The 288,358-nt window shown below is 43.2% G+C and overlaps 4 protein-coding genes across 7 annotated transcripts; all 4 read right to left on the reverse strand.

The window, feature by feature from the left end:
• Nucleotides 1–14,951: 14,951 nt before the first annotated feature.
• On the reverse strand, nucleotides 14,952–50,460 carry gspt1l (G1 to S phase transition 1, like). 2 transcript variants are annotated; one of them, XM_030725541.1, is made up of 14 exons: nucleotides 49,987–50,460; nucleotides 49,094–49,138; nucleotides 38,316–38,552; nucleotides 34,309–34,342; nucleotides 34,127–34,204; nucleotides 33,772–33,952; nucleotides 26,175–26,329; nucleotides 25,516–25,656; nucleotides 25,332–25,425; nucleotides 20,260–20,340; nucleotides 19,808–19,981; nucleotides 19,548–19,637; nucleotides 18,497–18,665; nucleotides 14,952–15,622 (listed from the first exon to the last, which is right to left on the reverse strand). In XM_030725541.1, exons 1-14 carry the CDS (start codon nucleotides 50,177–50,179, stop codon nucleotides 15,570–15,572), a joined length of 1,725 nt encoding a protein of 574 aa, XP_030581401.1. In that variant the 5' UTR covers nucleotides 50,180–50,460; the 3' UTR covers nucleotides 14,952–15,569. The 2 variants fall into 2 exon arrangements, with proteins under 2 accessions (XP_030581401.1, XP_030581402.1); XM_030725542.1 differs by lacking the exon at nucleotides 49,987–50,460 and adding an exon at nucleotides 49,843–49,940.
• A 5,333-nt stretch (nucleotides 50,461–55,793) lies between these two features.
• mettl22 (methyltransferase 22, Kin17 lysine) lies at nucleotides 55,794–117,244 on the reverse strand. Of its 2 annotated transcripts, none has more exons than XM_030725552.1 (12): nucleotides 117,206–117,244; nucleotides 115,755–115,895; nucleotides 115,077–115,269; nucleotides 112,481–112,623; nucleotides 109,089–109,129; nucleotides 102,634–102,778; nucleotides 102,275–102,346; nucleotides 100,841–100,894; nucleotides 88,655–88,732; nucleotides 67,289–67,391; nucleotides 60,489–60,657; nucleotides 55,794–55,997 (listed from the first exon to the last, which is right to left on the reverse strand). In XM_030725552.1, exons 2-12 carry the CDS (start codon nucleotides 115,858–115,860, stop codon nucleotides 55,923–55,925), a joined length of 1,179 nt encoding a protein of 392 aa, XP_030581412.1. In that variant the 5' UTR covers nucleotides 115,861–115,895; nucleotides 117,206–117,244; the 3' UTR covers nucleotides 55,794–55,922. The 2 variants fall into 2 exon arrangements, with proteins under 2 accessions (XP_030581412.1, XP_030581413.1); XM_030725553.1 differs by lacking the exon at nucleotides 55,794–55,997 and adding an exon at nucleotides 56,765–56,893.
• Nucleotides 117,245–119,417: 2,173 nt separating this feature from the next.
• On the reverse strand, nucleotides 119,418–146,408 carry hao1 (hydroxyacid oxidase (glycolate oxidase) 1). 2 transcript variants are annotated; one of them, XR_004019662.1, is made up of 9 exons: nucleotides 146,138–146,408; nucleotides 145,378–145,529; nucleotides 136,179–136,449; nucleotides 135,867–136,039; nucleotides 128,504–128,595; nucleotides 127,493–127,651; nucleotides 127,284–127,353; nucleotides 125,150–125,517; nucleotides 119,418–119,433 (listed from the first exon to the last, which is right to left on the reverse strand). XR_004019662.1 is itself a non-coding variant. In XM_030725506.1 (8 exons), the coding sequence occupies exons 1-8, from the start codon at nucleotides 146,266–146,268 to the stop codon at nucleotides 125,450–125,452; spliced, it is 1,116 nt and encodes a 371-aa protein (XP_030581366.1). In that variant the 5' UTR covers nucleotides 146,269–146,408; the 3' UTR covers nucleotides 123,828–125,449. The 2 variants fall into 2 exon arrangements, 1 of the variants encoding a protein (XP_030581366.1); XM_030725506.1 differs by lacking the exon at nucleotides 119,418–119,433 and having other exon boundaries at nucleotides 123,828–125,517.
• A 13,708-nt stretch (nucleotides 146,409–160,116) lies between these two features.
• On the reverse strand, nucleotides 160,117–234,138 carry smg1 (SMG1 nonsense mediated mRNA decay associated PI3K related kinase). The gene is made up of 64 exons (XM_030725509.1): nucleotides 234,062–234,138; nucleotides 232,190–232,338; nucleotides 230,886–231,038; nucleotides 230,264–230,400; nucleotides 229,645–229,703; nucleotides 227,156–227,369; nucleotides 226,572–226,697; nucleotides 226,391–226,463; nucleotides 224,283–224,380; nucleotides 223,294–223,467; nucleotides 222,520–222,741; nucleotides 221,339–221,440; nucleotides 219,875–220,165; nucleotides 218,806–218,936; nucleotides 217,515–217,676; nucleotides 217,238–217,356; nucleotides 217,050–217,137; nucleotides 216,802–216,903; nucleotides 215,890–216,030; nucleotides 215,394–215,620; nucleotides 214,881–215,080; nucleotides 214,171–214,332; nucleotides 213,771–213,925; nucleotides 213,518–213,651; nucleotides 212,086–212,397; nucleotides 211,817–211,958; nucleotides 211,038–211,188; nucleotides 210,624–210,744; nucleotides 209,938–210,186; nucleotides 209,252–209,403; nucleotides 208,875–209,010; nucleotides 208,414–208,558; nucleotides 208,092–208,230; nucleotides 204,565–204,783; nucleotides 204,265–204,445; nucleotides 201,237–201,398; nucleotides 200,575–200,789; nucleotides 197,732–197,886; nucleotides 195,449–195,671; nucleotides 191,689–191,935; nucleotides 190,282–190,511; nucleotides 189,942–190,187; nucleotides 188,419–188,557; nucleotides 188,022–188,131; nucleotides 185,213–185,431; nucleotides 184,602–184,795; nucleotides 182,573–182,745; nucleotides 181,630–181,909; nucleotides 179,905–180,177; nucleotides 177,665–177,899; nucleotides 177,309–177,520; nucleotides 177,042–177,198; nucleotides 176,190–176,379; nucleotides 175,593–175,873; nucleotides 175,070–175,279; nucleotides 173,385–173,522; nucleotides 166,134–166,286; nucleotides 165,869–166,048; nucleotides 164,053–164,280; nucleotides 163,628–163,839; nucleotides 163,444–163,544; nucleotides 163,101–163,277; nucleotides 161,729–161,835; nucleotides 160,117–161,572 (listed from the first exon to the last, which is right to left on the reverse strand). The coding sequence occupies exons 1-64, from the start codon at nucleotides 234,136–234,138 to the stop codon at nucleotides 161,495–161,497; spliced, it is 10,968 nt and encodes a 3,655-aa protein (XP_030581369.1). The 3' UTR covers nucleotides 160,117–161,494.
• Nucleotides 234,139–288,358: the final 54,220 nt, after the last annotated feature.

Below are 288,358 nucleotides of genomic sequence, written 5' to 3' on the forward strand. Positions count from 1 at the left end.
ACCTGACTGGATTAGTTTGACATAGTTTGACTGTCCTACCAAAGAAAATAAAACCCATTATCTGCTGTATGCCAATGTCACAGAAGCTTACAGACCTACTGTCTTATAACCACTTGGAGTGTAACCAGTTACCACCACAGAAGCCATTCTGAACAACTCTGATGACCCACTTTATAACATCTTTATGGACAGTGATGGCATAGTTACCTTGAAAAAATAATCTGATTATTGATTACTCCTTTAAAAAGTAACTTCGTTACTTTACTGATTACTTAATTTTATAAGTAACTAAGTTAGATTACAAGTTACTCTATTAGTTACTTTCAATAGCTGCCGCTGTTGTGCCAAAAAGTGATCGACTGCCATAAAATGATTCAGATTTTTCTGTGTGCTTTTATGTGTAATGTATTTGCTTATATTGGTAAATAGAGTGCAGTCAGCATGATTTATGAAGGGTTTATATATAACATGAAGAAATAACCTGTTTTTGTAACGTACAAACAAAATCAGCCAGAACCCAAAACGCAGCCAAGACCAGAGTTGGTTCACAAAATGTCTTTATTACCAAAATAAAGGTAAGGGGCTAGCAGGGAGTAGACAGGCTAGTGGGTCAGGACGGGGGCGGCCCACTGGGGTCGGGGATCCAGCCAGGGAGGGGTCAGGTGGATGGGCAAAGGGAAAACTCGAGGGCTCAGGGGACAAACAGACGACAGGGACAAATTCCACCAACCAGAGGCTGAGTCAGGGGGCCAATCCAGGTCCATTCACAGGAGGCAGGCAATGAAGATCCAGAAATCAGAAAAACATGAGACAAGGTCAGAGTCAGGCAGGGTCCATCAGCAGTAAGTCAGAAATCCTCCAGCAGCCAAGGGAAAAGGCAAATCTGTGGTCAAAAACAGGCAGGACCAGAAAACCAAAAAACTAGGAAACATGAGACACGGCTTGAAAGCTGAGACTGGAGCAACAGACGATCTCGCACTGAGCTGGTGACGAGCAGCTGTTTAAATAGGGAGCAGCACAGTGCAGGTGAGGGTAATGAGTAATCAGCACTCTCAGGGTAGGGCTGCAATCATGACATCACCCCCCCCTCAAGGGGCGGCTCGCGACGCCCCTCTGGGCTGGTCCGGATGCCGGCGGTGGAAGGCGCGGATGAGGGCCCTGTCCAAGATCAGGCGAGAAGGCAGCCAGGACCGCTCCTCAGGACCATAGCCCCGCCAATCCACCAGATACTGGATGCCACGGCCCCAACGGCGGGAACGCAGCAACCGCCTCACAGTAAAGGCAGGGGCCCCATCAATGAGCCGGGGGGGCGGAGGGGGTCGGGCCGGAGGGCAAAACCTGGAGGACATCAATGGTTTGACCTTGGAGACATGGAAGGTGGGGTGTACACGCAACGAAGGCGGCAGTTTGAGACGCACAGCTACTGGGTTGACAACCCTAGCAACAGGGAATGGGCCCACAAAACGGGGTGCCCACTTGCGGTTCTCTACCTTGATGGGCAGGTCCTTGGTGGATAACCACACCCTCTGACCGACCAGGTATCTAGGGGCTTGGGATCTGTGGCGATTGGCATTCCGGGCATAAACAGCAGAGGTCTTGCAGAGTGTAGCTCTGGCCCTTCTCCAGACTCTGAGACAGCGACGCGCTGATAAATGGGCAGCAGGAACCTGGGTAGCTCCCTCCTGAACAGAGAGAATGGGCGGCTGGTAGCCATACACAACATGAAATGGTGACAGACCCGTGGCGCTTGATGGTAATCCGTTGATGGCATACTCCACCCAAGGCAAGTTCTGGGACCAGCGACGAGGAGCATCCATGCAAAGGATGCGCAACTTGGACTCAATCTCCTGATTCATCCTCTCTGTCTGGCCATCAGTCTGAGGGTGAAAACCTGAAGAGAGACTGACATCAATACCAAGAAGGGTGCAAAACTCACCCCAAAAACGGGAAATAAATTGTGGTCCTCTGTCCGACACGATGTTGCGGGGAATGCCATGAAGTCTGAACACCTCTCGAGCCATCACATTAGCGAGATCAGGTGCTGATGGTAACTTGTGTAACGGAATGAGGTGGGTCATCTTGGAGAACCTGTCAACCACAGTGAGGAGTACCGTGTTACCTTGAGAGGGAGGTAGTCCGGTGACAAAATCCATCGAAATGTGGGACCACGGTCGATGAGGAATCGGCAGAGGCCTCAGTAGACCGGCTGGGGAGCGTCTGGAGGGTTTTACTCTGGAGCAGGTGACACATGCTGACACAAACTCTCGTGTGTCCTTTCTCAGAGTGGGCCACCAGAACCCTGACTGGACCACTGCTAGCGTCTTTGTTATACCTGGATGACAGAAAAGTTTAGAGCCATGACAGAACTGAAGGACCTTAGATACCATTTCTTCAGGGACAAACAGAAGACCCTTAGGGCATTGTGCTGGGGGTGGTTGTTTAAGATGACTCTTCTTGAGCAAGGTCTCTATTCTGGTTATAGCTAACCTGGTCTTGGAGGGAAGGATGTAGTCATGGTCAACAGAATCTGAAGAACAGACAGAAGACTGATGAAGTCTTGAAAGGGCATCTGGTTTGATGTTCTTGCTGCCAGGTCGATAGGCCAGAATGAAGTCGAATCTGCTAAAAAACAGTGCCCATCTAGCCTGTCGTGGGTTCAGTCTCTTGGCAGACTTGAGGTATTCCAAGTTCTTATGATCTGTCCACACAGTAAAAGGAAGTGTGGACCCCTCCAGCCAGTGCCTCCATTCCTCCAATGCTAGTTTAATAGCTAACAGCTCTCTGTCTCCCACGTCGTAATTCCTCTCGGAGTCAGAGAGCCGGCGAGGAAAAAAAGGCACAAGGATGTAACCTGGCATCATCTGCAAAGCGTTGAGATAGAACTGCCCCTACCCCAGTGTCTGAGGCATCAACCTCCACCACAAAAGGGTTAGACGAATCAGGAAAACGCAGAATGGGAGCTGAAGTGAAAAGACGTTTCAGCTTACCAAAAGCATGCCTCGCCTCAGGCGACCACTTGAACTGAGTCTTGGTTGAAGTGAGTTGATGAAGAGGGGCAGCCACAGAGCTGTAACCCCTGATAAAACGACGATAAAAGTTGGCAAACCCAAGGAACCGTTGAAGCTCCTTCAAACTGGATGGTTCGGGCCACTCCAAGACGGCTGCCACCTTAGATGGATCCATGGAAATCCTGCCAGGAGCAATGATAGAACCCAAAAAGGATACAGATGACTGATGAAAAGCACATTTCTCGGCCTTAACAAATAGATTGTTCTGCAGAAGCCTAAGAAGAACATCACGAACATGCTTGATGTGGGTGGGTAGATCCCTTGAAAAAAATCAGAATGTCGTCAAGGTACACAAAAACAAATCTGTTTAACATGTCCCTTAAGACATCGTTAACCAATGCCTGGAAAACGGCGGGGGCATTGGTTAGCCCAAAGGGCATGACCAGGTATTCATAATGCCCTGAAGGAGTGTTAAAAGCCGTCTTCCATTCATCTCCCTCTCTCATTCGGACCAGATGGTAGGCGTTACGCAGATCCAACTTAGTGAACACAGTACTACCCTGAAGGAGCTCAAAAGCAGAAGTCATGAGAGGCAGAGGGTACCTGTTCTTAACTGTTATCTCGTTTAGGCCTCGGTAATCGATGCATGGTCTAAGAGACCCATCCTTCTTGTCCACAAAGAAGAATCCTGCACCGGCTGGAGAAGAAGACTTTCTTATAAGACCTGCTTTGAGGGCATCGGAGATGTATTCCTCCATAGCCTTTCTTTCAGGACCAGAAATGGAATACAATCTGCCCCGGGGTGGGGTGGTTCCAGGGTGAAGATCAATGGCACAGTCGTACTCTCTATGGGGAGGCAGAGAAGTGGCCTTTGTTTTGTTAAATACCTCACGCAGATCATGATAAACCTTAGGGACCTTGGACAAATCCGGATTGTCATGGTTAACCTCGCAGGGAGATGTCATGATGGGGGCTTCCTTCAAACAAGAAGTAGAGCAAGATAAACCCCAAGACAGAACCTCACCAGTGAGCCAATTGATGACTGGGCTGTGTTTGATTAGCCATGGGCGTCCCAGAATCACAGGAATCTCAGGAGACCTGGTCAGTAGAAACGTGATCCTGTCGTGGTGGTTTCCTGAAATCAGAACAGACACAGGCTTAGTGCGGTGAGTTATTTGATCAATAAGATGTCCATCAATAGCAAGAATCTCACGTGGTTTATCAAGCAGTTCCAACTCCAAGGTGAGCATATGAGCTAGGCCAACATCAATAAAGTCAGCATCAGCCCCAGAATCAATGAAGACAGGAATCTCCCTCCCTTCAGGAGAGTCAAGAAATCTGATGGTGCACTGATAGTGTGGAGGGTTCTGAGACCTGAGGATAGGGCTCAGCAAAGACCCCCCGAGCTTTACTGAGCCTGTCCTTTTGACGGACAGTTAAGAGCGCGATGGTTTCTCTCTCCACAGTAGAAACACAGGTTATTTCTGAACCTCCTCTCCCTCTCTTCAGCAGAGAGCCTGGTCCTACCCAACTGCATGGGCTCCTCAGTGCCAACAGGGGGGGCTGTGGAGACTTGTGGCATGCTGCGGGGACTGACCTGGACAGTTGAGACTCGTCTTTGATAATTAGATGAAGGCCTCTCTCTCTTACGTTCACGAAGGCGTTGATCAATCCGTGTGGCAAGTCTTTCTAAGGCCTCGAGGGTCCTGGGAGGGTCACGGGTGGCAATCTCATCTTTGATTTCATCTGACAAGCCCTGGTAAAAAACATCAAACAGGGCCTCATTATTCCAAAGACAACTGGACTTCAAGGCATGGAAATTGATTATGTAGTCAGTAACAGGCCGAGAGCCCTGTTTGAGGGAAAACAGTCTCCTGGCAGCCTCCCTCTCAGGACGGACTGGATCAAACACCCTCTTCATTTCATCAGAAAAACCAAAAAATGAGTCACAGCTATCGGCATCATTCTCCCACTCAGAAGTTCCCCACAGTTTTGCCTTACCAGATAGCAGAGAAATAGTGTAGGCCACCTTGGCCCGCTCAGAAGGGAAGGCAGAGGGCTGGAGTTCAAAAAGCAGAGAACACTGGGTTAAAAAAGGTCTGCACTGTTCGGGATCCCCATCAAAACGCTCTGGGGGGGGAATCTTAGGTTCGTTGTTCGCGTTAACCGAGGGAGTGACAGCTAGAGGACGTGGCGGTGTAATGGAGGGCCTAGCTTGGGCTTGAGAATCCCTTAGAGAGGAAAGTCCCTGTAAAAGCTCCTGGACATTTCTTTCCAGGCCCGTAATGGCACCCTCCACCTTAGAACACCAATCAGGCTTTGGCTGTGGGTTCATTCTGGCGAGATCGTACTGTAACGTACAAACAAAATCAGCCAGAACCCAAAACGCAGCCAAGACCAGAGTTGGTTCACAAAATGTCTTTATTACCAAAATAAAGGTAAGGGGCTAGCAGGGAGTAGACAGGCTAGTGGGTCAGGACGGGGGAGGTCCACTGGGGTCGGGGATCCAGCCAGGGAGGGGTCAGGTGGATGGGCAAAGGGAAAACTAGAGGGCTCAGGGGACAAACAGACGACAGGGACAAATTCCACCAACCAGAGGCTGAGTCAGGGGGCCAATCCAGGTCCATTCACAGGAGGCAGGCAATGAAGATCCAGAAATCAGAAAAACATGAGACAAGGTCAGAGTCAGGCAGGGTCCATCAGCAGTAAGTCAGAAATCCTCCAGCAACCAAGGGAAAAGGCAAATCTGTGGTCAAAAACAGGCAGGATCAGAAAACCAAAAAACTAGGAAACATGAGACACGGCTTGAAAGCTGAGACTGGAGCAACAGACGATCTCGCACTGAGCTGGTGACGAGCAGCTGTTTAAATAGGGAGCAGCACAGTGCAGGTGAGGGTAATGAGTAATCAGCACTCTCAGGGTAGGGCTGCAATCATGACAGTTTTGCAAGAATCTTTAGAAGTCATGTTTCACAGATTGTAGGTCAACAAGTCATTTACAGCCGTTTAAATACAGGCAATCATTTTTTGGCAAACACCGAAAAATCACTTTATGGCAGATGATCACTTTTTGGCCAGCAGCACCCCCCCACTGCCTCAACATAAAAATGACAACCACGAAACGAGGGCGAGTCAGCCATGTTTAAGGGCAGCATTTCCTCTACTACATACTGTCTGACCAACTTCAACTCCCCCCACTTACTGGTTTTGTACCAAAGTCCAGCTTTTGTTGTTTGGGTGCTGTGGGGCCTCCTGCATTAGCTGCAGCTCTGCTTCACCACCGGATGGGACTCGCTCTGTAAGTGTGACTGTGCCGTGACTCAAGATGTTTCTTTAACTTTGACGTAGTCTTTTTGAAGCTAGATACCCGAGATGCAAGAAGAAAACAAAAATATATCTTTGTACTGAGGAAAATGGCAAAAACAGTAACGCGCAGTAACTTGGATAAGTTACTTTAATCTGATTACTGGACTGCAAATAGTAATGTGTTAGATTATTCATTACAAAAAAAGTAGTCAGAATAAAGTAACGCATTACTAAGTAATGCATTACTGACAACACTGTTTATGAAACAAATTTTTAAAAAAAACATAAAAACATGAGTACTAGAAGACTCCTCTCTCTGTTATTAAATGGAGAGATGCAGAAAATCATGTGTTCCCACAGCCATCAGGCTGTTCAGTTCTCATACAGATAGCAGATGAGCTATGTCAGACATATGAATTTCCCTCCGGTGTTGTGCCAAAAAGTGATTTTCGGTGTTTGCCATAAAACAGGGATCCTCAAATCCAGGCCTCGAGGTCCGGTGTCCTGCAGGTTTTAGATGTGTCCTTGATCCAACACCATCTATTCACTTCTGCTTATCCTGTTCAGGGTTGCGGGGGGGCTGGAGCCTATCCCAGCTGACATGGTGCAAGAGGCAGGGTACACCCTGTACAGGGCACCAGCCTGTCGCAGGGCCAACACAGAGAGACAGACAACATCCACACCTATGGGCAATTTAGAGTTTCCAATTAACCTAACCCCAGTAAGTGTATGTCTTTGGAGTACCCAGAGAAAACCCACACATGGGGAGACACGGGGAGAACATGCAAACTCCACACAGAGAGAGAGGGAGAGGCCTGGGCCAAGGTGGAATTGAACCCAGGCCTTCCCGATGGTAGTCTGTGAGGGAGCAGTGCTAACCATTGAATCAGGTGTGTTGGATCAGGGACACATCTAAAACCTGCAGGACACCGGACCTCGAGGCCTGGATTTGAGGATCCCTGACATAAAATGATTGCCTGTATTTAAACAGCTGTAAATGACTTGTTGACCTATAATCTGTGAAACATTTGGAGTAGCTCAGTAGGTAGAGCAGGTCACCTACTGATCGGAAGGTCAGCGGTTCGATTCCTGGCTACTCCAGGCTACATGCCAATGTATCCTTGGGCAAGATACTTAACCCCAAGTTGCTCTCCGACCATCCTGTCGGAGTATGAATGTGTGTGAATGCTAGTTAATTAAAAAGCACTTAGCTTAGTATAAACATGGAAGTGCTTGTATGAATGTGAGTGCATGGGTAAATGTAAACATGTTGTGTAAGTGCTTTGAGTGCTCTGACTGAGTAGAAAAGCGCTATATAAGAGCTAGTCCATTTACCAAGTTTGCCCACTCCTATTGATTGGCTCAGACTACCCCCATTTGATCACTCCCATCAGTCCAGTGCTCTTGGGACCACCTGGAGGACCAGCAGCAGTCAACACTAAGTCCAAAGCACGCGGTGAAGGGATGAAGGGGTGAAGCAGCAGCCCGAGATGGAACCCCAGGAACAAACGCTGGGGCTCCGCTGGTCATGCCACACAGACACGTTGGGGGTACAAGCATCAGCTACTGGGAATCCCCACGCCAACAATGAGAACCATCTATCGTGTACTGGCAAGCCAATATGATCCACTCGGCTTCATTATTCCATACATGACCAGGGCCAAAGTGCTGGTACAACGATTTTGGGATAAGCACAGGCAGTGGGATGACCCCTTGCTACCTAGTGAGCTTCTCCAGGCCTGGGAGTCATGGGAGGAGAAACTTAAGCATCTACCTTTGATTTCTCTTCCTCGCTACTACACCACTGCTGAACTGGACCATCCAAAAAGTATCAGGGATGTACACATCTTCTGCGATGTGTCGGAATGTGCATATGGATCAGTAGCATATTTATGCACCAAGGACCCACAGGGGAAAGTTGAAGTGGCATTTGTGACAGCAAGATCGACGGTAGCCCCTAACTGGCAGCAATCAATGCCACGGTTGGAGTTGTGTGCCGCTGTTACCGCAGTGCAGTTAGCCACCCTGTTGGAGAAGGAGCTTACACTACCTATACACTCAACTGTGTTATGGTCAGACCCCATGACGGTCTTAACCTGGCTACAGTCAGAATCATGTCACTACAAGGTCTTTGTAGGCACCAGGGTGGCGGAGATCCAGGAGTTAACCAATCTTCAAGCATGGCGCTATGTGGACTCTGCTAGCAACCCAGCCGATGATCTTACTCCTGGCTTGCCCTTGCAGGAGCTTGCCAAGGAGAATAGATGGAGACGAGGCCCGCCCTTTCTGCAGCGAGCCGCAGCCCACTGGCCAACCAAACCTGCTAATGAAGGGCCTGATGATCTAAATGAAGTAAGGAAGTCAAGTTTCTGTGCCCTGTCCACCACCTTGGACACTGTGCTCCCCCCTCCTAGTCAGTTTAGTAGCTTCAAAGAATTGATCAAAGCAGTGGTGCTGATGCGTCACCAGATGCGGTCGCTACTATTGGTTAGCCAGGCTGTCGATCATTATTCATTAAAGAAATTGGTTTCTGCCACGCCAGAGCTGAAAAAGAGCAGTGGAGGTGGATGGCTGGTTCTGCTTATTATGGACAGTAGGAACCTGTGTGAGTCCACTGGAGAGTAAGTTTCCTTTCCCCTGTAGAAATTATTTGAGTTATGGATGTTGGTGCTATTTCATATCTTGAGCTGATGGTTGTAATAAGAAGCAGGGGTGTTGTTCAGTGTGTGCAGTAGAACTAAGATGGCAGCCCCCAGTAAGCCATGTGTTCATGTAATTTGGAGATCTTGATATTATCACAATCTGTTTGAGGCATTTTTGCTAGCATCGCGTTCGTGAGTAAGGAATACGTTAAGATTCTGTATGTTTTTAATGTTGATGATGGATGTGAATCCCATGTTGATTCTAGTACCTTCTGTTATGTAGAACGCTAACTGGCAGATAATGTTGCAAATATGTATAATTGTTATGCCTTTATTTTATTCTATTGTTGTCGAAACCACACAAACGACAAGGCGTAGAGGCTCTACTGTCGGGAAGTTGTATCCTTACGCACTGAGCAGAGGAAGAAATAAATTTACTGAAGACCAACACGGTTCAAGAGTATTTTTGCTGATGCACGACGGTGATCACACTGATTGATCAGCAACTCTTTCCATCGGAGTCACGTGTGAATCAATCCGAATTCATTACACACTATATAAGAACTAGTCCATTTACCATGTGTCAAACATATCTCTCATGAATGGTAACAGGTCATTTTGAGTGAGAAACAGCATTTCTATCACAAGGTAGAAGCTGCAATCAGTTTTTGGCAAAGTGACTTTTATATATTCGGTTTTTTTTGTTTTTTTTATCAAGGTAAAAACTGTCATTGACATTAAAAATGTCTTTTTAAACAAAAATCTGGCTCAGAAGGCTGTAGAAATCACCATAAATATAACATCACAGATTTATAAAGATATTTTAAGTGGTGAGAAAGCACCGGATTGATTATAATGTAGGTACAATAACACAGACTCTTAAAGATTCATGAAAAACAGGTTATTTCTTCATTTTATATATAAGCCCTTCATAAATCATGCTGACTGCACTCTATTTACCAATATAAACAAAGACTTTACACATAAAAGCACATAGAAACATCGGGATCACTTTCTGGCACAACGCCAGGATCAATAAAGTTCTTCTTCTTCTTCCTTCTTGCCAGGTCGAGAAATTAATGCATCAGATTGCAGGGTGAGTGCAGTCCACCCAATGCATACCTGTCCTTTCTTTTCTTGCCATCTACCCCCCAGAAGAAAGAAACTACAGTGTTGGAGATCATGAACTCCTAGCCATCAAGCTGCGTTGGAGGAGTGGAGACACTGGCAAGAGGGGGTAGAACATCTTTCGTGGTCTGGACTAATCATAAGAACCTAGCATACAGTAACAAACATTTGGACACACCGTATCCAAATGTTGGACACACATTTGACCAGCACTGTACATCCCACAACCAAATGGTTAAAAGGCCATCAAGCATGTTGCTATTCTTCAGACAGTTCTGATTCGCTGTCACCTACCATCCAGGTACGAAAAACATTAAACCTAACAATTCATGTAGATCTGTTGTGCAGGTAGCAGGCCCAGGAGGGGGACCTCCCAACCCTCTGTAGGTTCCCTCATCTGTTCACTCTCAGGTACTGCACTGGGCAGAGCCAAACTCCCCTGCCACCTTTCACCTTTATGGGGTGGCTGTAGCTCAGGAGGTAGAGGTCGTCACCTACAAAGTGGAAGGTTGGTGGTTTGATTCCTGACTGCTCCAGTCTGCATGCTGAAGTATCCTTGGGCAATATACTGAACCCCAAGTTGTTCAGTTAGTCTTTTGTGCATTGTGGAATTACTTTTATATTGTTTAAAACTTTTCAGTGACTGCAAAGTCCTTTTCTTGTTTTTATTTTATCTTGCTTGTTGACTAATATCTTGTTTTACACCGATCCTGCATTTGTATTCTTCTGAAACTGCTGGCTAAGGCTAATCGAAGATTTGGTAAGATCGTTATTCACGTCGGCAGTAATGACACCCGGTTACGCCAATCGGAGGTCGCTAAAATTAATATTGACTCGGTGTGTAACTTTGCAAAAACGATGTCGGACTCTGTAGTTTTCTCTGGGCCCCTCCCCAATCAGACCAGGAGCGACATGTTTAGCCGCATGTTCTCCTTGAATCGCTGCCTGTCTGAGTGGTGTCCAAAAAATGACGTGGGCTTCATAGATAACTGGCAAAGTTTCTGGGGAAAACCTGGTCTTGTTAGGAGAGACGGCATCCATCCCACTTTGGATGGAGCAGCTCTCATTTCTAGAAATCTGGCCAAATTTATTAACCCTCCTAAAAACTGACTACCCAGGGTTGAGACCAGGAAGCAGAGTTGCAGTCTTACACGCCTCTCTGCAGCTTCTCTCCTCCTGCCATCCCCCCAAAACCCCATCCCCATAGAGTCGGTGCCTGCTCCCAGACCACCAAAAACCAAAGCTAAAATCAGCAAAAAGCTATTTAAGCATAAAAATTCAAAAACAATAAATAATACAGCTTCATCAACTGCACCAAAAAATAAAACAATTAAATGTGGATTGTTAAACATTAGGTCTCTCTCTTCCAAGTCCCTATTAGTAAATGATTTAATAATTGATCAACGTATTGATTTATTCTGCCTTACAGAAACCTGGTTACAGCAGGATGAATATGTTAGTTTAAATGAATCAACACCCCCGAGTCACAGTAACTGTCAGAATGCTCGAAGCACAGGTCGAGGAGGAGGATTAGCTGCAATCTTCAATTCCAGTTTATTAATTAATCAAAGACCCAGACAAAGTTTTCATTCTTTTGAAAGCCTGACTCTTAGTCTTGTCCATCCTAATTGGGAAAATCAAAAACCTGTTTTATTTGTTATTATCTATCGTCCACCTGGTCCTTACTCAGAGTTTCTGTCTGATTTCTCAGACTTTTTATCTGATTTAGTGCTCAGTTCAGATAAAATAATTATAGTGGGTGATTTTAACATCCATGTAGATGCTGAGAATGACAGCCTCAACACTGCATTTAATCTATTGTTAGATTCAATTGGCTTCTCTCAAAATGTAAAGGAGCCCACCCATCACTTTAATCATACTCTGGATCTTGTCCTGACATATGGCATAGAAACTGAAGACTTAACAATATTCCCTGAAAGCCCCCTCCTGTCTGATCATTTCTTAGTAACATTTACATTTACTTTAATGGATTACACAGCAGTGGGGAATAAGTTTTATTACAGTAGAAGTCTTTCTGAAAGTGCTGTAACTAAGTTTAAGGATCTAATTCCTTCATTGTTATGCTCTTCAGTGCCAACACAGTGCAGAGCAGCTACCTAAACTCTGCTCCCAGTGAGGTCGATTATCTCGTCAATAGTTTTACATCCTCACTGCGTATAACTTTGGATACTGTGGCTCCTCTGAAAAGGAAAGCTTCAAATCAGAAGTGCCTGACTCCGTGGTATAATTCACAAACGCACAGCTTAAAGCAGATAACCTGAAAGCTGGAGAGGGAATGGCGTCTCACTAAATTAGAAGATGCTCATTTACCCTGGAAAAAGAGTTTGTTGCTCTATAAAAAGCCCTCCGTAAAGCTAGGACATCTTACTATTCATCATTAATTGAAGAAAATAAGAACAACCCCAGGTTTGTTTTCAGCACTGTAGCCAGGCTGACAAAGAGTCAGAGCTCTGTAGAGCCGAGTATTCCTTTCACTTTAACTAGTAGTGACTTCATGGATTTCTTTACAAATAGAATTTTAGACATTAGAGAAAAAATTATTCATAACCATCTCAAAGATTATTCTTCATGTTCGGCTGCTTTCAGCACTGCTGGTATTTGTTTTGACTCTTTTGCTCCAGTTGATCTTTCAGAGTTAACTTCAATAGTTACTTCCTCCAAACCAGCAACATGTTTGTTAGATCCCATTCCTACTAGACTGTTCAAAGAAGTCTTTCCAATTATTGATGCTTCAATCCCCAAAATGATCAATCAGTCTTTATTAGTTGGCTATGTACCACAGACCTTCAAGGTGGCTGTAATTAAACCTCTGCTTAAAAAGCCATCACTGACCCAGCTGTCTTAGCTAATTATAGGCCAATCTCCAACCTTCCTTTTCTCTCAAAGACTCTTGAAAGAGTAGTTGTAAAACAGCTAACTGATCATCTGCAGAGGAACGGTTTATTTGAAGAGTTTCAGTCAGGTTTCAGAATTCATCACAGTACAGAAACAGCATTAGTGAAGGTTACAAATGATCTTCTTACAGCCTCTGACAGTGGACTCATCTCTGTTCTTGTCCTGTTGGACCTCAGTGCAGCTTTTGATACTGTTGACCATAACATTTTATTACAAAGATTAGAGCATACTATAGGTATTAAAGGTACTGCACTGCAGTGGTTTGAATCATATTTATCTCATAGACTCCAATTTGTTCATGTAAATGGGGAGTCTTCTTCACACACTAAGGTTAATTATGGAGTTCCACAGGGTTCTGTGCTAGGACCAATTTTATTTACATTATACATGCTTCCCTTAGGCAGTATTATTAGAAAGCACTGCATCAATTTTCATTGTTATGCAGATGATACTCAGCTTTACCTATCAATGAAGCCAGATGACACACATCAATTAATTAAACTGCAGGAATGTCTTAAAGACATTAAGGCCTGGATGACCTCTAATTTCCTGCTTCTAAATTCAGATAAAACTGAAATTCTTGTTCTCGGCCCCACAAATCTTAGAAACATGGTGTCTAACCAGATACTTACTCTGGATGGCATTACTTTGGCCTCCAGTAACACTGAGAAATCTTGGAGTCATTTTTGACCAGGATATGTCCTTCAATGCACATATTAAACAAATATGTAGGACCGCTTTTTTGCATTTGCGCAATATTTCTAAAATTAGAAACATCCTTTCTCAGAGTGATGCTGAAAAGCTCATTCATGCATTTATTACTTCTAGGCTGGACTATTGTAATTCATTATTATCAGGCTGTCCTAAAAGCTCCCTGAAAAGCCTTCAGCTGATCCAAAATGCTGCAGCTAGAGTACTGACAGGGACTAGAAAGAGAGAGCAGATTTCTCCCATATTGGCTTCTCTTCATTGGCTCCCTGTTAAATCTAGAATAGAATTTAAAATCCTTCTCCTCACATACAAGGTCTTGAATAATTAGGCCCCATCTTATCTCAAAGACCTCATAGTCCCATATCACCCCAACAGAGCACTTCCCTCTCAGACTGCTGGCTTACTTGTGGTTCCTAGGATACTTAAGAGTAGAATGGGAGGCAGAGCCTTCAGCTTTCAGGCGCCTCTTCTGTGGAACCAGCTTCCAGCTTGGATTCAGGAGACAGACACCCTCTCTATTTTTAAGATTAGGCTTAAAACTTTCCTTTATGATAAAGCTTATAGTTAGGGCTGGATCAGGTGACCCTGAACCATCCCTTAGTTATGCTGCTATAGGCCTAGTCTGCTGGGGGGGTTCACATAATGCACGGTTTCTCATTCACCTTATTTACTTTGTTTATACTCCACTCTGCATTTAATCATTAATTGATATTAATCTCTGGCTCTCTTCCACAGCATGTCTTTCTCTCCCCTCAGCCCAACCGGTCACGGCAGATGACCCCCCCTCCCTGAGCCTGGTTCTGCTGGAGGTTTCTTCCTGTTAAAAGGGAGTTTTTCCTTTCCACTGTCACTAAGTGCTGCTCATAGGGGGTCGTTTTGACTGTTGGGTTTTCTCTGTATTATTGTAGGGTCTTTACCCACAATACAAAGCGCCTTGAGGCGACAGTTTGTTGTGATTTGGCGCTATATAAATAAAAATTGAATTGAATTTTTTTTTTTTTTTTTTATGTACAGTTACACAACTTTAATTTATCTTTAATTTCCCTGACAGAATCTTCCTAAAGGGATTAATAAAGTTTTATCTAATCTAACATTCAGACCTTACAGCCGATTCACCACTTAACAAGATGACACTGAACAGGTCCCAAATTCAAAGTCAGGGAAGGGTTTTTGATTTTTATAGAGCTGAACTAACCAGCTGAAATTAATTCATCTGCTCGCTGAACATCTGACAAACACAGTTTGTTTTCCCCAATTTATGATTTTATTGTCATAGTTGTTTGCTTTAATAACATTTGAACACGCTCAAGCACACTGCCAGAACGCCAAATGAGAAACCAAAAAGTGGGTCAAAGCAAAGTGAAACATGTACACCCAAGATCAACATTTGGTTTCAACTGGTTAAGTTCTTTCAATTTTCTTTGCAAGTTATTCTGAAAATCATTTTACACGCCCAGCAGAATCCTGGTCCACATCTGTTTACAGATATAAATTCTGCCATTTGTCATTTTTGAAAACAAAAAAAAAAAAAAAAAAGAAAAAAAAAAAGAAAGAAATCATGTAAGATAAGCAGACCAGAGCAAGGAGCTGGGGAGAGGTGGAGGGAGGGCTAACCCAGAATGGCATAGTTGAGCTCTCAATATGAGAAAGCTGACTCGTGTGGACATCATCTTGGTTTGTCATTTGCTTAAAAACATGTTTCTTTTTCACATGAGTTTATTTTTCTGAAGCTGATCTTCGGCACGCAGAAAGGGGGCGTGGCAGGGAGGTGCTGTCACCGCTGATAACAGTGTGGGCGGGTTATGACCGAGCTCCGCCCGCTCCTCCTCACTCAGACGCTCAGAGGCTCGCCGTCCTCTTCAGTCCCGCTCGGCAACCAGCTTCAGCACTTTCCCGATGGCGATGGTCTTCCCTGGAACACAAACAAACACACTGTTGCATGTGGACCAATCCAAAGCCTAACACGGCTCTACTGTCAGACCTGCTGCATCTCACTGCTGTCCTACGTGCATCTTTTCCTACAGAACTAAAGTGGGCAGCATACCACTTCAAGTGTTCTACGCTGTCCTTACATACTGGAGAAGAGGAAGAAGGAGAAGCCCACACGCAGAGGAAAAGTAGACGTGAGAGTCGTGTGAATTCTGCAACAGCAGCTCGTGTTTGTATCGAAACCCCAGGAGGAAAAAATGAACGTGTCTGCTGCGACTCAGGAGCTTAAAAATCTATTTAAAGAATTCAAGATGAGTTCCAATTCATGTTAAAAAACATCCAAAGTATTACCCTCCTTATGTAATGCTGGCACTGCCATGAAGTCAGCTTTGTTGTGGCTAGTACTTGTTGGCTATTCAAGACCAGCCTAACATTTCAGTCTGTTTTTTTATTTCTATTTCAAATGTTTACTTCTTAACCCTCTGGAGTCGACAGACGTAGCAGTAAGATGCAGACTCGCCAAGGCTCCATTTCAACTTGTGTTGTAAGTGCGGGCAAACTATATACCAGTTTTTAAATGCTTTTTCCTGGATGTTGTCGTGCTGTTTCGCTCGCGTTTGGTGCTGGAAGAAATGGTTAAAAAAGAAAAAAAAGAAAATCATGACCCCTCCTTTCCTATTCGTGGACAAATGCTCCACATCAACCTATCAAAAAAGTATATGGCAACGCGTGACATTTGGTTTCTGAGCAGAAAGTTGTTGAAGTGATGGCGGTAAGTGAGATAAAGTTTTGCAATTTGAGAGATTTGTGACAATTAGCGTGTCTGGGGTGTATAGTTAGTGTGTTTACTGTGTTGTGCACTCTTTTTCGTTTTGTGTGCGAAAACAATGAGACAAAAGCTGAATGTGGAGCAGACAGTGAAGCTCTTCTTTGAGCTGGAAGAAGATGAGCAACACACAGCACCAGAGTCTGAACCAGAGAGTGAGGATTTACTGTGGATGATCCGTCTTTTGTTTTGGAAGAAGAGAAGAACAGAGGAAGAGGAGCTTCTGACATACACACCAAGTGCTACTAAGAGGTTTGTGCAGATGAATGGGAGGCGTGGCCCGCCAACCAGGCCCAGGTCTCCTCTAGCTCAGCCAGCGGAGCCACACCTCAGCTCTGCACCATGGAAGACAGAAGGATGCTGACACTGCCCCAGGAGTAAGCAGGTTCCAGCCATGGAGAACACCTGGTGTCCAGGTAGAGGCACTTTCTCCCGCTATTCCAAAAGTTTTTTGCCACTGACACAGTCAGGACCATCTGCAGCAACACCAATAAAAATGCTGCAAAAAAATAAAAAAAGGAACTAGGGAAGAAGTGCACATGGATTGATGTAGAGATGGAATCCTGGGATTGGGATCCTGATGTACATGTCATTGTTGTTGCTGCCAAGTCTCAGAGACAAAAATCACGTGTTATCTGTGCCCCTTCCATCAAAAGTGATGACATGACAGATTTAGATCCATATTTTGGAACATTTATCTCAGTGATCCTGAGGGGGATGTAAAAAAATGACATAAAGAAGGGAACAGCAGGCCATGACAAACTGTTTAGAATCAGGCCTCTTTATGATGGAGCTGGCAGTGGATGAAAGGATGGAGGCAACCAAGGCAAAAACTGGCACAACAATATATGAAGGACAAGCCAACTAAATGGGGAATGAAGATTTTTATCTTGGCTGAGTCAAGCAGTGGCTACACCATCAGATTCTCCATATATACTGGCAAGACTAACTGCAAGTGAGCATGGGCTGTCTTATGATGTGGTCAAGAACCTCGTTCAGCCATCCTGTTTTGGCACTGGGTATCATATTTACATGTATAATTTTTACACCAGTCCCATACTGTTCATGGACCTGTCCAACATGAAGTTTGGAGCATGTGGCAGCTACAGGGAGAGCAGAAAAGGATGGCCCAGAGGGAGGGAAAATGCTCCCACCAAAAAATGTGGACGAGGAGCTGTGAGATGGACCAGAGAGGGCCCACTTGTGTTTGTAAAGTGGATGGACACACGGGAGGTGTCTGTGAGCTCCAGCATCCAACCTGCATGTTCAGGTAAGACAGTGCAGAGAAGAGTGAAGGATGGAGATGGACGCTGGGCTGAGAGACATTCCCTGGTCCCACACCACTCATGGCCTACAATAAAAATATGGGTGGGGTTGTCCTGTCAGACTAGCTTATTCAATATTACTCCACCTTACTCCATCTTTTTCCTACTCTGATGTTATGTTTTTGTTTGATTTTAGGTCCACTGTATTAATAGAGTATGTCAAAATGAAAAAATAACTGTACATTCACATTTGTGAGGTTGAGCTGAAACAAATAATAAACCATGTAAGTTTTTAAGGTGAAATCATAAGCAGTCAAAAACAGCCAATTATACCTCGGACACCAGAGGGTTAATAAAGGAATCATGTCCGTGTACTCTTACTGGTACTACATTTCTGGTATTGTGATATCAATACTAAGTTGCAGCTGCCACGTTTGAAATGAGCAGCAGCACTGAGCTGTAAAATAATATGAACTCCAGTTAATATATTTATTATAGCATTCTGTGCACTCCTGCAGCATTATTTACAGCACCAGTGATTTTAAACTCTTTACGGCTCTCCTGAAGCAGAAAGCCTGAGTTAACCACCATCACTGACTGGCGTTTCAGCTGGCGAGCAGCAGAGCCTTTAAAATAAGAATATGCAGCTGGAAATGAGCCAAACAGGTCTTTAAACATCTGTGTGCAGGTACAGGCTGACCGCCAAGAGGCGGCCTTTCAGACTTTAACAACATGTGACCAGTACACACACGTGCAGGTGCCCTACCTTCATCCCGTAAGGTAAACCGTCCCATCTGAGGGAAGTCTTTAAATGTCTCGAGGCAAATGGTCCCTGCCGTGCGCAGGCGGGCGATGCAGACCTGGTCCTGTTTGACAAATCGTGGTCGTGTCTTGCTCTTCTCTCCTGTTTTCTTGTCTACCAGACAGATTAAGGCCTGCAGCCAAACAACAGAATAATCTAAGACAACTTTCAGCACATGTTGCTTTTTATTAATCTCAAAATACAGCCAGATAAAAATGTATGGTATCGCAAAACCCCTTATTTCATTATATTTTGAATGGAAAATAGGTGGAGCAATGTTTGGGCAAACACACGGTATATGAGGCAAAAACTGTAAAACTGAAGCCATTGCCAATCGGACACTTTCTAGATGGTACTGCATGATGGATCAAATCCTGATGGTACTTTTCTGTGTTCATAATTTTTTGACAAGATCTCCAACACCATTGGTTGATGTACAGCCTCCACCCTGTTTTACAGATGGCTGCAGACACTCAGTGTTGGACCTCTCTGACCTCCTCTGTACATGCTGACGACAGTTTAAACCAAAGCTTTCAAATTTGGGTTCATCACCTTTTAGGCCTGATGCTTCTCTTGTCCTCCACTTGTCCCTAAAACAGTGCCAAGAGACGCCAAGCTTTCAGCTAACAGCTCTCTGGGAATCGCCTTGTTGGTGCAAAAAAACTTTATGCCTGTCAAACTGTTACGGTTGGCATTTTTCATAGATTCAAATAAAGAAATGGAAACAAATGATGGGCTTCTGTGATGGGCTAGCAGTGGCTCATTCCTAGTATTCAGTGTCATTTGAGTTCATGACAGAACTAAATGTTATTTTTTTGTATTTATACATTTAAAAATGTTTTTTATATTTTATATATATGTGTGTGTGTGTGTGCGTATTTTCTTTTGGAGGGAAATCATGTACAAGAACCAGAGTACATATCAGTCTTTCATAAACTGGCTGCCTGGAAGCAAAGAATAAAGAAATGAGAGGCAGCTTAGACCCTCAAGAAAAGGATTTTGGTATTAATTTTACCGTAATTTGCACTTCTTCGATGCAGGTGTGAATGTGAAGGACTGCATTGTAACCTGGACAGATGATGGATTTGTGTTCAATGATGACAATCTGTGGAGGAAACAGTTCCAGTGATCAGTTTCACTTTTGACATGAATCTAACAGTTTCTCTGTGACAGCCCCTCTAGCTGTAAAGCGTGAGACCATCACAGGAAGAAATGCTGCTGTGCATGTCGTGTCGATGGACTTATAAATCCAGCAGAGCTGCTGCGCGCACTGACCTGCGCGTCAAAGGTGCGCCCTGAGTGACACAGGCTCTCAGCATTGCACAGGATGAAGCCTGGCAGGATCTCCTCCTCCTCTATGCCTTTCAGCCGCAGCTTGAGGTTTTCGCCGGGCCCGGCGTCGTCCGTCTCCACATCATCGGACAGGAGACTCAACACTTCCACCACATGCTGTGAGAGCCAGATCAAATGGATGAAAGAACAAACGTGTATCCACATTCTCCACACTAAAACTGACAACAGTGGCAGTGATCTCCTTCATTCAGTAATTCTTGGGACTGCACTCGTTCATGTTCCAGATAAACTCTATAGCAGTTGGTTGAGTGTAGCTGATTACATCTGTACCCACACCACAATGCAAATGAATGCATTCAACTGTAAGCTGGTGAACAACCAATGAGAGTAGTACTCTTAAATCTATCTAAAACTTATGGAAGATGATGTCTTACCCTGTTTGGCATCATGACCAGCTGCTGTGCTTTACTGATAGAGCCGGACTCCAGTTTGCCCAGAATCACAGTGCCCATGTCCTGATGGAGATACAGAGGGTCACAGAGCAAGTCTTACTTGCCCAGTTTGCCACTTCCAATAATGCAGCAAAACTTCACATTATGTCCAAGTTCAACATGACAACAAATGACTTGCATGAAGTTGAGTTGCAAGAAGACAGGTGACACATATGGCGCCTACTTGCTAGCTGTGAAAGCACCATTATATGCTGTATTCACATACTGGTGCAATTAGGAGGTGGATGGTTCAGGGCAGATATCTCAGCTGGGACTGTGTCAGACATTTGTGTTTTCACGTGTTACGCCCATCTGCAATCCCTACTCTGTAGTGGCAGTGAGAGAGTTTCATGTGCTGCCTCTGCTAATTGCTGATTACCTGCACCTGATGAGGTGTGGATAAAGGTAGGTATGAGGTCAGCTTTGCGGGGTTCACCATTTTTGCTCTTCTGCTTGCTCGGGTGCAATGGTTTTAGCAGTGCTTACCATAGGATACAAAATAAAACAGATTTTAAAACTCTGGTGTCAGTCTCCACTTTATGCTTTTGAGCCGGGTCGTACCACGTGTGCCTCTTTCAGCTGATGAAGGTTCAGTGCATGTGAGGAAAAGGCTGGCCTGTGTCAGATTTCATGCTCACTTAGTCACATGATGAGGAGGAAGCGTAGTCCTAAGCAGAAGCCCCGGGTACACCACCAACCTGTTCACGTCTCTAACCGTTTTTCTCCACTCTGCGACACACCCGCCGAGGAACAAACTCTGGTTATTGGTGACTCTGTTTTGAGAAACGTGAAGCTAGAGACACCGGCGACCATAGTCAAATGTCTTCCAGGGGCCAGAGCAGGCGACATTCATGGAAATTTGAAACTGCTGGCTAAGGCTAATCGTAGATTTGGTAAGATCGTTATTCACGTCGGCAGTAATGACACCCGGTTACGCCAATCGGAGGTCACTAAAATTAATATTGACTCGGTGTGTAACTTTGCAAAAACGATGTCGGACTCTGTAGTTTTCTCTGGGCCTCTCCCCAATCAGACCAGGAGCGACATGTTTAGCCGCATGTTCTCCTTGAATCGCTGGCTGTCTGAGTGGTGTCCAAAAAATGACGTGGGCTTCATAGATAACTGGCAAAGTTTCTGGGGAAAACCTGGTCTTGTTAGGAGAGACGGCATCCATCCCACTTTGGATGGAGCAGCTCTCATTTCTAGAAATCTGGCCAAATTTATTAACCCTCCTAAAAACTGACTACCCAGGGTTGAGACCAGGAAGCAGAGTTGCAGTCTTACACGCCTCTCTGCAGCTTCTCTCCTCCTGCCATCCCCCCAAAACCCCATCCCCATAGAGTCGGTGCCTGCTCCCAGACCACCAAAAACCAAAGCTAAAATCAGCAAAAAGCTATTTAAGCATAAAAATTCAAAAACAATAAATAATACAGCTTCATCAACTGCACCAAAGAATAAAACAATTAAATGTGGATTATTAAACATTAGGTCTCTCTCTTCCAAGTCCCTATTAGTAAATGATTTAATAATTGATCAACGTATTGATTTATTCTGCCTTACAGAAACCTGGTTATAGCAGGATGAATATGTTAGTTTAAATGAATCAACACCCCCGAGTCACAGTAACTGTCAGAATGCTCGAAGCACAGGTCGAGGAGGAGGATTAGCTGCAATCTTCAATTCCAGCTTATTAATTAATCAAAGACCCAGACAAAGTTTTCATTCTTTTGAAAGCCTGACTCTTAGTCTTGTCCATCCTAATTGGGAAAATCAAAAACCTGTTTTATTTGTTATTATCTATCATCCACCTGGTCCTTACTCAGAGTTTCTGTCTGATTTCTCAGACTTTTTATCTGATTTAGTGCTCAGTTCAGATAAAATAATTATAGTGGGTGATTTTAACATCCATGTAGATGCTGAGAATGACAGCCTCAACACTGCATTTAATCTATTGTTAGATTCAATTGGCTTCTCTCAAAATGTAAAGGAACCCACCCACCACTTTAATCATACTCTGGATCTTGTCCTAACATATGGCATAGAAACTGAAGACCTAACAGTATTCCCTGAAAGCCCCCTCCTGTCTGATCATTTCTTAGTAACATTTACATTTACTTTAATGGATTACACAGCAGTGGGGAATAAGTTTTATTACAGTAGAAGTCTTTCTGAAAGTGCTGTAACTAAGTTTAAGGATCTAATTCCTTCATTGTTATGCTCTTCAGTGCCAACACAGTGCAGAGCAGCTACCTAAACTCTGCTCCCAGTGAGGTCGATTATCTCGTCAATAGTTTTACATCCTCACTGCGTATAACTTTGGATACTGTGGCTCCTCTGAAAAGGAAAGCTTCAAATCAGAAGTGCCTGACTCCGTGGTATAATTCACAAACGCACAGCTTAAAGCAGATAACCCGAAAGCTTGAGAGGGAATGGCGTCTCACTAAATTAGAAGATGCTCATTTAGCCTGGAAAAAGAGTTTGTTGCTCTATAAAAAAGCCCTCCGTAAAGCTAGGACATCTTACTATTCATCATTAATTGAAGAAAATAAGAACAACCCCAGGTTTGTTTTCAGCACTGTAGCCAGGCTGACAAAGAGTCAGAGCTCTGTAGAGCCGAGTATTCCTTTCACTTTAACTAGTAGTGACTTCATGGATTTCTTTACAAATAAAATTTTAGACATTCGAGAAAAAATTATTCATAACCATCTCAAAGATTATTCTTCATGTTCGGCTGCTTTCAGCACTGCTGGTATTTGTTTAGACTCTTTTGCTCCAGTTGATCTTTCAGAGTTAACTTCAATAGTTACTTCCTCCAAACCAGCAACATGTTTATTAGATCCCATTCCTACTAGACTGTTCAAAGAAGTCTTTCCAATTATTGATGCTTCAATCTTAAAAATGATCAATCAGTCTTTATTAGTTGGCTATGTACCACAGACCTTCAAGGTGGCTGTAATTAAACCTCTGCTTAAAAAGCCATCACTTGACCCAGCTGTCTTAGCTAATTATAGGCCAATCTCCAACCTTCCTTTTCTGTCAAAGATTCTTGAAAGAGTAGTTGTAAAACAGCTAACTGATCATCTGCAGAGGAACGGTTTATTTGAAGAGTTTCAGTCAGGTTTCAGAATTCATCACAGTACAGAAACAGCATTAGTGAAGGTTACAAATGATCTTCTTACAGCCTCTGACAGTGGACTCATCTCTGTTCTTGTCCTGTTGGACCTCAGTGCAGCTTTTGATACTGTTGACCATAACATTTTATTACAAAGATTAGAGCTTGCTATAGGTATTAAAGGTACTGCACTGCAGTGGTTTGAATCATATTTATCTCATAGACTCCAATTTGTTCATGTAAATGGGGAGTCTTCTTCACACACTAAGGTTAATTATGGAGTTCCACAGGGTTCTGTGCTAGGACCAATTTTATTTACATTATACATGCTTCCCTTAGGCAGTATTATTAGAAAGCACTGCATCAATTTTCATTGTTATGCAGATGATACTCAGCTTTACCTGTCAATGAAGCCAGATGACACATCAATTAGTTAAACTGCAGGAATGTCTTAAAGATATTAAGGCCTGGATGACCTAATTTCCTGCTTCTAAATTCAGATAAAACTGAAATTCTTGTTCTCGGCCCCACAAATCTTAGAAACATGGTGTCTAACCAGATACTTACTCTGGATGGCATTACTTTGGCCTCCAGTAACAGTGTGAGAAATCTTGGAGTCATTTTTGACCAGGATATGTCCTTCAATGCACATATTAAACAAATATGTAGGACCGCTTTTTTGCATTTGCGCAATATTTCTAAAATTAGAAACATCCTTTCTCAGAGTGATGCTGAAAAGCTCATTCATGCATTTATTACTTCTAGGCTGGATTATTGTAATTCATTATTATCAGGCTGTCCTAAAAGCTTCCTGAAAAGCCTTCAGCTGATCCAAAATGCTGCAGCTAGAGTACTGACAGGGACTAGAAAGAGAGAGCATATTTCTCCCATATTGGCTTCTCTTCATTGGCTCCCTGTTAAATCTAGAATAGAATTTAAAATTCTTCTCCTCACCTACAAGGTCTTGAATAATCAGGCACCATCTTATCTCAAAGACCTCATAGTACCATATCACCCCAACAGAGCACTTCCCTCTCAGACTGCTGGCTTACTTGTGGTTCCTAGGATACTTAAGAGTAGAATGGGAGGCAGAGCCTTCAGCTTTCAGGCGCCTCTTCTGTGGAACCAGCTTCCAGCTTGGATTCGGGAGACAGACACCCTCTCTATTTTTAAGATTAGGCTTAAAACTTTCCTTTATGATAAAGCTTATAGTTAGAGCTGGATCAGGTGACCCTGAACCATCCCTTAGTTATGCTGCTATAGGCCTAGTCTGCTGGGGGGTTCACATAATGCACGGTTTCTCATTCACCTTATTTACTTTGTTTATACTCCACTCTGCATTTAATCATTAATTGATATTAATCTCTGGCTCTCTTCCACAGCATGTCTTTCTCTCCCCTCAGCCCAACCGGTCGCGGCAGATGACCCCCCCTCCCTGAGCCTGGTTCTGCTGGAGGTTTCTTCCTGTTAAAGGGAGTTTTTCCTTTCCACTGTCGCCAAGTGCTTGCTCATAGGGGGTCGTTTTGACTGTTGGGTTTTCTCTGTATTATTGTAGGGTCTTTACCCACAATACAAAGCGCCTTGAGGCGACAGTTTGTTGTGATTTGGCGCTATATAAATAAAATTGAATTGAATTGAATTGATGTTTAAGTGCACAATGATTTTAATGAAGCTTGCGAGCTTGTGCTAAAATAGCCCCAACTGCAAAAACACAACTAGCACAGTAAACTGAGCACTGACAAATACCACACATTCATATGTGGTGACTGAGAACACATTCCAACCACAACACCTTTATTTCATCACATGCACTCAGTCATCAAATGCTTGGTCATGCAGTGGAAGGACGTTGGGAATGTTTTGCTGTTTGTTGCAGTATCTAATGTGGGAATGAGAGCGTTACCTTGTATTTGTCTACGATGGGCAATCTTACAGGACCGTCGCTTGATCTGTTGAAATTTGGCAAACTGTCCAAGTGTGGAATAAAAGGTAGACCTCTGCAATAAGATCAAAGTTAGACATGAGATATCGTTTGTCTATTCAGTCACCATAGTGACAGAGGTGCTGGGGGGGGGGGGGGTACTTACGTATACCACGAGCACATGTCAGCAGGCTCCTTCAGGTTGGCTCCTGTCAGCCCAGAGCATGGCATGAAGTGTATGTCTTTCTTGGGGTTGAAGCCCACTTTCTTCAAAAATGGCACTAGTTTCTCTTTACACTCTTCATACCTGCAGGGTTCAGACACAGGGTGAATCTAAACACCTTCAAAGGAGGAGAGGTGGCAGGCTGACCAACACATATATCAGCATGCATGATGTGAGGAAAATGTGACGTGTGTTCCCAGACTTTTTTTTAAAACTACATTTCAAACATGCTTCTGTTGAAAGAGGTCAAATGCTGACAGGATGAGTGTCAATGACCTCTCACGGATTTTATTTCAGGCTCCTAAAATGACGTTCATATTGAAGTGAAACTGAAAACAGCATTTACAGGACAGCAGAACATAAAATGTGTCTGCCAGTAACCACCACATAAGACTGAAGTCTCTTATTTAGTACACTGACTATTAAACACCACATGTACTTTAAAAGCTTTGGTTAACAGTTATCTGACATTATTATGAAATGTAAATCCACTAATAATCTACACCATATGATTACAGATTAAGCCAGTGAAAAACTGGTTCTTAAATCTTTAGGATTGTGTGCATGCATGCGGAGCTTAAGCTGCTGTTTAGTGAACACACCTCTCCAGGCTCCAGTTGACTGTAGGATCATCCATTTTATTCACCAGAACTATCAGGTGCTTGACACCTGCTGTTTTGGCCAGCATGGCATGCTCCCGTGTCTGCCCGCCTTTCTCAAAGCCGGTTTCAAACTCGCCCTTCCTGGCAGAGATCACCTGGGGAACAAAACACACACTCACTTTGTGCTATCGCCTGATGTAATAAAAATACAGTGAAACCAGATTAGCTTTAGAATAGCCGATTCCCAGCAGTGACAGGGTAAGAGGTGAGGTACACACTGGACAGGTGGCCAGTCTATGGCAGGGTTTTATCAAAACTCTGATTACAGTTGTACAGTTCATGTGATGTGTCACAGACTTCATCGCGACAAAACTGGATAAAAACAAAAACATTAAAATAATTGTTTGTTTTTACTCCTAAAAAATTGTTATAAATAACAGAAAATGTCAGGCTTTGTCCAAAACACTCAGGTTTCATTTCATCAGACCACAAATATCTACACCCAGGAAGCCTCTGCCTTCTCTAAGTGCTGCTCTGCAAATGCCAAACCTGCCTCCATGTGCTTGGGCTTGAGACTGGAGTCTTCCTGGGTTTCAGGCAGCATTATAGAGTTTACTGAAGTGTAGTCCTTGCAATGTGTATGCCAGAGTCTGACAAATTCTTCAAGCTGGCCTTGAAAGTGGTTCTGAGATTACTGCTGAATCCTAGCACAACGTTCTGGGCCAAGGCTGGGAGGCTTTGGGCCTCTGACCTTAATCTTTGAAACTGCTCAGCGAGTGCTCCTGAACTTCTCGATGGAGCGTACAGTGGTAAACTTGGAATCACTTTGCAACAGCCTTGTAGCCTTGGCCCTCTTCACTGGGCAGTCCTTAACCTTAATCACAGCTAACACTTGACAGAACGGTGTTTAGATGGTGTATCCTGCTTTTACCGTCCCAAAAACTAAAAGGTTTTAGAAGGCCTAGGAATTTCACATTTTCAGTTATAACCAAACCCTAACCCTACAGTGACTTTTCTGAGCACTGACATTTTATATTATTCTCAACTATGACAAAGTTAAAAAGTGTTTAATTAAAGTGAAACACGCACATCCAAAAAATTAACCAGGGTGCTGGATCCAAGCGAAACTCAATAAAAAAAGGAGGAGGTCCACACACCAAAGAGCTCCTTGGAAAATTTGAATCCATCAATGTTAAAACAGTGACGTTTCGGGCTGCAGTGCCCTTCTTCAGACTTAACAAGGTAATGCTACACACCTGTTTAAATAACCGCCTGACACCAAGAGGTTGAGTGACAGGTGCCGATCAATGTCCAAGAAAAAGATAGGACAAAGACAACACTAGCAATCGTGGATATACCAGAATAGTCAATATCCCATAAATAAGCAACACAGAGAAGACCATTCTTAAAAACCTCACGTAAGTATAGCATACCAAAAACATCTAAGAATACAACATTACAACAATCCTCATCACAATATAAAAATAAGGGGGAAAAAAATGATTTTTTTTCTGCAACCGCTAGTTCACTCTTTACCCTCATATATTAAAGACTCCATGGACTTCCTTAAATTGACTCAGACCATGAAGTTTACAGATGCCCCTCACTTGTGGGTTACGTTAGATATAGAATCTCTTTACACACGTACCGTTCCAGGCTGGCATGATGGCGGCCGGTTATTTTTTGGATCAGCGATCCGACTTGATGCCCTCTACTACTAATATTATTCAACTTATAGAAACAGTACTGTCTCTCAATTACTTTGTTTGGATCAGAGTACTTTTTACAAATTTCAGGCACAAGTATGGGATCAAGAATGGCCCTGAGTTTTGCCTCCTTGTACGTAGGTTTTTTTGGAAAAGGAAAAAAAAAAAAACTGTCTTTGACAGTACTGTCGATCCATTTTTTTCCTATATCGTAATGGAGCAGGTACATTGATGACATTTTCTTTGTATGGTCTGGATCTGTAACCCAACTGAGTTTTTTGCCTTTATCAACAACAATTCTTAGAATCTTAAGTTTACAATGGAATATGATGCTCAATCGATCCATTTTTTGGACATCAGTCTACTCAGGAGTGGCAACCGACTCGAAACTGATTTATTTTGCAAGAGCACAGATAAGAATACAATCCTGCATGGATTATCCTTCCATCCCCTGTCTTTAAAAAAGAGCTTACCTGTGTCTCAATTTAATCGTATTCATCGCATTTGTAGTTCTAATGAAAAGTTTCACTTACAATCAGACAGCGTAGAAAATCGTTTTAAAGCACATCAATATAAACATGCGTGGATTACTGAAGCACATGCCCGTTTTTCCTCATTTGTCTCAACTTGATTGTTTACATTCTACCAAAGCTAAAAAGGTAAGCAATGACTCAGTGTAAATTTTACACGTCATGACCACTTTCCGTCATCCACGGTCAGGTAAGCGCTTCACTATAAAGGGTAACATTACATGCGAAACCAATAATGTCATTTATATGTTGAAATGTCCGTGTGGTCTGGCGTATGTCGGCAAAACCACATGACCACTGAAAACTCGTATATCAGAGCATCGGTCTAATATCCACAACCAGAACACCAAAAGTTCTGTAGCACTGCATTTCACACAGGCCGCACACAGTGTTTCTTCATTGCAGTTTTTGGCATAGAAACTGTCACTCTATCACCACGCAGAGGTGACATTAATTCCCTCCTACTAAAAAGATAAGCATATTGGATATTCACACTCAATACCCTTTCTCCGTTCAGGCTCAATGAAGAATTTGACTTAAGACCCTTTTTATAATTGCCTTCTTTGTCAGTTGCCACTTCTAGTACATATGGGCTAGTGTAATGCTTTCAATCTCTATCGAAAAATTCATTGTTGTGTCCAGTTTTGTATGGACGATGTTAAACAATATCATGTGTATATATGACACCGTACTGTGGGACCTTTTGTTGTTCGTTGATCTGAGATGAATCTTTTAATGTGCACTTCTAATTTAGTCGTATTTTTTTTCCCCTTATTCTTATATTGTGACGAGGATTGTTGTAACGTTGTATTTCTCACTATCAGCTACTGACAGCTGTTCAGGGACCGAGGCCAGCTGCTAGATTTGGGGAATCCCCACTTTCTCAATTTCATTCAATAATGGTCAAGTAGGTATAGCCAATCAGACAGCACAATATGATCACATGATTATGTAAGTGAATCAGTATGAGAAAGAGGCATATATTCTCATAGCATTAGCAGCCTGAAATTCTCCATGTTGTTTAAGCTCTACTTCAGATAAAAACAGCCCATGCGTACTAAACATTCAGGAATATGAATATTGTGTTGCAAAGAGTCTATAGACTGGAAAGGTAAAACCTCACAGACGAATGGACAGGATGACGACATCATACTTCCGCTTTCTTTAGCGTGGGAGGATAAAACATTCAGTATTTTTTCAGTATTTTATCTCTTGAAATATTCTAATATAATTTTGAAGCTCTATTGCCCACCACTATTAAATACACACCTTTGTGCATAAACAGAACAATGATTGGATTTGTCTCATTTACTTTAGGCAGTACAAGACCACAAGGCACAAACTGAAATAAAGCCACAAGCAGCGATGATCGGGCCCTTGCACGGTTGAGCCGTACTGCACTCGGAGGTTGCTGTGGTCGGGAGAGTCGCAGGCTTACCTGGATAACGTCAGCCCAGTAGGCTACTTGTACCTTGCGTCATTTGGCCACTCAACGGCTCTCGTGCCCTCGGCAAGTTCCCACTAATTACATGTCATGGTGCAGTATGTAACGCCTGCACCCATCAATGAAAATGTAATGATCATGGAATAATGATTATCAGTCTACCGCTGATTTCATGTCTCCACTAGGTGGCGTTATGAGTGTGAGGCGATGCTGGTAGATAGATGTGTCCAGACTTTCACACTCCCATGAAGCACGTGAAGTTTGGAACAGACTGGCGAATGTACACTGCTCAAAAAGATAAAGGGAACACTTAAACAACAAAACATAACTCCAAGTGAATCAAACTTCTGTGAAATCAAACTGTCCATTTAGGAAGCAACACTGATTGACAATTAATTTCACATGCTGTTGTGCAAATTGAATAGACAACAGGTGGAAATTATTGGCAATTAGCAAGACACACTCAATAAAGGAGTGGTTCTGCAGGTGGGGACCACAGACCACTTCTCAGTACCTATGCTTTCTGGCTGATGTTTTGATCACTTTTGAATGTTGGTGGTGCTTTCACACTCGTGGTAGCATGAGACGGACTCTACAACCCACACAAGTGGCTCAGGTAGTGCAGATCATCCAGGATGCCACATCAATGCGAGCTGTGGCAAGAAGGTTTGCTGTGTCTGTCACAGCATAGGAGGGCAACAACCCTCCTATGGCCTCTACCTCTGCCTTTCTGCAAGGACCGCTACCTATGCCTTTCTGCAAGGAGAAACAGGAGGAGCACTGCCAGAGTCCTGCAAAATGACCTCCAGCAGGCCACAAATGTGCATGTGTCTGCACAAACGGTTAGAAACTGACTCCATGAGGATGGTATGAGGGCCCGACATCCACAGGTGGGGGTTGTGCTCACAGCCCAACACCATGCAGGACGCTTGGCATTTGCCAGAGAACACCAGGATTGGCAAATTCGCCACTGGCGCCCTGTGCTCTTCACAGATGAAAGCAGGTTCACACTGAGCACATGTGACAGACGTGACAGAGTCTGGAGACGCCGTGGAGAGCGATCTGCTGCCTGCAACATCCTTCAGCATGACTGGTTTGGCAGTGGGTCAGTAATGGTGTGGGATGGCATTTCTTTGGAGGGCCGCACAGCCCTCCATGTGCTCGCCAGAGGTAGCATGACTGCCATTAGGTACCGAGATGAGATCCTCAGACCCCTTGTGAGACCATATGCTGGTGCGGTCTGCCCTGGGTTCCTCCTAATGCAGGACAATGCTAGACCTCATGTGGCTGGAGTGTGTCAGCAGTTCCTGCAAGATGAAAGCATTGAAGCTATGGACTGGCCCGCCCGTTCCCCAGACCTGAATCCGATTGAGCACATCTGGGACATCATGTCTCGCTCCATCCACCAACGTCAACGTTACACCACAGACTGTCCAGGAGTTGGCAGATGCTTTAGTCCAGGTCTGGGAGGAGATCCCTCAGGAGACCATCCGCCACCTCATCAGGAGCATGCCCAGGCATTGTAGGGAGGTCATACAGGTACGTGGAGGCCACACACAATACTGAGCCTCATTTTGACTTGTTTTAAGGACATTACATCAAAGTTGGATCAGCCTGTAGTGTGTTTTTCCACTTTAATTTTGTGTGTGACTCCAAATCCAGGCCTCCATTGGTTAATAAATTTGATTTCCATTGATGATTTTTGTGTGATTTTGTTGTCAGCACATTCAACTTTGTACAGAACAAAGTATTCAATGAGAATATTTCATTCATTCAGATCTAGGATGTGTTATTTGAGTGTTCCCTTTATTTTTTTGAGCAGTGTATATTTGAGATGTGACAATTTGATGTCCTGTGGCATATGACTGAATTCCCAAAATCAAAGTGTTGCTACAACAACACCATTTGATATTCTATAAAACCTTGGATAACTTTTGATGGGGTACTTGTCTAGGTTATGTTCTGGGATTTTTTTTCCAAATTGGTGCAATGCCCTAGGAGAAGTTCATTAAAATATGAGGCCTGAAAATGAGGCCAGGTTTTGGGTATGGCTCCAAGAGACTTTTTTGCACAGCTCAGGATGTTACATGAACCTGCACAATTTCAGATATGTAGATGAAACATAGCTCTAGTGCTGATGTTTAGAAAAATTCTAGGTGGTGCTGTGGAGCCATTTTTCTATATTTGGTTATCACAGCATTTAAATATGAAATCTTAAATGCTGACATAGGACTGTGACAAATTTCACAAGTTTTTGAGCTTTCCAAGCCCTTCATCAAGGACTGATTGTTTCATGGTGAACTGGCTTGCCACCAGGGTGCACCGTTAAAGGAAAACTCCAGGCGAAATTTGAGAACCACCTTGGAGCTGTACCTCAAAATGTAAAACATGACATTTCCTGTTCCCACTAGGTGGCACTGTGACTGTCATTAAATACTGTCATATGTATGTGTTCAAGGCGGACCCTCATCCTAGTGAAGAAGTTTGGTCCTGATTGGATTATGTAGGTGTGAATGAAAGCCAATCAAAATTTCCTGGCGAATGATCCAAATTCACCGTGGCATCATGGCCAAGCCCTCCGCCGAAAACTCACCAGTTTTGAAATAATAAACAAAGCAGATGCAATATGCACGTTTTGTGCTCGGGCCCTAATGAATGTCATGCCACAAGCATGGGATTGCTGTTTAGGGCAATCTTCAAACCAATCAAGTCTTATTAAGATGAGTAAGTCTCAGATCTGTGAGTGTATGCATCCATATGGCCTAGAGGAGAAGAGTGCAGTTTGTGACTGACAGGATGCTGTGTGTGTGTGTGTGTGTGTGTGTGTGTGTGTGTGTGTGTGTGTGTTGGTTCGAATCCCCGGACTGGAATGTACTGGAAAAAAATGGGATATCCACCCTTGAATGGATTGAAAACCATCTGGAATCTAGGGGGGAAAAAGCCCCAGAGCACCCTTGGACTGGCACTGGTGTTGGCATACTGAGGTGTTGAAATGCTGTCTGTCTCTACTCATGCTACTTTTCCACTGCCAAGGTGCCGGTGCTCATGCCAGTGCTGGCGTTGGTTTCAATGAACCGGCGAAACCCTTAAGAACGGGCCCACGTTTCCACCGCGCTTTATGGATTGCTCCTTTACGTATGAGTGTGGGCGGGTCCTCGTCTGGACACGAAAGCCGAAGGGCACAAATGTGGGAGAACACGCTCCCCCTTTCTTGTGCTGTGCACACTCCAAAGCAAACTACTGCAGCATCTGTGTGCAGCACAGAGGTAAATTTAAAAAAAAAATGTAATTTCCCCATTGTGGGATCAATAAAGTATCATCATCATCAAACACAGACAGCGATTACAAGCAAGATGACAAGTACGCACTTTGTGTCCTTTTATCTGTGATATGAACTGATACAAAGCAGCAAGTTCAGCCTTAGAGCCCAACCTAATTCACAGCCGTGAAAATCGCTGTTCTCATGTAACACACACCATGCAGTGAAATATAGCGGTAGAAAACTTTATGTTGAGACGGCAGAGTCACATCCTTCTGCCGCTTGCGTCATGTGTTCTTGGTTCGAGACCAGCTAGCTTGCGGGTCCCGAGTTGAACCTGTTTTTCAGCTGAGCACCGAGTGTATTCGAAGTGGAAAAACCGCTGAACGGTTCAAATACTGGCACCGGCATCAGAACCCCGTCGGTGGAAAAGAGGCCTCTGTATGTAAAGTATCTATCAATCTATCTCACATACCAAGTCATGTTTTCCTTGGGGATCATCGGTGACCTCTACCTCCTGAGCTACAGTCACCTCTCGTAAACTATAGACAGTTTTGCCTTAAGGAAAATAATTGTAAATCCTGAACCATTTTAGTTCAAGAGTAAGAGCAAGTTACGTTTTTAAAGTTTAATAAAACTGATTATTTCCTCAACTCACCAGGACAGCCAAGTCTGCTTGTGATGCACCTCCAATCATATTGGGCACAAAGCTCTTGTGGCCTGGAGCATCTAGGATGGTAAAGTGTTTTTTTTCTGTCTCAAAGTATGCTCGGCCAACCTCCACTGTCTTGCCTTTGTCTCTTTCCTCTTGGTTGGTGTCCAAAGCCCAGGACAGGTACCTGAAACACACAAAAAAGGACGTGCTACTGTTTTCAGGGTCACTTAAGAAATCCGTATGTAAGGGGTGAGCAGCCAGGTCAGCTGACCTGGCTGAGCACAAACACATTGAACCTCATCACATTAGCATCCAACAACAGGTCAGTTCATGTAAACACAGCAGTACACCAACTCACCAGGTTTCCCGGTTCTTTTCCTTCGCTTCTCTTTCATATTTTTCTAAGGTCCTCTTGTCTACCATGCCCGTCAGATACCTTTAGGAAAAGAAAAACAAGATAAAACGCAACATGTCAAAGACATGATATGATGTTTTTAACTTTGCTCACTCTAAGAAAAAGAAAAAAAGACTGCAACTCACATGATCTGACCACCAATGGTTGACTTGCCAGCATCTGGAAAAGCAGCACAAGCTGATATTAATGTAAACTTCCAAATAATAAGCACGAGCCTCACCTTTGGATAGCCAGATATAAAATACTGGTCGCAGTAAAAAGTAGATAACCCAACAGCCACAGGCCAGTGTACGAACTAAATGATGCTATCATGTCAACATGAACCAAAACATCTGAGGAAAGTTTCCAAGCACCCCGTTGAATCTTCGCCACAAAGAATTAAAGGGGATCCAACCTGGGACGGGAAAGGTGTTTCTAATTAGGTGGCCAATGAGTATTTTCTTCCTATGGGGTGGCTGTAGCTCAGTAGGTAGAGCAGGTCACCTACTGATCAGAAGGTCAGCGGTTCGATTCCTGGCTACTCCAGGCTACATGCCAATGTATCCTTGGGCAAGATACTTAATCCCAAGTTGCTCTCCGACCGTCCCGTCGGAGTATGAATGTGTGTGAATGATAGTTAATTAAAGCACTTAGCTTAGTAAATATGGAAGTGCTTGTATGAATGGGAGTGCATGGGTGAATGTAAACATGTTGTAATAGCGCTTTGAGTGCTCTGACTGAGTAGAAAAGCGCTATATAAGAGCTAGTCCATTTACCATTTACCTATGTTGAACAGAGCTCCACTGCAGTCTAAAAATGATCACACATCAGTGAACCACACTGCCAAAACTAGGCACTTTATACACATGTATCATGAAAACAAATACACACCCCACTAGTTTTATTTTGTCTTCCACACACTAAAGCTTTAGGCTCAGAGTTGACTGGTCAAACATTTTCCTTTTAGCAGCAAGAGGAGGAGAGAAAAAAAAAAACAACCCAAAACTACAAAACACCATCACGTTTTTAACCAGTTTGGACTCATTCAACTTGACAGAGACTACTATGAATATGCAACACTGACCATCATCCTTTGGTAATGGCAGACACATTCTGTACCAGTTTCACTGACCTTCACCATCTGTCAGTAACAGCAGCACCACTCTGATCAAACTGGATCCTCTTTCAAACACACGGACAGTTTGCATTATTTTTTTAGAGGAAAAAAGGTTGAAATTATTTCACGTTATGTCTACTGTCATCTAGGCTATAAGGCTCCAGATTCTGTAGTCTCTTTGGTTGACTACAGTCTTACAACATCCCAATCTTAATATTACACTACAGCACCAAATGCACATTAACCTGTTAACTGGCAAGGGCCCGCCCGCGGGCCCTCTGTAGCGATTTCCGACTTTGAAGCCTCATAGCGTCACAGTAACGCTGCTGTTCGCCCTTACGATGCTTTTATATGACAGACTAGACCCTCAGAATTGGATTGACACCTCATTTGTCCAATCATGTTATGAAATGGGTTCTCCAGAGCCAATAATAACCAGACAGTGTCATGTGACTTTTCTGGACCTGCCCCCAAATCTTGTCCAATCGTTCTGATTGGTCGACTCTGACCCAAAATCCGAAACCACAGATGTATAGCCAATAAAATTCCTGACACGTGGGTATATGGCACTATGGGGTGGGCTTTCATATGAAACCATAAACTGCCTGCGTAACCAGTGCGTCCTCCATGCGCGAAACTGAGCAGGAAGTGAGAGTCTGTGTGCAGTCGTGCGTAAACAGTGTTTACAAAGCTTTTTCATTTACGTTTGTAAATGGTAAATGGTAAATGGACTAGTTCTTATATAGCGCTTTTCTACTCAGTATGAGCACTCAAAGCGCTTATACAACCTGTGCATTCACCCATGCACTCCCATTCATACAAGCACTTCCATTTTTTACGAAGCTAAGTGCTTTAATTAACTAACATTCACACGCATTCTTACTCCGACAGAACGGTCGGAGAGCAACTTGGGGTTAAGTATCTTGCCCAAGGATACATTGGCATGTAGCCTGGAGTAGCCAGGATTCGAACCGCTGACCTTCCGATCAGTAGGTGACCTGCTCTACCTACTGAGCTACAGCCACCCCAGTATCCTTAGGCATGATACCGAACACAGTTACCCCCAATGTATCCACTGGCGTGTGTGTGAATATTAGACAAGATAGTAACATTTTTTAAAAACAAAAACAAAAAAACCATCTTGAGTTAATCAACCTGTCAAATTTTAGACCAATTGCTACAAGTTTTTTTTGTCTAACGTTTTGGTGAAAGTCTTCTTCTGGATTCAAATCCCATAGCACTCAGGTTCAGATTCAGGTTATATCTGCCCAAGAGGGCCTTTTCACTCAGTATTGGTGGCTATTGTTCTCAAGCACCTGCTTTGACCCGTGGCATTCCACAGGGGTCCACTGTGGTCCACTGCCCTTTGGGTCCATATTCAAACAAGAACCATCACCAACTGGGATATCCTCCCACCATTAATCAGGGTTTATACAGGAATCCTAGAGCTAAATTTACTACCTTTTACTAACTATTTTTACTACCTCTAAAATATTTTTACTACCAGGACGAAATCGAGCAGCAGCCTTTTTTGGGGTAGCGGTGGATTCACAGCACTAAGCCATGTACGATGATCGCCCGTCTCTCACCAAAGACAAAACTGTATCCCACTTATATGAAGGTGTTACTCTGACTTTGTCTTGACTAAGACCTCATACACATTAATATTCCAAACACATTTCAAAAAGTGGCGCAGTAGGTAGGCACCCGTCTTGCAGCCAGTGGGTTGCCGGTTTGAGTCCCTGTCCCTGCACTGCGTTGTGTCCTTGGGCAAGACACTTAAACCACATTGCCTAACGGTAGTGCCGGTCTCTGGCTGCATGACCACAGATGCTCGTCTCTGGATGAGTGATCTGGAACAATCATTTTGTTGTGTGCCTTGTGCGCACAATGACAATGAGTTGAATCTATCCATCTAAATTTGTTTTTTTAAGAATATAAACAAAATGCAATGAAATTCAAGTTTCACAAGCCGATTATTTATTTTGCAATAAAATCTTGGAATACTGGTTTGCTGCTGAGGTGTGACGACAATACTTGTGCTCGTAGCTGACCCTGAGGTTGCAGTTGCAGTGCTTTGTGTAGCACCAAAAAACAAAATAGTAATCTGCTCCCTACGCCCAAATCCGCTACTGGTGAATGGTGGATGCTCGGTGTGATTTGATCGCTGTCACACCGTTTCAGGTCAAATTTATATTTTTTCTGCACACTTTACAAAACGCCTCTCGATCATTCCCCATGACCGGCTTAACCCTCTGGGGTCCAGGGTATATTTGGACATTTTTGACTACTTTTGTTTTTAGCTTCATAGTTGACCTTAGAAACTGTTTATCTTGCCTTGTTTGGTATAATTTTTTTTTCAGCACAACCTCATGTGTGTGACTGTATAGTTATTCTTTCATTTTGACATACTGTATTAAGACATTGGACTTACAATCACATAAAAAAATAAAATCAAAGTAGAAAAAAGTTAGATTTTTTTTTACTGTAAAAATCAGAAACATGTTTAACGAATTATTTTTACAATTAAAATGCAAATATAAGTTGTAAATTTGCAAAACTTATAGTGGTAAAATTTAGGGGATAGTACTCATAAAAGCAAAACAGATGGGAAAAGACGCCCATGGAGGACAGCAAAGGTCTTGGTCATAAGGTGCCTGCTACTTTGGCATGCCCCCCTGCTACTCCAAAACAATTTGAAAGCCCTGACTGTTATAGTACTAACACAACATCGAGGTCTAAAGTTTGTTCTGACCACTTCTCAAGTGGCTATGAGGAGTAGTATACTAAAGTGTAAAACCTGACATTTCCTGTTCCCACTAGGTGGCACTCTATTGCTGAATGCATGTTCAGACTGGGACTCTTATCAAAACTCAGCATTTTAAAAAGTTAAAAACATTAGTGCTTCAGGTTTTATAACAGCTAAACTGCTGAATTAAATTTGACATCAGTGCTACATATTCCTATATTAAAAAAAAAAAAAAATCTGGTGAACACCAACTGAACTAATACAAAAAGACAAGATTTTGCACTGACCTACATGTCCAATGAACACCACATTGATGTGTTCCTTTTTGGGGGCATCTGGCTGTGTGGGTGGAACCTTGGGCACTGGCACTTCCTCTTCCTCCTCCATCATCATCTCCGGAGCCGTCTCGTCTGGCACTGCTGGCCCCCGGTCCCTGCCTCCTGGCTCTTCCTCGCTCTGTTCTACCTCTTTCTGGTCCCATGGCTCTTCTGTGGTCATCTCTGTATCACCATTCTCCATGGGCGCTGTGCCAAGAAACACAGCACACTTTGCAAATATGTTTGTGTAGCTTCTCAGTCATCCAGGTCACAGTAGTACCTGGAGCTTGAAAAAAATAGGTCCAGATACCTTTTTTCAAGCTCCAGAGACTCACTTTTTAAACTATTAAAAATGTAACCTCCTATTTTTATGGTTTATCTTGAGCATAAAAACAAAAATACTTGTTGGCATAGGAAAGGGGGGGGGGGGGGGTAATCAATGTTGGAGACAGGCACATTTGTCCCACCCAAAACTTACACCACGGAGGACAAAAATACCTGATTTTGTAATCTTTAACTCGCGTGCTTTTATTTTGAAGACACAACATGGCGTCATGTCACTGTGCTCCCCCACCCCCCTCTGAACGGCTCTGAGTTCTCTACAACAAGAACCAGTTTCCAGTAATTCCTTGGAATTGTTAGTCTACTTGCTGAACAATTCCGCTTATCGGTTCCACCGACGTTTTGTTGATGCCTCCACTGCTCAATGTTGTACGTGTGTTGTGTTCGATGTGCTAATAATTACAGCTGTCATTTTTCTTCTTTACTATAACCACAGTTGGCTAGCAGCACCACCATTAGAACTAGTGATTGGTTGGTGATTGGTTGGGGTGGCTGTAGCTCAGTAGGTAGAGCAGGTCACCTGCTGATCGGAAGGTCAGCGGTTCAAATCCTGGCTACTCCAGGCTACATGCCAATGTATCCTTGGGCAAGATACTTAACCCCAAGTTGCTCTCCGACCGTCCCGTCGGAGTATGAATGCGTGTGAGTGTTAGTTAATTAAAAAAGCACTTAGCTTCGTAAAAATGGAAGTGCTTGTATGAATGGGAGTGCATGGGTGAATGCAAACAGGCTGTATAAGCGCTTTGAGTGCTCATACTGAGTAGAAAAGCGCTATATAAGAACTAGTCCACCTCCAGGGGACTACGCCCACAGGGGTTTAAATACCTGGGTCTCTCCACCATTTGGTTGAGAACTGAAGAAGCCTTTCGGATGAGAGGTGAAACGTCTTCAAGAAACAAAAAGAAGTCCAGTCGCCTTTTTCAAGCTCCAGAGACTACTATGACCTGGATAACTGAGAATCTACACAGACATAGTCCATTTACCATTTACCATTACTAGTGCCCCCCCTTCAGTACTGAGGGACTCGTCAAAATATTTTTTTTATGCTTTAATCCCTGATTAGTGACTAGGGAGATGCTTATGGCTAAAAAGCATTACAAAATTAAGTCCACAGTTTTTCAACAACAGCAGCAGCTGGTTTACTGCAGTCTGTGCACACGCAGCAAACACAAAGAGGCAGAGCCGTTACCGAGACCATGAGCTCGGGTGGAGCGAAAGGAAACGTTTTTCTAGCATCCAAAGCAGCAGCGCTTTTTCCTATAACCACCGTTAAAACTTTTACTTTGAAACAGCTGGAGGTCCTTCAACCACCTGATCAATAAGTGCCAACATGAAGAAAAGAGAACTTTGTAGCTGCTCCATCCACCGCTGTTTGTTTCACACAGAAAAAAAACACTTCAGTATGGAAGATAAATATGCAAATGAATTGTTAATACGAAAAAGTATTTCTTATATCACTCGATTAATAGAATAATAGAATATTCAATTACTGAAATAATAGTTGCAGCCCTATTTTGCTGTACTGCTTTCACCATGGGTGCCCGATACGTCGATCTACTGGTCAATCGCAAGAGGCGTGCAGGTAGATCGCATGGCACCCAGTGGAGTTGGGGGGAAAATGTAGATTGCACGGCATTAAACGAAGTAGAAGATGACTGATGAACTGTCATCCACTCGTTTCGTTACCACCCTACGCACACGCATTTAACCATGCTAGCTTTGCGTGTAGCTCACAAGCTGAAAAAGTGTGGGCACCCCTGGCTTTCACTATATGATAAAAGCATATGTGATGAATAATCTCCATCTCCTGTAACATTTAGTTGAGGACTGCCAGAGTCTGGCTGGCTCAAGAGGTTCTCGCACACCTTGCAGTTGTATTTTATGTTAATATTTTATTTATTTATTTTTTTTTTTTTTTAAAAACCAGTTTTAATTTTGATCTACTGCACATTAACGAGTTAATGCAAACAAACACATTTGTGGTATATTTTATTCACTAGCCCAATGAGAATTGAGAAGTAATCGAATTGATATAGATTATGGAATTGGAATTGCTAAATTCTTACTAAATCCCATCCCCAGGCAGGAGTCAGGAACTCTTTTATATGAGATAAAATGGTCTGTTGGGAATGTTGCCGTGAATATGGTTGTTTATAACGCCTTGTTGCGAGTTAACTTTCATATAGAGAAACCAAATCTTTTTCAGTCATCTTAATCCTGGGATGGTCACTCGTCCAATATTTAACTGCTAACTTTGCCTAGAAGTTAGCTAAACTAGCCTAAATGTTTTGTTATCTCATTTCAAGACGATGCCCCCACCAACAAAAAAGGCTGAAACAGCAGCAGGACTCACTTTGTTTTTTTTAACAGAGTAATGTCAGTGTGAGTAACAGTCCCACAACACAAGGACAACACCTGATCATAATTTATCAACATGTATGACAGTATATTAGATATGTGTAATGATATCTTATCAGGAGAATGGTAGTACTTAGAGTAATGACTCAGTTGAAGCAAAGAAAGGTGGAGAGGCTGAAGGAGCCCCGACGAGGTCTTAAATTAGTTTAGTGATATATGTATTAGCCTGCTATTACTTTTTAAATATAAAACGAAACAATCTGATCATGAGAAGAACTGTTCAGGGAAGAAACAGGAGAGCCAGGTGGAGCTTCAGGGTGTGAGGTCAGCTTTAAAAACCATATAAATTATAACAGATCCAGAAAGAACAGGTGAGGACTGATGTCAGATTTATTTTTTTTTACCCAAGATAAATTTTCAATAATGTTTTCATTATTTCCACAGTACTTATAAGTGGACGGGTTAGGTTATGTTTACATTTTTATGGTGAAATACTTCTCCATAGTGACCAATAATTGGATTTTTTCTTGTTTAGTATAAAATGAGCCACCTTTAGGTTCAGAAGCTGCGCCTCATCTCTGAAACCATTTTATATGTTTAGGAGCAGCAATGCAGCACAAAGGAGACAGGGAGAGGAGAGGGTGGTATAGGGTTCAAGATGATGCTGTAAAATGAGTTGACAGTGTATGAGATATATAACGTATACATCTTAAGGCTGGGCAATAAATCAGTAACAATATAGTGATAGACACATGATCAATATCAGTTCTTCATTTGTTATCATTTAAGGAACATCTTTAAATTGAGACCATTTGTGTCACAGACTGAACTGGAGATGGTTATTCATGCTTTTATTTCCTCCCTCTTAGCCTATCTGTCAGGTTTCAGATATGTGTCCCCCCCAATAGTAAAACTCATTCCAACACCCAGACTTCCGCCCCTTTACTTTCTCCAGCATGTGTCACTCAAAGTATTTTCTGAGCAGTTTGCCTGAGAAGACCTTGTTTACTGTAAACTACACTCATCACTGTCGTGTTGCCAAAGTAAAAGAGAGAAGGGGAAAATAAATTTGAGAAAAGATCTTGATTCATGCTTAAATGCCAAAGTCACAGTTTTATAAAGCTGGACTGGCCTCTGGAAAATTTTAAAAGTCTCAAAGCACAAATTTGCCTATGAGGCTTTTGATGTTTCTGTTTATGCAGTTTTCAGCTACTTAATCTCTTAATAAAAAAGGTGTCCTGCCTGTTTACATTAGAAGAGTCCCAGTGAAGGTCACTTCTGCTCAGAGCTGAATGATGGTACGCAGCACAGTCACTGATAGCGGTCGTGTTTCAGATGAACATGAGCACCAGGGATTTACAAACACTACCTATGCTGGACACACACAGGTGACTGTGTCATATTAGCTGATTATAGTGATAATATCTTTTTGACTGAGAGACATGAAAGGCTACATTTGCTCCATTATGAATCACACATGCTGGCTTTCATAACCTGCATCATGTCACCAGGAAGCTAGCTGCAATTTCCAGGAAAAGACCTGAAGTGTGTCTGATGTTTGCTGTCTACCGCCTTTCACAATTCCAACTCGCTACACTTGTTAAATACCATTTTTAAGTTTCGTGACACACAGACTTAAAAATGAATAAAATAATGCTAATACAAGTTGTCAAACATACTTATGCATTGTTGATACATACATCTGAATGGCCTGCCCAGCCAAAGTCTATCTGCTGGAAATACCAAAAACCTGAATATGTCCATGTGTGTCCCCCTCACAGAAGTAGGGATGCTGTGCAAGAATTAAGACATTTAAATGTTACACTGGGAACGCTGTGAGGTGTCCCAGATGCGGTGTTGTGTGTTATGACACACTTTGCCAGACAAAACCAGCACCAAGCATTGTGCACAATGCCACCTTTTATACCCAACCCACCCCCTTTATGCTCAACCACGATGAAGGTGAGCCATGAGCCTGGGTTAACGTTTCCACAACCACATGGTGTAGATTTTATCATCAAGCAGTGAGCATGAGGGTCCAACATGCCTGCCTAACACCTTGATTAGACTCCTTTAAGTAGACATTCCTGTTATTCCTCTTTGAAGTCTGCTGCCGGGGGTGAACATGTAATTGGTGCACTAATGTAAATTCTCTGTGGACGAGTCAAGTAACAAAAAACAAGCAAGCACACAGACAGACCCTGACACTCATCATCTGATAAAACTGACATCACCATCTGGCAGTTTTTTCTCCCTGTTTAATGACAAGTCAATCAGTTGCAAGGAACATCCCTAAAATTAAGCAAAGGTGTTAGTGCTCTATGAATAAACAATGGGAATCAGTGTAATGGGAGATGTTCTCATTTACAGTACATTTGAGTACAGTCCAAATGTCTAAATACTGAAAAAGCTTTGCATTAGACACTGCAGATAAAGATTTTAAAAACTCTGCCTTCATTATGTTTTTACAGCATGTGGCACAGAAAGTGGCCCTGTGTGTGCACAGTCAAAAAGCCTTATGACTCCTTCGGGATTCATGGGTGTGTACAGTTATCGTAGGTGTTTGGCTGACTGACACGTTTATGTGCAGTCCTCCAAAAAAACCAACAGCATGCAGCTCGACATGGATGTGTTTAGGTCAAATGCTGGCATCTGCAAAGTGGGCCTGAACAGGGAAGCATGCAAGAGCAGCCTGAAGACCGGTTGTTCTACATATTTTAACACTGGCCCCTGGTGGCAGTAACTAGCTACAACATGAAGGATGGACTGCAAAGCTGCATGCTGGGCTCTATGTAACACTGCATTCTAGTTTTCTCTGAGCTGAGTGCGTACCAGCAGTTGGAAAAGCAAGGGAAAACTTCTTCATGCATCACTATCAATACAGCACACTAGGGCTGCAGCTATTGATTATTTTAGTAATCGAGTATTCTATTGATTATTCTATCGATTACTCAAGTAATCATAAGAAATACTTTTGTTGTATTAACAGTTCATCTACATATTTTCACTTCCGTACTGCAGTTTTTCTCTGTGTTAAACAAACAGGGTGGATGGAGCAGCTACAAAGTTCTCTTTTCTTCACTTATTGATCAGATGGTTGATGAAGGACCTCCAGCTGTTTCCCAGTAAAGGTTTAATGGTGGTTACAGGGGCGAAAAAGCTTCTTTCGGAAGCTTCTTTCCATCTGAGCTCGCCGTCTGAGCTCGCAGACTGACTGCACGTAGAACAGCTGACTGCTTCTGTTGTATTATCAATGTTTATGCTGAAAAACTGGGGGCTGCAAGAGCGCAATGTTGTAATGCTTTGTATTCACAAGCATTATCCTAAATACGTATCTACTGCAGGTCTGTATTTAGTCACTGATCAGGGATTAATGATGGGGGAAGGGGCGGCACTCGCTAGTAAACCATGGTTAAACTGGAAGCTGAAGTAGAGAAAGAAAATAACACCTGAAATTCTCAGCACAGCGAGCACAACACACAAACACTGTAGAGAGTGGTGGAGGTGGAAAAACATGTCAGCGATGATCTACTTTAAGTGTCAAAGGGAATCTGTCGCAGTGACAGAGTTTTTTAAAATCTAAGGTTTTTTTTAAACGACTGATACCCACTCCAGTCCAGTAGGTGGCGGTAATGCAGCTCTAAGCTGGTTTGTCAACCGCCATTAAACCCACAAGAAGAAAAAGACGACAGCTACGGAGAAACGCTCCATTTACACGGAGATACCTGAGCGCTGCAGAGTTTAAACGAAGCATGGAAGCAGCAAATTTGTGTTGAGGATTTTATTTTTTATATAATGGAATTATTCGAGTTACTCGATGAATCGTTGCAGCCCTACAGCACACTATGGTTTTTGTGCCTAAACACACAGCTGTAGCACATTCATGGATAAAGTCTGCCCAGTCCTCTGCACACCTTATTTAGCAACACATAAATACACAACAGTGGCAGCACAAATTAAGAGTTTTACTACTGCTTATGTTCACTGCCGCCATCTTGGATTGTTGACTTGGGGTTGGTGGGACTGCTCTGGCTTTCTGATTTGGAAATTAATTCTAGGGCACATTCCAGTTGAAAATTTCAACTGGGAACTTGGAAATTTGGACTTCATCTGGAAAGCACTATAAGACCAACACACAACAAGCCAGTCATTTTGCACACAGTGACCACACTTGTACTGATGCTGTTAGAAATCAGCTGTTAACATCCAACTGTTCCAGCATTCACTTTTATTCTAAGAATAGGACAATCCACAAAAACAAGAGAAGTCAGGCACACTGAGAATACTACAAACATAAGGGCTCATGTCTTGCATCACCATCCTGAGAGGATGGCAAAGCTAACATTACATCAGCTCAAACAAAACTGGACACACTTAGCCTGACAAAGCTACTTCCCAATTCAGAGGGAACCAAGAAAATAATGCAAACCATCACCGTCTTCAGGTATAAAAACCACACAGACAGCCGTACCCAGGTTCCATAGAGAAGTTGAGGAAAGTTTGAGCACAGGTGAAAGAGCAGCATTAATGTGGGATGTGTGGATTCATGTGGGACTACAACAGCTTTCTTTGTCAGAGGAAAGGTGACTGCAAACTGTAATAGCACAGAAGTACACAAAAACAACTAAAGTGAGAGGAACTTTATTAGCTAAAACAGATCCTGACAAAGTTTACCTTTGGGGATGTAATTTGCAGATGAAAAAAAAAAAAAAGAGGTAATAAATTGCACTGTACGTTTTTACTTGTTCAGCTGCTCATGAACACAAGTATCAATCACATATGGCAGCAACTCAGACCATTTAGGCATGCAGATGTGATCAACAAGACCTGCTGAAGTTCAAACTGAGCAGCCAAATAAGGAAGAAAGGTGATGTAAGTGACTGAAGGTGGTGCAGCTGTTGTGCCACACAGAGTGGTCTGAATATTTCACAAACTCTCTGGGAGAAAATGCTGTGTTGATGCCAGAGGAGAATGGACAGACTGCTTCTAACCACTTGCTGCAACTGAGTATGAGAACACATGACAACAGCAGAAGACAGTCACAACAATTCCAGACTGCTGCTGGTGGTCTAATGGTGCACCAGGATAACACCATGTCACAAAGCTCAAACTGGTTTCTTGAACATGACACTGAGGCTACGTTCACACTGCAGCCTGAAGTGACCCAAATTTTTTTTTTTACAAATGCGACCCGGGCCACTTGGATATGGGTTCCTAAATCCAATGCGTATCTGATCTTTTCAAATGTGACCTGTTTCTGTACGACCAGGTCGCCTACATCCGGCCTGGCTGTCGACAAACGTCACTATTCTGCATCCTGATCCATGTTTACTTCTGCAAACACTGAGCACGCTCGCTACGTGTGAAGTTATTGCGTCCTCTACTGCGCATGTGGAATGCTTTTAGGTTGTTTTCAGTTCACACAGGAGATCACATACGAGTCACATATATTTGGAAATGTGAATGACCACATAGAAAAAAAATAAAATAAATTGGATTTCTCAAAAAAAAAAAAAAAAAAAATCAGAATTGAGCATTAAAGCCTGCAGTTTGAATGTAGCCTGAGTTGACTGCACTCAAATGGCCTTCACAGTCAGCAGCTTGCAGTCCAATAGTGCACCTTTGGGATGTGGTGGAACGGGAGATTCTCATCATGGACAGAGCTGACGAATCTGCAGCAACTGTGTGTCCATATTGACGTGATGTCATGTCAATATGGGCCAAGGTCTCTGAGGAATGTTTCCAGCACCTTGTTCAAGCTATACCACAAAGAACTTAGGTAGCTCTGAAAGGAAAAGTGGGTCCAACCCAGAACTAGCAAGGTCTACCTAATAAAGTGCAAACATTATTGTAATACTCAATATTGCAAGTAATTGCAATATTATAACATGAGGTAAGTATCGTGATAGCAGTGTTGTAGTCAAGACCACCTAACCCGAGACCAAGACCAAGACTTTTAGGGTCCGAGACCAAGTCGAGACCAAGACCAGTGCCTGACGCTATGACACAATAAAATGTGAAACATGATCAAAATCACTTCTCAAACTGATCTGAAAGATCCGCATTCCCATAAAATCACCTAAATATTAAACACTGAAATAAAAAATGTAACCATCTTTACTTAATACTCCTGGGTGACTTCCATCATTTATCACAGAATTAAAACAATTATTCATAGTTCACCACAATACTTTTTAATGGCAGCGCCTCCAGAAGGGGGGCAGCATGGCCACAGTTCACCTATCTCCCCATGTTTGTTCTGTTTGTCTTCTTGGATGGGTGTTCTGTTAACTGTAATTTCCCCATTGTGAGATTCAATTCAATTCAATTCAATTTTATTTATATAGCGCCAAATCACAACAAACAGTCGCCTCAAGGCGCTTTGTATTGTGGGTAAAGACCCTACAATAATACAGAGAAAACCCAACAGTCAAAACGACCCCCTATGAGCAGCACTTGGCGACAGTGGAAAGGAAAAACTCCCTTTTAACAGGAAGAAACCTCCAGCAGAACCAGGCTCAGGGAGGGGGGGTCATCTGCCGCGACCGGTTGGGCTGAGGGTCAATAAAGTATCATCATCATCATCAATAGTCTTAACTGTTTTTCATAAACAATACATAGTTATGTTGCTTTAAACCAACAACAATCTTTGTAAAAATGTGCGTTATTTCAAAACCACATAGCCAAATGTGTAAAAATGGCAAAACAATCATCGACAGTAAGAACTAAAGCCACAAGTTTCTCTCATACAGATTAAAGCTGCAATGTAGTTGTGTGCAATACTTCAAGATTTGGTACTGATTCGATGCCAAGTAAATACAGGGCCGGTATCGCTGATACTGATAGATACTTTTTAATAATTATGAAGAATTTTCATAAAGTTTAACTGGTTTGAGATTTTTTTCATTTGGATCATTGGAACTCTAAATCAGGTCTTATTAGATCGAGAGTGATAATTTTTGCATATAATCCAGAAAAGTTACATTTATATATCATGCATTTAATGTGTCCCAGAGTGCCGTTTCATGTTGCTGATCAGGTGGTTGATGAAGGACCTCCAGCTGTTTCCCAGTAAAGGTTTTAATGTTGGTTACAGGAACAAGAGCTCCTTTCGCTCCACGTGAGCTCACGTTGCTACTTTTCCACCGCCGAGGTGCCGGTGCTCGTGCCACTACTGGTGCTGGTTTCAATGAACCGGCGAAACACATAAGAACGCGCTTCGTGAACCGCTCCTTTACATATGAGTGTGGGAGAACACGCTCCCCTTTCTTGTGCTGCGAACACACTTTACGGTGCAAACCAAACTACTGCAGCATCTGTGTGCAGCACAGAGGTAAACACAGACAGATTACGAGCAAGACGACAAGTACGCACTTTGCGTCAATACATTTGTGTCGAGGAATTTTAATAATTGAATTGAGTTACTTCAAGATTTGTTGCAGCTCTAAAATTTGCATTAATTTTTCAGTTTGTGTATCAAAATACATGAAGGTTGGTATTTACCTTTCATGCTGGGATTTTTTTTTTTTTGTTGAACAGGAAGCCTGAAAGTTTCCTTTGATCTTCATTTTCCCTCTTACTTCTTGTGTTCATACCGGTTGTCATTTTAATTTCTGTAGCCCACAAAATCAAGCGCACACATGACCATAGTGAGATCAAACGTGCACATTCTGAATGAAACTGTCCGTGCTCTGTGGTAGATTGCAAACTGCGGTGAAATGATACAGGCGCAAGCAGCGATAATAGCAGCAATCTTGAGTACTACAACACTACGTGATAGTGTGATATTGTGGAGTCTCTGGTGATTCCCACATCATATTAAGGGCCCAGCATGGCTGTACATTGTTCCTACACAGCTGCTTATACACTACACACTGCCTGAAGTGTTCACTCGTCTGCCTCCACACACATATGAACTTGACTGACCCCATTCTTAATCCACAGGGTTTATGATGATGCTGACCCACCCTTTGCACATGTGAGGACAATAAGGCAGGAAGTAACAGCATGTATGTTACACATGGCACAGAGGGAAGCTTCATACATACCAGTGCCTTCTGACACCTCCATGGTGGATGTCTTTTCAACAGCAACTGAAAGAGAAACAGTGGTTACATTAAAGTTTAAGATGATCTAAATAGTGCCTGTTCCACTACCTTAAAGGAAGAGCACCAGAGTTTCTACGCTGATGTTAAATAGACAACAGGAGTCTCTGTGTCCCATCAGGAGCAGGCCGCCTGAAAACACGAGAACCTGTGACGTGAGCTTAACTTTCCAGCTGTGCCTGTTCGGGTGAAGCTGCTCCGTGCATGAGCAGCGCAGGGCGGATAAAGGATCTGCAAGTGTAAAGTATAAATGGTTTCCTGTGGTGTATCTGTGCGGGTCTTCTGCCAGCCTAACATGCTTTCCAGTGACACGCGCCTCACCTCTCCATCAGCAGTGCGTCACAACATCCACGTCACAGCACACACACACGTTCCCACTCATTTCTTCCCAGTGAGGAGTTTAAGCTGAACACAAACACGACTGGAATGTGTCAAACTGTCACTCGGTCCCAGGTGCTGCTCAGAATGAGTGCTTTCTTGCGGCCCTGAGGCTAAACAGGTTCACAGAACTCAAATGTGGAAGCGCACCGGCTAACGAACATGCTAGTTAGCTACCGCCGGTAGGCTGAAACAAGCTAACGCCGGTTGGGCTGATTACTTTTTAATCAGTTATGAAAGTGCTCAGTGCGCTGCCAGACAAAAAAAACGCCTAAAAATGAGAAGCTGTTAACTGTAATAAGCGTAAAGCGTACCGTGACATGGATTAATAACCCACACAGTGCGGAAAGGTGGCGCGTTTCACGGAACGCGTGTCTGCAAAGCGGCTAGTGAGCTAGCACAACCCAGGCTACTGTTAGCTGTTAGCTAAGACAGCTCCAACGTGCCCGTGAACTCACCGGTAGAGTCGACATTTCCCGGGGGCGCTTTCATGGCAAACGCCGGAACAAATTCGGCGGCGTTTACATTGGGCACAAACGGCTTGGCATTCACATTTAGCGTGGTGAATGCTGGTTCAAGTTGTCCGTCGATCGTGGCCTCCACATCGTCCTCTTGTTCCCAGGAATCAGGGGCAGTGTCTCTCGGGTCCATCGTGGCTGTTGGATTTTCCGATGTGAGATTTGCGCTGCGCAGTTCTTGGTCCACACAAGTCTCCGTCCGAAACCCGATGGCGCCGTCAGCCCTGGAAATGGAGGGGAGCGTCCCAACTCGAAGTGCTGTTTAATCTCCGACTCAGTTGAAACCCGGTAGCCGGTTCCTGTCGGACCACAGACGATACTCGACTCAGCACTCCCAGAGACGGTCCGCGTGAGCTAATGCGTCCCCACAACCGACGTGCTACCCGCAGTGACCCCTGGGATATGAAGTCGTAGTCAAAAAACGGAGCCCATATCCTTCCAAAGAATTTTCAGACTAAGAAAACTACAATCCCCCAAAACCAAGGATAGACTATTTACGTCAAAAATTTCTGAGCTTCTTAGAAACCGCAGATTCGAGTCAGTTTGTTCGTAGTACACGGAGTTTGGTTTTAAGACGCTTATTTTTCCAACTTGATTAGCTCATTAATATGATTTATATTTATGTGTTTGACAAAGTCATTATAGTGAAGTACAAACACACAGCTATATACTAAAACTTAGTCACTGGTGAAATGTACATTGTGATCTTTTTCACCCCTGCAGAATCACATTAAATTGTAGTGCACTATTGCTTTTATTTCAGAAAAATAAGTAAACAATATTTGTGGCATGTACATAAGTTTGGCTACACTTCTAGGTTAGAACTTCTTTATTACCTGTTAAATCCTAACAAAATAGTTGCAGCTCTACAGTCAAGAATCACTATTCTAGATTAAGATTAAGATTAAGATAGTGTTTATTTGTCACATGCACAGTTATACACAGTACAATGCACAGTGAAATGTATTTTGTACCTGCAACCATATATACACACACATATAAATAAGAAGAATAAAAATAAAAAAGTAATTCACACTATACACTATACTCTATATACTATACACTATACACACTTTTATAAATTATAATATTTACATTGTGCAATAATGGTCCAGTTAGGGCTCAGAGTTGAGCAGACGGATGGCTTGTGGGTAAAAACTCTTCTTCAAACTTTCAGTCTTAGCCCTCAGGCAGCGGTAACGCCGGCCTGATGGGAGCAGGGAGAAGAGAGAGTGTCCGGGGTGGCTGGGCTGTTTTAGGATCTTCATGGCCCTCAGCCTGCACTGCTTGGTGTAAATGTCCTGCAGGTTGGGGAGGGTGGTTCTGATGGTCCGTTCAGCTGAACGAACCACCCTTTTTAGGGCCATGAAGTCCTGCTTGGTGCAGTTTCCCATCCAGGTGGTGATGCTCCCACGCATGATGCTCTCGATGGTGCAGGTGTAAAAGTTCCTGAGCACCTTGAGTGGGAGCTTGAAGTCTCTCAGCCGCCTGAGGAGGTAGAGACGCTGTCTGGCCTTCTTCACAGTGATGTTTATGTGATGAGTCCAGGACAGGTCCTGTGAGATGGTCACTCCCAGGTATTTGAAAGTGTCCACTCTTTCCACCTCAGCACCACTGATGACAAGTGGATGGTAGTCCCTCTGCTGCTTCCTGCTGAAGTCCACGATCAGTTCCTTTGTTTTGCTGACGTTGAGCAGGAGGTGGTTCTCCTGGCACCAGTTCTCCAGGCGGGAGACCTCTCTCCTGTAGGCTGTAGAATCACTATTCTGAACTGTCAGCTGAGGAAGAGTCAGACATGCCTCTTCTTTCCTTGTGTAACACAGAACAGTCAAGAATCACTCCCTCCAAATAGCTGACAGGATCTGCTAATAAAGGCAACTGATGACTACAGAAGGCTGCAAAAGACACAGAGTACTCCCAGGTCCCAGTGTGCACTGTCTGACAGGAAAGTTGTAGTTCTGCTGGGCAAAAAGAGACAGGTGGTGCACTGCTCCTCTGTGAGGCAGTCATGAACCACATAAAAGAGTCAAGTCTGCTTCAGACTTGGTGGGTGTATTATCAAGAATGGCTAAGAGCAGTACTGAGTGTGGGACTGGTTCTTTGTTCTTGGTTTGCAGAGTTTCTCCTGTACTGACTGCTGCCTGCACCACTCTGCAGGGAAGGGTAAAGGAACACATACACAGGCAAGTTTGGCCATATTTCTGCCATTAATGTCTTCCCAAGGTTAACCATCACACTTAAATGCCAACCCTTTGCCCTGCTCCTAACCTATACTGCCTCTCAGAACACATACTTGCACACTTTAACTCACTGTTATTCACACTATCAAATACAACCACACAAAGTGCTCTACAGATGGCGAGCTGGAGCACACTTTACACGTCTATGGTCATCATCTCAGAATTTTCAGCCAGCAGGAGGAGGATACTTCACCATAACAATACCAATGCTGGCTAGCTAGCTAAAGAGTTGCAGGTAAAACCACACATTATATATGTTGTGGACTTATTTTGTGTTTATGTGTTAAATTGTCATCTTACTGCAAAAAATGTAGCTAGTGTAGTTAATAACACATTCGCTTGGCCAGCAAAAGGTTGCTAGTTTGATTTCAGCTGGAGATACAAATCCCCTTCAAAGTTGCATCAGGAAGGCTATCTGATGTAAAACTCTGCCAAATCAAACTTGTGAGTTACTTGCTGTGATGAGGAAGTAGCTTCCACTGCATAAACATTTTGCATGATTTGAATGAAGAGTCATGGCAAGTCGCAAAAATTCACTAAATTCAAAAAGCATCATCGCCTTATTTATAAAGGGGCCTATCCCAGCTGTCACAGGGAACAGCCTGGACAGGTTACAGGGCTTACACACAGAGACAGACAACCATTCACACCCACAGCCATGTCTATGGACTGTAAAAGGAAGCTGGAGTACCTGGGGAGAACCCACATAGGCACAGGGAGAACCAGCAGACTCCACATAAGAAGAAAGAACCCAGCCAGCAGATTTTAACACCTAACAAAAAAATTAGTATACTTATTAATATACTTCACAAAAATAGGTGCAGGTTCTGTCAGTGAAGATCTGGAACATGGTAATCCCAAAAACACAGTTGCTGCCAGTGGTCGCCCTCAGCTTCCTGGCAGTAGAATTTTTAGGTGGCACAAATTCCAGAAAGCAGAAATTCTATAACACATAATTACAGGTCTTGGTAGATCTTGAAGGGCACATATGAGCCTCAGTGATGTTATTTACCATATCAATTAAAAAAAAAAAAAAAAGGCTCACCGAGATTCAAACTGGTCCAAGATTTTTAATAGATGCACTTTGGTATTGAGGGCAGCACGGTGGCGTAGTGGTTAGCACTGCTGCCTCACAGTTAGAATACCATCTGGAAGGCCTGGGTTCGATTCCACCTTGGCCCAGGCCTCTCCGTCTCTGTGTGGAGTTTGCATGTTCTCCCCGTGCTTGCGTGGGTTTCCTCCGGGTACTCCGGTTTCCTCCCACATTCAAAAGACATGCACTTACTGGGGTTAGGTTAATTGGCTAATCTAAATTGCCCATAGGTGTGAATGAGAGCATGAATGTGAGTGTGAAAGGTTGTCTGTAACTCTGTGTTGGCCCTGCAACAGGCTGGCGACCTGTTCAGGGTGTACCCTGCCTCTCGCCCTATGACAGCTGGGATAGGCTCCAGCCCCCCCCCCCCGCGACCCTTAACAGGATGTGCGGAAGCGAATGGATGGATGGATTTTGGTATTGTATTGTAACTTGTACAGTAGCTATAGAGTCCCATGTTTAAATGTCCATTTTTACAGCATTATAAAGCATATTTACAGTCTATTACAAAAAATGACCTGTGGATAATTTCCCCTTCATAATAACTTAATTTCTTTACAAGTCAGCGATCTGATACACAAAGAAGGATTACAGTTTGGAACATGGCCGGTTTGACTGATAGAATATGCCAACATAGCTGTACCTGATTGCTGTCTACCAGAACTCACAATGCCAACTTGAGTTACTGAAGTGGACAGCTCTATCATGTTTGTACTGGTGGTGGTTCTTGGAGCATTTTGAATGGCTATCAAACAAACAGACAGTACGACTTGCTGTGTGTTACAACTCATCCAAGACGTTTGTGATTCGTTTGAATGAGGGAATTTCTAGTATTTTATTAGTTTACAAATTCAACTTACTAGACATGCTTGTCAGGTTTGTTTTGTTTTTTTGAGATCCAAAAACTCAACATGGTGGCAGCCAAAACATTAACGTTGAGGCTTCAGAATGCAAGCCTCAAGAATCCAAAACAAATAATGTAATGGTGGCTTTTACATACCCGATATTACCAAAAGTATTCACTCACCATCCACATCATTGAGTTCAGGTGTTCCAGTCACTTCCATGGCCACAGGTGTATCAAACCAAGCATCTAGGCACACAGACTGCTTCTACAATCATTAGTGAAAGAATGAGTCGCTCTCAGGAGCTCAGTGAATTCCAGCATGGTACCCTGATAGGAAGATACCTGTGTTCCACAGTCAGCTGTTAGTGGGATTATAACAAAAGTGGAAGCGATTGGGAATGACAGCAGCTCAGCCATGAAGTGGTAGGCCACGTAAAATCACAGAGTGGGGTCAGAGGATGCTGAGGGTCATAGTGTACAGAGGTCACCAACTTTCTGCAGTCAATTGCTACAGACCTCCAACCTTCATGTGACCTTCAGATCAGTTCAAGAACAGTGTGTAGAGAGCTTCATGGAATGGGTTTCCATGGCAGCTGCATCCAAGCCTTACATCACCAAGCTCAGTGCAAAGCGTCGGATGCAGTGGTGTAAAGCATGCCGCCACTAGACTCTAGAGCAGTGGAGACGTGTTCTCTGGAGGGATGAATCACACTTCTCCATCTGACAATCTGATGGAGGAGTCTGGGTTTGGTGGTTGCCAGGGGAACGGTATTGCACACCAGTGCACAAAGCAGCTCCATAAAGACATGGATGAGCCAGTTTGGTGTGGAAGAACTTGACTGGCCTGCACACAGTCCTGACCTCAGCCTGATAGAACACCTTTGGGATGGATTAGAGTGGAGACTGTGAGCCAGGCCTTCTCTCCAACATCAGTGTCTGACCTCACAGATGTGCTTCTGGAAGAATGGTCAGAAATTCCCATAAACACTCCTAAACCTGTGGAAAGACTTCCTAGAAGAGTTGAAGCTGTTATAGCTGCAAAGGGTGGGCCCACATCATATGGATTAAGAATGGATGTTACTCAGGTTCATTTGTGTGTGAAGGAAGATGAGTGAATACTTTTGGCAATCCAGTGCATCTATGACTGAAGACAGCTGTTTGGTTTCTGGGTCACAGGCCAGAAACCAAACCACTGACAACCACTGACATGAAAGTTGATTCTTTTTGACAAAGAAGTCAATGTTTGCTGTCTGCAGAATTCTGTTTTGGTACCCTGGTCCCTGGTAAGATAAAAAAATATTGTCACCTTCCTAAAATAATGGCCCAAATTATTTTTTGACAAAATTTTTTTTTTTTATGTAAATCATAATATTTTCAATATTTGGTTCAGTTTATTGTCTTTTCTGAAAAAAAAGGCATTTTAAGAGGATCTGATTGGTCAGTATGGGACTTTAAAGAAAAGATCTAAAGAAGGAAAAGCGGCATAAGAGATGCAAAGGTACACAAGAAGATGCACATGCAAATTTTTTTTTAACTTTTATTTGTAATTGTCAGTATCTATCTTGAATACTGAATTTCATTGTTATCAGTTATATATGTCACAGATTAAAACTTCAACTTCAACAAACATGAAGCATAATTTAAGTAAAATATTTGGAGAATACAGTGTTCACTCTGCTTTGATGCAAGTACAAGGTCAAGATGAAAATGGTTCAGTGTCAGATCTGGTTTGCTCAAAAAGAAGTGGAGTCGCAGTCACCTTCCAGAGCTCCTGCAAAAATGTATAATACACAAATAAACAACTTATTCCATTTGAGGAAACTCATCCTTTACATCTAATCCATCTAAACTGTGTTGGATTGTTCAGCCACAGAACCTTTTCTCTTGATATACGCCCAATAATCCATACTGACAAAGAGAACATATTTTTGCATTGTAAAATTTACTGACTGCAAATTAGAACTGTCTCATTCATTCTCTTGATTGTATGTTGTGTTAAGTATCCTTGAGATGTTTTTCTGAATTTGTTTGGAATCCACTGTAGTCCATGGGACCCAGTGCTCACTGATCTGGAAGAGAAGGCGAATGCAGCAGCCTTTTGGGAAAGAAATCATATTTGTGGTAAATATATCACAAAAGCGTGGGTGGTCTTTGTCCTCCAAGTTTGGAACTGTGCTGTTCTGGACAGAGATCTTGGATGTTGTTCCTGGAATCTGCTGAAGCCATTCTCCCAGATTGGGCGTCACTGCCCCGAGTGTTCCGATTACCACGAGGACCACGAGGACCACTGTTACCTTCATCTTCCACATCCTCTCAAGCTCTTCTCTGAGCCCTTGGTATTTATTGAGCTTCTCGTCTTCTTTCTTCTTGATCTTGCTATCACTTGCTATTTCTAGATCTATCAGTATGGCTTTCTTCCTCTGTTTGTCCATCACTATGATGTCCGGTTGATTAGCCATCACAAGTTTTTCTGTCTGTATCTGGAAGTCCCACAGGATCTTAGCTCTGTTATTCTCTGTTATGGGAGCATGTCCACCATGTTTCTGTGAACTGCTCCTTTACGTATGAGTGTGGGCGGGTCCTCATCTGAACACAGAAGCTGAAGTGCATAAATGTGGGAGAACACGCTCCCCTTTCTTTACGGTCCAAACCAAACTACTGCAGCATCTGTGTGCAGCACAGAGATAAACACAGACAGCAATTAGAGCAAGACGACAAGTGAAAGAATAGATAAGCGTTTAACTGTTTTTCTGTATATCACAATGTGTTGGAAGTGTTCATCATAAACATGCACATGACAATCGGATTGTAAGGACAAAACATACTTGCACATACCCAAACCCTCCAGGTGAAGAAAGCAGGTAACGCCTGTTTTCTGACGTCACACACACATACACACACCCCCACACACTCACATGATGCTAAAATAAAAGAGCCGGCAGGAAGAAGGAAGTCAGACTCTCTCTGAGACACACACACGAGTGGTGGCTGACGGAGACTCTCCCTGCAGGTAAAAAGATCACTACGGGTTTCTGTGTCTTTCTTTATTTAACGGTGGTCTGAACCTAACAACAAGTACGCACTTTGTGTCCTTTTATCTGTGATATGAACTGATACAAAGCAGCAAGTTCAGCTTTAGAGCCCAACCTAATTCACAGCCGTGAAAATCGCATCGCTGTAATACACACCATGCAGTGAAATAGCGGTAAAAAACTTTACGTTGAGATGGCAGAGTCACGCCCTTCTGCCGCTTTCATCACACATTCTTGGTTCGAGCCCAGCTAGCTTGCGGGGCCCAAGTTGAACCCATTTTTTGGCCGAGTACGGAGTGCGTTCGCGGTGGAAAAAACGCTGAACAGTTCAAATAGTAGCACCGGCACCGGAACCCCGTCGGTGGAAAAAGGTGCCTTCCGGTAGTGCAATCCTCTCAGTTCTGACTACCTTCCCTCTCTTTGTTACCTCCGACTATACTTCTCCAGTCTGAATGACATTCCAATGTCACTGGTGTAGATCAGGGATGTCCACATTATGGCCTATGGGCCAAATATGGCCTGAGCTCAGATTTTATATGGCCTGCACATCTTGTCCATAAATTTGTTATTTTTAGCTTACCAGCACAAGCACTGAATACAACTTGGCATTCAGTTCCTCCTTTTAACTCATGGAGGCAGTGTTGTGTAACAGATGTCTGCCAACTGCTTCAAAACCTCAAAAAGAAGAAGATTGAATGATTAGCCAATCACAGCCCAAGCTGTGCAATACTGTGGCTTGGGTGGGGGTCAGAGGTGACACACAGTGGTACCTACTTAGTGACTTTTCAGAACCCCTGGCATCTTGTTTTTTTCCAGAAAGCGGCTAGTGAGAAATTAATTGACTCTTTGAGACAGCCAGGAAAGCTGAAATCCTTCACTGATGCCCTGTTTTGTGTACATACAGCGCTCCCTTCGTACATCTGGGCTTCACTTCAGCACTGAGGAGACATTCCCCCATCCCCTAGACCTCACTGCAAACAAAGCTGCAACTTTTCCACAGACTCTTGTCACAAAGGAGCCCTGCACCACCTGCTTCCAGCTCTGTGGGAGGTCACGGTTGTCAGTACAGGTGTGCAAAGGAAGCGGTATACAGCAGTTATCACATCCCTCTCTGGTGAGTTCAATGACCATTTTTGTGATTTTGCAGCTATTGAAAAGGACGTGTTGCTGTTTGACCCTGATGATGCTCCACCTCACCTGCAGCTGCACCTGCAGCAGGAGCTGACTGAGCTTCAGTGTGACAGCTGAGAAAAACATCTCTCTCTGTCGCCTTTTTACCAATGTCGTAACCACTGAGGAGTTGTTTCAAGTGAATTTTGGTATTTGATAAAAAAAGAAAAAAAAAAAAGCTTTGTTGTATTTTAGCTGGTGTACATGAGTTGTTGGCCTATAAGCTAATAATCACTTTTTAGCACAACCAGCAGCTGGATCACATCAAATTTGCAGAGACGAACAAAGAAAATGTTCAGCTTGTTTGGCTCCACATGTTTGTGTGAGCAGATTTTCTCTGTTCTGAACTTCAACAAGAACTGCTGAGATCCAGACTCCACCTACATGACCTTTGACACACGTCTTCCTCTGCTCTGGAGCCACACCTGCCCTGTGTACCTGTGTGCTCTTCACATCAGTGTCAGTAGCTCACCTGTTGCTTTGTTATCAGAAGTACACAGTAGCATATTATAGTTTCTGGATGTTATAAGTTTCAGTTGGAAATTCAGAGCTTTCTGCTCTACGTTTGGTTACTTCATGTTTGTTTGCTGCATGGAAATGAAAGGATTAAATAACAATAATTATATGCATCTTGACACCCCTGATGTAGATCCTAGTGGTGTGGATCAGTGAATCAATATCTTCATGTCATCCATCTACAGGAGGTGGCTGATGTTAGCTCCATTCGACAGTTGGTATCTGTAGCCAGTCTTGTTGATCTGGCTGAGGGGATTCAGGCCTATGCAGAACAGCAGTGGGGACAGAGCATCTCCTTGGTAAATCCCATACTTGATGTTGACTTGTGCAATTGGCTTGAAGTTGACGTCTAGTGTTGTTCTCCACATTCCCGTTGAGTTCTTGATGAAGGCTCTGAGGGTCCTGTTGATCTCATATAGTTCTAGGCATGCCAGGATCCATGTGTGCAGCATCGAGTCATAGGCTTTCTTGTAGTCAATCCAGGTGGTGCACTGTTTGGTCAGTCTGGTCTTACAGTCTTGACTGACTGCTCTATCTACCAGTAGCTGGTGTTTTGCTCCCCTGGTATCTCTGCCAATTCCCTTCTGGGCCTCGCTCATGTATTGTGCCACGTGCCTGCTCATCTTAGCTGCTAGGATGCCTGACAGGAGCTTCCATGTGGTACTGAGGCAGGTTATTGGCCAGTAGTTGGATGGGAGTGGTCCCTTCTGGGGGGTCCTTGGGGATCACAATCGTTCGCCCTTCAGTCAGCCATTCTGGGTTTGTCTTAGCCTCTAGTCGGTTCATTTTTGCTGCCAGGCGCTCATGGAGTGCAGTTAGCTTCTTTAGCCAGTTGGTGTGAATCATATCAGGGCCTGGTGCTGTCCAGCTCTTCATGTACAGTACACGTATGTGAGAGACTCTTTCCTGGATGTCTGTCACTGCGATGGATACTGGGGACTGTTCAGGGTCTACTCTTAGATCACTAGCCACTGAGCATTACTAGCATTACTAGCTAAGCATCTTGAGGATCACTGCTGCCGTGGTATACAGCTGTTTGGTTTCAGTATTTCAGCATTTGCATCTTCTAGTAGACTTACAGAGGGTACTTCTTCTATACTTTTGTGTGTGCGTGTGTGTGTGTGCGTGTGTGTATACACATACACATACACACACACACACACACACACACACGTATACGTATAACAGATCACAACAGTGTCTTATATTCAGTATAAACTTAAAATTGGTTTACCATGATATATCATGATCAAGCAGTACCATTCAGTTTGATTATTAACACTATCTTGTTGTAAATGCAATATTAGCATATTATGCAGCAGCATGACACTAGCAATAATGTCTCCAGAACATTAGCACTGAAGTATGTTACCACCATGTGCTACAATATCAAAAGCAACTCTGATATGCAATGAAATACATTTACAGTAAGGTACTATAAACACTGTAAACTATAAACAAGGTTTAAATTTGTCAGAAATTAAACAATTGAAAAAAAAAACTGAAAAAAAAAAGGTGTTAGAAATGGCAAATGTTTCACTTACCAATTGCTCAACGCGTTCATATAAAAGAAACTGTCCAAAGTTAGAAGGGAGCTGTTCCACTCTGAAACGACAGCGTCCATCCACCATCTCCTGAAGTTGGCACATACAGTGGATGAAATGATCATAGGCTTCACAGGAAACATCCATGTGTCGCAGGGTGAAGTTCATCCTTAAAAGACATCCAGGTACAGAGAGAAACATTATAACTTAGTAACCTTGGAACCAAAAAGTACAAGTAGGGGTGGTTGTGGCTCAGAAGATAGAGCAGGTCACCTGCTATCATCAGAAAATTCAGTGGTTCAATCCTCTGGCTCCTCCAACCTACATGTCAAAGGGCAAGATACTGAACCCCAAGATGCATGCAGTGGAGTGTGAGTATGTGAAAGTTAGATGAAGTGCTTAGGTATAGAAAAAAAGCAGTTGTATGCATGATGCAAATGAGGTTTGTAGTGAGATAAGATAAGATAGTGTTTATTTGTCACATGCACAGTTATACACAGTACAATGCACAGTGAAATGTATTTTGTACCTGCAACCATATATACACACACATATAAATAAGAAGAATAAAAATAAAAAAAAGTAATTCACACTATACACTATACTCTATATACTATACACTATACACACTTTTTAAATTATAATATTTACATTGTGCAATAATGGTCCAGTTAGGGCTCAGAGTTGAGCAGACGGATGGCTTGTGGGTAAAAACTCTTCTTCAACCTTTCAGTCTTAGTCCTCAGGCAGCGGTAACGCCGGCCTGATGGGAGCAGGGAGAAGAGAGAGTGTCCGGGGTGGCTGGGCTGTTTTAGGATCTTCATGGCCCTCAGCCTGCACTGCTTGGTGTAAATGTCCTGCAGGTTGGGGAGGGTGGTTCTGATGGTCCGTTCAGCTGAACGAACCACCCTTTTTAGGGCCATGAAGTCCTGCTTGGTGCAGTTTCCCATCCAGGTGGTGATGCTCCCACGCATGATGCTCTCGATGGTGCAGGTGTAAAAGTTCCTGAGCACCTTGAGTGGGAGCTTGAAGTCTCTCAGCCGCCTGAGGAGGTAGAGACGCTGTCTGGCCTTCTTCACAGTGATGTTTATGTGATGAGTCCAGGACAGGTCCTGTGAGATGGTCACTCCCAGGTATTTGAAAGTGTCCACTCTTTCCACCTCAGCACCACTGATGACAAGTGGATGGTAGTCCCTCTGCTGCTTCCTGCTGAAGTCCACGATCAGTTCCTTCGTTTTGCTGACGTTGAGCAGGAGGTGGTTCTCCTGGCACCAGTTCTCCAGGCGGGAGACCTCTCTCCTGTAGGCTGTCTCCTCATTGTGAGAGATTAGTCCCACAACAGCAGTGTCGTCAGCAAACTTGATGATGACGTTGGACTCTGACGTGGCCTCGCAGTCATGGGTGTACAGTGAGTACAGCAGAGGGCTGAGCACACAGCCTTGGGGGGATCCAGTGTTGAGGGTGAGGGAGGATGAGGTGAGGTGACCCACTCGTACCACCTGTGGTCTGCTGGTCAGGAAGCTGTGAACCCACCTGCACAGGGATGGGCCCAGGCCCAGGTCCAGCAGCTTAGAGACCAGCCTGGAGGGAACTATGGTGTTGAATGCTGAGCTGTAATCTACAAACAGCACTCTCACATAGTTCCCCTTACCAGTGTCTATGTGTGAAAGGGTCTTGTGGAGGAGGAAGGATATGGCGTCATCTGTGGATCTGTCTGGCCGGTATGCAAACTGTAGTGGGTCGAGGGTGGTGGGCAGTGAGGAGGTGATGAATGTCTTGATGAGTCTCTCAAAACACTTCATCACCACAGAGGTGAGTGCTATGGGCCTGAAGTCATTGGGGCTGCTGGGGTGTGGTTTCTTTGGGACAGGGACTATGATGGACTTTTTAAAGCAGGTGGGAATCACACACAGTTTCAGTGAGAGGTTGAATATCACTGTAAACACGGGTGCCAGCTGGTCAGCGCAGGTCTTAAGGACACGTCCACTAATACCGTCTGGTCCAGCCGCTTTCCTGGTGTTTACACGTCTAAACGCCCTCCTCACGTCGCGCTCCGTCACAGTGAGTGTCTCCGCCCCTCCGGCCGGGAGCGCAGCGGGCTGTCGGCTTCCCGACTCAAAGCGCGCAAAGAAGATGTTGAGTTCATCAGCCAGAGAAGCGTCGGCACTCACCGGGTGTGTGTGTGGTGCTTTGTAGTCCGTGATGGTGCGTAGTCCCTGCCACAGTCCCCTGGAGTCAGACTGTTGTAGTTGCTGTTCCAGTCTGCGGCCGTAGCGATGTTTTGCCTCTTTCACCGCTCTGCGGACGTTGTATGATGCAACCTTGTAGTCCTCCATGTTCCCAGAGGCGAGGCCGGAGTTGTAGGCAACGGTGCGGGACCTCAGGGTGTCGCGGACAGATTTATCCACCCACGGCTTCTGGTTGGGAAAAGTCCTGATGGTCCTCCTAAGTGAAGTGTCTTCAACAACTTTCCCAATAAATCCCAATAAACTCCTCGATATCTCCGCCCGCGCTGCTGCGAAACATGTCCCAGTCGGTTAAATCCAACGCACCCTGCAGAGCGGCCTCTGTTTGATCAGACCACCGTGTCACTTCTCTCACAGCAGGGGGTTCCTGCCTGAGCCGTTGTTTGTATTTCGGCATGAGAAGCACAGAGGTGTGGTCAGACTTCCCAAAAGGCGGAAGAGGCTTTGCTTTGTAGCCATCTTTGAATGGAGAATAGCAGTGGTCTAGGGTCCTCTCTCCTCTGGTGGGGCAGTCGATGTGTTGAATCAATTCCGGTATCAGCTTTTCAAGTTTGCACTGTTAAAGTCCCCGGCTACGATGAGAGCCGCATCACGCTGGTTAGCCTGATAGGTGGAAATAGCCTCATGTAGCTCGGATAGTGCAGTGTTTGTGTCCGCCTGAGGTGGAATATAGACGGCGCTGAAGATGACCGAAGTGAACTCGCGGGGCAGGTAGTGGGGACGGCATTTCAGGGTTAGGAGCTCCAGGTTAGGTGAACATGATTGTTTCAGAAGGACAACATTCCTACTGTCACACCAGTTGTTATTAATCATTAGGCACACACCTCCTCCTCTTGATTTTCCAGACTCACTCGTTCTGTCCGTGCGATGAACACTGAAGAACTCCGACGGCTGTACGGCGTGGTCCGGTATGAGGGGGGTCAGCCATGTCTCCGTGAGACAGATGATGTTGCAGTCCCTTATGTCCCTCTGAAACTGTATCCTGGCCCTGAGTTCGTCCAGCTTGTTATCCAGTGACTGGACATTAGCCAACAGGATGCTCGGCAGTGGCGTTTGGTGCGCTCTGCGCCTCAGCCTCTCTCTTACGCCGGCTCTTTTCCCTCGGGGCCTTGTCCGTGACCTGGGTGCTCTGCGCCCTCCTTTGTTTGAGCTGGCCCACTGGAAACGCTGGATCTCCCGAGGCCAAGTCGGGTCGGGAGAAAAAGGTGTCAGAATACAGCCAGAGTGCTGTATTCTGATATTAAAAAGAGTCTGTCTGTCATACGTGATATGACACAGAGCAGGCGGAATTATAAAGTCCAAAATTAGAGCTAAACCTAATATATACAAACAAAGCGTAGGAGCAGGTACGACGGCTGCTGACCTCACCGGCGCCATCTTGTAAATAACACTTTGTAAGGCTCACACTGAGTAGAAAAGCACCAGGCCATTTACCAAGTGTCATCAAATGAGACAGTTTTAATGGAAACAAACCTGGTCACACACACAGTCACACTGATGCAATTTGGGGTTCAGCAACTTGCTCAGAGACACTTTCACACATTGACTGGAGGAGTCGGAACTATAAGCATCATTCTTTTGATTAGTGGAAAACCCATTCTAGTTCATGAGAAACAGGCACAGCAAATGTGTCACAGACAGTGTCGGGGCCATTACTCAAAAAAGGCACGTGTATTACACATTACCTATTACTTTTCTTAAAAGCAGTACAGTATGTTACTTAATTACTCCCCGAATTGAATAATTTGCTACATTCCCTAATTGCTACATACTTTCATGTTACTCCATCACATGATCAGAAACGTACTGGCATATGATTATTAGTTCATGATATAAACCTGAGGGTATAGTTCCACATGCCAACACTTAACACTTGTTGTATTTAATCTGTCTAGCCAACAATTAAATGGTCACAGAGTCTGTGTAAGAAAACAGCCACCTTTACTTTGCAGAAAAACTCACGGTACACTGGTACATCTCCATTCACGTAACTACAACAAAGTAGTGCATTCTGGGATATGAAATGCATCTTGGGTAATGCCATTGCAACTTCTGTCCATACTGGGTTCAAACGGCAGTGTCAAAATAGCAACATACATTAATGAAGAAATGTTAACTAATAACTGCTCACTTGTGCAAATTAAATCAAATAATATGAAATACTCAATTGACTGTAAAAATGCATCATGTGGAAATATTCAACTTAAATGTCCTTCAAAGTCCAACTAAACTTAAAGTTACAACAACCCTATCTTAAGAGGACACACCATACAATCTTTCTTTGGGCGTTTCTGTATGATCACAAAGCAGAAATAAAAACCAGTCCAAAGAGACTTCACAGTGATTCTACTATAGAAACACACACAGGTAGAAATGAAGCTTACAATGCTGCAAACCTGGCTGCTCATCACTGTCTTTATTGCCTGTTAAAGTTCATCACTCTGGGCTCTTTGTTAGCTTTGTGTTAGCATGCTGAAATTGTGTTAGCAGTATAATGTTCTTGTTTCTGTCCTGGATGCAGTTTGCATTACATCCTTTCACTCTTGTTCTTTTGTGTAGTAAAATAAAAGCCATGTCCATATCGCCACTGCTCAAAAGCTGTAGACCACGCCACCATTTTCCTCCTCCCTGCAGACAAACTGAAATCAGCTGTTTTGTAGCACGGGGACAAAAAAGTCAGATGTTTTTTGTGTAGATAACATTTGTAATGCAAATGATGACATTACTGAATTTAGCACAGTAACACCTTACATTACTGCATTACTGAAAAATGTAATGTGATTACAGTAACGCATTATGCTGGAATGTGTTACTGAAAGATTAAGTTTTATTGGCCACTCCTACACAATCTTTGCTCACTGCCTGCTTTACTCACTAGATTTGCCTCCTGGAACGTGTTTCCTACCATAAAAGTTTAAAGGCTGCATTTGACACACTTGTGAAGAACCACCCAGCACTGCCAGTGCTCATGTGTCAAGGGACCAATCTAAAAACCACAGACCAAGGTCCAGAAATGCCCAGGAAGCTTGACAAACTTTAAGGAACTGACCGCACACAGAAGATCAGCTCAGTGTGCAGTGTGGGGAATTGACTGTGGGGCAGTTAGCTCTGGCTGTCCTTCCACACACCAAAAACTAATGTGGTACTTTTAGGAAATGTGTGTCCATGCTACCCACTGAAACTGAACAGTAAAGATTGCCAACTACAGTTAAGTCAGCCAAAATCAACTTCACTGCTACACTCACATGACAAACAGCCTGTAGTGAGTGTGATTGCTTCAATCTGCCTTTTGGGCTGCTTGACCAAGATCACACACCCATTTAAGTGTGGAAGTGTAGTTAGGGTCAGGGCTTTGCTCATTCTCTTCCTATGACAACCACTAACTGGAAGGTTATGCTGCTGCTTGTTTCCTCATCCACCAATGATCAGGCCCCATCCCATGTTAAAGCCCCATTTTTGTTTTTGAAAGGTGCTATAGAAATAAAGATGATGATTATAAAATTTTTATTAGCACACCAAGAACAAAGAAAGAAGCAAAAACTACGTCAAAGCTAGTAATACAAACAGACATGTACAGATATACACACACGTTCATATTCACCCTGTTTCAGTACTAAATTAAAGACGCATATTAATGCAATCGGTGTCCTACACCATCCACACCACCTTCAGATAGGAGCCAGATTTCCATTTTTTAAAAAAAATCATATTTATACAAGGTTCTTACAGCTGGATGAAGTCTTCATGCATGTCCTAGCAATCAAAGTTCGTATCACCAGACCAATACAGCATAGTTGCTCCTGTGTCCATACATTCAATGACGCTGCAACACAGTCCTGTAACCCTCCTGGCTCAAAGGAGTCTTTTTTGATGTTATCTTCTCTGAGAAAGGCCAGATATGACCTACATAGATCCATCAGGGAAGCCAAGAGGCAGTACAGACTGAAGCTGGAGGGATACTACAACAACTCTGATTCCCCATGCATGTGGCCGGGCTTGCAACACATCACTGACTTTAAGCAGAGGAACAGCAGGGTCACACTCAGCCACAATGCACTACCAGACGAGCTGAGTGAGTTCTATGGTCGCGTCAACATCCCAACACCAACCCAACCAACTTGGAGGCAGAGGCTGCATGGAGCTCTTCACTCACTCTAATGGTAACTGGACTGGTTTTATAATAAAACTTCATACAAGCATTTCTTTCTACACCTAAGTGCTTTCTAGCTAACATTCACACTCCGATGAACACATCAGAGAGCAACTCAGGGTTCAGTATCCTACCCAAGGATACTTTGGCACACAGACTGGAGCAGCCAGGGATCAAACCACCAACGCTCCAATTAGTAGGTGACCTGCTCTACCTCCTGACCTCCAATAAGCTATTTTACTTGTGTGAAGGGAACTTGTGAAGTAAGAATTTCAGTGCTCACTGTGTTTTTGCAGTATATAAAACTATAAACTTCTTGATCTTGACAAATCATTATAGCATAAGAAACAATCATTCCAAAGGCCAAATGTGCTCAGGCATACTAATAAATGTTCTCAACATACCTTTTCTCCATGGAGATGAAGATAGTGCAGATACGTGGAAAGTTGCTGCAGAGTCGGCACAATGTTCGGAAAAGGCCATCAGTCAGATCATCATCATAGCAAACTGGTGACACAAATTCAAATTATTATTGTGCTTACAGTCTGCACATCTGCACTGTAAAATGGTAAATGGACTAGTTCTTATATAGCGCTTTTCTACTCAGTCAGAGCACTCAAAGCGCTTATACAACATGTTTTTTACATTTACCCATGCACACCCATTCATACAAGCACTTCCATGTTAACTAAGCTAAGTGCTTTTTAATTATATAACATTCACACACATTCACACTCCGACGGAACGGTCGGAGAGCAACTTGGGGTTAAGTATCTTGCCCAAGGATACATTGGCATGTAGCCTGGAGTAGCCAGGAATCGAACCCCTGACCTTCCGATCAGTAGGTGACCTGCTCTACCTACTGAGCTACAGCCACCCCACTGTAGGCTTCTGTAAACTCAAAATCTGAACTTACAACTGTGTCAGTACATGATACCATTTTTACATTATTTCATTTCACAAATTCAATTAAAATAGTGAAAAGATGACAGAAACACACGTCATTAAAGTTGCCAGGGGATGGGGTGGGGGCAGCTGTTCACCACTGTGTTGCAGCACATTTTTCTTTGTGTTTATGAACTCAGGAAACCAATTCCCACAGTTCTGAAATTGAGATGTACTTCCATTCATGCTTGATAAAGAATTTCAGCTGCTGAACAGTTTGTGGCCTCCTTTGCCACATACACTATATTACCAAAATTATTCACTCACCATCCAAATCACTTAGTTCAGGTGTTGCAGTCACTTCCACAGGTGTATAAACCAAGCACCTAGGCATGCAGACTGCTTCTACAATCATTAGTGACAGAATGGGTCGCTTTCAGGAGCTCAGTGAATTCCAGTGTGGTACCGTGATAGGATGATACCTGTGCAACAAGTCCAGTCCTGAAATTTCCTCACTGCTAAATGTTCCACAGTCAGCTGTTAGTGGGATTATAACAAAGTGGAAGCGATTGAGAACGACAGCAACTCAGCCATGAAGTGGTAGGCCACGTAAAATCACAGAGTGGGGTCAGACGATGCTGAGGGTCATAGTGCACAGAGGTCACCAACTTTCTGCAGAGCCAATCACTACAGACCTCCAACCTTCATGTGGCCTTCAGATCAGCTCAAGAACAGTGTGTAGAGAGCTTCATGAGATGGGTTTCCATGGTGTAAAGCACGCCGCCACTGGACTCTAGAGCAGTGGAGACGTGTTCTCTGGAGGGATGAATCACACTTCTCCATCTGCCAATCTGAGGGAGGAGTCTGGGTTTGGTGGTTGCCAGGGGAACGGTACTTGTCTGACTGCATTGTGCCAAGTTTGGTGGAGGGGGGGGGTTATGGTGTGGGGGTGTTTTGGGCTCGGCCCCTTAGTTCCAGTGAAAGGAACTCTTAATGCTTCAGCATACCAAGACATTTGGGACAATTTGATGCTCCAACTCTGTGGAACAGTTTGGGGATGGCCCCTTCCTGTTCCAACATGACTGCACACCAGTGCACAAAGCAGCTCCATAAAGACATGGATGAACCAGTTTGACTGGCCTGCACAGAGTCCTGACCTCAGCCTGACAGAACACCTTTGGGATGGATTAGAGCAGAGACTGTGAGCCAGGAACTTCTTTCTTTCTTTCAATTAGGACAATGCATATTAATAAACATGTCAGCAATAGGCATCCATGTAAATATGCCAGAACTAGCACAAAAGCTAGTTTTCATCCATTGTCCTACAGCAGGTAAGGACAAGAAACATTCAACAAAAAAGCAGAAAATAATACAAACACCACCTATGCAATACATAACACAAATAACCAAAAGTTACAATAAAGATAGGACATCCTAACAAAATAGATAAAGTAATCTACATATGAGTGCACCTCTGCTTAGTCTTCAACCAATGTTTTAAAGAGTTTTTGAAACTAGAGTAGGTGCCACAGTTCCTGATATAAGCTGGCAGTGTGTTCCACAAGTGCATGCCTCTAATGGACACCACCATTTGGCCAAATTTAGTCCTGCACCACCGTACATTACAATTCCCTCTGGTGCTCTTGTGTTTACTGTATTACTTGTTTGTTTGTTTTTTTGCTTATAAAATACATTAGAAGAGGAGGAGCAAGTCCATTTAAAACTTTAAAAATAAGGTAAGCATCCATAAAAATCTGATAACTATCAAAATCCAAAATGATGTACTTAGTTATGATATTACAATAATACTGTAATACTGTAAAGACTTTTTGTTAAAAACTTTCAGTGTTTTCCTAAAAACAGACTTTAAGGGCTTCAAAATGGCCTCAGAAGAGTGAAATCATGTAGTATAACAATAAGCTATTGTTAGGGATTATTTTTTACTCAGTGAATAAAGAACAAATGTTTAAAGGTAAACTCCAGTAAATTAATTAATAAACAGTGGATCAACCAAATAATAAAAAATTAAATAATACATTAGAAAGAGAGCAACAGATCAGAAAGTTCTAGACTAACTTCTCTGTTTCTGTGCATCTTATCTTGAGGACCGGCCACAAGGATGTATAATTAAAGCACCAGGAGAGGAGACGTACAGGCTCCACGAGAGGAATCTGAGTCATGAAAAACCAGCTTGAGCAAGACTGAATGACAAAGGTCAACTCGTAGCGCCCAGAGATTGTTTATGTTTAGATAAGAGGAGGCTGTCAGTATAAAAATGTTATGGATAGACAGGAACACGGGCTCAGAGAGTGCACACACAGGCCTGTTTCTTCTGAGTCCCCACATGCATGTGTGTATTTTTCTGATTCTTTAATATATTAAATGTCTTACTTTTTTAATTAAAGTGTTTCAGGTGTCTTCCTTCATAAAAAACCTGTTTACCTGTAAAATGTGACCCTGACGTGATCAAGGACTGATAACAGGTAATGACGGAGGATGACTGGCAAAAGAGGACAAAGGGGAATATTTTCTCCAGGACTCACCTTGGGACTTTAACTCCTCAAAACACTCACAGGAGGCCTCATAAAAAGGTAAGCAGGAACCTGTTGTTTTTAAATAAACAAATTCTGCAAAATTGGATGTTAAAATTTTTTGAGTGAGGAGGAGGTAAGGTCACGAGAGAACAAATTTTAGAGGATCTGTTAAACTGTTCAAAGCTTGGAAATATTAAAGTGTCAGAAAAAACAAAAAGGGGATGGATGTTAAAATAAATAAATGAGTAAAAGAAACAAAATAAGTGAAGTGATAAGAGTTGAAATGAGTGAAAAAAGGATTGTGAGAGATACTGGGAGCGTAAAACTGCCCTATAGCATTAGGCTATTGATCAAATGTATTTATTTATTAAAACCAAAAAGTGTGTGGTTGGAAAATTTTCTATTGGATAGAGATAACTCCTGTAATCCACAGCATGAAGAATGGTGAGTGAGAATTGGCTTTTATACATGAAAGATGACAAGTAGTGACGTTTGTGCAGCCGAGTCTAAAGAGTATTGTTGATTTTTTGAGTCACTAAGACATTAATAGAACTAATCTAAATGTCCGGGCCCTAACCGGTGGCTCGAGTAACCAGATTAAAGACGAATAGCTCGGGTCGCACCGTTGTGGTGGCGTGCTGAAATCACTAAAATTAAAAAAATTGTATTGTATTGCATTGTAATCAGATTAGACTTAAAATAAAGACTTGCTTGTAGAATAGACTCATGGCTGTTTTAGATAGAATTGAACATAACCAATATTTCAGGTGATCTTTCATGGTATATCTTGGCAGAAAATAAAAATTGTAGCAAAAGTGTTGTGTGAATAAATAGAGACAAATAAATTGGCAAATAAATTGGTTAGTAAAAGTTGCAACTAAAAGTGTGAATGAGGAGGCCTCCGTGTTTGTATGTGTGTGAGTGTGTATCTGAGTGTGTATTGGGGAACAAGTGGGCTGATACTGCAGTGAAAAAAAAGGGATGAAAACCTAAAGAAACCAGTAAAACAAAGTTAAGGGTGTCCAGCGGACAAATATCAAGGTTGTGGTAAAAATAAACAATAAAGAGGGACACGTCCCTCGGTCAGCTGTTAAATAAAGCAAAAGCTTAAATAAATTCTTTGTTTTAAATTATGCATCTGAAAACAAAAGTTCAGGAATCTGGGAAAAACTCTAGAGCTGAATCACAGAGGAAAAGGAAACATGTCTCTCTCTGGAGCTTGAAAAAGGCGACTGGACTTCTTTTTGTTTCTTGAAGACGTTTCACCTCTCATCCGAAAGGCTTCTTCAGTTCTCAACCAAATGGTGGAGAGACCCAGGTATTTAAACCCCTGTGGGCGTAGTCCCCTGGAGGTGGTTATGACCCTCTATTGATCATGTGCTTGAACACATGTGCCCAGGTGTGAAGGGGGCGTGGGTCATATTTAATCAGTGGTTTCAGTTGAAACCAACTTAGGACTCCGCTCCATTGTTTCCTGTGGCCTATTGAGGTCACTGGAACAAAGGTGTGAATGGGGGTTGAGACGTCTGGGAAGGGAGCTCAGGACAGCACTGTAAGCGGGGGAAAGTTGGTGACGTAATCCACCTCCTCTGTTCAATGATGGTTGTTCACAGTGGACATAGATGCTTCTTTCACTCCTCTTTCAAACCATCTGTTTTCCCTGTCCAAAATGTGAACATTGGCATCCTCAAAAGAGTGCCCTTTTTCCTTCAGATGCAGATGTACAGCTGAGTCTTGTCCTGTCGAGGTGGCTCTTCTATGTTGTGCCATTCGTTTGTGAAGAGGCTGTTTGGTTTCACCAATGTAGAGGTCCGAGCACTCTTCACTGCACTGAACAGCATACACTACATCGCTGATCTTGTGTTTGGCAGGTTTGTCCTTGGGATGAACCAGTTTTTGTCTTAGGGTGTGACTTGGTTTGAAGTATACTGGGATGTCATGCTTGGAGAAAATTCTTCTGAGTTTCTCTGACAAGCCTGACACATATGGGATGACAATGTCGTTCCTCTTGTCCTTCCTATTCTCTGTAGTTTGTGTTTGGCCTTCATTCCTGTGCATCTTAGCTGATTTGATGAAGGCCCAGTTGGGGTAACCACATGTTTTGAGGGCTTTCTTAATGTGTGTGTGTTCCTTATGCTTCCCTTCTGCCTTAGAGGGAACACTTTCCGCACGGTGTTGTATGGTCCTGATCACCCCAAGTTTGTGTTCCAGAGGGTGGTGGGAGTCAAAGAGGAGATACTGGTCTGTGTGTGTGGGCTTCCGGTAAACTTCAATGTTGAGGCTTCCATCTTCCTCGATAAGCACCGCACAGTCCAGGAATGGTAACTTGTTATCTCTGGTGTCCTCCCTGGTAAAACGTATGTATTTATCCACTGAGTTGATGTGACGAGTGAAGGCTTCTACTTCTTGGGTTTTGATTTTGACCCAGGTGTCATCTACATATCTGTACCAGTGGCTAGGTGCCATCCCTTTGAAAGAACCAAGAGCTTTACTTTCCACTTCCTCCATGTAAAGGTTGGCTACAATGGGAGACACTGGGGAGCCCATGGCACATCCATGCTTCTGTCTGTAGAATGGTGACTGGACTTCTTTTTGTCTTCAAGAAACAAAAAGAAGTCCAGTCGCCTTTTTCAAGCTCCAGAGACTACTATGACCTGGATAACTGAGAATCTACACAGACATATTGCCTTGCACTTTGGGAGGAACACCCTTCAATTGGTGCGGGAGTATGAAAGGGACTCAAGAAAGCTAGCGGACTACAGGAACCACCTTCGTTTCAACTTGAGATGCAGACAGTCCAGACTGGTTCCCAAGAGTTTGCACCTTGGGTCCACAGTAAAAGGACATAGAGCTGACCAAATTCTATGGAGAGCACAGAACCACCTTTTGAGTGAAAGGATAAGACAGGTCCATTTCACCATAGATGCACTCCAGAACAAAATCCACCAGACTCAGCAGAAACTCTCATCACTCTTACCTCACACCATCGCAGAAGAAGTTTCTACATTTGTGGACAAAGCCCAGCTCGCACAACACATCAAAGGCAAGGAAAGACAACTACGTAAATTTCAAACTCTGCAAACCAAGGCATACCATTCATCTGTTAACAAACAGGACGACACGATAAGCAATGGAAACCAAGGAAAGTGGGTGAAGAACCTATCAGACAGGGTCCTCACCAAACCAGAAGAAAATGTGCTAGCCAAAGGACTCAACTTTGCCATAGCCCCACAACAGCTTCCTATAGTAGACCTCATCACAGCAACAGAAACCGCTATAAGAAATAACAAACTTTCTCATCCTGAAGCAGAACAGATCAGGATGAAAGTTTCAGCCACTCTCTCCAGTGCAAGACTTCCTCCATCCAACCTCACCATTCAGGAGAAGAAGGCCATCACAGCCCTAAGCAAGGATCAAAACATCACCATACTGCCAGCCGACAAGGGGAGGTGCACGGTTGTGCTGAATTCATCGGAATACCACAACAAAATTACTACACTCCTCAGTGACAACAATACTTATGAGGTCTTGAGACGTGATCCCACAAGCAACTACTTGTTGCTGGTGGCGCTGTCACTTGGTGTTGGCTCTTGGTGTTGGCTCTCACTGCGGTATTGTATCACTTCCTGTTCCTGTTTCGGAGCACAGTGTTTTGCTGTCTGTTAGCTGTTATATCTGTATAACTAGATTTATCTGGATAATAACATATTTTAGTGTAATCTTCACCTACTTTAAATAGCATACTCTTTGCTGAATCACCTGTATTCACATTACTCACTTTATTTGTTTTTAGAAATTCGCTAGCTTAGCTTAGCTAGTAGCTTAGCCCTTAGCCGACTCACTACCAGCATGGCTTCTTCTCCTGTCTCTCCTGCACTTTCCTGCTCTGGGTGTCACATGTTTAGTTACTCCTCGGCCTCCTTTAGCAGTAACGGTACTTGTAATAAATGTAGTCTGTTTGTAGCTCTGGAGGTCAGGCTTTCTGAACTGGAGACTCGGCTCCGCACCCTGGAAAATCCTACATCTAGCCAGGCCCCTGTAGCGGGTGCGGACCATGGTAGCTTAGCCGCCGTTAGCTCCCCCCCAGCAGATCCCGAGCAGCAGGGAAAACAGGCCAGCTGGGTGACGGTGAGGAGGAAGCGTAGTCCTAAGCAGAAGCCCCGGGTACACCACCAACCTATTCACGTCCTATTCACCGTTTTTCTCCACTCGGCGACACACCCGCCGAGGAACAAACTCTGGTTATTGGTGACTCTGTTTTGAGAAACGTGAAGCTAGAGACACCGGCGACCATAGTCAAATGTCTTCCAGGGGCCAGAGCAGGCGACATTCATGGAAATTTGAAACTGCTGGCTAAGGCTAATCGTAGATTTGGTAAGATCGTTATTCACGTCGGCAGTAATGACACCCGGTTACGCCAATCGGAGGTCACTAAAATTAATATTGACTCGGTGTGTAACTTTGCAAAAACGATGTCGGACTCTCTAGTTTTCTCTGGGCCCCTCCCCAATCAGACCAGGAGCGACATGTTTAGCCGCATGTTCTCCTTGAATCGCTGGCTGTCTGAGTGGTGTCCAAAAAATGACGTGGGCTTCATAGATAATTGGCAAAGTTTCTGGGGAAAACCTGGTCTTGTTAGGAGAGATGGCATCCATCCCACTTTGGATGGAGCAGCTCTCATTTCTAGAAATCTGGCCAAATTTATTAACCCTCCTAAAAACTGACTACCCAGGGTTGAGACCAGGAAGCAGAGTTGCAGTCTTACACGCCTCTCTGCAGCTTCTCTCCTCCTGCCATCCCCCCAAAACCCCATCCCCATAGAGTCGGTGCCTGCTCCCAGACCACCAAAAAACAAAGCTAAAATCAGCAAAAAACTATTTAAGCATAAAAATTCAAAAACAATAAATAATACAGCTTCATCAACTGCACCAAAGAAAAAAACAATTAAATGTGGATTATTAAACATTAGGTCTCTCTCTTCCAAGTCCCTATTAGTAAATGATTTAATAATTGATCAACGTATTGATTTATTCTGCCTTACAGAAACCTGGTTACAGCAGGATGAATATGTTAGTTTAAATGAATCAACACCCCCGAGTCACAGTAACTGTCAGAATGCTCGAAGCACAGGTCGAGGAGGAGGAGTAGCTGCAATCTGCAATTCCAGCTTATTAATTAATCAGAGACCCAGACAAAGTTTTCATTCTTTTGAAAGCCTGACTCTTAGTCTTGTCCATCCTAATTGGGAAAATCAAAAAGCTGTTTTATTTGTTATTATCTATCGTCCACCTGGTCCCTACTCAGAGTTTCTGTCTGATTTCTCAGACTTTTTATCTGATTTAGTGCTCAGTTCAGATAAAATAATTATAGTGGGTGATTTTAACATCCATGTAGACGCTGAGAATGACAGCCTCAACACTGCATTTAATCTATTGTTAGATTCAATTGGCTTCTCTCAAAATGTAAAGGAGCCCACCCACCACTTTAATCATACTCTGGATCTTGTCCTAACATATGGCATAGAAACTGAAGACTTAACAGTATTCCCTGAAAGCCCCCTCCTGTCTGATCATTTCTTAGTAACATTTACATTTACTTTAATGGATTACACAGCAGCGGGGAATAAGTTTTATTACAGTAGAAGTCTTTCTGAAAGTGCTGTAACTAAGTTTAAGGATCTAATTCCTTCATTGTTATGCTCTTCAGTGCCATGTGCCAACACAGTGCAGAGCAGCTACCTAAACTCTGCTCCCAGTGAGGTTGATTATCTCGTCAATAGTTTTACATCCTCACTGCATATAACTTTGGATACTGTGGCTCCTCTGAAAAGGAAAGCTTCAAATCAGAAGTGCCTGACTCCGTGGTATAATTCACAAACGCACAGCTTAAAGCAGATAACCCGAAAGCTTGAGAGGGAATGGCGTCTCACTAAATTAGAAGATGCTCATTTAGCCTGGAAAAAGAGTTTGTTGCTCTATAAAAAAGCCCTCCGTAAAGCTAGGACATCTTACTATTCATCATTAATTGAAGAAAATAAGAACAACCCCAGGTTTGTTTTCAGCACTGTAGCCAGGCTGACAAAGAGTCAGAGCTCTGTAGAGCCGAGTATTCCTTTCACGTTAACTAGTAGTGACTTCATGGATTTCTTTACAAATAAAATTTTAGACATTCGAGAAAAAATTATTCATAACCATCTCAAAGATTATTCTTCATGTTCGGCTGCTTTCAGCACTGCTGGTATTTGTTTAGACTCTTTTGCTCCAGTTGATCTTTCAGAGTTAACTTCAATAGTTACTTCCTCCAAACCAGCAACATGTTTGTTAGATCCCATTCCTACTAGACTGTTCAAAGAAGTCTTTCCAATTATTGATGCTTCAATCTTAAAAATGATCAATCAGTCTTTATTAGTTGGCTATGTACCACAGACCTTCAAGGTGGCTGTAATTAAACCTCTGCTTAAAAAGCCATCACTTGACCCAGCTGTCTTAGCTAATTATAGGCCAATCTCCAACCTTCCTTTTCTCTCAAAGATTCTTGAAAGAGTAGTTGTAAAACAGCTAACTGATCATCTGCAGAGGAACGGTTTATTTGAAGAGTTTCAGTCAGGTTTCAGAATTCATCACAGTACAGAAACAGCATTAGTGAAGGTTACCAATGATCTTCTTAGAGCCTCTGACAGTGGACTCATCTCTGTTCTTGTCCTGTTGGACCTCAGTGCAGCTTTTGATACTGTTGACCATAACATTCTATTACAGAGATTAGAGCTTGCTATAGGTATTAAAGGTACTGCACTGCAGTGGTTTGAATCATATTTATCTCATAGACTCCAATTTGTTCATGTAAATGGGGAGTCTTCTTCACACACTAAGGTTAATTATGGAGTTCCACAGGGTTCTGTGCTAGGACCAATTTTACTTACATTATACATGCTTCCCTTAGGCAGTATTATTAGAAAGCATTGCATCAATTTTCATTGTTATGCAGATGATACTCAGCTTTACCTATCAATGAAGCCAGATGACACACATCAATTAGTTAAACTGCAGGAATGTCTTAAAGATATTAAGGCCTGGATGACCTCTAATTTCCTGCTTCTAAATTCAGATAAAACTGAAATTCTTGTTCTCGGCCCCACAAATCTTAGAAACATGGTGTCTAACCAGATACTTACTCTGGATGGCATTACTTTGGCCTCCAGTAACACTGTGAGAAATCTTGGAGTCATTTTTGACCAGGATATGTCCTTCAATGCACATATTAAACAAATATGTAGGACCGCTTTTTTGCATTTGCGCAATATTTCTAAAATTAGAAACATCCTTTCTCAGAGTGATGCTGAAAAGCTCATTCATGCATTTATTTCTTCTAGGCTGGATTATTGTAATTCATTATTATCAGGCTGTCCTAAAAGCTCCCTGAAAAGCCTTCAGCTGATCCAAAATGCTGCAGCTAGAGTACTGACAGGGACTAGAAAGAGAGAGCAGATTTCTCCCATACTGGCTTCTCTTCATTGGCTCCCTGTTAAATCTAGAATAGAATTTAAAATTCTTCTCCTCACATACAAGGTCTTAAATAATCAGGCACCATCTTATCTCAAAGACCTCATAGTACCATATCACCCCAACAGAGCACTTCGCTCTCAGACTGCTGGCTTACTTGTGGTTCCTAGGATACTTAAGAGTAGAATGGGAGGCAGAGCCTTCAGCTTTCAGGCGCCTCTTCTGTGGAACCAGCTTCCAGCTTGGATTCGGGAGACAGACACCCTCTCTATTTTTAAGATTAGGCTTAAAACTTTCCTTTATGATAAAGCTTATAGTTAGAGCTGGATCAGGTGACCCTGAACCATCCCTTAGTTATGCTGTATAGGCCTAGTCTGCTGGGGGGTTCACATAATGCACTGTTTCTCATTCACCTTATTTACTTTGTTTATACTCCACTCTGCACTTAATCATTAATTGATATTAATCTCTGGCTCTCTTCCACAGCATGTCTTTCTCTCCCCTCAGCCCAATCGGTCGCGGCAGATGACTGCCCCTCCCTGAGCCTGGTTCTGCTGGAGGTTTCTTCCTGTTAAAAGGGAGTTTTTCCTTTCCACTGTCGCCAAGTGCTTGCTCATAGGGGGTCGTTTTGACTGTTGGGTTTTTTCTGTATTATTGTAGGGTCTTTACCCACAATACAAAGCGCCTTGAGGCGACAGTTTGTTGTGATTTGGCGCTATATAAATAAATAAAATAAAAATAATAAAAAATAACTACAAGAAAAAAGTTGTTTGCTGCCTGCAACAACTTGAAAAGGAAAAAGCCATTGACCGCCCCACTTACTACCGCCTGTACCCTGGAGAAGCCACTCCATGCATTTATGGACTCCCAAAGATCCACAAAGAAGGAGTCCCACTTCGACCCATTATCAGCAGTATAAACTCGGTCACCTACAACATTTCCAAACACCTCGCCACCATCTTATCACCGCTTGTTGGCATCACACCCCACCACAATGAAAACTCTACAGATTTTACTAACAAGGTCCAGAATCTTGTACTGGATCCAGATGAAACCATGGTGTCCTTTGATGTGGTTTCACTTTTCACTTGCATACCCACAACTGAGGCAGTGGAGACCGTCAGAAGACGACTACAGGAAGACGATTCCTTACTGAACAGAACCAGCTTCACCCCAGATCAGATTTGTGCACTTTTAGATCTCTGCCTTACCACAACATATTTTAAATACAATGATGGATTCTACAGACAGAAGCATGGATGTGCCATGGGCTCCCCAGTGTCTCCCATTGTAGCCAACCTTTACATGGAGGAAGTGGAAAGTAAAGCTCTTGGTTCTTTCAAAGGGATGGCACCTAGCCACTGGTACAGATATGTAGATGACACCTGGGTCAAAATCAAAACCCAAGAAGTAGAAGCCTTCACTCGTCACATCAACTCAGTGGATAAATACATACGTTTTACCAGGGAGGACACCAGAGATAACAAGTTACCATACCTGGACTGTGCGGTGCTTATCGAGGAAGAAGGAAGCCTCAACATTGAAGTTTACCGGAAGCCCACACACACAGACCAGTATCTCCTCTTTGACTCCCACCACCCTCTGGAACACAAACTTGGGGTGATCAGGACCCTACAACACCATGCGGAAAGTGTTCCCTCTAAGGCAGAAGGGAAGCATAAGGAACACACACACATTAAGAAAGCCCTCAAAACATGCGGTTACCCCAACTGGGCCTTCATCAAATCAGCTAAGATGCACAGGAATGAAGGCCAAACACAAACTACAGAGAATAGGAAGGACAAGAGGAACGACATTGTCATCCCATATGTGTCAGGCTTGTCAGAGAAACTCAGAAGAATTTTCTCCAAGCATGACATCTCAGTATACTTCAAACCAAGTCACACCCTAAGACAAAAACTGGTTCATCCCAAGGACAAACCCGCCAAACACAAGATCAGCGATGTAGTGTATGCTGTTCAGTGCAGTGAAGAGTGCTCGGACCTCTACATTGGTGAAACCAAACAGCCTCTTCACAAACGAATGGCACAACATAGAAGAGCCACCTCGACAGGACAAGATTCAGCAGTACATCTGCATCTGAAGGAAAAAGGGCACTCTTTTGAGGATGCCAATGTTCACATTTTGGACAGGGAAAACAGATGGTTTGAAAGAGGAGTGAAAGAAGCCATCTATGTCCACTGTGAACAACCATCATTGAACAGAGGAGGTGGATTAAGTCACCAACTTTCCCCCGCTTACAGTGCTGTCCTGAGCTCCCTTCCCAGACGTCTCAACCCCCATTCACACCTTTGTTCCAGTGACCTCAATAGGCCACAGGAAACAATGGAGCGGAGTCCTAAGTTGGTTTCAACTGAAACCACTGATTAAATATGACCCACGCCCCCTTCACACCTGGGCACATGTGTTCAAGCACATGATCAATAGAGGGTCATAACCACCTCCATGGGACTACGCCCACAGGGGTTTAAATACCTGGGTCTCTCCACCATTTGGTTGAGAACTGAAGAAGCCTTTCGGATGAGAGGTGAAACGTCTTCAAGAAACAAAAAGAAGTCCAGTCGCCTTTTTCAAGCTCCAGAGACTACTATGACCTGGATGACTGAGAATCTACACAGACATACGAAACATGTCTCTGTTACTATCTGTCTGTGTGTGTATCTGAGTCAGTGTGTGTGTGTGTGTGGCTCAGAGACAGACACAGAGAGAAAGAGAAAAAGGTAAAATGATTGTAATGTTTAGCAGCTGAAGTGTGTGTGCGTGTGTGTGTGTGCATCTCTCTGAGCAGTGCAGTATGTATGCAGTATATGTGTGTGTCACTTACAGTGTTGCTTTGTGTGTGCGTGCGTCTGTATCTGAGCGGAGTGTGTATGAGTGTGTGTGTGTGCGTGTCTGAGCATTGCGGTATGTGTGTGTCTCCTTACAGCTTTAGTGTGTGTGCGCGCCTGTGTCTGAGGCGCCGTTTACACAAAGTCATTTTCACTGGAACCGGTGTCATTTTGATGCGTTTCAGCCTTTCGTTTACACGATAGCGTTTCAGAAACGATCCGCGTTTACACGATGACATGTGAAACGATGAAAACGATGTAGTTCCCATGCCAGGCCACAAGTTGGCGTTGGTTTTCTCTTTGCAAAGTTTGTTTATGCAAGACGCGCATGCGTGGAGTGACACAGTAGGTAGCGCGGCAAATTGTTCTTTACTTACAAAACGGCCAATGTGAGAGGTTTTGTGTGAACTGACGATGAGGTTGGATCGCTGGTGCACACAACGCTGAATTACAAAACGGTAAAAACACAAGAAAAGCACAAGAAGCACTCGTGAATCCGCGGGTACTGCTTATCAATTTGCGCGTGCGCGAAAAACTGTGGCTGTCGCAACCATAGTGTGCATGTGCGAGTCGAGCGTTTTCAAATCACCCCGGTTTCAAATGTTTAAACAAGAATGCAAGCTGGTGCGTTTCTGAAACGCTCCACTCTGGACCCCGTTTCCGAAACACATCGTTTTCACTCCGTTGTCGTGTAAACAGAAGGCCGAAACGCATCAAAACGACACCGTTTCAAAACGGTCTCGTGTAAACGGCACCTAAGATTGTCTGTGTGTCAGAGGGACACAGCTTGTGTGTGAGTGAGAGACGAATGAGTTACGGTTGCTATAAGTTGTTTTGTTTTTTTTTCCCCTTTTTGCTTTTGTTTTTGTTTGTTTGTTTTGGTATGGATGGTAGAGTTGGGGAGTGGGGGTCAAGAGCTCTCAGGGTTACGGTTTACCCCTGATATATGTCTGAATTCAGAAATGTCAAATATAAGGTTTGGGGGCCAAAATTGGCCAGTAAAGTCTTAAACCTGGCTGACTGAGTGTTTCTGGAGGCCAAAAGGAGGGAGCGACTCTATAACTTTATAATTTTATCAATTAAGTGAAAAAGTAAAGAACAGATCCAAAACTGGCTCCTTTCCAAAAACACCCTGTTGAATTGCCATAGGCAATGTATTGTTGGATCTTGGTATCACAATTTTATATATGTTTGTTTTTCTTTATATTTGCTTCTACCTTTAGTCTTTAGTGTTTTTGTTTTCATTTTATTCCATAGGTATAACACATGTTCCCATGTGCAAATTTAAACTGTAGGATTCTAGGATGACTAATCAAAGACTGTGTGAGCTTTAACATATATTTTTACTGTTCCTGGTTTCTGATCTAAATCTGTGTTAAGTGTTGATTTCAGAGCATTAATTCATTTTTATTTTTCATCTGAATAAATTGAATCATTTCTAGAACAGAAAAATTTAGACTGGGTTAAACTAATCAAGAGCTCTTTAATATGAAGACACTGAATAATAGAACTTTCAAACATACACTTCTGCTGTTAAATATGTGTCTTGGCAAATTGTAGTGTGTAGTTTTTAATTTGATAGTCTTTGAGTCAGGGTGTTATATTTAGTGGGTAAAATTAATACATAAAACTATGTTGAATAGTTAGACCTGTTAGACCACAGGTTCTATTCATATTTAGATGTTGATCCCAAAGGCCTGCAGCTCAGACTCAATTTTCAAACTAAAGACAGCAGGAAAAATCAGTACATTAAAATACAACTGGACTATTTTTCATAGATACCAGTAACTGCTCCCCGCTGATAAGGAAATGTGCCTTTTACAGGGAATGTTTTGCCTCGGACTAGAACACCTGTCCGTCACACTGTGGATGGGAACATCTCAGTGTGATGGCCTGTTATCGGAGTATAAAATGGCATTAAAAATCCCTGGTTTGCCAAACAGAGGACTGACGTGTGGAGGATGGGAGTCTTGGGAAAATGGGATGGTGTCTGAATTAGTCCAGGTTGTAATAAAACAATCAGCCTGAAAGGCTTCCACTGCATGAAAAGTGGGGTTTTTCGACAGTTTCTGGCATGTAATATTGCAGTGCGCCTTGAGATTTTGGGCTCTCAGCAGGAGGCTTTGGTCAGAACAATAAACTGTAGGGAAACTGCCGTGGACTCTCTGTGTCAGTGCTCCCTCAGCTCCCCCCCCTCTCCTCAGGCCTAGGGCAGGCGTTCATATGTAAAGGAGGTTTCTGTGAGTCATACAAATGCAAATCAAGTACTCACCAGTGGTCTACCCCTCCCAACAGTTGTAACCAACACGTTTTTATTTTGAGATATAAAAAAAAAAAAAAAAATATATATATATATATATATATATATATATATATATATATATATATTAGGGGTGGGACTTTAACGCGTTAATTTCGATTAATTAATTATGGGGAAAATAAAGGATTAAAAATTTTAACGCATTTTAATCAAACTTTGCACCGTGGAACGTTTCTCAGTGCACGAGTTCCAGGCGTACAGATTATATTAACGCACGATGTCAAAAATTCAGGGGCCGCATCCTGCGAAGGACCCGGCCCACGTAGACTTCACAGCCCACGAAGACCGCAAAGGCACAGCTGTGGAAAAGCAGCTGGTTAAACGGAGAACGAACTTTTTCTCCTTTTTGTGGTTTAATTTTAAGTCTTTAATTCAAAATAAGCTGTTAAAACAAGCATAACACATTTCAACATCAAGGAATACAGCTGAGCAAATGATTAATTTCCAACTATAACAAGTGAGACATTAATGTTGAATAAAACTATCCAGTTATGATGCTTAACTTTAATGTCAGGAGTTTGCTTATCACAGGAGCACTTCCACCCTTCATTGGTCTGTGTAGTAGACTGGTGGGAAAATAAACAAAATTTTGAAGTTTAAGCTTATGTATATTGATTCATTCATCAACTAAACTTAAATTAATATTTCTCATGTTAAATATTTAAATGCGATTAAAATGCGATTAATTTCGCTTTGTTTTTTATCTCTCGTCACTTTACCTTTATTATTGTATTGTGTTCATTGCCATAATCTTTGACAACTCTATTGTTACCTTGCCTTTCTTCGCCAATTTCTAACGTGGAATGTTTACAACTGCAAGAGAAGAATGTAACTATGGAACAATGTCATTATTTGTGGCTAAAAATAAATAAAAATTAAGTTTAAAAAAAAGAAAAAAATGCGATTAATTTTGATTAATTAATTACAAAGCTCCTAATTAATTAGATTAATTTCTTTAATCGAGTCCCACCCCTAATGTATATATATATATATATATATATATATATATATATATATATATATATATATATATATATATATATATATAAAATCACATTTAAATTATCATCTTTTAAGCCTTTTTCCATTACAATGTGACTACACATAAATTATTATACAGCGAAACATTCAAACAAGACTAAACTCACAAGAAATCATTCTATTTTATAAATTAGTATTATCTAGTTGGAAATATACTTTTGGACATTTTCAGCTTTTGTCCCTTTTTCCAATAAGGCTGTGAGCTTCTGTCTGTGAGCTTCTGTCTGTGAGCCTTTATCATGGAGTTTTTTGTGAACCCTGAACTTTAGTGGACTGAGGGAGATAAACAAAGGCTATAACTTGATGTTGGTGACACCACAAGCATTATTTTCATTGAAAAGCATACTCAGTTTTCAGTCTAAATCACTGTAACAAAAAGTCTGTCACACCATCATCCTCTCCTGTGCAGTGGCTTCCCAGCTAGCATTGAACATTCAGACAACATCCCATGAACGCTGCTATAAATGTTCAGTGAATGTTCACATGCATTAATGACATTAAAGACTACTTAGGCAGATGGAATAAGAAAACATATAAACATATAAAACATATAAACTTTTATTTTATTTTATTTTTCATGGATGTACATAAGAGATATCAGCAAAACCTTCATGAGAAAAATGTAAAATGTAAAAAAATTTTAATGCAACAGTCACCTTCTCAGTTGTCCTGCTTAAACAGACAGTGGATGTGTGTCTTCCAGCTCATAGGGGGTCATTTTGACTGTTGGGTTTTCTCTGTATTATTGTAGGGTCTTTACCCACAATACAAAGCGCCTTGAGGCGACTGTTTGTTGTGATTTGGCGCTATATAAATAAAATTGAATTGAATGGAATTGAATTCCGTGTGGGAGCTTCCTCGCCTGTGATTGGACAATACAGATCACGTGCGGGATCACACTGAAGGTCTTGCAAGACGAGAGGAAATCAGTGCGGTCGTTCTCTTCCATTCAAACTGAATGGCGTTCTGTGTCTACGCTGCTTTTTTGGTACGACAATGGGACGTCGTCTATATTTTCAACACCCCAGAAGCTCCTCGTGAAAGCGGGCCTCTCTACCGGCCAGCTTAAACCAGCCCCGCTGCAGACGAGAAGACACTGCTGGCTGCAATGAGTGGGTTATCTCCTCAGTTAACTGAAGTTTCTACCAGCACAACTTAAAGACAAGATGGCATCTATTGTGTAGAGACTCGATGCTCTGGACTCTAACAAAGAAAAGACGGCAGCACGATCTGAAAACTGCGGTAAGACTTGGTCGTTTCTAAAACATAAATACTAAGAGTGGAGGAATGGTCACAGTAAGCTGACAGACGTATTGTGATTTGGTTTCTTAGTTTTATTTGGTTTCATCTTATAGGAAGCAGTTCCTGCACAACTCTGAATCCAATAAAAGCCGCTATGATCCTCTGCAGAGGTAAGAATCAGAAACAAAGCAGCAGTATTCAATGTGTGGAGGAGAGAAGAACTTCAAATGTTTTTACTCTTATTTATTTTCACCTTTATTTTCCACAGACTGTGTTCGCCTCACAACGCGAGTGTGAGTGTTCCTAATGCGTGGACCGTGATATAATTGTGTGTAAGTATCTATTGGTGTTGTTTGTGTATTTTTTGCCTGGATATGTTTATGTATACACTGTGTTTATGCTCTTTATTTACAATGTACACAAATGTTTTCCAGCTTCTTGTTAAACCTACAGACGGTCCGCCGCAGCTTCCACTACAGTCAGCCTCACGTTCTGGAAAAGGCAGCAGCCATTAAAAATCCTGCCCGGTGACGTGCAAGAAGGAAGCCGGTAAGACGTGTTGGATTGTATTGTTGGTCTGCTGTATTTGTGTAGTTAGCTTGGAAATGCAGTTTTATTTTTGGGAAATAGTACTTATTGTTTTTTTTTAACTTTATATAAAATCTGGCTTCTTTTGAACAACCCAAAATGTCTATAAAAAGGTGATGCAGTGAAGGTGAAAATAATTAACACTGAATGTTTATAGTTTTAGCAGCTGTAACATTTTGGGACCTAAAGATAAAAAATGTATAATCAGTTTAAAGGTGCCTCAAGGGTTTATGACCAAAATCACTGAAGTACTTTTATCAATGTTACATTTTTTCAAAGTACTTGTTCATTTGTCTTTTATTCACAGGATGCAGGAGTTGGTACTTTGTCACATAACCATTGTTTCTGATGACAAAGATGGGCTGATTAATTTTTTTTTTTTTTGCATTCAGGGTCTTATCTGCTATGTGTGCATTCAAAGTCAAGAGACTCAAACTTTCAGTGTAGTTTCCTGATTTTTCACAATATTTCATATTATTTCATAATGAGTTAATGTGTGCTCTGTGTCAACAGCTGCTGGAGGCGAGGACGAGTGACCTGGCAGTGAAGGAGGTTGCCTTCTGGGACGGTGTCACCACTGACCTCATGTTGGATGAGGAGGATGGCGTCTCAGAGGGCGTATCGGGCTGGATTAAGACCCCCAAGCTTCCCCAGCCAGGAGCTCAGTGACCTCTGAGCCAAACTGCAAGACAGACTAGAAGCTCACCCTAAATACAACACTGTGCACCATAAGTGTTTGTATGCTGGACCATGCTCTGAGAGAAAGCCACCACCACATGGCCCAGAAGTAGCAAAGCATTATATGTCATAATGTTTTTGTATTCTTATATATATATATATATATATATATATATATATATATATATATATAGATTATATGATGTGTGTGTGTGTGTGTGTGTATGCATATTGCTTTATAAATAAAAAAAGAAATTCACACTTGTGCCTCACAATTTGTTTCTCTTAATTGAATTCCTTTTAGTTGAGGTTATTAGCATGGCATGAATACAACATAACATACAAGGTATATCACAGAAACAATAATGAAAAAAAAATGTTATTACTGGGTTATTATTTATTAGGGAGGGGCTTACCCAGGCCTGTCGTTATAAAGGCCAATGGGGGACAGATCTACCAGCCAATCACATGTGAGTAATGACTTGCGATGTCATTTTTTTCATCCAATGACTGAGAAGCCACGTGGGTCTGTTGCTGCTGTTCATATGTAAAGTAGAGTCGTTAACACCTCCCGCTGGCCGGCTCCCCCGTACCTCTACCCCCCGCTGCTTCTGGTGGTACGTAAACGACCATATCCGTCTCAGGTGAACGCAAATGCGCATCCCCGTAAGCTGACGAAAGCTGTCGTTTACTAGCGGCGCCCGCGTCAGTATACGGGGATGAAAATCACTCTTTTCGTGCAGTGTTCTTTATGCCTGGTGGGGTTCATAACAAATTTAAGGTACAGCAGCAGAGTTTGTGTCACTGTATGCCTTTTGGGCCAAAACTAAACAAAACTTTGATTGGGTTAATTATAATATTAAATCAGGAATGTCGATTAACCTTACAGAGGCTGAGTGGAAAACTTAGTGATAAAACTGAACATCATTAACAGCAGAATAAAATAACAGATGTTACTTGTGTGGTTTACTCAGTCTAAATAATACTTAACCATAGCAGTTCAATTCTCCAGAGCATTGTCAAAATTAGTAGAGAACTCAAATAAATAAATAAATCCTGTATCCTTAATGATGGGAAAATGTTTTGGGAAATCAGATGGACAAATTATAATTTTTCCTTTTTACTAGATGATTAAGTCCTGGGAAAAGATAAAAAGAAAAAGGGTCTGAACCTGTAAAGACAGGTTCAATTATTCAGCAAATAAATACTAATTGATGAAAGTGTGATAATAAATATTTGTTTAGCACACACACAGGCCTGTCTCTTCTGAGGCCCCACATGCATGTGTATTTTTTCTGATTCTTTAATATATTAAATGTCTTACTTTTTTAATTCAAGTGTTTCAGGTGTCTTCCTTCATAAACAACCTGTTTACCTGTCACCATATGACTAAATATCCTGGCATGCATATAAGCCTTTGCTGATTCTGTCTCAGTGAAGGTCTTATATGTTTGAAGTTTGCCAGATTAACTTTGATTATAAGTGAAATTCTCTTTACATGCTGCTTGAAATTTAGATTGAAATCAAAAACCACTCCAAGATAGTTAAATTGTTCAACCACATCTAATGTCTCACCATTGACTAACACAGACAGTTGCTTGCTGTCTGCTGGCAGCCGAGAGAAAAACATACATACGGTTTTTATAATATCAAGACGTAAACAAAAGTCCTGGAACCAGTGAGATATTGGCATCATGGCGTCAGAAAGTACTGTAGCAGCTTCATTTTTTTGTTTTTGCGTGAGCATACAATACAGTATCGTCTGCATAAAAATACAGTTTTGCAGATTAACATATAGGCTAATTAAGATTGTTCCCAATATTGAGCCTCCAACATCAGTGTCTGACCTCACAAATGTGCTTCTGGAAGAATGGTCAAAAATTCCCTAATACTTTTGGCAATACAGTGGATTTCAAGTGAGTCTAGACTGATGCTTATTTTTGAGCTGTGTGCTACTGTGGGTCTTTGTACGGTAGAGTTTCAGCCAATGTTTCTGGATACAGTGACAAACTGTCTTTGTTGGCTGTTCTTTAATCCCTGCAGTGATTTTCACTGTAGAACTGAGTCTTTTAAAACACATTAAATTTTCAGCCTTGTTCCTTCAGTAGCTCTGCTTTTAGAATCAAAGACTTACCGTCAGCAGCAATGATGAAGCTGGTGTTATTCAGATCTGCTACCTCTTCGTTTGTCCAACTAAACTCCATGGTGGGATCTACAAAGATTAAACAAAAGAAATTACTTTAAATTATATTTTGGTTTGGTGTATTTGGTGGTCAGTTCTTATTGTAGAAGCATCTCATACATCCAAACTGGAGATTGAGGTGCATTGTAAAATTTTAAACTTTAAGTGTTTCTTTAGATAAGGTTAATCTTGATATTAACCAAAGTGCTGTGTAGGTCGACTGAGTATAGTAGACCTTGATGTCTACTATACTCAGTTGACAGCAGGAGGCTCGGGCTGAGCGGGATCCTCCAGCATGGGCTCTGGATGTGCAGGCTGGGGCTGCTTTGCAGGGCGCGCAGTCGTCTCCTCCGACGGCTGGGTCTGCTTAGGGCATTGTTTGGGTGAGTCCGATGGTGAGGTTGATGGTGACAGGGGAGCTGACTGGGACTCTGACTGGGAGACTAGGGACTCTACAGCAGCTGACGGGAGAGACTGGGGCTGAGACAGGGAAGCTACTGAGACTGACACCAGAGGTGCTGGCAGAAGCTGAGGGGTAGTTGCAGCTGACCGAGACTGAGGGGAGACTGCTACAGCTAACATTGAAGACTGTGAGGTACCTGGTAGTGCTGACACTGGGGACTTTGACTGCGTGGAAGCTAACTGAGATCGAGGGAGAGCTGACACTGGGGAAGCTGACGTGACCAGAGGGAGAGCTGACACTGGGGAAGCTGACGTGACCAGAGGGAGAGCTGACACTGGGGAAGCTGACGTGACCAGAGGGAGAGCTGACACTGGGGAAGCTGACGTGACCAGAGGGAGAGCTGACACTGGGGAAGCTGACGTGACCAGAGGGAGAGCTGACACTGGGGAAGCTGACGTGACCAGAGGGAGAGCGACTGGAGCAGGAGCTGACTGAGTGCGAGGCAGAGCGACTGGAGCAGGAGCTGACTGAGTGCGAGGCAGAGCGACTGGAGCAGGAGCTGACTGCGAGCGAGGCAGAGCGACTGGAGCAGGAGCTGACTGCGAGCGAGGCAGAGCGACTGGAGCAGGAGCTGACTGCGAGCGAGGCAGAGCGACTGGAGCAGGAGCTGACTGCGAGCGAGGCAGAGCGACTGGAGCAGGAGCTGACAGCGAGCGAGGCAGAGCTACAGGAGCTGACAGCGAGCGAGGCAGAGCTACAGGAGCTGACAGCGAGCGAGGCAGAGCTACAGGAGCTGACAGCGAGCGAGGCAGAGCTACAGGACCAAGAGCTGACTGAGACTGGAGGGAGGCTGGAGCTACAGCCGACTGAGACTGGAGGGAGGCTGGAGCTACAGCCGACTGAGACTGGAGGGAGGCTGGAGCTACAGCCGACTGAGACTGGAGGGAGGCTGGAGCTACAGCCGACTGAGACTGGAGGGGAGCTGGAGCTACAGCCGACTGAGACTGGAGGGGAGCTGGAGCTACAGCTGACTGAGACTGGAGGGGAGCTGGAGCTACTGCTGACTGAGACAGAGGAAGAGCTGCAGCTGCTGCTGCAAACGGCTTGGAGCATGGCTGTGGCTTGGGGCCTGCTGCTGCTGCTGCAGGCGGCTTGGAGCATGGCTGTGGCTTGGGGCCTGCTGCTGCTGCTGCAGGCGGCTTGGTGCGTGGCTGTGGCTTGGGGCCTGCTGCAGCAGGCTGTGGCAGCAGGGGCTCTGCTGCTGCAGGCGACGGAGACCAAAGCTGGGGCGGATGCTCTGCTGCTGCAGGCGACGGAGACCGAAGCTGGGGCGGATGCTCTGCTGCTGCAGGCGACGGAGACCGAAGCTGGGGCGGATGCTCTGCTGCTGCAGGCGACGGAGACCGAAGCTGGGGCGGATGCTCTGCTGCTGCAGGCGACGGAGACCGAAGCTGGGGCGGATGCTCTGCTGCTGCAGGCGACGGAGACCGAAGCTGGGGCGGATGCTCTGCTGCTGCAGGTGTGGACGGCTGAAGGCGAAGGGTGGTGACCAGAAAGTCCTTTACTAACCCGTGTAAGGAATCCAGAAGCCAAGGAGAGTTATCAACCAGCCCTTGAAGCTTGGCTGCAATGGCTTTCTGTTCTCCCTCACACGGGTCAGACAACAGTTCAAAACACAGAGTGTCCACTCTCCGAATGATTATTCTTTTCTTTTGCTCAAATAGGGCAAGAGCCGCTGAGTCCATAGCTTCACGGTATGATATGGTTTCAGGTTTGTCCATGTGAGCCTTGCTAACAGTTTGTGGTTTAATAGTTCCTTTTGAACCCAAAACAGACTGACTCACTGTGTTGGTGGGCTGAGATACTGGCGGTGCAGACGGCGGGGAAACCTGCGGTGGCGATGGTGGCGATGAAATCCGCGGCTTTATACCGCACGGCGCCGGAGGGGATCCTCTCCACCGCTGCTGGGAGTCTAGCTGCCTGCCCTCCGGAACAGGCTGAGGCGGCAGTGAAGAGAGTGAACTGGGTGGCCAGGGACCTTTATATCCCAGGTACCGGGAAAACGCTTCCTCTGGCATCATCCCACTTGGCTCCGGAGAAAACTCCCTCCGCTGCCGCCGAGAATTCCTCTTCCTCCGTTGTTGCTCTGACTGCGAGAGGGAAGAGGGGCGAGTGAGCGGAGAGGCAGGTGCGGGAGCGGCTGGAGCCAAAAACAGTCCGTCCCCACGATAAACCTGCGGCTTAGGCTGTAGAGGTGAGCGGCGTTGTCGGGGACCCTTCCAATATCCGGGTCCCCCCAGAGCCAGGCGAGAGCCGCTGTACACCTCCGTATCCGCGGGGTCCATTCTGGTCGCGTCGTTCTGTCATGTATCGTCTGTGTGGCAGGCAGGAAGGAGGACCCCAATGCAGGACACGCCAGGCACAGGTAAAAGGTAATTCAACTTTATTTTCAGGTGCACAACAAAAGGCCGGACTAGGCAGAGCTAGTGGCAAAACACAGAGCAAAAATACCAGGCTAAATACGAGGCGAAACAAGACACACAGCAGGAGACGAAAACGGGACCACGACGCGACAACAGGCACTGGAAACACAAGACTTAAATACACAGGAGGGCTAATGAGGGAGGTGGAAACAGGTGGTAACACAGGTGACGCTGATAATACTGACTAGACCAGGGGAAGCAAAACTAAACACAAGAGACTGGGACTGGACAACTATCAAAATAAAACAGGAAGTAACACGATGGAACAAAAACGCAGACCTGACACAGAATACAGAGAGAACACCAGGGACTAGAAATAATTAAACCTCACAACCAAAAGAAATCCCAAACAGAACAGACAAAATGAAGCAAAACAAAAACACACGGGGTCCTGTGGACCCCGGATCATGACACTCTCATTCTATGTTCATATGACATTGATGCTGGATTTTTTTTCTATGCAACATACACAGTAAAACAAAGGAAGACCTTTGAGGTATTTTCATGATGTTCATATTGTAGCAGAATGCCCAACATTTTGAGGTGATACAATTGTCTTTTTGAAATGCCTGCAGCACAAGGAAATCCCTGAAATCCTGAGGTTTGGTAAAACAGAAGGTCTGTGTGTGGTGAAGTATGTGCTCCCCTTAGAAATCACCTTTAGTGATGACTGAATGGCATAGGATGTGTATACTAATCCCTCAACGTAAAAATTTGAACATCTTACTCGAGCTATCCGATCAACTACAGCAGGCAAATGGACTTGTTCCTATATAACGTTTTTCTACTCTGAGCACTCAAAGTGCTTATACAACACATTTACATTCCCCCATTCACACCCATTCATACAAGCACTTCCATGTGTAACTAAGCTAAGTGCTTTTACTGTCTAACATTCACACGCATTCATACTCCAACGCTTGCATTGGAGAGCAACTTGGGGTTCAGTGTAGCCTAAGCAATACTGAACTTTGGGCTTCTTACTCATTGTTGGTGATTGAAATAAGCTTGTCTGGCAATACGGGAGTCTCCATTTCCATGAGACATCAAAACGACTGTTAGGATTGAGAACTTTAGCTTGCTGGGATTACGCCAGTTTTACTAGCAGAAACACTTAAAGCACATGCTCACTTTTAATGTTATATTACTGTATAGCGTTTTCCTCTTATGCTTGTTTTATGCTTGAGTGGCAGCAGTGCAAAAGCAACCCATCTAGGTTGCAAAGAGGAAAATGTGATGCAACCAGTCTGTGGGCTACTCGCTTGTGCTGTTGTTGGTCTGTCAGCCAGCCACCATCTGTCTTCCCAGTCCAAAATGCTGTCCAGCGCAGTGTTGAGTGCTCAGACCTCTACATTGAAGAAACCAAACAGCCTCTTCACAAGCAAAAGGCACAACATAGGAGAACCACCTCGACAGGACAAGACTCAGCTGTACATCTGCATCTAAAGGTCAAAGGGCACTCTTTTGAGGATGCCAACATTCACATTTTGGACAGGGAAGACAGATGGTTTGAAAGAGGAGTAAAAGGAGCATCTATGTCCACTGTGAACAACCATCACTGAACAGAAGAGGTGGATTACATCACCAACTTTCCCCCTGCTTACAGTGCTGTCCTGAGCTCTCTCCCCAGGCATCTCAACCCCCATTCACACCTTTGTTCAGGCGACCTCAATAGGTTATTTGATACAATGGAGCAAAGTCCCAAATTGTTTTCACCTAAAACCACTGATTGTAATGACCCACGCCTCCTTTCACACCTTGGTGCATGTGATTGTAGAACCAGACAAAATTGTGATTTGGTGCTATTTAAAAAAAATTGAACTGAATTTAAACAGGGCACACGAGTGGAGTGAGTCCACAGGCACTCCAGGGTTAGAAGTTAGCTAAACACTCTCTTCTATGGACAGTTAAACTAGCTAGCCTATATGCAGGTTGAGATGCGTCAAAGCAAAAAGAGGTGTTTGAATAATGACCGTAGTAGCACAAACTGCTTAAAGGTGGGTGGTTCTGCCTGATGTGGTCGTTGTAATCACCAGCCAATCAAGATAGGCAGAATAAGATAAATGCTTCTGAGGAATACACTGACAGCAGAATCTGTTGGGAAATATTTTTATCACCCAATGCTGATATTTAAAGTTATTATTCCTACTTCTGTTTATATGCAACTAAACTGCTTTCTACACTGTAATAAATGCATATTGTGTGTCTAAAAGTAGTAGGAGGATTTGAGGCCTGTTGAATTGCTCTTATTTGTGTTCAGGGCCCCAGAAGCTCTGCTACCCCTCCCTAGCAGTCTGCTGTGGCCAAGCAGGCCCTCTCAGATCATCCCCAAAGCATACTCATCTTCTGCTCTAGCCCCATGATGAACCTGTTGCTCATTCAAATTCATGCTTAGGGGTCTCAGCTCATAGAACTGCCCCTTTTTGAGTTCATGTATAGGACACCAGTCATCCTGTTTGCCCATTTTTCAATTTATACTGTTTATAGGGATAAATCTGTCCAGTGGACCTAGCCATAGGCTACCTTGCTTATGTGGCACAGCCAAATATTTTGGAAATGCAAATCAAGAAAGTATAAATCTGTCCAAGCAACAAGTCTAGGGGCAAATTGGGCCCCACTTTCTCCCTCATATCTGGTCTGTGTAAGTGTGGGCAGTTGTAAATCCTTCTTAAGGAGTGCCATAGGATAGCCACAAGGAGGTTGTTTCTGACAAATTATTGTGATGAATTTTTCTTACTGTCTTGTTGATGTATTGAAGATGCTCTGGGATGTTTGTGCCTTTTTAGATAATGTCAGTAGAATTAATGACAGTTTCTAATGTATGCTTACAAAGTGCAGACTCAGCACAAATCTTAGACAAAGAAAGAGAAAGAGTATAAATACCACAGTTAGAAGAGGAGAGAAGTGAAGATGTAGCCACAGTCTTTGTCCGTGTTGTCCGTTTTTCCAGCAACTACTAAGGCACAACCTCCCTGGAGGGCTTCTTGCTTTTACTTTTTGCTTTTTGTCCTCTGTTTTTTGTGTTTGTATATTTCTAAGTACTAGTAACTTTTTGCAACAGAGCTTGCTCATCGCCATGGATCATTGGACAGTTTGATTTTATTTGGACTCATACTTAATCTCAGCGCGGGCTCTCCTCGGTCAGAGGAAGCTGGACCATGATCAACAGGTTCTTTCTTCTTTTCATTTACTCTGTGTGTGTATTTCAGTCTTCACTATGCTACTGTCTGTGCCTTTTTAACTATTTGTGTGCTACGAAGATGTCTAATAAACAGCCTGCATCAGAACCTGCTCAACCCTGTGATTTGTTGGTAACTATGGTTTTAATTGGGTTTTAATTTGCAGTCAAAAAGGAATATGGAGACCCCTAAAATGTATCCTACAAATCCCATAATGAGACATCGAAATGAATACTAGGAATTAGAACTTGGAAAAAGTATTATATTAATAAAGTTTAACCTATTTGAAGCAAAGGTGTCAAAAATGCAGATTGTGTAATTTAAAAGACTCCTCAGTATCACAGGTCTATCATTAAGACACTGGAGAATAGGGCTGGGTGATATATTGAGTTTTTTTTTTAAAAAATTGATATATTTTCGTACGCAATATAAGATGAGACAATATAGTTTATATCGATATAGTCTATGTCGCGTTACAATCACACTTGTAGCTCCACCAGTACACCTTTCTCTTCTCCCAGTTTGTCTCTGCACAGCTTCACACTGCCCCGCCTCTCTCTGCTTCACCCGTAAAACATGCAGGAAGCGACAGCATGGCAGTGTCGCCAACTTAGTGACTTTGTCACTAGATTTAGCAGCTTTTCAGACCCTGCTGGTGACTTTTTTCCCCCCAAAAGTGACTAGCAACAAATTTAGCCACTTTTTCCAGTAACATTGATGACTTTTGGAGAGTTTTGGAAACCTGAAATCCTCCGCTGTCACCATGTTTTCTGTACATACAGCCTTCATACTGCATCTGTTCGTACGCTTTGGCATCACCCGGACCCCCAAGAGTCCCTGGCTGCAGGTAAGAGGGCCCCCCCACACCGCAACTCTATAGCAGAAGTTGGGTTGTACCGTAAGTCACGTGACCTTAATAGCAGAAGTGGGTCTTTTTCTTGTGCTTGCAGACGCCACATTGAGTAGGTGGGCCCGTTGCTGTGATACGTCAACGCATATGTGTATGGAATTACTAAGCTGGCTGTTCATTCACTCTGTCACAGTACTGGATGTACTGGAGTACACACAGGAGGAAGCACTTTGCAGTGAAGTAGACTTCACCAGACTGACTTATTCTTTACAAAGCCTGGCTTTGTAAAGAATAAGTTAGCCTTTTGCTATTTTTGCTCTGTATCTTTTCTATTTCCACCTTAACTGGCAAGGGCCCGCCCACAGGCCCTGTGTAGCGCTTTTTGACTTTGAAGCCTCATAGCGTCACAGTAACGCTGCCGTTCGCCCTTATGATGCTTTTATATGACAGACTAAACCCTCAGAATTCAATTGACACCTCATTTGGCCAATCATGTTATGAAATGGGTTTTCCAGAGCCAATAATAAGCAGACAGCGTCATCTGACTTCTCTGGACATGCCCCCAAATGTCCGCCAATCGTTCTTATTGGTCAACTCTGACCCAAAATCTAAAATGACAGATGGATAGCCAATAAAATTCCTGACACGTGGGTATACGGCACTATGGGGTTTGTTTTCACATGACTCCACAAACTCTCTGTGTAATCAGTGCGTCCTCTGTGCCTGAAACTCAGCTTTTGTAATGTAATGGTGAGCTTGACATGCACCATTACACAGAAAATATCACCGTACGCTGTTGTTACACCACTTATATTGTGTGCGCTTTACATATGGATATTTACAAGAGCAGTGATGGGGCCAGGGAAGGTTGTTACAGGTCTCGATGAGGCTTTCACGGGGTCTTTATTACATTTATTACGGCAGGATGAGGAGGACAGTGGCTCAAAGCTTTTTTTGAAAAGTGTCTAAAGTTTTACAGAAAGCTTTATGCTATGTGGTGGGCTTTGTGTAAGTTGTTTTGTTTGTGGGTTTGGGATGGGGTTGTAAGTTGTGTATCAGAGAAGGACTATTGGGAGGCTTGTGGTTTTTTATTTTATGTGAATATGTAATGTTTACATTTACTATAACTTTAGATCAACATACAAGTTATTTATTTTGGGTGTGTGAAGGAATCACTGAAAATAGACTGGGGGTTTTTGTGAATGAAGGCCTAACATTTTCCTTCTTTTACAAATTAGGGCAACCTCTGATTTATAATGATGTCTATACTTATAGTTAATTTGTACTATCTGTAACTTTGTGTTTAGCAGAGGATTCCTCAGGGTAGTATCTTTGATTAGAGCCCTCATTGATGACTGTATGTTGAAGCATTGAGGAGTTACAGCCATTTGAAGTTTGTATATCAAAGGCTGCTCTCATGTGGCACTTGGAGTCTCCAAATGGCACATGTGAGTCCTCGCGTGGAGATCAACACACAAAAACCTTTACAGAACAGTAGGCTTTTGTGCTATCTTGATAAAATTTGAAATGCACGGTAAAAAGACTTCATTCTACAGCTCCATTATATTTTCCAATCCATACCGTCTACACTCAGTGTGTAGTTACATGAAAACAAACAGGAAAAATTTAGGCGAGGCAAAAACTGTCTAATTTTTCTGTGTTCCAAACTCAATAGTTACATACTCATTACAGTTACAGCATTTTTGACTGCAATATAGGTTGTCTTCTTCACAAAGAGACCAAGCTTTTGCATGTACTCCAAAGAGTTCAGGAACAGCAGCTGATTTAATTTGGGTATGCTTTTTCAGGTGTTTTTGTTGATTTTGGAGCGGCCAGGTAAGGGGTTAATTTATTTGAGGAGTATTATTATTTAAATATGTCAATAGTTGATTTTTGAGCAATTTCTCATGTACATCTACAGCTGTTAATAAACATGTCTGTGTGACATTTGGGACATGTAGCGTTGACTCATGAGTGCCTTTTTGTTTATACCTTTTGGGAAGAAGAAATATCGAGCTATATATCGTATATCGCCATTCAGCTAAAAAATATTGAGATATTACCTTTGGTCCATATTGCCCAGCCCTACTGGAGAATCTGGGGGATTATAGTTATTGCATTAAATTAAGTAACAGATGTGTGTAAAACAGTCTTATTCTTTCAGCTGCAACCCTGATGGTGTTTAATAGTGTTAGTATCTCATTTTTAAAATCTCAGACTGATCTTATTGCCTTGCGTCCTTCTGATTCAGAACAGTTTTCTAATATAGTTCCACTTTATACTCCTTCATGAATTTCCACATCATGGTGGAGGGGTTTGTATGTCCCAGTGATCCCAGGAACTATGTTGTCTGGGGGCTTTTGCCCCTCATAGGGTCTCCCATTGCAAATTGGTCCTGGGTGAGTGTCCAGACAAAGAGCGATTCCAACAACCCTTATGGAATAGACATCAATGGGACTGTTTACCCTGCCCAGGATAGGGTTACCGGGGCCCCACCTTGGAGTCAGGCCTGGGGAGGGAGCTTGAGGGAGAGCGTCTGGTGGTTGTTGCCTTAGACCGTGGTGCCCAGTCAGGCACAGTCTGAATATGAGACATGGACCCACCCTCCTATAGGCCCACCAACCGCAGGAGGCATCATAGAGGTCAGGTGCAATGTGTGTTGGGCAGTGGCCAAGGGTGGAGGCCCTTATGGACCCTGTTCCTGTCTGGAGTTGCCCCCAGTGAGAGGCAGCAAGCTGGGGTGGACATCCTTGTATCCCCTCGACTTGTTGCCTGTAGTTTGGTGTTTTCACCAGTGGATGAGAGAGCTGCTTTCCTGTGTCTTTGGGCTGTGGAACGGGTTCTCACTGTTGTCTGTGCTTATGCACCAAATGACAGTTCAGAGCACCCAACCTTCTTGGAGTTGCGGGGCAGGTGCTTGAGGGTGCTCCATCCGGTGACTCCATCGTCCTACTAGGAGAACGATGTCCATAAGTGCACTTGGCATCAGGACACCCTAGGTCACAGGTTGATGATCAATTTTGTAATTGTATCATCAGATCTGCAACCATATGTTCTGGACACTCGGGTGAAGAGAGGAACTGAGCTGTCAACTGATCACCACCTGGTGGTAAATGGTAAATGGACTAGTTCTTATATAGCGCTTTTCTACTCTGAGCACTCAAAGCGCTTATACAACACGTTTGCATTTACCCCATTCAGACCCATTCATAGAAGCACTTCCATGAGTAAGTAGCTAAGTGCTTTTTATTGTCTAACAATTACACACATTCATACTCCAAGGCTTGCATCAGAGAGCAACCTGGGGTTCAGCATCTTGCCCAAGGATAATTTGGCATGCAGCCCGGAGCAGCCAGGAATTGAACTGCCGATCTTCCAATCAGTAGGTGACCTAACCTACCTCCTGAGCTACAGCCACCCTCAAGAGCTGGATCAGGTGGTGGTGGGGGATGCTGGACAGACCTGGTGCACCTAAATGTATTGTGAGGGTGCCCTCGGAATGCCTGGCAGAGGCGCCAGGTCACAAGATCTTCAACTCTCTCCTTTGTCAGAACTTCAACGGCATTCCGAAGGAAGCTGAGGTCTTTGAGACTGACTGGACCATGTTCCGAACCTCCATTCTTGAGGCTGCTGCACAGAGCTGCGCAGAGCTGCGGCTGCATGGTGGTAATCCCCAAACGTGATGGTGATCACTGGAGGTGAAGGGGAGCTGAAGAAGGTGTCCTATCGGGCTTGGTTGGCTTGTGGGACTCTGGAGGCAGCTGACAGGTACCGGCAGGCCGACCGGAACATGGTTCAGGTGGTGGCCGAAGCAAAAACTCCCACCTCCTCCCGGGTATGGGAGGAGTTTGGTGAGGTCATGGAAAAAGACTTTCGGACAGCCTTGAAGCAATTCTGGTAAACCGTCAGGCAACTCAAGAGAGGAAACCAGTGCTCTAGCCGCACAGTTTATAGTGTGGGTGGGGCGCTGCTGATTTCAACTGAGGTTATAGTTGGCCATGGAAGGAATACTTCAAGGACCACCTTAATCCCACTGACACACCTTCTGTAGTGGAAGCAGAGTCTGGGACAAGTGGGATGACACATCCATGACTGAGGGTGAGGTCACTGAGATGGCTGAAAAACTCCTTGGTGGCATGGCCCCTGGGCTGGACGAGATTGTTCCCATGAAGCTTGTGAAGGTTCTGGATGTTGTAGGGCTGTCTTGGTTGACACGCCTCTGCGACATCGTGTGGAGATCTGGGCCACTGCCACTAGATGGGGACCACCACCCTGGTCTGCCAATCTTTAATAAGAGGGACCAGAGGGTGTGCTCCAACTATCGGGGATCACACAACTCATCCTCCCCAGGAAGATCTATGCCACGGTGCTGTAAAGGAGGTACCGTCCATTAGTCAGACGTCAGATTCAAAAGGAACAATGTGGTTTTTGGCCCAGACAAGTTGCTGCTGCAAGTGGAGGAGTTTAAATATCTTGGGTTCAAGAGTAACGGGAAAAGGGAGCAGGATATAGACAGATGGATTAAGGCTGCATCTGCAGACACTGCACCGGTCTGTCGCGGTAAAGAGGGAGCTGAGTGTGAAAGCCAAGCTGTCGATTTTCCGGTCAATCTGCGTCCCTACCCTCACCTATGGTCACGAGCTTTGGGTAGTGACCGAAAGAACAAGATAGCAGATACAAGTGGCAGAAATGAGCTTCCACCAAAGCGTGGCTCGCTCTCCCTTAGAGATAGGGTGAGGAGCGCAGTCATTTGAGAAGGGCTCAGAGTAGAGCCACTGCTCCTCCATATCAAGAAGAACCAGTTGAGGTGGTTCAGGCATCTGACTAGGATGCCTCCTGTGCCCCTCTTGGGTGAAGTGTTCTGGGCATGTACTACCAGGAGGAGGCCCCAGGGCAGACCCAGGACACGCTGGAGAGATTATATCTCTTGGCTGGCCTGGGAACGCCTTGGGGTTCCCTGGATAAGCTGGAGGAGGTGGCTGGGGAGAGAGAGGTCCAGGCTTTTCTGCTTAGGCTGCCCTAACCATTTTTATCCAGGTAATGTGCTTATTCACCCTCAGTGACTGACTTGAATTAACAATGAAATTCTACACTAAAATTTTAATTTAAAGTTAGTGTCATGGTGATTTAGAAAGTGAACATTTTCAAAAGTGGTGTCATTGTTCAAATATTTCCAGACCTACCTGTGCACAGCATTTTTAAAAATGAATATCTGTGTGTTACCTGTGCAAAAGTCATCCTGGAGCCAGTCCAACTGTCTCACTTTCATCTCCCCACCTGGTGGAGAGAAAAGATTGCGTTAGATAAGATGAATTTTTATAGTTTTTCTTGTGATTTAGAAATGAAATGGTGAAATAAAAAAATTAAAATAATCAATCCGAACACTGACAGGAAGATTGGTGCAATGTGAGCAGGAATGCAAGTGCTGAACAGAACACTGGTGAGGAAGGCTGAGGTGGAAAGCAAATCGTTTCATTTACCAGTCAAACTAAGTTCAAGCGTTTACTTATTGTCATGAGATCAATTCACTTCAATTTTAGTTATACAGCATAGCACCAGTTCATAACAACAACTGTCTCAAGGTACTTTATGTTGTAAGGTAAAGACCTGCACAATATCTGATGATCCCTTTTAAAAGAAATCTATCTTGGCACCATTAGGCTCAGTATGGGGCAACCATCTGCCTTGACCGAATGACAGGATAGAAAATGCAGCAAAGAGGAGAAAACATGAATCACAGAAAAGAGTTGACAAACGCCAATGGCATGCAAAAGTGGTGTATAAATACACTGGGAAGGAAGAGAGGGGAGTGCAGCACGTGAGGGACCCCCAGCACCCTGACTGCACGGCAGCATTATTAAAGCTAGTTCAGGGTCACCTGACCCAGCATTAACTATAAACTTTGTAATTTTCTCCCAAACTCAAAGTGGGAGCTGGTTCCACAGAAGAGTAGCAAGATCACTGGTGTCTCAGTTCCCTCAAATATTCACCCAAATGAGTCTGGTCCATATAGTGGCTGAGCTCAGCCTCGGTGATATATGTTCAGGACCTCTGCACTCTGGAGTACGCTTGAAGTGCTTCAAGGAGCACCATGAAGTAGGTGAATGCACATCTGAAGTCATTCTGCTGAACTCTGCCTCCTCCTTATGCTACTGTGTGCTGGAACCCAGGAAGAGAGGGCTGGACACAGTGCGATAAAAGGAAGAACAGTATGTTTTTTAAAACAACTCTCCTTGTCTGGTCTGTACACCACGAATCCACAAGTAGCTGATGATAGTGTCACAGAATGCCTCTGGAGTTTATCCTGAGTAGAGGGACATCTGGAATAGCCTGCTATACGCTGCTGCTTACAGTGGCAGACCCCATTTTGTTTGGATTAATGCTTCTCAAGGAAGCTGCAAAACAGAACCTGTATAGTATATTTTAAACTCACATGCACACAGACATTCAGGAAGTGTATCCATATAACTGTCCCATGTTTGCAACAGTAACTTTATGGCCACCTGCATGTGACATGTTTAGAGGGCTACATTCCAGGGTTAATACAGGAATCCTAGAGTTCAATTTACTACTGTTTACTACCTCGCGGAAACCCTGTATTCTCTCTGAGTGGGCACCGCAGTGATGACAGGAAGCAATCTGACAGTGTTGTCTCACCTGCAGGCTCCAGAATGTGTTTATTTAATGCGATGTTTCTTTTGCACATGCTTAAAAGGTCTTCACCCACATCTGTAAAACAAAGTGGAAAACAAACTGTTGTTTGACTTAAGAGTAGAAAACAACACTTCACTGTTAGGTGCATGAATTTAGCATTAAAGTTCACACTGACATGGTTTTCATTCTTTACATCCCATGTGCTGATTTGATCTCGTACCCCTGATTCCCCATCTTTACAATGTTTATTTTCACTGAATAAAAACAATGCTGAGCATTTGATATGCTGCCTTTACTTTGTTAATGCAATCTGCTCAGTGGAAGTTTAAAAACAATATTGTATATGCTTGAAGGCAGTGTACCTGTGCAGTAGACGGTTTTGGCTACGGTTGTCATGATGATGCTGGTTAGGCCTGTCCCTGCTCCAAGTTCTAGAACTGTGGCTCCTCTGAACATGTCCGGGTCAGAGAGGATGAAGTCAGCCAGAAGTAATGCCCCCCGCCACACCTGATGTGAGCCAAAAACACATGAGCTCCAATGTTATCTTAATATCAAAGAATTTCATGGCACAGTTCAGCAATACATATTTCCATTAACATTAGAGGCATACACAGTCAAACAATTACCAGTTCACTGCAACCTTTTCAAAAATTCACAGTTTGTCACTGAAAGCACACCTGCTTTAATATCCTCCCTGCTTAGAAACCACTGATAAACAAAACAGTCTCCATCATCCATCCATTCTTTTCTGCTTATCCCGTTGAGCCTCATAACACCTCGTTCACTGCTGTCACTCTCATGAACAGCCATGCATGCCAGACGTTATGTCACAACTGTTGATATGCACTATGCTCCACTTTTGATATCTGTGCTCAGTGTCTGTACTGCTCTGAAACATTCTTCAAATCATTTGTAAGTGCTGCCTGCACAGATTTGTAAATGCAGCAGCCTATCATTTAAAAAATTATGCTGACAAGTCACAGAAACATAACAGAGTATTCCTGTTTAACTCAGAAACCTCCATATCCAGACACAGCTCTCCTTTCATCAACCATAGCTCTAAATGTGGAACCATTTGGGTGATGTTCTGACAGATAACTGACTGAAGAACAACACCACCGAGACAAAGGACAGTCCGTGCCCTCTGAAGTCAAGAGGAGATGCTTTTCAGCAGCTCAGGGATTGAACCCTGGGACCTCACAGATGACCTCACAGGTGAGTTGGGTCCTTGGGTAAGAAATCAGTTTCACCTCCAGATCACCTTTGTGATCACACACATCTTAATGAATAAAAACCTGTAATTCAAAAAATCCAAGTATCTGGACTCCCCTCTCCATTACATCCTCAGTCTTCCAGCACCTTAGTCATTTCCCTCCTTTACTGATTACCTTGCCCACCGACAGGTGGAGGACGGTTTGGTCTTTGGTGGTTTTGGTCTGTCTGTTTGTTAGTAAGTAAGTAAGTAAAGTAAGTAAAAATGTATTTGTATAGCACATTTCAGTGGCAAGGCAGTTCAAAGTACTTTACATCATAAGAACATCAAACAAATGTGCAGTAAGATCATTAAAAGCATTAAAAACATCAATCAATTACACAATAAACCATCAAAACATCAGAATCATCACACAAAATCATTAAACCATCAAGCAGATACACATGATAATCATAGGGAGATGGTCAATGTGTAATAAGATATTTTGTTTAGAGCAGCTTCCACCCGTGTTTGTTTGCTACTAATCAAAGGCAGCTCTAAACAGGTGGGTTTTCAGGCTTGATTTAAAGGAATTTAGTGTCTCGGCTGTTTTTAAGTTTTCTGGGAGTTTGTTCCAGATTAAAGGTGCATAAAAACTGAAAGCTGCTTCTCCATGTTTGGTTCTGGTTCTGGGGATACAAAGTAGACTGGAACCAGAAGACCTGAGTGTTCTGGAAGGTCGACACAATGATAGTAAGTCTTTAATGTATTGTGGTGCTAAACCGTTCAGCGATTTATAAACTAATACAAGTATTTTAAAGTCTATTCTCTGAGCTACAGGTAGCCAGTGTAAGGACTTTAAAACCAGGATAATGTGCTCTATTTTTGTAGTCTTGGTGAGAACACGAGCAGCAGCATTTTGGATTCGCTTCAGCTGTCTGATTGATTTTTTTGGCAGACCTGTGAAGATACTGTTGCAATAATCAGTGCGGCTAAAGATACATGCATGGATGAGTTTCTCTAGATCTTGTTGAGACATTAGTCCTTTAATTGTAGAAATGTTCTTCAGGTGGTAGAAAGCCGACTTTGTAACTGTTTTTATGTCTCTGAAGGTTCAGGTCTGAGTCCATTACTACACCATGATTTCGGGCCTGTTCACAGGTTTCTAATTGTAGCAGCTGAAGCTGCGTGCTGACTCTTGATCGTTCCTCTTTAGGTCCAAAGATAATAACTTCAGTTTTGTTTGTGTTCAGCTGGAGAAAGTTTTGGCACATCCACACATTGATGTGTTCTAAGCATCTGTTCAGTGCTTGGATAGGTTCTGAGTCACCTGGTGATAGCGTGATATAGAGCTGTGTATCATCTGCATAGTTATGATAACTAATCTTATTACTTGTTATAATCTGAGCTAGTGGGAGCATGTAGAAATTAAACAGAAGGGGTCCCAGGATTGAACCTTGGGGTACTCCACATGTGACTCCTGTCTGCTCTGAAGAGAAGTTGCCGATTGACCAGAGGTGGGAAGTAACGAAGTACAAATACTTCGTTACTGTACTTAAGTACATTTTTCAGGTATCTGTACTTTACTTGAGTATTTATTTTTCTGAATACTTTTTACTTTTACTCCCTACATTTTACACAAGTATCTGTACTTTATACTTCTTACATTTTCAAAACAGACTCGTTACATTTTAACACGTCAGAGAGAATTTTTCATTTCCGGTCAGTACGCCGTCAAACATCAAACTATCTGAGCCTAAATGGAGGAATAATAACATATAAGAGACAATCATACTGGCGTATTAAATATGCAAACCCGTATAATTAATGTATCATTTATAGCACTATAATCAGGGGTCACAGCGGGCCGGACCGAGTCCATAAGTTGTGCTCGCGGGACATAAACAGCTTAGCTAGCGCTACTGAAGAGGAGCGAGCATAAAGGGAGTAACGTGTGGCAGGTAAATGCAACGTTTCTAAATGCTCAACAAATATCAGCAAACACACAAAGTGTGTGCAGTTTTTCACACAGTGTGTCTGCTAGCTAAAAGAAGAGCTGCTGTATTTCAGGGAGAGCAAAGAGAGAAGTTCACTCAGAGATGGAGAAAGAGGACAGGAGAGGAAGGAGAGAGGTTAGATTTAAAGGTAAGGACTGGAAAATAAACTGAGGTATGCTGACTTTGTGTTATTCAAAGATTGTATGAAAATACTGCAGTTTAGTGTGTGATAAACAGGTCAGCTTGTTGTACTGTCTTTACAGTAAAGCTCTGTGTTGGACTGGAGCACAGTGTTTGTGTTCATGGTCAGAGTTACAGGTTACATCAGTGCAGCAGAGATGAGTTTGAATCAAAGCTGCTGATGCTGAGATTCATTCACTGAATCCAACATTTCTACAGCCTGTATGCTGTCAGTGTGGGGGATGGAGATCAGCTCAGATAGCTGTGAAATACTGGGTTACATCTTTGTGAGTTCACTTCATCCACACAGAGCAGTAAACCTCAGAGCAGCAGCAGCAGGTCAGCTGATCACAGCCTGCACACCAACATCATTTACTGCAGCTCACAATAGAAAGCTGTGGTTCTTCTCCCCATGCAGAGCCACTACAGCTGATCTTAGGGTTCCTCCACCTTCTGAATCCCACTGTAACCCCTGAGTATCCTCATGTTGGTGTTTAGGTGGAGACACAGTCACCCTCTACTATGGAGGACACAGAGAATAGAGCTGTGTTTAAATTCCCTTTCACAGTTTGTGTCCTACAGAACAGATTCAAGCTGAGTACATTCATTAGGATTAAAATTTAGATTGGAATAACATTTGAATTCTCATGTAATATTATTTTATATTATTACAATAATATATAATGAGGTTCAGTTAGCTTACAGAAAATTAGCAGGTAGAAACGTCCTCCAAAGAGCTACTTTTACTTTCTTACTTTGAGTACATTTCAGAGCCTGTACTTTTTTACTTTTACTTAAGTAAAGAAGTTGAACCAGTACTTCAACTTTTACCAAAGTATTTTTTTTAACACTAGTACTTCTACTTAAGTACAGAATGTCAGTACTTTTTCCACCTCTGCTATTGACACAAAGAAGTTCCTGTTCTTTAGGTAGGATTTGAACCAGTTAAGTTCTGTGTCTGAGAGTCTGACCCAGTTCTCCAGTCCCTTTAGTAATATATCATGGTCAACAGTGTCAAATGCTGCGCTAAGGTCCAGTAGAACCAGCACTGTTTCTTCCGCAGTCTGTGTTTGTGTGGATATCGTTGAACACTTTGACGAGGGCAGTCTCAGTGCTGTGGTGAGCACGGAAACTGGACTGAAAAACATCAAAGCGGTTTGTCATTGTTAAGAAGCTATTTAACTGTTGAAATACAGCTTTTTCAATAATTCTGCTGATGAATGGAAGGTTAGAGATCGGTCTGTAATTTTGCAATAGTGATTTATCAGATTGTTCTTTTTTAACAGTGGTTTGATAACTGCTGTTTTTAGAGCCTGGGGGAAACACCTGATGAGAGGGATGAGTTTACTATTTGAATCAGGTCAAATGCAATGACAGGCAGAACTTTCTTAAGGAAGGTTGTAGGGAGGATATCAAGACAGCAGGAGGATGAGCTTAGTTGTTTTAAAAATTCTAAGTTTTTATGGTTGAGTTGGTGAAATACAGCCATTTTCTCTGCCTTAGTTATGTTTGGGCATAGCATTGTTATTGGGGTTGGTGTGGATGAGCAGATTAACCTTCTAATTTTTGTAATTTTCTCTGTAAAAAAGTTGGCAAATTCATTGCAGGCCTTGCAGAGTAGAGTTCAGGTGATAAAGTCACAGGTGGTTTTGTCAACCTGTCAACTGTGGCAAACAGCTGTTGTTAATGTTTTTGTTTACGATTTCTGCAAAAAATGTTTCACTTGCATGTTTTAATGAGGTGTGACAGCTTCGCAGCCTTTCTTTGTATATTTCATAGTCAACGTGAAGTCGAGTTTTACGCCATTTACGTTCAGCCTTTCAACATAGGCTTTTTTCTATTCTTACAAGTGGAGCATTTATCCATGGTGATTTCTTTCTACCAGACACAATTTTCACTTTAACAGGGGCAATGGAATCTGTTATATCTGAGATTTTGGAGAATAAGTTATGTACCAGTTCCTCTACTGGTTTAAAGCATGGAAGTGAAGTAGAGGAGTAGAGTTGACCAGAAGTTTCAGCTGTGCTGTCTGTAAACAAGCATTTTGTGATAACATCTGTTTTTCTAAGCGAGTCAACATAGATTGTACTTTCAAAAACAACAGGAAAAGTATCAGACAGAACGACATCAATAACAGAGACCTTGAAATATTTACACCCTTGCTGATAATCAAATCTAGAGTGTGTCCTAAATTATGTGTTGGCTGTTTAACATGTTGAGTCAAACCAAAGTTTTGAAGTATATCATTTAGCTTTTTTGCCTCTCTGTCGATTGTGCTGTCAACATGGATGTTAAAGCCTCCCATAATTATTAAATAATCATAATCAATGCATATCATAGATAGAAGTTCACTGAAGTCATTGAAAATGAAGTCATTGTTAGCAGGATACCTCGGAAAGTTATGAATTTTGGGGGCCGGTACAGGGAACAATTGATTAAATTTTGGTGGTGATTGGGATCACAATCTGAATCTAGGTAGTTTTAGAAGGATTCTTTATGATTGTGGGACAGCAACAATATTCACATATATTGTGTCTGATCTGAGGATGAGTCAGAATGCTCTAAAAAGGATTATGGTGCTGCATGAACATCAGTTTGTTCATGACTGAAGGAGGATTCCACATCTAATGATCCAGAATGCTGAAAATGATTTATGATGGAGTATGACAACAGTGGGTGGGATCATAGCAGCGTAGTATTGGGTGAGCGAGGTATGTGCTCTACTGAGTGCACATCTGCTTTTAAAAATACTTTTATTATTATTGACTGATTGGATTTTGACTTTTTTTTTTCAATTGATACATTTTTAACCTTCATATAAATCTCTCAATAACAATAAGAGATAACTGTGATTGTCTCTGTGTAATGATCTTATTCTCAGGAGTTCTTATATTTATTTACAGTAAATCTATCATAAACAGATATGTAGTTCTCTCTGGGATGTGCCTCTGAGGTAAGACTGCACATTCATTGGTTGGTCTGAAATCTCCTTTCCATATAAATGTCTCCAGTGGAACGCCGCTGTAAAGAATCTTTCTTTCACTTATTCATTCCCTCACTGTCGTGTGTTTAGTAGTAGTTAATGTTTCATATGTGAAGTTGCTGCCTGTGTTTTCTGTGATTTACTCTGAGTCACTTTACAGTTTCCTTCCCATGTTCATAATCATTGTGTCTGCTGTAGACAGCCTGCACTGGTCATGAGGAGAAGCAGTTTATTAGTATTGATGCTAACTTCTTAGATTATTTTGGTGGATTAGTAGCTGAAGCGGTTGAACCAATGCCATATTGCCCACATTATGCTACTAACAGTTACTGCATGTGTGAGGTTTCTTTTGATGAGTTAAAACAGTCTTTAAACATAAGAAGAGGTTATGCTGCCAGTTACATGTTGCTAGTTTAATGAAACCACTGCAACAACACACAAGAATTGATTGTTAAATAAACTCACCTGTTTGCCAACATCCTCCAAGGGTGTGGCCATTGTGTGCTCTGTGAATAGATGGGATTCATTTATTAAATGCACATACACACATACTGGATGCTACTGTCACCTTCTTTTGTTTACCAGTTTACTGCTGCGTGTGTTTGTATTCAGGCAGTTGAAAGCAGTTGCTTTAAAGAACACCAATGGCCCAGGCTAAGAACTGGTTGACACTGCACATGATAGTGGAGTGACTGTGGTTCAGGAGATGAAGCAGGTCAGCGATTCAATCCCTAGCTCCTCTAGTCTGCATGTCAAACTACCATTGGGGAAGATACTGAACCCCAAGTTGCCCCAATGTATCCACTGGAGTGTGAGTGTAGAAAGAAATGCCTTCATCAATGCGTGCAGGTGAATGAGGCTCATAGCAGAAAGTGCTTCGAGTGCTCAGAGTAGAAAGGCCCTATATAAGTACCAGTTCAGTCCATTTACATCAAATGCACTGCCTAGGAGGGCTTTTCAAAGTTTTCCTTCCCAGAATCTAAAGGAGAAGCAAAAAAGTAAAAGATTTTTTAAAAAAGGCACAGGTATTGGTCTGTGTATGAACTATAATTCATTTGCATTTGTCAAAGTTGTATAATGAGAAATACCAGTTTTGGTGGTATTTCCTTCTGGAGTGATGGCCTAGGGGAGAAGAAGAGGGTTCGTCACTGAGAGGACCCTGGTTCAAATCCTCGGGCTGGCATCACTGTGGGTCCCTGAGCAAGCCCACCCCCCCAGGTTGCTCCCCGGGCGCCCTTTGGCTGCCCCCTGCTCCATGCTGTGCTGTGTGTACTACATACTCCATGTGTGTGATGGGTTAAATGCAGAGAATGAATTTCACTGCATGTAAATGTATGTGACAAATAAAGCTCTTTCTTCTTCTATTTTCACTGTCCTACTTGTATTGATGCAAATGTATGTTGACAGCTGTGAGTTTGCTCTCCAACAGCAGATGCTGCCTAAAGGATTGGAAAACTTTAGATGACAATGAACAATTACAGTAAGCACACCGAAGTATGAGCCTGTACCATTATGCAGTTTGTACAATGAAAATTGAACAAGAGTAACACAACCTGGAACCAGAGACTGTTCATCTTCAAAGTAAAACCTGCACCTTCTGAACATAGTATAAAATACACTGCTGAAAGACACCAAACAGAAAACACATCAGATCTCAACGGGAATGAAATCCTGCTGGATATCTGTACTGATATGGACTGGGTAATGTGTTAGGAATGAAAAGATGCCACATTGTTTGATGGAAATGAAAATGATGAACCTACAGCAGCTGAAAGAAAAAAATGATGCAGCAGGCTGGAACATTTTGCTGAAATGTGATAGCAATAACTCAAAATGGTGCTCAGTAGTTTGTGTGGCCCCCACGTGCTTGTATGCATGTAGCTCTGACAGTGACCCTAGCCAAATGCAAAACTAGAGAAAAATAGTCAGAAAATATGAAAAATGTGAGTGTCCTCCACCTGTAAAACCATTCCTGTTTTGGAATGACTGGAAAAAAAGTTTGCCAATCAAAATTTTGGGTGTGTACTTTCAGACTGGACAAAAATTTATTTTTCATACACATTTACTCACATTTCTCTGTGGTCACATCTAAGTAATAATGTACTGTGTGTGAACAATAAAATAGGCAATGATGTGACTTTAGAAATAACATCATTACACTGAAGTGCCATTATGTCATTGGATGGGATTGGCAGATTCTGGTTCATGCACCACTCTCCAGTGATGCTTCTCATCGTGTCCTACCTTCCAAGTCCGAATAAATTGGGAAGGTTGCATTGGGAAGGGCATCCGGCATAAAATATTGGCCATATCAAATATACAGATCATAAAGAATTAGGTTTCCATAACAACTGCTTCTGGTGCTGTTGACCAGCAGGGTCCTAATGGAAACTATGCTACTACTGGCCAAAGACAAAGGAAGAGGAGAGGAGGCAGGAGGGTGGAGGTGAAAGTAGGGACTTTAAACGTAGGGACTGCAAAGCTGAATGAAGGGGTATCGTATGGAGAAGGGAACAGAGGAGATGAGAGGTGTTGGGTAGGTATAGTGTTAAGGAGAGAATTGCAGAAGGACAGATGGTAGTAGAGTTTGCAAAAAGGATGGAAATGGCTGTGGTGGACGTGCTGGAAGGGGGGGGGGTATAAGAGTAGGGGAAGGTGCACACAGGTGGACTACATCTTATGCAGAAGGTGCAACCTGAAAAGAGAAAGCAGACTGCAAGGTAGTGGCAGGGGAGAATGTAGCAGCATAGGATGGTACTCTGTAGGATGCCTTTGGACACTGAGAAGAAGCAGCAAGTGAAGGTGGAGGCAAGGATCAACTGATGGAAGAATGCTGCACAGAGTTCAGGGAGGAGCTGAGACCGGCTCTGGATGGTAGGGCTGATAATAATAGTATCCACTCGTGATTAGGGTTGAGCTGCCTAAACAACACACCTAAAGCTGGAAATGAGTGAACACACTGTGCCAGGGGAAGAAATTCAGACATCGCCAGCCTCGCAGTCTACCGCCTTAATTCCTAGGCGAGGAGGTGGTCTGCAGTTTGCAGACTTTGTAAGAAAGCGGACAGCTGGACAACTAACCTGTTCCATCATCAGCGAGTATGAGGAATATGAAAAGTTTCAGGAACCCGCCATTAAGCCAAACCTAAATCAGTTAAGGTGTCTGGCAAAACACGCTCAGCAAATTTTACGCCCCCCCGTGGCCACGACTACCGGGATAAAGAGGATGAAGATGGATGGATGTTAATATCCTTTAAGTTAAAATAGGTATGTTACAGTCACTGCGTCATAACCCAGGGACTTTCTCGGAGCTCCCCTGTTTGGAGCCTCAGATAATACGCTGAAGTGGTCTGCCAGAATCGGGTTTCTGATCAGACTAAGGTGTGTAGTTTCTGTGATTTATTTTGCTATAATGTAGGGGGAATACCTCTGGACAGCCTCTTTTTAAATTTTTTTTCCCCTTATTTCAAGCCTTCCATATTGAGCGATTGCTTTTGAAAAACTCGCCGAAGTTTTTCTATTTACATTTGTCATGCCCAGGACACTCTTGAAAAAGAGATTTTAATCTCAACGTGTTTTTCCTGGTTAAATAAAGGTTAAATAAAATAAATAATAAGTTAACATGTCAAAAACACTGATTTAAGTCTTATATTTTACCAGCTTGCACTTCTTGTATAACCCTAACCTAAGGTGTGTATAAACACATTTTTAAATAATGCAAAATATTGTTTATTATCGTTACAGAAAAAATTACAGAAAATATCGAGATATTATTTTTTGTCAATATTGCACACTCCTACTCATGATAATAATAATAAAAAATATTAAAAATATATAAAATAAAATCAAAGTTCTCACCGATCCTTATAATGTCCTTGAACCAATGACATCCTTCTTCATCCATGTCATACTCTTCCTGTTCCAGTACAGTGCTGTTCTGTTTAAGAATTACTGGATGAGTCCAGTCTCGACCACCATCGCCCACAGTGTTTGGCCGAGGTCTAAGAAATCACAGAATATCAAATTCATCAGTGGAAAAATGGATTTCCCTGTGTATGAGTCTTATTTCTTTTTATTAGTGTTTTCTGTTATTAATTCTTTCCTTTAATATGTAGATGAACGAGCTATTGAAAGTACTTCCTGTGAATTATTTTGTATGGAGATGTTGGCAAATTCTTTGTACCTTCTTGAACTTACACAGTGTTAATTTTTCCACATGTTTTTATACACTTTAAGTATTTCAATTTTTTTCCACAGCTGCCATCCTGGTGTTTCAAAATTTGAGTGAGAGGCAGATCTAATATTAACACCACATCATCAGGGTTAACTGAGGCAACTGTTGTTGAACTGGCACTATGTCACAGGTCACTATCCGATGAGCAGATCATGGATGTACATTTGCACAATATCTTTAGAAACATCCTTTCTCAGAGTGATGCTGAAAAGCTAATTCATGCATTTATTACTTCTAGGCTGGACTATTGTAATTCATTATTATCAGGCTGTCCTAAAAGCTCCCTGAAAAGCCTTCAGCTGATCCAAAATGCTGCAGCTAGAGTACTGACAGGGACTAGAAAGAGAGAGCAGATTTCTCCCATATTGGCTTCTCTTCATTGGCTCCCTGTTAAATCTAGAATAGAATTTAAAATCCTTCTCCTCACATACAAGGTCTTGAATAATCAGGCTCCATCTTATCTCAAAGACCTCATAGTACCATATCACCCCAACAGAGCACTTCACTCTCAGACTGCTGGCTTACTTGTGGTTCCTAGGATACTTAAGAGTAGAATGGGAGGCAGAGCCTTCAGCTTTCAGGCCCCTCTTCTGTGGAACCAGCTCCCAGCTTGGATTCAGGAGACAGACACCCTCTCTATTTTTAAGATTAGGCTTAAAACTTTCCTTTATGATAAAGCTTATAGTTAGGGCTGGATCAGGTGAACCTGAACCATCCCTTAGTTATGCTGCTATAGGCCTAGGCTGCTGGGGGGTTCACATAATGCACTGTTTCGTTTCATTCACCTTATTTACCTTATTATAATCCACTCTGCATTTAATCATTAGTTATTATTAATCTCTGTCTCTCCCCCCTCAGCAGATGACCCCCCCTCCCTGAGCCTGGTTCTGATGGAGGTTTCTTCCTGTTAAAGGGAGTTTTTCCTTCCCACTGTCGCCAAGTGCTGCTCATAGGGGGTCGTTTTGACTGCTGGGTTTGCTCTGTATTATTGTAGGGTCTTTACCCACAATACAAAGCGCCTTGAGGCGACTGTTATGATTTGGTGCTATATGAGTTGAATTGAATGGAATGGATACGCTGTCTGACAATTAAAATGACCTAAATGCAGATGTGTCAGTAATTCATGGGAAATAATGTTTGTGTTACACGTGTTACCAGCCTGTTGTCACACACAGATTTCAATCCTTTGAGTCGGACTTATTCTTATAGCATCACCTGAGCTGTCAGTTTCATCCAGAAAATGGATGATCCATCTTCTAAGGCAGAGTTCAGCCTTTTATCAGAACATATCAGTATCACCTCGATCTGAATCACCACAATTTTTTCTAGAGAGAAATACATGAAACATCAACAGTACTGTATTAATTTAATTATTCACTCTCATCAGATGTGCTCATCTATGACCCACTAAGACCCACTAAGTAAACTGCAGGCCAACCTCTGATGAACTTTTATCCTATCAGCATTTTTGGCGACTGCAGCCTCACACTAGCTTAACCCGATCTGGCCCTATAATCAGAACCAGTTAGGAAAATGGAATCCATCCCATCACCCCAGTGTCAGCTGACTCAGTATGACCCATGGACAGCTGACCAGTGAGCCACAGGCTACCCTGGGCTGGGTTTACTGTCACACAAACTTTAAGGAAAAAGAAGCGCATGAGTTCATACAAGTTCAGCTGAACTACAACACTGCAGTATCCTGCAGTACTTGGATATGATTGGTTGTGCTTGGTAGTAAAACCTGGTATAACTATTTTTGGCAACTGAAACAATTATACAGGGACCACGTAGCTATAGCTTCATTACTAGCATCTACTACAGCTGTTAGGTCGGCTAAGGTGGATCAGCAAGCTTCAATCAGCGAGAACATTAAGGGATGCAGGCTTTCTGGCCCTCATGTGTAGTGACTAATGAGTTACAACTGGACTCAATAGCGACACCTTCTGTTTCAAGAGCAAAGGGAAAATTCATGCAAGTTGTGCAGTTTATGGGTCAGAATTTGATGGGAAATAATGTTTTGTGTTCTTCTTCCAGTCTGTTGTTACACGCTGATTTCCAGATTTTCCAATGAGGCAAAAATTTTATTTGCACTCCATACTATGCATGAAGATAATGAACACATTAATAAAACGAGTAATGTGAAGATGTTGAAACGGTGGTGGTCCTGGTCTTCCCACCATGTTTGAACAGTCGACTGAAAGGATTCCTTTTTGCATACCGATGTATTATGTCGAGATCTCCGTCCACATCCAAGAGTGGCTCTGCTTTCCTGTCCCCGTATTCCTCTCCATCCCGTCCTCGAGCAGCTTTTATGTCTGTTTCACTGGTTTCCCTGAGCTCTCTTTCCCTTTTATCCTCTGGATCGTTACTGTCACGTCTTTCTGTCAGAATCTTGAACCTAGACATGAAGACTGAAACAAGTAAACATGAGTTTACAACGGGAAAATGCACGCTCAAAAAATATGTATTTGAGCGGTTAACACTTTCCCCTGTTTATCATTCAATGTAAATACAGTAATTAGGTTAAAATATTGATTTGATTGTTGTCATGATTAATGAATCATCTATCACAATGTGCTGAAAAAAAAAAAACTTCAAGCTGACATCAAACTTTCTGTTATGTCTGACCAGAAGAAAAGAAAACCCAACACAACCTGTACACAACAACAAAAACAGAGAAAAGTCTCACACTGAACACACTATTTTTCTTTTAAAAAATCAAAACACTATCATAATAGCTGCCAGTTATTTTTCAGTAATCACAAACTTGTAACACAATAAGCTGAAACTCCTCCAGCTGCACTGGAGCTCCTCTTACGCACAAAGAGCTGTTGTGCGTTAGTGGGGCCAGCCATGGCTTTCTGTGTGATTGTGACATACACATCATCATACACACCAGGTTGTCCAACACTGTTGAGGTGTGTCATAAAGTGGTGTCCACTGGGATGGAGCATGTGAACATCTGACAGCACAGTGTCATGATGGAAGGTGATCTGCTCCATGGACGATCAAACTGCAGATCACCACATCTGCTTCCCTGGGAAGAAACACAGGTTTACTGCAACAACACACACTTCCACATTCCTGCAGCCTGCACATGCATGCTGTGAGGTCTGCATGGCAAAGCCAGCTGACCCTCAAATTAGACTTCATGTCTACTGTTTCATCTGCACACTCATCTGTCCTGTGCTGGCTGCCACGCCCACAGACCATAATCTCTGTCCTGAAGTAAGCTTTGTAGTCTGACACACAAAGAAAGCAGGTTTAACAAACTCTGAGTGGGTTAACTCTGAACCGGGAACTGAGTTTCAGCGGCAAACAGCTGACGAAGCAAATATAATGACTGGGATGTTTCCTGACAGCAGCTGAAGGTAAGAAATATGGATCCGCTCGTTAAAACGCAGCTTTGACGTGATGATCAGACCGGCTTTGGTGGCTGGAGATGGAAAAGCCATCATAGAGCACGTGACTGATCCCCAGGCCCTTTTTCCACCGACGGGGTGCCGGTGTTCCGTCGAGTCGCGTTTCCCCATCAGATACTGTTTCCCCACCGTCTCCTCGCCGCTGCGCGCCGCCCACGCGCCATAAAACGGTATCTGATGGCGGTCATTGGTTCATCAGTTACAGTTCCCCCAGTTTATTACAGGGGGAACGGTATCTGATGGCTTTATGTCACCCATCATCTGATAACCGAATGACAGCCATGAGATACCGTTTTATGGCGCGCAGCGGCGAGGAGACGGTGGGGAAACAGTATCTGATGGGGAAACGCGACTCGACAGAACACCGGTCTTGTGCGAAATCCGTTCCCCCTGTGTCAGAGAGCGCAGCCACAGAGGTGGATCCGACAGTCGTCACGGCGCTTCTGATCGATTTCTCGGTAAAAGTCTTTTACAGTGTTTATTCCTCTCATCAAGGACAACAACTCCTGTGAATATGAAAACATTTGCTCTTTATTTGCCGAAGTTACCAAATATTTCAACCATCCGAAATATTCTGTTCCACCTCCATAACATGGGAACAAGTTCATTTACCAACAAGTCTTTTACTGTGTCGTTTTTACCGAGAAATCGATCAGAAGCGCCGTGAAGACTGTCGGATCCGCCTCTCTGGCTGCAGTGCGCGCTCCCGACACAAGGGGGAACAGATTTTCACAGGGGAACAGAATTTCGCACAGCCTGACAGCTGCCTTACTTTCCGCAGCCACACGGTCTGTATTTCCACGCGTGGAAAAACGTGATGAATTACTAATGTGTACAAACGAGCTGCGGCTCGCAGGGAAGACGTTGTTACGGCTGTCACGCAAATATCTGAAGTACATATACTTTAAGTGTAACGTTAACTCACCAATATTAGTGTACTAAGCGGCCATGACAGTCGACCCGGATGTGAACTTACACACGCCGCCGTATCGTACGTCAACGTCACCGCCGTTTTTTTAAATTTTTAATTAAACATTTGAACAATTGTACAGAAATATGTGTCACGTATACACAAGAGATACATCGGGTTGTACACGTTTAAGGCACACATATGACATAAGATGAAAAAAAAAAACATTAAGCGGAGGAGAAAAAAGAAAGAAGAGAAAATGATAGATTGACAGAGGGGCACTAGTTCTCATCAAATAAGTTCAGATTTTTATAGGCTTCAAGGATGCTTGCTTTTCATCAGTTCCAAGGCTTTCAGGTGGCTGTCCATTAGAAGGCTTTTAAAGGCTGAAAAGTCAGGTTTTCCATTCCAGGTGTGGATGAAGAATTTGGCAAAGATTAGCAGGCTGTTAAGTATAAGGTCAGTTTTTCTGTCTCTGAGAGTGGCTCCAAATATTAAGGGATGGGGTAGAAAAGGTTTTGTTGGGATCCAGTCCTGAAAGTTTTCCCAAAATTATAGGTATGTTACAAAAAAAAAAAAAAAAAAAATATATATATATATATATATATATATATATATATATATATATATATATATATATATATATATATATATATATATAATCAAACTTCCCAAATGGCTTAAAATTTGACACCACTGGATGGAGCCTTTAAATCCAAACAAAATCACACCAACTGTGTTAAATTTGGTTTACAAATAAGGAAGTTATGAGATTTTAAGTGAAGAAAAAATAGGCAGTTTTCTCCTCCTGTTTTACTGCTTAACTGAAGAAAATCTGTGATCTCTAGAAAGCTAAATGGCCATAACTTTCATATTTCCCAACAGAATTAAATCAAATTTGGAATGTAATTAGTTTTTAGTAAGAACATGTCAGTAAAATTTTTAAACTAAATATTTAGTGATTAATCATAAAATATCCTTACAAAAATCACAGATCATGCATGCATTAAAATTTATAAATGAAATAACTGTTGATTTAAGATGTTTTTACAGCCTGATGATGCAATATAGATTTCATGAATATGTCTTGGTTTAACTGGGCAGAAATCATGTGCATTCTCATTGATTTTCCATCAGCCATGAACCAGCCGGTCAGACCTCCTAAATTCCGGTGCTCCAAAAAACACTTTCGCATCTACAGATTTTAATGAAAGTTCATCAACAGAAGGAAAACAGGCCGGATTAAATTCCTACATACCTTTGAATCAATCCTATACATCCGAAGTGTGACTTTATGGCGATTGAATTGGAGCCAAATCTTCGATGGGACCAAGCCGACTGAAATCTTGAACCGAACAAAATATAACGAAAACGAGGCAGAAGAGGAGGAATTCCCTATAATACCAAAAATCCAAAGGAAATAACCCTTTGCAAGCCAGTCAAAAACCCTAATTGCTGAGAGACCCCTGTGCCGGAGCTGAACGCTGTGCGCGCAGGCGGAGTGGAAGAATCAACAGAGCGCATAGACGGGGTCTTTAACATACCTACTTATTAACTTCTGAGTCCAAAAACAAATTTAAAATGGAGTTTCTATTTGGTTGTGCAGGAAATATGAGGTTAGTTAGATGCAGACGCATCCGTTTGTGTTACTTCTGTCTAAAATGTTTACTCCATGCATTTGAAGTGCAGGTAATTGAAGGTTGGCTGTTTGAATGCTTATATTTTGAACCATATTTGACGGCAGTAGGGATAGAGTTCAATACAGCTGAACTCAGCAGTCTAAATTATACAATAAGCAAAAATCCTCATAGGACAACCAACCTCCATCGTCATTTAAAAAATGCCTTATGGACCAAATACCTTTTTCCATCCAGCGATCCAAATACAGGGACTTATTTCTATGTAGCACATATCTATTATTCCAGATAGGTTACAGCATAATAAGACCTGTTTGTGAAAAGAAGATAGCTTAACAGGGAGTCTGTCAACACCAAAGTCACATCTAAGAACAAAATCTATGCAACCAATTTTTTTAAACAAAGCTTCGAGAAGACTGTTATGTTTGGAAGTAAGTAATATGAAGCAGTGACGTGAGTAGGCAACGACTCCTTTTTAACAGCTTTACTCTCAACTTGCACAGTAACACAGCAACTTGTAGGGCAGCATCAGGTGTACATTTTCCTCCATTTTCTTCTCTTCTTCTTCTTTCCTCTACACACAGCATTAACCACATATGCCACCTACTGGTGAACACAACAAAGACAATACCAGATACTGTTTCCATTCTTTAAAAAAGATTTCAACCAGTTTATTTTTAAGACCATGTTTAAACATTCAAAGTCAATGGCTTACAAACCATCATCTTTAAAATCTTTTACCATGTTTGCTTTCTTTAAGTAGTGGACTCAGTATCGCAAGATGAAATTAAAGTTTAACTGATTTAGAGCTTTAGTTATTTGTTGGGTATGGCCATAGAATATGCAGGATATATACAGTTGTGTTCAAAATAATAGCAGTGCATTCAAAAACATGAATAAAGCTCAGAATCCTTATAATAGTTTTTATTTACAGGCATTGGGGACACTGCACATTATATTCTAAATCAAAACATGTAGAAAAATGTATAAATTTTCCAATTACTTTACAGGAAATTAAGAAAAATTAATGTTGGGCTGTTCAAAAAAATAGCAGCGTCTGCATTTTTCGTTATAAACTCAAATATTCTGAAAAATATAACTGAAAAATCTTTAGGAATTAACATTCCTGTGAATCACTAAACTAATATTTAACACCATAACCACTGTTTGGGAGAACTCCTTCACATCTGTGTTGCGTGGAGTCGACCAACTTCTGGCACCTGTGAACAGGTATTCCAGCGCAGGATGATTTGACAGCTTTCCACAATTCCTCTATATTTCTTGGTTTTGCGTCAGAAACAGCATTTTTGACGTCACCCCACAAGTTTTCTATGGGATTAAGGTCCAGGCATTGGGCTGACCCCTCCAGAACTTTAATTTTGTTGGTTTGGAACCAAGATGCTGCTGCTTACTGGTGTGTTTGGGGTCTTTGTCTTGTTGAAACACCCATTTCAAGGACATTTCCTCTTCAGCATAAGGCAAAATGACCTCTGCAAGTATTTTGATATATGCAAACTGATCCATGATCCCTGGTATGTGATAAATAGGCCCGACACCATAGTAAGAGAAACATCCCCATATCATGATGCTTGCACTACCATGCTTCACTGTGTACTGTGGCTTGAATTCAGTGTTTAGAGGTTGTCTGACAAACTGTCTGGGGCCCTTGGACCCAAAAAGAACAATCTTACTTTCATCAGTCCACAAAATTTTTCTACAGTTCTCTACAGGCCAGTCGATGTGTTCTTTGGCAAACTGTAACCTCTTCAGCACCTTTTTTTTTTTCCACAGTGGGACTTTATGGGGGCTTCTTGCTGGCAGATTAGCCTCACACAGGCATCTTCTAATTGTCACAGTACTCACAGGTAACATCAGACTGTCTCTGATCAGCCTGGAGCTGATCATTGGCTGAGTCTTTCCCATCCTGGGTATTCTTCGATCCATTTCAATGGTAGTCTTCAGTTTTCCTTCCTCTTCCTGCTCTTGTCGGAGACGGTCGCACTCTCTCTCCCTGCCCTCCCCATCTCTCCGCTTGCTGTTTGCTGTGAGAGCGTCTCTTACACACTGTCCGAATAAGAATAAGATTGAGAGCAACATGGATCTGGCAAACTGGGCCTTCACCATCATTGATCGAATTTTTTCCACTATGAGATCGGGGAAAGGGGAGCCTGCGTGTCCGAGTGGAACAGACCCGGTTGGATACGTCATCGATTCTTGGAGCTCGTGGAGACCTGTGTGCTTCTCGGCTCTTGAGGTCGAAGACGTGGAAGACGCCTATCTATTCGGCCTTTTGGTAGTGGTATCTTCTCTGTTTGGGCTCGGAGGATACCTGATTTACCGGGAAATCAAGAAAATCTGAGCGGCAGTTCGACATCTGCAGAGGCTGCCGACCCAGGTGGACGGCCTGTCCAGAGCCGTACAGACTCAGACTCAAAGCCTGATGAACCTGAGCCGTAAATTTAACGGGCTTGCAGGCGAGAGGGGTTAGATCTGGAGATAAGGTTCGGTTCTGCACAGTGAGGACGGTAACTAATGAATTTGGAATATTGGATTACTGAATGGTTCCCAGTGAGACTGAAGGCTGTTGGGAAAAAACAAGCAGCCTGTTCCAAAACAACATCTGCATTATCAGGATTCGGCTCCCCTGCTGGCCTTGGGCTGGCAACCATATCTCTCCAGGACTATGTGTGACAGTTGCTCCCCCCCCCCCCCCACTCCGCTTTGTGATTTGTGAAGCTGGATCTGCTGTACCACGGCCGCTGATGAAATTCCATCACTATCAGCGAACTGTTTTGGCTAGGAGCTGGCATCTGGCTCCACAATGCCCCCACCCTCTCGTCTCCGTCTGCATCCCCTCCTGACCTGACCTCACCTACCGCTGCTATTCTGGCTTTAAATGTGCAAATATGCTTTGCTAAGGTGGTTTTTTTGGACCCTGGTATGGTGCTCTTTTCGAGCACTGTACCAGATGACTTTTTTTTTTAACCTAACCCCATGATGTGTGTTGTTTTCTTTTTTGGGGAACTGTAAAGGTAGTGCTGCAAGTCGGCTGCATAATCTCAGGACACCTGTCCCCCCGTGTTCTGTTTGTGTTTGTTGTATTCTTGGATGGGTGCTTTGTTAATTGCAATTTCCAATGTGTGAACCTGTTCACCCACATGGCAATAAAACCTTCATTCATTCATTCATTCATCCACGTCTCTCTGGCTTTGCTTTCCATTTTAGAGCATTAGAGATCATTTTAGCCGAGCAGCCTATTGTTTTCTGCACTTCTTTATATGTTTCCCCTCTCCAATCAACATTTTAAAGAACGCTGTTCTTTTGAACAATGTCTGGAATGGCCCATTGTTCTCAGGTTTTCAGTGAGAAATTCATGTACAACATGTGTTGGCTTCATCCTGAAATAAGGGCCACCTGATTGACGCCTGTTTTTTCACAGAATGAATGACCTCACTGATTGAACCCTACAATTTTTTTTTGAACACGCCCCTTTCAATTAATTATTCAATTACACAGATTCAGAGCATGCATCTCATCAATGTTGGGTCTGTTGGTTTACTATGACTCTACTACACCTACTGGTAAATTATTTGCCATGTAGTAATATGATTACTACCAAAAATATTGATTTATCTGGTTAGTCATGTTGGACTGCTATTATTTTGAACACAACTGTACATCGAGCCAGTGACTCCCTTTCGGTTAAATATGTTCTACCAAACAGTGTCAGATCTCTTTGAAGCCATCTATTTAACCAAGGGCGTAGGAAGGAGTTTACTATTGGGGGGGGGGACACACATCGGAAACCTGACAGATCTGTAAATACTCGGAGCAAAGCATAAAAAATGCTATTTAATCTTTTACTTTCTTCTTTTTCAAATGTTTCTTGGAAAAATAGTGTTGTGTACACCTATATGATTGCATGTATAATTTACACACACACACACATACATACATACATATATATATTATGGTAAATGGACTAGTTCTTATATAGCGCTTTTCTACTCAATCAGAGCACTCAAAGCGCTTACACAACCTGTTTGCATTCACCCATGCACTCCCATTCATACAAGCACTTCCATCATTAATTAAGCTAAGTGCTTTTTTAATTAACTAGCATTCACACGCATATATATATATATATATATATATATATATATATGTCTTATAATCATAAGATGTGGGCAAACCACCAAACAAAATGGCTTGAGTCTTTTATGAAGCATAATGTCATTCCAGGCTGTAGGGCGTAGTTTATCAGCTGGCTGCACTGGTACTAGTACAAAGGAGTATTAGGGCCACATTGAGAAAAAATAAATAAATTGTGCATTTTGAGGATAAATTCAAAATTTTGAGAAAAAAGTCAAAATGTGCAGATTAAAGTCGCTTCAAGTCAAACAACTGCCACGACACGTCTCTTATCCCCTCCAGGATTATGAGTTAGTGAAACTATACTTTAGAATCGGTTTTAGTAACAAGGAAATGATTTCTCTTTTAGTACATAAACACGATGTAGTGATAAGTATGACGACGTTAAAGAGAGAGTGCAGAAAGCTGCATCTGCTCAGAAGGAAAAACCACACAAACTGGGAACGGTTAGATGGAAGGATGGCTGCACCTTCATACAGTACAGAGGGGACATGTAGACCCACAAGACTAACACAGCTGATCAAGTTGTTTCTACCCAAGGCATTTTGTAGAGAGTATAGCAGCTGTGGCTGTTATTTGACTTGAAATGACGACTTCGACGATTTTGATTTTATTCTCAAAATGTTCAAAATGATTTATTTTTTCTCAATGTGGCCCTCACACTCCTTCATGTACTAGCAAGCTAAATAGTTCAGTAGCACAAAAATAATGTATTAATGCACAGAAGTGCAAAGTTTGATATGTTTTATTGGTCGAAAACATTTAATAATGGTCAAAAATGCATTTACTAAGAATGATCAGACAGGAGGGGGCTTTCAGGGAATACTGTTAAGTCTTCAGTTTCATTTATGTAGGTTGCATGCATGCGTGTGTGTGTGTGTACGTGCGCATTAGGCGTTAGTTAGTCATTTCTTTTTAAATCATTTAATTAAGCCTAAATTTATTTAGGAATATATGTCAACATACAATAATCAAACTGCCACACGTACAATAAAGGTCTCAAATCAACATTTAAGTTGGACTCTTTTATAAGATGGAAATTCAGGCTCACATAAAGGTGCAAACATCATCATTTCAGTCCAAAATGTCATACAGGGGTCGGTTTGGGCAGTGGATACAAAGAGAAGTGCTTCATGACATGAGACTGAGGGAAGAGAGTACAAACGAAGCACACGGGCACTTTTCTTGTAAGGTTGGTGTTAACTACTAAATGTTAGATTGCAGGAATAAAGCCATTTGTCTCCCAGTAGTTTTTCTGATTAGGTGCTTTATTAAAGGCTCATATACTTTGTGAATAAACTTATCTTCAGAAACATTCAGCGTTATGATAGACTGCACTATGCGGTATAACTGAAAGTGTTGCAGCACAGCTAGAACATTTCTGGTCTCCTGAAGGCGTTCTGTGATGCTCCGTCAGGCCTGCAGTTGCTGCTTGTTCCTTTCCTCCTCCATACTTTTCTATTCTGTTCTAATCCTGAGTGTATGACCTGTTGTTTTTGAGTTATTAGACTTTTGAAGGTGAGTTTAGTTTGTTAGTTCCTTCTTTGTTTAATATTTACTTTCTTCACATGTTCCTTAGTGTGTTAGTTTGTTCCTTGTTCATTCTTGCTGTATTTCATGTTTCGATTGTTTCACGTGTCTCCTCTTTAAATATGATTACTTTGTTTTTAGTTCCCAGTAGCTTTAGAGTTTAGCTCTCTCTGTGTGTTTCCCCAGCTGTCTCCTCTTCCCATAATCCCCCTCTTGTAGATTTATTGTTGCAGTCTTTCTTTGTTTCTTATCAGAGCATCTGTTCATGTTCCTGTTTCCGTACCTGTTCCTGTATTTCCCAGCTCCAGCGTGTCTAGCCTTAGTGTTTTTCCAAGTTTAGGTTTTCAGTAGTTATGGGTTTTACGGCTCTTTGTATCTTATGTTCACGTTTTTGTATTCTTGCCATCAGCCGCAATAAATTCTTTGATTGTGGTTTATTCTTTCTTTTTAAGAACGTACCAGATTATTGATGTGTGTTTGCTGTCTCTCTGACAGGTCTATTTATTCATATAATGACCTCCTTCACTTGCATTGATTTCACTTCCAACCTCATATTGAAAGTTCCAGTCAAAAGATACCAAATAGAAGTTCATCAGCGCCAGGTCTAACTGAATAAAAGCAGTGAGTGAATTGTCCTCACCTGGTCATGAAACTATGCCTCAGTCACCTGTCCAATTATGTTTGAGCCTCTGAAAATGGGAGAAATATTTATTAAATAAGATTAAATAACAGCTTCTACATGCTTAGTAGTTCTAGTCATGAACAGCAAACTCATTTTCAGATGCAAAACCTTGTAAAAGTAAAAAAGTGACTCCCTTTGCATTGATAATATCAAGTCAAAAGCATCAACTTTAAAAGCATATAACTAATAATTTATTTTGACAGTCCCATAATTAGTGATTCATTAAGAATTATTATTGTATTCTTCAGGGATCTTCTCTCATATCCTGGAAATGAATTCCACTCTTCTGACCAGGGACCTGCTTACTTCAGAAACTGAACGACAACCTACACAAACACACAAACACACATAATCACAGACACAAAGTCATGTTTGGCAGCACTTCAGAAAACATCCCAGTGACAGAGTAAAGTCTAAACTGATGTAAATCAGGTTAATATAGCTGACGATATCTAGTTCAGTTCACTGTGCTGTGTATTCACACTCACACAATCATTTCCCACTTCTAACAACAGCGATGATGTTACTGAGAGCAGGACCCGGTTCATATTCTGCTGTGGCATCACAACAGTTTAATAGTACTGATGATAAAAACGGGTTCTGTACTGCAATACTGAGTTTTCTGTTCCATCATATTTACCATCCAGTTTTTCATGTTGTGTTGTATTCATTTTTATGTTGGATCATACACTGTGGAAGTTTATGGTGAAGCAAAGAAACAGTCCTCTTTCTTTGCTATCTGATTATGGCTGAAAGGGCAGCATGTTAAGAAGTGAAGGCTCAGTTTATTAGATTTAATAAAAATAGAAGATAACTGTGTGCAAACTAGGTAATACCAGCCACCTGGCACTGGTCCTGGGAAGATGTACTAAAAATGTGTCTGTCTTGAAATAAAGTTTATATAAAATAAATAAAGATAAAATAAAAATAACAAAATAACTCAGGATTTTCAAAATGTTCTTAATTAGTTGAACAGCAGACAGACCCAAGCGCAGTGTGAATGTTTCACTTATTACGGAATTTTTAAGATTAGGCTTAAAACCTTCCTTTATGATCAAGCTTATAGTTAGGGCTGGATCAGGTGACCCTGAACCCTCCCTTAGTTATGCTGCTATAGGCCTAGGCTGCTGGGGGGTTTCCATGATGCACTGAGTGTTTCTTTTCATTCACCTCTTTTCACTCTGTTTATACCCCACTCTGTATTTAATCATTAGTTATTATGAATCTCTGTCTCTCTTCCACAGCATGTCTTTTGTCCTGTCTCCCTCCCCTCCCAGCAGATGACCCCCCCCTCCCTGAGCCTGGTTCTGCTGGAGGTTTCTTCCTGTTAAAAGGGAGTTTTTCCTTCCCACTGTCACCAAGTGCTGCTCATAGGGGGTCGTTATGACTGTTACGTTTTCTCTGTATTATTGTAGCACCTTGAGGTGACTGTTTGTTGTGATTTGGCACTATATAAATAAAATTGAATTGAATTTAATTGTGTTGAACCCAGTTTTTGGCCAAGAACCGAGTGTGTTCGAAGTGCAAAAACCACTGAACTTTCAAATATTGGCACCGGCGCCCCGTCGGTGGAAAAAGGGCCCATGATGTGAATCTCCTGTTTCATCCCAAAGGTGTTTGATGAGATTGAGATCTGGTGACTGTGGAGGCCATTTGCACCTAAGTCTAACCCTTAATGTCACAGCAGAAATCAAGACTGTTATTAATATCTACCTCGATGTATTATAGCAACATTTTTTGTTTTCTTGCTGTGTTGTATTTGTAATCAGGGGTGGCACCGGTTCATTACCAACCAACTCAAGTGTACCTAATGAAGTAGCCAGTGAATGAACATGAGCGTACATAAATTACTACAAGCACCTTACGATATTTTAATCCCTGAGGTAAATTTCTGTTTTCAGAAAACAACCTTAACTCTAGTCTTCATCTTCAAAATTTAATGTACTCAATGGAAAATTGGTTTTTGCTCCTGAAGACACTGATATGACTGCATAAACAGATTTGCCATTATCATGAGTGGAAGTACAAGGTGTCTGTGTTTGTGGGTCTGCAAAAATATTTCTACAAAGTAAATGCCCTTTGTGTTGGTTACCTGAGAGGGCCATAGCCAGGCGGAGTTCATCTTTTAGGAGTTCCAGAAGCTCAGTAACTCCTTGTTCTCCCTGGAAAGACAGACAACAGAGATGATGATTTATGAATAACAAACTTTATTTTTGAGCCCAAAAATGTGATGGTGAAAAAAAAGCATATCTAAAAGTAATGATGTCAGCATCAGGGTCTCAAGTGCCTGAAGTGCTTCACCTGACAGGCAAGACCCCACAGCACTGGTCGGCCAATGAAGACGGCCTTTGCTCCCAGAGCCAAGGCCTTCAGGATGTCTGTCCCTCGCCTCACTCCTCCATCCACGTAGACTTCACATCGACCCTGCACTGCCCTCACCACCTCCTCCAAGGCATCTAGCTACAAACAAAAACACACATTTTACATACAGTGATGAACTCAAATCACAATTCTTAACTCAAAGCCTATCCTCAGATGCTGATGCTTAAGTGTTCAAATAGAGCTCGCTGTTGTAGATGTTTAAGAGTCTACGCTGCTGCTGGGGGGGTTCACCTCTTTGACTCTGTTTATACCCCACTCTGTATTTAATCATTAGTTATTATTAATCTCTGTCTCTCTTCCACAGTGTGTCTTTTGTCCTGTCTCTCTCCCCTCAGCCCCCTCACAGCAGATGACCCCCCTCCCTGAGCCTGGTTCTGCTGGAGGTTTCTTCCTGTTAAAGGGAGTTTTTCCTTCCCACTGTCACCAAGTGCTGCTCATAAAGGGTGTCTGATTGTTGGGGTTTCTCTGTATTATTGTAGGGTCTTTACCTTATAATATAAAGCACCTTGAGGCAACTGTTTTTATGATTTGGTGCTATATAAATAAAACTGAATTGGGTTGGCAATCAGGGGCTTCTTCAGCATTCCCAGCCCCAGTTCCAGTAACCCATCCCATTCCACCTTATACAGGTGGGACACCACTTTCTCTGGATAGATGCATTGAGTATGAAAAGATCATGAAGATTTAGGTTGTGTTTGTTATAATTATATTACGGGACGTCATAATAAACTTTTAGGGCTGTTTAATAAATACTTACATTTGTCAGATTTGGTTTATAGTGATCCAAAACAAGACAAACTAAAACAAAGAAAATACAAATGCACACACACACACACACACATGTGTACACACACACACACACACACACACACACACACACACACATACACACACACACACACACACACAGATATATATACTTGCACGAACCGTGGCAGAAACTCCATCCAGTTGTCGAGCTCCGTGGTTGGACACCAGAATGCCACTGACACCATAGCTCACAGCCTTGACTGCATCCTCAGCTGACACACACACACACACACACACACACACACACACACACACACACACACACACACACACACATAAAATAAGGAAAAAATGTCAGGGTGTGGCAAATAAAATTGTTAAAAAAAAAAAAAAAATCTTTTTGAATGATAATAAGTCTAATAGTGAATGATGATAATTAGTTTAATATTTTGACAGATGAGTATCTACTGTATTTCCATACAGTTACTCTGGATAACTGTGAGGAACCTTGGAGTATGTACAGTGAGTACAGAAAGTATTCAGACCCCTGTAAATTTTTCACTCTTTGTTTCATCGCAGCCGTTTGCTAAAATCAATACGTTTATTTCATTTCTCATTAATATACACTCAGCACCCCATCTTGACCAAAAAAAAAAAACAAAACAGAAATGTAGAAATTTTTGCAAATTTATTAAAATCAAAGCCAGTATTCAAAGATCAAATTCAGAATTGTGAAAACAAATTCAGAATTCTAGCAACACATTGAGAATTCAAATATCAAAGCTAGATATAACTATATGATTTCATTATAAGTGACTCTTTGACGTCATTATATGTGACTTTATGGTGATGTTATAAATGACTACATGATGCCATCACATGTGACTAAATGATGTCATTATAACGTGATTATATGTCACCATTTGATGTCATTATAATGTGATTACATGTCATTATATATATGACTATATGATGTCATTATAAGTGACTATATTATAAGATCAAGGCTAATATTCCAAGATCAAATTCAGTATATTGACAACAAAGGCAGTATTCGACCAACACAATGAGAATTCTAATGAGACAGTAAACATTTTAAGAGTAAAAATTCAGTTAGAGTTCTAAAATTAAACTAGGAATTCAGAGGTTAAAATTGAAATTCTGATGACACAATCAGTTTTCTAAAATGACAAAGAAATAGAACTGTGAGAACAAAGTCAGAATTCTACCAACACATTGAGAATTCTAAGATCAAGGACAGTATTCAAAGATCATATTCAGAATTGTGAGAACAATGTCTTAATTCTAGCCGCACATTGAGTATTCTAATATCAAAGCTAGTATTAAAGAAAGATTAAATTAAGAATTGTCAGAAAAAAGTAAGAATTGTACCAACACACTGAGAATTCTAATGAGACAGTGAACATTTTAAGAGTAAAAATTCTAAGAAATTGAGAGTTCTACAATGAAACTATGAATTCAGATGACACAACCAGTTTTCTAAACTGGCAAATTCCATGAAACAATAGAATAGAATAGTATGCCTTTATTGTCATCATACAGGATGTACAATGAGATTGGAGGGCCAATCCTGTTCAGTGCCATGCAATAGAAAGTCAAACTCTCTAAAATAAAAATAAAAATATGATCTAATATAATCTAAAAATATACAGAAAATAAAACACAATGTATAAAATATACAGAAAATAAAATGTATTAAAAATACAGTGAATAAGAGAATGTATAAACATATATAATTGGTGCATATATACATTGTAAGAAATATATACATTGTAACAAAAGTAAAATAAGTGTATACATATAATAATGAAGATGGTGAATATTGCACTTGGTGAATGAATATTGCACTAGTGAATGAATATTGTATATTACCAATATAGGAGTGATAGATATTGTTCAGTATGAATAATATAATATTGCACAGAGATGTGGGTGTTGCACAGTTACAGTGGGTGAGTGTGAGAGTTCAGGGTGGTGATTGCTCTGGTGAAGAAACTGTTCTTGAGTCTGTTTGTTCTGGCTTTGATGCACCTGTAGCGCCTGCCAGAGGGCAGCAGGTCAAACAGGTCAAAGCCAGGGTGTGAGCTGTCCTTGATGATGTTCCTGGCTCTGCTGATGCAGCGGGAGGTGTAGATGTCCATCAGGGAGGGGAGAGGGCAGCCAATGATTCTTTGTGCTGTGTTGACTACCCTCTGAAGCCTGACCCTGTCTGCCTCAGTGCAGCTGCCGTACCATACTGTGATACAGTACGTCAGCAGGCTCTCAGTGGATGAGCGGTAGAAGGTCAGCAGCAGGTTTGAGTCCAAGTTGTTCTTCCTGAGGACCCTCAGGAAGTGAAGTCGCTGCTGAGCCTTCTTGATAACAGCTGTGATGTTATCTGACCAAGAGAGATCAGCAGAGATGAGGACACCGAGAAACCTGAAGGTGTGGACCCTCTCCACACGCTCGCCATTGATGTAGAGGGGAGCTGGGTCAGTCCTGTGCTTCCTGAAGTTGATGATGATCTCTTTGGTTTTCATGGTGTTCATTGCAGGTTGTTCTCTGAACACCAGGCTGTCAGCTTCAGGACCTCCTCTCTGTAAGCTGCCTCATCTCCCTTTGAGATGAGTCCGACCACTGTGGTGTCGTCAGCAAATTTGACGATGAGGTTGTTATTGTGGGCCGGACTGCAGTCATGGGTGTAGAGGCAGTACAGGAGGGGGCTCAGCACACAGCCCTGTGGGGAGCCAGTGCTCAGTGTGTGGGTGGAGGAGAGATGGGGGCCAAGTCTCACAGTCTGGGGCCGGTTGGTTAAGAAGTCCTTTATCCAGGAACATGTGATGGGGGGGCCCAGGGTGTGCAGTTTGGTGGTGAGAATATCCGGGATGATTGTGTTGAACACTGAGCTGTAATCCACAAAGAGCATGCGAGCGTAGCTCTGCTGCTGCTCCAAGTGGCTCAACACAGAGTGGAGATCTACAGCGATGGCGTCCTCTGTGGATCTGTTTGCACAACATGCAAACTGATGGGTGTCGAAAGTGGGAGGGGGTGGTCCTTTATGTGCTGGAGAAACAGCCTCTTGGACTGGAGCAGATGGGTGGTCCTGAGGTGTCTCAAAGCGAGCAAAGAAACAGTTAAATTCCTCTGCTAGTGACACACTCAGGTCTCCTGCAGTCACATCACAGCCTCTGAAGTTTGTGATGCTCTGAATGCCCTGCCACACCTCCTGTGTGTTATTGCTGGACAGATGGGACTCTATTTTCCTCCCGTAGTCGACCTTGGCTTTTTTATATTCTCTTTTCAGGTCAGCTCGAGCAGCACTGTACAGAGCTCTGTCGCCTGACCTGAAGGCAGCATCACGGGTTTTGAGGAGTGAATGGACCTGGCTGTTCATCCAGGGTTTCTGGTTAGGGAAAACACGGATGTTTTTGCTAACAGTCACATTTCCGATACAGAACTTAATGTAGTCCAGTACCGTCCCTGTGAATGTTTCTAGGTCCTCGTGTTCGAATAAGTCCCAGTCTGTGTATGCAAAGCAGTCCTGTAGGTCGGAGAGTGCGTTTTCAGGCCAGGTTGTAATGGTTTTTACAGTAGGCCTGGCTCTCCGTCTGAGGGGGGTGTATGCTGGGGTGAGCAGCAGGGAAAGATGGTCGGACTGGCCGAGGTGGGGGAGGGGTTTGGCTCTGTAAGCGTGCTTAATGTTGGAGTAAACATGGTCAAGAGTGTTCTCCCCTCTTGTGGAACATTTGACATGTTGGTGGAATTTCGGGAGTACAGTCTTTAAGTTGGCCTTGTTAAAGTCTCCCGCGATAATAAGAACACCGTCGGGGTGGACCCGCTGCTGTTCGTTAATGGCGTTCAGCAGGAGAGAGAGTGCCATGCTAACGTTAGCATTGGGAGCTATATACACAGCTGTGACAATCACTACTGTTAGCTCTCTAGGCAGAAAAAAAGGCCGACACCTTACAGACATGTACTCGAGGTCTGGGGAACAATGTTTGTCTATGATTGTTCCGTTGTTACACCAGTCCTCATGCACGTAAATACAGAGACCCCCTCCCCTGCTCTTACCGGAGTCCTTGGTCCGATCTCCGCGTAGCAGAGTGCGGCCTGCTAGCTGCACGCTAGCATCGGGAATCTGCAGGTTTAGCCAGGTCTGGGTGATAATCATTACATAACAGTCATGAACATAGCAATTTTCAGCCAGCTGTAACTCTAGGTTGTCCGTTTCATTTACCATGAATCTGGCATTGGAGAGATACAGGCTCAGCAGAGGAGGCCTGTGTGGTTGGCGTTTTAGCTTCAGCATAAGGCCGGACCTGCAGCCCTGCTTCTGCTTCCTCTCCCTCTGCCGTCGGCAGTGCCTTCCAGACCTGATAACAATCCACGGAGCACCCGGCAGTCTCACTATGTCGTCTGGGATGTTATGAGTGTAGTGAAAATCACTCAGTACTGATATCTTGTGCCAGTAGCCAATGTCCACAAGATCCTGGCGCGTGTAACAGTTGTTTGCGGAGACAAATGCACCAAAACTAACAAATAAGAAATACAAAAAGTACAAAAAAGAGCACCGAAAGGAAGAGCCGTGAGCCGTGAATTGAAAATTGAAATAAAAAAAATTGGAAACTTCTGATATCAAAATCAAAATTGTGAGAATAAAGTCAGAATTCTAGCAACACATTAAGATTTCAAAAATCAAAGCCAGTATTCAAAGATCCAATTCAGTATATTGACATTACAGTCAGAATTATACCAACACATTGAGAATTTTAAAAAAGAAAAACTGCAATATCACGTGGCCAGAAGTATTCAGACCCTTTGCTCAGTATTGAGTAGAAGCACCTTTTGAGCTCGTACAGCTATGAGTCTTCTTGGGAATGATGCAACAAGTTTTCCAGAACTGGATTTGGGGATCCTCTGCCATTCTTCCTTGCAGATCCTCTCCAGTTCTGGTTGGAAGGTGAACGTTGGTGGACAGACATTTTCAGGTCTCTCCAGAGATGCTCAGTTGGGTTTAGGTCAGGGCTCTGGCTGGGCCAGTCAGGAATGGTCACAGAGTTGTTCCGAAGCCACTCCTTTGTTATTTTAGCTGTATGCTTAGGGTCATTGTCTTGTTGGAAGGTGAACCTTCGGCCCAGTCTGAGCTCCTGAGCACTCTGGAAGAGTTCTTCTTCCAGGACATCTCTGTACTTGGCCGCATTCATCTTTCCTTCAATTGCAACCAGTCGTCCTGTCCCTGCAGCTGAAAAACACCCCCACAGCATGATGCTGCCACCACCATGTTTCACTGTTGGGATTGTATTGGGCAGGTGATGAGCAGTGCCTGATTATCTCCACACATACTGCTTAGAATTAACGCCAAAAAGTTCAATCTTTGTCTGCTCAACTCTGAGCCCTAACTGGACCATTATTGCACAGTGTAAATATTATAATTTAAAAAGTGTGTATAGTGTATAGTATATAGAGTATAGTGTATAGTGTGAATTACTTTTTTTATTTTTATTCTTCTTATTTATATGTGTGTGTATATATGGTTGCAGGTACAAAATACATTTCACTGTGCATTGTACTGTGTATAACTGTGCATGTGACAAATAAACACTATCTTATCTTATCATCAGATCAGAGAATCTTATTTCTCATAGTCTGGGAGTCCTTCATGTGTTTTTTGACAAACTCTATGCAGACTTTCATATGTCTGCACTGAGGAGAGGCTTCCGTCGGGACACTCTGCCATAAAGCCCCGACTGGTGGAGGGCTGCAGTGATAGTTGACTTTGTGGAACTTTCTCCCATCTCCCTACTGCATCTCTGGAGCTCAGCCACAGTGATCTTTGGGTTCTTCTTTACCTCTCTCACCAAGGCTCTTCTCCCACGATTGCTCAGTTTGGCTGGTCTAGGAAGAGTTCTGGTCATCCCAAACTTCTTCCATTTAAGGATTATGGAGGCCACTGTGGTCTTAGGAACCTTGAGCACTGCAGAAATCCTTTTGTAACCTTGGTCAGATCTGTGCCACAGTTCTGTCTCTGAGCTCCTTGGGCAGTTGACCTCATGATTCACATTTGCTCTAACATGGACTGTGAGGTCTTATATAGACAGGTGTGTGCCTTTCCTAATCAAGTCCAATCAGTTTAATTAAACACTGATTGGACAGCTGGACTCCAATGAAGGGGTAGAACCATCTCAAGGAGGATCAGAAGAAATGGACAGGATGTGAGTTAAATATGAGTGTCACAGCAAAGGGTCTGAATACTTATGACCATGTGATATTTCAGTTCTTTTTTAATAAATTTGCAAAAATTTCTACATTTCTGTTTTTTGTTGGGGGTTTTTTTTGGTCAAGAGCTCAAACTGTGTCACCTCAAGACCACGCCCCCCCCCCACTGTCATTCAAAAAGCACATCAGTGAGTGGATGTGCCAAAACTTCCTGCAGCTGAACTCAGAAAAGACTGAAATACAGCCCTAAAGGCCCATTCACACCGGATGCGTTGCGTAAGAACGACACGAAATTCCGAATCTTTCGGATGTGAACCTGTCGTGTAACCTACATACACACCGGAGGCGTTGCGTTTTTGCGACTAAATCCTCCTTATATAACGCACGGTGGAAAAAAAAATACAGTCGACATCAAGCGATGATGTAATGAGGCCCTGATGTTTCTAAACAAGAGAAGGAAGAAAGAGAGTTTATGGGTTCATCCAACTCATAAGAAAGCAGCAGCAGGGAGAGTTTCATGGTTTGATCCCAGAGTTGAAGCTGCATCACGGATGCTTTCACGCATATTTCAGTGGGACAGTTTGAGCTCTTGTTGGCAGAGTTGGGATCACATGTGAGGAGGCAGAGGATAATATCAGAGAGCTGACTGACCCGGAGCAGCGTGTAGCTGTGTGTCTGAGGTAAAATATTATGATTTTATTGTTCCCACATCACTGTATATTCAGTACATCGGTGCGCGTTTTGAGCTATGACCTCACATGCTGCTAAATGCAGCGCTCTGATTGGTCAATCCTGTTTGTTCGCTTGCGAAAGTCAGAAAAATCAAACTTGATCCGAAAAAAATAAATGCCGCAAATTCATCCTGTGAAATGACGCGGTCGGTGTGAACAGCTGCATTAAGAACAGGCGAGTCCGAAAAATATTTTTAACACATGAAATATTCGCGTCCGGTGTGAAAGGGCCTTAAGTCAGTGGAAAATCTTCATCATGTCCCCAAACCACAGATTAGGACATGATCGATAGGGTTTTTGTTCCTGAGTTTTGCTATTCATTTGGGAATCTTGAGTTGTGATGTTTTGAGTTTCCCTTTATTGATGTATCCAAGTAATTGCGTATTAACTGGCACAAACCATTTAAATGAATATATAAAAAGATTGAATTTAGACTTGAATAATCTTTACCATAATTTTTTTTTAATTTGAGTTAATTATTTTTCTAAGCAGATGATCATGATCTCTATGCCCCCAAAACAGACTACCATCTTCCCTCTTAATTTCTCTCTTCTCTTTCCTCATGGACGTGTGTGTGTGTGTGTGTGTGTATCTACCATTCAGTATTCCCTTTACAATCACAGGTAGGTGTGTGTGTTTTTTCAGCCAAGTGATGTCATCCCAACAGATAGAAGGGTCTATAGCATTTGCAACATAAACAGCCAAGCCACTGTCATTGCCATAGTTTCCCTCAGAGAAAGCCAGGGAGGCTGTTGAGAAGTTAGACATGCTAGGACCCACACATGTACACACACAAAGACACACAAAGAGTCAAGAGCTGAATGCTACAAAACAATCAGCAATTTTAATGGTAAAATTATAGACATGATTACAAAGCCAATGCTGTTGGTGTTGTGTTTGGTTCCTACCTCAGGTGTGGGGGCATTTTAAAGTGGTTGCGCACATCATCTAATCTCTTCCCCAGGTATGGTGTGTCCACGGTAACAAAGATAGCCTTATAACCCACCTTCTCTGCTCGGCGCACCAATGACAGTGTGAGCTCTCTGTCTTTATAGATGTAGAGCTGCAACCAGAGGACACCCCCACTGCCCAGTGAGGTTGTCATTGCTGACATCACTTCCTCTATTGTAGAGGTGGCCCAGGAACTCAACATCATCCCTGTTCCTACTGTCTTGCATGCTGTGAAGAAAGTAATATTACTGGTGAAAATGTTCTTTTCCTAAGAAATCTAAAGATAGATATTTTATTTATTTAAACCTTATTAAATTAAGTGATCTAAAATACAGTAATCCCTCACTTATCGCAGGTGTTACATTCCAGGACCACCCGTGATAAGTGAAAATCTGCAAAGTAGGGATGCTATATTTATTTTAATACTTATACATTATTTTAGTAGTTATACACTATTTTAAGTTTTTATAAACCCTCCCCACACACTTATACACCAAATATATACATTACTGTACAACACGTACTACGCATGTGAAGAACGAGTACCGCAAAAACCCGCCAAACAGCAAAAATACCGCAATAAATATTTTACACTAATATTGATTGAAAACCCAGAGCTGGAAGGGACCAGGAGCACAAAATGGGAAAACTTACATTAATTAGACAGATGGACAGAAGTACACACAGCCAAGAGGGAGCCATAGATGACAACGTGACAAGGAGCTGACATGAACAGAGAGAATATATACACACCAGGGAATGAGATAATTGGAAACAGCTTGGGAGGACACACAGGAAACAAAACTAAACCCAAAGAACAAGAACCAAAGACACTATCAAAATAAAATAGAAAGTGGCAAACACAGAGACCAAGACTAAGAAATGTGAACATGACACAAGATGAGGAGACAGGAATGTAGACAGATAAAAACCAGAGGTGGCCAAAGTACTGACATTCTGTACCTAAGTACAAGTACAAGTACTTGTGTTAAAAACTACTCTGGTAAAAGTTGAAGTACTGGTTCAACTTCTGTACTCAAGTAAAAGTAAAAAAGTACAGGCTCTGAAATGTACTCAAAGTAAGAAAGTAAAAGTCAATTCAATTTCAATTTTATTTATATAGCGCCAAATCACAACAAACTGTCACCTCAAGGCGCTTTGTATTGTGGGTAAAGACCCTACAATAATACAGAGAAAACCCAACAGTCAAAACGACCCCCTATGAGCAGCACTTGGTGACAGTGGGAAGGAAAAACTCCCTTTTAACAGGAAGAAACCTCCATCAGAACCAGGCTCAGGGAGGGGGGGGTCATCTGCCGCGACCGGTTGGGCTGAGGGGAGAGAAAGACATGCTGTGGAAGAGAGCCAGAGATTAATATCAATTAATGATTAAATGCAGAGTGGAGTATAAACAAAGTAAATAAGGTGAATGAGAAACAGTGCATTATGTGAACCCCCCAGCAGACTAGGCCTATAGCAGCATAACTAAGGGATGGTTCAGGGTCACCTGAGCCAGCTCTAACTATAAGCTTGATCAAAAAGGAAAGTTTTAAGCCTAATCTTAAAAATAGAGAGGGTGTCTGTCTCCTGAATCCAAGCTGGGAGCTGGTTCCACAGAAGAGGGGCCTGAAAGCTGAAGGCTCTGCCTCCCATTCTACTCTTAAGTATCCTAGGAACCACAAGTAAGCCAGCAGTCTGACAGCGAAGTGCTCTGTTGGGGTGATATGGTACTATGAGGTCTTTGAGATAAGATGGTGCCTGATTATTCAAGACCTTGTAGGTGAGGAGAAGGATTTTAAATTCTATTCTAGATTTAACAGGGAGCCAATGAAGAGAAGCCAATATGGGAGAAATCTGCTCTCTCTTTCTAGTCCCTGTCAGTACTCTAGCTGCAGCATTTTGGATCAGCTGAAGGCTTTTCAGGGAGCTTTTAGGACAGCCTGATAATAATGAATTACAATAGTCCAGCCTAGAAGTAATAAATGCACGAATTAGCTTTTCAGCATCACTCTGAGAAAGGATGTTTCTAATTTTAGAAATATTGCACAAATGCAAAAAAGCAGTCCTGCATATTTGTTTAATATGTGCATTGAAGGACATATCCTGGTCAAAAATGACTCCAAGATTTCTCACAGTGTTACTGGAGGCCAAAGTAATGCCATCCAGAGTAAGTATCTGGTTAGACACCATGTTTCTAAGATTTGTGGGGCCGAGAACAAGAATTTCAGTTTGATCTGAATTTAGAAGCAGGAAATTAGAGGTCATCCAGGCCTTAATGTCTTTAAGACATTCCTGCAGTTTAACTAATTGATGTGTGCCATCTGGCTTCATTGATAGGTAAAGCTGAGTATCATCTGCATAACAATGAAAGTTGATGCAGTGCTTTCTAATAATACTGCCTAAGGGAAGCATGTATAATGTAAATAAAATTGGTCCTAGCACAGAACCCTGTGGAACTCCATAATTAACCTTAGTGTGTGAAGAAGACTCCCCATTTACATGAACAAATTGGAGTCTATGAGATAAATATGATTCAAACCACTGCAGTGCAGTACCTTTAATACCTATAGTATGCTCTAATCTCTGTAATAAAATGTTATGGTCAACAGTATCAAAAGCTGCACTGAGGTCCAACAGGACAAGAACAGAGATGAGTCCACTGTCAGAGGCTGTAAGAAGATCATTGGTAACCTTCACTAATGCTGTTTCTGTACTGTGATGAATTCTGAAACCTGACTGAAACTCTTCAAATAAACCGTTCCTCTGCAGATGATCAGTGAGCTGTTTTACAACTACTCTTTCAAATAGCTCCTTGGAGTACGTTTCTACCTCTTTCTTACATCTTTCTCCATCTGAGTGAAGTTATCGCTCATTCTTTGCTCTCCCTTAAAATACAGCAGCTGTTCTTTTAGCTAGCAGACACACTGTGTGACAAACTGCACACACTTTTTTTGTCCTTTACGTTTTCTGTCATTTATTATTTTGCAGCCTCTATGTAAAGTGCAACTTCCTCTGGCTCTTTCCGGTCTCCCAGCGAGCGTTGCAGGAGGCTCTCCCTCTACCATGTGGGGTGTCTGTTCCCTCCTTCCCACCCTGTTGTTGCAATTTCCAAGAAAAAAATGCTCGCAATCAAAAGCCGGCTCCCGCACTGACCGGAAATGCAAACATTTCTTAGACACATTAAACCTAAAGTAACGAGCTTGTTTTGAAAATGTAAGAAGTAGAAAGTACAGATACTTGTGTAAAAATGTAGGGAGTAAAAGTAAAGAGTTGTCAGAAAAATAAATACTCAAGTAAAGTACAGATACCTGAAAAATCTACTTAAGTACAGTAACGAAGCATTTGTACTTTGTTACTGTCCACCTCTGATAAAAACACACAAAGACCCAGATATGACATCCAAACAGGATACAGAGACAGATAATACTCAAAACTGAAACAAAGGAAGAATACAAACAGCAAAACCTACAATAAACTCAAAACACTAGGCAAAAGGCCCAGGACCATGACAAGCGCACCCTCACAATACATTTAGGCATGCCAGGTCTATTCAGCATCCTCCCTCACCACCTGATCCAACTCACCACCAGGTGGTGATCAGCAGACAGCTCAGCTCCTCTCTTCACCTGAGTGTCCAGCGCATATGGCCACAGATCTGATGATATGATTACAAAATCGATCATCGAACGGTGACCCAGGGTGTCCTGGTGCCATGTGTACTTATGAACACGTGGCACGCAGCACTTACGGACATCCTTGTGTCCTCGCGGGTAACAATGGCGCAGTGGGTAGGTGCTCACCTTGCAGCCGTTGGAGCCCCCGTCTGTTGTTGTGTCCCTGGCAGGGTTATTATAGTTAACGAAAACGAACGAAATAACGAAAACTGAAATTGAAAAAACATTGTCGTTAACTGAAATAAATAAAAACTATAATTAAAAGGAAAAAACGATAACTAATTAAAACTGAATTGTGAGTTTACAAAACTAACTAAAACTAACTGAAATTATCGATAAACTGACTTTCATTTTAAGCCTTGTGGATTGATATGAAATCATTGTTTCCGCTCTCGGAGTTTAAGCTGGGAGCGCCACAGGACAACTGTGTGAGTGCGCATGTGCGTGCGCTCACCGCGCTGGTCCGCCGAGTAATTGCTGCGGTCTGCCGAGAAAGCGGCAGAGTCCCGTATGGAGGTTCTTTGAGTACAAACACCTGCACACGACCACAAGGTAATAACACACACAATCCAGCTACACAAGCATAAATGCGGACATGAGGTCGGCAACTTCTGTAGGTTGTGTACAGAGGCCGCAAAGACCCTGCAGGTTTAATTAGCGAGCATCTAACCAAGCTAGCTCCAAAACAGAAGCAGCTTCAGGTGGTGAGAACATCAGGATGCAGCTGGATTTGAGCTTTGACTCCTTCAAAGAGTTTGTTTTTGTTTAACACCACATGTAGGCGTTATTAATCTGCTGCACTGATGCTGAAGTTTATTGTGGAGTTTATTGTAGAATTTATTGAGTTTGGGAATTCATGTTTTTCTTTGTTTCTCCCTGTTGATGTTCATGTGTGTCCTTAATATTACACACATTTAGCATGTCTTGTGAACAGCTGGTTGTTGAATATATTTCTTTAAACTGTATCTTTTGTCAAGTTTTCATTACACAATAGTCACTTTTGCGCCTTGAATCTTGCACCTGATCAGGTATGAAAATACTAAAACTAATACTGAAACTAACTAAAACTAAACATGAAACCAAAAATAAAAACTAATAAAAACGAGCAAAACCACTCTGAAAACTAATTAAAACTAACTGAATTAGAGAAAAAAAAGTAAAAACTAACTAAAACTAAACTATAATGTAAAATCCAAAACTATTATAACCCTGGTCCCTGGGCAAGACACTTAACTCACATTGCATAAGTGTGTGTGTGTGGTTGGTGGTTGGAGGGGCTGTAGGTGCAAATTGGCAGCCACACTTCTGACAGAGTACCCCAGGGTAGCTGTGGCTACATTAGTAGCTTACCACCACCAAGTATGATTGAGGTGTGAATGAATGATGCATGGAATTGTAAAGTATCTATGAGTATCTTGAAAAGTGCAATATACAGTGCCTTGCGAAAGTATTCGGCCCCCTTGAACTTTTCAACCTTTTGCCACATTTCAGGCTTCAAACATAAAGATATAAAATTTTACTTTTTTGTGAAGAATCAACAACAAGTGGGACACAATCGTGAAGTGGAATGAAATTTATTGGATGTGTCAAACTTTTTTAACAAATAAAAAACTGAAAAGTGGGGCGTGCAATATTATTTGGCCCCCTTGCGTTGTAGCGCCACCTTTTGCTGCAATTACAGCTGCAAGTCTCTTGGGGTATGTCTCTATGTGTTTTGCACATGGAGAGACTGAAATTCTTCATTCTTCCTTGCAAAACAGCTGGAGCTCAGTGAGGTTGGATGGAGAGCGTTTGTGAACAGCAGTCTTCAGCTCTTTCCACAGATTCTTGGATTCAGGTCTGGACTTTGACTTGGCCGTTCCAACACCTGGATACGTTTATTTGTGAACCGTTCCATTGTAGATTTGGCTTTATGTTTTGGATCATTGTCTTGTTGGAAGATAAATCTCCGTCCCAGTCTCAGGTCTCTTGCAGACTCCAATAGGTTTTCTTCCAGAATGGTCCTGTATTTGGCCCCATCCATCTTCCCATCAATTTTGACCATCTTCCCTGTCCCTGCTGACGAAAAGCAAACCCAAACCATGATGTTGCCCCCACCATGTTTGACAGTGGGGATGGTGTGTTCAGGGTGATGAGCTGTGTTGCTTTTACGCCAAACATATCGTTTTGCATTGTGGCCAAACAGTTGGATTTTGGTTTCATCTGACCAGAGCACCTTCTTCCACATGTTTGGTGTGTCTCTCAGGTGGCTTGTGGCAAACTTTAAACGAGACTTTTTATGGATATCTTTGAGAAATGGCTTTCTTCTTGCCACTCTTCCATAAAGACCAGATTTGTGCAGTGTACGACTGATTGTTGTCCTATGGACAGACTCTCCCACCTCAGCTGTAGATCTCTGCAGTTCATCCAGAGTGATCATGGGCCTCTTGGCTGCATCTCTGATCAGTCTTCTCCTTGTTTGAGATGAAAGTTTAGAGGGACGGCCGGGTCTTGGTAGATTTGCAGTGGTCTGATACTCCTTACATTTCAATATGATTGCTTGCACAGTGCTCCTTGAGATGTTTAAAGCTTGGGAAATCTTTTTGTATCCAAATCTGGCTTTGAACTTCTCCACAACAGTATCACAGATCTGCCTGGTGTGTTCTTTGGTCTTCATGATGCTCTCTGCACTTTGAACAGAACCCTGAGACCATCACAGAGCAGGTGTATTTATACGGAGACTTGATTACACACAGGTGGATTCTATTTATCATCATCAGTCATTTGGGACAACATTGGATCATTCAGAGATCCTCACTGAACTTCTGGAGTGAGTTTGCTGCACTGAAAGTAAAGGTAAATGGTAAATGGACTAGCTCTTATATAGCGCTTTTCTACTCAGTATGAGCACTCAAAGCGCTATTACAACATGTTTACATTCACCCATGCACTCCCATTCATACAAGCACTTCCATGTTTGCTAAGCTAAGTGCTTTTTAATTAACTACCATTCACACACATTCATACTCCGACGGGACGGTCGGAGAGCAACTTGGGGTTAAGTATCTTGCCCAAGGATACATTGGCATGTAGCCTGGAGTAGCCAGGAATCGAACCGCTGACCTTCTGATCAGTAGGTGACCTGCTCTACCTACTGAGCTACAGCCAGGGGCCCAATAATATTGCACGCCCCACTTTTCAGTTTTTTATTTGTTAAAAAAGTTTGACACATCCAATAAATTTCATTCCACTTCACGATTGTGTCCCACTTGTTGTTGATTCTTCACAAAAAACTAAAATTTTATATCTTCATGTTTGAAGCCTGAAATGTGGCAAAAGGTTGAAAAGTTCAAGGGGGCCGAATACTTTCGCATTGGACTGTAAGTCTAAGGCATTATTATTATGTTCGAACATGATGTTCATTATCATCATTATCAAGTTCAGATCAGGCAGGCTGTTCGTTCCAACCACACCCGCAGGTCTCACTGTCATTGCCCATGTGAGCATTGAAGTCTCCCAGAGTCACCGATGGAGCATCCTTGAGCACCCTGAATTAAATTGAATTGAATTGAATTGAACTGAACCCTATGACGCCTCCTGTGAGTGGGTGGCCTATATATAGGAGGGTGGGCCCATGTCTCCTCTTTGGGCACCATGGGCTAATGCCCAGCCACCAGACACTGTCCCTTGAGCTCCCTCCTCAGGTATGACTCTTCCATGGGGTCTTTGGATTCGCTCTTTGCCTGGACCCTCAAATAAAATTTTGAATGTTCCAGTTAGGGTGGACAAGGCTAAGAGTCAGAGTTTCAGATGAATTAAAACTCTGTCTGGGTCTTTAAGCATTCTGACAGTTACTGTGACTCAGGGGTGTTGAGTCATTTAAACTAACATATTCATCCTGTTGTAACCAGGTTTCTGTGAGGCAGAATAAATCAATATGTTGATCAATTATTAAATCATTTACTAACAGGAAGAGAGAGATCTAATATTTAATAATCCACATTTAACTGTTTTAATCTTTGGTGCAGTTGAGGATGCTATGTTGTTTTCAGTTCAGTTGTCTTGTTAGTGTGATTAAGTTCACCATTTTGCCCCAGTTGTGTCCTGTTTCCTCAATCACCCTGTGTGCATTTATGGCTTCAGTTGTCCTTAATTCATTGTTGTGTTGTCCCTCATTTTACTGCTCTGTTTCTAATTTGTCTGAGTAGCCATGCTCTCTGTAGTTTGTTTATTTCCTGCATCTCACCAGCAATAAAAGCTGTGCTTCAAGTTCACATCGGACTCTGAGTCCAGGTCATTTTGCCTGCCTCGCTACCAGATTATGACATTCAGTTTCTAACATGGTGTATGATTAACATAGTGGGTGGGCTCCTTTACATTTTGAGAGAAGCCAATTGAATCTAACAATAGATTAAATGCAGTGTTGAGGCTGTCATTCTCAGCATCTACATGGATGTTAAAATCACCCACTATAATTATTTTATCTGAACTGAGCACTAAATCAGATAAAAAGTCTGAGAAATCAGACAGAAACTCTGATTAAGGACCAGGTGGACGATAGATAATAACAAATAAAACAGGTTTTTGATTTTCCCTATTAGGGTGGACAAGACTAATGTCCTTTACACATCAGGCGTGTAAATTCTGTGCAAATGTTTCGTGCATTAAAAATATTTTTCAGACTCGCCTGTTCTTAATGCAGCCATTCACACCAAATTTCACAGGATGAATTTGCGGCATTTATTTTTTCAGATCAAGTTAGAGTTTTCTGACTTTCGCAAGTGAACAAACAGCAGTGATGCAGCTTTAACTCCGGCATCAAGCCATAAAACTCTTCCTGCTGCTGCTTTCCTCTCGTTTAGAAACATCACAACCTCATTACATCATCGTTTGTCAAATTCATTTCTTTCACAGCGTGTTTTATGAGGACGATTTATTCACAAAAACACAATGCGTCCGGTGTGTATGTAGGTTGCATGACAAGTTTGCATCCAAAAGGTTCTGAATTTTGTGTTGTTTTTACGCAATGGATCTGGTGTGAAACGGCCTTAAGAGTCAGGCTTTCAAAAGAATTCAAACTTTGTCTGGGTTTTTGATTAATTACTAAGCTGGAATGGAAGATTGCTGCTACTCCTCCTCCTCGACCTGTGCTGAGAAATGAGCAACAGAGAGCAGGCCTACTATCTGGTTTAACTGTCATATAGATAAAACATGTTTCTACATTCTTCTGTATCTTTGCATGGACCTCATAAAGAAATTTTGCAGAACTGTCCTTGCAGTGATGTTGGCTCTACATAGTTCAGCTGTCCCATGACAAAAGGATCTAAGTTCAGCACCTAATCCTTTACACATTTTTTCCAATAATTTGAATTGATTGATTGGATAAACTTTCTGTTTTCACAAAATGATGTTTTTACCCCCAGGTTATATTTTAATTTTCATTTGGGATTCTCGAGTTCAGCTGTGTGTGTGTGTGTGCATGCTTGCGTGCGTGTGTGTTTACCCTTTGCTGTAGCTGTTTCTCCCTCAGGATGAGCCATCCTCTGCATTGCTGTGGCTGCAACACAGAGAGGCATGCTGAGCTTCTGGCCTAGCACTGAGACTGACAGATCCACTGTGGACACATCCCTCAGCACTCGGGGAACAAGATACCACCTGTATTCGTGTGCAATTATGGAAGAGGTGATTCTACAGTTAAACTTCTGTGGCTTTTATTTACTTGAAAGAATTCAAGATCTGTATAATCTAAACTCTGATATTGTGAAGAACTGAGACATAAACTGATTAAAAATTTAAAAAAACTTGAAGCTTCCAGCACACAGTTTTTGTGCTGATGTTAGTGCCAGAGGAGCTTTGGAGCTCTGTAGTTCCTGAGTCAGCAGAGTGCTGGAAACCTTTACACAGTGTGCACCTCAGCATTTGACACAAATGTTGTTAAAGGCACACTGCAGGACACAGTGCTGGATTGTATACACCTCTAACAATGGGACAGAAAACACCTGAATTAAAAAATTAAGAGGTGTGACTCATTACTTTTGTCCATATAATGTAATTCCTGACACATCAAAGCTAAGATCAGCATGCCTGTTGACATGTGTAATACAGAATGACAAAAACATGAGACTCCAGCTTAAATGTCACAGTAAACAGCTTCAGTAGGCAGAGTAACTGCTGTGTGAATTTTAGTTTAACTTTGGATTCATGCTAAAACTCTGTGTCCTACAGAGGTTCTCACTGTGTGTGTCTCTGTGTGTGTGTTGTACCTGTCAAAGGCAGCCACGTTGTCAGCCAGGGTCTTTTGTTCATCAGCTCCTGAGCGGTAGTAGTCATACACAGCTTTAGGAAGAACTTTCCTGGCTTCCTCCTCAAAATCGGACACACACACCCGCTGCATTGTTCTTCACTTCAAACTACCAGAACACTGAGGCTCCTCACTCTGATGTTCAGTAAACACAACCGGAGTAATCATTAACCTGTTACAGGGTTCACCAGCCTGGAGCCTCTTCCTTTTCTTCAACACTGATGATTGTTTTGTCTCCCGACGCTTTCTTCTCTTCCTTTTCTCCTCACCCTCAGCTGGCTGCTCCTCCCTGGTTCTGCTGCAAGTTTCTTCCTGTCAAAAAAGGTTTTTCCTTCCCGCTGTCACCAAAGGCTTTCATTGTTTTATTCTTGGGGTTTCTCCTGAATACTCTCAGTTTCAGTTCAGTTTCAGTTTATTCACAAATCAATTAAAATACAAATTTCAACACAATAATACATAAAACAGTTATATGTGAAATAGGACTCCCCAAAGCTAACCCCAGTTTATGTATAAGGGCCCAAACATCAAATAATATAGATCAATACATTTATAATTCCTAACATGCATTATCACGCTAACCCGAATCACAAAAATATCCTACGATTACCTTAAAGATCCTAACAGATAAATATCACTAATCCAGTACAGCTAAACAGTGGCCCATGAAAATAAACCTTATGTAGAGAACTATGGCAACTTTGTAAAGGTCCTTTCTATACAGGGTTCATAATCAAACATATTTTAGTATCAACTGTTGTTTTAAGGTCCAGTTAAAGACAGAATGATGTACACATTTTTTTTGACTATAAAGCACCTTGAGGCAGCTGTATAATAAACATAATAAACTCCAAGAGATTTTCTGCTTTGTTCTGTTTACACAAGATAAAGATCCCAGACCATCTGGACCTTTATGTGCTGCATGTTTAGACTGTCCATGCGAAACTCTAGTGCTGACTGCCTGTGAACTTTGAACCTTGATGTCAGTATGCTACCTCAGCTGATTCATTACAGAAACCAGCACAGTGGAAAGTGTTGTGTGGTCTGAAAATCAGGATAAGGAAGACCACGGAAGAGTTGGCACAGTTTAGTTTCAGTTAGTTTCAAGAGCATGTTTGCTTGTTCCATTTTAGTTTGTGGCATTATAATATAAGGTTTTGTAATGCATTTTATGTTAATTGTTACCATAACTAACCAATAGAGACAATATCTGAACAGCCAAGTAAAACACAACAAGAGCTGAATGCACTGAAATGGGACCAGATCCTAAACACTCAGGACTGAGTGAACTCACCACTGTGGAAATGCCAAATACACACTTATTCTGATAACCTCGCCCCTCCTGGTAGCAGCTATCACAACCACGACAGGCAGAAGACATTTGTGTGTGTCGGTGTGTGTGTTTGTGTGTGTTTTTGGCATTAGATTTTGTACAATTTCCAATTCACGCTTGTGTAACTCATTTAAATATTCTCCTCTTGAAAGTGAATATGCCATAAGGCCGGCTGCAAAAATACTCCTGTTCACAACTTTGTCACAAACTGACTCTGAGCCTCTTTAGTAAATCCAGTAGTTCGTTAGCACCAGCTGAGGGCTTTGTGCTGCTAAGCTAACATCAGACTGTTAGCTCTGATCTTTACTCATATTTACTGTGAATGCTGCAAGCATTTATTACTGTGAATGCTGCAAGCATTCACAGTAATAAAGAGTACAAGAACAATACTGTGAATGCAAAGCATTCACAGTATTGTTCTTGTACTCCAAAAACCTTCGGTTGCTAAAAACTCAAGCAGCGTTTGGGCTACAGACACCGTTCTAGTATCAAAACGTTCAGCCTGTTCTGGAGATTTATGCTATTACTTTTCTTTTTTGTAACCGTTATACTTTTTAAGATATTGAACTTTTTATAATCTTCATTTTTGCCATTCAAAATGAATGGGGAAGTTTCAAATCCTTTTCAAATCCTTTCAGGCTTTAAAAGCTAATAACTTCAGCATACTTTCAGCTAGAAAAACCATTTAAGCTTTAAAATGAAGCCAAGCCTTTCAGCTATTCAGCTATTACTTGGTGTTTCAAAATGTTTTTACGGTTTAAGCACAGTGAGCGTTTAAGTTTAAGGTGTTTTTTCAGCCGTTTCAGAGTTTAGAATGGTTTTGTATTGCATTTGCTTGAGTGGGAGCCTGATTAGTAGAGTGGGAGACTTCAAAACTTTCAGGTGGAAAATTTATTTTTAAACTGCCACTGTGTCCACACTGTTTGCGCTACAGCCATCATTTTATGCTCAAAATGTAGAGCTGCTTCTCTACTTTCAAACAATGTGTCTCTAAATCCTGTCAAATGTACACTTTTTAAACTGTAAGCGTTCAAACAGAGGGAGTACCTTCCAACTCCTTCATTAACCTCCATAGTAATTTCAGAGAGGTGATTTTCTCCAAAGCAGAAATGACCTTTTTTAACCTGCTCCCACAGCCACACGTTTGAGCCCAGGAAAATAAAAATTACACCACTGTTTAGAGCAGGTCCTTGTGACGCTCAGTTCAAAAATGATTTTGATAGGAGCTATGGTTTTTGACTTAGAAGCAGTTATTTGACAGGTGCCCCGAGGCAAATTTGACAGAGTGCATGCATCTCAGCAGGTAAGCAGTGCACCTGGCAGGTGTTTTCAATTTGTGCATTTACAAGCATTCAGCTTGGCAGAGCTCTCCAATATGTATGCATGCAAACCTCACTGCTTGTGTGACACTACTGTTGGCTCAGTGGTAGAAAAGGGGACCATCACTGCACAAGAAGCAGACAGAGCAGGTTCAAGTCCCACTTTACTCCAAACTTAAAAGATTTTCCATTGAGCATTCATTCACCAGCTTAAACTCTTTCAGCCAGATTTAAGCTCTTTGGAGCATTTCAATTAGAGACACCATTTAGGCTTTAAAATAAAGCCAAGCCTTTCAGCTATTCAGCTGTTCAGCTGTTGAAGCTCATTCAGCAAATAAAGTTTCAGCTCTTTGAAGCATTTCTTGGCATTTCAGCTGCAATCTTTCAGCATGCAGCATTCACAGTGCATTTTCTTCAGGAAATGCTTTTTTTCTAGTTTATTTTATTATTTATTATTATCTTTTTTGTTTTTGTGTACTGATGGATACTTCTGTGGGCAGACAAGTTTACTCAAGAGAAGAGCTTTTTTTTCATTGAAATGGAGCAAACCTCGAAGATCCCACCTCATTCCAGCTGAGATAAAGAGCTGTTTTTGTGGTGAAGACTCAAAGTATACCTCAACAGCTAAAGTTCGTGTGAGGTTCTCCATGAAACTGCTGCTAGGATACGGACTAAACATCCAGATGCACTCTTCATAATTTCAGGAAACTTCAGTCATGTTTATCTCTCCTCCCACCTGAGTGGAAGCCATACTGAACAACTCAACTTTATAACATCCTTATGGAACAAAAACCCATCGGTACTGGAAGACTGGAGGAAAACACAGAAATAAAGAAAATCATTGGTACCCACAGCCATCAGGCTTTTCTTTTCTCATGCAGACAGCAGATGAGCTGTCAGACAGATGAATTTCCCTCTGTGATCAATAAAGTTATTCTTAAACACCAGCATTAGAACACGAAGATTCAGACTGTTGCCCATCTCACATTGTAGTTTTAACATGGTGGCTATTCACTGTCATGTTACATAAGGTCATTCGACTTCTCAGCACCCCACTTTTCTTCTCCCAGTGCCAGAACACACCCACTGTCTTAGTCTTTGCTTGTCCTTTGAGCCGGCTGTGTGCCCTTGTAGCTGAGTATTCCCTGTATTCTTAGTGTTTTCTGATTTTGGATTCCCTGAGCATCTTGTATCCCAGTGAACTTTGGAGTTCCTAAACTTATTAGCATTAGAAGGTTATTAAAAGTTAACTGCTGTCTCCTGCATTTGTGTCCACAAGTGAATCCACAGTCTAATCATGACACTTATTATTGTTTTTGTTTGCAATAATACTGAAATTAACTGTGATAAATCCCTGTCTGTGGTCATCTATCTGTGGTGTAGTGCTGTATCAGTGGGGCACACTTGCCACTGGCAAGTCATGCAGAATCCACTAATCAGGCAAACTCACTCTGGAACACATTGGGCCAAATTTATAATTTAGAACAACAATCAGACTGTTAGTTCATTTTAGTACTGATCAGGATTCTACCAAGAACAGCACAAATCTGTGGCTCTAAACTGAGGGAGCAAGTAACTGACAAAATAATATACTGTAATGTGTTTCTCTGAGAACAATGTGGCAGTTCAGATAAATGAGAGAAGGCTCAAGAAGAATCCGTATGTTAATAAGGGTGAATGTGTGTGGTCCAGAGTGGTTCATCCAGCGAAGAACTGCTCTATGGAAAATCTTTTCCTCCTCATAAACCTGAAATCTGTGCGCATCCATCAAGATTTAGAGTGCATCATAGCACACTTTTTCTTGGACTTACAAAATACAAGACTTCCATTACATAACTTTCCGACTGTCTTTAAACCACTTTGAGAAGTTTTTTTTTTCATCCCGACATTTTTATAATTCTCCTGCTTCTGTTTTCTGTTTTGTGCCCTGGAGAGCTTTCCTTTTTCTTCTCCATCTTTAGCTACCCGTCATCAGATGATAGCACAATTCAAATGAAAACAGTCACAATCAAGTGCGTTCTTGAAAGCACGCAATGGAGCACCTTTTGTGAGTGTGCTTGTGTGTGCGCGCATGGGGAGGGGGCAACAGGAGGAGGGGAGGTGAAGGAGCACAGGGGTGCCTAATCAGCGCCGTGCCTCTGTTATTGATCATAGTGTGATGAATAGCAGGGCCTCTGGCACAGCAGAGGACGTAATGAGGAGTAATTGAACTCACCTGGGGAGGAGGAGATAAAAGGGAACAGGTGTAGAGATGCGGGGGTGCTTCCTTGTTTCTGTGTTTTGCTGGGCACCAGGTGGGAGGGTGCCGTTCGCAGCGACCAGCGTTGCCGGCGGTGAAGACAGTTAGAAAGGAGAGGCTAGTTGCCTCTTTTAGGTAGTTAGGGATTGGGGATTTAGATGTGCCCTTCCAGCCTTACATTGTGGCTGGGTTAGATTGAAGTGTGTTTAAGTCATTTGGAGTGAAGCCACACCTGTCCATTGAAATCACAGTGCAGCTGGAGTTCCTTCATTTTGAAAAAATACAGAAAATGCGACTAGATAAATAATTTCCCCACATCAGATAAATTCCCCACATCGCTTTAGCGCCCCCCCCTTTGCATTGCATATAGTGCATACCCACTTTTTTGCACCACTGGTCATAGTGCACAGAGGTCACCAACTTTCTGCAGAGTCAATTGCTACAGACCTCCAACCTTCATGTGACCTTCAGATCAAGAACAGTGAGAGCTTCATTAATGGGTTTCCATGGCAGCTGCATCAAGCCGTCCATCACCAAGCTCAATGCAAAGCGTTGATGCAGTGGTGTAAAGCACGCCGCCACTGGACTCTAGAGCAGTGGAGACGTGTTCTCTGGAGGGATGAATCACACTTCTCCATCTGCCAATCTGAGGGAGGAGTCTGGGTTTGGTGGTTGCCAGGTGAACGGTACCTGTCTAACTGCATTGTGTAAAGTTTGGTGGAGGGGGGGTTATGGTGTGGGGGTGTTTTGGGCTCGGCCCCTTAGTTCCAGTGAAAGGAACTCTTAATGCTTCCAAATACCAAGACATTTGGGACAATTTGATGCTCCAACTCTGTGGAACAGTTTGGGGATGGCCCCTTCCTGTTCCAACATGACTGCACACCAGTGCACAAAGCAGCTCCATAAAGACATGGATGAGCCAGTTTGATGTGGAAGAACTTGACTGGCCTGCACAGAGTCCTGACCTCAGCCTGATAGAACACCTCTTGGATGGATTAGAGTGGAGACTGTGAGCCAGGCCTTCTCTCCAACATCAGTGTCTGACCTCACAGATGTGCTTCTGGAAGAATGGTCAGAAATTCCCATAAACACTCCTAAACCTGTGGAAAGACTTCCCAGAAGAGCTGAAGCTGTTACAGTTGCAAAGGGTGGGCCCACATCATATTAAACCCTCTGGATTAAGAATGGATGTTACTCAGGTTCATGTGTGTGAAGGCAGACGAATGAATACTTTTGGTGATATAATGTACACTGCTCAAAAAAATAAAGGGAACACTTAAACAACACAATATAACTCCAAGTAAATCAAACTTCTGTGAAATCAAACTGTCCACTTAGGAAGCAACACTGATTGACAATTTCACATGCTGTTGTGTAAATGGAATAAACAGGTGGAAATTATTGCAATTAGCAAGACGCACTCAATAAAGGAGTGGTTCTGCAGGTGGGGACCACAGACCACTTCTCAGTACCTATGCTTTCTGGCTGATGTTTGGGTCACTTTTGAATTTTGGTGGTGCTTTCACACTCGTGGTAGCATGAGACGGACTCTACAACCCACACACGTGGCTCAGGTAGTGCAGCTCATCCAGGATGGCACATCAATGAGAGCTGTGGCAAGAAGGTTTGCTGTGTCTGTCAGTGTAGTGTCCAGAGGCTGGAGGTGCTACCAGGAGACGGGCCAGTACACCAGGAGATGTGGAGGAGGCCGTAGGAGGGCAACAACCCAGCAGCAGGACCGCTGCCTCTGCCTTTGCGCAAGGAGGAACAGGAGGAGCACTGCCAGAGCCCTGCAAAATGACCTCCAGCAGGCCACAAATGTGCATGTGTCTGCACAAACGGTTAGAAACTGACTCCATGAGGATGGTATGAGGGCCCGGGATCCACAGATGGGGGTTGTGCTCACAGCTCAACACCGTGCAGGACGCTTGGCATTTGCCAGAGAACACCAGGATTGGCAAATTCGCCACTGGCGCCCTGTGTTCTTCACAGATGAAAGCAGGTTCACACTGAGCACATGTGACAGAGTCTGGAGACGCCGTGGAGAGCGATCTGCTGCCTGCAACATCCTTCAGCATGACTGGTTTGGCAGTAGGTCAGTAATGGGTGGCGCTGTCACTTGGTGTTGGCTCTCACTGCGGTATTGTATCACTTCCTGTTCCTGTTTCGGAGCACAGTGTTTTGCTGTCTGTTAGCTGTTATATCTGTATAACTAGATTTATCTGGATAATAACATATTTTAGTGTAATCTTCACCTACTTTAAATAGCATACTCTTTGCTGAATTACCTGTATTCACATTACTCACTTTATTTGTTTTTAGAAATTCGCTAGCTTAGCTTAGCTAGTAGCTTAGCCCTTAGCCGACTCACTACCAGCATGGCTTCTTCTCCTGTCTCTCCTGCACTTTCCTGCTCTGGGTGTCACATGTTTAGTTACTCCTCGGCCTCCTTTAGCAGTAACGGTACTTGTAATAAATGTAGTCTGTTTGTAGCTCTGGAGGCCAGGCTTTCTGAACTGGAGACTCGGCTCCGCACCCTGGAAATCCTACATCTAGCCAGGCCCCTGTAGCGGGTGCGGACCATGGTAGCTTAGCCGCCGTTAGCTCCCCCCCAGCAGATCCCGAGCAGCAGGGAAAACAGGCCAGCTGGGTGACGGTGAGGAGGAAGCGTAGTCCTAAGCAGAAGCCCCGGGTACACCACCAACCTGTTCACGTCTCTAACCGTTTTTCTCCACTCGGCGACACACCCGCCGAGGAACAAACTCTGGTTATTGGTGACTCTGTTTTGAGAAACGTGAAGCTAGAGACACCGGCGACCATAGTCAAATGTCTTCCAGGGGCCAGAGCAGGCGACATTGATGGAAATTTGAAACTGCTGGCTAAGGCTAATCGTAGATTTGGTAAGATCGTTATTCACGTCGGCAGTAATGACACCCGGTTACGCCAATCGGAGGTCACTAAAATTAATATTGACTCGGTGTGTAACTTTGCAAAAACGATGTCGGACTCTGTAGTTTTCTCTGGGCCCCTCCCCAATCAGACCAGGAGCGACATGTTTAGCCGCATGTTCTCCTTGAATCGCTGGCTGTCTGAGTGGTGTCCAAAAAATGACGTGGGCTTCATAGATAATTGGCAAAGTTTCTGGGGAAAACCTGGTCTTGTTAGGAGAGACGGCATCCATCCCACTTTGGATGGAGCAGCTCTCATTTCTAGAAATCTGGCCAAATTTATTAACCCTCCTAAAAACTGACTACCCAGGGTTGAGACCAGGAAGCAGAGTTGCAGTCTTACACACCTCTCTGCAGCTTCTCTCCTCCTGCCATCCCCCCAAAACCCCATCCCCATAGAGTCGGTGCTGCTCCCAGACCACCAAACACCAAAGCTAAAATCAGCAAAAAGCTATTTAAGCATAAAAATTCAAAAACAATAAATAATACAGCTTCATCAACTGCACCAAAGAATAAAACAATTAAATGTGGATTATTAAACATTAGGTCTCTCTCTTCCAAGTCCCTATTAGTAAATGATTTAATAATTGATCAACGTATTGATTTATTCTGCCTTACAGAAACCTGGTTACAGCAGGATGAATATGTTAGTTTAAATGAATCAACACCCCCGAGTCACAGTAACTGTCAGAATGCTCGAAGCACAGGTCGAGGAGGAGGATTAGCTGCAATCTTCAATTCCAGCTTATTAATTAATCAGAGACCCAGACAAAGTTTTCATTCTTTTGAAAGCCTGACTCTTAGTCTTGTCCATCCTAATTGGGAAAATCAAAAACCTGTTTTATTTGTTATTATCTATCGTCCACCTGGTCCCTACTCAGAGATTCTGTCTGATTTCTCAGACTTTTTATCTGATTTAGTGCTCAGTTCAGATAAAATAATTATAGTGGGTGATTTTAACATCCATGTAGATGCTGAGAATGACAGCCTCAACACTGCATTTAATCTATTGTTAGATTCAATTGGCTTCTCTCAAAATGTAAAGGAACCCACCCACCACTTTAATCATACTCTGGATCTTGTCCTAAAATATGGCATAAAAACTGAAGACCTAACAGTATTCCCTGAAAGCCCCCTCCTGTCTGATCATTTCTTAGTAACATTTACATTTACTTTAATGGATTACACAGCAGTGGGGAATAAGTTTTATTACAGTAGAAGTCTTTCTGAAAGTGCTGTAACTAAGTTTAAGGATCTAATTCCTTCATTATTATGCTCTTCAGTGCCAACACAGTGCAGAGCAGCTACCTAAACTCTGTTCCCAGTGAGGTCGATTATCTCGTCAATAGTTTTACATCCTCACTGCGTATAACTTTGGATACTGTGGCTCCTCTGAAAAGGAAAGCTTCAAATCAGAAGTGCCTGACTCCTTGGTATAATTCACAAACGCACAGCTTAAAGCAGATAACCCGAAAGCTGGAGAGGGAATGGCGTCTCACTAAATTAGAAGATGCTCATTTAGCCTGGAAAAAGAGTTTGTTGCTCTATAAAAAAGCCCTCCGTAAAGCTAGGACATCTTACTATTCATCATTAATTGAAGAAAATAAGAACAACCCCAGGTTTCTTTTCAGCACTGTAGCCAGGCTGACAAAGAGTCAGAGCTCTGTAGAGCCGAGTATTCCTTTCACTTTAACTAGTAGTGACTTCATGGATTTCTTTACAAATAAAATTTTAGACATTAGAGAAAAAATTATTCATAACCATCTCAAAGATTATTCTTCATGTTCGGCTGCTTTCAGCACTGCTGGTATTTGTTTAGACTCTTTTGCTCCAGTTGATCTTTCAGAGTTAACTTCAATAGTTACTTCCTCCAAACCAGCAACATGTTTATTAGATCCCATTCCTACTAGACTGTTCAAAGAAGTCTTTCCAATTATTGATGCTTCAATCTTAAAAATGATCAATCAGTCTTTATTAGTTGGCTATGTACCACAGACCTTCAAGGTGGCTGTAATTAAACCTCTGCTTAAAAAGCCATCACTGACCCAGCTGTCTTAGCTAATTATAGGCCAATCTCCAACCTTCCTTTTCTCTCAAAGATTCTTGAAAGAGTAGTTGTAAAACAGCTAACTGATCATCTGCAGAGGAACGGTTTATTTGAAGAGTTTCAGTCAGGTTTCAGAATTCATCACAGTACAGAAACAGCATTAGTGAAGGTTACAAATGATCTTCTTAGAGCCTCTGACAGTGGACTCATCTGTGTTCTTGTCCTGTTGGACCTCAGTGCAGCTTTTGATACTGTTGACCATAACATTTTATTACAAAGATTAGAGCTTGCTATAGGTATTAAAGGTACTGCACTGCAGTGGTTTGAATCATATTTATCTCATAGACTCCAATTTGTTCATGTAAATGGGGAGTCTTCTTCACACACTAAGGTTAATTATGGAGTTCCACAGGGTTCTGTGCTAGGACCAATTTTATTTACATTATACATGCTTCCCTTAGGCAGTATTATTAGAAAGCACTGCATCAATTTTCATTGTTATGCAGATGATACTCAGCTTTACCTATCAATGAAGCCAGATGACACACATCAATTAGTTAAACTGCAGGAATGTCTTAAAGATATTAAGGCCTGGATGACCTCTAATTTCCTGCTTCTAAATTCAGATCAAACTGAAGTTCTTGTACTCGGCCCCACAAATCTTAGAAACATGGTGTCTAACCAGATACTTACTCTGGATGGCATTACTTTGGCCTCCAGTAACACTGTGAGAAATCTTGGAGTCATTTTTGACCAGGATATGTCCTTCAATGCACATATTAAACAAATATGTAGGACCGCTTTTTTGCATTTGCGCAATATTTCTAAAATTAGAAACATCCTTTCTCAGAGTGATGCTGAAAAGCTCATTCATGCATTTATTACTTCTAGGCTGGATTATTGTAATTCATTATTATCAGGCTGTCCTAAAAGCTCCCTGAAAAGCCTTCAGCTGATCCAAAATGCTGCAGCTAGAGTACTGACAGGGACTAGAAAGAGAGAGCAGATTTCTCCCATATTGGCTTCTCTTCATTGGCTCCCTGTTAAATCTAGAATAGAATTTAAAATTCTTCTCCTCACCTACAAGGTCTTGAATAATCAGGCACCATCTTATCTCAAAGACCTCATAGTACCATATCACCCCAACAGAGCACTTCCCTCTCAGACTGCTGGCTTACTTGTGGTTCCTAGGATACTTAAGAGTAGAATGGGAGGCAGAGCCTTCAGCTTTCAGGCGCCTCTTCTGTGGAACCAGCTTCCAGCTTGGATTCAGGAGACAGACACCCTCTCTATTTTTAAGATTAGGCTTAAAACTTTCCTTTATGATCAAGCTTATAGTTAGGGCTGGATCAGGTGACCCTGAACCATCCCTTAGTTATGCTGCTATAGGCCTAGTCTGCTGGGGGGTTCACATAATGCACTGTTTCTCATTCACCTTATTTACTTTGTTTATACTCCACTCTGCATTTAATCATTAATTGATATTAATCTCTGGCTCTCTTCCACAGCATGTCTTTCTCTCCCCTCAGCCCAACCGGTCGCGGCAGATGACCCCCCCTCCCTGAGCCTGGTTCTGCTGGAGGTTTCTTCCTGTTAAAGGGAGTTTTTCCTTTCCACTGTCGCCAAGTGCTGCTCATAGGGGGTCGTTTTGACTGTTGGGTTTTCTCTGTATTATTGTAGGGTCTTTACCTACAATACAAAGCGCCTTGAGGGGACAGTTTGTTGTGATTTGGCGCTATATAAATAAAATTGAATTGAATTGAATTGAATTGAATTGAATTGGTGTGGGGTGGCATTTCTTTGGAGGGCCGCACAGCCCTCCATGTGCTCGCCAGAGGTAGCATGACTGCCATTAGGTACCGAGATGAGATCCTCAGACTCCTTGTGAGACCATATGCTGGTGCGGTTGGCCCTGGGTTCCTCCTAATGCAGGACAATGCTAGACCTCATGTGGCTGGAGTGTGTCAGCAGTTCCTGCAAGATGAAGGCATTGAAGCTATGGACTGGCCCGCCCGTTCCCCAGACCTGAATCCGATTGAGCACATCTGGGACATCATGTCTCGCTCCATCCACCAACATCACGTTGCACCACAGACAGCTTTTTGGGGTGGCTGTAGCTCAGTAGATAGAGCGAGTCACCTACTGATCGGAAGGTCAGCGGTTCGAATCCTGGCTACTCCAGGCTACATGCCAATGTATCCTTGGGCAAGATACTTAACCCCAAGTTGCTCTCCGACCGTTCTGTCGGAGTATGAATGTGTGTGAATGTTAGTTAATTAAAAAGCACTTACTTTAGAAAAAAAAATGGAAGTGCTTGTATGAATGGGAGCGCATGGGTGAATGCAAACAGGTTGTATAAGCGCTTTGAGTGCTCATACTGAGTAGAAAAGGGCTATATAAGAACTAGTCCATTTACCATTACTGTCCAGGAGTTGGCGGATGCTTTAGTCCAGGTCTGGGAGGAGATCCCTCAGGAGACCATCCACCACCTCATCAGGAGCATGCCCAGGTGTTGCAGGGAGGTCATACAGGCACGTGGAGGCCACACACAATACTGAGCCTCATTTTGACTTGTTTTAAGGACATTACATCAAAGTTGGATCAGCCTGTAGTGTGTTTTTCCACTTTAATTTTGTGTGTGACTCCAAATCCAGGCCTCCATTGGTTAATAAATTTGATTTCCATTGATTTTTGTGTGATTTTGTTGTCAGCACCAGGGTTATAATAGTTTTGGATTTTACATTATAGTTTAGTTTTAGTTAGTTTTTACTTTTTTTTCTCTAATTCAGTTAGTTTTAATTAGTTTTCAGAGTGGTTTTGCTCGTTTTTATTAGTTTTTATTTTTGGTTTCATGTTTAGTTTAGTTAGTTTCAGTATTAGTTTTAGTATTTTCATACCTGATCAGGTGCAAGATTCAAGGTGCAAAAGTGACTATTGTGTAATGAAAACTTGACAAAAGATACAGTTTAAAGAAATATATTCAACAACCAGCTGTTCACAAGACATGCTAAATGTGTGTAATATTAAGGACACACATGAACATCAACAGGGAGAAACAAAGAAAAACATGAATTCCCAAACTCAATAAATTCTACAATAAACTCCACAATAAACTTCAGCATCAGTGCAGCAGATTAATAACGCCTACATGTGGTGTTAAACAAAAACAAACTCTTTGAAGGAGTCAAAGCTCAAATCCAGCTGCATCCTGATGTTCTCACCACCTGAAGCTGCTTCTGTTTTGGAGCTAGCTTGGTTAGATGCTCGCTAATTAAACTTGCAGGGTCTTTGCGGCCTCTGTACACAACCTACAGAAGTTGCCGACCTCATGTCCGCATTTATGCTTGTGTAGCTGGATTGTGTGTGTTATTACCTTGTGGTCGTGTGCAGGTGTTTGTACTCAAAGAACCTCCATACGGGACTCTGCCGCTTTCTCGGCAGACCGCAGCAATTACTCGGCGGACCAGCGCGGTGAGCGCACGCACATGCGCACTCACACAGTTGTCCTGTGGCGCTCCCAGCTTAAACTCCGAGAGCGGAAACAATGATTTCATATCAATCCACAAGGCTTAAAATGAAAGTCAGTTTATCGATAATTTCAGTTAGTTTTAGTTAGTTTTGTAAACTCACAATTCAGTTTTAATTAGTTATCGTTTTTTCCTTTTAATTATAGTTTTTATTTATTTCAGTTAACGACAATGTTTTTTCAATTTCAGTTTTCGTTATTTCGTTCGTTTTCGTTAACTATAATAACCCTGGTCAGCACATTCAACTTTGTACAGAACAAAGTATTCAATGAGAATATTTCATTCGTTCAGATCTAGGTTATTTGAGTGTTCCCTTTATTTTGAGCAGTGTATGTATATACATAACACAAGAAAAAAAAATGCCATAAAGGACTATTTTCTTAGGAATCTATTGCAGTGTGATATTTATTAATTCTCTTATTAAACTGACAGCATTTTGAGATTATAAAGTTAAAGGTCACAGTTGGCCAAAGAGCGCAAAGTGGAAGTTAACAAAAATGCAAAAAAAAAAAAAACTAACCAGAGCGGATGAACAGTATCTTCTGGATTTTTTATTTCTTAAGGACATCAAGTTCAAAGAGCTGACACAGGACCTGAGAAATCATCTGGACCTTCAGCTGATCCATCTACTGTTCACTGCAGCCAGATCCAAGTACAATCTGACATTTGTCTTCTACCAAATGTATCTGTGTGCTGAGGCAGGTCACTTTGGGTTTCTCCCTCTGGTTGAAGACGTGCTCATTTCTCTACTGGTTTCCACTGGATGAGCCTGGTATCCATTTTTCATGTTAAATAAAACATGACACTTCTTTCTTCCATGTTTATTTGGCATCCAACAAAATCCAATAAAAGCTTTAAGAATTAACATATTTCACCATCACCAAAAACAAAATTCCTCCCAATAAAAAGGTAAAAGTAGAAGGTCCAAAATCATAAAAAGCAAGCATTACAGCTTGTGGTGTCAGTATATGATGCAAGCAGTTTGAGACAGGCAAGCTGAAAAAAAGGCAGAAATCTAATCCTACTGATAGAACAAAGCACAACACACTGAAGAGCCACACTGAGAAAACAAACAGAGGGTTCCCCTCACCGAGCCCACTTCACTCTCAGGTGAGCATCCAAACTATTCCACGACAGGAGGTTTCACTTCTATCCACAAAATCAGAAAAAAGACCTAAGAAAACAGTTCTACACAATCTTTTATTCTGTTAAATTTGACAGCACTTTAGAGTCAACTTCCCCCCAAATAACCAAATTAAAGTTTGATTATTGTTTTCCACTTTCTTTTCTGGTAGATCTAAATTCAGTCTTTGAGCCTCTTTCACTCAGTCCTCCCTCACAGTGTTACTCACTGTCTGCTCAGAATCATAATGCCATTGAGGAAAAGATTAGAGAAAAACATGTGTAAGCACACCATCCACTGAGCTTCAGCCACAGTAAAGTCCCAGCCAGTGTGTCAGCTGTGTGCTTTGAAGGGAAACAGCTCACCCCTTGCTTCATCTTGCCCTCAGGTGGACTCTGACAGGCACAAAATGATGCAGTGATGTTTACGGGTACAACTTGATAGTCAGCTATGCAGGTGAGGGTGAGGTGGCTTTTGCCTTCCTTCCCCCCTTCCTCTCCTGGTGCCACCTTGCCCACTCAGACCCCAAAAAGGAAGGCCGTTCTGCAGGCCCACTAAGCGCTGTGTTAGCCCAATCGCCCATTGTTGGGGGAGTGTGGTTGCAGCAATGCTACGAGGTTGCTGCCCCAGTTTGGGTACCCAGGGGTGTGGGAGGGTGGACTAAGCATCCACTTCCCATATTCTTCCCCTAGTGTGGCCTGGTGCTGCTGTTTCGACACCCCAGTCCCGCTGGACTCTGGTGGATCTCCAAGCCTTCGCTGGACCAGACATGAAGCAGCAAAGCGTTCACACCCATGCAGTCCAGCCCTCATACAGCTGGGCCAGGTTATCCATGTTGGTAGCCTCCTTGATAACAAAGTCCACCTGCAACAAAACCGTGTGTTATCACTTCTGACTGTTTCTTTTTTAATACATGGTACAGCATATAAAGAGGTCAGAGGACACCTTCCTAATAGCCAGCAATTTAAGACTGTGAAAATGATTACTAAAAACTGCATGTGACAGGATAGTCAGTGTTACCTGCTCTGTGACACTCATCCTCCTGTTGGGATCGATGTCTCTGCCCTCCAGCTTGGCTTTCACTCTCTTCCACACACTGACTGCATATGAGTTCCTCTCTTGGACTGCTGAAATACAGCAAAGTGCTCGTTCACATGAGGGCAGCTGGATTTCAAGTCCTCGCTCTAACACTACCATCTGCTCAGGGTTCTAGTCTAACTACTGAAACCTTATCTCACTGGGGTCAGTTATGACCTGGGTTAAAGTTGGTATGTTTTCATACAATACTGATAGCTTGACTTTGGGCAGCTGCTGAACAAGAGTACTGAGATGATACCAGTGTTAAATTATCAGCTGTATCCCTCACTCTGAGGACGTGTTGTTACTGCAGATCAGTGTTAATTTCGTTAATGAAATATTTTCATCATAGTTTTCGTCGACGACCCTTTTTTTCATGACGATAATGAGACGATAACTAAATAAAAACTACTTAAAAGGATAAAAACGATAACGAAATTAATTGACACTTTTGTCAATGAATGAAAACGAGACGAAAATACTTGGCTGGGACGACATCCAATCAGAACTTTTTATTTTGTGAAAGTTAGGAAAACATCCAATCAAACGCACAGTTGCACAAATTTGCTCTAAGACCAAACTAGCCTGTGATTGGTCGTTCTTTCCGATAGAACTAAGTTATGTAAACAATGAGAAGAGCCAATGTATGGACACATTTGTCCTTTGACGTTGTGACAAACAAAACCATGTGTAAACCATGTGGGGCGACTATCTTGGGTAAAAACACGACAAATCTTAAACAGCATCTGCAAACCAGTCACCCAGATCTCCATGCAAAGGTCAGCATTTTAATGTCATGCAGGGTAAAGTGTTTTTCCCAGTTTGTGTTTAGAGAAAATCTCCACACCGCGGTGGATTAGCCTTTATAATCTTAGTCCTGAACACTGCCCTGTACCTTTCAGAGCGTCCTGCTGTAAAACGCTCGGATTATCTCAGTAAGGTGGTGTTAATGATCAGGTGTGTGGGAAGCAGGTGAAACACTAATGTTATTAATAATATTCCATAACTTTGAATAAATGTTTAATTTTGTGTAAGTGTGTATAATGACTAATTCAAGGGAACTGAAGAAAAAGCATTTACATTTTACACTCTTTATATTTTAGTCGACTAAATCGACTGTAGATTTAGTCAACTGTATTCTTACCATAATTCGTCGACTAAAACTAGACTAAAACTAAAACTATTCAAATGACTAAATTATGACTAAAACTAAATCAAAATTTGCTGTCAAAAGTAACACAGGTTCAGATGCATTAAACAGCTGTTAGTTATAGGAGGGGAGACCAAAGATTGTGATGAGAGTGAAGAAGAGTACCTCGTCCTGTTTTGGGGTCTCGTACAGCCCTCTTGGGGCTGGGGTTGAGACCTTTGCTGTTCATTAGCAGAGTACTGGGTGGGGTATCGGTCGGAGTTCCCAGATTGCGTGGGAGAGCCTTGCGTGCATTCTGGGACATTGAGTCTGGCTGGGTTTTCAACCCACTGCATCTAACAGCTGAATCAAAAACAACATGGTATAAGAGACACCATTCAGCAGTCCGTGTATCACACCTACGCCATGTGAGCTGTGAGGAACTGACATCACTACAAACAGCTGCTTGCACACAGATTTATAAAAGCTGCTTTGAAAGGAGGTCTTCACGGCTTAGATGTCACCATACCTGCTGCAAAGGTCGACTGTGCTGCAGAAACAGGACTGGAGCATTCAGTGTCTCTGTCTGTCACCAGTGGGGAGGCAAAGCCCACCAGGCCATTATAGACACTGTTGTAAGAAATGGATATGCAGATTAATAACGAGATTTATACAGGAAATGAAGCGTGTATCCATGGAGTTAATGTGAGTACCTCTGGCTCTGAGAGTGCAGTTCCTTCAGGGTAGCAGGAATTTCTTCCAGTAGCTCCAGCTGCTCCTGGCTGAGATGCTGTCCGCTTGCCTGGACAACAGTGAACAACACTAACTGGATATTATCTTGCCAGGCTTTGTACTCCAGCAGGAAGTGACGCACACTGCCCTCATATGCCACCTCTTCACCATCTGCCAGTGCTGCCTCCTCATCCTGTATGACAGAATTAAGATCACTGACTGCAGTTCACAGCATAAAAAGCAGCATCATACTACAGCAAACACCAGGCTACAAGTGACACCGAACAGAACTCGTTACTTCTTGCTCACTCGTTACACTTACTGCACTTACTCATATTCACACAGATAATAGTGGGGAAAAACCCCAAATTTAAAATCAGCTGTGCACGATGGGCCTCAGGTGTACCTTGGCCATGGCCCTCAGCAGGTGCTTGACGTCGGCCAGTTGGCGGTTGTGATTAGACAGAATCGTTTTAATAGAGTCCACAAGCAGCTGCAGAGTTTCTCCACAGGTTTCCAGCTGCTGCTCCCGTTCCTCCTGATTCCTCTGCTCTATGCTGAGCTCTTCCTCCAGCTGCCTCTGGGCACAGCTCAGCCAGTCAGGACTGCCTATAGGCAAGTCCGGCACTGGACTCTATAGTAATGAAAAGAATAAAGGCACCCTATTAAGTTTGTCACAGCCTCAGACTACAAGCTAACAGATATGCTATAAAGGGGCTGACAGAAAAATATTTCATGTTTAAAGGAAACAAAAACATTTGGGCTGGCACAACTTCAAAAACAGAAATGCAAAATGGACTCTAAGCATTATATCCCAAAAGTGACTTTACGGCCTCCACCAAGGAGGTTATGTTGGGTGTGTGTGTGTGTGTGTGTGTTAACAGTCCATTAAAATCTGTCTTACATCCACCACCAGCATCCTCAGGGTCAACTTCATGATTTATTGATCCAAAATTAGCAAAAAGCCTTTTAAGTTAGAAATTATGATTCTTCTACATGTGCTGATGTCAACATATAAAAGAACCATCTAAAGATTCAAAATATCACATTTGACCTCCGACCTCATTTATACTTGTGTTTTATCTTTAATGAAAGTACTGTCAAGAGAATGAATGAGCTGCCTGGTTAGTTAGAAATATACTGCAGTATAATATTTAATAAATCCAAATTCCAAACCAGTACCTATGATCCACGACCTGCTCCTACATAATGTTTGTGTAATCATGCTGCCCTGATCACTACAAACTGCTTAAAGAAAACTAAATGAATTTAAACAGAACTGTTCCTCAGGAGGAAGCACTGCCCACACAGTGAGCACAAACCTCCAGCTGCTCTCAGAGCGCTTCTTCAGATTTTTATTCATATGCAGGATTTCTGTGGGTTACTTATTTTGAAGCTTTTCTAAGATCGCTTTAAGTCAATCATAAATGATCATTTCATGTCAAAGGTCCACTCAGTATGTCCTAGCTGGTTTTAAATTGTTAATGTTTAGCCGGCACCTGTAAAGTCCAAAGTATAAAAACTATGAGAAAACCACCCCTCGACTCCCTCGCTCTGCAACCTCAGTAAATATTTGCAGATGAGGGTTTGGGCTCCATTGATAATCTAAGGTTTTACTCAATTGATCATGAAATCCATTTTCTAACTTGTTAACTCTAAGAGTCAGGATGATTATCTATGATGATGCTCATTGGCTAACACACAATGTTCGCCAATGAGCATGTGTGTCCTCGGTTCTCACACAACACCCCCCTTCCCCCGCATTGATATTGTATTGATAACTCTATAAACAACAACAACAACAACAATCATTAATGAGACTATCCTCCTGCCATTACTGTAAATGTAAAATAAATGTAGAAGTTGGTAATATTACAGCCCCATTTCATAATAGAAAACCCTAAACTTTTACCCAAATCCTTTCAGTCACCCCTGGATTATTAAAGATATCATATATTCCATCAAAATATGTTTTCAATATTAACAATACTCATCTAATCACAATTTTGAGCATGCTGTAAGAGACTGATATTCCATATTATCTTTAACATCACTATAATCATGAGGCAACCAAGTTGTTTACATGTGAGCAATATTGCTGAGCAGTAGGTATGGCTTTATTATTGGTCAACGATGAGTCAGTCGGTACAGAAAACAATGCTACACCAGGAAAACAGTTCATCAGCCTTTTGACATGCTGCATGGTCAGAGGTCAAACCCACCAGTCTGTGCAGGAGTTGGAGCTCCAGTGGAGACACTGTGCTGCTAAACTGGGCAGCATATGAGCAAGTCTGCTGGCAGCGCTTTAGCAGTTCAAAGAGTGCTGCATCCATGCTGAGAGCCTCAGGAGATCGGGTCCGAAGGCCCTCGAAGTTGAGGATAGTGGAGCATAGGAAGGTGACCTGGAAAATCATAATAAGAAAATGGGCATTTTCCTCAAAACTGGCTATCACTGATGACAGGAGATAGACATAGCAGCAGTTTTACTTGGCTGGTGCGCTGGTTGTCTCTGGCCACCATGGCACGTCTCTCTCTGATGGTCATCTCAAAGTCCTGCAGGACAGGTGCCAGTGCTGGGTTGGCTCCACCGGCCCACTTCAAACGCTGCTCAATGCTAGCTTCCAGTGAAGCCAGCTTCTCCTGAAGTCACCGGCCGACAGAAATCACAGGACAGGAAAATTTGTTATTTGGAATTTTTATACAAATCACAATTAGTTTTACCTCATTGCAATCACAATCTCTTTGGCAAGACAGGGCAGATTTGTTAAACACAAGATCACAACAATCAAATGTATACACACCACCACCACCACCAGGCTAATCAACACTACAGAGTCACCAATATTATTAGAAATATACAGAAAAAAATCAAGCTGAAGAAAGTCCTGCTGAGCTCGGTCAGCTTGTGGGGCTGATGGGTACTGGAGAGCCAAGCAGAATGTGGCCATAGAATAAGACTTGATGCCTGATGGACTGGCAAGCCATCGGGCTTCTTAGGAGGGGAAAGCATTTTCCTGCCCCAGCTCTATACAGTGAGGATGGACTGCTGCTGACCTGAACTGAGGACACAGCCAGGCAGTGGAAACAATACTTTGAGGATCTCTTCCATCCCACTGACACACCTTCCATGGAAGTAGAGCCAGAGGATTAGGGGGATGGCTTTGTTAAAGTGAAATCAGCTGGCACGTGGATAGTACTTTTCTAGTCTTACTGACTATAGTGCAGTACAACTGCAGCAAGAATGTGGTCAGCACTGCCAGCTAGGGGTGTGCGATATTGACAAAAAATAACATCGATATTTTCTGTAATTTTCTCGATAACGATAATAAATGATATTTTGCATTATTTAAAAATGTGTTCATACAAGAAGTGCAAGCTGGTAAAATATAAGACTTACATCAGTGTTTTTGAGACATTAACTTATTTTTTATTTTATTTAACCTTTATTTAACCAGGAAAAACACATTGAGATTAAAATCTCTTTTTCAAGAGTGTCCTGGGCACAACAAATTTAACTAGAAAAACTTCGGCGAGTTTTTCAAAAGCAATTGCTTGACAAAATGAAAATCAAAAAAGAGACTGTCCAGGGGGATTCCCCCTACATTATAGCAAAATAAATCACAGAAACTACACATCCTCATCTGATCATCCGAGGTGAGCTCCGATAACGTCGCTGGGTTATGACGCAGTGATTGTAACATACCTACTTTAACTTAAAGGAGATTAACATCAATCTTCATTCCGCTAGTCGTGGTTTGTCTTGGACGGCCGTTTCCCGAAACGTTTCATATTCCTCATACTCGCTGATGATGGAACAGGTTAGTTGTCGAGCTGTCTGCTTTCTTACAAAGTCTGCAAACTGCAAACCACCTCCTCGTCTAGGAATTAAGGCGGTAGACTGCGAGGCTGGCGATGTCTGAATTTCCTCCCCTGGCCCAGTGTGTTCACTTATTTCCAGCTTTAGGTGTGTTGTTCAGGAAGCTATGCTAGCGCACAGTACGGGCGCTCTCAATGTGCATGCGCAGCAGCTTGTACTAAAGCATAAAGTAGTGAAAGCGTGGAGCCGAGGCGTTTGATTGTTGTTGTTTTTTTCCCCCTTATTAGCATACTCAATAATGTCAGCTCGCACATCGTTAACACTGTCGTGTTCTTAATTTGAACAAATAACCATAGACCTCCGTGTGCTGACGATCACGTCCTTTATTACATGAAACCCCCAAACAAAACACACCCCGCCCCCTGCTGACTTCCCACAAGTCACCTGGCCTTCCGGGATCACATTCAAGATCCCAAATGTTTAACATTCATTATTCATGAACACCACATCTCCCCTTTTAACAAATAAGAAACACATTTTCTCTAACACATGAGAAACATTTTCTCTACTTCCTTACATTCACCCACTAGGGACACAAATATAACATAACTCTGAAATGTCCAACCTTGTACCCTTTTTGTTAATTAAGTCCAACATAACTCAAATCTTTTATTTTCCTTTTCTTTTTTTTTTTCTCTTTTTTTTTTTTACAGATCTAGTTTAGTAGGCTTCCTCACTATTCTCCCTGATCTTGTCCTCACACCATCAGCTTTCGCAGGAGTAGCAGATGATGAAACAGCTGATGAAGGCTGCTCTGCAGACACTCCTGTCAACCCCTTTTCCACAGTCTTATCTTGCAAAGTTGAATGTAAGGGAATCAAGTGCTTGCGATTTCGCCTCACTGATCCCTGGGGCAAACCCACTGTGTAGGATCGTGGTGTGCCATAATTTTTGATCACAGTTCCTGGTGTTTTTGCATCTGTGATCCAAACTTGTTCTCCTGGAGATAGGTTACTCAACGGTCTGGCACGATGACGCCTGTTGAAGTTAGCAATGTCCATCATCCTCTTTTTGCCTTCTTTTTGAGCCAAGCTGTCGCCGTCTGGCAGAACAGGAACCAAAGTAGAGGGAAGTGCCGGCAGCGTTGTGCGCAACCGTCGGCCCATTAAGAGCTCAGCAGGGCTATATCCGTTCTGCAGCGGTGTAGCTCTATAAGCAAGAAGAGCTAAATAAGGGTCTGCCGCTTTCTTTAACAGGTTTTTCACAGTTTGTACTGAGCGCTCCGCTTCCCCATTACTTTGTGGAAATCTTGGGCTGCTGGTGATGTGTTCAAACCCATATGAGGCAGCAAAAGACTCAAAAACTCGCCCAGAATACTGTGGTCCATTATCTGACATTAGAACCTCTGGGATACCATGTCGGGCAAAAATTGACTTAAGATGAACTATGATCTCACTCGTTTTTGTCCCCTTTAGGAGGGCTATCTCCACATATCTAGAAAAATAGTCCACAACAAGAAGGTAACTTTTCCCTCCCAACTCAAAAAGATCTGTGCCTATTTTTTGCCATGGGCGGGCTGGGTGCTGGGAAGGTATGAGTGGTTCACTGTGATTGTCTCTTTCCTGTATACAAGTTCTACATTTTAACACCATTTCGCTTATTTGCTGACTGAGTCCAGGCCACCACACTGACTGGCGAGCACGGGCTCTGCACTTAACAACTCCTTGATGTCCCTCATGAAGCTTTTCTAACACATCGTTGCGCATCGCTGAAGGGATAACTAGCCGTGAGCCTTTTAGCAACAAGCCATCTTTCACAGTCAGAGCGGCACGTTCTGGCCAGTAATGTTTCAGCAGCGGTTCCTGTTTTTCCAGATTTGGCCATCCTTGTGTGCACCTCTGCATGACACGAGCACAAATGTTATCACGCTGTAACTCTCCTTTAAGTGTGTCCAGGTATGAGGAACTAACCGGCAGATGTGCAACGATATTGTCCACATAGATGTCTGTGTCTTCCATTAGTTCTTTATCAGAATGTGACATCTGTCTCTTAACAGGTGAACGGGACAATGTGTCTGCTGTCCAGAGTGATTTACCTGGGGCGTACTGTATCTCGTACGAGTAGCGCATGAGTCTCATCCTGAAACGCTGGATCCTTGGTGGGAGAAGATCCAAAGCTTGTCCTCCCAGCAGGGAAATGAGGGGCTTGTGATCTGTTTCTAAGCAGAAGTGTTTTCCTATGAGGAAATCTCGAAAACGCTCACATGCCCAAGTAAGGGCTAAAGCCTCTTTTTCCACCTGTGCATAGCGTTGCTCCGTTGGAGAAAGTGACCGCGAAGCATACGCAACCGGTCTCCAGCCTTCCTCCCACCGCTGGAGAAGAACCCCCCCCAGTCCATATGATGAAGCATCTGCAGAAACTTTAGTGTCTCTGTTCGGGTCATACATGGCCAGTACTGGGGGTGAGGTCAGTGCCTCTTTTAAAGTTTTGAATGCTTTGTCCTGGTCTGTGCCCCAGTACCAGCTGTTCCTTTTCGACAACAGCTCACGCAGGGCCTTGTCCTTTTCAGCCAAGTGGGGAATGAACTTGCCCACTTGGTTCACCATACCCAGAAAGCTCCTCAGTTCTGCCACATTACTTGGTTCTGTCATGTCGGTAATTGACTCAGTTTTTTTTTGGATCAGGGCTGATGCCTGAATCTGTGATGATATGGCCCAAGAAGGAAACTTTCCTCTGTGAGAGATCACACTTTTCTACATTCAGCGTCAAACCTGCTTTTTCCAGCCGTTTCAGCGTAGCATGTAGACGGGCATCATGTTCCTCCTGGTTGCAGCCCCACACCAGCAGATCATCAATGTGGCAAATCACTCCCTCCAGTCCTTCTATAACCTCCGCCATCGTGCGCTGGAAGTGCTCAGGTGCAGAACTGATGCCGAAGGGAAGGCGATTAAAGTGAAATCGCCCAAACGGTGTTATGAATGTTGTGAGCTGGGCTGAGTCCTTTGCTAAGGGAATTTGCCAAAACCCCATATTGGCATCCAGTTAACTGAACAGTTTTGCTCCCACCAGCATTCCCAGACTTTGATCAACTGATGGCAGTACGTACTTTTCTCTGCAAACGTACTTGTTCAGTCCTGTGAAGTCCACACACAGTCTCAGCCTGGGACTGTTTGTTTTTGGGACTACCACCAGGCCGGCACACCAATCTGTAGGTTCCTCCACCCGGCTAATGACGCCCAGCTCCTCCATTCTGTGAAGTTCCTCTTTTACCTTTCCTACCAAAGGCAGGGGAATTCTCCTGGGGGCTTTGAGTGAGTATGGCACCGCCTCAGGTTTGAGTTTGATGAGGTATGTGTGTTGCACCTCACCTAGTCCATTGCAGAGTCTGGGATATACCGTTTTTAGAGTGTCCATTGATATAGAGTTCACGCGCACCAGAAGGCCAAGAGCTGTGATGGCAGGCAATCCAAGCAGCGGTGTAGTGAGGTTTTTGACAACGTAGACCTTCTCCATTGTACGCTTGTCTCCATAAATAAGCTGTAGTTTCGTGTAACCTGCAACCACCAGTGGCGTCCGGCCAGGGCCTAACAGGGGTTTTACAGGTTTGTGAAGAACAGGCTTTGCAATGCTTGGGAACAGTCTATTCCAATCTGTTTGAGCCATGGCTGTGACATCCGCACCTGTATCAAGCTTAAATTTTAGTGTGGTGACATTTATTTGTATGTCCGCTGTCCATGCCTGATTTTCTGTGGTCACAGCGCCAAGGAAGAAACTTTCCTCCTCTTCCCCCTCTTCGACGCTTTGCACTTTTTTGTTGTGCCTGCACGCGCGTTGGTAATGTCCTTTCTTTCCACAGAAATGACATTTTGCATCCTTAGCAGGACATTCGTGTTTAGGGTGAGGGGAGCCTCCACACCTGAAGCACTTTGTACTCGATGTGCTTCTGCTTTTACTGTCGACCTGTGGATGTGTTTTAGCACATTTATCTTGGAACTTGTTGTATTTGATTTTCTCAAACTGTTGTCTGCTCTTAACAACTCTGTCAACAGAGCTGACACTTGACTGCGTTGCACTGGCTTCACCTCTCAGAGCACTTTGTTGCCTTTTAATCTCTTCTGATTGTCTTGCCATGTTTACAGCTTTCTCCAAGTCCAAATTTTTCTCCATTTGCATACGCTCTGACAGTCTGATGTCTGCTAAGCCCACTACAATTCTGTCCCTAATTAATTCGTCATGGAGCGGTCCGTAACTGCAGTGCTCCGCTAATGCATGCAGGGCTGTAACGAACGCATCCACTGTTTCATTTGGCTCCTGTTTGCGCATGTTAAATCTTGCGCGTTCGTAAACAACATTTTTCTTCACTACAAAAAAATTTTGGAAGCCTTCTTTCACTTTATCGTACTGGCGCTGGTCTGCGTCGTTTAGCTTTAGTCCTCTCAGGACATCATCTGCTTCGTCTCCCATACAGTATATCAGGGTGTTTACCTGGTTCTCATCCGAACTCAATGACAAGTTACTGGCCTGGCGGAACCTCTCGAAGCGACGAATCCATTTTGTCCATTCCTGTGGTTTAGAAAAATCAAAGGGCTCCGGCGGCTGGATGCTGAACGTAGCGCTGGGAGTATTAGCCACAGTGCTAACTCCTGCCCTCGGCTGCTCGTCCTCTCCGTTATTAGACATCTCCATGCTATTGCTCACCCTTTTCCCTCCTTATCCACTCCCGATGGACCATGGAAGTGTCTCCCCAGCAACACGAGCCACTTCTGACACCATGTCGTGTTCTTAATTTGAACAAATAACCATAGACCTCCGTGTGCTGACGATCACGTCCTTTATTACATGAAACCCCCAAACAAAACACACCCCGCCCCCTGCTGACTTCCCACAAGTCACCTGGCCTTCCGGGATCACATTCAAGATCCCAAATGTTTAACATTCATTATTCATGAACACCACAAACACGGCAATTACGATATTATCGTAGACGATATATATCGCACAACCCTACTGCCAGCAATAAGTCGCATTTGTTCCTATTGGGTGATGGACTTCACCAGGGCTGCCCTCTGTCACCGACAGAATTTCTAGGCGCAGCCAAAAAAGAGACACATTCGCTGGCTTCATCGTGTGATGACCTTCATCTCATTCTGGAGTGGTTTGCAGTCAAGTCTGAAGTGTAAGGGATGATAACTAGCACCTCCAAGACTTGGACCTTGGACCCACTACAGGGTTGCTCCTTGTTTCCAGTCCTCTTTGTGATATTCATGGACAGGATCCTCAAGCCATAGCCAGGGCGAGTTAGCGTCTGTTTGGGGAACCTGGTTTTTTACAGATGATGTGGTTCTGTTGACTTAATTGCAGCTTGACTTTCAGCATGCACTGCAGTGGTTTGTGCCTGAGTGTGAAACCGCTAAAATGAGTGTCATCATCTGCAAGTGTGAAGCCATTGTTCTCTGCTGGTAAGCAAAGGATTGCAGTTATTCCATGATCTTATTAACAGGTGATGGGAAGGTGGAGCAGGAGGTGGACGGGCAGATAACAGCTGGATTGTTGGAAACATGCCCCCCCCCCCCCCCCCGGAAGCTTTTATGTGAACAAAGTATTTGTGTGATGGTCCAAACTGATGGTTCAGTAATGTTGACATAAGATTTTTAAGGTAGCGTTCAAACCTCTTGTGTACGGTTCCTAAATGTGCTCAGTGAAACACACAAAGCTCAAATGTAATTGGTACAGAGCGAAAAAGGTGGAAGCAATCTGGATCTCAGTCACTGTTAGTTTCACCTACACTTTCCCTACTGTAATGCAAATGCTGCAAAACCTCTGCATTTTCTGTAGGACATGGGCATAATGCACTTTTCTTGAACTGCCCAGAAACACTTATGTTTCGCTATGAGTTTGAAGACATCTGATCTAAAACTCACCTGAATGGCAACAATGGCTCCTTCATCCTGACTCAGCTTATACAGCTTCTTCTTCATGTTGCTGAGGATGACAGAACGAGGAGGAATGCTGACACTTAGAGGCTGATTGCTGGGCCCTAGCACATCCTCGTGCTGCCACTGCAAGAAGATACATAGAAACAAACCAATAAATGTAGTGGTATACTTGGACAAGCCACCACCGATATAATCTCTCTCTAGTTCAGTTAACTGTGATTACATGCCATATAAAATTATGTCAGAGATGATCTGACTTGTGATCTGATTTGTTTTTTAATAATCGAGTTATTTGATGAATCATAATTTTATGAATGAGCATGGTGTTCCTTTCGTTGCAGTACTTTGTGTCAATCATTTTCAGTTTTGAATCAGGGGCTCTAATGTACGATTATTAGGGGAAAGGTTTTCACAGGAGTCCACCCTTACTGCTTCCACAGGAATGAAGAGGGTGAGCAGCAGCCAGGTGCTCCTAAAGCAACTGCACTTGATCAATTGATCATCGGCAAGTGTGTGTTCACACAATGCCAAAATCTACCCACAAGTGGATGTCCCAGCAAATTCAGGCCAGGGTCAGACCGTGTAGTCCTCAGAGAAAGTGCAAAAAACCCACGAGCTCTAGTTCAGACTCTACAGGCCTCAGGCAGCATGTTAAAGGTTAAAGTTCATGACAGCACAATTAGAAACAAACTGGACACGTATGGCGGGTTTGGAAGGGGTGCCAGGAGAAAACGTCTTCTCTCTAAAGAGAACATGGCAGCATTAAGTTACAAAGCTGCATCTGAACAAACCAAAGGCTTGTGGAACAAAGTCCTTCGGACAGAGGTGACCGAAGTGGAGATGTTTGTCCATTATGTACAGGAGCACGTTTGGAGAAACCAACCACAGCATATCAGCACAAACACCAGAGCAGCACAGTGGTGGAGGGATCAGAATTGGGGTTTGTTCTGAAGGACCCGGGCACCTTGCACTCATTGAGTCGACCATGAACTCTTCTGTAAACCAAAGTCAGAATTGAGGCCAGCTAAACACAATGATCCCAATCACAGCAGCAGATCTCCAACAGAACGGCTGAAAAAGAATCACAGCCCAAGGTCCAGACCTCGACCTGGCTGAGATGCTGTGGTGGGACCTTCAGAGAGCCGTGCATAAAGGAATGACTACAATGAACTGAAGCACCCTTGTAAAGAAGAGCGGGCCAACAATCCTCCACCATGATTTAAATACTTGATGAAACAATTTCAGTTAAAAGCTACTGAATAATGGGGGGTGGTCATATTTAACAGGCACTTTTATCTGTGAGTCAGATGTTAAATAAGCATTCATGTAAGTATAATCCAATAAGATTATGCTTACATAGAGCTGCTATTACATGCTATTAAAGAATTTAGATCAAGCCACAAAAACTGGACTGGAAACTTTCCAGTTACTAATCTTAGTATCAAGTGTCGCTCACATGACACGCAAAATATTACAAATAACAAAAAGGTCAGAGTACCTGAATCTGTAACAAAGGCATTTTTGTGTGGTGATATTTTGCATTACCAACTCTATATACTGCAAGCAGAGATATTTTTCAGAGTTTGTGAGTTGAAATGTAACAAATATGATCTTGGAATAGGATATATCATCACAACTCAAAAAGCATCGACACACACTTCTGTGTGTACCTGGAACATAGCGATGTGCAGCTGGCTCCTCTGCAGGCTGGCCTTGGCAGCCTCTAAGTTGCTGTCCAACCTCCTCAGCAGGTCCACTTTCTTCCATGCTGTGTCATAGGATGAGACCAGCACCGTGGCTCTGTTCAACAAGAGCTGGGAGACTCGGCCTGACGTCAGACCCTGCTCCACGGCCTTCTTACAAAGCTCGTCCAGAGAGACCTTGAGAGAAACCATACACGGGGGTACAGGGAAGATTACTTCTTGGTATTCTTTACACTCTGAACACTGGCATAGTAAATCATAGTATCCACTTTACATTTATGCTAACAAGACCCATGACTGATGGGCATATCCTGCCACGATTAATGAAAATAAAGAATAGCCCTATTTCATAACAGACACCCTTCATTTTATTACCCTCTGCAAACTCATTTCCCTCATTTGGAGGCCTTGCCCTAAACATTTATCCTTTTAGTCACCCCCTAAAGATATAATACAGATTCCAGTATAATTACTTCCATACTCAACATACCTTGCTCTCTGCACCAAAGTCTTTTGCTTCCACCTGAGCGACAATGTCCACACCAAGGGCAGAGAGGGTGCTGCAGAGGGCCAGGCTGAGAGCTTGGCTGGGCATACCCATGAGCATCTGCCGGACAAACTCAGCAGTGAAGGCCTTGATGGGACGAATCATCTGTTCCTCACTGGCCACTGCCGCACCCGACCCTGTTGCATTGGGTCGGCCATACAGGGGTTTCCCCAAACCAACAGGTCCATTTGTAGGTAACAGGTCCTCAGCTGGGGGACAGGTACCTGCCAACATTTGTCCCAGTCATTATACAGCTCCGAGAAAATCTCATTATTTAAATAACCAAGCTCACAAATAACAAAGCTATATTCGCTTTTTTGGGAAACAGTTTGACTTTGTCTAAAAGTGAGACATGCTGTATAAATCAATATGGTAACGATGCTTCAACACAATGTTTCAGGCATGTGTTCCACAACTCTCCCTACAGCCAAAAGGCTTCTTTACTGAACTCAGCGTTCATGCAGGCGAGTGGGAGGTTTGAACCACACGATGAGCTCATCCTCCGTCCTTGTTGTCTGTGTGGCTGTGAAGAGCTCTTACCAGCCAGAGTCTGAGCGAATGAGGAACACAGCCTAAAGAAGTCCCTGATGGTCTGCAGTCTCTTGAGGAAGAACACCTCTTCCATCAGCTGACGCTGATTCAGGCTATCAAAAAAGTGGAGCTGTGTGGCTCGGGCCTCTCTCAGAACATCCACCTTCCTCCAGAGGGGTGGCACCTCCAAAGAACTCAGCTAAGGATACAAAGAGCAGAGTGATATTAGATTAGAGCATGTTAACTTTTATGCATTGATAACCACAAGTATTTATCCAGGAAACAACAAAGCAAGTGATGCAGACTAGTTCCTGCAGAGCAGAAAAGCTGGTTAGGCCCATGTCCACCCTAAACCTGCACCATCTGTGTCACATCTGCCGCCTTCTACATTATGCTGATGCATGTCTCTATGGTGTGCACTGGAAATCAAGGAACCTGCAGGCTAGTTACTATGCAGACCTCTGCTTTTATTAGAACATCTAGAATAAACAAGATAAACTATAATACAAAGAAACACAAGAGCGCCAACTAGTGGGGAAAAATGATGCCTGTTGCACTGTATTATCCCTGTTTGATGTCACCCAGTTATTGAGTGGACACCATTTTTCTAGTTTAACAGTGACCTTGATGTTGACCCCAGTGACCCCATATACAATCCTAACCTTGCTTCGATCATAAGCCATCATTCAGTAAGAGTAAGGAGCAGACACTTATGGGTGATATGTCCTGACTTTCAACCAGCGTATAATAATAAAAATTCACCATAAATCCTAAAAGATATTAACAGACTCAGCAATGGTCTTGCATGTGAGTTTAAGCCTATCATCACATTAACTGAATTTGCAGAAAAGGGAGCTCTACCTTTTCAGTGAGCTGCCCAAAAGCAGTCTCCAGCTGAGTGAACATGCCATCAAAAGCAACCAACAACATTTGACCTGCAGACATCTTCGGTGTGTCCTGGCCCTGTCCGTCCATGCTACGAGGCTGAATCAGCTCAGAGTACTGGGCACGCAGCATTCTGAGCATTAAAAACAAACACAAGTTTCTCAGAAGAAAAAAACTGCTTTGGATTCGAAGCATGCAGGCTGGTAGACAGTTAAGCAGCACTGTGTATGCACAAAATTCAACCTGGTGATGTGGAGGCAGTGATTGCGGCCGTTGTGGTCCAGGCCTGTGGTGGTTTGCAGACTATCGGCCAGACCCTGCAGGCCAAGACCATCAGAGCTCTGATCTACCAGCTGCTCCAGTTCTGCCAACATGGACTCCAAGGTGGGCTCTCCCTTTACCATACAGCGCAGAGCCTCTGGAAAGATAATCTGACGGAAGTTGGTGTTCAGTTCCTGCAGTAAACAAGACGACAGACCAGACCAGTGGAAGAAATTCAGTTCTGCCTTTTCCAGTCACAGCTACATTTCTGTACACACGAGAATACACGGCTTCACACTGTCACTGGCTGATTTCACAGTGTTTTGGGGGGCACCCACCTGCAAGCACGTATACACAGCATTGGCCAGATAAACAACCTGGGTGGTAGCTGAAGGTGGCGGGAGCTCCAGGTCATGAGCTAGGAGCTGGCAGCGCTGTAGCAGTGTTACAAGGGAGCTGACATTCCCAATCATACAGCAGAGCTCCTCCAAAAACCACGCCCCATCCCGAGAGGTCAGGTCTACAAGCTGCTCCCCAGCACTGGCTGCTGCACCCTCCATTACCAGGTTACGCCTAGGGTGGAGCGAGCACACACACACACACACACACACACACACACACACACACACACACGGTTTATTCGATCCATTGCAACTATTAATCTAGCATCCACCTACCTGCCCACCCACTAAACACAAATATACTGGTACAGAAATAAAGACATGGTGTAATATGCTATGCATTATTGTTCAGAAGATGAATTTACCTAATTTTAGAACCTGATAATGACCAGATATTCTTTTATTATGTCCTGTAATGTGTGTGTCCTCCTTAAGGCCGTTACACACCGGATGCATAGCAAAAAAAAAAAAAATGACATGAAATTCCAAATATTTCAAATGTGAACTTGTGTAACCTACATACACTCTGAATGTGTTACATTTTTGTGAATAATTCATCCTCAAACAAACAAAAAAAAAAAAAAAAGTGATGATGTAATGAGGTCCTGATGTTTCTAAACAAGAGAAGGAAGAAAGAGATTCGGGTTTCATCCAACTCTCCTGAGAAAGCAGCAGGGACAGTTTCATGGTTTGATCCCGGAGTTGAAGCTGCATCACGGCCGCTTTTGTACATATTTCATGATGTCAAATGAGATGAGATGAGATCTTGTTGCCAATTGCAGCGCTCTGATTGGTTAGATCAGTTTATTCATTGGAAAATAAAAATCAAACTTGATCTGAAAACATAAATGCCACAAATTCGTCCTGTGAAACGACGCGGTTGGTGTGAAGGGCTGCATTCAGAACAGGCGAGTCTGAAAAATATTTTTAAGGCACAAAATATACACATCTGGTGTGCGACAGGGTTAGGGCCTTTATAAGAGAAACAGATGAGGCTGCGGAGGTGGTGCGGGTCTGCTCGAGTCTACAGACCCGACCGTCCTCTGTGAAGAGAGGACTGCTGTGGCTATGCCAGCAGTGGATGATTTCAAGAAGCGCTCGGGGAGGGTTCATCTGCTTCTGAATGTAAATAAGAAGGGTGGTGATTGGCTTCAGATGGAAGGGAGTGGCTATCCGGACTGTGTCTATCCTGGGACAGTACATGGACACCAGGCTGTATACAGGAAAGGGATGAGCAAGGAAGCTGAAAATGATCAAGTCTCCAATTTTCATAAAAACATTTTCAATATAAAGATTCTTCTTAGCACTTAGTTAAAATTCTTTTGCTGTCCTGAACATCAGAAAATGTTGTTTCCTCACTCTGCTCAGACTTCCCTGCAGCTGCACTCCTGTTTGTCTTCAGTAAGTGAAAAGCTGCTCTGCTGGCCTGAGATCAGGTTGGTGAAGAGGATCCCACTTCTTTGCTCAGTTTTGCAGCCTTTTTCTGGATCTGAGCAGAGTACGGCCCTGTACACGTCATCCTGCCACTTCTACAAACACCAGTGACTGAGAACTGTGCAGGCTCTTTCAGATCTTTAAGCCTAACCTGCCATTCCTGCTCTTAAATTTTTAACCGGTGGTTTGCACCTTGCTGTAAATCCTCTGTATTTCCATTCATGAAGGCTTCTCGATTGTAGACTCTGACAATGACACACCTGCGTACTGAGAACCTGAGTGTGTTCATGATGCTGTGAAGGGTTTTTAATGAACCACACAAAGGTTTATTTGGTTTTTCAGCCTAACGATGCCCTCCTTCATCAGCATCTCTTTGGACCTCATATTGAAGCATTTCAGTGAACAGCTACCCGATGTTTATCCATCTGTCTGTCCATATGCTTGTTTTGGTCAAAGTATTGACCTACAGTACAGACATAAATGTAGACTTTGCAAATAAATCACCAAAGATCATCACAGGGGCTTAAAACAGTTCTTTTCACCTCTTCTGACTGCTTCAACTGCTCATTGTGAAAGTCTGGTCTACTACCTAGATTAATCTTTTTAGCCAACCTATTCAGCTTTTAATTTTTAGCAGCACAGCAGACAAAGGATGGTAGTAACAAGAACCCCAGTCTACTTTTCATTAGACTCCATGTAAAAGCAGCAGAGTGAAACGTGGAATTAAAAAATATGAATTAAACCTGCAGAGCGTGCAGAGGGCAGAGGTGATGATTGCAGCCAGGCTAAGAGAACCTGGCTCTCCATTCTCCCGCAGGAAAACTGTAATGCAGTGTTCAATCTCCTGCAGCTGCTCCTCGCAGGCCGCTACATTTGTACCCTCGGCCTTCAGCCGCTCTGCTTGGTGCATCATTCGCTCATTGGTGTCAGCCACTTGGCGCTGCAGAGTTAACTCCACACTGGAAAGGAACTGGCAGGAGGCAGCAGAAGGCTGGGGGGCAAACAGCACCTCGTATCTGTGAAGAGAGAGAAACTAAATTTAGCTGTTGGCATGACGAGTACGAGTGTAGTGCTGTCCCTGCCACTGTAGCACTTGGGACAGAGCACAAAACTGGGGGGGGGGGGGGGGGGGGGGGGTGTGTTACTGTGCTTTTGATACTAGATTACTTTCCTGAAGATATGATGGAATTATGGGTGAGATTTCAAAACCACAGCAGTGGAAGATTGATAGCTAGTGTAACTCCTTTTGTGCACGCAGCTACTTCACTTTGACCTTTGACCTCCACCTTCCTGAGCCGCTTCTCTCGGGGCTGCTGGTGGAAGCAGCAGAGATTCAGACTAACTGTACTCTGGAAGTCTGCATCTTAAAAATGTTTTACAACTTCTAAACTAGTTGGTATCACAATTTAAATAATGAGAAGCAATCTAATGCTAATTAGCATTAGCACACTGCTCTGGAAAAATAATACACAAGCATAACTGGCATCCCTAGTTTGGTTATAGCTGATCTCTGGCGTACAGACACACAGCTTGGTGACTTGTTTGTGGCATTTCGTTGTTAACCAGGAGGTGGTGCTGCTATTTCTCCTGGTCTCTTTGGTGCCTCACATGTGAGTAACTGTAAGGCTGTGGTCCAGCTTTTTGAGGGGGCATAAACTCCTTTATTAAAAACTCCTTTATACATCATCTTAACGCATAATGACAAATCCCATTACTGCTTCATTTTCATTAAAAGCATTTCTAAAATATAAATCTGCCTGCTGCCATTGCTGCAGACTGTCTACATGAACCCGGTGGAGAGAACCTACTCTGAAGAGGTTAATACAATCATACCCACCCACAGCACCTGCTGGCTTTTACTGACTTGTTATGAGTCAAAATAAAAATTGTTTATGTGTAGTGTAACCACTAGTTTAGTTTGACATTTTTATAATTCTTTGATTTGAAAAGTTTTTTAAAAAGGCAGAGACATCAGCCACCCCCCAAACCAGAACTCAGCTGTTCAGCACACCAACAGCACAATATTAATGCTCCACAAAGTGCGCAGCACTCCGTGTTCTACACTTTACACAAACTGAAGACTTCCAGGCATCCGACAGTATGCAACAGCTCGATCCTTTTCTATTCCAGCTCCTCAGCCATGACCAGAGCACCTGAGTTACAGCGCTTTCTAAAATCATCTAGTAACTAGCAGCCTGAGCTGCTGTTCACCAGTTAGAGTCACAACTCATCAGTGGCTCGAATATTGTGCCCAATCTGCACTGCACACACAGGCCATTTTCAGGAGCAATTGGAAGCAAAGAGTTTGCACTGTGGAGCAGTACTCCACCAAGGAAAATAAAGTTCTTAATAATGGCTACAGGTATTAGCCTTTCAAACCAAATAAGAGTTAGCACCACTACTGAGTATCAGAAACTTTAGAACGTACTCTTTATGTGGAAAAGGGAAAGTGTAATACAACTCCTTACTGTCTGTAGATGTGCTGGCAGTGATCCACTGTCATGTCTCTCAGCAGTTCTTCCAACCAGGCCTTCCACTGATGGGACCTGTGGAATACTAGGGTAGCCCGTGGGTACAGCAAAGCCACTGTGGCATAGCTGTGAAGCTGCTCCAGGCAGCTGCGAAGTGCTGCACGGCGCTGCTGCAGCAAGGTGCTCACCTCTGCCTCCAGGCTCTCACACTGGCTAATTAGGTGGGCCTGACCTGCATTTTGCAAGAAGGCTGTAGCTGGCACATAGCTTGGAGGACCTAATGGGACAGCCAAGAACAAGATATAGCACAGTTCATTAAAATCAAATACCAAAATAGCTTTATTATACTAATTTATGACATTACACTAAAAACCTGGAAGGCACTAGGTGAATGCTGACTTAACGTGTCACACAAACACTTTAGTTTATTGGCTACTGATTCTAAAATAATCAGGTTTCCTTCTTAGGGCCTGGGGGCTGTTTTGGTGGGGGTCACAAGCATGGTCATCTCCCTTCAATCATGTCTGTGTAATTCTGGTCTAAACATTCAAGTGATACCAACCACGGGAACCATTAAAACTGAGGAAAGAGACAAATTATCATACACAGACTGATATTTGCTGACTTGCCCCGCTGAGCTGAAGTGTACCGGAGAAGGTGAGTAACACCTTTTCTTCCTTTCTCCATTATTTTGTTATTTTGTTTCAAAAAGGAATTCTTTAGCTTTTTGAAAGCCAATATGATGTCAGTGAGTCCTGTTTCATTTGATATACTTTTTAAGCAAAATACACCTTAGCAACAGCCAGACATCTGCTGAAATACACCACATTCAGAAACCTACCTAAGGAGAAAGGGACGGTATTTTATACAAGATGCTTTTTAAAAACAAAACAAAAACTACATTCATCCACCCTTGTTGCAACATTTTCATTGGACTGACCAAGATCGATAGGGTTACTTATGTCCTGCAGCAGGCTGGCAAGCTGTGTGGCCTCCAGGCTGGAAAATGCTGCTTGGTACTGGGAGATCCACTGGTCCAGCTCAGCTAGTTTGCTCTGAATGGCCTCCTGCACAGTCCGCTGTCGTGACTGCAGCTGGGTGTGTTCAGAGTACCTGTGAGCAGGAAGGCTGGGTGAATGAGAGTTCAGAATGTTTTTGCATATACTGTAGGATTTGTGTTACCATCTTCCTGGATTTCCTGTGTATAAGGCCATTTTAAGGCCGGATGTGCCACAAATGGTTGGCTTTGATTTTTTTCCATAAGTTTTTTTATTTTGAAATTTACTTTGGCCAAGCAAACATTTGATGTGCTTTGAAACAGTGCCTCTTAGTAAAAGTCTTCAAACAGCGACACAAGAAGTACGGTCATATTCTTTAGTCTTCAGATTCCATTTCTATTGAAAGACAAAGACTGCAACTAGAATCAGGTGCCAACAGTGAGAACCCTCTCAGTGAATGACAGGTGGGCCCGTCTTATTTAAAGTTTGGACATGTAGTGCCTGGTGTCATGTTAGATATTCAAGAGTGGTGTCCAGAAAAAAAAAAAAAAAAAAAAAAAAAGAAGAGGCTGCCAATGATACTGTCCAATTATGTAAAAGATAACCAAGAAATATGCAGAACTGTTTGTTCTGCATATTCTCTTTTAATCAGAAAGAGACTGCACACATTTGACCTGCACTGGAATCGTGCCAGGAGAAATCAATAATAGTACATTCAATCAGGAATCAAAACTGCTGTGTAGGTCCAGTAACAGCAGACATGCTTGGAGTGGATCATGCTTGGAGTGTTTGCAGAGGACGAGTCTCGTAGTGAAGGAGAAGCAGGACGTTGTAATATTATGGGCTTGCTGATCTGAATTAGGAACTTAGCAGCTGAGATGTGTGTCACATCCAAGAGTGTAGCAGTATGAAGACACTGAACGTGCTCAAAGTGGATCTTTTAAAAGAACAATAATCCTAAACACACAACCAACTCCATAAAGCAATGACTCAAGAAGAGTATGACCTGCTCAAAACACAGACCCAGAGGTCATTTTGAATTTGATGGCAGCAACACATCAAAAAAGTTGAGACAGGCCCATGTTTCCCACTGTGTAGCATTCCCTCTACTTTTAACAACAGTCTGTAAACATCTGGGAACAGAGGAGAGCAGCTGCTGGGCTTTTCTGTCCCATTTGGGGCTGATAGAGGATTCCAGCTCCTCAGCCGTGCTGGGTGGTCTTTCACATTTTTCATTTCATGATGCTCCAAATGTTTTTAGGTGGTGAAAGGTCTGGCCTGCAGACAGGCCAGTTCAGCACCTGGACTCTGCTGCTATGACACCATGGTGTTGGAGTCGATGCAGTGAGCGGTTTAGCATTGTCTTGCTGAAATATGAAGGCCTTCATGGAAAAAGTTGTCATCTTGTTGCTCTAAAACCTGTATATACCCTTCAGCATTGATGGAGCCTTTCTGCAGAGCTTCTGGCTTTTTTGTGTGGGTTCTCTCTGGTTTCCTTCCACTGTCCAGAGACGTACAGTTAGTGGGGTTAGATTAACTGGTCATTTGAAATTGCTCATAGGTGTGAATGTTGTCTGTCTCTCTGTGTTAGCCCTGCAACAGGCTGGCGACCTGTCCAGGTGTACCCTGACTCTTGGCCTATGGCAGCTGGGATAGGCTCCTTGCCCCCCAGAGACCTGAAGAGGATGGATGGACTATTATGCAAAATGTTTTCATATTTTGATTTTAAAGGTGATTTTACTTAAAAGCCACATTTCCTTATTTTGTTGTTTGAGTACTCTGCACTTAATTATAGTGTGTTTCAAAGATATCAAATATTTGTACATATATGTAAAGTCAATGAATCCACTGGATGTACTTTATGGCATGGGGAAGTACAGTACAGTGCTTACAAATTGTATTACTATTTATTTTTTGTAACAAACTCAATGGTGGTCTGCATTTGTAATAATGAGCATTGTGCTCTCTGACCGTTGCTCCAGGGTGAAGATGACGTGGTCAGGATGGTTCTCTGCTCCCTCCAAGAAGGCCATCTCCTCCTGTAGTTTAGCTTGGCGTTTCTCTCCTTGGCAGAGAAGCTCTTGCAGGACCAAGTACTCTTCTACAGCTTCTTCTACTTGTGGTAGAACTGCTAGCATTTCATCACGATTCTTAAACCAGTTCACCTGCATACAGCCCACACAGTGCATCAATCACACTAAAAAATACAGGTAAGGGTTAATCCTACCTTTGACCTATAACCTACCCAGGATTCTGATAATAGTCTTTAAACAAAGGCAACATTGTTCAACTTACTGAGAGACAATGTAAGATACAGGACTGGTTTTTTCACAACAAAGAAGAGCAAACTCAACTAGGAAAGCAAGTCACAAATGTTGGGTCAGTGTAACCACGGCATCAACCTCAGAAACCAGAGTCAACCATGAGAGGTGATCTACAACCTGACACTATTTCTTTGAGGTACACAAAGAGCCTCGAGTGTGTGTATGATTAAAACGGGACCTGTAGTTTAAACTGATCAGTAAGACTAGAAAAGCGTATAAATGTGAATACATTACATTATTTTGTATTCATGAACTCACCTTGATCTCAGCCACCCTCGAGGAGAAGAGCGAGCGTGTGATGTCCCTCTCCATGTCCCGCTTGCTCTTCTTGCTGTCAGCCTGCTGGCCTCCCCCTCCATACACCGCACCAGCAAATCCTACCTCACCCCCCGCAGTCCAGTCCACCAGAGGGTCATACACAAAGGCCTCCAGTAGGGTCAGTAAGGTCTCTCTGCCTCGTCGCATTATCTGAACCACCTAGAAACACATATTTGACTTCAATATTGGTTTTTCCAGGTGTATTGTAACTTTTATTGTAACTGTCCTCAGAACTAGCCACTGCTGCCCAAGAGCAGCTGACTGTTGTAGCGCTGAGCGGTTGGGGCTATGACAGCTTCAGGATGTTCCAAACTGACTATGGCTAATGTTAGTTCATGGCTCTGACTGATTCTCCAGCTTCTCTCAGCTTCACAGCTGCTTGTTTCTCACCCACAGACGGCTCTCTGGTTTCATGTTGGTGACTCCTCTAACTATAAATGCAGCCTGCACAGGCAGAACCCAATTCAGTTTCAATAATCAATGTAACAGGACACACCTGAGCAACTACACACACCTGTCAGTCACATGTTCCAGTACTTTTGCTCACAAGAAAAATGGGCGGCTTCAGCCCAAAGGTGCTATCTTCTGAACTGTGTATCAGATCCAGATGTAAATACCTGGAAATAAAAGCTGAGGTGTTCATCATTTGTCTCATATTCATCTTTTAATGTCAAAGCCAAATGTTTTCAGTCTACAGCAAAAATAAAGAGGCTGGCCTCACTGTTCCTATACTGTTGGAGGGGAGTGTAAGTAGTGTTGAGTGTAGCAGGTGCATAAATGTCATACACACAGCAGTGATACTGACAGACAGATGGTGTCCAGGGGAGAAATGTATAGTGACAAGTAGCAGCGCTCTGAGAGCACAAATGTCCAGCTCACTCTGTGGGCACTGCTTCCTTCTAAGGAACATTTTGGGGTCAACCTGAACAGCAGATGTGAAATGTAACCATGAGGTCAAAGGTCAAATGATATTTGGATGCAAACTATAATGTGATATTTCGACTCCCCGTATACAGCATCATTTCCTAAATGTTGCAATACAAACAATTTTAAATAGTTTTAAGGATAAAAGACATTTTCTGAAAGAAGAGGTCAGAGGTCAAGTGTGACATGATATTTTAAATCTTTATGCTGACAACTGTTGAGACTTGTTTTTAACTCTTCTCACTTAATAAAGATTACAATGTTGCAAAGTAAAATCAGTCAAATTATATAGTAAATCAATCAGTTGATCACTTAAAAAACTGAATAAAGCAAACGATTAAGTTAAATGGAATTAGTAGCAAATGAACAGTAACTTAGCAGCTGACTCAAAGCTCGAAATAGTAGAGGGGGATTTAAAATTATTAGTTGGCTTAAATAATGACTGAACTAAAATAACTAAGTAGTGCCTGAAGCAGTGGGTTGAAGAATTCAAATAAATTAGACAGAGAAGCAGAGAGCAGATAAAATGTGAAACCAGTGGTCAGATTGTTCTCCACAGCCGTATAAAGATGCATTAATCTCGGAGTTCAACCATCACGGCTTTGGAGAATATGTCCTGTACAAGATCGCTGATAAACTCGGACTATAAAAGATAAACTAATCTTGTTGTTCAACTGTCATGATTTTGGAAAATATGTTTTGTATGTAAATCCCTGATAAAGTTGCTAAAACACTGCACGTATTAAAGTGAAAGGTGAACAGTAAAAACGTCGCCTCCCCACTGCTTCAGGAAATACAAAAATAGCCATGTCTCCTTAAAGAGTGTGGTCTGCTCCGTAGGGGTCTTCCTTCCTGTTTAGGGGTTCTGGGTCGCCGATTGGACGAGCCGTGCCAGGGGGCTGGGACCAGCTTGTGCACCAACAAAGGGAAGGGCTAAAGTCTAAACCAAAGCCCGCCCCCATCTGTTTTGAACCAATAGGGTTGTGCATAGCAGTGAAATAAAAAGTTAGGTTAGCCTAGAGAAAACACTCCTCTTGGTAGGTTGGTTGCAGCTGACTGCAGTTTTCTGAACTGAGAGGATCCGTGTACACGATATTTTTCTGGTTCTTCAATATATAAAATCTTTTGCGTGAAGACTAAAGTGTTTATGACTCATTCCTTCACAAGCAAAAAAACACGCCATAACACAACACCACACGCATGTGAGTGAAAATACCGTAATAACCCTATGTTGGGTGTGAAGCACAATTTCTCAGTGTTCAGAAACTGTTTGAATTTTTCCGGTAGGATAAACACGTAATTACGGTAAAGTGCGTTTCCACAAACGTGTCGGCGTCGATGCGCTTGGTGTCAGAAGGATAAGCTAACCTTGAAGACCTCAATGGAGACAACTTTTAATGGATTGTTGACATGAACCCATTCAAAATTTGTGTTCACAGACAGAACGACACAGATGCTACCAAAAACAGAAGCTCCTTGGTGGAGGTAATAAAAAAGTACTAAAATGGATCCATACGAGATTCTGCATTTTAGAGCAAGGATGAAGAACAACTGCATATCCTAACAGGAAACTGTATCACCAAAGGATGATGGTGCTGTACACCTCCTACTGTGTACAATGCATAGCTGCAAAACCCATTTGAAATCTGTCAAATCTGTTAGAAGGTATGTGAGAAAACAATATAAAATCCTAGTGATTGATGGACTCATAGATGGATGTGAACCTATTAAGGATCAGGTTCAAGGTTATGTATCTGATTCAGATACCCTTTACCCAAATGTTCTACCTTTAATGGCTGTGCACATGGTGTGATGTGACATTAACCTGTTCACAGGACAGCCTAAAGATACCCTCCACCCCAGTGACTCCCAGGGCAGTCTCAATGTTGTGGGTCATCCTGAATGGGACCTTCTCTGGCACCCGCAGGCTTTTCCCTAGTAACACACAGACAAACATATTTTAACACTCTGCAACTCGAAAAACAAGCAGGTTGTCCACAAACTGGAAAATCTGTGCTAACATGCAGTCTGCATGTTACATGATAGAAAATGTTATATTTTATATAGTTTTGATTCAAAGAACCAAGAAACTCCTAAAGACAGCCAACAGAAAAAAAGACTGACTCGTCTTTTACGACATGCAGTGCAAATTATTTTATCTTTCACTTAAGGAGCGTCATTCTCTTTAAACTGAACCATCACAGCAAACCAGTTCCACTGACCTTTTTCAAAGCATACGTTGTAGTCGATGTGCACCACCTCTCCAGTGGTCATGTCAATCAAAACATTGTCGAGGTGACGATCACCGAGACCAATGATGTATCCCACCATTGACATGACAGCAGTGGATCTGGCGTAGGACTGCAGCCCCCACCCCCAAAAACAAAAGAAAACAGAAACACACAAAAAAGATTTTGATGGATCAGATTTCTGAGCGTCCTGTGTCATGTTTTAAAAAGAGAAGACAAGGAAGACGCTGAGGAATTTAATTCAATGTTATTTATATTGCACAATAATCAGACGACCCCTATGAGCAAGTACTTGGAAACAGTGGGAAGGAAAAACTCCCTTTTTACAGGAAGAAACCTCCAGCAGGTGCTCTGTTGGGGTGATATGGGACTATGAGGTCTTTGAGATAAGATGGTGCCTGATTATTCAAGACCTTGTAGGTGAGGAGAAGGATTTTAAATTCTATTCTAGATTTAACAGGGAGCCAATGAAGAGAAGCCAATATGGGAGAAATCTGCTCTCTCTTTCTAGTCCCTGTCAGTACTCTAGCTGCAGCATTTTGGATCAGCTGAAGGCTTTTCAGGGAGCTTTTAGGACAGCCTGATAATAATGAATTACAATAGTCCAGCCTAGAAGTAATAAATGCATGAATGAGCTTTTCAGCATCACTCTGAGAAAGGATGTTTCTAATTTTAGAAATATTGCACAAATGCAAAAAAAAGCGATCCGAGATATTTGAATCAATATGTTGATCAATTATTAAATCATTTACTAATAGGGACTTGGAAGAGAGAGACCTAATGTTTAATAATCCACATTTAATTGTTTTATTCTTTGGTGCAGTTGATGAAGCTGTATTATTTATTGTTTTTGAATTTTTATGCTTAAATAGCTTTTTGCTGATTTTAGCTTTGGTTTTTGGTGGTCTGGGAGCAGGCACCGACTCTATGGGGATGGGGTTTTGGGGGGATGGCAGGAGGAGAGAAGCTGCAGAGAGGCGTGTAAGACTGCAACTCTGCTTCCTGGTCTCAACCCTGGGTAGTCAGTTTTTAGGGTTAATAAATTTGGCCAGATTTCTAGAAATGAGAGCTGCTCCATCCAAAGTAGGATGGATGCCGTCTCTCCTAACAAGACCAGGTTTTCCCCAGAAACTTTGCCAGTTATCTATGAAGCCCACGTTGTTTTTTGGACACCACTCAGACAGCCAGCGATTCAAGGAGAACATGCGGCTAAACATGTCGCTCCTGGTCTGATTGGGGAGGGGCCCAGAGAAAACTACAGAGTCCGACATTGTTTTTGCAAAGTTACACACCGAGTCAATATTAATTTTAGCGACCTCCGATTGGCGTAACCGACTTTTACAAAATCTACATTTATCCTTAGCCAGCAGTTTCAGATTTCCTTCTGTCACCTGCTCTGGCCCTGGGAAGACAATCGACTACAGTTACTGGTGTCGATAGTTCAAAGAAATGTTTTGAGAGCATCTCTTCATTTATAAAATGATAAAAACCAGTACCTGAGTGACCCTCCACCATTCGCTTGGTGTGGTGCAGGAACACCAAAGCTCCTTAGACAGAAGGTTTGAAGGTGTAGCCTCCATTAGCTCTTTCAAAACCTCCTTCATAACACTAAGAGGCCAGTCTCTCCGTGTCACATCTACATTCAGTCCCACTGCCTTCAGAGCTGGCCCAATGCGGCTGTAGTAGAGCTCACTGGGGCGGGGTACTGGAGGTACCGGCTGCTGCAGGAATGAGTCTTGGGCCTGGTCAGAATCAAACAAAAGTTCATTTTGCTGAATGGTTCTTACTCTTCACCTGATCCAGTGTTAAATTACTTAGTAGACAAATAAACTCTACCTTCTGAGCCTGCTGCACAGCTTCCCTCTGCTGCCAGCGTTTGTAGAGGCCAAAGAGTGGAGTGGCACCATCCACCCACTGGATCAGTCCTGAGCGGGTTCCGAGTGGAGTGACTGAGTAGTGGCGGGCATGGAAGTGTGGCTGTTCCTGCTGATTGATCTTGGTGAACATGGTGTTGACAATTGACAAGAACTGCATGATGCGCTCATCCAAATGCAAATCCTCCAGACCTGAGAAAAATTTTAATCACTACTTCATCACAACATGAACTTTCAAATCAGCTACAGTGTGAAACACAGAGTTCATTTAGCTTCATTTTCACTTTGCTGAAAGCTGTATTAGTCACAACAAGTCAAGTGTCAGTGCAGCGGCCTTGTAACAACCAGCAAAGCTCATGATCTCTGCTGAGAACGTGCCCGAGGGATTTTGACTCCAGTCTTTAAATAGGTCTTAGAGTTGGAGTTTTCATTAAAATGACACTGTACAAAACTGTCTATAAGAGAAGAGTGACAATGAGATATAAATATGCACAGAAAACATTTTTGAGTGTTTACTACTGTATGCACTGCAAAATCATTTCTATTCATCTTCAAGTGTCAAAGGCAGATCTCCAAGTAGGTCTCCATTTCTACCAAAGTACTTGGACAGATTTTATTTGTATGATTACAACTCCATTTGTTAAACAACAATTATGCCTCAGTCACACAGGCCTAGCGAGCAGCTTGCTAAGGGAAAACGTGTCCCCGACCTTTGGTCAATGGTTGCTGGTTGTCACTAGGTGAAAGTGGTCAGAGACAGAGCTGCACCAAAAATCTTCTGGTGATTGCTTCGGCTGTTAGCAGGTAGCCACAATTGCTCATAGACTGCATGGTTGTCACTGACGAGGCTACAAACACTCGCTAACTAACCACTGAGTGTTAGTAAAACTCGAAAAGGTGCAATCACAACTTTACACAGAGAGCATTCACCTTCAAAGTATAAGTGGTGGTTACTGCCACAGCAAACACATTTCCAGACTTTTATTTGGAAGGAAAACGATCTCCATTTTTGGTTTGTGTCACATCGTCACACTTTCACTACTTTCACACTGCTGTGATTGACAGAAGCAGTTTGTTTTTCCACACCTTAAAGTTTTTTAATTGTCTATGAAGCTGTTCACAAAGTTCTTTATTACAGAATCTACAAAGATGTGAAATTGATTTTAAAATAATAAAATTTTCCAAGACTGTGACAAACGTTTTCATAGAGTTAAAAAAATTAGACTAACTGTCAATATTCAAAATTTAATGCTAAAGCAAATTCTATGTTTAACAGCTGCATTTTCTTTTTATATGTAGCTGTGGATTTTTTTTTTTTTTTTTAGGATCACTTTCTACCTACAACTGCTGCTGCCACTGAGTTTCCTACCTTTGAAGAGGTACGGGTAGTTGTGTCCATCTGAGCCCAGGAAGAAGAGTTTCTTTGGCTTGGTCTTTGTTGGTAGGATAGTTATGGTGTTGCCTACACTCTGTATGGTGACTGCATCTAATGCTGATGCCTCGCCAGGTAGAGCAATCTCTGTTGTAGTCATAGACACCAAGCGTGGACTGATCTCATCCAGATGAAGCAGATAGCTGGTCCTCTTCTGAGCACGCTGCTGCAGGCTCATCATTATCTGACCAACACAGACACCACATATGAGAGGCTTGGAACAACTATGTAATATAATGTTTGACTCAACATGTATGCAAATATTAATAACCCGACATCTGCTGAAATGGACCCGTCTTGATGCTTAGAACAAAATAAATATACAGCTACACTATACTGCCGAAAGCATTTGCTCATCTGCCTTCACATACATATGAACCTGAGTAACATCTCATTCTTAATCCATAGGGTGAGGTCAGACACTGATGTTGGAGAGAAGGCCTGCCTCACAGTCTCTGCTCTAATCCATCCCAAAGGTGTTCTATCAGGCTGAGGTCAGGACTCTGTGCAGGCCAGTCAAGTTCTTCCACACCAAACTCCCTCATCCATGTCTTTATGGAGCTGGAGCTACTCTGAAGGCTACATGAAGTTTGGAGGTCTATACCGACTGACTCTGCAGAAAGGTGACCTCTGCACACTACTCAGCATCTGCTGACCCCACTGTCATTTTATGTGGCCCATCACTTTGTGGCTGCATTGCTGTGGTTACCAATTGCTTCCACTGTTTATAATACTACTAACAATTGACTGTAGAATAATTATATATATCTATATATATCCCAATCAGATCATAATGACTGAAATATTCAAGTTAAAAATCTTTTCGGACATAGACTGTAATTTGCTGAGATTCAAATCAAACCAAAATCAAGAGTCTTTCAAAGGCTGGATTAAAAAAGGCCCCCTGTGCCTGTGTCCACTCTGTCTGGATGCTCCTGATGAGACAGTGGATGGTACCCTGTGGGAGGTCCTCCCAGACCCGGCTCAGGATATCAGTGAGGTCCAGGATAGTCTATGGATGCCATTTGGCAGTATAAGATGCATTGAAGTTCTCTGTTGGATTCAGAGCTGGGAAACGTCAATGGCATCAATACCTTCATCATCCAAGAACTGTATAGACATTCTGGCCATATAAGGCTGGGCATTGTCCAGTACAGGAGGAAACTAGGACCCACTCCACCAGCATCAGGTCTGAAAATGGCTCTGAGGATTTAATCTTATGCTGGATGATGCTGCACACAGCACAACGTTGTCACACTGTTACCATATTGTTTCACGTCTGTCACAACTGCTCCTGTCTCTGAAGAGAATGTGGCACCAATGCTGGACTCGCCAGTTCTGCTGTTTTCTGGAGAATGGCAATCAAGCTGCAAGGTGCTGTTCAAACACAGATTCCACTGACAGACACTGTGAATAAGCGGATCCGGGTCTATCGTAATTAAAAACCCTGGATGACCTGGTGAAATCACTTTTGAGGGCCCGGAACTCCGCCTTTAATTCAGGTGACAGAGCTCTGTACAGCACAGCCAGGTCTGACCTCAGGAGAGGCATTAAGGCTGCAAATGAGGAGTACAGGTGGAAAGTGGAGTCGCACCTAGAGAATAACGACACACGGTGGGTGTGGCAAGGAATCCAGCATCTAATGAGCTACAAAGTCAACTCATCGACAGCTGTCAATGCAGATGCCTCATTAGTGGATGAACTCAACCACTTCTTATCCTGCTTTGAGTCATCCAGACCAGCCACACCCCTGGTGCCCTGCCAATCCCCCAGCCCCCAACCTTTCACTCTCCAGGAACACCAGGTGAGGCGCAGACTAAAGACTGTTTAACCACAGAAAGCTGCTGGACCGGATGGGGTCCTGGGCAAAGTACTCCGTGCCTGTGCAGGTCAGTTGGCAGGAGTGCTAACCAGGATATTCAACACATCCTTGACACTGGCTGAAGTCCCATCCTCTCTAAAGGCACCCACCAACATCCTGACTCCTAAGAAAACAGCCATGAAAGACCTTAATGACTACAGACCAGTGGTGCTGACGTCTGTGGTCATGAAGTGTTTTTTGTAAAGGTTTGTCCTCCAGCACCTCAAAGCCCGCCGCCCGCAAAACTTTGACCCACACCAGTCTGCCTACAGGGCAAACCGGTCCACGGAGGATGCCATCGCCACTGGCCTCCACACAGCCTTGGAACACTGGGACCACTCAGGAACCTACGTTAGGATGCTGTTCATCAACTACAGTTTGACCTTCAACACTATCAGCCCTGACATCCTGGTGGAGAAGTTGGCTGACTTGGACTTACCCCCCCTCATCTGCTCCTGGATCAAAAAGCTTCCTGACCAACTGACCACAGGTTGTTAGGGTGGGTCAGCTCTGCTTCTCCACCCTGACACCCCCTCCCCCCCCAGGGATGTGTGCTGAGCCCCCTCCTGCATGCTCTCTACACATGTGACTGTGCCCCCATACACCCCTCAAACACCATCATCAAGTTAGCAGATGACACCGTGGTGGTCGGCCTGATCACGGGGGTGGTGGTGGTGATGCATCAGCCTACAGCAGCTGGTGGGGTGGTGCATCAAAAACAACCTGGAGCTGAACACCACTAAGACCAAAGAGCTGGTCACTGACTTCAGGAGGCAGAGAGGGGACCATGCTCCACTTTACACCAACGGAGTCTGAGTGGAGAGAGCAGCCTACTGCAAGTTCCTGGGGACCCACATTTCTGAGGACCTCACCTGGACTGCCAACACAGCAGCACTGATTAAAAAAGGCCCAGCAGAGACTCCACTTCCTGTGAGACCTGCAGAGGAACCAACTGGAGGAGAAGCTGCAGGTGTCCTTCTACTGAGCCACCATAGAGCAAGTGCTGATGTACTGTGTGTCTGTCTGGTTTGCTGCCCGCACTGCTGCAGACAGGAGGGCTCTGCAGAGGGTCACCAGGTCTGCTGAAAGGATCATCGGGTGCCCCCTGCAACACCTGGAGAACATTGCCAGGTCTTGCTGCATTAGCAGAGCAAAGAAAATCTTGGCAGGCCCCTAACCCTAACCCACCCTGGTCAACACCTGTTCAACCTGCTGCCATCAGGGAAGCGACTCAGGTCCCACAAAGGCAGGACGGAGAGGATGAGGAACAGTTTTTACTCCTGGACCATCAGACTCTTCAACACTACACAATAATACACAACAACAGCTTCACGGACTCACTGCTCACTTCTTCTTCTACTATCTCACTGTGCTATATTAGTACGTTCAGTATATCATGACCCTCCTCTGCTGGGAGACAAAGCAAAACCTTTGTGCAACAACATGTGCTATTCTGTAGGAGCTGGAGTATCTGTACAGCACGACTGGGCTGCAGGTACAGTCTACTGCTACCAGTGGTGACAATGACACTGTGGAAAAAAAAAAAATCAAAACTAAAGTCACTGAGGAAGGATAAGGAGAGCAACAGTCTAACAGCTGCCGTTGCCTTTTTGTTGCCTCTCCAGCAAACCTGTCATTCAGTTTCTACTCCCTAACCCTGCAGTTTAGATGACTTTGTGTTATACTGTGTGTGAAGTGTCCCCTTAGTGTTTTTTAGCTGTGTTTGAGGATAGGAAATATAACACACACTACTCTTGTGTAAAAATAAATAAAATTTTAGAGACTATTTGAAAATTCAAAAATCATGGCCAGCCCCAACACAAAGCAAACACACACCTGTTTGAAGGGAAGCCAGCTACTAGCTGGATTGGCAGGGTTTACAGGGTTTCTGAGACGCTCCAGGGCAGACATGATGGCATCACCGTAGGTCTGCTGAAACCAGGCTTCATGTGGTGTCTCTGCTGGAGCTGCTGTGATGCTGCACACGTGATCCAGGGCAAAAACCACAGGACGCATCAGAGCGGAGTGCTTTTCACGCATGATGGCAATTTTTTCATCCCTGCAGAGCAACAAATATTGTAAGTAGACCAGACTTACCCAGCAAGGACTTCATTTTTCCTTGAACACAGGAAAGTACAGATGAGTAGCTGACTTATATAAAATGACTGCAGGTTGGTTTTCATCATGTCATTCCTAAATTTTTCAGCCACCAGGTGCCACTGGTGAAGATTCTACAGGGGCATCCACACAGGATGAGACGGTTATTATCGTTAACAAAAACGAACGAAATAACGAAGACTGAAATTGAAAAAACATTTTCGCTAACTCAAATAAATACAAACACTAATTAAAAGGAAAAACTAACAAACTGTATGTTTACAAAACTAAAACAAATGATAAAATACCTTCGTTTTCCTGTTTGTAAGTTTACTTCACAGCCTATGAAATCACTTTTTCCACTATAGCAGTTTTAGCTGGGAGCGCCATCTGGCACCTCACTGTGTGTGTGTGTGTGTGTGTGTGTGTGTTCATCACGCCAATCTGCAAAATAATGGTAACAGCAAAGGTTGGGAGAAAGCAGCAGAGTCCCATAGGAGGTTTCTTTGAGTACGACAGTGACACAGACAGAAGTGAGTGTCTTGTTGTGGATGATGGCAAAATGTGTGGAACACTTGGGGAAAACCCACCAACATCAGTTCCCACCTGAGAAGAGCGCACAAAACAGCTATGCAAACTCTGAACCTACGCAGCAGCCTGACGTGCACCGTAACTACACACAGCCCAGAATGATTGTGATGGGAAGTTCACCACAGCCGAGTCCTTGTGCGTTTCTGGCTACTTTTCGCTGCAGTGTTTGAATTTATCAGTGAGAGACTAACAATCAGTAACAATAATCAAAGCATCAATATAAGGACTCACAAATGTCAGCAAATTCCTGGAGGGAGACTGCTGAAACTATCGGAATGAACGTGAGGGAATGAAGAAAGTGGAAAAACAGGGACAAATATGTTTGCAGATAAAAAACTGAGCACAGAGAGCGAGGACCAAAAAACACACAGTATCTTTTGTTTCTTTTGCCGGCACCACAGATAAAACACCAGCACACGACCACGAGGTAATTAACACACATAATCCAGCTACACAAGCATAAATGTGGACACGTACACAACCTGCAGAAGAGGCCGAGGTCATCGGCCCACAAAGACCCGGCGCTGAAGTCTAATTAGCGAGCATCTAACCAAGCTAGCTCTCTGAGCAGCTCCATGTGGTGAGAACATCAGGATGCAGCTGGATTTGAGCTTTAACTCCTTCAGAGAGTTCAGTTTGTTTCTGTCCAAGATTCGCTGCATTCTGATGTTATACACCACATGTAGGTGTTGTTAATCTGCGGCACTGACGCTCAACTTTATTGGAGAGTTTATTGTAGAGTTTATCAGGTTTTGGAGTTCATGTTTTTCTTTATGTTTCTTCCTGCTGATGTTCATGTGTGACCTTAATATTACACACAGTTAGCAGGTCATGCTGCTGTCTTATGAACAGCTGGTTGTTGAATACAATTTTTGAAATGGTATCTTTTGTTGAGTTTTTATTAGACACAATAGCTACTCTTGCACCTGACAAAGTATGAAAAACTTAAAATTAATGAAGTTTAAAATTAAGCCTTAAACAACTAATAAAAATGAGCAAAACCACTCTGAAAACTAATTAAAACAAACTGAATTAGAGAAAGGTCAAAATGAAATAAAACTACAGTATAATGTAAAATCCAAAACTATTATAAGCTCGTTCAAAGATAATCTCTTGGTCACCACGGAGTAAATATTTAACTGTCCTGCATGTTAGCGCACAGGAAAGTCATCAGTGTCCAAACATCTTCCACTGGGCCACAAAGAGTTAGACTGTGTGAAGCAGCTGTGCAGCAAATGGACCAGTACTCGTACTGTGCTTTTCTACTCTGAGCATTGAAAGAACAAAAAGATACGCAGAGAAAAATTTGAACTTAAAGATTGATAAAGATTAATCATCACTAAAATAATGAATCTCTTCTATTGTATTCTGGTCCTGCGGTAAACGCAGCAGAAGAATAGCCTAGAAGTCCTGCAGGTGGGCACGTCTCACCTGCGCAGTGTGTTATTGTTCTGCACTCTCTTGACCTCATCCTCCAGCTGCTGGATCTTTCGCAGGACATGCATGTGTTGCTGTTGTAACACACCCAGCCACAGTTCATCCCACAGCAACGTTACTCTGCGCAGCTCACCCACCAGCTGCTGGACCTGGTCAGTACAAAGTAGTGGTTAAACATTTCAGACAATCACAGCTCTTTAAGCCTTTATGACCACTGACTGCAAAAACAGGAAGTGATGTCATTTTCCCAGGAATTGACAGTATTGGAAATAGTTCATTTTGATACGTGCTGCTTTTTGCAAACTGTGCACAAAATGCATTTTATTTAGATTTTTACTACAGTTCATAAAAATTAATATCTCAAAAATGAAGTTTGAATGAACCGAACAAATTTAAGTCAAAATAAAATGGTTTGAAAGGATGTTTGCAACTTTTTTCTTTCATTTACAATTTTGATGGACACAGCTATGACATTTCTATATCTACAAAAATATCTGTAAAAAAGATTTTCAGCTTCTTCGCGGTTTATTGCACTTTTCTACAATTTATTTTGTTTACTACGGACTTCTTACATACATTTTATTAAAATTTGGGATATAAAGATTGTACTGATGTAGAACAAGTTGAAATACTCCAAAAAGTATGTAAAAATGTAAAGATACGCTCTGGCACACTTGTGCAATGGTTGGTAATAAAGGATTAATAGACATTTTTACTTACATCACCTACAGCTAGGCAATATGGACCAAGAATTATATATATATATATATATATATATATATATATATATATATATATATATATATATATATATATATATATATATATATATATATATATTTGTATGGTAATACATGGTATATAGTGCATCACCATATTTTCAACAAGTAAGATGTCAACAAGCACCTTTACTGGAACAGACTGATCAATAGAAAAATGTAACAGTTGATATTTAAAAGTAGAGAGCTTCTTAGTCAGGAACTGGTTCAATTTTCAGGAAAGTATAAAACTAAATATTTTCTAAAATACTGAATGTTTTACTGGGTAAATATTTTTCATTCATTTAAAGATAATTCTGTTTCTCTGATGTGGGGTAGCACGAGGTTTATAACAAATGACAAGCACACTCCCAGGTACACATGAGCGAAAACCGCCATGGAAACTAAAGCCACGTACTGCCATGGACAGTAAGACGCAAAATTAATTGTTAACAAAACCCCAGATTTCAACTGTGTATATCTGAACCTGAATCAGACCCAGAACGAGGAGACAACTGCACAAGTTGCTACAATGCACTTCTGAAATCTGCTCACATTTTTTGGCACCAACTAAAAGTCGAGCAGCAGCATTTTGTAACTATTGGAGATGGGTAAGTAATGTCTGGTTCAGCCCAACATAAAGTGTGTTCCATAATCTAAACGAGTTGTTAAAAAAGCAAGGATTAACATACAGAAGTGACTGAGAAAGAAATGGCTTGACCTTGGCCAGGTGTCTTAACTGATAAAATCTGGACTGACTACTGATTTAATCTTTGTGTCGTTTAAGATCACGGTCCAGTTTTACACCCAGGTTTGTTGCTGTCTGTGTCAGATGTTGACTCAAAAGAACCAGATTAACATTAATTTTGGAGGCATCACTAGGCCCAAAAAACATGACCTCAGTCTTTCTATTGTTTAAGTGCAAAATGCTTGTGGCCAGCCATGTCTTGATATCTCCAATGCACTGTAAGAGTTGGTTTGCAGAATATGCATTTTCCTGCTTCAGTGGCACAAATCGGACAAACGTCAGCTTAAAGGTGGAACGCGTCTTCTGAAAATTGATCCAATGGGAAGTAGATCCAAAGAGACAAGAAGAAGGCCAAGTATAGAGCCTTGAGGCACTCCACATGTAAGGTGTGCTACTTAAGATTCAACTGATAAGTAGGATCTGAACCAATCTAAAAGTGTGTTTGTTATGATTTGGCGCTATGTAAATAAAACTGAACTGAAGTGATGTGAAGGAGTAGTGGCTCTACTCTGAGCCCTTTCCAGATGCCTGCACTCTTCACCCCAATCTCTGAGGGTTCATATTTCAGCAAGACAATGCTAAACCGCATACTGCACCTACTCCAACAGCATGGTGTCATAGCAGCAAGGTCCAGGTGCTGAACTGGCCTGTCTGCAGGCCAGCCCTTTCACCACCTAAAAACATTTGGAACGTCATGAAATGAAAAATATGAAAGCCCACCCAGCACTGCTGAGCTAGAATCCTCTATCAGCCAAAAATGGGACAGAAAGGTCTAGCAGCTGCTCTCCTCTGTTCCCAGATGTTTACAGACTTGTTAAAAGTACAGGGAATGGTACACAGTGGGAAACATGGGCCTGTGCCAACTTCGAGAAGTGTTGCTGCCATCAAATTCAACATGAGCTCATATTATTCTTAAGATGGCACATCCTCAGTTTTAACACTGAATATGTTTTATTGAGAATAATGAGAGTAAAATGTTTAAGATATATTGCTGCCATGAAATTCAAAATGCCCTTTTTTCCTTCAAATGGTGCACTTTCTCACATTAAATCATGGATAAAACATGTTTATGAAATCAACTTTTTTTTTTGGAATTGGGTTTGGATTGCTAATACATTAATAAGCACACTATGTTTATGACCGCGTTATCAGCCTTCTACTCAGTTTTGATTATTGGACATGTCTACTGGCACACTAGTGCTTTGTTGTATATTATAAGTTGCTAAGGCATCTAAAAGAGTCTCTACCCAAATCTAAACATGTTTTTCCTCTAGTATAAGGGTGGTATAACCCCCTTCATCCTACAAGTGTAACCATGTTCAGCCTCCTACCTGAAGCACCATGCTAGGATTTGCTAAAGACAATTTCTCCACAATCTTGCTGTAACAGTCCTGCATCATGGCTTGGTCTTGACTGGAACAGGTTGCCAGCTCTTCTGAAGAGCCTCCTTGTTCACCACTTCCGAGCTGCTCATCCTCCTCCCCACCCAGGTCCTCTCCTTGTATGCTACCCAAGAAGGTGGGCAGAGCTGATGGCAATGTGCTTCCTGTTCACAAAAATCAACCAATTAAGAGGATGACAGTGTTCATCTGTGAAATTAGTAAAAATGTCATTAGTAGTCTGAGTCAGGGCACTAAACTGATTTTTCATTTTTATGCAACATGTTTTCCATCTAGAGACCCTTTCAGAGCTTGTACACTAGTCTAACCTACCAGAACACATTAGGAATGAAACTACCATTTTTATGAATTTATGCATTATATCTCACTTGATGCACATATGATGAATAATAAAAATGATGCTCATGAAGCAACCTTTCTCAGACTGATTAAGCCAGCAATACCTTTAATGAATGGTGGTCATTCACTGTCAATTATATCTAATGGCATCATCAAATATCAAGAGAATAAATTACTTAAAGTCAAATATTTGAGATATTAATGTAAAATTCTTTAAACAGCTGTAAATAACCAGGTCAAAAGAATTAAAATACCTGCATTCTGAGCCTCGCCTCCCAGGGAAAGTGAGCCTACGATGGCAGGGTAGAGGATGAGATGTGGGGAGTCCTGGGCCACACGGCACAGCAGGCTGCAAATGCTTTGTCGGATGTATGCCTCGGGATGGTTGAGACGTGAAAAGAGCTGTGGGATGATACCTAAAGAAGACAAATAATCAGTACATGAATAGCAGGAAGTGCATACAGTACCAGTCAGACGTTTGGACACACTTACCATTCATATGAATGGTAAATGTGACAAACTTTTAGGAGGGCTACGGTGAACACTTCTTATAGACACTGGGATGTGGGGTGATTAAAAGCGGAGATGGACTTTCAGGCAGTCCTCTCCTCCATCGTGGGCTTGTTGCTGGGGATGGGCTGGGCTGCGTATACATTCATATGAATGGTAAGTGTGTCACTACTGGAGGGAAACTGCTGAACAAAGGCTCACAGCTCTGGCCACTAGGCTGAAGAAACATAGCAGCGAGTAACACTAGAAGAACATCTGAGAGAAAGGGGAGTCACTCAGTACCAATGCCAAGTGGCTGTTGGACCTAAGAGCATTCCACAGCAACCTCCCAGATAAAGTACCAGTCAATATCACAAAGGCAGACATCCAACAATGAGTCTCTGGACTGAAGAAGTGGACAGCACCAGGACATGATCCAGGCCCACTGGCTAAAGACGCGAACAGCACTCCATGATCACCTGGCATCACAAATAATAGAGCTTCTAACAGCAGATACTCATCCAGAAGAATCCTGATCATGAAAGATCCCCACAAGGGTATGACATCATCAAAACTGCTGGCCAATCACCTGCTTCTCTATAACATGGAAATGCCTCTCAGGCGTCATTAGAAGCAAGCTGAGTAGGCATGAATCAAAACATGAGCACAGGTCAGAAAGGCATTGAAAACACATTGTTCACTCACTCATGCAGCACTCACTTATGCAGACCTGCACCTCTGACACCACCTGCTTGACTGTGAGTTCTGGCCAGGTTAGGAAACACAATTAGAAACTACAGCAGGGCAAGGGACACATGGCATCAGCCCCAAGACTCTGAGGACCTGGCTTCTGACCAGTGGCCTCACACACCATGTGATGAAGGTGTTGGTGAGACAAGTCTCAGCTCACCTGGGACACAGGTGACAACATCTCGACCCTTTGTAGGTTGTAAATGATGTAGTCATGCATGGTGCAGAGAGCTAACTCCCATCAACAGCTACACTGAGGATACCCTTTGATTTCTTAAGTGCGATCAAGACTACCTTGTCGCTGCTACTGAGAGAGAAGCTACAGAAGATGCCAGTCCTGGTCATACCACCTACAGAAAGACTGACGAGCCTGCAGTGGATGGATGTATTAGCGATGTGGAGTGGTCTGGGAGGAATCATCTGCTTCCTAATATCAATAAGATCAGAGAGATGCTGATCAACTTCAGAAGGAAGAGGATGGGTACGTGACTCGTGTCTATCCTGGGACAGGATGCTGATGGAGGAGTACCAGTACCTGCACATCCACATCAACGTGTTTTGACATGATTATAATTTTTTGGATGCACCGCATGAATACTCCAAAAACCCCAAATGAGAGCAAATATCACAATAAATAAATAATAATCATAACAAAACGTATGACTTTTGATCCTTGTAATCAAAAAAATAGAGGACACGAATGTAATTCTAATAAATTTTCACTGCCAACCTGAATTAGTAAAAATTAATATCTTGCTTAGTGTGTTACACCATACCAAGTTATAAAAACAGATTTCTCCCATATTGGCTTCTCTTCATTGGCTCCCTGTTAAATCTACAATAGAATTTAAAATCCTTCTCCTCACCTACAAGGTCTTGAATAATCAGGCTCCATCTTATCTCAAAGACCTCATAGTACCATATCACCCCAACAGAGCACTTCGCTCTCAGACTGCTGGCTTACTTGTGGTTCCTAGGATACTTAAGAGTAGAATGGGAGGCAGAGCCTTCAGCTTTCAGGCCCCTCTTCTGTGGAACCAGCTTCCAGCTTGGATTCAGGAGACAGACACCCTCTCTATTTTTAAGATTAGGCTTAAAACTTTCCTTTGTGATCAAGCTTATAGTTAGGACTATAAGTGCTACAAATGCTTGCTCATAGGGGGTCATTTTGACCGCTGGGTTTTCTCTGTCCAAAGCACCTTGAGGCGACTGTTTGTTGTGATTTGATGCTATATAAATAAAACTGAATTGGAGGGTTGTAACTTGAAGTTATTGTATTTTGCTTTAACCCCTCAGAATGCTTTCATTTTTAATTAGGCTTAATTTTAAAAAGTTGGTAGGAGCCAGAATAGTTGAGCTTCTGCAGGTTAAGGCAGCTAACCTAAATGCTTGTGTGAGATGCATTGTGTGTGTTCATTACCGTGTGGTGCTCCTTGTGCTTTATATGCTGTGCAGACTGACAAATAAAATGCTGGGACCACTTTTACACTTCCTGTGTATTTCTATCATCATTCCATATCATCAGTCATCTGTGGGCTCTATCCTGCTCTGTCTTTTTCATCTCATCTTTTCTCTCACCTTCCAGGTTGTGGTCACTGACCCTCCCTGGCACTGGCTCTTCATGTTCAAAGATAAGCCAATCACCTGCCATTAGGGAATGGCCGGGGTTTCACTTCAGTTCTGAGTTGTGAATTTGTGTTAAACAAACAGAGCTGAATGAAGTATCTTATCAGTCTACTGTCTCCACTCACTGTATGGAGACACACACACACACACACACACACACACACACACACACACACACACACACACACACACGCGCACACACACGCACACACACACAGCCTAAAAGAGTTTGTTGAATTATGACAAAAGTGAAAAGCCAATTAAAAAAAAGGTACATTTACAACAGACCAGTATTTTATCAGACATCCATCCACTTATTTTCACCGATCACCACCTCCACCCCTCTCTCACTCACACACACACACACACACACGATCATAAAATATGCATCATAAGGAGATTTGCATTACGACATACCCCTCCAGGGTGCTGTAGGGGTTGAAGCTAAGCCTAGCTCAAGCCCCTCTCTCAGTTCACCAGCATGCTTCACCAGAAGACGGAGGAGACGCAGAGTTGCCATGACAATTACATCATCATTGCTCTGCTTGCTGTTGTGATATGAAAGGAGGGCTTTAGGGTCATCCTCATCTACAGGGACCTAAAACAGAACAGACACACAGAATGAGGTAGTGACCAAAGGGCTGCACTTACGTCCATATCCAACAGCATTACTGTGTTTCATAGTCATCGGGTTTAGAACATGTATCTGAGCCTTACTTGTCCCGCATTGAGCTTGAGGAAGGTGAAATAGGCTTGGCAGGAGATGCGGTACAGACCAAAGATGCGGTCCACTACCCGTCTCCAAACTCGGATCAGACCATCTGTAACCAGCTGGCTTGCCTCCCCGAGCCAAGGACATGAACCAGTGAGCTGCCGCCAAATCACATCTACCATGTCGTCCTCATCATCTTCCTGCTGGAGAGCCATTTCCTCATCCTGATAAGAAACAGAGCAGCAGAAAATAATCTAAGACAATACAAAAAAAAAAAACCATTTTCATGTTGGTGTGCAGTCATGTTGGAACAGGAACATCCCCAAACTGTGTTGGGAAGATTAAATTGTCCAAACTGTCATGTAGGCCATGAGCTGGGGCTGGGTGGCACCATCTCTGGTGGCAGACTGAAACCTTTTCCAATCTAGTCAATGGGCAACAGTCAGAAATTCACGATGGCAGGTTACTGGAAGTGGAAGTGGTCTGATCATATGAAACAGGACTAGCAGCTTAGCAATGATTCAGAAAAGAAGGTCTTGAAGGATCCAACACTCCTTTCCATGACTGAGAACCTGCACTACTCTGAAGAAGAAAGAGAAGCCATGCAGAAGTGGGCCACAGGAAATCATTCTGAAGGCAGACTGCACTGGCTACGAAGAACCATCCCCCAGCTACCAGAGGATGCAGTGTGTCTGTCTGATGGGATGCTCTGGTGCAGAAGCTCAAAGGAGAAAACAGAATATTTGCTGACATTGCAGATGCTGTTGTCCTAAATGAGTGCAAACAGCTCCAGGACTGATGTCATATTTGATGTCTGTTGTGAGAAGTTAATGAAGGACGTCGAGAGAAACAGAAGGAGCAGCAGTAAACGGCTTCCCTGCCTCTCAAACAAAAACAGCCTGATCAAAGTGGTGGCTGTAGGCAATGGAGTATTTGTGACCCTGAAGGAGATATGTTACAGGATGACCAATACTGATGCAGATACAATACTGAGGAGCTCATGTCTACACACAGACTGACACAAGGCTTCTCTTACACACCAGCAGGCCACTGATAATTACTGCAGAGGACGCAGATGTTCTTGTTTCAGGCTCCGCTTTCTCAGCTGAAACTCCACCTGTGACGTGCTCGTGCTCTTGGACCTCTTGCCTACACTGGGTGTGACAAAGTGAGCTCCTTTGCAGGGAAAGTAGCAGCACAGAATTCCCAGTTCACTGAAGCATTTCAAGAACGTGGAAACTAGGCCTGTCACAATAACAAATTTTGCTGGCCGATTAATTGTCTCAGAAATTATTGCGATAAACGATAATATTGTTTGGAGACCGTTTTAAACTAGTAATGATAATGACTAGTACATCCTCTCAAAGATCAAAAAACTTGAATTTCAAAAGAACACTTAACACTGGAACACAAAATAAACAAAATGGACTCTCAATCTCCCTTAACAAAAAATGCACTTGAATAAAAACTAAACAACAAAAAAAACAAACAAACTCGAAATAAAAACTACATTCAACCGAAATGGTATGGATTATTAAGTCTGTAGACTAAACTGCCCTTCAAAAAATAATAATCATTAGTTTTAAATAGAGAAGATGGGCAAACTAACAACATTAAAAGGCGGCATCTCTAACGATTAAATGAACTACTGTCTGTGTGCGCGCACCATTTCGCACTGTCCTTTTTGTACGCTGTCTGTCAATTAAATGCTCCAGTGAGGGTGGACTGTCGGGAACTTGAAGACGGCCCACCGGTTGTAGTTTTTTTCCCAGCTGGGAAAACTGCTTTGGATGATTGTTCTTTAGGTGCAGGTGCAAGTTTGTTGTATTGCTGCTTTTAGTTACTACCGTTTTATGACAAATGCGACACACCGGCTCGCCTCGGTCGTTTGGTTTAAATCCGAAGTGCTCCCACACGCTGCTGTTGCGTTCGACTTTGAAACCAATTTCATTTTGAGTTTTCTCCCCCAGTATCAGATAGTGTTTCTTTAGTTTGCTAAGTCCTCACGGGGCTCTAATGCTGCAGACGTACAAGATGATGCGCCTCAGCTGGCTACCTGACGCGATAGTTCACTGCCCCTGTTACACTAAGAAATGAGAAAGGGAGGGGTCAGTGGAGCGCACGAGAGTTAAGCCTTTTGCCATCCAGTGTCTTCAGTAGAAAGAGAGAGAGAGAGAGAGACACACGAAGAAACAATAAAGCCGATAAATAAAAATTGTCAACCTCATTTTAAGTTATTGTGCGATTAATTGATTTATTGTTTAGTGGAAACCAGTGGAACCTGACCTCTGAGAATCACCAGCAGCTTGAGGCATTTGTATGAACCAAAAGCAGAAACCAGTGATGTCAATGAACTACGTTACAAATGGCTCCCTGCAAAGAAAGGAGAAGTAGAGTCACGGCAGCTCCCACCATTGTCTGCTACACTCAGGAAACTCGCTGATAGACAAACTACTAATCTGACAGCAGCTGGTCACGGTTGGTGCCTTGAGCAAGACAGTAGCAGAGAGGAACGATCAATAGACTAGAGTGACACACCAGCAGCACCTTAGGCTGCACTACAGTGTATGTATGTGTTCAAGGATCTGTGACCTTCCTTGTTTAGCCAATGGGATAAACTGCACAAACCTCTGCAACCATGCAGCAACCAGAGGTCACAGGAGCAGAAACCTAACCTCAGCGAGACAAAACGAAGACAGCTAAAAGAATGAAAAAGGATAGAAAATGAGAGAAATGGATTTAAATTAATATAATCTTTTGAATAAATGATCCATGGAGCAGTTCACAGATGAGGAGCTAAATTAAATGAAAGACACTGAAGATGGAGACAAACAGGACAACAGGTCCTCCAACAGGAAATGCTCACAGCTCCATGCTGACTGAGGAGAGACCCTTTGGAGCAGACTTGGAAAAGCTTAGAGCATGGATGTTAATGTTTGATAGAGAAATGATGGTTTTGGAAAGTTCACGTGTCACCCACATACACCGTTTCATGAGTCTCAGATCCCTACAGAGAAGGCAGCCTGATGAGGATGCACACATTCAGCCTCGAGCAGCTGCATGTGTGCCACCCAGAAACAGCTCTGTTTAGTTTAACCTAACTGAAAGCACGAAACACGCCCCCACCCACACTGACTGAACCACACAGAACTGTCAGCAATGTGCTCGTCCTCAGGAGCTCTCATGGTTTATGAGGCCAGCTGACTTGAAGGCGAGATTTGCAAGTTCAAAGCAGATTTGGCATTTTGTTGCACTGTACTTGTGACACATGCAAAGACAATGAATTGAATCTAATCTAATGTTGAATGAGGTACACTGAATTTTGCTGAAATATGAACAATGAGTCAAATTCTTCTACTTTGTTTTTGCATATCGATTTAAGATTTATTCTTCACTCACTTCCATAGCAAAGCGTGGGAAGGAGCAGAAAAGTGAAGTGTGGGATTTTAGGCCGGTTGTCGCGTGTTCATGACTTTAACTTCTGTTCTTTGATAAAAACCAGAGTTTCCAAGGTGTGCACAGGATAGACTACCTGTATACCAGTAGGTCGACACATGGCCTGTCCTAGAATACTGAAGATGACGTCCTTGTCTTCTTCACTCGTCGTTGCTGGCAGAAGCTCCTCTATCTCTTTCTTTTCCCCAGGAAGAAGAGGCAGTCCTTCCCCTTGGCTGGAGAGAAGAAGACTACATTACAGGTGACACACAGAGTGACATTTTCAGTGATGATGGGTCTGCAAACACTCTATGATGCAGACCAGCATCACCCTCAAAAACACAACAGTTCAGGCTCCCAAGTAGCAATGACACAGATATTACACACACACACACACACACACCACTGGGTCCACTAACCTTGCGTTATCAACTACCTTCCTACCCCAGCGATAAGCCCAGCTTGCCAGGGCTGCCCAGGACTTTGCCACATCTGGAGCTAGACTGGTGGACAGCTGATACAGTTGACCCAACACGAAGTCTGGCTCTCCAACACCCACGCTCACTGCACAGAAGACCACCAAGACTAAATGTCGAGTATTTTAGAGGGTTAGGGACACATCTCAGTGTATCCACACTTTACTATGTGCTGAGTGTAGATACCATTAATGTGTCTTGTCAGTTTAACTCCTCCTTAACGTCTTCAGTTACGTTCAGTTGGACCTGATATGTATAAAACTGAGCACTAGCTTGGACTAGAAAGTAATACTTAAAAAAAACAAAGAAAGTGTGTCCTCATATGAGGGCAATAAAGTCACCATTGTTTAACAAAGTATAAGGGACTTTAACTGGACTGTACGTCTCAGGTTAAACCACGGTACCTGAAATCTCAGCAGTGACGTGTGGGATGCCCTGATCCTCCAGGGGAAGCTCCAGCAGAGCACCAATATTCCTGCTCAGAGGTGACGTACTGCCCAAAGCACTGGATGAGTTTACTGCTGCTGACTTCTTTACCACCTACAACAAAACATTCATTCAGTCTTTCAATTCTTCATTTTAAGAATTTTAATGTTTGATTGCTAAAATGGGTCCAAAACATGCTTAAAAAACAAAAAAACCTTTTGGGTTTTTGAGCCTCTGACAGGACGGTGGAGACAGGAAAGATCAGGGGGAAGAGACGGCCCCGAGCCACAGCCCCCACACTCATACATACTTGAACAATGTAAACATCCAGCTTACAGTTTATAAAAGTACGTGCCTGTTTAAGCTGAGGTGTCATGTCCTTCCAGTCAGCCAACAGCCATTTGCAGAGCGTGAGCAGCGAGCGGCAGGCAGCACCTTCATTCTTCCCCAAATGGCAGTAAGACAGAGCAGCCTTGCTCAGCATCTCCATGGCTGCCATTGACTGACCTGCACACAAAGAACTGCTTAGAGAAATTGAAACAGAAACCTCATGAGCACTCTGCAGCAGGTTTGTGTGTTTTGGAGGCAGCCGCTGTCAGCAGGGATTGGGACCGATGGTAGAAAGCAGCACATTTCTGTGGAATTTCAGGTTTATTTTCTATAAAGCTCTAAAAAAAAACAAACAAAAAAACCTACAATCCACAGAATATGCTGCGCAGATGTAAATGTGTATGTTCCTGATGGATCTCCTCCCCCACAGACTGATCTCACAGCTATAACAGCATTTCTGGATTGACACAGTTTGGATGGTCTTCGAACAGCTTTTCCAGTTTTCAATTAAAGACGCGCATCTCCATGTTTTCCAGCTGCCTCTAGATCTACTCTGAAACAGAAGCTGCAGCTCCACTCTAATAAACTAAGAGTTATTAGAGTGGAGTCAACTTTATTAATCCCTGATCCTCAAAGCTGTTTCAGGGAATCAGCTGTGTCGGTCTTCACGGAGCCAAAAACATGTTTTCGTGCAGTGAGGTGAAAGCGTACCTGCAGTTCTCAGGACTTTGGCTTTTTCTATCTCAACTTCTGGTCCCCAGGTCTCCCCCAGGGTGCCTTCCAGATGAAGTCGCCTGAAGGCCCCGCTCAGCTCATCGTGCTGCTCCTCCTCTGGTGTTCTTGCGTCACTGAACTGTCTGAGCAGACGGGATGCCAGGGTAATGTTGCCCTTTTTCCGGGCAAATTTGACAGCAGTCAGGCAAAGCTCCATCAGGTGGCTATCGATGGTGGAAGAGTAACCTGGGCAAGAAAGAAGACGGTTAAATGTTTCCACGGGCCTTTGTCAGTGCATCGTACTGATCGCTTTCAGCCCAGCAAACATGAGGTCCATCTGCCGCTTCGTGAAAATATTATTACTAAACCTCAGAACTGGTTGTGCCACCCTTGGCAGCAGGAACTGCCAAAGCATCTCAATCTGACTGAAATCCAAACTTTAAGTTTAAAACCTTCCCTATATCGTGTCACCATTCCCAGAAGATTCCACAGACTACATCATCTCAGAGAGAGAACAGCAAAGCCCCGCTTGATATCAGATCGTGTACCAGCAGCAGGGCTCAAAGAAAAAGACTCAGACTGTGTGCAAACAGAATAAGCAGCGGCTTCATGATGGGCAGTGATGCTGACTGAAGGCTTATGAACAATGTGAGCAAATACTCGCAGCAGCATTCAATCATTACCTTTAAGTTTGTGGAGCAGCTGTCTCTGAAACGTGGTGTATCTGAGGGCATGAAGGAAAAGCTGGACATCCTGCTGCTTACATGAGCTCAGAGCCTCGCTGCACAGAGGAATCACACAGTCCTGTGAAGAATGCAAACACAAAGGGTGAAACATTAAAGTTCCTGCTCTCTGCAGCAGCTTCGCTTTAACACTACTTCTATAAAAGACAGCAAGAGTCTGGAAAGTCAAATACTATAATTTTATTTCTACTTCTTTGTGTTTTCAGTGAAAAAAAACATATTTGATCATGTTTTCATCATCATTTACTTTGATATTCTCTGGTATCCAAACCAAATTGGCAAATGTAAAGTCCCGATCGCTGCAAATGAAACTCATTGATTATCTGCAGTCACGATAAGTGTGGGTGTACAAACTTCTTGTCCAGTAAGTGCATTCTCCAGGGTGGCAGTGGAGTGGAGCTGCAGGGTGGGGAACGTGGGCGTGGCATCAGAAAGAGTGAGGGTCGACAGGCGAAGGGGACCCAAGCAGATGCGCCCGGTCTGTTTCAGGCAACGCACCAGCGTGCTGCAACAACATGTCACATGACTTATTCAGCGTCAGGCACCAACAATGAATAACGCACAGTTACATTAATGACAGAAAACAGGCAAAAGACCGTCATCTGCCTCTAACCCACAACTAACTAACTGGGCTGGAAGCGTGTCTGTCAGCGTGACTGCAGAGCAGGCAGCTTATATCCACATGGGGTCAGGAAGTGGAAGATACCAACGACAGCTTCTAGCATACAATCACCGGCCTAAGCTGGACACATTAAACACACAGCACTGTTTGCTGAGTCTCAAAGTTCAACCCCCCCAGCTTTGAAGTTCAAAGATGGGGGGGTTCCTTCCAACGCTGCAGGCCATACTGTCACTTCTTCCAGCAAATTCAAGATGCTCAACTTCAGGTACACGCCGTAAATTCCACATTCCTGAAGTCACAGCTGCAGATATTGACTGACATAGCTTAAGTAGTTCTCTACGTGCAGCTGTTTGAAAATGTCTCCCCAGAAAACACGACTCAAAAGCCCCCGACTTCATCACAATATGTTTATGAGTAGTGCTCATTAAGTGTATGATCATCCTGGATTATCTGAGGGAACTCAGAGATGGGCAGGCAGGAAGCATCTCTGACCCATAAGAAGCAAACTCACTCTGAGCTGGGTGCAGTTCTCTGATCCTGCTGTTGGCTGACTTTGGTCATTGCACTCAGAGCGCTGCGGAGGAGCTGCACCTCGATGGCTCTCTGCAGCTCCGTCGGATCTGGGCTCAGTGAGGGCAGAAGCCTCTTCAGATCTGAATACATGCACACACAATCAAAGCTAAATGTGGACAAGGAACATTTTGTACCAGTTTCACTACAAACTGATCCACAATCCAGAGTCTGAAGCCTGCTAACACTAGTGGCTGTAAGGACACTTACCCAGCTTGTCCTTGCTGCCAGAAAGAGAGGTGTAGTCCTCTCCAGGTAGCAGCTCCAGCTGAACCCCACACTCTGCTAGGTCCCCCTCCTCAAAGTGACTCAAAGCCTGGATGTAATTGAAGTCTGTCTTCAGGTTGATGCTGATGGGATTGGTGGAGTTCTGTTTGAGGGTGCTCACAGTTGCCTGCCACTCCTTAACAGAGGCCCAGTCACAAAGGGCTGCATAACACTGACAGGCTTTGTTGGCCAGAAAGTTGATGACCTCTGGGGAGCACTCACTGGATTTCAGCAGCACCGTCTTCCTGCTGTCACCTTTTGGAAATCAAAAATCATCACATCAGTTAATCTTAAAGGAAAGACAACAAAACAAAAAGCACAGAAAAACATTTCTCAGAAACACAAGCAGGAAATGCACCACTAGACTAAAGGATGAGCCCGGCTTCTCTGGTTAGCATGGGTGAGTCTCTCGCTGTAGAAGCTCAAACATTACTCCGCCCACCGGACTGCCTTGCATTAGCGGCACAGAGACGTTCCTCCTAAGTTTAACCGTACTGAAATAATGGTCATCACAACGGCATCAGTGTTTGGTTATTTTCCTCTAAAAACATTTTTATTCACTCCATTTTTCCAGGTCATCCACGCCCCGCCTAAAGGGCTTCTGTGCTCCACAGCTGGGATCAAGGAAGGATTAGAAAGCTAACTGAACTTAGTGTTCCCTACAGAAAACTCCAGCAAAGGTTTGAAGACCCAGCACCTGCTCAGGGCTCTAACCAGAAAAAAATAGCCCAAGTACTAATGGCCGCGCCCGCTTGCAAACTGTGGTGATAGCGATCTGCTGGGTGAGCAGCCGCTAGCTGGTTCCCTGCCTGCTGGGGGGCAGTGGGGGGGTAACAAAGTAACTGATATCCAGCATTACAAAGATGCCTCGTGTTAATCTCACTCAACAGGTGGCTATGGGTGGTGAAACAAATGGTGTGGAAACTCTTAGCTCTTCATGAACCTGTTCTGGCTCAAGCATAAACTAGCTGAGAGCTCTGCACAGAAGACCATCGCTGTCCCATCTGCAGCCTGCCGTCTGGCAGCTCATACAGAATGTGCTTTTATTCTACACAACAACTGTGCGCCTGCTGTCACACACGTGTTAGCTGTATATGGAGGACCTGTTTGTGATCAAGCCCTCCTCCTCTGGATAATCCTGTGATCAAATCTGAGCTGGAAAACTTTCAGACAAGGCGTGTCCCAACTTCCAGGATCCAACAGAGAGCCATCATTTCTCTCCTTATAGGAGAAGATCCTCATTCAGCCTCCTGTCCTTGATCTGACCTGCTGTGCTTCACCTGCATTACTTTTATTACTAGCTTGTCTATGACTTGCTAACTGCTGTTCCTTTATGGTGGTTTGACTGCATGAAACATGGATATCTGGTAGTTACCATTGCTGCCGTGTTTCGGGCTGCTTGAGTTGCTGGAGAGTTTGAGCATCAAAGATTCAGAGCCTTTGATGCTGCAGTCCATCCCTGTAACCGCAGAGAGCTGGTCCTGATACTCCTGGGCTGCTTTCTCAAATCTACACACACAAACATTTGCACAATTTATTACAGGAGGAAGACGACATGAATGAACTAAACATTTATATACACATCTCACTCAACCATAACAGTAACTGGTTAATGTGCCGGTCCTCACCGTCCCTCAGCCTGCAGGGCGACTGATGACAACCAGCCCATACTCTTGCCAGCTGTTGAGAGGCTCCAGCACGCCAAGCCCTGGATGGCCTCAGGACAGTGCAACTCCCATAGAGCCTCCACAAGCAACACCACAGGAACCTCCAGCTCTGGACCCTTTCAAGCACACAAAAACATCCCGCTGACCCAGATGGATGCTACTATTTATTACTGTACCTGCAGAAATTACACAACACCTAACACAACACTACGAATGTGCACAGACAAAAGCTAAAGAGGCTCAAGCCAGAAAAAATGAATTATTATACACATATTCCATCTACACACACACACACACACACACACACACACACACACACACACACACACACGATGCTCAGCTGAAAGCTTTGTACACTGACCTGGGCACCACTGTTCTTAATCTCTGTGAGCAGGTCGAACCCATGGCGAACAGTTACTGCTGGCTGGCCAGACAACAGACCAACTCTCATCAATGCCAAGCGGATCCTTGTCAGCCAGTCCTGGCATGTCTGCCGGTTTGTGTAGAAGAAAGTCCTAATGCCCTGAGAGGCGGAGAAAAAGCCACACGAGATCAATAAATAACACGCACGCAGGGCGGCAGTCACAACATGATGGCTGTTCAAATTCTGCTTCTTGGCTACGATCCTCTCTCTCAGTCACGGCTGTACCGTCCACAATCAGTACACGTGAAAAAAGTCATCTCACAATATCAGTGATGTAGTCACGCCACGAACTTATGTGTGAACCCCAGTGTGCGTGACGACAACACGAGCCCAAACACATGAGGGTTCTCAGTAGCCGCTTAAAAAGCTCGATCCGAGATACGACATCCCAGTTTTATTACGCGTTAAGCAATTATTTTATATTTTTACTTAATATTTCCAGGGACAGCACTACCTCGGCTACTTTTATGCACACATTTGATTTGTGCTGGATGAAATGTTGTGATGCGGTTGTACTATGATGTCACTGCTGGCACCGTGTAGCAATAGAATCACACTTGGAATTTGGGAGTGTCACCAGTTTTGAAGCTACCCCCCCCCCATCGATGTCCAACCATTAAAGTGAAGTGGAGCTTTCATTTGCACACCTTTGGTGGAGCGGTGAGAGCGTTAGCACAGCCTTCATAGGCGTTGTACATGAGCTTCTCCAGGTTCTCCAGGTACTGAAGCAGCAGAGTGAGGCGCAGCTGATTGGAGTGGTGACCATCACTATCACTTCCGGTGCCGGCCCAGGCTCCAACATCCTGGTCTGGGTTCAGACTGTGTGCAGCTAAGCTCCGGATCATACCTGTAACACACGGAAGCAGAAGGGTGGGCTGGTGGTCAGGAGGCTAACACAAAGAAAACACCACAACATTCGTGGGGACTTCTGACCCATGTCATCACACCCGGCTCTCTTTCTGCAACGATGAACTCTACAAGTCTTCTTTTCTTCACTAAGCACCGTGATCGCATTTTAGCAGACTGTTTAGCAACTGTTCTGTGTCAGCAGTTAGAAAACTGTCCCACCATTTCCATCTTCCTAATAAAAAGCCTGTTATGGTAGCCTCAGTCACAGATAATATGTAGAACCCAAGTAACACTTAAACTCTGAGCTTTACCTTCAATGGTCTGGAAGGTGTCCTGAGCTCGACCCAAAGGTGTTCGGAGTTTGGATAATACAGTGAACTGTGCAGCCTCCCACACCGCCCACTGCCACAGCAACACCTCTGTTTTTAGCAGTCCTCGTGTCACTACATCGGGCCTGCTACCATCAGTGCTTCCACGGCCATCCTGCTTCTCAAGACGCTGGCAGCTGTAGTACAGACGCTCCAGCCACGAGTCCTTCCTGAGAATACACAACGGGAAGTGTCTGAGCCACACCTCAGTACATTGTTACTGATCAGGAGTCACATCAAAATGTACATCACAGATTTTATATTTGTAGACCTGATATGAAACTTAGCATGTCTCACTATAGTGGGGCACACGATAATCATGAAGTACACGTACACCAGCGCAAACTGCCAGCATGACTACCGATATTGAAAAATGACCATAAAAACATCCTAAGAGTTAAAATCTGTGCAGGTCGTGCAGCTGTTCCTGTGCCATTACCCTCCACGGTGCAGGACTCCATACAGGATGAAGCTGATGAGGTCACTGAAGTCCTGGGGGTGGAAAGTGCTGCTCGGTGCACGGCTCATGTGGTGGCGAATGGCCACAGAGATCTTCCTCATTTCAGGATGGCTGTGGTTACTGCGAACAAACAAAAATAAAATAAATAAATTGGTCCCAGCTCCCGATTGGTCAGTACTTCAGTTCAAATGGTGCTCATCAAACATCGAATCCTAACGTAGCGAAACCTTCGGACTCCCTAACTGATAACAGCAAAGCTGATGATGCCAATGTGCAACTGTTTGTCTTCAGTGCTCTAAAGTCACAGACCGGGTGGGAAGCTTAAAGTGTGGGCTCTCTTTAATGGAAATGCTGTAAGGCAACAACTACAGTCCCAGCAACATGTCTGACAGCTTTAGCCAAGCAGCTAGTGAAGTCTGTACTTATCAATTTGGGGAACTTTAAGACTGTTTAACCATTTAATGTTCCCAATTATTGTTCAGACCAGGCACAACCATAGTTACAGGAAAACAAGACACAAAAACCCAGCATGTCACAGGGCTGCAGCCACGGTTATTCCAGTGGAGCTGAGATGGTTTAGGTTCTCTATGCTCAGCAGCCAACAGCCTGCAGAGCAACAACCATTAACTGCTCATAGCTGTGCGGACAAACACACACAACCAGGTTTGTAGGGCTTGTGGACGCCGATCACATCCGTGAGTCACATCAAGAACAGGATCGGGAGCTTGACGATGCATCAAAAGACGCTGTGCCTCTGTATTACACCAGCGCATGGGGAGTTTAACACTATTGTGTAGCAATAAAATCCTAAAGGCACCCACTGCTATTAATGACACACACATATCCAACTGTGTGAAAGAATACAGTTTATAGCAGTACGGCAAGTCTTACCTCAAAGTCACGTCAAGAGGGATTGACCTGAGAAGTTTAGCATAAGCTTGCCTCACCCTCACTGCTGAGTGGACCAGCTGGACTCTGCACACATCTACACACCTGCGAGACCCCCACCCCACAGCACACACACAAAAAACACACACAATGAACTTTAATACAACAGAACAAGCATCAGGCATCATATTTTTCCCCATATCTGCAGCTATGTCCAGGACAGAAGTAAGGTGTGTAAATAAGGCGTTCACCTCTGCAGCAGCTCGGTGGACAGCGATGAGCACAGCACCTGCAAAGTGTGGCAGGTCTGGAGGCAGATGCTTTGATCCTCATTCAGAGCTATCCAAAAAAACAACAATTCGACAGCATCCTTACTGATGAACGAGTCCGCCGGCATAAAACAGTTCTTGGTAGGAAATGCTGAACATTTTGGTCTCACCATTGGCCAGAATGCCTCTGCAGAACTTGCTGAACGAGGGCAGGGAAAACAGGGGGCTGTAGGTGTCTGACTTCTTCATCAGCAAAGAGATTTCCTGAGCCCAGGTGAGAAGCAGCTTCCTAGCATATCAACATAAGAGTGTTATAATAACCAATAACCTTTGTGTGTTGCATTTGGTTTTCTCTATTGTTCTGGTTAGACTCAGCATAATCATTTAATAGTGAAATATCTAAAGAAAACTTTCAGCCGAGTTTGCTTAAAGACAGGGAGGAAGAACCTGGCCTCGGGGTAAAGGTGCTCCCTGGGCAGCAGACCTCCAAGAAGACTGAGCAGTGTGCTGAAATGCTTCTTAGTTGCTGTGGTTACAGTGCTGATGACAGCACCATCAAACAGAGAGGGAGAGGATGATGATAAGCTGGATGAGATGAAGTGATCGTGTCTGCACACAGAGAGAAGAGGTCATCAGATGAGACAAGCAGAAGCAGCCCTACATCGAGTTTGGATCTTCTTCTTACAGTTTTGTCTTTCAGCAACTCCAACAGCAAATCACAGACTTCACTGAATTCATCTGTTTGTTTGCTTCTTATTGCCCAATCACATTTCTTAATATTTCCTCCTCTTAGCTCTTCACTTACCTTCAGATCAAAGTAACAAAGTTACCAGTTATTAAGATTAACTGAGTAAATGATCAACAATCACAAAAAACTCCCACCAGCATCATGTATTTGTCACTGTCTGTTTAGTTTTCACTTCTTTATTTAATTGTGCTTCTTTTGTATCTTTGCCATATTGTATCCATTTTGGTGAGCTTTTGTTCAGGGTTGGGTTTAATGTTCAGCTTCTGGAATAAGCAGAACCTTAGAGCCACAGCTGTGACTAACGTCGGGCTTTTCACCCCCATCGGTGATACTGTTACAAACTCATGTTCGTGTTCTAGGGTTAAAATCCACCAAATATGGAAAGACGTCCAAAAAAATAAAAAAATCTAGCCAAATACTCAAATACACTATACGGACAAAAGCACTGGGCCACACACACTTTACAGGTACAGGAGCTGCTCGGCCATGAAGCTTCCAGCATCATTTTTAATGCTGGAGAAGGTTTGGAGCTCTGCAGTCACTGACTCAGCAGAGCGTTGGCAACTGTTAGGCATTATGTGACTCAGCACTTGGCAACCCTGCTCTATAACATCACGTGGTTTGTGGTTGAGTTGCTGTGGCTCCTAAATGCTTCCACTTTGCAATAATATCACTTAGAGTTGATCGTGGAATATCCAGGAGGGAAGACATTCCACGGCATGACTGGCTGCAATGGTGGCATCCTGTTCCAGTCCCTCGCTCGAATTCATCGAGCTCCTTAGAACGACCCGTTTCTTTCACAAAGGTTTGTAAAGGCAGACAGCAGCTAGGTGCTTGATTTTATACACATGTTGCAATGGGACTGAAAACACCTGAACTCAAAGCTTAAGAGGCGTGGCCTGTTACTTCTGTCCATACAGTGCATGCTTGCAAAACTGAGAATGCTGCAGTGCACAAGGAGTGTGCTCGCACCACATGTGGGTGTATTACCTGGTGCAGTGTGAGTACAGGGAGTAGAGTACAGCGTACTGGATGGCAGGGTAGTAGATGGCCAACTCAGAGTGGACCAGCATCAAATTGTGACTTAGAAGAGCGAAGACTGTAGGAGACAATGCCCACATCTGCACAGAACACAAATGCATACAAATGAACCAAGTGAACATGCAGTGACATAACAGTGCAAACATCAGGTGTCTGCATTCAAATTCCCGTCACTGCATATGTCACAAGTACAAAGCAATGAAATGCAGAGCACCACATTTATTTCAGGAGCTCTCTCTAAAAGAAAGTGATAAATGAGAGGAGCAGTGACCTTTACAGCTGAATTCAGTCAGATCCACAGGACATCTGTACTGTGACATGTTCCCACCTGTTGCATCTGTTTGGCAAAAGCTGAAATCGTATTTATACAGCACAACATACTGTAGCTATCACAGAGCGGTGAACCTTTAGAAACGACGGGGACTGAAGCCTTCCTTTAAGAGAAAACCTGAAGAACTGACTGTCTGCTCCTACAGAAACGCTGGCTTTAAGCTTCATTAATGAAGGTTCGTTAGAAATGGAGCTGGATAAAAACACTAAACTGATTACAGGCTCACGCCACACCGTCGGCACTGAAAGCAGGTGTCAGCTGATACTGTGTGCTTCAGACACGTGTGCTGTCACAGCTCCCTAACAGCAGATACATTTATTCTCAGTGTGTGCCAATGTTACACCAAACTACAAACAGGACGAGGTTTATGTTACTATGGAAATACTGCTGCCAGGACCTCATGTACTGTGAAGTCTTGGGACAGTACATATTATCCTTAGTGCTGTTAATGTGGAGAGTATGTGAGGACCATCATGAATGACCCACTAAAGCACACATTGACTTTAACAGAGTGATGAATCCAGCAGTGATGCCAGAAAAGGCTTTACAGGGACAGATCTTTATAGATATATCAGAAAGTGTGAAGTTAATATGAACCATATGTCCACACCGGTCATGGGAAGCTGCTGAGACTATTACTACAGTGCTTAGTGATATTCAGCAAGGTGGAAAAGGACAATGGCTCACCCCAATTAGAGAATTCTTGGTGTTTCCGATGGTGGTAAGGGTGCTGAGGTTGAAGATGATGGTGAACTGGGCTTTTTCTGGTGGCAGGGTGAGGGAAGCAAAAGCAGGGTGTTGGATATTAGGGCAGAGGCCGCCTGGTACCAGGGCCATCCCACAAGGATCCAAAGTTTCCCTCAAGCTGGACAGACCACACACCATCTCACCCAAAACCATTTTATAAGCTGCCTCCAGTGTTGGAATGTTTTTCAGGCTCATCAGTGCCTGATACACGCCGTGGACAGCTGACATGACCTGTGCAGTGAGCATGAACACACATTACACTCACCAAATCTAAACAAAAGATTCACACAAAACATTTTTCATTTATGCTGGCCTAACTGAGCTATGAGCGCACACTGGCTTTTCCTACAACAGAATGGGCCTTTGGGAGCATCTGATCAACACCAAACACACGGAGTCACTGAGTGTTTGGAAGAAACGATGCATTTTCCTGTTACTATATGTTTAACTTGGTAGAAGTATCATCATTTTTCTCTGAACACAAACTCATTTTCTCCCCTCTGTATGCAGCCAAGTCCTGTAACAACAGCCCACATCCACAGGCCTGAGATATTACACACTGCCTGGCATTTACTTTAGTGTGCAGGTTCCCTGAGATGTTTTTACTACGCTGCTCAAAAAGAAAAAAATCAAAAGGAACACTTTTAAAAGGCATCAGATCTCAATGGGGAAAAGCTGGATATGTACACTCATATGGGTAATGTGTTAGGAATGAAAGGATGTCATCATTTGACAGAAATTAAAATGATTAACCTACAGAGGCCTGAATTCCAAAAGACCCCCAAAATCAAAGTGAAACAGGACCCATCGGACGACCACCTGCTAGTGCTAACAGCCACGCCTGCTTGCTAATCGTGGAAACAGGAAACAGTTCCAATTGAGAACCTGTGAAATTTTCAGCCTGGCGCATCAACAGGCAGCCAGCCGCTGACTAGAACCCTGTCCCATAAACAGACCGGCTCTTTACGTACAAGTGTGGGATTCCCCAGTTTCTCACTGTCTAGCTACTAGTGCCCCTCTGGTTAATTTCATTAACAGCAAAGCAGCTGAAAGTGATCAACAACCTCCCTGCTACTGAACCGATCACATCAATATCCCAGAGGTTTCATTGACTCGACGCTGAACTCTGATTCAAGCGTTCCTTCGTGTTTTTGAGCAGTGGGTGACAAAGTGGGTGACGTTCACGTGTCTTCCACCGTCACACTGGCCTGGAACCAGATTTGAATGGAAACATTGTGACAAAATACAGACTGTCATCATTTCATCATCATTTTGGAGTAAACTCTTCAACTATCACGTACAGCTGTAATGTTTAGCCACACAGTGGATGAGATATGCAAAATATAGTGTGAGCCTATTCTGTTGCACAGCTGTGAAGTTCCAAGTTTCTGGATAAAGCCACACCTCTTTCTCCTGATGAAAGCGCAGCTTCAGCAGCTGGGAGTCTGGTGCCAGTAATTTCTCCACAAAGGACACGGGCAGCTTGGTGTTGACCTGGTCTACGATCTGAAAGACAACGAGACCGTCAATCAAAGGTTGTAGAAAACTTGATTTTTCCCCACAGAAGATTCAAAAAGTGAAAGTTCTGCCTGCTAATTATGCAGACAGCCGCACCCCACAATCAGGTGGGGGGGGGGGGGGGGGGGGGGGCAGAAGAAATGAGAATAAGTGCAGAAAACTGATGTGCAAACCAAACGCACATGCAGCCGTACTGCAGATTAATTATGTGAAAAGCATTTAGACGTTTCACTTCAGTAAAAGTTCTAATTCTACTGACGAAGCTTAACAGACCACAGGCAGGATATTCAACTCTATCTGAAGTAAATGACACCTTTCAGAATCATATACATGATATTACTGTATTATAATTACTGATTTATTGGTGTGTATCTCTCCCTGATGTTGCAGCTGTTAATGACTTTAGCTTGAGCTATAACACTGTAATTCATTTGAAAAATATTAAGTAACCAACAGTTTAAAATAAATACAGTTGAGTACAAAGTGCAACAGTTAGACTCAAAATATAGTAGAGTAAAAGCAGAAAGCAGTACAACATGCACATACTTAAAGTACAAGTACTTTAAACCTGAGTAAAGCACCAGAGTAAATGTACTGAGTTCTATTTGTACTGGTCCCGTCTGTGCTCTCATCCACTGGTGTTCAGGACTCTCAGACTAACAGTGCGGTACTCCGCTGGCTTCGGTGTGATGATGGGACCAGGGGACCAATCAGATTTCAGATACTGACTGTTTGCTGTACAGCAGCTCAGTATTAGTACGCAGCACTTTGTTTCCAGCTGTTTCAGTGAGAGAAGATCCTGGAACGTTTGTTGAAAGTTGAGTTTTGTTCTTCTTTGCTGTCAGTTACAGTTCTTAGAAAGAAACTCAGGATCTGCAGTAACTGCTGATCAGGTCACGACTGGAGGGAGAGTATCCTCTGCTTTTAATAAGGCTGCGATTCTCAGCATAACAAGACAAACTACACAAAAAAGCCAACTTTGTCACTCAGGCTGTGAGCATGTGAGCTGGTTTTGTTCCTTTCTATGTTAAAAAAATCATGTGTGAGAAGCCATACGGTGATCCTACCAGAGTGAGAAGATTAAGCACTGCCAAGTTGTAGTCTGAGCCACAGGCCTGGCAGCAGTCCAGCTGGTCCAGACCATAGGCGAGGACGGCGTCCATCAGCTGCCCACAGGGTTCTACACTGGCCAGCAACACACCCACACACTCGTTCCCCGCGGTGAGCACGGCCTCAGAGAACTGAACCTGCTTTGCCACAGTCACACAGGCCAGAACCCGGTTAAGAACCTTGAGAAAAATCAGAACGAGGGGGGGGGTCAGATTAGGCATTAACACTGACAGGACTGTAACATGACAGAAGAAAGTAATTTGGAGAGCATACAAACATTTACTGGATTATTTCCTGTAACCAGAACATTTTATCTGCAAAAGCTTTTCCTCTCAAATGTTGTCAGACTTCATGTCCACTAAATCTGCCCGTAAAGGAATGACTTCAAACCAGCATGCTGTAAAAACTACCACAGCCTGCTGCTTCTTTGATGAGCTGGTCCTCAGGCTTTTTCAGAATAAAGAAATCTAAGATTTATAGACATGTGGACCTCCTCAGTACCAGAGATGACCCTACCCACTCCTGCTTTAAGTGGGATTACATATATTAAGACAAGCATACAGGGTAAATATACGGATTATGTAAGAGAAACTCTCCTTTATCTACCAAGGAGCATTTTCCCAACAATGAGGAATTTTCAAACTGCTACCCACGTTTGCCACTGAGTCCATATCTACGTTATTGTCTGTATGTTTAGTACTTGCTGTGGTTCTCAAAGGTGCAGCTCTTACGTCTGTGACATAGACTTCAGTGATAGGCGGTCCTCTGAAAGGGCTGAATCGCTCTCCGATGCTGCGGACCACCGTGCTGAAAACCCTCAGCAGAGCTGCCAACTTGGGCAACGACACTGAGGGAGGGGGGATATCTTCATCCACCACCTCCCCTGACACCACATGGCTCAGATCCTAAAGAGAGCAAAGAGTCAGCTAAGTCATGTTTCATTATTCACTATTTTACCAGTCTGGTTAGAGATCTTTGTTTCAGAAAGATCTCTGAGGGTTTCCAGTCTTGGCACAAACTGGACCCATAAGCACTGGTTCCAGTTTGTTGTATATTTAAATAAAGCCTACTGCATGTTAAATGGTGCAATGAAGTTTAGTGGCTTAAATTTGGCTGATCTAACCTGTGGTCTGCTTTAAAGCCTCTGCCATCTTTAGATTGTGGAAGTCCCACTCTGACCACATGCATGTGCACTTTTATGATGGACTTCAAACCTGCACTGAGACCAGAGATCACCTTCAGTATCGCTGGCGATGAAGCCCATAGACCACAGATCAGTGGAAGAGTCTACAACGGGCTGACCTGAGGGCAGCACATTAGGTCAGGGCAGGAGCGAGCCCGGGTGCATTCCCCAGAGTCTGTCGGGCTGTCATCACGTACTTCAGCGTGGCTCCTTCTGAATGACCTCCTGAGTATTCCTGAGGTTTGGGCCGTATCAAAGGTATTGTTGCTCACCAGATTTGAAAGCTTTGAAATTCACATTGAAGTGTTGCAGTTTAATCACAGTGAAGGCGGCCCAGCATGCATTATACACACAAGTGGTCAGGCTGAGTTCTAATATAGAAAACTGTAGCAGCACTGGAAGCAGACTACAGGTGCACAGGGAGACCGCCTGGGAGACGGGCCAAATTTAAACCACTAATTGGTGGCCTTTTTCATTGCAACCTCTAAATGAGTGTAACTGGCTTCAGCATTTGGCTGAGAAGCTCGGGCCTATCACCTCTGCATATGCCTCCATATCCTCCAAGAACTGTCCCAGTAAGGTGGTGGAGAAGGTCAGGTCTGCCACCCAGAACTGCTCCAGGCTCTGTAACCAGCCTAAGCACAGACAGAGAGAGCAGTGAAAGCACTGAAATGTATTTATGATTTTACACCTTCTCTACAAAGTTCATTTCAAATGCTCCACTCTCCATTCTTCACCTTCAAATGTGCATCTTTACTTCATTTATTCATTCATTTGTGTCAAAATCAGCTTTACACAGTGTTTTTTCTCAGAAACATTGAATAAAAGAACAAAATAGGAGGAAATTATAAAATTACATAAAAGTGAAAAACGGGCTGTGCAACATCAACGTAAGAAAAAGTGATTCCACTTCAAATTAATGGAATAAACATAAAAATCGTCAAGAATAAGGTGGAGTCAATGATGTCAAAAACAAACTACATTAAAATAGCCTCATGATATAAACGAGTCTTGTATGCGCTGAATTTCTCCTCATTTCACAGACGAGGAAGATGAGGAGGATGAGGAGCACCAACAGCAAAAACACGCTCACTTCTTTCTTTAAGCATGAGGTGGGAACAGATTACAGGCTCCTGACGACGACATGACGCTACGCGCCAGTTTGGATACAGCAGTTCGAGTATAAACTCTGAAGGGCTGAAAAATAACGTGGAAAATCTTAAAGTAATTTCTCAGCACTTCTTCAAGTAATGACAGCCAGAGTAGAGTCTTCAGGGAGCTCGTGCAGTGCTGTTTCAGTCATGACTCGGTCAGATCATCAGCATTGGTTAATGTGAGGTTCACAGAGTTTAACAAACTGACCTCTTCAGACAATGATACATTCAGCCCAGTGAAATGTGCTAAATGAACTCATCTCAAACATGAACTCTGTCTGGATACAATAACAACTGTCCAGTCATATTTATACAGCACAGTTAAAACAGCAGCAGTCCACTCAAAGTGCTTTGCAGGCAAAAGCATTCAACCTGCAGGTGTCCAGAAAGCCAGTTTCACAGGGTGAAAAACAGTGAAAGGTGCATCTTGTTGTGTTAAATAATTAACAGTGGAAAGTAAAAATCACATCAGCTCATTAAAAAGTATTCAGATTAAGCGTATTGATAATGCATTCACTTTATAAATCATGGCACACTGCTCTGCCCTGCATAAACACCTTCAAAAGTACTGGTACTTGGTACCCTGGATTTACTAGGCACCGGACTGATACCACATTTTGCAGCATCACACCCCTCTATCGATCTTGTGCTCAGAGTTTGTTCCTGTGCTGCCATGATTACTGCCTCTGTGCTGTCTGTCAGTCCAGCTTTGTCCAGCCATTGGTAGGATCCTTCTTTATCAGTCACTTGGTACATGCGGTGCAGGGACCTGTCCTTCCATGATGGTTCCTGTTCGTACTCCTCTTCTTTCAGCGGCTTCTACCTCCTCCTTTGGCCAGCTTATTGTCCCAGCAGAGTATCTAATGACCGGCAGGGCGTAGGTGTTGATTGGCCGGATCCTGTTCTTCCCATTCAGCTGAATCCTCAGGACTTGCCTTACTCCCTGCAGGTACCTGGTGGTTGCAGCTTTCCTAGTGGCCTCTTCATGGTTCCCCCTTTTGCCTGTGTGATTCCAAGGTATTTGTAGCTGCCTTCAAAGTTTGCTGTGGTCGGCTCTTAGATCCACAAGCCACTGAGCATTAGTGTTGTAACCTTCTCCCATATGCTCTTCCAGCATTGCTCTGTCTCTAGCCTTGGTGGGGGTGCTGTTCTCATATTGTTGCGAAGGTAACAGGAATTCAGTTTGAATTTAACCCCGCCCTTTGATTTCTGGTTTTAAAGGGCTGCAGCGCTCCTGACTTTGGGAACCACTGTTCTAAAGGAACAGTTTTATTTTGCTTTCTTTTTAAACTCACTTTAAGAAGCTTGTCGTGCAGTACAAATCAGATCAGGGTCGCCTTACACAAAGGCGCTTTAATCAAAATTAAACCATTAAGTTGACCTTGGTGGAAGTAAGTCAAATTTTAATGGACTGTTAACACGACACCCCCCCCCCGCAAGTTTTATCAGAATTGCCGATGTCAAACAGTTGCACTATTACTACCCGCTGACCTGAGACTTGTTGAGTGAGTGCCTGCTTCTGTGTGTGGTCAATGTGCCAGCCCACCAGAATGTCCACTGTGTCCTGTGGGAAAACAGAAAAGATTAGGGCAGCGGGCTGGCATTAGCCAATACGCTCTGACCATGTTGACCTGTTTGTCTCACCATGAAACAATACTGATCAAATACTCACCCTGAAGTTGGTGCTGAAGATGTGCGGGTAGCAGTGCGCCACCTGAAGAATACACCTCACACTTTGACAAAGCAGCTCTGGAGTGTCCACATTTTCAAGGATGGACTGCAGATTACTCATCACCAGCTGAAACACACAAACACTCAGTCCAGGTCTCAGCTGGTACACGTCTCTGTAGAGCTTTGCAATACTGTACTGTACACAATAATACCGCTGTCAACTTTTACATGACAAGAAAGCATCTCACACAGCAACTGGTTAAAAACCTCGACCCAAAATATGATAAACATCCTAGAAAATGTTTTTTGATTTCAAATTAATTATGTGACAATGTTGCACAGGGTCCGGAGGGTGAAAAGGTGAAAAACTTCAGTCCAAAAGAAGTTCATGTCAGTAACATGAACCCTCTCACATCATTATTATTAGTAGAAGCAGCAGGATAAATACAGGCTCACTGGCTCAGGATATTCATGGCCTGGACCTGTAACAGTGAGCTGCATGTGTAAAATGTACAGTGCTGAATGATGGTGAGAGAGCAAGCATTACAGCAATGTTGTACTAACAAAAAGCATCTGTGTTTGTACCTGCATAATGTGAGAAAAGGCCTTCCTCTCTCCAGCAGCCTCCAAAGCACGCTGTGCTGCCACCAGGTACAACAGCTTCACCTCATCACGACTGCACGAATTGAACTTGGCGAAGAGCCACTTGAAGATGCGCTCTGCCTCATAGCTGAGCACCGTGCACAGGATACCAAGGCAGGCTGCAGCATCCTGACGCAACTCCCACAGCAACTTGCTGCTAAAACCATCAACACCACAGAATGGAAACATCAGAGCACGGCGGCTATTACACGTGTTCTCAACAACAGGACTCGTGTCACGCCGCTCAGACCGAGGGACACAGACTCAGGACTGCACTACAGGAGCCGGCCTCCATCTGCAGCACATTAGGTTTCCATATCTGAGGCTATTCTGACAATTCACATAAAAAACAGATGGTAAATTAAAACACTGCAAACTGATCACAAGTCACTATTTTGGAAATTTTTGTATTTATACTTTTTTGTGTGCAGCACTTTGTGACTGCTGTCTGTGAAAAGTGCTTAATAAACTTTACTTACTGAAGTCATTTTAATGAACAAATGTTTCCGGCGCCTTATTTTCCCAAAACTCTCACATATGAAAAAGGTCGTATTGATACGCATCAGACAACCGGATAAAAGCTGAGCCACCTCTCCCCATTTCTACCAAACAGGCGCGCTGTGGATTTCCTATAGAGATGCCTGAGTGCTCGGGAAGCATAGCTGCTACAGCGCTAATAACTCATCCTATAAAAGGAATAAATCTAATCTCTGTGCACAGCCAGGCAACATCAAAACTCATCTTTCCATATTCAAGGTTCATACACCTTTTCCAGGGTTAAATTCACTTTAAGCACTTTCAAGGTCAATTTTCATGATTTTCCAGCACATTAGCACTGTGATACATATTTATACAAATACATATATACTCAGTTACTTCACATTTTAATCACATTAAAAAGATGGTATTAAGTCACTTGTCAGAAAACAAGTACTGATAGTTAATTCTGGAAACTTTATTCTCCACTGTGAGCAAACAGGTTTCTAACATTTCTGATGTTGCTGCCGCGGCGCAACTCGGTGTAACGCAGTAACCTGAACTATCCATCAAAGTGACCAATCACATTAGGCTCTGCAGGCTCCGCCCAAAGGTCAAAAGTCAGTTTCTTCATGGGTGAAGATTTTTTTTATTTTAATATATCTTTATTGAAAAACAAAAAACAGAGCAGTATAATGAATTACAGTATGATGCAGTAACATCTGCCAGGGGGAGACAGGTATTGAAACAATCCTTTTACAGTAACATATTACATAAATACATTAAAGAGAGCACATAAGGTGCAATTTTTAATGGGTTTAGTATTGGTGGAGTTTCTAATAATTTTAATATATTGTTTGACCTTATTTTTAAAAATGAGACAAGTGGTATTTGATTAGTGTAACAGCATTTATGAATATGCCATTTAGCTAAGTATATAATAAGATTAATAATACAGTATTGGTTTTTTTTAGTCATTGGTTAATCAGTGAAGCCAAACAATAAGTGTTCAAAGCAAAGGGAGACATCCACTTCAATAAAAGTAGCGATCAAAGTGCAAATATTTTTCCAGAATTGAGCAGAGGGCAAGACCAAAATAAATGGAACATATCTTCTGGGTTTCCTTTACAAAAAGAGGAAATAATATCTATATTGTTGTTAAAACGCTGTAGAAAGATTTTGGATGGGTAGAATCTATGAATAAGGTACCACATAAGGAGTTGACACAACATCTTTCTGAAATAATGAGCGTATACGAAGGTTGCTATGAGGAGTTGAGGAGAAACAGATTTGACCAATTTCAAGTTTGGTTGGATCGAAAGGCAGGAGTGTTGGATTCTGTCCTGCTGTATTCCCGTTCACGGCCGAAGAATTCAGCTCGGCGTGTAGCTTCCTGACGAGAGCGTGAACCTGCAGCAGCTCGTGGAATCACATCATTTGTGCAGATTATGTTTTTTGACTTAAATATAATTCCATACTCGTCTTATCCATAATTGGAATTTGCAGTTTTCCAGCCAACACTCATTAAAATGGCGACTCTCTGTCTTCGGGGGAGGGGCGGGGCCACAAACAGACTGACAGGTCACACGCAGACGTGCAGGCCAGGCGGAGAAATTTCATTTTAGACTTTACGACTTATTTTATTTCTCCGTCTCATAAGCAAACTATTCAATCAGATAGTTTTATTTTATTTATTTTTTTTAAAAAGATACAATTTCAAGCAGTTTCAAGCACTATATCCAAACAACATTAAAATCCAGGATTTCCAGGACCCGCACGAAACCCTGACACATTATGCACAACTACCTCTGAATAATTACAGAATTTTTATCAATACATTTAAAAAACAGTCAACCACGCCTCACCAGTAAAACTCGCTCACACGTCTAACTCCGTCCTGACCTTTGGCCCCATCTGTACCAACAATGAACACACAGCACACAGCATCCTCTTACCTCTCATTCAAGATGTCATTTAGAGTGCTAAGGATGGTGTCCAATTGTTTGACCAGGGTCTGTAGAGACAAGATATAAGTTATGAGGATTGTGGTGCATTTCAGTACAGAATCCATTTAATCACATTAAATCTCTTAATCCAGTCCAGGTAATCAGTAATCTGCACAGAGAGGTTCCTAAATGACTGAAGAACATCTGCTTAGCAGCCATGATAAGAGCTGAGTTAACACATCATACAAGATAGTCCAAAGACATGCCGTTAGTGGAGGTTAGGTTAATTGGTGATTCTAAATTGCCCATAGGTGTCCGTCTCTGTGTTAGCCCAGGCTGGCGACCTGTACAGGTGTACCCTGCCTCTCACCCTATAACAGCTGGGATAGGCTCCAGCCCCCCGCGGAGCCCTGAACAGGATAAGAGGAAGAGGATGGATGGATGGAAGGATGGATGGAAGGATGGCACTCAGATGCAGTTTGCTGGACACTGAGTTTGACTTCACTGGCTGGCACCCTTACACAGGTTCAAACCACCAAAATATCACACCTATTTAAACAGTGACCAGGCCTTCTTTCTCTTCTGAAGAAGGTTTGTAAAAAAAAAACAGGCAGATCACGTGACTGACCCCTCTGCTCTCGCCGTGGCTGATGAATTCCTTCAGCTGTTTGATTGTAGCCAGCCTCCGGTCACGGTCATCTTCCCTGGAGACTCGGCGCAGGAGGTTGGCCAGTCGAGACTCCTCTGAGTGAGCCATTCCTCTGTCTGCAACAACATCCCAACACTCACTGCACAGCTTTTCGCCAACATTACATGATATTACAGAAACACACAGAAGGTTGTGGGTAAGATCCCTGGCCGCTTCAGTATCCTCGGGCAAGATACTGAAGCCTGAGTGTCTCCTGAGTGTAAATGTGCAGAAAAAAGTGTTTGTTTGAATGGGTGAATTAGGTGTGTTGGAGCTATAAGAACCAATTTACCATCTCCTGCAGCTTCAAAGTGCTCACTGAGTATATTGGAAAAAATTAACTATGGCTACAGTTTGTAGATGTTGATGCGACTGCTTCACAAATACTCTTACAAGAAAGCATCTGCAACGTGTACTTGTAGAATTTCTTTAGCTGTTAATTAGCCTCATATTCCTGAGAACTCTGACCAATGAACCTAGTGGAACTGGAAGGAAGTTTAAATATGAGTAAATAAATAATACGTGTGCTTGCTGCTAAATGATATGCTGCTGCACTTCTTACCCTGCGATTTCCTCATGTCCTTTGAAGTTAAAGCACGGGTTCCATGCTTGAAAGGAATCAAATCCGTTGTCAAGTCATTGGGCCTCAGCTCTTGCCCCAGCGACTTCCAATCAAACGTAGTATCACAGACACCTTGACCAGCTTCATATCCACCTAAGAGACACGAAGCATGCTCGGTGAAACCCGGATATCTGCCAGGAAGCTGGGTGCACACAGGCCAACAGCCTGTGTGCACCCAGCTTTCAAATGCAGTGAATTTCTGTTGACGCGAACAGCCTTTAACCCTGTAACACCGAGCGATCGCCGCCGATGCACCCGTTACCTGTCCTCACCTGCCGTGAACAGCTGCATAAAACACACTTTGAATTATGGTAATGACGTGACCGTTGGTACTATCAGAAAAATCCAAACTGTTCCTGAAAGCTGAGAAATTGCGCTTCACAGCCAACATAGGGTTATTCGGTAATTATTGCCGGAAGTCGGTGAACGGTGGCAATTTTGAAGTACGTTCTGTGGCAGACGACAGGTTTGGTATTAAAGGGTTAAACACCTTCTTTAACCAGAAGTGAAACTCTTGAAACTAAGAATCTTTTTGCCACAGTGGCGTTAACTGAGCTGAAGATGATCTGATCTCCAAAAGGCATGCGGATCAAAGAGAAATCATTCTTTTCATCATTTTATACAAGATTAGTTCATCATTTATGTTTTGTATAATTTAAAAATAAACATAGAAAAAGAACATGATGCAAAGGCTCGGGCACCCCAAGAGATCTGAATCACTGCAACGACTCTGCCAAAGATGCTTTAGCAGTCTGCAGACCTGCCAGGGGCTGGAAATGAAAATCTGCCTCAATCATTACATTTGGCACATTTATGCTACGGTCCTGAGCGCGCATGTTAACCAACGGCCTTTAAAATCAAATAATCATCATTTAAACAACGCTGACACTCAAATAAATAACTGGAAGGCAACAATGTTTGATTAATCTTGTTTCCCCAAAGTGTTCAATAACACTAACAGAAGGAAGCTGCCCCCCACCACCTACAACTACCTGACATTCGGACTGCACCCATCTTCAACCATCAAAGCTTCGCAGGTCTGCTTAAGCACACACCACGAAGCTTCGTGACTTGCACAGTGGCAATACTCTTGTGTTGATAAAATCTGTCCAGACACAAACGTTGGGGTTCAAGTTGAGATTTTGACCTTACAAACTAGACAGAGGGGTAAAAATGCTCCTCTCCTTTTGTCTCCTTCTTTTCAGTCAGTTAGGCAGGAATCTCAGCTTGCCCACAGGCCTCACCCTCTTCCTGATGAGCATCTGCAGCAGCATAGACATTACTGGGCGCCGCTGGCTGTTCAGGGCAGCTGGAGGCCAACACGTCGTACAGTGGTCCTGAACCAAACTCTCTAGACTTCACTTCGTCCTGGCTGGATGACACACCGTCAACTCTGTGGGTACAACACACACACACAAAAGACAAAGTCCCATTTGACTCTGGACTCTCACAACTCACTATTTCAGTTATGAATGTGATAGTTGAACTAAATGGTCTGACACAATCTGTAGAGCATTTTCACTTGAAACAGAATTACAATAATATTACATGTTAGAGTGGTATGATCAAAGGTGTCCTGCAGAGATTCCAGCATGTGGCGTTGGGCAGCAGTTATTTCTGTCATTGCTGCTAAAAGCGACACGCCTTCAACTGCAGCACGACTTACAGGTATAAGACATCACCTGTAACCAGGTGCACGGCATCTGTACTGACAGTGTGCGGCTGTTCACTATGCCCAATCACAGCTTGGCATTTTGTATAGTGGGAAACAAAACTCAGTGATTTGGTATAAAGTACTTAACCTGGATGCACCTCTGCCCAGGACTGCAGTGAGAAATCACAACTGCATAACAAAGCAGAGCTGACAAAATTCACACCTTATCAGGCAACTTGATTTCAGGGAAGCAGCCTGTTTCATTTTTAGTAGAGCACTGATGGCTCGCTGTACTACAAAACATGACAGTGTTAATAAGAAAGAACAAAAATAAGCAACAAACTTTCTGTTGTATCCTCTCAAAAACCAGTTAGTGTTGCATTTCCATAACTGGTGTAAATGAACCTTTAAAGCCTGCAGCAAAGTTTCAACTTTAAAAATTCTACAAAACACCATTTTTAATCTTTAATATTTAAATCTCATTTAACCAGAAAAGGTGAGTGAGAATGGCACAAAGCAAAGCAAGCAAAACGAACAAAAACCCACTTTTTAGCTGGCAATCATGTGGTGATGCAGTGTGTTTTCAGGGTTATGCCACATATTAATAACAGAAGGAACTGATGAACAAACCTTCACCGTCATAGTATTTAAATCATTTCCACAGACAGACGAAACCCACACTGAGCTTTGCCACCTGCAGTCTTTGTGACCGCACTAAAACGCGCCTCCCAGCCTCACACATGCCAACGCAGAACTGAAAGTATCCTGTGTCCAAACAGGACTTCAGCACTGAAAGCGACACAAAATGGATTTCTGCTCCATCAGCGGCGTCTCGCCACAAACTGCCCTTAGCCCCATCTCTAACCTCAGGGCCCGGGCCTCAGGGTGCTGTAACCGCTTTCAGTCATTACCCACTCCGTATTTCACTTATTTAAGACGCCAACCCAGCGCGATCAGCCACCTTTCAACACAGATCCTGTACAAATGTAACCGGAAGTTATGTGAGAAGTTGATAACAGTGCTCAGGGTGGCGTCTCCCTGCCAGCTAACCACATTAGCCTGCGCGGCCACACCAACACTCTGTAACGATCCAGCTCGTGTTTAATAAAAATAAATAAATAAATCTCTCATCAGTGGAGCACGTGAATCGTCACCACTTTCGTCCTGATGTGTGTTAGTACCAAAGGACTTGCTGTGGATTAGCCATTAGCGTTAAGCGAGTTAGCGGCGTGCAGAAGCGTTGAGGCTCTGCGGAGGACGTCTGCGCCCCGGGCTCGGCAGCAGCCGGCCCTGCCGTCGGTGTGGCTGAGAGTGCACTGCGTGAACAACAATGTCGACATTATAGTTTATCAGATAGTACAGCTACACATTGTTAGCATTAACTGCACAAACACAGAGGAGCGTCTGCTTCCATGTGGCCGCAGATGAACAGCTGCGGGCCGCAGAGGCGCGGAGCACCAACCTGGACTGCCAGTCGTTCCAGTGTGGCCGCAGTTTGTGGGCGCCGCTGAGCCGAGACCCTGTGGCTTTACGGCTCATTACCTTTTAGAGCGCTGCATGACCTGCTGTCAGCGGTAACGAGACTCTCCGCAGCGCTACTTTTCTCTATTTTGCTTTATCAAAGCTCACAGATTGGTTAGCAGCTCCCTGTTACAGCTAGCTTACGGCAGCCCTTCTTCTTCTCTGTGTTTTTGCCGGTTGTCAAATAAAAAAAATGTGCATTACCGCCACCTATGGAGTGGCCGGATTCAAAGACATTAAAAGAAATCCTTTAAAATCTCTCTCTCTCTCTCTCTGGGGGGGGGGCTATCTGAAACTATCTCACAGCTCTTTTTTCTTCGCACGTTTGCCACATCATAAAGAGTGCAAGCTAATGATAGAAATGCTTCTACCTGCATCAGGTGTGTCCTTGAATCCTCCACATCACTGTGGAGCTGTGAGCACTCAGCTGAGACACCGATTTCTGTGTTTGACAAAACTGAGCAAAACCGCTAATGACAAAACCCAGTGATTGCACTGACAGGGAGCATCTTTAAATGTACTTTAGGAATAAGAAAATCCAATGATGGTGCTGTATTTCCTATATATGCCCCACAGATATTTATGGTCTAACTGAAAAAACAAATGAATGATCCATCACTTATCAGATCCCAGGGGAATCACTCTAAGCAGATGATTAAGCTTCTCTCTCTCTAACACAGGCCCAAAAATTTTGCCTTAATTCTCAGCTCTTTGTTAACTACAACACACCAGTGCAGAGTCTGCATCACTGCTGAAGCTGATGGATACTGGAGAGCCAAGCAGAATGATGCTGATGTGAGAAGAAAGGCTCAGTAGATGATGGATTGATTGAGAGTTTCTTGGATAGTGAGACCTGTTCCCTTGTTATTCCATGATGAACTAAGCTGATATAAGATTTGGAATTGCTTGTGGAACTTGCATTTGGTAGCTGTTCACCAGAGCTGTCAACATGAGGTCCAAAAAGATTTAAATGCAAGTGAAAGAAGGCATTATGAGGAGTAATAAACTGAGCAGCTTAACTACACTGAAATGCCTGAAAAACCACAGAAGATAGTAAAAGTTATTTCCATGGTTAAAAAAAAACGTTTCCAAACATCTAGTCAGGTCCACAACACTCGAGGATGTATCACTGTCAAAGCCCACAGTCAAGAAACCCCTACACCAACAGCAATATAGGTGCAAACCTCTGGTTCCTCTCAAGGCCAGATTACACTTTGCTCCCTGTGTCTGTATGGGTTCTCTCCAGCTGCTCCGGCCTCCTCCCACAGTCCAAAGACATGCAGTTAATGGGGTTAGGTTAACTGGTGATTCTAAATTGGCTGTAGATGTGAATGGTTGTCTGTCTCTCTGTGTTAGCCCTGCAGCAGGCTGGCAACCTCTACAGGTGTAGCCTGCCTCTCGCCCTGTGGCAGCTGGGATAGGCTCCACCCTCCAATGTTTTACTGATATTGACCATCTTTATTTCCTGGCTTCCAAATAGGGTAAAGTAGCTCTTCACCAATCTTAATGACTTATTGACTGGGGAGGCTGCATCAGGGAGAGAGACGCACTGGGGCTGGGTCAGAGGTCAGAGTGGAGCTGGACTCTATCATGGACAATGACAGTCACCCCTTACACCCGCTATAATTAAACAGAAGAGTGTGCTCAGTGGAAGGCTGCTCTCACAGAGCTGCTCAACAGACAGATTTAGGAGATCATTTGTTCCAAGAGCATCAGACTCTTTAATGCTTCACTAACTACATATGTTGATATTTGGCACTCTGTAAATCAGACATTTTATGACTTTACTGCTGTATATTACTGCACTGCATTGTTGCACATCTTGCACCACCAGTTAGTATAGTTTGTATAATTTATACCTCCATTGTCTGGCATCTATTTATTGTCCATATTAAGCTGCCGGATGACCCACTTTCCTTTTTGGTCAATAAAGTATCTATCTATAGTGATTAAAGTGCCCATGCAGTAGTCTTTAAACTACTGTACTGCACTTTTCCTCTCATGCCACTGCTTTTCTTGCTGTCTGTATCATGTATTTAACCTCTTCATATTTTCCCCACAGTATATGTTTATCTTCTTTTGTTAAATCAGTGACTCTGCTGCCAGTACACTTATCCATCACTGTGACTGGTCAGATGCTGCTAGCACCACCCCTTTATATAAATGCAAAAGGGAAACCCTGGGTTAGCTTAACCAGTTGATAGCCTCACTAACCTATGGAACAGAATAGAATTTAAAATCCTTCTCCTCACCTACAAGGTCTTGAATAATCAGGCACCATCTTATCTCAAAGACCTCATAGTACCATATCACCCCAACAGAGCACTTCGCTCTCAGACTGCTGGCTTACTTGTGGTTCCTAGGATACTTAAGAGTAGAATGGGAGGCAGAGCCTTCAGCTTTCAGGCCCCTCTTCTGTGGAACCAGCTCCCAGCTTGGATTCAGGAGACAGACACCCTCTCTATTTTTAAGATTAGGCTTAAAACTTTCCTTTATGATCAAGCTTATAGTTAGGGCTGGATCAGGTGACCCTGAACCATCCCTTAGTTATGCTGCTATAGGCCTAGGCTGCTGGGGGGTTCACATGATGCACTGTTTCCTCTTTTCTCGCCTGTTTTTACCCTCTATGTGCTTTTACCCCACTCTGCATTTAATCATTCAGAAAACCATGATTTCAAATTATTGTTGATAAGGGTGGTACTACAAGGTATTGTCATGGTGTGTTTAATGTTTGACGCACAGCTTCTGTATTTTGGTATGGTTTCTGTTCCAGAAATAATGGCACAGTACTAGTACCTGCTGAGGACCAGATGACTCTTTCAGATTTGGTGCTACTATGTAAAACCTTGTCTTGTAAGAGGCCAGTGTTCTAACTAGCGGTTGATGGCAGGCACTGCACCGTGCTGAGACGTCCTTGCGCAGGGCTGAGGATGTCAGGGCTTCACTTTGGGAGCTCTGCTGTCACTGCATTTAGCAAACCAGAGCGCACCCCCGTGGGCTCCGTCCCCCCGGCTAGGTTGCTGCTGTTATTGCCACTTGCATTTGCACTCTACCACAGAGCACAGGCGGTTTCAATGTGCACATTTGATCTCGCTAAGGTCGTGCCTGCACTTGATTTTGCGGGCTACAGAAATCCAAATGACAGCCGGCTTCTAATATCTGTCTAAGAAGGCCTGATTTAGAGTTCTGCGTCGGTCCTACATACATAACTGAAAATCCTCTCTGAACCTAACCTGACACGCACCTTGAGAAATGTAACAACATGTCCACAAAAACTGTGATTACCGCCTAGCCTTCAGAGGGGCTTTCCAGTTAGGCCCCGTCACTCAGTTAACAAGGGGTTAGCATTAGCCATTTGTGGCTAGAACCCTGAGAGGACGTGCTTTCTTTTTATTTTCTTTATAGAAACAGATCAGAGACACAGGGGGCTTACTACTGCTTAAAAACTGTGTTTGGCAGCCATAATAATGTCAAGAAAGCAGCTTCAGCTGGACTGCTGTAGCATTAATAATATAGCAAAGTCTAACAGGTCGTGCAACAAGAATATTTAAATATATACTTTCCACTCAGGAAAAGTGTGCACACTGACACAGTTTGTTAGACCCACTGTGTGTAAATAATGATCACTGTAAATGTACAGGCATATGATAGCTAAACTATATGGAGAACAGTACTGGGCCATGTACACAATACAAGTACATGAGCTGCTCAGCCATGGAAACCCATCTGCAGGTATCAGCACAGTTTTGGTGCTTTTGTTGATGCCAGGGGAGATTTGAACCTCTGCAGTCACTGAGTCAGCACAGCATTGGCAACTTTATTGCACTATGCGCCTCAGCAACTGACGCCTCACTTTGTAACTTCATATGGTCTGCCAAACAGCCATTTGAATCTTTTTCACACATATTTGTAAAGGGATACTGCGTGACTAGGTGCTTGATTTTATTCAGCTGTGGGACTGAAAACACCTCAATTCAAAGATGAAATCATGTAGCCCAATAAAATAGATTTACAAATTCTTAAGCCAAATTCACAGTTAGACATAAACAGCCAATTTATGGCACCCACAAACAAAAATAAATAAATAAAAACAACATAAATAAAGATAAAACAATGGAAAGCAACACGTTTGTGGTTAAAACTAGAGATGGGCAAAAGTTACAATCCTAATGTGAGTGACCTAAAATGACATATTTTGATAGCTGTAGTTATTTTGATGAAAAAAATGGTCATAAATGACTTCTTTCTTTGTTTTGGTCTTTGCCATCAGCGAGCACTGCATCATACGACAAACAAAGAGTTTTCATTCTTTGTGCGCCTGTGTGCTCTCAGAGGATGAACACATTCAGCTGAGGAATATCTGGATATGCACTCTTTGTGAGTTCAGTCAGTTTTTGGATCATTACCAAAGGAACAAAGCTGAATCGCTTTGACTTAACTGTGTTGCAGTGCTTACAGCAGATTCAAACATCATTCAAAAATAGTTTGCCTGAGTCTGAGGAGCCTGTCAGACATAATGAAAACATTACAAAAATCACTGCAGACTTTTCTTTTTCTTTTCTGCAACGCAGACCAGCTTTGAATCCACTAAAAATCGACATGACGCTCACCTCTGTAGAAAGGTTAAAGGTTACTGTCCACACAAGTGCTCTTGGTTATCATTTTGTAGTATAATCAGCTAACTGTTAACATGCATGTTCTTTGTTAGCATCATATTAGAGAAGGCGTTCATTGCATTCCTTATTTTTTCTACGCATTTATTATGTCCAGTGCTGCAGTGGATTTGATCTGAAAATCAGCGGAGATAAAGTGAGAGATATGAAGACTAAAGGAGTTTATATGTTTTGATGAAATCTGCACTCATTCCTACGCAACTGTCACTGCTGTCAGAAAAGTGCAAATGTTGGTGTTTGATCTTGGATTTTCATCTTCCTCATGGCTCCATGACTGCTCTCAGCATTCACCAAAGTAGGTAAAGTGAGACAAAGTAACTGCAAACTGAGACAATCATTGACAGGTTTCTAAAAGAACAGTTTGTTCCACCGTGGTTGATGAGAACAAAAACATGATGAAGGTTGTACAACCCATATGCTGCATGTTTGTTTGCTTCTAAGAGAGTTTGTCTGTGAAGCTAACACTGTGAATGAAGCACACGTTGTTCATGATGTTTAACACACACACAGGGACCGAAGCTAAAACCTAAAATGCAGCAAAGTATTGAGTCAGAGGTTAGGATTTATTTGGACCTTGGGCAATCTCACCTTCAACTTCTCCTTCCTCCAATGTCTTTCTGCACGGTCATATAATCACATATACAATATACTGCCAAAAGTATTCACTCACCCATCCAAATCATTGAATTCAGGTGTTCCAATCACGTCCATGGCCATAAGTGGATAAAATCAAGCACCTATGCATGCAAACATTTGAGAAAGAACAGGTTGCTCCTCGGAGCTCAGTGAATTCTAGCGTGGTACCACCTGTGCAACAAGTCCAATCATGAAATTTCCTGTTAGGGGTATTATAACAAAATGGAAGTGATTGGAAATGACACCAAGCCAGCCACAAAGTGGTAGGCCACGTAAAATGACAGAGTGGGGTCAGCGGATGCTGAGGCACATAGTGTGCAGGGGTCACCAACTTTCTGCAGAGTCAATCACTACAGACTTGTGTGGCCTTCAGATTAGCTTAAGAACTGTGTGTAGAGCTTCATGGCTTTGCATGGCTGAGCAGCTGCATCCAAGCCGTACATTACACAATGCAAAGTTCTGTATATGGTGATGGAGAGATGTTCTCTGGAGTGACAAATCTCTGCCAATCAGATGGATAAGTCTGGGTTTGGCAGTTGCCAGGAGAACAGTACCTGCATTGTGCCAAGTGTAATGTTTGGTGGTGGGGGGGGGGGGGTATACTGTAGTGTGGGGGTGTTTTTCAGGAGTTGGGCTCGGCCCCTTAGTTCCAGTCAAAGGAACTCTGAATGCTTCAACATACCAAGGCATTTGGGACCATTTCCTGCTCCTAACTCTGTGGGGACAGTTTGGGGACGGCCCCAACATGACTGCACACCAGAGCACAAAGCAGCTCCATAAAGACATGGATGAGCCAGTTTGGTGTGGAAGAACTTGACTGGCCTGCACAGAGTCCTGACCTCAGCCTGATAGAAGACTTAGTAAATGGTAATGGACTAGTTCTTATATAGTGCTTTTCTACTCAGTATGAGCACTCAAAGAGCTTACACAACACATTTACCACACACACATGATTAATTAAGCACTTTAATTACCTAACACTCAGACACATTCATTCATACTCCAACAGTTGCATCGGAGAGCAACTTGGGGTTAAGCACGTAGCCTGGAGTAGCCAGGAATCAAACTGCTGACCTTCCGATCAGTAGGTGACCTGCTCTACCTACTGAGCTACAGCCACCCCGATCACTTTACTTTTCCATAAGTTGATCAGTTAAACTGAAATTAAAAAGGTTTGTACAAAGTTGTGTATTGTTGTAGCATTTACTCTGTCTCTTTGGTACTGCTGACATTACATATGTTTCTGTTTTAACATTATTATTTCATGTCAGTCACATCACAACCAGTGCTGAGATCTTTCTGACACTGATCACTTCAGTTAAAATGGGTTCAAATCTACAGTAACAACAGAAGGTTCAACACTCTGTTTTTACTCATGAAGTAAAGGCAGGGTGTAAATGATGTGTAGAAAGTCATCTAAAAACTGATCTACACACAGTCATTATCCTTTTCTGGGATTCTGGGGACATTTTGTTCAAACATTTTAAGCAGCACCATAAAATCTTGGCATAGTTGTTCGTATATCTCAACTTATACCAGCTGCTACTGGCAGAATGTAACCTTTAACCTTCAAAATAAAGAGTAACCCCAGCTCTGCCAATATTTTATAGTGTCCAGGCACAGTGCCTTAATAAAGTGGAAATGAAAAAACAAATATAGTTCATGGAGCTGAGAGGCACATAATATATTTAAAAATCAACTTTAATGTTAAGTCAGTATTGTCTCTCTTTTCTTTCCTTTTTTACCTGAATGGCTACAAAGTAAATCCTAATACATTAGAAAACAGAAATATTAACTCTGAAATGTTACAGTATGCTAAATAGATGGTGAACAATTGTTCACCTTTTATGATAATTTTAGATCATTCATGCGCACTCATTTCATAATTAGCAGAGCTTGAGTCTTATCTTTCACTATAATAGTTCATCTTTATGTGAAGTGTCCAGCAGCTCGACTCTTCTACAGATCGAGTGTGGAACACATTTCCATTCACTGTCTGTTGCATTAGCCTGAAGGATCGTGATAAAAAGACCTCCAGGGGAGCCAGTTTAGCGCACTGGCTTGTGTGTCTGCCACAAGGCTATTGCAGAGGCCTGGATTCAAATGTACCCCAGAGCCATTAGTACGTGTCTTCCCTTGTTCTCTCTCCTCAGCTTTGCTATCTTCTCTCCACTGTGCTAACAGAATAAAGGCTAAAATAGGCCAAAAAGAATGTTCAAAAAAGATAGTGGGAATGATCTGAAGGAGTTGGCTTCATGTTAGGGGATGAAATTTAAAACAGATTTGTTGGTGCAGACAGACAAGAAGCATCATAAAGGGGTTGTACTATGAAATGTAATGTAATGGGTTAGCAAGCTATGCTGCTAAGTCTGAGTGCTCAGTGTCATTATGGTAACTTGTGCTGCCTCACAGCAAGGAGGTCCCAGGTTCGAATCCAAGCGAAGTCTGCATGTTCTCACTGTGTTTGCCTGAGTTTTCTCCGTGGACTCCGGTTTCCTCCCACAGTCCACAGACAGGTACTTAGTGGGGTTGGCTTGATTTTCCCTGTTGGCCCTGCGACAGGATGGCGACCCGTACAGGGTGTACCCTGCCTCTCGAGCAGGGGCGCAGCTATATGACTTTCTGAGGTGTATGCGGGCACATTTTTGCCCCCCAACACACACACAGGCTTTTTTATTTATTTTATTTTATTTTTATTGTTATGATCTGTTATATTGTAACTACAGCACACGGTTGCAGAACAGTGACCTGTTATTTTACAACTAGTAACTTTAGCTGACCTGAGCATTTAAAAGCAGCGGTGGCGCCGGCAAGGGGGGGGCTAGGGGCTGCTATAGCTCCCCCTGGAAAAGTCACAGCACCCCCAAGAAAATAGCTTGTTAGCTTGTGTGTGTGTGTGTTGAGAAGTGAAATAACAAATGATCCTTCATAGCACTAAGGTGTATTCAGTGATGTGTTCTTGGGAAAAAATCCTCGCTGACAAATGTCTTAATGCATATATACAAAAGTTTATTGCAAAGAAACAGACAGTGTCAAAACAGGCGCTTTCCTTTGCGACCTGGGAGAGGGTAAGTCTCTAATCGCCCTAACTCTCAGAACATAAGAAAAGACAAAGGTTATATAGTGTAGTGTTGGCAACCTCCACATCCTAACTTCCATATATGGTTATAAAAACAAACTTCAGCCTCCTAACCTACAGCTAAACATATGGTCATTCCTTATATGGCAAGCCAGAGAGCTACAAGGACATTCTATGCATTCCTTCTGGCTTGAGGCCAGACCTTAAAGCTCAGGTTACCCTTCTGCACAATCAATAAAGGCTAAAAGAAAGGGACCATATATGCATACACATAGAAAGTTTAACAGAACAATACAGACACTACATAAAGTATTTTCTGAATAACCAGGTATAGCTTATTTCCTGCATGTATGTGAGGTCATTCCTTTTTTTAGAGAGAGCAACAAGAGATTACACTCTCTCATACCATTCACTAATCAAAGCAGCCCTGACTCAAGGCCATAATCCTAAAGAAGAAAACCTATACATAGATGCAGTTTAACACACAATTTAACACACAGATCGATCAGACACTACATATTTCCCCCCTTTGAGACTTCCAAGTAAGTCTCAAAAACAAAGATACTTATTATTATTCCAAATAACAGTTTCTCCCATAGCATGATTTTAACAAAACTCTTTTCTGATTTCCTATGAGGTGTGGGAGCAAAAAAACCCCTGCCTGGCAGCTTTCTTTCTTAAATGACCATCTTAACACAATCAAGGCTGGAAAAATTCTCCCACGACCCTGCTGCCCACAGCGATCACCTTTCGTACCCCAGAGGAACTCAAAAAGACAAAGGGAGTGTTAATGATTGTCATATTACCATTTAGCAAATACACAAGAAAGCCTCAGCAAAGAAAATCAAAAAAAGTGTCCATTAGATCAGCTGGTCGACCCATCGGACCTCTCTTATGGACCTCTCCCTGCCTATCCATTTCTCTCCCTAAAATCGAATAAAATAATAAAACCTCTGAGGTCCCAGTGCACTTACCAAACGACAGAGACATCATTCTTGAATTAATTTAGCCAAAAATGTTGTGCATACATAGAAAACTGTCACAAGTCCAACTATTGTGTTATAGTGTACATACAATGAAACAATATTTTATTATCATGTAAATTCAGCCAAACATAAGAATATCAACTGTAGTTCTCCAGCCACGTTGGCTCCATCATGTGGTGTCCATACTGTGTTGGTTCAAAGCATCTCAGTTCTTTTTATTGTCCATTTATATGAACCCCTCATCTCAGCGGGTTCCCAACCACCTTTTCTGAAAGAGACAAGAAACACTGAACAGTATCTTTTGTAAACGCAAGAAATAACATTGAAAACATCAAATGTAAAAATTTTATTTTATATTTTTTAGATAAATGTGAAATTTCCTATTTCCCATTTTTGCATTTCCAATTTATCTTACTTTTCTCTTTTTCCCCCCTTGGAAAACATCACACTGTTATAATAAACATCAGTAAAGAAATAAGGAAAATTAATAATATGAGAGTAAATATTTAAGAGTATAATAAGGCTAAATATTAAAAGTACAATAAAGAAGATCAAAATGGATATCTCTCCACCACTCCTCCTATCACCACATCTTCCTCCTCATCCATATCAGTTGTTTGTATTAATGGCATCTGAGTTCGATCACTAGGCATAACTATTCCAACCCATCTCAATATCATTGCTTTCGCAAAAGTCAACAGCACTGTGCAAAAACAAAACATCACACATAATGATAGAATGACTGCAATCAAAATTTGAACCAATATTGCGCCCATTGGTCCCAATTTATCCTGCAACCAAGCATTAGCTGACCATCCAGCTCCTTCTGACGGACCAAATGCATCTCTAATATGTCTCAATGCATCAATGACACTAGTGATATTATCTGAACTATCTGGTATTAAGGTATAACAGGCTTCTCCTGTTAAATTCAAAGTCATGCATAGGCCACCTTGTTTGGCCAGAATATAATCAAGAGCCATATCATGCTTCAACAGTGTCAGTCGGTGACTTCTTTGAGTATTTGACAAAAGTTGAAATCCTTTAATGGTCTCATTTGCGAAACCCTGTAAAGTGTATGTAATGTTATCAATGTGATCTGCTAAAAACACAACACCATACCATGGAAAAATTCCTATACCCCATTTTTCTCCCAAATTTATTCTCCAATGATAAGATTCCAAGTTATGAAATTGAGCAAGTTCTCTTTTTCTTCTATTTCCCCAAATTTCATTGGATTGGTTCTTATTGGGTGCTTCACCCCTCTGCATAGTAAAAACCTCATATGGCAATTTCAAAGTTGCCATATAACAGCATCCTGTCCACCCATATGGCAGAAATAAATATGCTTTATCACCACAAACCCACCAGATATCTTTAAAGTTTCCTATAGTTACATTACCTGGCAACAGTTGATGTTTCACACTCACAGTTTTACTCTGTTTTTGAAATGGTATCTTAAAAGTCACTTGAAACATCTCCTGTACATTCTTAGGCCTGTGTGCTGACAAATTTTAACGACACGGTTTTTTAGTACACCATTCATTCTTTCACAAATCCCTTGACTTTGCGGGTGATAAACCGCACCAAAACGCTGTTTTATCCCCAGTTTTTTCAAAATCAGTTTCACTGTCTTATCAACAAACTCCTTCCCGTTATCTGAAGCGATACGATCTGGAAAACCCCATCTGCTAATCACTTCTTTACACAGAAAATTGGCAACCGATTGAGCATCTTTTCGCTTTGTTGGGCAGGCCTCAGGCCATCTTGAAAATCTATCAACCACTACGAGCATGTATCTCTTACCTTCAACTGGTTTTATCATGTCAACAAAGTCTACAACTAGTTCACGCATTGGACCCCTCGGAGTCGGAATGTGACCAGGAAGAACCGTCACCCCCCTTCGAACGTTGTTTTTCAGACAGATGACACATCTGCCTATGACATAGTCAATCTGTTCAAGCAAACATGGTGCCCAAAAACCATACTCTTTAATGATCTTTCTCTTGACTTCTCCTCTCGCCACATGAGCTAACCCATGCGCTTCTTGGATCATCAGACCTAAAAGGTCTGGGGGAGCTACTATGAGTCCCTCATGGTTTCTCCAAAGTCCCATAGAATCTTGGGTGACACCTCGATCAAGCCATAGCTGTTTATCAAGGTCAGGAACAGCTTCTTGCATTAAAATCACATCCCTAAGCGTGATTTTGTCTTCTAAATCTACTTCATGAGTGACCAGAAAAACTTCACCCACTTTATTAGCGCCAGTCACCGCTTTTGCAGCTTCATCAGCTGCTTTGTTACCTTGCGTGACCCTTGACATATCCGCTTTATGTGCTGCACACTTAGCTATCGCTATTTCTTTAGGCTTCATCATGGCCTGCAACAATTTAATTATTTGTTCATGGTGACGTATTGGTGAACCATCTGTCTTTCTAAAACCTCTGCTTTTCCATACTGCTCCAAACAAGTGACACACATTATGTGCATAAGCAGAGTCAGTATAAATTGTCACTCGCTTACCTTCTGCAAGCAAACATGCTTCCGTCAGTGCCACAAGTTCAGCAAGTTGTGCTGATGCTGGCTGAGGTATGACTTCAGCCTTTTCAACAACAAAATCTAATCCTTGTGCTTTTACCACTGCATAGCCAGCACTCAACTTATCACCCACACGATAACAGGACCCATCGGTCCAAAGCTCCAGATCTGTTTCACGCAATGGGAGGGCTTGTAGATCTGACCTTAGCCTAGAATATTTCTCAGCTTCTCGCACGCAATCATGTGGTTCACCGTCTTCTAATGTTGGCAAGCTCTCAGCTGGATTCGTTGTGACGCACCTCATCAAAGTGACGTCTTCTTGCTCCAGCAGCCTGTGATATTCTCGAAGTCTGGGCATAGTCAATGTGTACTTACCATAGTTCAACAAATTTCGAAGGCTATGGTGAGTAAGTATTGTCACTGGATAACCCATCGTGATTGCTGATGCTTTCTCATACATTAGTGAGACTCCCACTAAGGCTCTGTAGCATGGTGGTAGTCCTTGCTCCACTTCTGAATAAGCAGTCGAGTAATAAGAAATCGGCTGAGGATTTGTTCCTGTGCCAGTTGGTTGGCATAGGACTGCACACGCATATTTGCCTCCTGTAGAGGTGGACACATAGAGCAAGAAATTCTTGGAGTAATCTGGAAGCGCCAAAGCTGGAGCTTCTTGCAATCTTTGTTTAATTGTTTCAAAGGCTACAAAGCCATCTGATGTCCAAGAGAGCATAGAGTGAAGCTGAGAGCTTCCAGTGTCCTTTATCATAGCTCTCAATGGTCCTGTCAAACTAGCATAATCCTCAATCCACGCTGAAGAATAGCCAGCAATCCCAAGAAATGTCATCATCTCTCGGACGGTTCTGGGCTTTGGAGCCTTTCGGATTGCTTCCAACTGACTGTGAGAAATACTTCTATGTCCTCTGGTTATTACCTGTCCCAGGTAGACCACTTTCTCCTGGCAGTACTGCAGCTTTTTCTGAGAAACCTTATGTCCTTTCTCTGCCAATATCTGTAACAACTTCATTGAATCCTTGTGACACGTTTCTGCGTCAGGTGAACAGAGCATAATGTCGTCCACATACTGAATGACAGTGCTCTTTAGCACCTGACCAATTCCTTCCAGGTCGTCTTTCAACACTTTATTGAAGATATGAGGGCTGTGCTTAAATCCTTGTGGTAACCGTCTGTAAACAAAATGTTGTCCTCTGAATGTAAATCCAAACAAACTTTGACTTTCAGTACTAAGTGGGACACTGAAAAATGCTCCACACAAGTCCAAGACTGTGAAATGCGTTGCTTCTGGTGGGACTTGAGTCAACAAAGTATGCGGATCTGGAACTTCAGCTGGAAAATCAGCAACCACTTCATTCACTGCTCTCAAATCGTGTACCAAACGATAAGAGTTATCCGGTTTCTTCACTGGTAACAGAGGTGTATTGCTTTGTGGATTCTGTGTTATCTCCAAAACACCTGCTTTCAAAAGTCCCTCAATTTGTGGTTCAATCCCTCGGATCGCCTCTTCTTTCAATGGATATTGACTTTTCCAGGGGAGTTTGACTCCAGGTCTAAGTTCCACTTTTACTGGCTGCGCTGATTTCACATATCCGATGTCAGTACTATGTTGGGACCATAAGCATTCTGGAATTTGTCGTAGCATCTCCTCTTTCAGGAAATGTGAGTCGACTTCAACACTGCAAATAGATTCATAAGTCATTTGTACAGCCTGTGGCTGTCCTTTTCCTTGAGTAAAAATCATGATTTTGATAAATCGACGATCCTCACTCATCCAGATGGCATGGTTTTCTTTAAGTGGAGCAAAACTAGCTCCTTCTGCTTTTTCCATCATTTCTCCAAGGTCCTTCTGCTCGTATTCTTCAGACACCAGCAAAGTTACATGTGGCACACTTTTCTCAACGTTGAATTCTTTCTGCAAAAATTCACTTTTTTCTATCTTCATAGCTGCTCCTTGTGGTCCCAAAATTATGCAATTTGAAGAAAGTTGAACTTGTTCTGGTTGACGACCCAACCATTCTTCTGGATCTGCTTTTGTAGCATCTTTGAAGTACTTAAGTGTACAATGCAATGGGTATTCAGGAAGTCTCGCTTTTGGTATATTTGCCACAATAAATTTTTCCCATAGTCTGACTGGTTCCAGGAAATTGGTGTCAAGATTTCCGATCCAAAATACTAACGAGGCTTCAGTCTCTGTTGTCATTGATAATTGATGAGACTTTGCATGACAACAGCTTGCTTCTTTTCCTTCCTCTTACTCTCTCCCAGCTCTATCTGATTGAGCTTCCTGAGTGTCTCTTGATCTTGTTCTTTTTGGTCACGTTCTTTTTTGCGATATAATTCCACTTGGTGAGCAATGTGATCCGTGTATATTCCTTTCTCCATGCTTCCAAGGCCAACTACTTCTGCCAATTTGCTTCTTACTGGCAAAGGTAGTCCCTTCTGTATCTTGGCTCTCAAAATTGATTGTTCCATTTGGTTCAAATCAGGATCATTTCCAGTAACATTCCTCCAAACTTGAAGAGCTCTCGATACATATGCTCTCGGGTTTTCTTCCTGTCCCAATGGTTCAATAAAGATGTTATCTGGGTGCACATTCGTAGGAAATGTGTCTCTCAGAGCTCTCCACATCCGCCCTCTATTTGCAGCGAAGAGGTCTGCATCATTTGCTGCAGTCGTCACATATTCATTGAGTCCTGCTTTCTGCAGAATCTCCTCCATTGCTGGTATCCCAAGGAGACTTGCCAAAAGTCTCTTCACATCTCCCATAGCTGGTTGTGTTCCTACCATTATCTCTTCCAGCTTTGAGATCCACGGATGAGCACCATCTTGAAGGGTAGGGAGCTTCTCAAGTATGTCTGACATGTCCGTATTCTGCCAGGGCTTATACTCCAATGCCTGTCCCCTTATGATTACTGGACACATCTTTTCAGGCGTTTTTCTCTTCCTTAGACGTAATGTCATTGCTGATCTCTGAGATTCTTCCTTCTGAAGCTCTTTCTTCTGAGCCCTCAGTTCCTTTAATTGATTTGTCAAAGCGGTTTGAGTAGTTGAAATAGTAGCTTTATCCAGGAATGACAAGCACTCATCGATACTCCTTTCAATGTCTTTTAGTGTTCTTTGTCTGTCCTCTTCAATTCTTGTGCTGGATGCGGATGGAAGGAACCTTCTGGAAGAAGAATCTTTACTTTCCCATTCTTCATCACTGTCTCCATTCAAACTCTCCTCAGAAGTGTCGTCTTCTGAGTCTTCTTTCTTCTTCATCTTTCCTCCTTTCTTTTCTGCTTTCATTAGTATCCGCCTGATTTGAGGATCATATCCACCCACAGTTCTTTCCAAGTCGTTTCCATCATCACCTTGTTCTCCTTCCATCCTTCTGTTCCTAGTCTTCAAGGTTGCTGTCTTCTTTTTACTTTTAGAACTTGGAGTCAATTTTATAGTGGTCTCAGCTTGTCCCACTTCAATTACTCGATCATTGTCATCCTTAATGTGATAATTGCCATCTTGATTGAGTACTGGTAATTGTGGGTAGACGTCTTCAAACTCCACTTTCTGTTCGTATGGAGGTGGGTTTTGTACTGGAGTCAAGTGTGAAAATGGCAGATTAATTTTTTCCATCAATGTCTCCGTTTGTTTCGTATTTTTCTCAATTTCTTTCAAGCTTTTTTTCTCTCTCTTCTCTTGTAGCTTGTACCAGCTTCTGTCCTTCGATGTCAAACAGCTGTAAAATGCCAAGTTCCACTTGTCTCTTCTCTTTTCGTCGTTGTCCTGTTTTTCCCTTCTTTTGATTTAGTTTGTAGGTGGACACAAGCACCTGCATAGTTTTGATCACTTCTGGGTTGAGAGTTCCTGCCTTTGGCCAGGGCTTTTCCAAATCTGGCCAACGCTCATTCCATTTATTCGACACTTTTACGATAAGTGGTTTAATCAAAGGATTACTTTGCTGAACCACTTCAATTGGTGTGATTGTTTGCTTAGTTTTAATGTCTTTCTTAGACATTTTAGCAATTATATTTATTCCCTTATTTAGATTTAAAATCAAAAATTTTCTTGAATCTTTGGCTTACTCCCCCTTTTTTTTTTTTTTTTTATTAATAATCTATTTATTTATTTATTCAGTTATGCGATTAATATCATCAACCTTATTTAATGCTAATAATTGTAGCACAATTAGTAAAGATAAGTTTGCCAACACCAGAAGAAACAGCAAGCCTGCTGTTGCGAAAAATTTCACTTGACACGCGGTCTTTTGTGAAACAAATTCGTCAAAATGCTGTATAAATTTGTCAAACCAGTAAACAAATATTATATGAAACACCAAAATACTCAAACACAATACAAGATAAATCAAATTCAAGACCTATGGACTTTTAATAACTAATTCAAACTGTGTTCACTAATATACGGTCAATCTGTGCCAAGTCTGTGCAAAGAATGAAAGCAAATATATTGTATAAAACACCAAACCAAAGTATGTGCCTATATAGTATATAAATGAAGGCAAAATAAGTGTGTTTAAAGAACTTTAGAAAGTGGTGTTTTATCAAAGGAGTTTGATTGACAAGAAAAAACAAACACTGGCCTTTTGCTGAAGTCAGCTTGCAGGGCTATTCAGTCCAGGCACATCTGGATTCACTCAGCTCAGCTCACCCCCCCTTGGTCTCTCTCTCTCTCACTCAAGCAAAAAGAAGGAGAGAAGGGGCAAAGGTTAGTTTGACATTTAACACAGTTCTGCACATCAGCTTCTTTCTCCATATAACACTCCATATGACAATAAGGTTTATTTCTTTAATAAGAAAAGTTTATTTCACACTCAAAACACCTCTCACAGCAGTCTGTATGTTTTTGGGGCTCATAGATGGGGCTTTATAACAATCAATTAAAGGACTTCTCTTTCTTTTCCCGCTCTCTCTCTTTTTTTTTTTAAATGCATATATATATATATATATATTTTAATGACAGATAATAAAACTAACAAAAGTCCCCAGGGAAAAAATGGCTATCAAATGTATCTCTTGTGAAGGCTCATGGATTTTGTCCTTCACAAGGGCTCATGACTTTTAACAATAAGGGCAGCTCATGTATTGTATTCTTTTTATATTCTAAGTAATAACAACATTCATAAACCTTTATTTCCAATCACCGTCCAGCAGCAATTATCAAAAAGATTCAACAAAAAACATTTCAACACACACACATTCTACGTCAGTCACAAATGCAGGAGACACACACACATACCCACACACACACATACATACAGCTCCTGCTCACTGAACAAAGAAAAGGGAGGGGGGGGCCCTACATACACACAAGATTGGGGTGCTGTCTCACACTCTTACCTAAACATCCCTTCCTTCACGTAAACATATGCCAACACACCCAGTTCACACACAAAGCATAAATTCACTAGCACTGACACACACACACACAGAAATTACTGCTCTCCATATGCGCACACATTTCTCCAACTTATCCAACATACACACACATCTGTGCATAGTGTACTGCAGTTATACATACGCACACACAGACATAAAGGACAAACAACATCCCAATTCACATAAACATTTAGACTGACACAAAAGAGCAAGGGAAGTCAGATGGGGCCTCAACCTCACAAAAAGAAAGAAACCAATTCCACAGACACGTCTCGCTCAACATGAAACAGAAATACACAGACTAGTCGACTTTTTCTTCTCTGCCACTGCCGCTTCTTCTCATCTAGTTCTAGGATACAAATTTATGCTACCTCTTAACCAAGTGCAAATTCAAATAGAAGGTTATATCATACACAACTCGTCAGCAGTGATGAAAACCTTTTCCATAGAACTTTTTGCACTTCCAGTTTTCCTCCCAAACAAAAAAACTGACCTAATTAACCAATTCTAATGTTTAATCAGGATTTAGGCCTGCCTAAAGCAGCTCCATTATAGAAGGCTTAACCCAATTAAGCGGCTATTTCTCTTAACACTTGCATACCTATCATGTATGCTCTTTACCTTTATTTATCACTTCTCTTATTCTCTATAAACTCTCCCCTGGCCAGGTTACACACTTCTGGATCCACTACTTAATCAAGCTTCAGTTTTCAAGGCTTAGCAAAAATAAAACACATGACTGAGACAATCAGAAAATGGGCCCACTAATTGTCAAGCATAGTATTAATTAATGCTGTTTTACCATTACTGATAAGCTGTGCACTTCTCTTTTCACTATATTCATCCCTTCTCTTAAAATTTAGAACGAGGTCACCCCAGAAAACACAAACACTATAAACCCCACACACAGGGCTTTTTCAGTGTGACATTAACAGCTCTGATAGCCGCTCAAACGGGAAACAGCTGGCTCAAAATAAAGGGAGCACACACTCACCCTCTTTACTGGCCTCTGAGCAGAAAGCTGGACCGTCGAGTCGTCAGGCTGCAGTCATCACAAGCTGTCTCAATCCGTGACGCCAAAATTTAAGGTGTATTCAGTGATGTGTTCTTGGGAAAAAATCCTCGCTGACAAATGTCTTAATGCATATATACAAAAGTTTATTGCAAAGAAACAGACAGTGTCAAAACAGGCGCTTTCCTTTGCGACCTGGGAGAGGGTAAGTCTCTAATCGCCCTAACTCTCAGAACATAAGAAAAGACAAAGGTTATATAGTGTAGTGTTGGCAACCCCCACATCCTAACTTCCATATATGGTTATAAAAACAAACTTCAGCCTCCTAACCTACAGCTAAACATATGGTCATTCCTTATATGGCAAGCCAGAGAGCTACAAGGACATTCTATGCATTCCTTCTGGCTTGAGGCCAGACCTTAAAGCTCAGGTTACCCTTCTGCACAATCAATAAAGGCTAAAAGAAAGGGACCATATATGCATACACATAGAAAGTTTAACAGAACAATACAGACACTACATAAAGTATTTTCTGAATAACCAGGTATAGCTTATTTCCTGCATGTATGTGAGGTCATTCCTTTTTTTAGAGAGAGCAACAAGAGATTACACTCTCTCATACCATTCACTAATCAAAGCAGCCCTGACTCAAGGCCATAATCCTAAAGAAGAAAACCTATACATAGATGCAGTTTAACACACAATTTAACACACAGATCGATCAGACACTACAGCACCCTCAGTAAAATGCTTAGCCCCCCCTTAGCTCCTGCAGAAAGTTATTTGTGGAGCCGCCACTGTTTCAAAGCCTCCTCTTGATACACTGACATAACACAGCGACTGTGTTTGAAGCACTTTGAAAAGCTTTGTTCATCCCAACAACGTTTTGATCCCTCTCCTTCTTCAGTTTCTGATTTGTGCCCTTTCTTTTTGCCTCTCCTTCTCTGCCATCATCTCTACAGAGGATTCAAATAAAATAGTCGTGATCGAGCGCGTTCTCGAAAGCGCGTGCTGGAGCGCCTTTTGTGTGTGTGTGTGGGGGGGGGACATGAGGAGGGGAGGTGAAGGAGCACAGGGTTAGGGTTAGTTACTTCGGTAGCACATATACTAAAATTGGAGTGAAGGAGCACAGCGGCGCCTGATCCGTGCCTCTGTTATTGATCATATATGCGCAGCGGTTAATACAGAAAATGCCGACTACACAAATCATTTGCCCTCATCGCCCCCTTGTGGCGCTCCTATGCATTGTATATAGTGCATGCGCACTTTTTGCGCCACTGTTTCCTAGGTGATACCATGATCAAACTTATTATTATTCTCTCTGTCTGAATTGTGATTAGGGTTGCCACCTTTCACAAATGAAAATAAGCAATTAGCCATAAAATGAAATACTTTTTTAGCAATGAAGACTTTATTGTGAAAGATTGCTGCATATAAAGTGCTGTTAAATGAGGCTGCATTACATGCAAATATATAACAACGTGCAATGAAACATTCTGGGGCCGTGGTGCAGTGTCGGTGTAGCAGCGGACATTTTTAAAAGGCGCGGGTGTGTGGCGTCTGTCGCTAGGAAACGGTGACAGCAGCGCCCACAGACATTTGTCTGTGGCTGCGCCAGCTGGCAACACCGGTCCGTAGTAGGCTGGGGGTCCTAAGAGCACCCACCCTTAGTATTTCCTGTATTTTATTCTGTGCTTAATTGTTACATTTAGTGTTGATTTGTGTGTGACAGACATGAGTTTTGGACATTTTTGAAAATACGGAACAAACGTATCGGTTCAATACAACCGATACGTGGCAACCCGGACCTTGATTTTTTTTTCTTTCCACTAAACACTCTTCTTCTACTTTGGTTAGTTTAAGAACAAATTATTGAGTGTTATGGTTTGATTTTGTTTTTTACTATAATTCTGGTAGAGTGGTTTTCATAGTGGCAATTCAGCATATACTACAAAATAAAGGCGCTTCCTTACAGTAGGTCTGTGGGCATTTTATTTTGAAAGGAATTCCAGAATTCATTCCAGAGTGCATCTAAGGCATAAAGCCTTTGATCTTAGAGGGTATAAATAGGCTCAACATTCAGACAGTTAGTGAAACACAAACCAAGAAGGCTGTCAGACCCAAAGCAATCGGACGCTTAAAACACAGAAGCAAACCTGAGAAGGCAAAACTCTGAAGCACCTGCAAAGATGTCATACCCACGAAGACCAAAGAAAGGCAACATGCAGACGGGTGTGAACTATAATGCGTGGGAGCAGAGCGCAGCTCCGAAGCAGCAGCAGCAGCTGGAATCCCAGGAAAAGGAAGAAGATTGGGAAAGTGATGAAACTCAACCAACCTATTGCCTTAAAGGTTTGGAATTTTGTACAGACGATTCAGCGTTAGGACAGGCATACAACAAGCTGAACAATACTCACCGTCAATACCAAAAAGCGACAAAGGCACAAATTACCAGTCTGACACGGAAACTGAAGGAAACTGAGCGTAAACTAAGTGAACTTCAGAAGTGTTTCCTTAGCCCCGATAATTCACAGGACACAATCGTTCTGATGAACCAGCTGCTCGAATCTCAGAATAAAGTAAAAGAGCTCGAAGGCGACATAACAGATTATAAGAATACCATTAAGAGCCTGACAGAAGACCATTTTAGGCTTAGAGATCAATGTACCGACCACAGACTGGTTTCAGAGCTCACCATTAGAGAGCTGAAGAAACAGCTGGCAGAGGCTCGTTCACCACGAAACCTGCAGGCACAAAGTAGCCAACCTGCTGCAGAACTGAGTGCAGAGCCTTCCCGCCGAGCCACGAAGGCTTCACAGGCTGACTTCAGATCTGCTAAAGAGGCTGACCTTGAGCTCAAGTGTGGCAAACAGCAAGCGCAGATCCATCAGCTCCAGCAGCAGCTCCAGCTGCAGCTCCAGGAATCTCAGAGACAACTGGAGGAGCAGGCAATCCAACACAGACAGGAGAGAGAGAAATTCCAGTCTGAAATGAATGAGGTCAAATCCCTGCTCGCTAACTACAAGAACCTTCATGCTTTCTACCTTAAAGTCATGGAGGAGGAGAAGGAAGAAAAGAGCAGCATGGGAACTCCACTGGAAAAAGCAGAGGCAGAGAAGGAATTCCTGCCGCAGACTGTGGAGCCTCTGCAGAAAAAGCAAGACGTGGAAAAAGGAAAGGAAGGAACAGTGGACTTGGTGCCGCACACTTCCTCGTCTCTGCAGGAGCCTGCTGAAGAGAAGCAAAGCATGGAGCAAGAAAAGGCAGGAAAAGGAGACTCACTGCTGGAAGCTGTGAGATCTTTGCAGGAGTCTTTGAAAACCAAACAAGAAAACGAGAAGATCCTCACCACCAAGCTGGAGAAGCTAGAGGAACAACCCAAACAGAAGAAGAAGAAGAAGAAGCGCAATTGGCTGCTTAGGCTATTCAGCAGAATCAAGTCCTAAAAATCAGATTTTTTTGGTCCTAAAAATCACATTTATACACAACATAATATGTCAGTGAACTTGTCAGAGGTACGGTAACAAATCATTCCTTGTTTTCCATCATGCCCCCCCCAACCGGCCGCGGCAGATGGCTGCCCCTCCCTGAGCCTGGTTCTGCCGGAGGTTTCTTCCTGTTAAAGGGAGTTTTTCCTCCCCACTGTCGCCAAGGGCTCGCTCAGAGGAGGGGATCTTCTGATTGTTGGGGGGCTCTTTAAACCAACCACTGATCAGTTCACTGGCATCACATTTCAGACTCAGCAAATATGTAAACGGATGATTCCTGACATCATGACATGACTGTCATGATGTCAGGAATCATCCATTTAAAACATCTTTGCTGAGTCACGTTTGGTTGTTTATCAATATGACTTTTAGGACCCTGAGACCAAATTTAATAAAAAAAAGAAAAAAAAATCAAAGTATCTGTGTGAATGTTTTCATATATACTGTATATACTGTTTTATGGTAAAATACTGGCAGCTGTGGTTGGCAGAACTTCACTATTAAAAATATGGTACAACACATGAAATGACATTTTACAACCAACAACTGCTTGTGGTTCATTAAGAAGAAAATAACAGGTAAAGCCCAGTGCACACAAACACACACGGTTAAACTTTCAAAAGCTTTTTGGTGAAACAGATTGAACTGATCCAATCACTCGTCCAGTATGAAGGTACGGCAGTGTTGAGATCTTCTGTAAAACAGTGTGTGTCTGCATACATATCAATAAAATCCATGGAGCATTGCCTGGCTGATGAAGAGTGTGAGAGTCCAGGTATGACTGCAGAGCGTACTCAGGATGGGATGGAGTCACACATGGACACGATGTTCATGGAGCTGGAACTTAAAGCGAGTGTGGGCACCGGTTCAGCTCGCAGCCCCACGTTAACCATCAGGTGTTCACTGTGGACGGGCACGATCCTTTCTGCAGCCAGAAAACAAAGACAAACCAAGCTGGATGGATGCAGTGCTGAAGCTTGATGCTGCCACAGATACTCGTGTGAAATAAGAAAAACGTCCTCTTTCAGTTCAAAGCTTTTACATGTCAGGCTATTCTAAAAAAATCCTCTGGTCTTTTTCAGGTTGTAAACGTCTTCAAATCCAAGTTCAAATTAACAGCATGACATTAGACTGTGTCATTATTCAGTAAACAAAGCTCAAATGCAGGGTCAGAATAAGTATAGCCTTCATTTTTACATGGCAATTAAGCAGGAAAGTGACAGCCAGGAGCTGATAATCAAATACACTTGATCAACTGCTCACCAGAAGTCGTGAGCAGCCCGATGAAAGTCGATGTTTTAGCTGCTCTGCAGTCCATCACGCTACAGACAGAAAGATCATGTCTCCTCCTCATCCTGGCCACACAGAGCAATCCACATGGCCAGGATGAGGAGGAGACAGAGGCAGAAGCAGCAGGGGAGCTATCTGATCAGGCAGAGAGCGCAGGAGAGGGGACCGCAGCGACCCCCAGATGAGGCGAGGCACAGAGGAAGAGTAGTGACGAGATGATGGAGGAGGATTTGAAGAGGAAGGAAGTCAGGGAGGTAGAGAGAGAGAAGGAGGGAGCCCGGAGGAGAATTCAAATCCAGGAGCTCGTCCATGAGGCAGAGTTTGGACCATCACACAATGATCCATTTAAGATTAAGATTAAGATTAAGATAGTGTTTTATTTGTCACATGCACAGTTATACACAGTACAATGCACAGTGAAATGTATTTTGTACCTGCAACCATATATACACACACATATAAATAAGACTTATGCATGAGTTTGCTTTTTGGAGGCTTGGTTTAATGAAGAGTCTCAGTCATCCAGGCAGCCAGATGCAGGAGCGCAGCTATATACTTTCTGAGGTGCATGTAGACACATTTTTAGGACCCCCCCCCTCACACACACACACACACACACCCATCCAAATCCACACGCGCACACACACACACACACACACACACACAGACACACACACAGGCTTTTGTATTTATTTTATTTTTATTGATATGATCTGTTATATTGTAACTACAGCACACGGTTGCAGAACAGTGACCTGTTATTTTACTACTAGTAACTTTAGCTGACCTGAGTATTTAAAAGCAGCGGTGGCGCTTTTACGTATATACATATATGTATGTATATATGTATATATACAATGTGTGTATGTGTATATATATATATATATATATATATCTGTGTGTGTGTGTGTGTGTATTAGATACATAGATATCACACTAAATAGTTGGACTTCTGGACCTTGGCCTCATGACATTTTGTCTGACTGGACCTCTTTAACTTTTCTTTGAATACCCCTGATGTAGAGGATGGTTTGTGATGGTACAGTTCAGTGTGACCATTAGATTTCAGTACAGCTCATCGGGGCAGACTGCCTTCTAAAACTTCAGGTGGCACTTAAAAACTGAAAGGAAAGAAAGACCAAGAAGAATCCTCAGATTTACTGTAAATTCAGTAACACATGTTCTAGTTTGGTGGGTTGGATCCTGCAGAGGACTTTCACTCAGTTTAAACTTGTACACATTAAATATGAACATTTCTTTGACTTCAGTGTTTCTGATTAAATCTAGTTTGTATTTGAGTGACTGACTGTAAACCTGCTCTCTGCTTCCTGCAGATAAATGTGGACTCAAACCCACAGCATGCAGTTCATTTGTGTTTCTGCCCCGGCTGTGCTGCTGGAGGTGAATGAGTGCTGGTGGAGGTGAATGAGGGGGCGGAGTCTGTCCCGCTGCCCCGTCAGTACTCAGGGTTTCCACCCGAGGAGCCCGCAGTGACGTGGACTCGCAGTGATCTGGATCCCAAATCTGTCCAGGAGGAGATGATGTTAGAGGACAAAACCAGCGTTACAGCGGACGCACATCAGTGAGGTCTGATGCTCTGGAGACTTCAGCCTCACTCTGAGGAACCCACAACTGACTGACAGCGGCAGCTACACCTGCTCCATCAGTGATGGAAGACGAGAACGGAGACTGGGAGACATACAGCTGCAGGTCAAAGGTCAGCAATAAACTGTCAAACTTAAGGAAACATTTCCTAAATTGTTTTGACACAATATTTTTCTAGTAACACTGTGAGAAATCTTGGAGTCATTTTTGACCAGGATATGTCCTTCAATGCACATATTAAACAAATATGTAGGACCGCTTTTTTGCATTTGCGCAATATTTCTAAAATTAGAAACATCCTTTCTCAGAGTGATGCTGAAAAGCTAATTCATGCATTTATTACTTCTAGGCTGGACTATTGTAATTCATTATTATCAGGCTGTCCTAAAAGCTCCCTGAAAAGCCTTCAGCTGATCCAAAATGCTGCAGCTAGAGTACTGACAGGGACTAGAAAGAGAGAGCAGATTTCTCCCATATTGGCTTCTCTTCATTGGCTCCCTGTTAAATCTAGAATAGAATTTAAAATCCTTCTCCTCACATACAAGGTCTTGAATAATCAGGCACCATCTTATCTCAAAGACCTCATAGTCCCATATCACCCCAACAGAGCACTTCACTCTCAGACTGCTGGCTTACTTGTGGTTCCTAGGATACTTAAGAGTAGAATGGGAGGCAGAGCCTTCAGCTTTCAGGCGCCTCTTCTGTGGAACCAGCTCCCAGCTTGGATTCAGGAGACAGACACCCTCTCTATTTTAAGATTAGGCTTAAAACTTTCCTTTATGATAAAGCTTATAGTTAGGTGACCCTGAACCCTCCCTTAGTTATGCTGCTATAGGCCTAGTCTGCTGGGGGGTTCCCATGATGCACTGTTTCTTCTAATTCACCTTATTTACTTTGTTTATACTCCACTCTGCATTTAATCATTAATTGATATTAATCTCTGGCTCTCTTCCACAGCATGTCTTTCTCTCCCCTCAGCCCAACCGGTCGCGGCAGATGACCCCCCCTCCCTGAGCCTGGTTCTGATGGAGGTTTCTTCCTGTTAAAGGGAGTTTTTCCTTCCCACTGTCACCAAGTGCTGCTCATAGGGGGTCGTTTTGACTGTTGGGTTTTCTCTGTATTATTGTAGGGTCTTTACCCACAATACAAAGCGCCTTGAGGCGACAGTTTGTTGTGATTTGGCGCTATATAAATAAAATTGAATTGAATTGAATGGAATTGAGTGTCTGATTTGACTTCATATGTGAGAAAATGATCACACAAAACTGAACTTGGAGCAAACATTCAAGTGAGCAGAGAGGCTGAAACTCTTCATCATTGGTGTAGAAAAGTGTCCCAAAGAGAAAATGAGCCGAGGGGGACACCTGGTGGACAAACACAGACATGACAACAGGAAGCACTACAGTGCAGAGGAGCGACAAACGGCTGGAAACTCTTGTTGGAAAGGATGCCATACTTCAGAAACACACACACACTAACAGTCCTTTATTTGCACTGAAGGACACACATGAAGAGATCAGTTGTTTTTTGTTGCACTGTACAGGTAAAACTGGCTCACACAGGTGGACCGGGTTTTGGCTGTTTTATTTTGGACATTTAAAACAACATCTATTTATGTGCACTCAATAGCGTATCATATTTCCCTTTCCATATGTACACAAGTTTCCCACATATACACTTTTAAAAAATATTTTAATTCACACACACACACACACACACACACATACACACACACACATATATATATATATATATATATATATATATATATATATATATATATATATATATACATACATACATACACATATACACACACATATACACATACACACACGTGTATACATACATACATATACATACATATATATACATACATACATCCGAGCCACAAGCCGTGGAAATGACGGCAATGGTCTTCTGGCAAGAGCTCCAGTTGGTCCACCACCACCGGCCTGACCTGAACGAACTTGCCCTGTGACGCCGAAGAGAGGCTCAGAGCTGGCATCTGGGCTTCCCTGGACAGCAGGTGCAGCAGCCGCATTGCCAGCTCATGTTCTGGCCAAGGGTACGCCTCCGCTGTCGCCTGGAACATGTCCATGTGATTGAGGTTTGTCCCTCTCCCGCATTTTGTGAAGCACAATGGGTGTGTGTGTGTGTGTGTGTGTGTGTGTGTGTGTGTGTGTGTGTGTGTGTGTGTGTGTGTGTGTGTGTGTGTGTAACTCATTATTATCAGGTTGCTCTAAAAGATTCCTGAAAAGTCTTCAGTTGATCCAATCTGTAGCAAGAGTACCAACAGGGACTAGAAAGAGAGAGCATATTTCTCCCCTACTGGCTTCTCTTCCTTGGTTAAATCCAGAATTTAATTTAAAATCCTTCTTCTTACATAAAAGAAAGATCTGCTTTCCTAGGAGTTTGACTGCTAGTCTGTTCTTTACATCACTACCAGTTTCCCATGCTGTCAAACTCAATGCTGACATCATTACAATAGTCCAGTCATCTTCTTGCCCACCTTCTTTGAGCCAGTCATCCTCTACTCTCTGTGTGTGTCTTTGTCAGGCTACTAGTTGCTTTTTCAATCACTTTGATTTTAGGCAGCATCATCTTCAATCCCATCAGGATTCCCGTCATGTTAGCCTGCTTTGCATCATGTCAGGGCTTCAAACTATCCTCCTCTCTACGTATTCTGCCGGTCAGCAATGTCAACCCAGCATCCAGCCTTGATGCTGTGCAGTTGCAAGAGCTTGCTTCAGTCCTTTCACATCTGCACGCCTTTACAATCCATCTGCAAGTTCTGGTGATTGCCAAAAAATGCCCCCATATAGATCTTTTGTACAGCCAGCAGGGTGCTGAGTCTCCACGCATTGGCCTCTGTTTTCGTGGCCCACCACACAATTGCTCCCTTCTTGGGCCACCCTTAATTTCCCAGTATACTGTTGGTTCTTCTAATCTGCACACAAGAATTCAAGAATCTGCAAGTGAAAGTCCAATTTAAATCATCTCCTGCTGCCATCCCCAGGATGTGATTTTAAGGGAGGTGGAAGAAAAAAAAAATCATCAGTTCTGAAATCCGCCGATCGTTGCCTGTGTAGGGTTATGTGTTTGGATTAATTTTGGTGGACTTTGTTTTTTCACGGCATTCTGTACACAGTTTACCCAAAGCAATCACAGTGGTTAGTCATCTATCTAGCGCTGTTTAGTGATCATCTTAAATGTGGTTGGAATATTTTCTACTAGTAGGCCTATCACAAACCCTTTCCCCTAAATCTGGACTCCACATAATTCAGCTTGATCCTTGCATCAACCGCCAATCCGTGTTACCGAGTTCGAGTTCTCAGCCCAATCTCTCCACCTGATAATTCCAGCAGCTCCCCCTCCAACCCACTAGAGATAAACCAGCAGCAATTATAGTGTAAAAGATTGGATTTAACCCTCCACAGCTTCCTTCATATAAGCTACGTAGTGCTTGCAACAAGACATTCAAAAATGCATATATTCAAAGTTTGTGTGGGCAGAAGGTGATAATCCTTCACCTCAGTCTTTGGTTTTGCAGTGTTAGGTATTATTTTTTTACTCAATGAATAAAGGACAAATGTTTAAAATTAAACTCCAGCAAGTTAATTAATAAACAGTGGATCAACCAAATAATAAACAATTAAATAATACATTAGATAGAGAGCAACAGATAGAAAGTGCTGACTAACTTCTCTGTCTCAGCGCATCTTATCTTGAGGTTCAGCCACCGTACATAAAATTAAAATATCACCGTCACCATGTTCTGTTTTTAATCTGGACAAGATTGCTCTTTATGACAAAATTAAAAGAAGGTGTGCTGACTCCACCATTGATGAGAGAAATCTGGGTCATGAAAATCCAGCTTGGACCAGACCGAGGACCAAGGCTGACTCATAGCATAGGGGGGTAATGGCAGTATAAATTGTTATGGTTAGTTTAGAGCCACAGGCAGCTGCTGAGATGCCTGTCTCTCCCCCAGGATTTGCCCACGTACATGTGATAATTTTCTGATTCTTCAATATATAAAATTTTTTGCATGAGAACTAAAGTGTTTATGACTCATTCCTTCACAAGCAAAAAACATGCTATGCTCTATGCTCTGAACGAGCAAGAAGGCTTCAGTGACAGTGACATCTGGTGGCCAACTGAAGCCATCGCAACCTCCCAAGAGCACAATTGAAGCACTGACACTATTTCAATTCCATGTCAGCAGTCAAAGTTCAGAGAAGCAGGTATGGTCATTGTTATGTTGTATTCATTTCATTACACATTAAAGTAAATTATGCTTTTGAGACACCTAAAAGTACAATTAAGTTCTTTGTTAAAAGGAGTGAAACATTTGTCTGTTTTTCTTTTAAAAAAAAACAAAACAAAAAACAAACCCTAATATGCAGCCACACTCAACCACACTGTAAAAATAATCCAGATTAAACCAAAGAAGAAATCTAAATGACAGAATATCCATACATCCATCCATTTTCTTCCTCTTATCCAGGGCCAGGTTACGGAGGCAGCAGCCTAAGCAGAGAAGCCCAGACCTCCCTCTCCTCAGCCACCTGATCCAGCTCATCCGGGTTGACCCCAAGGCGTTGCCAGGCCAGCCGAGAGATATAGTCTCTACAACATGCTCCTGGGTCTGCCCCGGGGCCTCATCTTGGTAGGACATGCCCGGAACACCTCACACAAGAGGCACCCAGGAGGCAGCCTAGTCAGATGCCCAAACCGCCTCAACTGGCTCCTCTCAATGTGGAGGAGCAGCAGCTCTATTTTGAGCCCCTCCCGAATGGTTGCACTCCTCACCCTATCTCTAATGAAGAGGCCAGCCACCCTTTGGAGGAAACTCATTTCCGCTGCTTGTATTCGAGATCTTATTCTTTCGGTCACTACTCAAAGCTCATGACCATAGGTGAGGGTAGGAATGTAGATTTACTGGTACCATATTTTGTGGACCCTAAGGCGCACCGCATTATAAGGTGCGATATCAATGAACGGGTCTATTTTCATACATAAGGCGCACCGGGTTATAAGGCGCATGATAAAAACATATGTAGAGCAAAGCAAAAGCATCAGGTAAGTCGAACTATATTCAACTCATTCACAGTAACTCAGAATATTGTTCAGTTGCAACAAATACAAATACATTTTAAATCATTCCATCCATCCATTTTCTTCCGCTTATCCGGGGCCGGGTCGCGGGGGGCAGAAGCCTGAGCAGAGAAGCCCAAGCTTCCCTCTCCCCAGCCACCTCCTCCAGCCCATCCGGAGGGACCCCAAGGCGTTCCCAGGCCAGCCGAGATACACAATCTCTCCAGCGTGTCCTGGGTCTACCACGGGGCCTCCTCCCGGTGGGACATGCCCGGAACACCTCACCCAGGAGGCGGCCAGGAGGCATCCTAATCAGATGCCCGAGCCACCTCAACTGGCTCCTTTCGATGTGGAGGAGCAGCGGCTCTACTCCGAGCCCCTCCCGGATGGCCGCACTCCTCACCTTATCTCTAAGGGAGAGGCCAGCCACCCTTCGAAGGAAACTCATTTCTGCCGCTTGTATTCGCGATCTTATTCTTTCGGTCACTACCCAAAGCTCGTGACCATAGGTGAGGGTAGGAACGTAGATCGACCGGTAAATCGAGAGCCTCGCTTTTACGCTAAGCTCCCTCTTCACCACGACGGACCGGTGCAGCGTCCGCATCACTGCAGAAGCAGCCCCGATCCGCCTGTCGATCTCCCGTTCCCTTCTCCCATCACTCGTGAACAAGACCCCGAGATACTTAAACTCCTCCACTTGAGGCAAGAACTCGTTCCTGAGCCGGAGATGGCACTCCACCCTTTTCCGGCTGAGGATCATGGCCTCAGACTTAGAGGTGCTGATTCTCATGCCAGCCGCTTCACACTCGGCTGCGAACCGTTCCACTGCGAGCTGGAGGCCCCCCCGTGATGAAGCCAACAGAACCGCATCATCTGCAAAAAGCAGAGATGTGACTCTGAGGCCACCAAGGAAGAAGCCTTCCGCCACCTGGCTACGCCTAGAAATTCTGTCCATAAAAATTATGAACAGAATCGGTGACAAAGGGCAGCCCTGACGGAGTCCAACACCCACAGGAAACAAATCCGACTTATTACCGGCTATACGGACCAAGCTCTCACTGTGGTTGTACAAGGACTGAATGGCCCGCAACAATGGGCCAGACACCCTATACTCCCGCAGAACCTCCCAAAGAACACCCCGAGGAACATGGTCGAATGCCTTCTCCAAGTCCACAAAGCACATGTAGACTGGTTGGGCAAACTCCCACGCACACTCGAATATCCTTGAGAGGATAAAGAGCTGGTCCAGCGTTCCACGACCAGGACGAAAACCGCATTGTTCCTCCTGAATCCGAGGTTCGACTAACGGACGGACCCTCCTTTCCAGCACCCTGGCATAGACCTTACCGGGGAGGCTGAGGAGTGTGATCCCCCGAAAGTTGGAGCACACCCTCCGGTCTCCCTTCTTAAAGATGGGGACCACCACCCCGGTCTGCAAATCCAATGGCACTGCCCCAGATCTCCACGCGATGTTGCAGAGGCGTGTCAACCAAGACAGCCCTACAACATCCAGAGCCTTCAGGAACTCAGGGCGAATCTCGTCCACCCCAGGGGCTCTGCCACCAAGGAGTTGTTTAACTACCTCAGTGACCTCACCCCCAGTGATGGTCAAGTCATCCCCCTCATCCCCAGACTCTGCTTCCACTACAGAAGGCGTGTCAGTGGGATTCAGAAGGTCCTCGAAGTATTCCTTCCACCGTCCGACTATAGCCTCAGTTGAAGTCAGCAGCACCCCCCCCGCACTATAAACAGTGTGAGTGAAGCACTGCTTTCCCCTCCTGAGTCGCCTGACGGTTTGCCAGAATCGCTTCGATGCCGTCCGAAAGTCTTTTTCCATAGCCTCACCGAACTCCTCCCACACCCGAGTTTTTGCTTTGGCCACTACCCGAGCTGCATTCCGCTTGGCCTGTCGATACCTGTCAGCTGCCTCCGGAGTCCCACAGGCTAACCAAGCCCGATAGGACTCTTTCTTCAGCTTGATGGCTCCCTTCACCTCCGGTGACCACCATCTGGTTCGGGGGTTACCACCACGACAGGCACCAACCACCTTGCAGCCACAGCTCTGAGCAGCCGCCTCAACAATGGAGGTGCGGAACATGGTCCATTCGGACTCAATGTCCTCAGCCTCCCTCGGAATGCTGTCGAAGTTCTGCCGGAGGTGGGAGTTGAAGATCTCCCGGACTGGGGCTTCTGCCAGGCGTTCCCAGCGCACCCTCACAATACGTTTAGGTGTGCCAGGTCTGTCCAGCATCTTCCCCAGCCACCTGATCCAACTCACCACCAGGTGGTGATCAGTTGACAGCTCAGCTCCTCTCTTCACCCGAGTGTCCAGAACATACGGCCGCAGATCTGATGATACGATTACAAAATCGATCAGCGACCTGCGACCTAGGGTGTCCTGGTGCCATGTGCACTTATGGACATCCTTGTGTTCGAACACGGTGTTTGTTATGGACAAACTGTGGTTTGCACAGAAGTCCAATAACAAAACACCATTCGGGTTCAGATCGGGCAGGCCGTTCCTCCCAATCACGCCCCTCCAGGTCTCACTGTCATTGCCCACGTGAGCGTTGAAGTCTCCCAGCAAGACTATGGAGTCACCAGATGGAGCACTCTCCAGCACCCCACCCAGCAACTCCAAAAAGGGTGGGTACCCTGAACTGTCATTCGGCGCATAAGCGCAAACAACAGTCAGGACCCGTTCCCCAGCCCGAAGGCGCAGGGAAACTACCCTCTCGTCCACCGGTGAAAACTCCGACGTACAGGCAGCAAGCCGGGGGGATACAAGCATACCCACCCCAGCTCGCCGCCTCTCACCGAGGGCAACTCCAGACTGGAACAGAGTCCAGCCCTTCTCCAGGAGACTGGTTCCAGGGCCCAGGCCATGCGTTGAGGTGAGCCCAACTATGTCTAGCTGGTATCTCTCAACCTCACACACTAGCTCAGGCTCCTTCCCCACCAGAGAGGTGACATTCCATGTCCCAACAGCCAGTTTCAATAGCCGGGGATCGGTCCGCCAGGGCCTCCGCCCTCGGCCACCGCCCGACACACATTGCACCCGACCCCTACGACACCTCCTGCGGGTGGTGGGCCTGCAGGAGGTGTTAAATCATTCATCTTCCACAAATCCATCAAATTCCTCATCTTCCGTGTCTGAGTTGAACAGTTGAGCGATTTCGGCATCAAGCATGTCGGGTTCCCTCTGTCATTATCCGAGTCAGTTTCGTTGCTGTTACTGTTTTGTTTTGGTTGCGGCACACAGCAACCATTTAATTGTTAATAAAAAGGGCAACTTTTGCTGGCAATCTGTCGCCATCTTCTTCAACATCTTAACAGACGCTACAATATATTCTTTATTAATGCGGGTAAGAACAAGTCATTTGTTCATTTTATATATAAGCCCTTCATAAATCCTGTGCACCTGTATATTTACTGATATAAGCAAAGAAAAAACATAAAGAAAAAAGGAAATCCCTCTTTGACACAACACCAGAAACCTGAAAACTCCGCTGTCACCGCGTCTTGTGCGTTTGACTGCGTCCCTTCATACGCTGTAGCATCGCCTGGACCTCTCTTTGGCACCGAGGGGGACAGCACGTACACCCCCTGACCTCGATTTGTCCTTTAGCAACTTTTGAGACAGCCGACAGTGAGTTTTGCTACAAAAAAGTTGGCAACAGTGCCGGCCACCGATCACCAGATTACGCACAAATATCCGGGCCAGCATAGATGAAAACAGGCCAGGAACATGTAGAATAAAATCCATCATAGTTTTCTGCAGTTTACTGCGAATGGTTTCCATTTTTGGAACAATGCTTCCACTTCTTGTTTATCTCCAGCGGCTTTGGCTGCTTTCCACACCTGCTGCGCCGCACTCACAGCTTGTTCCTGTCTAATATCGTCAGTAGAGTCATTTTGTGAATCGATGATGGACTATTTTAGAGGATTCAATGAGGCTTTTGAACTGATCTGCCAGACCTGAGACCATATCACTGCAGACCATGCAATGGGGCAGTGGTGTTAATGCCTCGGCCATCGGCGGTCAGACAGCAGCGCTCAAATTACACAGACCGACCAACATTTTCTAACTATTTGAAAAGCGTATGCTGGTTGTTAGCCCCTCTCCCCCCCGTCGTACACTTTGTACGCTCTGGAAAATGACAATATTTGTTAAGCATCCCTTAGCAAAGTTGCACTAAAACATTTTGACAGATGTTTGAGCCAGTGTAAATTGGTTCAAGGTCAGTAAGCAACAAGAATTCATACATAAGGTGCACTGGATTATAAGGCGCACTACCAATTTTTAAGAAAATTTAAAGATTTTAAGTGCGCCTTATAGTCCGAAAAATACGGTAAATCGACGGCTTCACTTTCACACACAGCTCCCTTTTCACCATGACAGACTGGTGCAGCGTCCGAATCACTACAGACACAGATGTCAATCTCCCGCCTCCTTCTGCCATTACTCGTGATAAAAAACCCCAAGATACTTAAACTTCTCCACCTAGGGCAGCAACTTGTCCCTAGACTGAGGACCACGGCCTCAGACTTAGAGGGCGAATGCCTTGCCCAAGTTCACAAAACACATGTAGACTGGATGGGCAAACTCTCACACTATTTATCCTCAAGAGGATAAAGAGCTGCTCCAGCGTTCCATGACCAGGACAAAAACCACATTGTTCCTTTTGAATATGAGGTTTGACCAACAGATGGCATAGACCTTACTGGGGAGGCTGAGAAGTGTGATCCCCAGATAACTGGAGCAGACTCTCTGGTAGGGGTGTGCGATATTGACAAAAAATAATAACTCTAGATTTTCTGTAATTTTGTTGATAATGATCATAAATGATATTTTGCATCATTTAAAAATGTGCTTGTAAAAGAAGTGCAAGCTAGTAAAATATAAGACTATATAAGGTTTTCAAAAGCATTCCGAGGGCTTGGAGCTATAGGGGCGTAAGTCACTTTTTGGTTAAAATTGAGATATATATACACCAAATGAAAGCTCTTGCTGTGCTCTATCTACTGTCAAAATTACAGAAGCAAAATATTAATAGAAATAGAGTTATTCAACAAAAACCAAAAGGCTTAAATCTGAGTGCACAGAAGAAGTTGGTGCCAAAAGGGCGTAATTGCATTCATGACAAAGACAGTATTGTTCATTAAGCATTATGTCATCTATTTGTAAAAAGAAACATGCTTAAAAAAACTAAAATCAGTATGTAAAGTAAGAGCAAACTATGGTCATTCTTTTTTTTTTACTTTGGCTCTCCTGTAAAGTTGGCGAAATGTCACTTACGTCCCTATGGCTCCAAGCCCTCGAACTGCTCAATATAAAAGAGTTGACAGAATAAAAAAAAAAATTTAAAACCTCAGAAAATACACACCTCCATCTGATCAGAAACCCACTTTTTGGTAGACTGCTTCAGCGTATTGTAGCATCTCTCAAACTGACCCCAGCGAAAGCTTGTAACAGTTTACTTGTTGTTTATTTGGAATCAAACACAGGTTCCTGTGGGCTGTAGCCAACGCCGAAAACAACACAGCTGTTCCTAAAAACAACTGAAACACTCTTCAGCCGTCTCTCTCTCTCTCTCTCTCCCCAGCGTGCGCAGGCACCAGCACAGGGTCCCACCTCCCATGCATTCAGCCAACCACCAGCATGTTCTCTGGTAGACTCTCTGTCATAGGTAACTAAGATGGTTGACAAGCTTTGCAGCCTCTAAGTCATTGCACATTTAAGGACACTCAGTTAATCCAATTGCTGCAGTGTAAGAGTGCCTCTGCCTTAACTAAGTAGAAATTCCTTTTTTTTTTTTCTCAAGCCTGTCATGTATGGCGGATCTTGCAAACAGAACTGTGATCTGAATGCATTGTTGTGCCAAACATATTTGCTATTTCAGGATGAGCTCTATAGGTTCTCTATAGGCTTCTCTTGTTAGTGTGTGACCCTTTATTTTATTTGAATTATTTTTAACATGCTATGTGACAAATTGTGCTGGAGCTGACAGGCTTAGGAAAAAGAAAAGAGAAAAGAAAGAAAAGAGAAAGGGAGAGAGAAAGAGGAAGGAGAAAAAAGAGGAGAAAATAGAAAGAAGAAACAGGAAAGAGTGCAAGTAAGTAAACCAAATAATTCATCACTTGTTAAACTTAAGATATCGACAATATTTGCAAAATTAAAAATTGTGTGGGGAAAACAAACTAAAAGAAGAAGCATGGTTACACAAACCAACCATTTTGTGTCATTATTATGTGGATGTATGTGTTTGTGTCATGAAATGTACTTACCAATGCCACGGCTCTGCCCATCAGAAGCTAGAGGCAGGCAAAGAAAGCCCCAGGAAGCCCAGGCCATCAGCAGCCCACCAAGACCTACAAAGACTCGCGGCCACTCATTCCAAAGAGAACCGCTCACCCACCCCAGCAGACGGGAGAGAGAGGTCCCAGACAGAGCCCCCCGCCCCAGCCGAGGAGCAAGGGCCCCAGAGAACCCCCCCCACCCACGCCGAAGAAGCCACCGCAGCCCTGTGCCACAACCCCCAGGGGAGCAGGTCAACTCCCATGCCAGAACATCCAGCCCCACCCAGGAACCCCGAGGCATCCACACGCCAGGGGGGCAGGGGGGCAGGGGGGGAGGAGGTAACCAGCAGGGAGCGGCCAGGAGGCAAGGCACAAGGCCCAGACCCAGGTCCAGCCATACATACAAACACACAGGCACACCCGCAAGCACACCCGTGTACACATTTATGTACAAATACACATACATGCACAGACACACTCACCCACACACATATAAACATAGATACACTGTAAGCACACATTCACTCACCCACCCATACTCACGAAGACAGTGACAAATACACAAAGACACATTCATGCATAGCTACCCACCCTCTGAAGATGGGGTGAGTGGAAACCACCCCAGGGCCAACAGCGACCCCAAGATGCCACCAGCCTGGTCCCCAAGGAAAAAAAAAAAAAACTAAGTAGAAATTCTGAATACTATAACATTAGTATTCAGAATTAGACCAAGATGGTGCCGGTGAGGTCAGCAGCCATCGTACCTGCTCCTACGCTTTGTCTATATATATTAGCTTTAGCTTTATTTTTCGACTTTATAATTCCGCCTGCTCTGTGTCATATCACGTATGACAGACAGACTCTTTTTAATATCAGAATAAAGCACTCTGGCTGTATTCTGACACCTTTTTCACCCTGACCCCCAGGAGATCCTGCGCCAGTGGGCCAGCTCAAACAACGGAGGGCGCGGAGCACCCAGGTCACGGACAAGGCCCCGAGGGAAAAGAGCTGGCGTAAGAGAGAGGCTGAGGCGCAGAGCGCACCAAACGCCACTGCCGAGCATCCTGTTGGCTAATGTCCAGTCACTGGATAACAAGCTGGACGAACTCAGGGCCAGGATACAGTTTCAGAGGGACATAAGGGACTGCAACATCATCTGTCTCACGGAGACATGGCTGACCCCCCTCATACCGGACCACGCCGTACAGCCGTCGGAGTTCTTCAGTGTTCATCGCACGGACAGAACGAGTGAGTCTGGAAAATCAAGAGGAGGAGGTGTGTGCCTAATGATTAATAACAACTGGTGTGACAGTAGGAATGTCGTCCCTCTGAAACAATCATGTTCGCCTAACCTGGAGCTCCTAACCCTGAAATGCCGCCCCCACTACCTGCCGAGTTCACTTTCGTCATCTTCAGCGCCGTCTATATTCCACCTCAGGCGGACACAAACACTGCACTATCCGAGCTACATGAGGCTATTTCCACCTATCAGGCTAACCAGCGTGATGCGGCTCTCATTGTAGCCGGGGACTTTAACAGTGCAAACTTGAAAAAGCTGATACCGGAGTTTATTCAACACAGAGACTGCCCCACCAGAGGAGAGAGGACCCTAGACCACTGCTACTCTCCATTCAAAGATGGCTACAAAGCAAAGCCTCTTCCGCCTTTTGGGAAGTCCAATCACACCTCTGTCCTTCTCATGCCGAAATACAAACAAAGGCTCAGGCAGGAACCCCCTGCTGTGAGAGAAGTGATACGGTGGTCTGATCAAACAGAGGCCGCTCTGCAGGGTGCGTTGGATTCAACCGACTGGGACATGTTTCGCAGCAGCGCGGGCGGAGACATCGAGGAGTTTACGGAAACGGTTGTGGGATTTATTGGGAAAGTTGTTGATGACACTTCGCTTTGGAGGACCATCAGGACTTTTCCCAACCAGAAGCCGTGGGTGGATAAATCTGTCCGCGACGCTCTGAGGTCCCGCACCGTTGCCTACAACTCCGGCCTCGCCTCTGGGAACATGGAGGACTACAAGGTTGCATCATACAACGTCCGCAGAGCAGTGAAAGAGGCAAAACATCGCTACGGCCGCAGACTGGAACAGCAACTACAACAGTCTGACTCCAGGGGACTGTGGCAGGGACTACGCACCATCACGGACTACAAAGCACCACACACACACCCGGTGAGTGCCGACGCTTCTCTGGCTGATGAACTCAACATCTTCTTTGCGCGCTTTGAGTCGGGAAGCCGACAGCCCGCTGCGCTCCCGGCCGGAGGGGCGGAGACACTCACTGTGACGGAGCGCGACGTGAGGAGGGCGTTTAGACGTGTAAACACCAGGAAAGCGGCTGGACCAGACGGTATTAGTGGACGTGTCCTTAAGACCTGCGCTGACCAGCTGGCACCTGTGTTTACACTGATATTCAACCTCTCACTGAAACTGTGTGTGATTCCCACCTGCTTTAAAAAGTCCATCATAGTCCCAAAGAAACCACACCCCAGCAGCCCCAATGACTTCAGGCCCATAGCACTCACCTCTGTGGTGATGAAGTGTTTTGAGAGACTCATCAAGACATTCATCACCTCCTCACTGCCCACCACCCTCGACCCACTACAGTTCGCATACCGACCAGACAGATCCACAGATGACGCCATATCCTTCCTCCTCCACAAGACCCTTTCGCACATAGACACTGGTAAGGGGAACTATGTGAGAGTGCTGTTTGTAGATTACAGCTCAGCATTCAACACCATAGTTCCCTCCAGGCTGGTCTCTAAGCTGCTGGACCTGGGCCTGGGCCCATCCCTGTGCAGGTGGGTTCACAGCTTCCTGACCAGCAGACCACAGGTGGTACAAGTGGGTCACCTCACCTCATCCTCCCTCACCCTTAACACCGGATCCCCCCAGGGCTGTGTGCTCAGCCCTCTGCTGTACTCACTGTACACCCATGACTGCGTGGCCACATCAGAGTCCAGCGTCATCATCAAGTTTGCTGACGACACTGCTGTTGTGGGACTAATCTCCCACAATGAGGAGACAGCCTACAGGAGAGAGGTCTCCCACCTGGAGAACTGGTGCCAGGAGAACCACCTCCTGCTCAACGTCAGCAAAACGAAGGAACTGATTGTGGACTTCAGCAGGAAGCAGCAGAGGGACTACCATCCACTTGTCATCAGTGGTGCTGAGGTGGAAAGAGTGGATACTTTAAAATACCTGGGAGTGACCATCTCACGGGACCTGTCCTGGACTCATCACATAAACATCACTGTGAAGAAGGCCAGACAGCGTCTCTACCTCCTCAGGCGGCTGAGAGACTTCAAGCTCCCACTCAAGGTGCTCAGGAACTTTTACACCGGCACCATCGAGAGCATCATGCGTGGGAGCATCACCACCTGGATGGGAAACTGCACCAAGCAGGACTTCATGGCCCTAAAAAGGGTGGTTCGTTCAGCTGAACGGACCATCAGAACCACCCTCCCCAACCTGCAGGACATTTACACCAAGCAGTGCAGGCTGAGGGCCATGAAGATCCTAAAACAGCCCAGCCACCCCGGACACTCTCTCTTCTCCCTGCTCCCATCAGGCCGGCGTTACCGCTGCCTGAGGACTAAGACTGAAAGGTTGAAGAAGAGTTTTTACCCACAAGCCATCCGTCTGCTCAACTCTGAGCCCTAACTGGACCATTATTGCACAGTGTAAATATTATAATTTAAAAAGTGTGTATAGTGTATAGTATATAGAGTATAGTGTATAGTGTGAATTACTTTTTTTATTTTTATTCTTCTTATTTATATGTGTGTGTATATATGGTTGCAGGTACAAAATACATTTCACTGTGCATTGTACTGTGTATAACTGTGCATGTGACAAATAAACACTATCTTATCTTATCTTAAATGCAGGACTCACACAAAATAGAACTTAAAGGTGGTTTATTAGAAAAACACAAGGAACCATAAACTCAGCTAAACTGGAGCTGGACGGGTGCCAGAATTAAATACAAAACAATGGTGCTGGGCCACACACAGCGAGGGAACACTGATGACGGCGCAACAAAGAACAGATGAAAACTGAGCTCTTAAATAAACATTAGGTAATCAGGGCAAGAGGAAACAGCAGGGCACAGCAGGTGAAGCAAATGAAACTAATAACAGAGGAAGCAAAACTAAACACAAAGCACTGGGAACACAAGACTGTCAAAATAAAACAGGAAGTGACTAAACAAAGTACATGCAGACTTGACACGGGGAACTGGCACACAGACACTGGACAGAGACGCAGACCTGACCCAGGGAAACACAAGTGACTAGAAATAAACAGGAATACAAAAGAAAACTAATGAACATAATCAGAGAAATAACTGAAACAAAATCAAGAGAACACAAAACACTGGGCCACCGACCCAGGACCGTGAAAAGTGCACAGTATACGCACTCTCAACGCGCATGCGGAGCAGCCTATACTAAAGCATAAAGTAGTGAATGCGTGGAGTTGAGGTGTTTTGATTGTTGTTTTTTTCCCAGTCATTAGCATACTCGATAACGTCAGCTCGAACATTGTTAACACAGCAATTACGATATTATCGTAGATGATATATATCACACAGCCCTACCCTCCGGTCTCCCTTCTTAAAGATGGGGACCACCACTCCAGTCTGCCAGTCCAGTGGCACTGCCCCTAATCTCCACATGACGTTGCAGAGGCGTGTCAACCAAGACAGCCCTACAACATCCAGAGCCATCAGAAACTCAGGGCGAATCTCATCCACCCCCACCACCAAGGAGTTGTTTAACTACTTAAGAGACCTCACCCCCAGTGATGGGCGAGTCATCCCCCTCTTCCCCAGACTCTGGCCCTTTTTCCACTGACCAGGTGCCAGTGCCAAGTGCTTGAACCGTTCAGCATTTTTTCCACTGCGAACTCACTCAGTGCTCAACCGAAAAACTGGTTCAACACCAGCACTGCAAGCTAGCTGGTCTGGAACCAAAAATGTGCAATGCAAGCAGCAGAAGGGCGTGACTCTGTCATCTCCACATAAAGTTTTCTACCGCTGTTTCACTGCATGGTGTGTATTACAGGAGAAAAGCGAAGCGATTTTCACGACTGTGTATTAGGTTGGGCCCTAAAGCTGATCTTGCTGCTTTGTATCAGTTCATATCACAGATAAAAGGACGCCAAGTGTGTACTTCTCGTCTTGCTCTAATCACTGTCTGTGTATACCTTGTGCTGCACACAGATGCTGCAGTAGTTTTGTTTGGACCATAAAATATGTTTGCAGCACAAGGAAGGGGAGCGTGTTCTGCCATGTTTGTGCCCTTCAGCTTCCGTTTCCAGATGAGGACCTGCCCACACTCATACATAAAGGATCAGCTCGCAAAGCACAATGGGAACACAGGCCTGTTCTTAAGTGGTTTGCTGGTTCATTGAAAACAGCACAAGCACCGGCACTTCATCTGTCGAAACGTAGTATCTGCTTCCACAACAGAAGGCGTGTCAATGGGATTAAGGAGGTCCTCAAAGTATGCCTGACTATAGCCTCAGTTGAAGTCAGCAGCACCCAACCCACACTATAGATCATGTGAGTAGAGCACCGCTTTTCCCTCCTGAGTTGCCTGACGGTTTGCCAGAATTACTTCGAGGCATTCCAAAAGTCTTTTTCTTTGGCCTCACTGAACTCCTCCCACACCCGAGTTTTTGCTTCGGCCCCTGCCGGAGCCTTGCTCCGCTTGGCCTGCCGGTACCCATCAGCTGCCTCCAGAGTCCCACAGGCCAATCGCTTCACCTCTGGTGTCCACCATCTGGTTCAGAGATTACCACCACAACAGGCACCAACCACCTTGCAGCTGCAGCTCTGAGCAGCAGCCTCAAAAATGGAGGTGCAGAACATGGTCCATTCAATGTTCTCAGTGTTCTCAGCCTCCCTTGGAATGCTGTCAAAGTTCTGCCGGAGGTGGGAGTTGAAGATCTCATGGACTGGAGCCTCTACCAGGTGTTCCTGGAGCACCTCACAATACATTTAGATGCACTGGGTCTGTCCAGCATCCTCCACTTCCACTTGATTCAACTCACCACCAGGTGGTGATTAGCTGACAGCTCAGCTCCTCCCAAGTGTTCATCTGTTAGATTAGATTAGATTAGTTTGGGTAAAACTTTATTAATCCTTTAGGAAGATTCCATCAGGGAAATGAACCTGTTAACTGGCAGTGTCCTGCCCGCGGGACATTTGTAGCGCTCTCCGAACTTGAAGCCTCATAGCTTCACAGTAACGCTGCAGTCTGCCCTTACGATGCTTTTATATGACAGACTAGACCCTCAGAATTGTATTGACACCTCATCTGGCCAATCATGTTATGAAATGGGTTTTCCAGAGCCAATAATAAGCAGACAGCGTTATGTGACTTTTCTGGACATGCCCCAAATGTTCTCCAATCGTTCTGATTGGTTGACTCTGATCCAAAATCCAAAATCCTTCTTCACCCCTGACTCAGGGGACGGTTTCACTTGTACCAGAATTCGTCCCAATTACATCCGGCGTTCGAAAGGTTTGGTTTCCGCCGCAAGCTCCATCCACCCTTTCACCGACCTCCTCATCAGGCAGACTGGTACACCTTGTAGCTACATGATCCTGAACTGAGGTGTCCCACTTTTTCCATCCTTGTCCCCATGGGATGACATGAATCACTGTCCATGATTGGACCTTGGCAACCACCGGCCCCTCAGCTCCCAGCTCCCCTCCTGATTCTGCATCCTAGGGGGCAGGTGCTTCTGGTTCTTCCAAGCTGGGTTCTTTGAGTGACTTCCAGAGGGTCACTCCATCTGAATTGGGCCCCTCAGGCGTCCTCTCGTCTGCTGCCTCAGCCATCTCTGGCCTGGACCTGCGTTTCTTTGTCTTTGTCTTTGTTGTCTCGAGCCGCCCTCCTCCAAAGCCTCTCGCAGCGCGTTGAGACAAGGGATGGAGTCAGGGGTCGATGCCTCCCTGCAGAGTCATCTGGGTCCCTGTCAGTCTGGGTCTCTCCAGCAATGTCTGCTGCTACTTCTCCCGTCTGCGTAACTCCGCTCTGGACAGGTTGAGAGTGTCAGCTGGTCTCGCTGCTGCCACTCTGAACTGCTCACGAAGTCTCCACTGCCTCGCGCTGCTCTTCCAATCAATCCTGGGGTTGTCTCCCACGAATGATAACCTCTCCGGGATACCTGGGTTCTTCTTTTTTTGAGCGCGGTGAAATCCTCTTATTCCACTCGCACCCCACGTTGGGCACCACGTGTTAGATCCCACAGGTACGGTTGTGACAGCTTCTCCATTTAAACAGGGTCCTGGCTACACGTCAGCGGAGTATTACCCCAACTGATTTCGATGTAGCACTACTCAAGCTGTGGCGGGGTAACTCGCCTGGCTTCTGACCACCGTTAATCCTGACATCTGCCCCGCTCCCTCTGCTCCTCCGGTGCTGCCAGTCAGGGAGGCTTTCCGCAGCTGGGCCCGAAGTTCAGTCCCGTCAGTTGTGGTGGCTTACCCCTCATGGATCTGTGCACTTGTTACGTGCCAGGTTAAAATGTAACCTCTTAACTGGCCAGGGCCCGGTGACGGGCCTGTAGTCCCCTTTATATGGCAGGCTAGACCCTCCCATTTTTATTGACACCTCATTCGGTCAATCATATAACTAGCTGCACTAAATCACCTGACAAAGCTACGTGATACCCTCTGATTATCATTGGCTCTGGGAAACCCATTTCTTAACATGATTGGCCGAATGAGGTGTCATCAAAATGTTGCAAAGTAAAATTAGTCAAATTATATAGTAAATCAATCAGTTGATCACTTAAAAAAAACTGAATAAAGTAAATGATTAAGTTAAATGGAATTAGTAGCAAATGAATAGTAACTTAGCAGCTGACTCAAAGCTCGAAATAGTAGAGGGGGATTTAAAATTATTAGTTGGGTTAAATAAAGACTGAAATAAATTACTAAGTAGTGCCTGAAACAGTGGGTTGAAGAATTCAAATAAATTAGATAGCAAAGCAGAGAGCAGATAAAATGTGAAACCAGTGGTCAGATTGTTCTCCATAGCCGTATAAAGATGCATTAATCTCGGTGTTCAACCATCACGGCTTTGGAGAATATGTCCTGTACAAGATCGCTGATAAATTTGGACAATAAAGATTAACTAATCTTGTTGTTCAACTGTCATGATTTTGGAAAATATGTTTTGTATGTAAATCCCCAATAAAGTTGCTAAAACACTGCATGTATTAAAGTAAAAGGTGAACAGTAAAAACGTCGCCTCCCCACTGCTTCAGGAAATACAAAATAGCCATGTCTCCGTAAAGGCTAGGCAGAAAGCCCTAGGGACATAATTTAGTTTCAAGTGGATTCAATAGACTAGTGTGACCAAAACAGAGCTAGATGTTAAAGCTAAATTGCCTAGGGTTTTACTATCATGAGACTAGGTGTACCAAAAATGGGAGAAATAATTGTCAAAAGAAGTCTTCTGACCTTTTAGAGTCAAATTTTATTTTGCAGGTTCAGCTCAAGCAAATTGCAATAGCCCAAAATCAATCTTCAACCAATCCTTAAAATTCAGTAATTAACTCAAAATTCAGAATTCAGAATCAATTTAAATCAATCATAGAGCTAATCTCAAAATTATTAAATCTCAATCAGAAAAGAATTACTTATGAGCTGGGTCGATGAAGAGGGGGGAATGGAAATATCCAATTTTGTCCAAAAATCCTTTTAGGGAAGGAAAGGCTTTGAGTGAGTCGCTCGGCCGAACCAACCACACCCAATTCCAATCCGTTGAAGGCTGCCTCCGTGAAGTGGGGAAAAGGAGAAGTCCAAAAAGGGTGATGTTTCTGTTCTTCTGTTAACTGTCCTTTTTGTGAACCTCGTGTTGTAATCCAAAAGTCCTCTCTGACAGTACAAAGTCCAAAAGTTAGAAATCCGACAGCAAGGCCACCTCCAGGTTCAACTGCTAGGCAGGGAGAATACTCGGCAGAACTGTTCAAAGTCGAATTAGTATCCACAGGGTTTGGGCCAGTCCTCTCCACAGAGCAGTCCTTGTCCGGGGAAGAAACTCCTGAAATTCTCATTCGATGCTTCTTGCACTTCATCTTTTATAGCCTAAATCTTAAGACACATCCTAGTCCTCATACATCATTATGACAGACCATCACCCCACTGCCCTTATCCAATTGGGGTCTTAGACTTAAACATTACTTAATTTCTATTAACATATGGGTCTTTTAGGTTCTTTCCATTCTGGGATATGTCTCAACATGTTTTTAACTTTGCTCTTGCTCGTCTCTAGGCAGTTTCAAGTTCCTCATTTTACCCTTAGCTCAGTGATTTCACAATTTCCTTAATACATTGCTTCAGCTATCATTTCTGTTACATTTACACTCATTATTCGATTCTAAATCACATAATTCATTCTCTAACAGTTCTATAAATTTGAATTATGATTGTTCATCCAGTACCAGGCTTAGGCTATCGGGTAATCAAGATCTCAACTCACTTGACAACATTATAGTTTAGTTTTATATCATTTTAACTTTTTTTTCTCTCTAATTCAGTTAGTTTTAATTAGTTTTCAGAGTGGTTTTGCTCATTTTTATTAGTTTTTATTTTTTGTTTAATGCGTAGTTTTAGTTTAGTTTTCATTAGTTTCAGTTTTTCATACTTTATTTGCCAGGTACAAGATTCAAGGTGCAACTATTGTGTAATAAGACCTCCACTAATTATACCATTAAAAAAATTGTATTCAACAACAAACTGTTCATGAGATAGCAGGATTATGTGCTAAATGTGTGTAATATTAAGGACACATATGAACATCATGAGCAATCATCAACAGGGAGCAACATAAAGAAAAATCCCATAAAATTAAACTTCCAATAAACTCATATCTCAAAAATAAGGATGGACTGCCCAGCAGTAGATGCAGGTCCAGCTTCAGTGCAGTAGATTAGCATTAGCGCCATGTGGTTTATAACACTGGAGAAACATTATAAGCAGGAACAAAATGAACTCTGAGCATTTGAAGGAATCACAGCTCAAATACAGCTTCCAAGCTGGTGTGCATTTGTATTGGTGTGTTACACGGTGGTGTGGACATGCCGGTCTCAATAACACATTTATCAGTGCATCCTCCTGCCAGATTAACTAGCTAGCAGTTATTTTTTTGCTGAAAACGGTCCATTGTGGTTGTCACCTTGCTGCATGGCCGTGATGCTCTGTTGGAGCCAGAGGAGCTACTCAGAGATGCTAGCTCGAATAGATACTCACTATTAGGCCTGAATTACTCTTCTGCACTGGGTCTTTATGGGGGCTATGTACGCAAGTGGCTGACGTCTATTGTGTGTGTTAATTGCCTTGCTGTCGTGTCCCAGTGTTTTACCTGCGGTGCCGACAGAAACAAAAAATGCTGGGGCTTTTTTCCCTCCTGGCTCCTCCCTCTTTGTGGTCAGTTTGTTTGTCGGCTGCAAACATAATTGCCTCTCTAGTATTTTGTTGTTTTATTCACTTTGTTAATTCCTTCACCTCTATTCCAATAGTTTCAGCAGTCTCCCTCCAGGAATTTGTGAGTCCTCATATTGATGCTTTTATTATTATTCCTGATTGTTATTCTCTCACTAATAAATTCACAAGCTGTGGTGAAAAGTAGCCGGAAATTCACGAGAGGACTCGACTGTGCCGAACAAGCCAATCACAATCATTCCAGGCTGCGTGGACCCGACAGGAGGTGGGGTTTTTCCCCTTGAGAAGTGTTCAGCACATTTTGCCATCATCCTCAAGACACACACACACACACACACACACACAGTGAGGTGCTGGATGGTGCTCCCAGCTAAAATTGTTGCAGAAAAAATCCACAAATACGCTTTAAATACGCTTACAAGCATGAAAACGAAAGTCATTTTATCTGTCATTTCCACTCTTTTTTGTTAGTTTTGTAAACACACAATACAGTTTCAGTTAGTTATCATGTTTATCCTTTTTATTTATTTCAGTTAAAATGTTTTTTCAATTTCAGTGTTTGTTATTTCGTTCATTTTCATTAACAATAATAACCTTGGGTGTCCCGTTGCCTGTGTCTTTGTCAGCATTCTGCCAAGCCTCTATCCTGACCACCGGAGGGTCTTCATCACCAGTGTTCACCTGCAACTGAGCTTCCTGGGATGTTCTGTCACCCCCTCCAATGTCGGTCTTCATCCAAGACACTAGATGGTCTCCACTGCTGGCCACGTGGCTCCGTGCCCTGCAGAGCCCCAGTCATCAGGAGAGATGGCTATGAACCCTGAGCAGTCCCACCCTGTGCATCCTGAGTATTCTGAGCAACCTCTGTCACTTGGGCATCCTGGGCTACCTCTGTGGCCTGAGTATCCTGATGTAAAGGGTGTGACCTGAGTGTGGTGCCCGCCCTCTGTGGGCAGGGCCTTCCCCTTTATAACCACAGAGAGATTTTCTAGCTGAAATACAGGCACTATTGTGAGTTTGTGTCAGCTAAAGATGACAATATCAAGGTTAGTTGTGCACTCTGTGCTGGTGACAAAGTGCAAAAAGTTGAAAAAGTTGAAATGCCCTCTACTACAGTGTGTAGTAGAGGCTGGTATTGTGCCAAAAAGTGATCGTCTGCCAAACAGCAATTTTTGGTAGTTGCCAAAAAATCATTCCCTGTATTTAAACGGCTGTAAATGACTTGTTGACCTATAATCTGTGAAGAATATATCAAACATATCTCTCATGAATGATATCAGGTCATTTTGAGTGAGAAACAGCATTTCTAGCACAAGGTAGAAGCTGCACTCTGTTTTTGGCAAAGTGACTTTTATATATTGGGTTTTTTTCAAGGTAAAAACTGTCTGACATTAAAAATGTATTTTTAAACAGAAATCTGGCTCAGAAGGCTGCAGAAATCACAGCAAATATAACATCACAGATCTATAAAGATATTTGAAGTGGCCAAAAAGCTCTAGATGTTGACTGCACTCTATTTACCAATATAAGTAAATAAATTACACATAAAAGCACACAGAAACATCGGAATCACTTTATGGCAGACGATCACTTTTTGGCACAACACCGAAAGTAACTAATAAAGTAACTTGTAATCTAACTTAGTTACTTCTAAAATTAAGTAATCAGTAAAGTAACTAAGTTACTTTTTAAAGGAGTAGTCAGTAATCAGTAGTTGGACTACTTTTTCAAGGTAACTATACCATCACTGGTGGTGAGTGGTGTAATGCCGTTTCATTCCCAGCAGGGTGGACTCTAAAATTGGAGACAGGTAAACACTGGTGGTGTGGTAAGGTTGGGAGGGTATCCCCTCCATGGTGTATTGTTTTAACCCCCCGTGTCCTGCCTTGTCTCCCTTTTTTTGTAGAATACTACGCTGTGCTAACGAGCTTGCCCCATTGTTCACGAACATCTTCAACTCCTCACTGGAGGCTTGCCACGTGCCTGTCTGCTTTAAAACCGCTACCATTGTTCCTGTCCCCAAGAAGCCAAGGATCACTGGACTAAATGACTACAGACCTGTGGCACTGACTTCTGTGGTCATGAAGTCATTTGAGCGTCTGGTGCTGTCCCACCTCAAGTCCCTCACAGCCCCCCTTCTGGACCCCCTGCAGTTTGCCTACAGAGCCAACAGGTCTGTGGACGACGCCATCAACCTGACTCTGCACTTCATCCTACAGCATCTGGACTCCCAGGGAACCTACGCCAGGATCCTGTTTGTGGACTTCAGCTCTGCCTTCAACACCATCATCCCTGATCTCCTCCAAGACAAGCTGTCCCAGATGAACGTGCCTGATCCCATCTGCAGGTGGATCATTGACTTCCTGATGAACAGGAAGCAGCACGTGAGGCTGGGGAAGAATGTCTCGGACTCCCGGACCATCAGCACCGGCACTCCTCAGGGCTGTGTCCTCTCTCCTCTGCTCTTCTCCCTGTATACCAACTGCTGCACCTCTGACCACCAGTCTGTCAAGCTTATTAAGTTTGCAGACGACATGACTCTCATCGGACTCATCTCAGACGGGGACGAGTCGGCCTACAGGATGGAGGTCAAACGTCTGGCGTCCTGGTGCAGCCACAATAACCTGGTACTGAACGCCCAGAAGACAGTGGAGATTATAGTGGACTTGAGGAAGCACACAGCCCCTCTACCCTCCATCATCCTGACTGACACCCCCATCACCACAGTGGACTCTTTTCGCTTCCTGGGAACTACCATCACCCAGGACCTCAAGTGGGAGCCCACCATCACCTCTGTCATCAAAAAGGCCCAGCAGAGGATGTACTTCCTGCGGCAGTTGAAGAAATTCAACTTGCCAGCAAGGACCATGGTGCAGTTCTATACTGCCATCATTGAGTCCATCCTCACCTCCTCCATCACTGTGTGGTACGCTGGAGCCACCACTAGGGACAAACAGAGACTACAGCGCGTTGTGCACTCTGCTGAGAAGGTGATTGGCTGTAACCTCCCATCTCTCCAGGACCTGTACACCTCCAGGACACTGGGGCGTGCAGGTCGGATCACAGCCGACCACTCTCACCCTGGGCACAGACTTTTTGACCCTCTCCCCTCAGGCAGGAGGCTACGGTCCATACGGACCAGAACCTCCCGCCATAAGAACAGTTTCTTCCCCTCTGCTGTTGGACTCATGAACAATTACCCTAAGACTGTTACCACCACCCTCCACAAACGCTGATGACCCTATGTCTATGCACCTGTCTGACTGCACTGATGTACATATTAGTGGAATATAGTCTACATTCTTCTATCTTTTAATTAGTCTCTGCACTATATACTTTGTAATTTTGTAATATTGTGCTATAGTTATAGCTCTAATATCTCTGTATATTTGCAATTTGTATACTTGTATATTGTCTTATAGTTTTTATACTTATTTGTTTTTTTTGTTTTGTTTTTTTTCTGTAAGCACGAAGTACCGCAGCAATTTCCTAATGCTGTGAACCTGTTCACCCATATGGCAATAAAAACCTTCTGATTCTGATTCTGATTCTGATTCTGCTGTTTTGCCTTGCCCGACGTCGTCCCGCCGGTGTTTTATTGCCCTGTTTGTTTTATAATGCTGCTGCAGACACTGGCTGGCTAAGCCGAAGTTTCCCTCTTTTATCATCCTTTTGGAAGGAAAGGTCACATCTGGTTGTGATGGGGTTTGAATTGTGGTGCTTTGTTTAGCAGTGACGCCGGTTTAACCAGACTGTGTGGATGATAATTGCATCGACTTCTGTTATTCTAATTTTTTTTTTTAATCTTTTGGGAACACGTGGAGGGGCGAGGGGGAATTGGTGCAAGACCCTTTCTTCTTTTTATTTCTTTCTCATTGTTTGTTCGGCTGCCTCTTGTGCATGTGTAGCAGCGAATTAGGATAGTGGGAGTGAACCCTTTGTGCATGTGGGTTTATGTTAACTTGTGTTTTCTGTGTGTATAAGTGTCTGTGCCAACTATAGAGTTTATTGTACCTCCTCCAGCGTAACTGTTGTTTTTTCCTTTTATGACTGGATGGCTGGTGACTGATTCAGCTGTGGTTTTTATTGTTAGTTTTTTTTTAATTCTTTTTTTTTGTTTCATTGATTTGTAGATGTTTTTAATGTTCTCTTTTTTAATCAAAGTCTACCCGGGGGACTTTATGTATCTATATTAGGGGTGGGACTCGATTAAAAAAATTAATCGAATTAATTACAAGCTTTGTAATTAATTAATTGAAATTAATCGCATTTTAATCGCATTTCAATATTTGACATGATAAATATTAATTTAAGTTTGGTTGATGAATGAATCAATATAGATAAGCTTAAACTTCAAAATTTTGTTCATTTTCCCACCAGTCTGCTACACAGACCAATGAAGGGTGGAAGTGCTCCTGTGATAAGCAAACTCCTGAAATTAAAGTTCAGCATCATAACTGGATAGTTTTATTCAACATTAATGTCTCACTTGTTATAATGGAAATTAATCATTAGCTCAGCTGTATTCCTTAATGTTGAAATGTGTTATGCTTGTTTTAACAGCTTATTTTGAATTAAAGACTTAAAATTAAACCACAAAAAGGAGAAAAAGTTCGTTCTCTGTTTAACAGCTGTTTTTACACAGCTGTGCTTCACACTCACGGTTGCTAGGCGACATGAGCAGAGGTGAGGGCAGGTGATGCTGATATGAAGGCTAGCTGCTCACTTCCGGCCTTTGTGGTGTTCGTGGGCTGCGAAAGACGTGGGCCGGGTCCTTCGCAGGATGCGGCCCCTAATTTGGACATTGTGCGTCGATATAATCTGTATGCCTGGAACTCGTGCACTGAGAAACGTTCCACGGTGCAAAGTGCGATTAAAATGCGTTAAAATTTTTAACGCGTTAATTTCCCCGTAATTAATTAATCGAAATCACGTTAAAGTCCCAGCCCTAATATATATAATGTAACTAAAGTTTTATCTCTGTTCAACTGAAAGCACACCTACAGCAGTTCCTTTTAGAGTGTGTGGTGGGTTTTGTGTCTCTCACCTGACCTCGGTCACACTGAGCAAACTGTTTTAGAGCTGTTGCAGCCCCAGTCATCGAGGAGACTGCGTGCCCTGCTGAGCAGCCCCTGCCTTCAGTGAGTCCAGAACTTTTAAGATCCTACTAGTGTTTGGAGTCTGTGACATCCCCGCCACCAGGGCCAGAGCCTGTCGTCTTCATGTCTTTCACGCCACCAGAGCACCAGACCTCGTGTCCTCTACCTCTTTTGTCCATGCCACCAGTGCCTGTGCCCGTGACTTCCAAGCTACCTGAACCTGAGTGTGAGTCCTGAGCACAAGGGTCTTGAGTTGCCTGAGCCCATGGGTCCTGCTCCATCTGAGCCTGTGTGTCTATAGTCCAAGCCTGTGTCAGCCTCCAGCCATGCCACCAGAGGAGTCTCATCACCACGCCATCATCTGCCTCCTGCCAAGCCACGGTAGTTCTCTTTTGCCATTGTTGGCCTCCATTCCAGTCACCGGAGGCTCTTCATTGCCATCATCAGCCTCCAGCTAAGCTTCCCGAGATGTTCCATTACCCCCTCCAATGTTGGTCTTCAGCCAAGACCCTGGAGGGTCTCCATCACTGGCCACCTGGCCATTTTCCTGTTCTTTGTGATCCTTCCACTCTTACTCCACCCAGCAAGCAAGAAAGTAGCCAGCCTCCTTTATTGCTGTTAGAGCTGGTTATTTATGAGTTGTGGTAATTATATATTAAAAAGCTTTATAAAATATATAGAAAGCTTAAAGTGGCACAATTAATTCACCAATTGCTGCATCTGTAATAAAATACAAAAGCACACACAACCCCCCCCCCCCCCACACACACACACACACACACAAAAAACAGCACCTGAGAAGAGAAGAATACAAAAAAAACAACTACATATGCTTGTTCTGTTGCTTGTGTGTGTGTTTGTCATGAAATGTACTTGGTAAAGAGAGCGAGAAGCTGCAACAACCCAACCCCCGGAGCCAGAGACAGACAGATAGACTCAGGAAACCTAGGCCGCCCGCAGCCCCCTCATGAGCACTGAAGACCAGAGACCACACGTCCCGATGACAACCACGTGTTTAACCCAAGAGGAGAAGGAGGGCGGTCACAGCTGGGGCTCCCATGGCCAAAGGGCAAGAGCCCCAGAGAACCAGCGACGATGGGCAGCCGCTCCCGCTAGAGGCTGGTCATCCCTGCACGAGCCAGGGGAGGGCCGCAGGACCCCAGGAAAACTGCTCGACGCCAAGCAGAGCCCCCTATGTGCAGGAGCAGCCTGCATCCACCCCTATGGGGGCAGGCCAAAAACCACGCCAAAACACCCAAGAAGTGGGTTCAAAATTAGAATTGGAGACTACACAGGTTTGAATAAACACCAGGACGAGAGATGGTTCAATGGTTAGCAAAAAAGAATACTTTGGGGCACCCTAGTGACTCAGTGGTTGAGCAGGCGACTACATACATACGCTGCATTGCGGTGCAGGCGGTGTGGGTTTGGGTGGTAGCACTAATTGCGTACTAGCTGAGGATTTCGGGCAACCGAGGGCCCTGACAAAAGGGGAAGGAAACAAACAAAACACACAATGCTACAGCTACACTCGGAGTGCTGTACAATAACAAAACGTGAGCAGAAGGAGAGGGAGGACCCACCACCCGTGGAGTGGGCCACCCTGCCACTGGTCCGTCCTCCACAGCACTTCCAGTACTAAAAGAAAACAAAAACACAATAGGAATTCGCACAACTGGATATTACAACTATAAAATAACTCCGTGCTTAACAGCCACACCAATATAATATTCAAATTGCCTAAAAACCTGAGGTGCCTAGAAGGCACACACACACACACACACACACACACACACACACACACACACACACACACACACACACACACACACACACACACACTAAAAACACCAAAAATGCATAAAAACACTCAAATGCTCAGGATGAAAAATGGTCTGACTTTGTATGCATCCTTCACATTAGCATACAAAAGATCCAGCGTTTTGTCTCCTCTTGTACACAAACTGTTTGCAGAGGTGGCAAAAGTACTGACATTCTGTACTTAAGTAGAAGTACAAGTACTTGTGTTAAAAAATACTTTGGTAAAAGTCGAAGTACTGGTTCAACTTCTTTACTTAAGTAAAAGTAAAAAAGTACAGGCTCTGAAATTTACTCAAAGTAAGAAAGTAAAAGTAGCTCTTTGGAGGACGTTTCTACCTGCTATTTTTGTGTAAAGCTAACTGAACCTTATTATATATTATTGTAATATATAAAATAATACATGAGAACACAAACGTTATTCCATCTAAATTTTAATTCTAATGAATGCACTCAGCTTGAATCACAAACTGTGAAAGGGAATTTAAACACAGCTCTGTTCTCTGTGTCCTGCATAGTAGAGGGTGACTGTGTCTCCACCTAAACACCAACATGAGGATACTCAGGGGTTACAGTGGGATTCAGAAGGTGGAGGAACCCTAAGATCAGCTGTAGTGGCTCTGCATGGGGAGAAGAATCACAGCTTTGTATTGTAGCTGCAGTAAATGATGTTGGTGTGCAGGCTGTGATCAGCTGACCTGCTGCTGCTGCTCTGAGGTTTACTGCTCTGTGTGGATGAACTGAATTCA

Source organism: Archocentrus centrarchus, unplaced genomic scaffold (genome assembly GCF_007364275.1).
Source record: "Archocentrus centrarchus isolate MPI-CPG fArcCen1 unplaced genomic scaffold, fArcCen1 scaffold_58_ctg1, whole genome shotgun sequence".
Taxonomy (NCBI): Eukaryota; Metazoa; Chordata; class Actinopteri; order Cichliformes; family Cichlidae; genus Archocentrus; species Archocentrus centrarchus.

Coding starts and splice junctions, on each gene's coding strand:
- hao1 (XM_030725506.1), bottom strand. CDS start 146,268: ATGCAGCGGGTGTGTGTGTCCGATTTTGAGGAGGAAGCCAGGAAAGTT. Junction 136,450..145,377: donor AGAAACAGCTACAGCAAAGG/GTAAACACACAC, acceptor CTTTCTTCACAG/CATGCAAGACAGTAGGAACA. Junction 136,040..136,178: donor AAAATGCCCCCACACCTGAG/GTAGGAACCAAA, acceptor TGTGGGTCCTAG/CATGTCTAACTTCTCAACAG.
- gspt1l (XM_030725541.1), bottom strand. CDS start 50,179: ATGGACCCGAGAGACACTGCCCCTGATTCCTGGGAACAAGAGGACGAT. Junction 34,205..34,308: donor ACCATTGGTGGTCAGATCAT/GTGAGTTGCAGT, acceptor CTTTTCCTAAAG/GTATCTGACGGGCATGGTAG. Junction 19,638..19,807: donor GGCGCACCTTTGACGCGCAG/GTCAGTGCGCGC, acceptor TTTCCTCCACAG/ATTGTCATCATTGAACACAA.
- smg1 (XM_030725509.1), bottom strand. CDS start 234,138: ATGAGCCGTAAAGCCACAGGGTCTCGGCTCAGCGGCGCCCACAAACTG. Junction 213,652..213,770: donor GCCCTGCAGGCTGAGGGACG/GTGAGGACCGGC, acceptor TTGTGTGTGTAG/ATTTGAGAAAGCAGCCCAGG. Junction 209,404..209,937: donor CAAAGTCCTGAGAACTGCAG/GTACGCTTTCAC, acceptor CTTTGTGTGCAG/GTCAGTCAATGGCAGCCATG.
- mettl22 (XM_030725552.1), bottom strand. CDS start 115,860: ATGGAGCAGATCACCTTCCATCATGACACTGTGCTGTCAGATGTTCAC. Junction 109,130..112,480: donor CAAGGACATTATAAGGATCG/GTGAGAACTTTG, acceptor ATCTATTCACAG/AGCACACAATGGCCACACCC. Junction 100,895..102,274: donor ACACATTCTGGAGCCTGCAG/GTGAGACAACAC, acceptor TCTCTCCACCAG/GTGGGGAGATGAAAGTGAGA.